Here is a 285,779-nt window from a genome sequence, read left to right on the forward strand (position 1 = left end):
AAACACGTAAACGTTGGTGTAAAAGATGGAGCAGCACGGCTGTGCAGCGTGTGATCTGGACACAAGCAATGGAGGCACACAACCGTGAAAATAGTTGGATTTACATTGCTGCTCAGTCACAGCTGCCCGATCAATGTTTTTCATTAGCAATTTAGCAAAGTTGATGGTGGTGGTGTGCGTGTCTGTGTGAGTGAGTGAAAGACGGAGAGCGCGACAGATTTTCTGTTATAACCTTCGTGTTATGGAGGCACAGTGTGAGCACTCAGGTCGCATCAGAGCATCGGGCGGTATAGTGTAAGACCTGCATCGTGACCTACCAACTTCTAACCCCTGCGAGTCAATCGTGCAGTTTGAGCAGGAGCTGAATAACGTGACTGAAAAAATCGCACAGTGTTTGCCCAGCTTTAGGTGTACTGTCGTCCGAGACTTGCACCGCAGTGTCGGCGTTTGTTTCCCTGTTGTGGTCATCTGTTGTCTTCCGGTATTTTCTCCGTAAGCGACCTTTCCTTGACCAATGAGATGAGCGGTAATCTGAATTGTCATACTCGTAAGTGTGCTGTCAGCTCATTGGTCACAAAGCAGGAGAGGGGCTGGGAATTATGTTTTCAAACAAAGCGTTAATTCCATTAAAAGTTATAGACTACTTTTGATTCTCACTGTATTACGGGACAAAGTGCGTCCCTTATTAGCTCAATACGGGACGAGTACTTTTGTTTCGAAATACGGGACGATTCCGTTTTTTAAGGGACGGTTGGCAACCCTATCTCTGACACATGTCTGATGAGGGCTTAACACAGTGCAGTGATGGTCTCAAACATTCATCACTTTCTAAAAATGATTCTCCAGTTTTTTCATTTAGGAAATTCAGGCCTCCACACTTAGTCTGGTTTCACATGTGGGTGTATGGAGGTCGCTTCCCTTATATCAGGCTTGTTTTGTATCTTCTGTTTGGGGAAAGAACAGATTAAATGTGCACCTGTCACCTCAGTTTGTCAACAACTTGTCACTTTTAAAATCTCGGGTTTGTTTCAGTAAGATTTCAGATTATGTTCCAAGCCTTTTTCATGTTCTTTGAATGAGTCAGGTTTATCTCTTATCTGAAGATTAGTTGCCAAACTAGAAACTTTTCTGCATCCCAGAGCCCCAGCGGCATGAGACATTCGTTTAATTCAAACCAAACTCAGACTGGCAAACACCTTGACTCTTGTTCTTTCCCCAAGAAGCCACATTAGGGTATCGAAGTTATAGGAAAACAACTTTATTCCAAAACAAAGGTGAGCAGAGCAGCTTGAGGACTGGTTTTAAACAGTTGTTAATGACAGTGAGCCAGGGTCAAATTTGAGGAAGCCGGTCGGTTTCAGGCTGATGATCAGCACTCGTAGCACCACAATGACACTGCTTCTTCACAGAAAATGAGAAACTATTAAATGCTTATAGGTAGTCTGTTATATGGTGATTGATACCTTTATTTGGTTTTGTCAATTGTAATGAAACATCATCAGGGAGCACAAATTGACACCTGATTCTTCAGACAGGAGATATTTCTCATGATAGTAAGGCTGCAGACATGAAGATGCAACTGAGGAGAGCGTAAAACATGCATTGAGTGGAACGTTCCAGATCACTGCAACTGTATGCAAAACCTTTGTACCTACTTGGAAAGTCAAATATGTGACTGAACAGGACAGCATTTTGGGAACTTGCGAGAAGATATAGCAGAAATCTCAGGGTTGAGTTTAAGAGTAAGAGTAAGAGGTCAATATATGGTGCCACATTTGCCCTTGACCTCCTTAATAGAATACAAATTTGAAGAAATTTGTATTGCATTCAGTATTTAAAAGTCCTTAACTGTGATTTTGTTATTTTTCATATTTCTTAAGTTTTAGTTATTTATATTTTATTTTTTGTAGAGACAGCAGAACTTCGGAGTCCTGAAACAGCGAAGAGCTGCAGGGACTCTGGTCCTTCAGCAGGGGTGTGCTGTTTCATCAAGATCCCAAAAGGTTGATTCTGTTCATCTGGACTTAGCTTTTTCAGTGGGAGAATCGTTTTGTCACTCATCCAAGTGACTTCTTCAGTCTCAGCTGACTGCAGGTTTCTTCAGCCTTATAAACAGTAAATTTGCACAATGACTGAAACTAGCCCACTAAATGAACAATGGGCTGTGACTTCAATTTGTTTCATGGAGACTTTAGCAATCATCAAACCTCCAGGTCTGAAAATACCTCAAACTCTCTCAAACTTTCTCTTATGACTACATTCAGTAAACTCACTCTGATCAACACGCTGATAATAAAGGTGTTTGGTTATAAATCTTGTTTGAAAACCACCTTAAACTTCCCGCTGACACTCCCAGTGTCATCTGGAAAGGTATATTACAGTCCTACCATTAGCTCCGTTTATTTACTCAGAGCAGTGCTGGACAAATCTCACACTTAGATGTGACATCAGCAGTGTTGGTCAAGTTACTTGAAAAAAGTAATCAAAACTAATTACTGATTACTTCCCCAAAAAAGTAATCCCGTTACTTTACTGATTACTTATTTTCAAAAGTAATGAATTACTTAGTTACTTTTTAAAAACACGATTTACAACCTGAATAGGTGATAAAGCGATAGATCTTTCAGCCCAATTCTACTTTTTCTGCATAATCCATCATACAAAATGTAATCAAATGGAAAAGTCTCTTTTTTTTAAACTTGTTTTATCAGTTTTAATCTTTTAACTTTATGCATCAAGCAAAAATTAAATTATATGCACCATTCTCTGACTTGAAGAAATTAGTTTAATATCTAAACCTATTTTCTGCACATTCCAGCACATAAAATAAAATATTTGTTGTGTTTACACTCAGTCTTTCAAATAGATGCAAGTAAAACACAGCAGAAAATAAATAAAATCAAAGACTAGCGGTCCTGTTGCTCTATTTTCACCTGTAAAGCAGGAGTGGGGTGGGCGGAGGCGTGCCCTGGTGCAGGTGTGCCGCAGTGGTCAGTGGAAGAATCTGCGAGTTTCTCTGTGAATTTCCCATTACGTCGTTGCGCACTAGGAGCTTGTTTAGGGTTTTTTTCGCTGTAAAAAGAAGTTTTCTTCCCACGCTAATGTTTTTGTCACTTTTTATGGAATCAAACTCAAAGTAAGGTCAGTACTTCCACGCTTTAAACACTGCATGCTCATACTCTCTCCCGCACTCGATATATGATCCACTGTTGCAGCGTTCCTACAGGAAAGTAACAGTAATCTAATTACCGTTTTTACAATAGTAAACCCTTACTTTACTCGTTACTTGAAAAAGTAATTATATTACAGTAACAAGTAACGCGTTACTGCCCATCTCTGGACATCAGTCACTCCTTATTTGGTCTTATGTCACATGACCACATGCTGAGCCCATCCATGCTGGTGCTCTGTTGGTGTAGAAATACACTGAGGTCATACAATCGGTTGTTTTAAATGTTTCCTATTAGATTTTTTTCTCTACTCAGACACTTAATTTATTTAAAATGCTGTCTGCAATACTGTTCTTGATGACCCTGATGAAGGGGACAAGCTGAAACTCTTTGGTCAAGTCATAAAGCTCTTCTTTATACTACATGACTTGGTGAAACTTCATTCTCCATCAAAGGTGTCAGAGCAGCATTATGTATAAACAATACAATATTAGATTATCAAAATGTTACATGTTATTTTCAGTAATTATCTCACTATAATAGTATCCAGAACTTGAAGAACTCATTTGTGAAATGATCTGATGGATTTTAATCCAGTCCTGTGACCAGCATGAAATGCAGTAATGAAATTAAGAAAGAATCATTGCATTCAATTATGTCTTCGATGCAGCAACTGTCAGTTAGTTCCTAATGAATTAAAGTAGCTATGCTGTATTTAAGCATATGACACATCTTTTTGAAATGTTTTTTAAAATATAAGAGTGGAATCTAAGGTAACCTCTGAATATTTAAACTGAACAGCATTTTTTTAACTGTTTTCCATCAGTGTAGATACTTGGGTGAATACGTTGTGTTCATTCTGAAAGAACAGTCACTGATTTCTGTTTATTCAGAATAAAATATGAATGATTTTGGCACTTTTTGAATACTGAATGTTAATTTGGCAGCAATTTGTTCAAGGTCTTTAACGTGTAAATATAGCACTGGGTCATCAGCATACATCAAGGTTTTAACACCATCACACAGATGGAAAATCATATTTACTAAATTGTTTATAGTGAACAGCAATGGTCCTAAGATTGAGCCTTGTGGTACTCCCATACAGGCTCTCAGTTATATTTTCAGTTTTATCCTGAAACACTGAAAGCAGTACGATAAGCAGGAGTCAGGACTGAATCCAGTTTGTTGGCATTGATAGACAGATGGAGTTAGATGTGGAGCAGTAAGCTCGAAAACCAAACTGTATGGGGTGTAGTAGATTTTCTCCAGTTAGATAGGCCATCAGTTCTTTAGACACAACCTTTTCAATCATTTTTGAAGAGGCTGGTGGTATATTGATAGAGTTACAGTAGAGGTTTTTAATGGCATGGGAATATACCTTCCTCCAATGACTAATTAATAAAATGACTAACAGAAGTAGTTAAAAACTCCTTATAATTCTTTAGGGGGAAAGTATCAAGCCCCCAGGTGCACTTTGCTCATGAGTTTGGCTATAGTTTAGATATTTTTACGTACTTTATCATCATCATCTTTGTAATTGGGAGTTAAAGTAGTTTTACCAATTAAAATAAAGCAGATTGTATTTCTGCAAACTTTATTAATAAAATATTAATAACAAACATTAATAAAATAGTCATTAAAACTGTTTACAAAAACGAGACTCATTTTGTATGGCCCAGTTTACTTGAAGTTGTATGGATATATTTTTCAGGTGCTCTCTGATTAATACTTTTCCACAGTAATTTAGTATTTCTCTGTTGTGTTCTGATCTCGAGGAAGAAATTTGTTAAGTTGCCCTGTAACTTTGTTTCTAATGATTCTGTACATGCAGTGGTCAGTTTTAAGCTGTGATTTTAAATATTTGCTTTTAGGACTGTATCACTTTCCCTCATTTACTGGCGTAAAATGTTTTTTAATCAAAGCAAAGTTCCTTTTCTGTTATGCTTCGGAGGCACAGCTTTTATTGAATTTGGATAGAATTTCCTGAAACTTGAAAAATTTGAAGATTTGCAAAAGTTATTTTATTTCAGTAATTTAACTTAAAAAGTCAAACTAATATATGATATAGACTCATTACATATGAAGAAAGATATTTCAAGCCTTTATTTTTTTTATAATGTTGATGATTATGGCTTACAGCTTACGAAAACCCCAATGTCAGACAACCTCCTGCAGAATCAGGCACTGGCAGGGGTAGCCATCTGCAGCAACAAGTTGGGGGGTGAAGACAGGAAGACAGGACTATAGTGTCTTTCTTTTTCAGGCAAAACAGATTCAAACGTTAAATAAGCTTTCCGAGTCAGAAAGAGCAGTTGGGCGGGGCTTCTGTGAATAACATTTAACTAAAAAACCTGTTTTTCAGTAGCAAAAGCTTTTATAATCTTCTAAGAAGCATCAAAGCATATTAATGGTGCAGGGAAACCAAATAATTCTTTATTTACTTAATTTTTTTTTAAATTGTGAAATGCTGTTTGCATTACAGGAAAGGAATCCAAATAGAGGAAACAATGAAAAGCCCAACACATCATCTTTAATGTCCACATACAGAAACATATTATAGCCAAAATCACTGCAGCAGGACAGAAATCTGATTTCAGGTATTTATTAATTTAACTGGTTTTATGAATCTGAATTTAGTGCTTTTAAAAGGATCATTACCTTTTCTTTTTTTCTAGCCTGCTGTGTTCCCATTCACGTTTCATCTCTGTGGGTCAGGCTGACCTCCACCCTGGAAATGATTATCTACAGCACAGCATGACCCACAGAGACAACACCACAAACACCGAGTGAAACAAGACACAAAGAAGAACATACACATGGCATATTAAAAGGGGAAAAAAACAAAACAAAAAGAACCCACACATTCATACACTGGCTTCTCCACCAGTCCCACCACTAAGGCACATTTACAGGTGATTTGTTCACAGAGTGAGGAGGAGACTGGTCTGCAGACACAAATGAACATGCAGGACAGATAACACACACTGAATCAATATGTGTCATCAATAATCAAACGAACTTGTCCAGCAGTCAGTTGACCTCATCCACAGGATCAGTAAAGTCTTTGGTACCAATAAGGACACTTAGAGATACAATCAATCAATCAAAATGAAGTACAGCTAATCAGTCAACAGAGAAACCAACCATCACCGATAATCTATCATTTTTCTTTTTTTTCCTGTTTTGTTGGAATCAAAACGAGCAGATAATCAATCAGTGCTGATTAATTAGTAATAGAATCTATTGAGGAACAGACTCTTGTTTCATTTTGGATTAAACTTTGGCTGTAAAAAGAAAAGAAACATTGATCACTGATTGAAAACCTGATTTTTAAAAAAGGTAAAACAGACACACTCAATAACCCCTAATCCTCCAGCAGTAAAGCCCAGACCACATGACCCTGAGGGCCGCTCTGATTGTCTGATTTTCAAAACAAAAGTCTTGTTTAGGAAATATCCCAGCAGCAGCGTCTGACGCACAGATGGTGGGAGCTGATTGGTTCCAGCTGACCAATCAGAAATGAGTCCTTAAGGCCCCGAAAAAACTCCACAAACCATGAGTCTGTTTGTGCAAAAACCCAAAAAACAAAAAAAAGAAAAATCATGGAAACAGTCCAGTAGTTCTGGAGCAGAACCAGAACTTAAAGCTTCAAGTGTCAGAGGCACGGTGTGAATTTCAGCCTGGTCCCAGTGCCACAGATCCTTCATGGCTTTCCCACATCCACGGTGATCATAGTGAAAAGGTCAAGCTTCTGGATGCTCACCACCTGGTAATTCAGAGAGTTTATGCCGTCTTTGTACATGGTCTCTCGAGTGTGAGCAATCCGGTTAAACCTGGAACCAAAAACAGCATCCAGACCCTTCAGAACCAACAGCCTCACTCTTAAAACCACATTTAGCCATCATTTTAATTAGCAGTATAAATATTGATGAGTAATGGTACTTGTTAGACAATTGTGGATCATTATGGTTGTCAGTGTGCAAGATGATTAGGTCTTTAGCATGAATGCTCACCTCTGTTTTCTACACAGACATACATTCACTTTTCACTGATCACATCACATGCTCACACACACACACATCACACGTTCACTGTTGCGGACACACACGACATATGTTCTGCAGGAGGGGGCCAGAGTTGGAGGCCTCTGAGGTTGGGTGCAGAACTCACAGCTCTAAGATTCCAACTGGGCTCCCCATGCGCAAGTTAAAACCGATCGATCTCTGTTCGTCTTGCTTTGTTCACGGGAATAAGTCTCTGAGTCAGCGAGGTCTATAAGTGTAGACCTAACAGTACTGATAACAATAATAACACATTTTTTGTGGGCGCCTTACTAAAACCCAAGGTCAGTGTTCAAAGCATAGAAGACAAAGAGTAAAAAGGATTTAAAAAAACAAAAAAACAAAACACCATTAGACAATAATTGGAGTCGATGTTTAAAGAGAGTGAGCCAGTTTGAAGATGCATTTTTAGTTTTGAATTGAATAAGGGAAAAGAGCCTGTGTTTCTAATATCAGGTGGAAGTGAATTTCCGAGCTGGGGAACAGAGCAGCTCAAAGCTCTGTTCCCAAAAGTGGTGAGATGGGTGCGGGGAACAATAAGGTGAGTATCAGAAGAAGACATAAGGGAGCGGAAGGGACTAGCAACACAAGCAGGGAGGAGCCAGGTTATGGAGAGATTTGAAAGTGAAAAGCAATATTTTAAAAGTGATTCTAGACACTACAGGCAGCCAGTGAGGTGGCTGAAACACAGAGGTGATGTGCTCTCTGAGGGTGTGGGCGAGTTACGATCAAGGCTGCAGAATTCTGGAGTTCATCAAGGGACTTGTTAGGGAGACCAAAGAGAAGAGAATTACAATAATTCATCCAAAAAGTGACAAAGCCATGGACAAGGATGACAGCAGCATTGAGGGTAGGGCTGCCACAAACGATTATTTTGATAGTCGACTAGTCACCGATTATTTTTGCCATGAGTCGACTAATCAGATCATGCATCCATTGGACGTAAAACGTACAGCTTACTGCACCAGCATGGATCTGCTCTTATATAACTATCATTAGCTTACAGCTTTGAGTGTTTAAGGTATGTGCTAACTAAAAATAAAGACAAGATGATAGTTTATTCAATTTTAATGAAATTAGCAGATTGTCTTGGTGGAGTTTAATAAACGCAGCCGTCTGCTCCTTGCTATCTAAAATATAACAGGACACCGGAGAATATTCTCGAGCATCTCACACTTCTGATAATCAGTTGTCTGCTTGATGTTTATTCAGCTGTGTAAAAACTATAACTTTAATCTCAGCCAAACCGATTTACTCAGGAACAAATAAAATACTAAAAAAAACCAAACAATAACATTTTAAGTTATCTAAGTGACTCATATATCATGTTTAACCTGAGTAGCGAAAGACGGCGGTGGGTCTGAAAACGATTTACCAAGAGTTCGATGTTTTCACGAGCTCTAGTGAGCCTTGAACCCCGGCTAGCTATCGAGCTAGTGGGTAACAGACGTCTCCGAAAACGTCGGAGCGCTTTTGAAAATATGTGGTTAGGGGTGGGTTTTTATAATAGATTCATTGATTAAAATCGATTCTGGCTTGGATAACGTAAAATCGATTCATTAAAATCCTGAATCGATTTTTTTAATATAAATTTATTTTGCCCAAAATGCCAGAATCTCTGGTGACATCTCACAAAATTTCAAGAACCACCAAACAGTTAAGACAGTAAATGAGAGCAGGAACACGGATTCTGCACATAGACTTAAACACACAGCGCGACCCGCGGATCAGAATCAGATGTTGCCTTTCTCACAGTCGGGGCTGAAAGCCGACAGCTCGCTGATTCTGATCTGTCGGCGGCTCCGCGCTTTGTGTTCACGCCCTTAATGAGCCGATTCTAAAGCTGTTAGTTTGATCTCTCTCCAAACAATATTGACCGAACCAGCAGCAAAAGAAGATCCAAACGCTTCACATAAACATCGTCATGAATTCACTCTGACTTTTACTGTTTTGCTTCCACCGCGATGCACAGCTCTCTCTCTCTCTGTACTTCAAGAACAGTTTCCCTTTCTTCATTATTCGCTTGCTTGTTACGCAAAGTCTACTGTTGTTTACAGGCTGTCAGCCGCTGTTTTTTCCCTTTTATATTCTTCCGAAAAGAAAACCTAATTTCTGCTGTTCAATACTGAACAAATTTAAACTTTTTAAAATTATTCAAAATGCAAAACGCTTAACCGTGTCTCTAATAAAACCGCTGTAACGTCAGAGGTAATGTTCATATGTTGATTAATGGTTTTCTTTCGTTTTTGATGTACTGCAGAATATTTTTATAAAATCCCAGGCCAGGAAAATCACCTTCATGTTTTTCTGTGTTTTATCTTCAGCTACTTTGACACAAAGGCCTCTGCTGTGATGCTCACACCTGTGATAAAGTCTTGCGTGTGTCAGCTTCCTTTTTATTGATACAAAAATATGTAAATGTACTGATCTGAATTATAATATTTCTGACTGTCAAAATTTCCCAGATTTAAATCGAATCAAATCGAATCGATTCGGGACCTTGTGAATCGGAATTGAATCGATTCTAGAAATCAGTGACGATACCCAGCCCTATATGTGGTGTCTTGATAAACTGAGCAGATATTTGAAGTTTACACAGCTACATTCTCGCCTGAAAATATGTTAAATGTTTATTTTGTGACCCAGAAAGAATAATTAAAATATCAAATATCAAAACTAACTAGCTGCCGCCATTGTTGGAAACTGAGCAGGGCCGCGCTATGAATTCTGGGATAGGTTTGGCCACGAAGTATACACCCGACCCATCCTTCAAATCTGGGGAAATTAAGGGCGCATTTGTCAGCCGCATTTGTCGGGAGTCTTCGAATTTGGACAGTCTTCGTCGTGTCACTGTAACGTAATCGGCCTACAAATGCGGTCACAGGAGGATGCAGTTCCTGAATTTGGACACAGCTACGATACCGGACGCTGCTTCTTCTTCTTTGGGTTTTAACGGCAGCTGGCATCCTTGTACATGCAGTGCTGCCATCTTCTGTTTCAGTCCGTTATTACACTCTTAAATCCTACTACTTATTCCTGTGTCTTTTGGGATCTTACAAAGCTTCAAACGATGCGCCGACTATTAAATTAGTCATCAACGATTTTGATAGTCGACGTAATCGTGACTAGTCGACTAATCGTGGCAGCAGCATGGAGGATGATGATGGGATAGAGATGACTGATGTTGCTTAAGTGGAAGATTAATAAAGTACTGTCGAGGATGACACCCAGACTCTTAACCTGAGTGGAGAGAAGGATGGAGTTGTCATCAATATTAATGGAAAACCTGTAGGATTTAGTTGAAGTGGAATCTGTGCTGACAGGTGGAGCTTCTATTTTATTACCACTGAGTTTGAGAAAATCAGAGAACTTTGGTTAATCTTCTTAAAGCAATCAAAGAGAGATGGGTGGAAGGGAGAAACTGGGTTTGGAAGAAATACACTGCAGCGGATCATCGGCATAGCAGTGAAAGTCAATGTTATATTTCCAAAGTATGCAACAGTGAGGAATAACATTGGAAATGAAATTAATGAAATTAAATCTCATGTGACAAGTTTTATATGAAGTGAAAACAGTTCAGGAGTGGGTGTACTCCAGCGTGACTCCCTGTCATCATGCAGAATAAACGACAGTGTGTGTTGTGTGTGTCTGGTATAACAAGCAGAGTTGTGTGAAGATGATTTGGGTCTGCACCTCTGTGGGTTTGGATCATTCATCTTGTCTCTGTTGTGTCGGATCATGCGGCACTTCCCGATTTCACCGGTGGCTCTGGAGATGGACATTCCTTTAGATGCCACCCTGAAAACACAACAGTTTTTTTAAAAGAATATATTTAAACTGTCTTTCTTTGATTTATATTTTTTAAATATAATAAAGATGGTAATAATTAATTTGTAGCATTGAATTATTTTTTGGTAATTAAAAAAAAAATGTTATTATTGTCCAGGCATGCATTTTTTTTTTCTTCATAATTTTATAATATATTTTATAATATAATCTTTTCCAAGTGTTTGTAAATGTTACATATTTCCTTTTTGCCCCATATAAAAATGTTCTTTTCAAACGTGGGTAATTTTCATGCACATATTTATTCATTTTTATGATGATTCATTAGCTGATGAGTGGATAACAACACATATTTGCTGTCAATTCAAATCAAATAAAAGCCTCAGACACATAAAAACTGACACTGGAGCTGTGGTTGACCTGTAGACTGTGGATCATGTGACATGTGTATAAAGACGGTATGTGATGTAGGGCGGCTCGATTATGGCAAAAATGATAATCACGATTATTTTCACTGAAATTGAGATCTCGATTATTTGACGATATTTATTTAACCCTAACGACCTACCATAGAACCAAGTCCACCAGAGCTTATATTATTTTTTTACATGTTGTAGTGCCATTTGTGGGAGCATTTCAAGTTGCTATACAACTGTTATAGCCCATATTTTAATAATATGTATGCATTAAGTCCATAGTAACTACATTAATTGCAAAAAAGTGCAATAAACTACAAAAAAAATTGAAAATCGTTTTTGTTTTGTTTTTTTACATATATTTCTACTTGGAGAAATTTAAGAGGCTTATCCCTCAAAACTTTAAATACAAAAAAGTTGGAAAAAATAGTTTACAACAACAGGAAATTTATTTTGAGTGTCTTCATAGTTTTATTTTGGAGATACAGCAATTTTTATATACTGCAGGAAAAACAAAAACAATCCTATGATGCAAATTTGCAAAGAAAACAGCACGTGCATCAAAATAAACTATTTCCAGCAGTGCAATTCGAGTTCTAAGCATCCCAGCAACTATTCAGAAAAGTCAAACATGACCAGTATAGGCTTTTAAGGCCTACAAGTTAAAAAAAACAACTACATTTTCCGCGAAAATGACGTCACTTCCGGTTTCGGGCAGGAAATGGCGGACATGCGATAGTTAGCGGTGACGTCTGTTTCAATGTGGGAAGTGTTACGAACAGCTGATCGGATCGGCAAAGCGTGTTTCTGGAATATTATGTTTTTGTTCCTGCAAGCGCTTTTTATGCAATTTTTGCAAAGCTTTATGTGGAAGGAAACCGTGACCGAGGACAAGCTGATGGCATAAGATGTAAGTTTCATATGCAAAACAAATTATTGCGCTAGCTTACACAGTTCAGGTTCTACAGGGATTTAAAAATAGTTACACAAAACGGAGCGTGCAGCTCTGACCGGCTTTAAAGGGTTAACAATAACAATGTATTGAATAATGACTTTAAAAAATAATATAAAATAGTGTGCAACACCACTGAAGTTTTTTTTTTTTTTTAAACTCTCTTTTCAACCAACGGCAGTCACTCTCCAAATAACTTCTGCTTAGCTTTCCGAGCTTCCCTCGGGTCCTCTTAATCAGCGGTCTCCAACCTTTTTTGCGCCACGGACTGTTTATGCCCGACAATATTTTCACGGACCGGCCTTTAAGGTGTCGCGGATAAATGAGGGAGGGGCTAATAATCGGCTCAGTCATTTTTAATGATTGTTGAAAGCCCAGATCGTAATCGTGATTAAAATTCGATTAATTGAGCAGCCCTAATGTGATGCGTTTGTAATGACACGAGCGAGTCCGCTGCAGCATGTAAAGCAGAAAATGTACCTGTTGTAGATGTCATCGTCCTCTCCTCCCCAGCCCCAATAGTTGTTGGGAAAGCCGTTGATCTTCAAGTATTGCTCTTTACTCAACGAGGAGACGCCTCCAAAATACTGATTGTACGGTAACCTGCAGAGGACAAACAGGTCATTAAAGCTGACCGACATGATCGATCTTGGATATTAAAGGCAGAGGAGCTAAAATGGCTCATTTCAGACAAAGCATGAACTGAGGGACTGCACCAAGGCCTAATATAAGGTAAATTATTATTATTCTAAACTGTGAATCGTGCAAAGTGACTCTAATAAAGTCAAGAAGAAAAACAAAGCTGGACATGATAAGGCCTCACTCAGCTGCAGCCTGCAGAGCATAGAGGAAGCAGCTTTCACTTGTTCTCATAACCAGTTACCATCCTGTATTTGTACAAAGCAGTTTTGTGTAAACACTTCGTGTCGTGATCTGAGTGACAGTGGACATTTTTTCCTTCCATGCTCAGCCTGTTTTTCACAGAACAACAGCAGGAGGTGAAATGACACACATCAGCTTCTTTGGGCTTCCTGACAGGAAATGCTGCTGCTCAGGGACAGCGGTGACAGGAAACAGGAAGGGAGGTTTTCTTTCAGTACCCACCTCTTTCTCAGTGGTTTCAAAGTCTGTCTGTTCTCTTCACTAGAACTACACACTGTCTGCACGATTAACCCGGCCCACAATACAGATTCAGTGCTGAGCACATCCAGACCTGAGTACTGACACGTCAGCTCTGCGGGATGATCCGATGCCAAAAATGGCACTTTCGTTTCACATCTCACAGCGAGACCAAAGACAAGGATTTTTAGAAAGGAAAAAAAAAAAGACCCTCATTTCTCAGCTAGGAATGCTTCAAGGAGGCTTTTTTTTTAAATTTATCTCCAGCAGCAAGTCTCTTTTACTCCAAAACTGTGACTAATGAGTTCAATCACTTTTGTGTTATATAATTATCCCAGCCTCAAACACAGCATTACAGTCAGCAGCTGCACAGCCTCTCCTGTGTTGCAATGCAGTCAGACAGGCTGGAGGATCCAGCAAGAAAAAGGAAGAGGATGTTTTTCCTCAAAAACTTCTAAATGCATGCAAGCAGGGGTCATTTTTTACAGTTCCAGGGTATTGTTATGAACTAATCATGAGATAATTCTGCCTGACCTTGTGTTCGACCTTGGGTTACATAGCTGAGATAAACACGACTCCTTTAAAAGTCTCCTCCCAAAACATGTATCTGACAGGTATACGGCACATACTGTGCCTCTCTCAGCTGACCTCAACAGAACAGAGTTTGACACCATCAGCTCAAAGCATGACAAAGAGATCCTCAATAACAGGGTCAGGTTACAAGAAATTGATAAACCATTACTGTCTGTCTGTAAGTACACGTGTAAAATGGAGGAACTTCTGTTCTAAATCTACGAGGTTCTGACTGGACTTTGACTGTAAGAAGTACATATGAATTTCTGTGAATGTAGACAGCAAATGATTTCCAATCACAGTTTTTATCACTAATAGCAGACTAACTCCGTCCCATCTCGATGCACTAAAGTTGCTTTGAAGACAACAGTAGACTGCAAGTTATTGCAGACCTGGTCCCCGACTTTGAAGTAATCACTTCAAATCAACGAGATCCCAAGTTCATTGGAGATGGTCACAATAAATCTGCTTGTCTTGCACCTCCATTCAGTTTTCCGTAGCGTAACTGTCGTTTAAGTTTCTCATCCCTTTATTTCCTGTGGCGTCTCACCTGAAGCCGAACTTGTCCATGGACACAGACAGGTGCCGAGGCTGGCTGAAGCACTTGTAGGTGTTGCGGTCGTCCATGGGGATGAGGTCGACATCGCTGAAGACGAAGCAGTTGTAATCGTACTCCTTCAAGGCCTCCGCGTAGCCAATGTTCAGCAGCTTGGCTCTGTTGAAGGTCTCGTCGCCATCCTGACACACACACACAGGTAATCACGGGGTTAAAAGTGCAGCACTGGTTAAAGAACAGAGTGTGAAGTTAGTCACAAAAAACACTTTCAAACTTGACCTGTATCGTAGAGTATATAATATAGATCAAATGTAATGAATCCATCACCAGGCAAACAATGATGTTTTTTTGTCTCCTTGTACAGCAGCTTCCTGATCGACCGGTTTGAAGAATGTTAGACAACTTGAACTGTACAAATATGCAGAAACTGATATGCGTAAAAGCCTCCCTCGAGGTAATACAAGATAAAGCTCAGTATGACCTTAAAACATTGCAGGATTTTGAGACAACACAAACAGTTTAATGAAATTTTACTGGGTTTAAAAATGTTTATGTCTGCGCTGACGTACGACTATCGTGTCATAAGATTACAGGGGCTACTTTCAATGCAGCCTAATCTGCATCACCCATTTAGTGGTGACAGACTTTGAGTCTCCTGCTACACTCTTAATCACTTTATGCAAGTTTGCAGCATTTTTCTTGCATTTAGTGTACTTTCGGCTTCATATGAAAAAAAATGACTTCCTTCAAAGAGAGAGTGAAGTCAGAAGAGCCGTTTAAGGACAATAAGACAGCACGAAGCTGCTCCAAATAGAGGTTATTACAGTGCACAGAAACTTTAAACAGATGGACGAAAACTAGAAAAAAAATATAGTTAATCCCAGCATGATGGATCATTCAAGCTATTAGACTGAGTCTTCTGGATTCCTCGGTGACTTGTTACCAGCCACCCAAATCTTCATACTGCCTCGAGGTGATAAATAAAAAACATTTAAGTCACACATCTGCACTACCCCATAAAGTAAATAAAGTTGGTCTGACAGCTTCAAGTCACATTGATCAAATAAAATCCTGTGTGTCTACACTCTTCACTCTTCAAAGGCACAATGCCCAACAAAACATCCTAATAGATAGGATTTCTATTGCACACTAGGGGAGTTTAAGGAAAGTTGACCTTTGACCTGGATGTCTACACTACATGGCCACCTGGCGGAATGACAACAATACAGGGAGTGCAGAATTATTAGGCAAGTTGTATTTTTGAGGAATAATTTTATTATTGAACAACAACCATGTTCTCAATGAACCCAAAAAACTCATTAATATCAAAGCTGAATGTTTTTGGAAGTAGTTTTTAGTTTGTTTTTAGTTTGAGCTATTTTAGGGGGATATCTGTGTGTGCAGGTGACTATTACTGTGCATAATTATTAGGCAACTTAACACAAAACAAATATATACCCATTTCAATTATTTATTTTTACCAGTGAAACCAATATAACATCTCCACATTCACAAATCTACATTTCTGACATTCAAAAACAAATCAGCGACCAATATAGCCACCTTTCTTTGCAAGGACACTCAAAAGCCTGCCATCCATGGATTCTGTCAGTGTTTTGATCTGTTCACCATCAACATTGCGTGCAGCAGCAATCACAGCCTCCCAGACACTGTTCAGAGAGGTGTACTGTTTTCCCTCCTTGTAAATCTCACATTTGATGATGGACCACAGGTTCTCAATGGGGTTCAGATCAGGTGAACAAGGAGGCCATGTCATTAGTTTTTCATCTTTTATACCCTTTCTTGCCAGCCACGCTGTGGAGTACTTGGACGCGTGTGATGGAGCATTGTCCTGCATGAAAATCATGTTTTTCTTGAAGGATGCAGACTTCTTCCTGTACCACTGCTTGAAGATGGTGTCTTCCAGAAACTGGCAGTAGGACTGGGAGTTGAGCTCGACTCCATCCTCACCCCGAAAAGGCCCCACAAGCTCATCTTTGATGTTACCAGCCCGAACCAGTACTCCACCTCCACCTTGCTGCCGTCTGAGTCGGACTGGAGCTCTCTGCCCTTTACCAATCCAGCCACGGGCCCATCCATCTGGCCCATCAAGACTCACTCTCATTTCATCAGTCCATAAAACCTTAGAAAAACCAGTCTTGAGATATTCCTTGGCCCAGTCTTGACGTTTCAGCCTGTGTGTCTTGTTCAGTGGTGGTCGTCTTTCAGCCTTTCTTACCTTGGCCATGTCTCTGAGTATTGCACACCTTGTGCTTTTGGGCACTCCAGTGATGTTGCAGCTCTGAAATATGGCCAAACTGGTGGCAAGTGGCATCTTGGCAGCTGCACGCTTGACTTTTCTCAGTTCATGGGCAGTTATTTTGCGCCTTGGTTTTTCCACACGCTTCTTGCGACCCTGTTGACTATTTTGAATGAAACGCTTGATTGTTCGATGATCACGCTTCAGAAGCTTTGCAATTTTGAGACTGCTGCATCCCTCTGCAAGATATCTCACTATTTTTGACTTTTCTGAGCCTGTCAAGTCCTTCTTTTGACCCATTTTGCCAAAGGAAAGGACGTTGCCTAATAATTATGCACACCTGATATAGGGTGTTGATGTCATTAGACCACACCCCTTCTCATTACAGAGTTGCACATCACCTAATATGCTTAATTGGTAGTAGGCTTTCGAGCCTATACAGCTTGGAGTAAGACAACATGCATGAAGAGGATGATGTGGACAAAATACTCATTTGCCTAATAATTCTGCACTCCCTGTACCTCTGCCTTTTTTGGGGGGGGTAAAAAGTATCTCATTGAAGTGTAACATAAGTGTCTCAGGTGACTGCGGGTTTCCCCAACATTATAAACCGTATATTTGCATAATAACTGAAACAAGCTCACTGAATGAACAATGGGCTGTGAGGAAGACCTCACCATCTCTAAATCGAGGACAGAACCTAAGGGTACATCTTTCACCATCTTACAATGCTGTTACTGCAGCCATTCTCCAACTGTTTGTGAATGGTACTCATGACCATTGTTCACAAACAGACCAGCAGTGAATCCAACACTCCTTCACTGATCCTGGTCCAGTTGTCCTTCATGATGAATAAAGGAGCTGTGAGCAGCCACGTGGGATGGATGAGAGAAACTTCAGAACTTCATGCCTGCTGCTGCTGTGCTAATAATAACTCGGGTTTCTATGGGAGCAGTAAACAGACCTCAGGTGATTACGCAACAAACGTGAGCACTGAGCAGGTGTGAAGGGAGCCTAAAGATGAAGGTTGATGTACATCTACATAAACGTAAATCTTCAGATTTTCCATCCAAAAGTACAGAAGCCAATTAATGGGTAGTTTCTAAAGTCTAAACCTGACCAAGGTGTATGGAGGGCCTAAACATAACTGAGTTCTTGTTAGTGACTAATCTTAACAAAGTAGTTTTTAATGCTCTAACCAAACAAGCGTTCTTTTTAAAAGACTAAACTAAACATATTTATTTTTAGGGCAAAATCAACCCAACAAAGGAGTTGTGTTTCAGCTGACAAGCACGCAAAGCTAGAGATCCTTCAGGTGACTTCATGAGGCATGAAGGCAAGTTGAGATCTGCAGCTGCTGCAGATATCTGCATCACAGCAGCTCTGTAGCATGCTTTAACAAGTGTAATCATGCAAAAAAATAAGAAGTGCGCCCGAAGGGAACTGATAAAATTCCTGTTGCCAGAATGAAAAGATCCACAAAGAGGTTAGTAAAGCTTCACAGGAAACAAATACAGTAGAAACAAGTTGGAGCAGATAGAAAACAAGAGAAGAAGGAAGCCTGTATTACCAGTGCGACCCCCTCAGTCAACACCAAACGGGGGTTGAGCCTCAGCGTCTCCAGGGCCACAACCATTGATCAGAAAGGCCTGACATGCAAAGGGAGGGGAGGTTGGAGGGGTGAGGAGGGGCAGCAAGATAAGCACAGTGAGGAGGAAGAGGAGGAGGAAGGACACACACACAAGAAAGAGAAAAACAACAACTGTGAGTCACACAGAGAAACAAAGCAGAAGAAGAAAGTTCAGAAATCAGTCAGGTGATTGACTATGACGTTCAGTCTTCAGTCACTGGGGTCCATGCAGTTACAACAACACACACACACACTACATACAACAGCTGCGTGTGCCAGATGATGTTTGTAAACAGTCACTATCACCACATATATTTACTGAGTGTTAAATATTTATGATTCAAACCCTTCAATTTAAAATGATTATATTACAAAACTATTGTTTGTCATCTTCCATTCAATTGTGTGAAATTTTCATCAGCGACAGCCTCCTGCTGGCCTACGTGCAGACCGATGTTATATTAGCATTTATCTTAAATTAAGTTTTGTGTATGTTTACGTTAGCATATACCTATAGAGAAGGTAAATCAGCAGATATTTGAATGGAGGCTGGGAAACATTTGGATTAGGTTTGGATACATGCAGAGTGACTGCAGGTAAATTAGAAGATATTTGAATAGAGTTCCGTGGTATAGAAAGGCAAAACACTGAGGTCTTTGTTGACTGGAAAAGCAGGTGCTAGTTTACTCGTGTTTACTCGTCTCTGTTATTTAAGTTTTCTGCAAATGAACTCCCACGTATTTAGCGAATATTCATTCGTTAGGTCACCTGGGTTCACCTGGGTAGGTGTAAACTGACCCTGATTCTGTCTGCAGGTGGGGCACCAGCTCATTTACATGTAAATAACACCCGAGCTTGCTTATCTGTCCTCAGAGGCCTGGTGGCTGGCTTTCATCAAACCAAGCAGCAAAGATCCTCAGACCAAGCACGCAGACTGTAACTATACGCAAAGTTCTTATTCTCACACAGACAGCAGAAAGCAGCGCCCAGAGGAACAACATTTGGGAGCAATAACAAATTTCTAACAAGTTTTTAATTGATGGCCTCTACTGCATATCACAAGCTCTCCGGATGCTGTGTAAACACATTTTAACATTTCAACTATGCAAAGATCCAGAAACACTGGTGACTTCTGAGCCCCAAAACTAAAAACTGTCCTTTTATTCAAGTAATCAAAAAATAATCAACACAGATGAGAGTTATTAATTTTGAATTTTTATTTCAATTCAGTTTTGTTTCCCTTTGTAGGATTTATCAGGAACAGGATCTAAGAAGCTGAGAAAAGACATTACTATCCAAACACAACACTTGATGTCACACAGACACATTCGTTTGTTTAGTTAAACGCATCATCATCACCTACATCTTGGAGTAGCAGAATCTGTCAGCTTATCAAACTGTACAACAATAGTTTATTTTGATAATAATTTGCCTGAGTGGGTTTTGTTGGGCTTAAAATAGATTTAAGCGTATTTACTTCAGTCCTGCTAAGAGAGATGTTAAATAACTCCTCTGGTAATCTATAAGTGGTGGGAGTAACTGCAATACAATGAATCTTCCTAGTAACCAGAGTCCAATCTAAACCTAAAATTGTTTGAGATGGGTGACTGATCCGACTCGAATTTCAGCTCCAAAGCCACTAACGCTGTTAGTGTTGCTCCAGTTTGTGTTGTGCTGATAAGCCTTCTGCACAACACAAAACACAGTGAACACACCCTCTCTGTGTACTTAAGCAAAAGCCACCAGTCTTTCAGTCACACAGTTTCCAGAATCCTCAAAAGTATGTGACACTGCGGCCTGCAAACATCAATAGCACTAGTGATCACACTCCCAGTTTCCAAGAATTCACAGTAAATTCTGCTGATTGAAGAAGCTTCGCGTAAGAAAGAAGTTTAGAGTTCTTACTGTGAGATACTCTGTGAACCACCTGTGGATTTTTATGTTAAACAATCATGATGTGATTGAAGAGTAGACAGAGAAGTTCAAAGGTATTTCATTAATTGTTCCAGGATTGAAGCCTTTTTTTAACCACTGTTCTCCACCCTAAGAGGAACTTTAAGAGCTTTACATCTGATAGCCACTGCTCCTTTTTAGTTATAAGATGGGGTCCAGTTCAAAAAGAGGCAAAAAAATAAATAAATAAAGATTATCATCTTATTTTTAAACCCCATGGCTTGCTTTCATTACTTATTTTTCTTGTTAATCTAATACTCAACAGTAATTTTAAAGGTAGTTACTGCATTAATAAAAAGTTTGATTTTGTACAGAGGACTTATTATAAATGGTTTATTCCTGTTAGCTACATGAATAGCTTAACTGACTGGTATTTCTGGTCAGAAGTAGCAAGATCAACCCCCTGCACACACCCCCATCAGTCACATTTGATAAACTTGTTTTTATCACTGACAGCTGCACACTGCAAAACAAACTCCTGCCATCGCACAGTAAGGGGGAGTGATAGTGAGGAGGAAGCACCCAGACACAACAGTGTATTTAATGTCTCCAAACTGATTATTTCATGTAAGCAACAAGCTGAAGCTTGAATTCCAGGAATGTATCTGGCGTTGTGAGGCTAAAGAGCCATTCATGCCAACACTGGCGTCACACAGCCAGGAGACCTGATGTATTATTTTACTATTTGTGAAACCAAACTCTGGATAAACATGCTCTCTCTCATTTCATTTTTACGCAAAGAGGCCAACAGTCCACCCTGTCAAGTAAACAGTGGAACTTATACACACAGGATTTTAATTGTCCCTTTGTTCTCATGTATGAACACACATCGCAAGTGTACCTGGTTGATGACGTAGATCCCGTAGTCGAGCTGCTGCCTTTGCAGGATCGGGTGCAGATAGTACAGCCAGTACTTAAGGTGCTCTTCTCGGTTGCGGAACGGGATGATGATGGCCACTTTCTGCAGCGCCTCGCAGTCTTTGGGTTTGAAGCGTCCGCCCGGCTGCACGTTGGGGTTCTCCTTTTTTATCAGCTCCAGGTTTACAGGAATGTTAAACTCCACTCGCAGGGGACCCACTGAGGACACAAACACCAACATCAGAGAGTCTGACTACAGAGTAAAGGATCAGCACAACCTTTTCAGGTGGCCACAGCAGAGAGCTTCACCCACAGGCAAAAAACTGAGACAAAGTATTATTTAAAAAAAAAAAAAAGAGTAGAAAAACAAAAAGTTAAATAATATATAAATATACAACAACTAGGCCTCATTCACTAACATCCACATGGAAAAATACAGTAGGATAAGCTAATGAATAAAAATTATTCCAAATATTCTGGGAGACAGGCAGGTACCCTGAGAGTGCTGGACAGGGCCATAGAAGGCCCTTAGCCCATATGGCATTAGCCATAGAATACCAGAACTGGCAGGTCCACCACTGGCGTCCTGCTCGTCACAGATGAGAGCAGCTTCACCGTGAACACATGTGACAGCCGTGAAAGCATATGGAGAAGCCGTGGAGAACAATATGTTCCCTGTAACATTGTTTAGCACGTATGTATTAGTATGTAGGGTCAGTGATAGTCTGAGAGGCATATCTATGGAGTGACGCACAGACCTCCACGGGCTCAGCAACAGCACCCTGACTGCCATTAGATATCAGGATGAAATCCTGGGACCTGTTGTCAGGCGATACACTGGTGCCGTGGGCCCTGGGTTCCCGCTGGTGCACAACAATGCCCGGCCTCATGTGGCGAGAGTATGAAGGCAGTTCCTGAAGGATGAAGGATTTGATACTACTGACTGGCCTCCACACTTGCCTTACCTAAATCCGATAGATTGCGCTCAAATCTTATGTTTGGCTTATGCCAAGTTGCAACTCAGACTGTCCAGGAGCTCAGTGATACCCAGGACACCATCTCATCTCATCAGGAGCATGGCCCAACACTGTCAGGCATGCATACAAGCAGGTGGGGGGGGAGGCATACAAACTACTGAGAACCGCTTTTGAGTTGCTACAATGAAATTTGGGCAAACTGGACTAGCCAGTCACACCTTGATTTTCAGGGTTCATCCCTCTGTGAGTGATAAATTTCATTCCCATCAAACGATGCGGAGTCCTTTCATGCCAAACATATCACCAAGATAACCAGCACCGCCTCCCATTAAACTCTGATGTGTTATAAGCATTATATCTGAATGAATGAAAAGAGCGGCCCCTGAGAGACGAAGTAAAATGTATCTGAGGAAAACTGCTGTGAAGAGTCTGGTCACATAATCGTCAGGACAGGTTAAATGTGTTTGTGTACGCCTGCAGCGTGTTCTTCCAGTCTGTTCTGGTTTATTCTGACTGAAATGATGTGAGCACAAACAGCAGGACAGAAAACTGTTTTTGTCCTGCAGAACATTTTCCAACCTTCTGCAGTTCTCAGTGTGTAATCAGAGAAATATGCTGCTGCAGAAAGCGTCCAAAAGTCCAAACAGCTCATTAACACACAAAGATTTGCGCTCTTCATCCAGAGAGCAGTTAGACGCTGATCTCAGGTCAACAACTTTTATACAGCCTGTATATTCACGTCATTTTCCTGAACACGGAAACATGTCTGCCCGCGCGTTACGGACATCTCTGTAACAGTGACATCATGCTAGACCAGTGCCAAGAAAACTACAGCTAGAACAGAGTCCTACTCATGTCAGATAAAATGTTCTGCTCCTCTGCAAGTCCAGAGTACAATTTCTCACCGTGTGATGACGTGTCAACAGAAACCAAACAGGACTCCCTAACAGAGGAAGCAGGAGCACAGCTGGAACCATTTTACCACATCCTTCACTGTTAGCCTTCCACTCGTGGTTTCAGCACAGTTTCACATGTTAATATGTTCATCTTTAAGCCACTTCAAGCTGCTTTCAGTTGGTCATCCATCTGGATAAAGATTTAAGGTCAGCTATTAAAAGATGTACGCCTGTGTGAGATTTGATTTGTTAAATAGAGCAGCGTGCAATCATATTTCAGGAGTTTTGAGATATCCTAATGGAGTTTTGTTTGTTTTTTATAAAGGGGGAGTTAATCTTGAGCTGAGTATTTACAGTCATATACAAAAGTTTGGGCAATGGCTCAATTTTCTCCCTATGATACAGTGAACAACAATCATAAGCATGTCATAAGTTTCAAAGACTTTATTGCTAAATAATTCACTTTTACAGTGTAGAGTCCGTATTTACAGTTGTGAGTCTCCTTCATAACGTTTTCAATCCTCCGTAGCATGCTGGACTTACCAACACTCCTAGCTAATCACAGTTTGTGCTTTTAAAAGGACTGCTCGTAGGTCTTCAGTTGAATTAAAAGTTGAGAAGTTTCCTGCCAATGGATACAAACTGCTGGATAATGTCACTTTGCTCCTGGATCATTCAAGCTGGTCTTTGAGGAGATTTAAGGGCAGTCTTTAAAAAGCAGACTTGCACAGATCATTTTACTGGAGCTAGAAGAATTTGGACTGTTTTTAAGTGCTTGTTTGATTCTGAAACCCGAAGGAGCGCTTGGACCCAGAAAGAGCGAATGGCAAATCATATCCACTTAACAAGCGGATTTCAATGGTCTTTCTTTACTGTGAAAATTCAAACCTATTTGATAGTGAGGGTTCACTTCAGCCAGTTTGCCATCTATGAGATTGGAGCAAACACAAGTCACTTGACCTAAATAACCCCACAGCTGACCAATCGACTGATCCTACATACCCATTACTGACCTCTGGCTGTCAGACCGTAGATTACATGGAGCCATCTTGTGGCTCCACGTAATCTGCCCAATACTTGAGTAAATATTAGTTAGGATAATAGGAGCTTTTGGTCTTACAGAAACAAATAAGTGTTGTAGAGTGAAACCTCTTTATATGACACAATGTCTGACAGAGTTCACAGAGTCAAACCATTGATCATTTTCACTGCTCATTAATAACCAAGGAGAGCAAACTTAATCCGGCTCAAACAGAAAGAAAATGGACAGTGTGCAATGAATATTAATTGCACACTGCAAAAAATAAATGAATAAATAAATATATAAATGTCTATAGTAGATTGTAAAAAACAATCTTTTTTGTGTAGCATGAACATCCATATATTGGGTAGATAAAGCTATAAAGCTTATGAAAATACAGTTAAAAATGTATGTTTTCTGTCACATTTTCTAAAGCTGTCTGTACGAGGTCACAATTTTAAAAATCCACACTTTCACAAGTTCTCTGTGTAGTTAAAAGTCAAGATGGGTTCAGACTAGTTCGCACTCAGAAACCAAAGAGTGCGATGAAGCTGAATGTCTGTGGGCTGACAGAGCTGATCTGAGAGGTCTGAGGGGGTCCGAGAGGTCACAGCTGAGGAAACGGTGAGATCATCAGACTAATAACAAACATCCTGATCAAAGTTACACAAACTGATCAAACTGAAAGTCCAGACAAACACGCAGAGAGGACGTTTATGAAAGAGAACACAGAACTCGTACTAAAAGTGTACCTGCACTACAAAATATTTTATAACACTGTCTGCACCTGTGATTTGGAACAGACTTGTTTTAAAACCACAGTCCACCTCATAATGGACACAACTCATTCAACCAAAAATGCAAAGCACCTCATGAATGTGGATTCTCTCCTTTTAGTTGCAGCACTCTAGCTAAAACCTGCAGTAGGCTGGCGAACTGGTTCATGGGTGCTGCTATGCCAAAGTCACAGAGGTTGCAGAAAAAGACGAGGACTCCAAGCTGCAGTCCAACACGGAGGAGATTGAGTGTGTCTATGGGAGGAGAGACGCACTCGAGAGCCAGCTGGTCTGAATGTTTCCACTAAAGGGGCTCTGTAAGCGTTTTTTTATCTTATAAATTCCAACCTTGACATGAGGTGTGTGTGTGTTTGCATGTGTGTGTTTATAAAGGAAGCCTCAGGACTGGAAACCTCAGGTCAGATGTGAACAGACAGCATCTGGTTTCCTCTACTCTACCTCCTCAGAGACTCGTAAGCCTGCAAACTGCTGCTGCTTCTGTCGGCTGTTTCTCACAAACAAAGCATGGAGGACAAGCAGCTTTAGCAGAAACCCGAGCTCCAGCAGAAACTCAGAGGAGGAGCATGTACAGAGGCTCTGATTGGCTTGCATTATCTCACATCTGGAGAACATCCCAGCACCTCTGACTGCATCCCCACACCAGGAGGAGACATGAGGAGAGAGGAAACACCTTATTAGAGATCTTTAGATCACAGCTGGATGACACTGAGATTTAATGTGAGCCAAAACTACGAAGTTTAAAAGTAACCGAACACCTGGCTGCAGCTGTACGTTGTATCTCCTGAATGCTGTTTGGACTCCAATCAGATGAACTCAAGAACACACAAAACTCCCCCATAAATCAAGCCTATTCTGGTGTTTAAACTAGAGCCATCTGCAACCCCACAGATTCATGAAACCTAACGTGGAGGCAGCTCCTCGTGTTCTTCCACCTCATCTATTTAAAAAGTAACGACACACACAACAATTACTCTCATTTTGGTTATTTCAATCTTACTGCGCGGTCATGTGATATCGAAAAAAAGTTGTTTCCAGCTGGCTAAAAAATAAATGATGGGAAAATGGTAATAAAGTTGAAACTTTTCGTTGTTTTGGGATTTAGTTTGTAATTTGTAACCGTTCACAGACAAAGATGAGTTGGAAGAGGTATTAACTGGCAGTAATCCTCTTCGGCCAAAATCAGCACAATACTATCATAGGAATGATTTCTCAGCTTGGGAGATTCCGGCTCTCCGAGGAGCACATGAATGCAAAGGTGCATGCACTCTTATTATTAAAGCAAATTAATCACATTTTTGAGGTTTAAGACTGTGAGGAGTGATTAAAATTTTAATATTTTCTGTCTAATTGGTTTACTAAAAAAAAAAAAAAAAAAAAAAAACATTAAAGCTTTCCCACTGCTAGATTTAGCATGTGTCCATGAAATTCATACACATATGCAATTTGACAAGATTAGTCATTTGAATTCTCCTTTATGGAAGGAAAGGAGATAATGCTGTCCCATAATTCATAGTGATGCAGACATGAGAAGCCTTAATAAGGAGGAAGAATGGAGTTACACTGGATCTTTTTTTTGTAATGACTTTTTCATGGTAACAAACTGTTAGCATGAAGGCAGAGCACAAGTTCTTATCAGTTGTACTTCAGAGCTATCTTTGACCTCACGACAGAAGGAGGCAGGAGGTATTTTTGGACCGAGATGTCATTTAAGCTATTTCCAGGTACACTTCAAAACATATCATGTACCACAAAACATATTTGGTTAATCTAGTCCAGGGATCTCAAAGTTATTTTGCATCATGGATCAGTGAAAGTATATAACAAAATGTGTAAAATTACAGAAAATATAACTGCTGACGGTTCATTGTCCAGACTGTCCTGTAAATATAACATATGAAGTTTTTGTTCATTCACAAAAGACTTCCTTGAACTCGCTGGGGGGGGGGGGGGGGGGAGGAGAGAGAGAGTAATTTCTATACCAGAAGGCAGAAGGTGACCTTTTTTTCTTTGTGTATCTATTACTATTGCAGGGAGGGGTCTTTTATCAATATAAAAAGCTGTAAAACCTATGAAAAATACCTGATCAAGTCTAAAGATCTCAGCTAAATTGCAAAGCCTTGTCTGTTCACCTATCCTGATACTGGAGCAGATCCTGAAGCTTGAGCTTCATATTTAGATCATACTTTTAAAACCTGTAAGTTTCATTTCTGCCAGCATCACTGAAAGTAGGTGCTCTCTAATGCCATAAAGTGGGAACAGAAAGTGATTTGTAACTCGATTGTGCAACAGGCAAAAAGAGTACAGGAATGTGGCTTTAAGGCAGCCACATTTCTGAATTAAACTCTTCAAGTGCCGTTTTCATTTATTTAATATCATAGAGGTATGGACTGTTTGTTGGACAAGATGAGCACGTGAAGGTGTCTCTTTGAGTAACTGTTCTCGCGCCTCTTCTCCACAGCAGAGTGATGTGCCATACGTAAATAATAACAACCAGTATGAACTAAGTTTAGTAGATAAAGCTACCCTAACTGTAGTTTTTGTCAGGAAAGGAAGACACGATGTCCAGTGTGCTGCTTTTTTCTGCCACGACTCATGCTGTCACAGCATCGTCAACCTGAAAAGGATAAGCGCAAGAGAATGGATGGATGGATCTTAAACAATGTCTTACCCCTGCAATAAGGCAGCATTTCCAACCTCGGGCAGTTATTTAAAAAAATCCAGCTCCACAAACCGTTTTTAAAACAACAATTCAAACACTCAAGTGACCTCATTTGTTCTTGGTGATGAAACTTAAAGGAGCAGTACAGTATCTTGCTACAGAAATACAGTGAGGTGTCGGGAGGGAACAAGTACACTATTTAAGCCCCAAATGCTTGGTTTTAATTGTTAGTAATCTGCATTTATGCCGTTAAAAAGTAAACGATCGTGAGTCGTGAAAAGCATATTTATTGTTTTTGGTAGTTGAAGCTAAAGTCTGTTTGAATAGGTTATTAAGTCACAGAAACCAATACTGTCACAATTATACTGCCCTGTTTCCTATTAAAATGTGAGGACCGAAACTAGTCAATCTCCGAGGTTTGTGCTGTTTTAAACCTTTAAACAGACTGTGGACCTCAGAACCAGGGTTCTGGCTAGTCTTACCCAGCAGGGGGGACGTCTCGGGGCATTTCTCCAGCTTCTTCACCGGCTGCTCCAAGACTTCCCCCTCTTCGGAGACTTTATCCCCGTCTTTCGCAGGCTCGAGTCCGGAGGTCACCACCGGGTTGTTATTCTGGATCTTAGGGATGTTATTACTGGACTGCTGATTCTGAACGAAGGCGAGGCGGAAATCGTAGGAGCGGACATAGAAGACCACAGTGACGGCGATGTGGAGAAAACAGAGCAGCACCACCAGCTTACAAATCCGGTGGAGGACGCCGAAGTTGACGGAGGACTCTCCGGGCATCCTGGCTCGCACAGTCCCGGAGGTGTTTCGTTAAAACCCGGCCGATGAAGCGGAAATAACGTCTGTTTCCCCTGGTCGCTTAATGTTATCTGCTTTCAGACTCCATTTTCCTGCAAGTTGTCGGGAAAGTTTCCAAGTTTCCTGTGATATCCGGTTAAAATAAGAGCGAAATGTCGCGGGAATAAAGCGAATAACCGAGACGTCAAAAACAAAAACGAGCTCCGTCACGTTCAGGTGGATGGTAAATTAATTAGTTTGCCCCTCAGTTCCGGTTTAAAATGAACTCACAGCTACGCGGCTCGGAAACTATGCGTCTCCGTTAAACGGCTCTTTTAAAGTTGGCTAACAAACGTTAACAAATCCCGCAGAAAAGTTCTGAAAAGTGCTCGAGAGAAACATCCGCACGTCAGTCAGTACCGGAGCCGGGAGCAGCAAACGTCAGTTCGGAGGGTGAGCTGCGAAGTTCCGGAGAGAGTGGATAAACTTTCGCGTGCCGCAGAGGACACTAACCTGTCAGTGTGACGAAACTATTGTGAACACCTCCGGTTTCAGACTTTCACAATAAAACACAAAACCACCCGGAGTGCCGTTTCTCTAAATGCTTACTAATAAATTATATGTTATAAATTAATCCCACTGATCTGTCAGTCAGTCAGTGAATTAATCAATCAAGAAGTCTTTTTCTATATAAAACATGGATGTATCCATTGATAAGTTTTTTTTTCTTTTATTGACAAACACTCTTTTTAATATAACACCCCCCCCCCCCCCCACTCCACCCCAAGGGAGGGAGTAGGTAGTGTCGGTTTGTTCGCATCCACAGCTTTAAAGACATATTAGGCCTTGCATTTGACCTTTACCTTCACTCTCACTGCCCAAGGCCAAAGTTAATTGAAATAAAAATTCAAGAAACCATATTGAGTGTTCACATATGAAAGGGCAACACACTTTTGTACCTGTGCAATACAGTACCCTAAAATGCCACAATGAGGCACATAGTGATTAATATAACATTTCAACCAGTTCTGCTCCAATCATATAGATAAACATAATAAAAGAAACACCTCACCATTTAATCTGTCACTGTTAATCAGCTATGTACCACATGCCTTCAAGTACTTTCATGATCATTTTTAAAGGCCACTGTCTTAGCTAATTATAGGCCAATCTCCAAGCTTCCTTTTATCTGAAGATGGTTTATTTGAAGAGATCCAGTCAGGTTTCAGAGCTCATCACAGTACAAAAAACAGCTTTAGTGAAGGTTCCAAAAGATCTTCTTATCCTAACAGTGGAGAGGCAGACCCAGGCCAAACTGTAGAGGTCAGAAGAATTGTCAGATGATTAATGAGACAACATCGAATGTAAGAACTACTAGAACTCAAATCAGAAATTATTGTTAAACATAAAAAATATACAACTGTCAAAATTATCAGAGCACCAAATCATTTAGGATGTATCAGATTATTGAATGAAATTACTCACATAATCAGTTACTTAGAGGTCTGGGGAAACACATACAAAAGTAACACACAAACAATAACTATAATACAGAAAAGGGCCATTAGATTAATAAATAATGTAGGGTACAGGGACCATACAAATGCACTCTTTGTCAAAATGCAAGCTATTAAATTCCAAGACTTGGTGAAGCTTAAAACAGCGCAAATAATGTATAAAGTCAGAAATAAATTGCTTCCCAAAGAAATCTGTAAATTGTTCATAGAAAGAGAAGGTGGGTATAACTTAAGAGGGAAATGGAATTTAAAAATACAAAGTGCTAGAACAACTTTAAGAACTATGTCAATCTCAATTGCAGGAGTTAAATTATGGAACAGTCTAACAGAAGAAATAAAAGACAGTCAAAACATAAAACAGTTTAAAGTAAAATATAAAAACCTAATTTTAAATAAGTATAAGAATGAAGAAAACGGGGTTAACCCAGGACGGTAATGTTGCTGGTAATGGTGTTGCGGTTCTTTTTTGGTTGTTTTTTTGTTTTTTTGTTTTGTTTTGGTTTGTTGTTTTTCCATAACTTGTGTATCTGCAAATATACACATTCTGTATTTTTCATATGAAAGAAACTATACTGTGGTGGGGCTTGCTAATTTCTTGTTTTTGATTTATGTATGTTATGTTTTGTTTTACTTCATATGTTTATATGTTTCATATGTTGTTTGTTTAATTTAAGACAAAAAAAAATTAAATGAATGAGAGGTAAAACTTGAGGGGGTAGGGACAAATAAGTAAATACTTCAGCCTACTCCTTTTCAAACAAATAATGGAATGATATTTTGTAATGATTGTGAAGGCACATGTTTGAAATGTTTGAAATAAAAATGAACTGAACTGAACTGAACTGAACTTTTTTCCTATGCTAATATGCTAGGGTGACGATAACACCTGAGAATAAAATTAGCTAAACTCTTCTTAGCTCCTAGCCAGACCTTTATTTTGAAGGCAAACGCAACGATTTTCCTGGAGGAAGTTCACGGTAGTGAATTTGAAGAAGAGACTTGGCTTCCGGTTATACAAAGCAGTGACGTCTTCTTACCGCCTACAGACTTCACAAATCTTTTATTTGCGTTATGAATCATTGATCTTCCCTGAGTCAAGCTAGTTATTCTTAAGGATTAAAGGCTGTAAAGAAATTAAACGAAGAAGACGAAAAAATAAATAAATAAATAAATAAATACATAAAATGAAATGAAATGAAATAAATCATACTAAAATAAAATAAAATTACTTAAATCAAATGAATTACACAAAGTAAAATAAGAGATAAAAATAAAGTACATTAAGACAAAATAAAACAATGAGAAGAAACAATTTAATAAACAACCAATAAACAGGTAAACAACAACAAACAATGCTTCAGTTAAACAAACAACAGAGTTGTCGTTACTTAAGTGACAATCAGTTACGTACCTTTAAAACAATGACTACATTAATTTAATATTAATGCATTTAGACGATTAAGCAAACAAAACTAAAATAAAATAAAGTGAAATTAATTAATTGAACATTGAAAAATTGGCACAAAATAAAAACTACAAGCCAAGTAAATTATCTGAAAATAAATCATATAAACTACACAAAAGAACTTAAAAAGTATAATAAATTGTTGACATGAAGTTTATTATTACAGTCTGAACGGGCTGTGGTAATTTACGAATGTTTACTGCGCCTCCATGTGGTCAAAATGTTGAAATACAACAACAAAGTTTTCTTAATTACACCAATCTCAGTAATATGCGTTTGGGCAATAGCACATATAAATGAATGATATTGGTGGTGTCTGGCCGTGTCAAGAACTTTGTTTTAAATTCAGTCTTCGCTTTAATCCAAAAATCTATAAAAAGTTGATAAAACAGTCCCACTCTCTCAAACTTTAGCGAAGATCTGCAGCACTCAGAGATTTCAAAGATCCTGATCTGCGCCACAATGAAAATATTACATTTAATGCTAAAAAAATTATACTAATCAGGTTAAAAGACACTATATCTTTATAAGATATTTTTATCTCTATCAGATCAGATAACCAAAATTTGGAGACAACATTTTAAACCATTTTAAATGAAATTTATCCAGTTAATGATTTTATTACACTAAGATTTAAAGAACAGGTAAATCACTGTATTTTTGTAACAGTGAGTCAGAAAAATTCAGTGTAAAACAATACAGTCCTTTTGGATTGGTTGCAGGCCAGAATAGAAAAGCAGAAATTTGCTCAACAATCCATCCATCCATCTTCATCCGCTTTATCCGGGGCTGGGTCGCGGGGACAGCAGCCTAAGCAGAGAAGCCCAGACCTCCCTCTCCCCAGCCACCTCCTCCAGCTTATCCGGGGGAACACCAAGGCGTTCCCAGGCCAGCCGAGAGATATACTCTCTCCAGCGTGTCCTGGGTCTGCCCCGGGGCCTCCTCCCAGTGGGACATGCCCAGAACACCTCCTGAGGGCATCTGATAAGGATGCCTCCTGGCATCCTTATCAGATGCCCGCTGGCCCGCTGGCTCCTTTCGATGTGGAGGAGCAGCTTCTCTACTCTGAGCCCCTCCCGGATGGCCGAACTTCTCACCCTATCTCTAAGGGAGAGGCCAGCCACCCTTCGGAGGAAGCTCATTTCGGTCACTACCCACAGCTCGTGGCCAGAGGTGAGGGTAGGGACGTAGATCGACCGGTAAATTGCGAGCTTTGCTTTTACACTCAGCTCCCTCTTCACCACGACGGACCGGTGCAGCCTCCGCATTACTGCAGCTGCAGCACCAATCCATCTGTCGATTTCCCGATCCCTTCTCCCATCGCTCGCGAACAAGAACCTGAGATACTTGAACTCCTCCACTTGGGGCAGGAACTCATCCCCGACCCGGGAGTGGGCACTCCACCCTTTTCCGACTGAGAACCATGGCCTCAGATTTGGAGGTGCTGATCCTCATTCCCGCTGCTTCACACTCGGCTGCGAACCGTTCTAGTGCAAGCTGGAGGCCTTCACCCAATGAAGCCAACAGAACCACATCATCCGCGAAAAGCACAGATAAGATTCCGAGGCCACCGAAGTGAAAACCCTCCGCCACTTGGCTGCGCCTAGAAATCCTGTCCATAAAAATTCTGAACAGAATCAGAATCAGAAAGGGTTTTATTGTCAAATGTTGAGCAGGTTTACAACATTAGGAAATTGCTGCGGTACTTAGTGCAAACATACTGTCATATAACGCTTAAATAGACATAAAAATAAAAATAAGAATTAAAAGTGCTAAGTAGATAGATATATACATGAGTGCAGGTGGTGATCAGTTCCAAACATGGAATGATGCAGTGAACACAGGGGGGGTGGGGCTGTGTGCTTCCTGAAGTCCACAATAATCTCCACTGTCTTCTGGGCATTCAGCACCAGGTTGTTGTGGCTGCACCAGGACACCAGACGTTCAACCTCCCTCCTGTAGGCAGACTCATCCCCGTCTGAGATGAGTCCAATAACAGGCTAACGTACAGGCTAACAGCCTAAAGAACAGAATCGGTGACAAAGGGCAGCCCTGGCGGAGCCCATCACCTACCGGGAATGAGTCCGACTTATTGTCGGCAATGTGAACCAAGCTCTTGCAACGGTTGTATAGGGATCGAATGGCCCATAGTAATGGGCCAGACACCCCATACTCCCACAGCACCTCCCACAGGACACCCCGAGGGACACGGCCGAATGCCTTTTCCAAGGCCACAAAACACATGTAGACTGGTTGGGCAAACTCCCATGCACTCTCAAGTGTCCTTGAGAGGATAAAGAGCTGGTCCAGTGTTCCGCGACCAGGACGAAAACCGCATTGTTCCTCTTGTATCCGAGGTTCGACTAGCGGATATACTCTCCTTTCCAGCACCCTGGCATAGACTTTCCCAGGGAGGCTGAGGAGTGTGATCCCCCTGTAGTTGGAACACACCCTCCGGTCCCCCTTCTTAAAGATGGGGACCACCACCCCGGTCTGCCAGTCCAGGGGTACTACCCCTGATCTCCACGCAACATTGTAGAGGCGTGTCAACCAGGACAGCCCTACAACGTCCAGAGCCTTCAGGAACTTGGGGCGGACCTCATCAACACCAGGGGCTCTGCCACCAAGGAGTTGTTTAACTGCCTCAGTGACCTCGCCCCCAGAAATTGGCGGGTCATTCCCCTCATCCCCAGACTCTGCTTCCTCCTCGGAAGATGTGTCAGTGGGATTAAGGAGGTCCTCGAAGTATTCTTTCCACCGCCTGACAATTTTCTCAGTCAAAGTCAGCAGCGCTCCGCCAGCACTATACACAGTGCAGGTAGAGCACCGCTTTCCCCTCCTGAGACGCCTGACGGTTTGCCAGAATCGCTTCGAGGCAGTCTGAAAGTCTTTTTCTATGGCCTCTCTGAACTCCTCCCACACCCGAGTTTTTGCTTCAGCCACTGCCCGAGCCGCATTCCGCTTGGCCTGTCGATACCTGTCGGCTGCCTCCGGAGTCCCACAGGCTAACCAAGCCCGATAGGACTCCTTCATCAGCCTGGTGGCTCCCTTCACCTCTGGTGTCCACCATTTGGTTCGGGGATTACCACCACGGCAGGCACCAACCACCTTGCGGCCACAGCTCAATGCAGCAGCTTCGGCAATGGAGACGCTGAACATGGTCCATTCGGACTCAATGTCCCCAGTCTCCCTCGGAATGCTGTTGAAGCTCTGCCAGAGGTGTGCATTGAAGATCTCGCGGACTGGGGCCTCTGCTAGACGTTCCCAGCACACCCTCACTACGCGTTTAGGTGCACCGGGTCGGTCCAGCGTCCTCCCCCGCCACCTGATCCAACTCCCCACCAGGTGGTGATCAGTTGCCAGCTCAGCCCCTCTCTTTACCTGAGTGTCCAGAACATATGGTCGCAGGTCTGGTGATACGATTACAAAATCGATCATCGACCTACGGCCTAGAGCAGGGCTGCCCAATCCCAGTCCTCGAGAGCTACTATCCTGCAGCTTTTAGATGCATCCCTACTCCAACACAGCTGAATCAAATGAATGGCTTGTTATCAGGCCTTTGCCAAACACGATGGCATGCTGAAGAGGTAACCAAACCATTTGATTCAGCTGTGTTGGAGTAGGGATGCATCTAAAAGCTGCAGGACGGTAGCTCTCGAGGACTGGGATTGGGCACCCCTGGCCTAGAGTGTCCTGGTGCAATGTGCACTTATGGACACTCTTATGTTCGAACAAGGTGTTTGTTATGGCCAAACTGTGATTTGCACAGAAGTCCAATAACAAAACACCGCTCCGGTTCAGATCAGGGAGGCTGTTCCTCCCAATCAGGCCCCTCCAGGTCTCGCTGTCGTTACCCACGTGAGCATTGAAGTCTGCCAGCAGGACAACAGAGTCTCCAGGTGGAGCACCTTCCAGCACACCACCCAGGAACTCTAAGAAGGCTGGGTACTCTGAACTGCCACTCGGTGCATAAGCGCAGATGACAGTCAGGACCCGTTCCCCGACCCTAAGGCGCAGGGAACAAACCCTCTCATCCACCGGGAAAACCACAACGTACCGGCAGCAAGCCGAGGGGATATTAGAATACCCACCCCAGCCCGCCGCCTCTCACCAGGGGCAACTCCAGACTGAGACAGAGTCCAGCCCCTATCCAGGAGACTGGTTCCAGAGCCCAAGCCATGCATAGAGGTGAGCCCGACTATATCTAGCCGGTACCTCTCAACCTCACGCACTAACTCGGGCTCCTTCCCCACCAGAGAGGTGACATTCCATGTCCCTATTGCCAGTCTTGGCAGCCAGGGATCAGTCCGCCAGGGCCTCCGCTCCTGGCCGCCGCCGGGCACACAATGCACCCGACCCCTATGGCGCCTCCTGCGGGTGGTGGGCCTGCGGGAGGATAGGCCCATGTCCCCTTTTCGGGCTGTGCCCGGCCGGGCCCCATGGACTAAGCCTCGGCCACCAGACGTTCACCCTCGGGCACCCTCCCTGGGCCTGGCTCCAGGGCGGGGCCCCGGTAACCCTATTTTTTTTTCTTCATAAGGGTCTTCTGAATCGCTCTTTGTCTGGTCCCTCACCCAGGGCCAATTTGCCATGGGAGACCCTACCAGGGGGCAAAAGCGCCCAGACAGCATAGCCCCTGGGATCCCTGGGAACACAATAAGGTAGCGATTCACGGAGATTCTCCGTGAATTGAACTTAACAATGTAATTTTAATTGGAAAATATTTCATTCACAAATGCAGATTCTGGACGAATGATCTAAACCTGTTTAGTAAGTCTCTGAAAGCAGTTCAAAATGGATCAGTCTATAAATTACTCTCATTACTTAGTAATTTAAATTTAATATGTGTGTGTGCCTTTTTTCTTTTTTCTCTTTTCTTTTTGTATAATTTTTATTTATTGACATATTTATTTTTCATATTTATATTTATGGATCATTGTATTTGGTCAGCCTGTGTTGTTGTTACAATATGTTCAATACAGCTTTTTGCCTGGCAAAAAAGAAATCAAGTATCCATCCATAAATTTAAAAGTTTATGCTGGACTTGGAATCAGTTTCGTTATGTTTTTCCAGAAGCGTTTAGCAGCACCTGCAGTCTTCCTCGGCCGGCAGTCTTTGCTCTGTCGTCTGTGCAAACTGAAGGAGAAGTGATAATACCTGTAAGTAAGCTGCTGGTTGTTTCTCACTGTGGATGAAACTTTTAATGTTAGGCAGGCTCCAGATGGAGGCCCAGAGGTACCAAACCCCCACTTTCTCTCCTCATTCTCATTCCTTTTTTTAAGTGGTAACTGCTCCAAGATCCTTTTAGAAAAATCTAAATAAATAAGGTTTGTATTTTGTTTTGTAACTCCTGTCACTTGTTTCCAGTAATGATGCCCAGGTATCATCTTTTTGAATTAGCTGTGTCTCGTTACCCTGATGTTTCCTGTATCACTGAATACTGCTCACTGCTCTTGTTAAACTCTGAGAACCTTGTTCTTGAAAATAGGTACCAACGCACTTCTATTCCATTTCTCAGTCATCCTCTCCAGAGCACGCCTTCGCCTCTCCGGGCTCTTTTCCAGCTGTTCCCTACTCTCATTGTGTTAAACAATCTGATCAAAAGGTCCACTGCCCTCTCTCCTAGACATTTCCTGGTATGTCATCTGGACCATCTGCCTTTCCACTCTTTGTCCTCATCATAGCTACCCTCATTTCCTCCCTACGAATCATCAGCTCTTCCTGATTCACTCTTTCCACCATCCATCCTCCACTCAAAGTACTCATTTTGAGTGCTAGTACACTTCCATCTCTGCCCTTAATCACCCTAACCTGTTGCACATCCTTTACAGTTTGATATCTCTGCCTAGCCAGTTGATACAAGTTCTTTTCTCATGCCTTAGTATCCGACCTCCTATAAAATTCACTATCTGCCTTTTCCTTTGCTTTTGCCAGTCTGTAAGCACTGTTTTGATATACTCAGATGTTAATTTTGTGTTTAAAATCATTCAATAAGGAATCAAACCTGATTGACTGAAACAAAAATGATTCTGAGAAATCAGTGGTGTGAGCATTTTTAACCCTTTATTATACTGATTCATATACTTTCATCAATAATGGGATAATCTAGTTGAACGATAGGTGTGTATGGAGGTTTTACAATTTGTATAAATTTCACGGTCAGGTGAGGGTGAGGACTATGTACAGTTATGTCCAAAGAATTTGGGGAAGCAACATATTTTGTGATTTTGTCTCTGTCCACACCACAGTGGATTTAAAATAAAATAACAAACAAACAAACAAAAAACAAGATGTGATTGAGGCACAGACTTTCAGCTTTAATTCAAAGAGTTTAACAAGAGCACTGCATTAGCTGTTTAGGAGACAGACATTTCTATAGTCTCCCATTTTCTTTCTTTCTTTCTTTCTTTCTTTCTTTCTTCCTTCCTTCCTTTTTTTTTTTTTTTTTTTAACAGGAACTGGCTATTTGGTGTAGCAAGCACAAGAGTTCCATAACAATACAAGGCTACTTTTTGGCACAACACTGAAACAACAGAGTATAACTTTTTGTTTTCAATTAAAAAGCAAAACAAAAAAACTGTCTTTATTGTTCTGTATGAGGGAAAAGTCATCTTTGTAGGTAACTGTGACATTTTATATAAAAAAAATTAAATCAACTGGATGTATCAGGTACAATAATCGAAATAAAGTGAATAAAATTAATGAATTATGCTATTTAATAAATAAATAAATAAATAAATAATACGGTTACTTTAAAATAAAAGATTGGGAACTGATTTCCACACCTCCTCGCGCTGTGTGAACGACGTGCTGACGTCACGGTCGTGCGTCGCTGTGGAGGAATGTGCGGAAAGTTGTGTTCACTTTTCTCCGTGCGCTGTTCGTCGAAGGGAGAAAGAAAAACTACAAACAGAAGCAGAAGTCCAGGAAAAGTTTCGTAGAGTTCGGACGTGAGGAGCCGGTGAGTGTCCAGGCTGCAGGGCGGGAAGTGTCGGGCTGAAAGCGCATCTGTGCGGGGTTTTTGTCGGAGCGGAGCGGCTGCAAAGTTGAAGTCAGTTTGGGAAAATGGAGGCGGTGAGGCGGTGAAGAAGGCGCTGTCCGGGGCTGATCAGGACCATGGCTAACACTCTAACACATCGACCCACACTTTCCCCACATTCTCCCGGCTGCCAGCTGCAGATTCGCCGCTGAAAAACAGCTGGAAAAGCTCCTGTAACACTTTAGACCGACTCCGAAGTGCCGCAGTAAAATGTCGCTGTTTGATTCGACTTGTGCGCTTCCGCAAACGAAGTTTGGTGAAACTCCGTAAGGATCTGAAATGGTGGCTGTAAATTACAACGGCAGCTTTACAGCTACCATTTTTACACGAGTAAAATATAATCTCATGGGTTCAAGTTAAAAGTGATTTAATCAAACGTCTCAGGAAAAAAAATCGTGAGTGAGATTTTTTTTTCTACAGAAAATAGTTCCTGATGTTGTTAGTCCCCAGACATCCTAAATCTGGGCAGATTGTTGGACTTTCACTTTTTAATCCTTCACTTAAAACCTCCTTCTTTTGTCCACTCTGACCTTATTTAACTTGATCCAAATCAGCTGAACAAGTTTACTTCCACCACTGCTAATTCGATGTCGACAGATTTATGGAGGTATTTGTGTTTTTATGTGGCAGAGTTTTAGGTTTTTTTCACTTCTGTTTTTCCACCATAAATTCGGCTTATTTTCTGCTGAATAACTTTGACCTTTAGTTGGTGAGATGTGGGGTTTAAGTAGCTGCCAGGCGGCCTCCTTCCCCGCGGGATAGTCCTCTAAACTTGGTGTTTTTCCAGAGGGACTTCTGTGTGGCGCTGTCGACTGAGCCGTGGTGCTGCTTTCAAAATGGCCGACAAAGCGATGCAGTGAAAGTTTTCAGTTGTTATTTCAGCATCTTTACTGCAGGATGTTTATTCTGAGAGGAAGGAAAATTACCCTGTAATGACTTCCTCTTTTTTTATAATAGGCAAATTCATCTCCCGGGAGGCTCATTAATTAGTAATAAGCGCTAATATTTAAAATTGGTAAATTAAAAAGACCTAAGCCGCAAGTGACCAAGCTATTTAAGCGACTAACATGACCAACGAATCGCTTTTTTACTATGAAAAATATTTTAAACAAAATAAAATAAAATGAAGTCCCATTTTTTTTATTTATTTTTTTTTACAATAAGTTAAAAACACACATTGTATCAGTAAAATGTATCATACAGTCCAAGTATTACAAATATTTTTAAAAAGTTTTAGTAATACTAGGAAAAGAATAAATTTTTTAAAAGTTAAGACAAACACTGTTTCTGTGACACATTTTATTCCACGTAGGAGTACGCTGTGCAAATGCACTGCGTAAATTGTGAGTAAGAAAAATTTACACACAAGCCAGTGATTTATCAGTAATTTTATACCTGACTGTGTTCGTACTCTACCCTCAAACTTAGATGTAACAGCATGAGAACAAATAGTGGCCCTTTTCTTAGGAAAAAGCACAAGTCTTTAAATAGAAAACTGCTGCTAATAACAATAATAAAACTATTGTCGTTATTATTGCCCTTTGGTCATCATCTACAGTTTGCAAAAATCCCCCAAACAAACCATAATGTCTCAGTCATCCAGGTCATGTTAGCCTAGGAAGCTTTATAAGAAGGCAAGTGGACTTATTTAAATTTCTTGAAAACGTTTCACGTCTCATCCAAGAGTTTCTTTAGTTCTAAAGCCAAAGTGAAAGTGATCAAGTGGAACCTCGCTCCCCCCCCCCCCCCCCCCTTTTTTTTTCTTGCCTTAGTGATGCAGGTTTCTCTCTTAAAACATCGTCACCACTTCTGCTTCAACTGGAGGTAAACTAGAGGAGTGATAGAGAAGTAGTGGCAGTATGCAGATTGCACAAGCCTGCTGGTTCAGAATGAGTCTGATTTAGTAACATGCGAAAACAAGCCGGTCCACATGTTTTGTAGATTATTTTTTTGCACAGGGTAGGAACGGTTCCACTCAAATATTCAGAAATGAGGGCCATGAGCTTGTGTGGATTTGCAGATTTGCATTTATCTGTAATTATGGACATTATTAAGTAGATTGTGCTCAAATCCTACATGAGAAAAACTGTTATCTGTGGTCCGTCTTAGGCAGAGAGGATTTAGAACTCTTCATGTTCAGTGTTACACATAAGTTAAAGGAAAAAATAACCAGAAACATATATGTGGTTATGATTCTGAGGTCGCAGTTATTAAAAATATTCCTCCCGTGTCGTTGTCCCTGCAGCTTTCCGTGTGTCTAGGTGAAGCGCTGAACTCCACATGGCAGTTCAGCCTGTGTTCTCACTCGATATGTTCCCCGTGGGTGTTCCTCTGATGGAGGATGGGCAGAATCTCAGCGACATGCCCAGGAACACGCTGCCCGCCCCTCAGTTGGTGATGCTTGCAAACGTGGCAGCGGTGACAGCCGGGGAGAGCAGCGGTGGCTGTGATGGTGAGAAGGAGATGATGGAGCTGAAGACCGTGGGAGGCAGCTACTCGGACAGCGAGGACGAGAGTGTGGTCAGGTGAGGAAGTGAGAACGAGTCCGACCTCGGCTTGACCCCCATATTAACCAAGGGAAACTTTAAACAAACATTGGAACTATTTTTTAACTCATGGGTTGTTTGCTATTCCTGGAAACATCCAGCCGTTTCTATATTTGCCATTAAGAGAAAAAACCTTCAGCGTCAGCTCCTCTGAATGGCAGAAATCATAATCACACTTTTTTTCTGTTGAGATTGCGTTTGGTCAAACATGATTACACACACAGGGTTCCCGCAGGTCATTAAAAAGTCTGGATTTAAAATGAAGGAAGCTAAGATCTATAAATGTTTTATGTTTCCCTGTGAAGTTGCAAAAGGCGTTACATATTCCAGTTGAGGACAGCCCGTGAAGCTCCCATGTGCTCCCAGTTCAGAAGCGAGTTATCTGCCTTTTTTGCTGTCATGAAGAATGAGTTGTTGCTTTTGTAGTCATTTTCCCTTTCCAGCAGCACTTAGTGTGGGTAGTTTGGTTTGATTTCAGCTTAACTGTGAGTGCGTATTGCGAGGAATTCCCTCGTTTGTGCAAAGGATGCCCACAGCAGGCAAAATATTTTAAAGCATGCTCTAGATTTTCTGATTGAGATATTACTGATAATAAAAGAAAGACCTGCTCTATAGAACCTGATAGTAATATTGCAGATACCTGTTTCATCTGGCCACTAACTCACCTGTGTGTGCGATCAGGTATGGCTACGAGAACCAGAATCAGAGAGATGCCGGTATTGAGAAGTATCCCGAGACTCTGGGCCCAGGTATCCGTGCTGTGGTTGTTGGAAACAGGACAGAGGAGAATGAGAACAAGGATGAGGAAGACAAAGCTGAAGATCTGTCCTGCCCGCCTCAGCCCTGCTCCTCCTCCGCCACCACCACTAAAACACCACCTCCCCAGGGTGCTAAACGCAAAGAGACCCCGCCTGCTGTGACGGAGAGCATGAAGAAGAAGAAACCGTTCCTCTGCAAACCATGTCACTTCCAGGCGGAAAATGAGCAGGAGTTTGTGGATCATCTAAGCACCCACAGTATCAGCAAGATGATGGTGGTGAACCGGGTGGAGGGGAGGAGCAAGACCAAGGCAAAGGAGGCGGAAGCACCCGAGGACCCGGCAGGTGGTGAGGCCGAGAGCGGCGGGGAGGTGGCAGCCAATGCAGATGACATCAAAGGGCTGATCAGGTGCGAGCGCTGCGGCTACAACACCAACCGATACGACCACTATATCGCCCACCTGAAACACCACAACAAGGAGGGTGAAGACCACAGGTAAGACCTGCACTTGTGCACTGACACACACACTTTGCCTCCATATACCAGCATTTTGCAGGAAAATTAATGACCAGTTGTTTTACCGACCTGAGTAACGAGTGTGTGCTGCCGCTGTGTCTCTGCAGGGTGTTTAAGTGTACTCTGTGTCCATACACCACCGTCAGTCAGTACCACTGGAGGAAACATCTAAGGAATCACTTCCCCAGCAAACTGCACACCTGCAGCCAGTGCTCCTACTTCTCTGACCGCAAGAGCAACTATATCCAACACATTCGGACTCACACTGGTACGACGACCCTCTGCGTTTCTGACTTTTGCCTGTCTGAAGTCTTTTAGGCACTAAAAGTGTCTGTATGTAGGTAGTCGTGGGACCTCAGTGTTATTTTCTGTCTATTTCAGGTGTTCGCCCATTCCAGTGTCCATACTGCGACTACTCAAGCTCACAGAAGACCCACCTGACCCGACACATGAGGACTCACTCAGGTAAAACTAACTGTAGAGGCTAATAAATCAGTTGGAGAGTTGAATAGTAAACTGTTAAATCAGTTGTACAACACTGCTCGATGTTTCTCTTAGCCAGCCAGAGTGAGTGGTTTGCTCTCTTTGTTTGGCACTTGTTCCAGGATTAAGCAGATGGCGTAAAGACCCGGGCAGTTTGTCAGGGCAGTAGTAGTAGTTAGGGCTGCACGATTTTGCATAAAATGAGAATCATGATTTTTTGGCTTAGAATTGAGATCACGATTCTCTCACGATTTTCTTTTCCAGTATAAATATTTATTGCACTTATTAACTGCACATCAACTTCGTAACAGTTGAGACTGAACATAAAAACAATAAATAACCATAAAAACAACAAATGTCTCACGTTTTGTTGTTGCTGCAAAATGTTGTACTGCTTGAAATTCCGTCTCCACCGTTGCTCGACACTGCGTGTATAGAGCAAGTAGTGCAACGATAGAAAAATAGTTGCGGGACGGCACTGTGCAGCGTTTGTCTAGGGTGTTGATCATTTTCCTAAATCCCTCGTTTTGCACAGTGTTGATGTGCCATATCTTTGGTCAGGTGATAAGTGATAGCCTCCATAATTTCTTTGAGTTCGACGTGTATAGGGAAGCGCTGTATAAGGTTCCCGTTATTGGTGTTTGGGTGGTTGACCGGAACGGATTTTCTCCTGTCACTTTCTTGTCATCCCTGACGTGCTCTCCGTTGTTTTTTCCCTGCTAACTTTAGCATCACACGGCACAGCTTCTGTATCACGTGGTATAAGGCTCCGCCCTTGTCATTTGTTGAGCAGGAAGAGTGAGCGCTTGTTTTCATGCAGAGTGCGTCCCGGATCAAAATGCGGTACAATCGTCGTCGTCTTTTTTTTTTTTTTTTTTTTTAATCGTTGTCATTTGGAAATGAGATCGCACATAAGTATGAATCGAGATCGCGATTTTCTAACGATTAATCGTGCAGCCCTAGTAGTAGTAGTTTCTTGTCCCTTGAAAGCAGGATTGTCCCATATTTATAAAATACGGCCGAGTTTGACACCCTTGGTCTAGATTCTGAAATGTACCTTTCTTTCTTATCTAGCTCATAGTTGAATATTCAAGACCCGAGAGTAAAATTGTTAAAGTATTAGTATTACAGTAGTTTTAGTGCTCACACTGCTGTACTTTAGTAGATGTAGCATGGTGATATTAGTGATATATGATAGGACTAAGTAGAATTAATATCACTGATGTTTTCGCTCTGTTTTTGTTCCTCTGACTCACTCTGAACATTTCTGTTTGTGTTGCTCTCACTGAAGCTGTCGCTGTTGGACTAACATGGTAACAGCAGAACTATATGCTACCACCTCCTGTGTTGTGTTGTGTTGTGTTGCTCTGTGGGGCATTCACACCGAAGAGCAGATGAATCTGAAAACATATCAGCGGGGTCAGAAAACGGCCTCTGATTAAGTGGTTTCAGTTTTATCTGCTCTTCTGTGATCCTCAAACTCCTGCATGAACGATCCTGTTTCAGTTTTTTGGCTTCCATCGAATACACGAATAAACCTGAATGATTTGAAAGTAATAATTTTGCAGATTTTACTAAACAAGATACAATTTATAGATTTGCTGAGAAAAGGTTAAATAAAAACTCCACCTATAAAAAGCAAAAAGCACATTAACAGCAATTTGACCAATCTCCACGTAACCAAATTCTGTGAGGAGGGTAGGATGGTAAAGTTTTGTTGGTTTGGTCAGCAGTAATTGCCCTCCCTCACACCGTTGGATAAATGTTTGGTCTATGGGCTCCAGCTGGAGACCGTTCAACTTCAGCAGTGATGATCTTTGGCCTGAAAGGTGGCCACTTTAAACCGAAGTTGATGTTTGGAAGCTAGTTTGCTCGATTTCACCATGGAGCTCATTCAAAAAACAGCAGCCACAATGGGAAGTTGTCCACAGGTGCACAAGGAGATTACTTTGAACTAGAGATGAGTCAGACTTGTGCATGGTGTGTTTTTTGTTCTTTATGGTTAAGAAAGGGACCTCAGGGTTGTGAATACAGACATATAGCAGTTACAGACAAACATAAGGAATCAGTCTACTGACGTATATAGATCCTCAAGTATCAGACTCACCTGCTGCATGAAGCTTTTCTATATCCTACTGCCTTCACTGCAAGGGTGTAACACCTCACTTTCTTGTGTGCAGGTGAGCGTCCTTTCAAGTGCGAGAGCTGTACCTACCTGGCAGCCAACCAACACGAGGTGACTCGACATGCTCGACAGGTCCACAATGGTCCCAAACCTCTTTCCTGCCCCTACTGTGAGTACAAGACCGCTGATCGCAGCAACTACAAGAAGCATGTTGAACTCCACCTCAATCCTCGGCAGTTTCTCTGTCCCCTCTGCAAGTATGCTGCCTCCAAGAAATGCAACCTGCAGTATCACATCAAGTCTAGGCACTCTGGCTGCAATGTTGCCCTGGATGTTTCCAAAGTCAAGCTGCGAGTCAAGAAACCAGGTCCCGAGAGTGCAGAGGAAAAGTCAGACTCTGGAGCAAATAAGCTTGATGATTCATCCAGCATTGAGGAAGACCTGGACATGGACAACGGGGAGGAGGAGTCGAGTCCTATCAATCTGTCAATCAGAAAGAACACTCGGCCCAGCACTGGCCAATCGGTACAGACCGAAACACCTGGCAAGGTTCAGAAGAAATCAACCATCACATCTGAGAAACTGCCAAAAGCGAAGGACAAAGTGGAACCAGAGAAAAAGATCACAAGACAGAAGAAGGTCGAGAAGGTCACTGAGAGTCCGGTGGAGAACGCATCTGTTAAAGAAATACAGATGGAGACAGAAAGTTTAGAGAACAAAGTGAAGAGACGAGCCAAGAAGCTTGCAACAGAGAAAGTAGCTGTTCAGAACCAAGCAGAAGCACGCATAACCCAGAAAGACCCAGCAGAGAGAGAGAAATCTGACCAACAAAGGCCAGAGGAGGCAAGATCAGCCAGGCAGAAGCTGCACAAAGAGGAACAAAAAGGGATGCCTGAGAAAGAGAAAGAAAATCAGAAGAATGACAGCAAAAATGCCAGCAAAGCCAGAAAGTCTGGAACAAAGAAGTCTGAGAAGACTGCAGAGCACGTCAAACAAGCTCCACAGAAACACAAGTGTCCAGAGAAAGGTCAGAAGGAAAAGGTAGTCAAGGAAAAGGCATTAAAGAGGAGAGCTGTGGAGGCTTTAGATCTTTCCAGCAAGCCCTGCACTCCATCCAAGACCAGGAGGGTGAAAGCCTCAGCTGTGGAGGATGTTCAGTCTAAACCTGCCTCACAAAACACCAGTAAGGTTACTGAGTCCAGTCTGACAGCACACAAGTCCAATGGGGCAATACCAGCAAAGCAGAAGAAGACGAGGAGCTCCAACAAGAAAGCCCCCACCCCTCAGCCTGCTGTGGAGCCAGCAGAGGGTCGAGCAACTTCAATCAACAGTCCATGCTCAGAGGCTCAGAAAGTTTCTTCTCATCTGGACAACTCAAAGGAAACCGCTCACAGCGACCCAACAGAACACAGCCCTGCAGCAAGAACCACCGCAAGTACACATGCTCCACCAGAGCCAGAAAAGACTCCAAACAAACACTCTAAGAAGACGGACATTTCACCCACCTGCAGCTCCGGTGAGGACACGCCTTCTCCTGCTGAAGAACAACCTGCGCCAACATTCCTAAAACCCAAGTCACCACCTTCTCTGGTGCTCCCTGGGCAGCGAAGCAAACCCACCGAGCCCGAGGATGACGAGGGCATCCACAGCAGCCACGAAGGAGGGAGTGACATCAGCGACAGCGCCTCCGAGGGCAGCGACGACTCCGGCCTCAATGGCAACGGCGCCGGGTCGACTAAGATGTCCAATGACCCAGAAACACCCACTGATGAGATCCCAACTCCTACTGAGCTAAAGAGTCACATGTGCATCTTTTGCGACCGCACGTTCCCCCTGGAGGTGGAGTATCGGCGCCACTTGAACCGCCACCTGGTGAACGTCTACTACATGGACAGCAGTTCCCAGAAATGAGGAGTTGTATCCAGCACACTGTGCATCTTTAGGACCCGTCTCTGCTTTAAAGTGCAGACACTCCAGTTGTGTGAAATAAGACTGCACAAACGTATAAACTGAACAAATGTCTCATCATTTGGTGTCCGAGCACCAACTCTTTAAATTTAGCAGCTGATTCTATTCAGTTATCACCAGATTTGCTCTTGTTTTGCTGATTTGAAGACTTCCAGGATTCTGGAAGGTCTTCCAGAATCCGCCTCCTCCTGTGGAGTCCTGGAAGAGGCGTCGGGGGCTATGTTAGGTGCTCAGACCCTTTTGAACTTTTACATGCTGGTCTGGTCTGGTCTGTAGGGTCAGTTTGAGCCGACACACTGGCATGTACATATGCTTTTCTCTCTCTCAGATCATGTCCACCTCAACTCTGCTGTTGCACATACAATGAATTTTAACATCATATCAATTTTCATGACCTCCACAGAACATCTGGAGACCTTTTTAAACCTGTCAGTGTCGTGAAGTCTCCATGTAGGGGAAAAAAAGAAAGATTTTCTAGTGTAAAAGTGGAATTTTCCCCCCCCCCCCTTTTTTTTTTTTTTAAAGAAAAAACATTCAGTGCCTTTGACAATCAGCTGTTGAAATGTTGCGCTTTTCTTCTCATTTGTTTTTATATTTGTCGTCTGAAGGTTCAAGTCTGCAGAAAAATGCTTTTCTCCTTTGGTGTGTTCAAACAAAACCTGAAGCAGAGTCGCTGGATTGTTTTTGGACCTTTTCACAATCACATATATTAATAGCCAGTGGGATGACTGCTTCTTAATAAACCTCACCAATACCTGGAGTCATGTAACATTCAAATGAAGTCCTAAGATTACTCTCCTTATCATTTAGCAGCTGGCTTTTCCTCCATTTCTGGCTTGAAGTAAATGGACAGTCTGCAGGAAAATCGACACAGCTCAAAGCAAATCTGTTGAATTTGTGTTCAGTTCTTCACAACCTTTTCCAAACTTTGTAATCACGCTGCACTTAAACTTCACTTTGCATTTGGTCTGAATATGCTATTTTTGTGTTAGGGACTAGTGTTAGGGCTACTTTATGGAAAAGATTGATTAAAACCAAACTAAATAGTAAGTCTACTTAAAATAACCAGATTTTTGAAAGGATGAAAACCTGCTCACACAATTATTTTGTGCTTCCACAAAAAAAGTGTGTGTGTGTGTGTGTGTGTGTGTGTGTGTGTGTGTGTGTGTGTGTGTGTGTGTGTGTGTGTGTGTGTGTGTGTGTGTGTGTGTGTGTGTGTGTGTGTGTGTGTGTGTGTGTGTGTGTTGAGCAGGCTTCAAACCACATAGCACCTGAGCCCCACGCCTTCAGGATCAAACACTTTAAGTGTCTCACCGTTTCCTGTGGTGGCCTCTCACTATTGTGACCACTGATGTTCTTGCATCTGTGCATTAGCAGCTATTTGAGTCTGCTCAAATGTGCCTAACTGGAATAGCTGAATTCCGGATACTTTTCACCAGACTGTGCAAATTTGTCAGCACAGCCCATATTATAGAGGCGCCAACAGGAAGATGAATTTTATTCTCAAAATTCCCTTTTCCCCTTAGTGTGGCCCTGGTACCAGTTTGTGAATGCTTTGATTAAAGATCTGGTTATTACACCAGCTGTAGTAAAACATTAAATTCCATTAATGGTTAGGGGTTGGGGGGTTATTTTTCATTTAGTGGAGACGCCAAAGTGTTTTCTTTCCAACTGTACAGAGTGATCGTCATCCGAGGACTGTTATTATTACAGAGGCTTATTACTATCAAATGAAAACGACATCATGTGTATGAGTTACTGCTTGTAAAGGTTTGTGTCAGCAGCAGCTTGTGTAGTTTCTGTAACTTAACGATAAGGATGGTGTTATTTGATCTTTTCTGTAATTAAGCCCATTGGGGCTCATCGAGTCTTCCAGAGCAAGCACTGCCCTCAGTGCTTGCTCTCAGGCATCTCTAAGCCTAACTGAACTGTGACAGAAAGGTGAAAATGATCTTTTTAAAGAAAGGAACAAAATTTATTTGGGGCTGCGTTCAGAGGACACTACATTTACGTGAGCCAAAAAGTCCGTCCAGTCAGTCCCGAAACCGCTTTTGTTGCTAATTCACACTGCGATCAGAAGGTTCTTCCTGCTTCTACAGACTTTGTATTTTAGTTTCCGTCTTGAAGCCTCAACTTGAGCACCTTGGCCTCCACCATGCCCCATGTACAGCTTAATATCAGAGTAACTGAGTGATGAAAATGATCAGATAATATTACACCAACTTTATCGTTTACAAAGGTTTGCAGCCTGTTTAACAAGATGAAACGTCTTCTCCTGTCAGGTTTAAATCAAATTAGAAATGTTTGTCTAACTGTCTGATGTTATTGTGAGTAGCTTGAGTGCGCTCTTCAGCTAAAAACTAACCGATTAAAGCTTTAATCTGTAACGTACTTTCTTCTGCTTTTTTGTAAATAAAGATTTCCAAACACTATCAGCAACTTCAGCATCTGTCTGCCCGTTTTTAATAAAGTTGGAACATATTCAGAATTAACCGGAGCTCGGAGTCTATTAAAAGCCTCATTATTTCTAAAAATCAGACTTCAAAGAAAATCTGGTGTGACTTTAAATATTTACAACATTTAAAATATCACACATGGATGTGTTTTTGCACAGAATGGAATCAAAGCATCACGACCAGCTAACACCAAAACCCCCCAAATTAACAGTTTTCCCAACAGATTTTTGTGAACACGAGTTTAAATAGTAAAAAGATTTAATGTGAGGGTATTTCCACCTAGACCTCTGATTTTACACCTTACATTTAAAACAAATTAAATTTTATTTATATAGTGCCAAATCACAACAAGCATAAAGACCCTGCAATAATAGCGAGATAACCCCAACAATCAAATGACCCCTTATGAGCAAGCACTTGGTGACAGTGGAAAGGAAAAACTCCCCTTTACCAGGAATAGACCTTTAGCAGAACTGGCTCAGGGAAAATTAGTATACAACTTAATGAAATACAAAGTCTAATGTCACTTATGAGCAACATCAATAAAATAAACCATTTCAAAGAAGACGCTCTGAAAATAACAAAACAAATGATGAACACTGTCCAGGAGGTTAAAGTCTACCAGAAAGAGTGAAAGAAACAGGAGTTTCTCAGGGGAAACAAGTGAATTATTTAAGAACCACAAATAAAGAGGTGAGGAAACGGCACTGGAGGCCCAGTTTGTGAGGACGTTGGTTTAAAAGTGTGAATTTAATTTTATTTCGATAGTATAACTTCGTATTTATTGTGGCTGAATTTCAGCCTGTCACTGTCAGAACATTAAGACACAGCTGTATAAACGCCATTGACGATAACAGTATGAAATATGTATATTTATTTAACAAAACGACACACATCCTCCAACAAAGCCAAATTGATCCAGAATCACATTCCTTGAGGTCAGAGGTCAGTTCTTCTAGATGTGGAGCTACAACCACCTGCAGAGAGTCTTGGTGGTGAGAGCGCCTCCTCCACATCCTCTACCCTTGGCTCAGTTCTTCTTCTTCTTCCTCTTCACCTGCAGCCTCTCGGTTCCGGTGGCCGACAGTCCGCTGTGCAGCAGACCCACGGCTTTCATTGGTTTGTATGCAGCAGACTTGCGGATACGTTCTCCTTTCAGAGAGATGACGTGAGGAAGCAGCGACGGCGTCCTCAAACCGAAGCCTGCAGCTTGCGGCCCGTGAACTCTCAACAGCAGCTGATCGCCCTCCACTGCTGTCACAGCCACCCAGCCTGCAGAGAGACAGTGTGAGAGATGGGCAGGTGAGGCAGGTGAGACACTGAAGGTTCTGCAGGTGATGTTTATGAATTTACCTGCAGATGACAGTTTGATGTCAGCAGCAGCCTCCAGGTAACCCCGACCCTCCAAACTGAACTCCTGAGGAACCAATGCAGGAAACTCCTTCATGCGCTCCGAGCCTCCGACAGGCACCTGAACGCAGCACGCACACAAGCATTAATAATCACAAGCACTCGAAAGCAGCACTGTGCAGGGCTCATGCAACTCACCCCCAGCAGCACGTGTCCACCGTGTTTCTCATAAATGCTGTCGGCTTTTTCCAGGCTAGTGATGTGAACCGGCACCCGATCGGAGGCCACGACAGAAAACCAGCAGGACTTTTCTCCCTGTGGAGGACAGCGCAGATCAGCAGCTTATCAATCACTTATTAGTCGCTCAGAAGCACCAAAGAGCTCATTTCTATTTGTGGCAGCAGCTGCTTCAGGAACATCCACATGTTCAAGTACCAGTGGTGCCGTTTCAGAGCCCAGGCTTACGTCCATGTGCCACTGTGATATTTGTAATCCTTAAACATCTCCAATCATGAATGTATCAATTTATTTAACAACATCTGGGTTAATTTAAACAGATACTGGCTCGTTGGTGTGGTCAGGATAACAGAAACTTGAAGTGTTCTTTGTTCAAAGTGGAATTATTGTAAAGACTTCAAAGGAAAAAAAAGATTTAGGTTGACAAGTTTGAAATTTATTTTGGATTTTTCCCTTTAATTTTTTCCCCAGCCAACTGTGACATTCACACCCACAGGTACAGGTGACCACACCTGTACTCATTAATAAATAAATGACTGAAGAATACGTTCAGTGGCCTCTCCAGCAAGCCTCATCCCGCTGTTGGACTCTGATCCAAAAGTATTCCTTGTTCTGCCTTGCCCTACCCCCTCCCCCAAACTTCGAGGACTACAGTCACTAGCTCATCCACCTCAGTGGAGATGGAGTCCGCTCTCACTGGTGCTGCTCCTCCACTCTGACTAACAGCTTGCTTCTCTTGCTCTTTTTCACTCTTCGCCACAGTAGTTGGATTTCAGTTCTTTTGTTCAGCTTCTTCTTCTCACCTGCAGGAAGTCGATCCTGGCCAGAGCTCCCACAAACAGACTCGTGCCGGGCTTCAGAACGAACGTTCGCGGGACAATGGCCTGGGTGGGAACTACCAACCTCACTTCCTGTTCATGCAGCAGGTTTAGAATCTGAGAAAGAGAGAGGAAAAGAAAGATTTGTGAACATCCAATGTCAGGAACACACTGAGGAGAAGTCTATTCAGTGGAGCAGTGCCCCTTGCTGTGTGGAGGCTGGCATTTACAGTTAACATGTAAAATCAGAGCTTCTGCCACTGATTTATAGTTAATGAAAGTGTAAGGGTGACTCCAGAGATATTTGCTTAGAGAATGAACTCAGGTGACTACAATAATTGGGACGAAGGGTAGCCAATCATAAGAAAGTCTTCTTAAAGGACTAGCTCCAAGCCTGAAGATTAAAATGAGCCTCACATCAAGCTCCTTCATGATTCCCGGCGTGTCGTACAGCCAGTGGGCGTCTTTTAGCTCGTTGTGACTCAGCTCCTCAGTTGACCTGCTGGCAGCTGGAAGGCAACGTCACACAGAGGTCAAAGGTCAAATCAGCAGTGTAGTAAAACTCTATAAGACTTGTAATAATTTATGAGCATCACAACTGGAGGCTTAGATGGGAGAGAACATTAATGGAGTCTCCTGTGGAGTAAGTAAATATCAGTCTGAATACAGGAAGAAGGTAAAGCATGTTACAGTAAGATAACCACTAATTAAAGCTTCAATAATGATCACTTAAACATTTTTGGATTCTCATAAAATGCTTTCGACAGATTCCTGCATCAGTTCGCCCACCTGTCGTGGTCTCCTCGCCATCTTCGTTTTCTCCAAATGCCAGGCTGTCAGGATCAAACTGGATCTCATTCGGTCTGAATCCTTCAACCCGGAATGTTCTGCCAATGCGACCTGAAGAGATAAACACATGTTCAGACAGGAAGCACCTCCTCGTCTTTCCTGCTCCTTCACCACTTACCCACTAAGTATCCCTGCTTGCTGAAGTACTGCAGCCTTTTTAGCTCTTCTGGCAACAGCTCGCTCTCCTTTTGCTGCGACGCCTCCTTCAGTCGCTCCTGACGCCTGAACATCCTGTACGGAGTCGGGTTGATGATGGGGAACTTCAGCAGGTTCAGAGTCGTCCCTGAATGCACCTCAGCAGGAGGAAACAGTCACATGATGATGGGAAACTCAACAGTTTAACCAAGAGACAAGAATATCAGAAATAATTGAAGAGGAGAAGAATTAAATCATTAAAACAGTATTTAGATATATATATATATATATTTTTTTTTTTTTATTGCCAAATGTCTTAAAATAAAAATAGACTCTCTGACACCATCTCTCGTGGGGGCAGCTGTCATTAGTAACTGTTAACTAAGCTCCTTTAAATTATTCTACGGGAAAACAGGAAACTCAAAAGAATAAATATGATCGGAATAGATTTAACTAAAAATCTAAAACCAGTAGCATTTGTCTTGAATGTATTGCTGACAGATTTGTTTGTGACAGAATTTTTTTCAACCCGAATTAAGAAGCAGCCACTTCAAATTCATAAACATCTCCCATCATGCTCTGGGACTTCTCTGTATCTGGATGAAAACAAAGATACGATAAATTGGGGAAAATGTACATGGAGTCTGGTGCAGACCTGGCCACGGTGAGATGGTAGCCTTGTGAATGACATTTGAGGCTCTGGACTTGCAGTAGTCGGACTCCAGGAGCGTGTTGAAGAGCGTCGACTTCCCGGCATTGGCGCTGCCCACCAGGTACACATCACCTTTGTACTTCCAGGACCGCTGCAGACTGGAGATCAGCTCCTCTATGCCGTACCCAGTCTTAGCACTGATCAGGTGGACGTCGGTCACCTGATCGCCAAAGCCGGCTTCCTTGCAGTACTGAGAGAGCTGCCGCTTGAGTCGCTGCAGGTAGTTCGGCGAGTCTCCGGGCAGCAGGTCGATCTTGTTGCCAAGAACAACGATGTATTTGTTGCGTCCCACCAGCTCAGGCAGGTCGGGGATGATGGAGTCCGGCACGTCGAGTAGGTCGACGATGAGCAGCACCAGAGCCTTGTGCGGGCGGATCTGCCGCACCACGTCCCGGTACTGGTCTTTGGGCATTTGCAGGTTCAGGGCCTTGTGGTGGTGGGTGAGCAGGTGGCAGCGCTGACAGGTGGCGCCGCTCAGACGACCCTCCTGGACCAGCACCTTGTATTTCTCACTGGGCAGGTAGCCAGGGACAGCGGCGGCGGCGCAGTGCAGCATGGCGCCGCAGCCTGAGCAGCACGTGTCGCTGACCGGCTCGTCCACGTCGGGGGTGCCGTAGATCTTGTGCTCGCCTTTCCCCACAGCCGCCTTCTTTTTCTTCTTTGCAGCCACAATGCTCTCGTCCAACGGGAAGTCCACATCATGGAACTGGATCAGGGAGTCCAGCTTTGCCTGCGGCTCCTTCAGGACGCCATGCCTCAACAGCTGCAGCTGACGCTCGAGAGACCTCAGGTGTTTCTGCGGGGACAACTGAGTATCGACCAATGATCCGGGCGCAGCAGCGGAGGAGGAGGAGGAAGTGGTGGCACTCAGTTGATGGAGGAGCTCTTTCTCCTCCTGACTGGAGTCCTCATCTGCATCTGAACCAGGAGAGAAGAAGATAGACTCATGACACCTTTGCAGCAACTCTGCAGACACCTGTCCTCTGAAGCTGGAATTGGGGCTTTAAGGCTCGGTTTTCAGTGATTGCACACCTAACCTGCTCCAGAGCAGCTTATGTTACAGAACCACCACCAACCAATCATTCCACTAAAAAATAGCATTGCCACTCCTGGAAGATCCCGCAGACCTCAATGTGCAGACAGCAGGAGGGTCTAAAGCTTTTAAAGAGTATTCAAAGCATTATTAAGAGATTCTTAGTAGTACCCGTCTGTTCCTGTTGATCATATGAACATAGCAGAAGACAGACAAGTAATGCTATGCTAATACCTTTACTGATCCAGCAGAAATAATAATAATAATAAATGAGAAAAAACTATTCCCGGAGAGTTCAACTTTCCAGTTAAGGTTGAACTGTCAGCTGGTGCTTGATTTTAGTGTTTCTCTTTGATAAACCGATATATCTCCATATTAAACACATATACAGAGATACACATAAACAGAGATATCTCCACATTAAACTGTTGCAGAACAGCTAACCACCTGCTGGGCTGAACCTGTTCTTATCCCTGTAGCACCTGCGCGCTCACCTGTGCAGTCCAGAAACACGAACTGCTCCTCCAGGTTCGGGTCTACGGTGCAGGTCCGGACCCCGGGCCGGCTCAGACCGCGACCCCCCGCGGCCCCAGAGCCCCTCTGCGCTCCCGCGGCAGAAGAACACGCGCTCCTCCACAGGTGGCGGCGGACGCACACCTGCAGGATCGTTAGCATCCCGACTGCCGCACGCGCACTCAGCACACGCGGAGGAGCCGACCTCTCTGCTTCAACTTCCTCCTGTGGGCGTGACGTAAAGCTAGTGGTTTGTTTTTGTTCCGGTTTAATAAAAAATAATAATTTACTTAACATTTACTTTATTTTTTTAAGCAATCAAAAATCAAACACTGCGCGTGAGATAGTGATAATAAAGTAATTCATAAATTCAGCCAAATGGAAAACGTTTTAAAAGTCGTGACGTCATAATGTCCTGCTATCTGAGACGTTAAGACAGGAGAGCTCACTCCGCCTTAAATTTAGACGCACAACTTTAAAAAACAAAAAGCAAAAACAAAGTGTTTACAGATTGGCCTTAATTAATTTGCTTATTTTATTCTTTAGCACAGACAATTCACAATAAATATTTGTCACCAGATAGTATTTAAGTCTTATTTGTGTCTTTACTCGTTAGGTGGAGAAGCCTGGAGGCAGCTAGCAGCTACAACCAAGTTACCTATGTGTTATTGATTGCTGTGGATGTAAAATCCCTCATCGTGTCTCCACGTACATTGAAAAGGTACTGTCATGCGTGGTTGGAGCCTTCTGAGTAACTCATTCAATGACCCCAGCTGGTGGTAAAGTAGGTGGTGGTGCAGCTGGATTGGAGCAGGGACTGGGTGCATCAGTCCAATCAGACACAGGGATAGTAAGGGGGCAGGTAAGAAAGAAGAGACATCAGGCAGAGTCAGTGCCAGTGTCAAGGGACTGACCAGTAGAATTAAAAAAAAAAAAAAAAACCCTGATAGGAATCATCTCATTGAGAGGGAGCGGAAGGAAGTACTAAGGAGTGAGACCTCACGCTCATAGAGGATCTGCACACGTCCTGCCTGACTTTCTTTCTGCAGTTCCACTCGTTTCGGACACTTTCTCAACATGTTGAAGCTGAGCTGCTCTCTGAGGTCCGCCGCGCTACTCCTCAGACCCGCTGCTGCTGCTCAGGTGAGTCCAGCTGCAGCCCAGAACCAGCCCAGCAGGTCAGTGCACCGAATCTGCACCTTGACCCTGACAGTGCACGCACGTCCGAGCTGGAACATGTAAACTTTAACCTGTGCACACGCACATTCCTGCTCTAGACTTCATGTTTGTGAGCTCCGTGTGTGACCTGCTGAGCTTTGATCTGGGTCAAAGATCACAAGTTTAAAATTAACCAGCAGCAGAAAAGCAGTGGGTTCACGTGAATACGCACACGAGTACACACGGAGACACAAACAGAGCCTGCTCTGTGGTCCACGGTCACGTATCCCTCAGCTGCAGTGTTTTAAGGAGCCCAGCAGGTGGCAGCAGGATACAACTAAAACCGTTTCCATGACGACAGTTTTGTGTTGATTTTTATCAGGGTCTGTCCTCCCATGCTGGGTTCTGGATGTTCCTCTAACACTGGTCATATCTCTAACACAGATTAAAGGGCTCACATGCCCCCAATACAGACTTATAAACAGATTGTTTTGAGTTTTTTAATGTGGGACCCAAAAAGGCATGAGAGAAGGGGAGTGGTTAAATAAGAAACATCTCTGACAAATTAAAAACAAAAAAAACAAACAAACAAATGACTTCCTGCTACCTTAAACATGCTTTAGCAGTTCTGGTTGTGGTTCTGGTTCCAGCCTTAGATGGTTCGTTATGCTGAAAAACTGCATCTCACAGAGGAGTTAGTGATATTAGGTAAACAGAAATAATTTCATGACCCTCAACCCCAATTTTATTTAGATAAAGGACAGTCTGATGGTACACACTCATTTGCTTATTTATTATAAAATTACCCATTCACACTGTTAATCTTCATCCTGTCAGTTTATGAGGGAGTATAGCCCTGTACACACTTCTGTACACTTCTTTCAGCAGTCACATCATCAGTGATGTTTCCTGAAGTCATCCGGTGTTTCAGTCCTGTGACATCAGATGTCCTCGTTCAGGTGACCCAGCCAATGGCGATCGGTCCCTGACTTGTGCCCCAGCAGCATTGGCCCATGATTCAGACCTTTTGATCCAAATGTGTTTCTTTGTTTGCTGATTGGCTTGCGTGTTCTTGTTGCTGTATCATACAAACGCTGATTTTAGGACAACAGAAACCAGAATGTGTTTTGAGTATCGATGAACTCCATGCTCCTTCTTTTCTGTCAGAGTGAGACCTCTGCACTCCTCCCTCCTCTCTGCAGCCACGTGCGCACTTCGGCACCGGTCCCCAGCAGAAACACAGAACCTTCTATGAGTTCCGCACCTACTGCATCCTCCCGGATCAGAATGCCGCCTTCCTCAAGCTGACCAATGAGAAGATCCACCTGCGCACTGCCCACTCCGAGCTGGTCGGCTACTGGAGCGTTGAGTACGGTGGCCTGAACAAGGCCTTCCACATATGGAAGTATGGTGAGGACCTGTTTCTTCTTCTCTCACACAATATGAAGGTGTTTCTTCTTCATGGGGCTTTTAAAAGGTAACGGGTCCCTACCCACTCCTCAGACAGTTACGCCCAGCGGGCAGAGGTCCGGGCGACGCTCGCTCAGGATCCCGCCTGGGTGTCAGAGTACCTCTCCAAGGCCTTACCAATGCTGACGTCACAGGACAACGAAGTCACCTATATGGTTCCTTGGAGCCGCCTGCAAAGTCCGCTGCAAGAGGGTGGTAAGCCCCGCCCTCTGTGTTTCACGTGTCAGTGACATCATCCCCAGCTGGTCAACACTCACCTGTTTTGTTTGTTTGTTTCAGGTGTGTACGAGCTGGTTTCTTTCCAGATGCGTCCTGGTGGACCAGCAGTTTGGGGAAAGGCCTTCCAGGCCGCTATCAATGCCCATGATGCACCTGGGTACGGCAAGCTGATAGGAGCTTTCCACTGCGAGTTTGGACTGCAAAATAGAGGTATTGAGGTGACGATGTCACTGTGAGTGATCATGGGACTGTGAGTGGTTGACAATGTCACTGTGTGCATCTCGTCAGTTCACGCCCTCTGGTGGTTCGAGAGCCCCGACCATAGAGCTGAAATCCGACACACAGCTCACCATGATGCCAGAGTGGTGGCTGCAGGTGAGACTCCGCCCATCATGACATCGCACACTGACAAAAATCCCTCATACATTAATCAATAATCGATAATCTGTGTCTTTCAGTGAGAAACAACATCGTCAATCTGGACTCTCAGAGGAACCAGCTCATGTTGCCGTGTCCTTTCTCGCCTCTGAAGTAACTTCCTGTCCTGATGCCCGCCTCTCACCCAGAACAAAGTTTAGCATGCAAACCTGATCTTTAGTTTGACCTACTTGGGCCTCTGTAGACGCAGACGTGCTCAGCAGCAAGTGTTGGCGACAGCTAAAAGGTGGGCGGGGCTTATCTTTGCTTTAGGTTAACTGACTGGCTGCTTTAAAGTTTCAAAGTGTGAAAATAAACTGTCACGTGCCTCTCAGACTCTGTGGACTGTTTTTCCGCTCATGGATGGAATTATTTTCCACAAAGCTGGGACTAAAAAATATTTAAATAAAGGAGATGATTTACACGTCATTTCACGCCTGTTATCCGATAACATCTGGAGCAGTTTACACATTCACCTAACAGGTGAAAGGTCCCTCATTTGGCTCAGAGAGTGGTTGCATCAGGCATGTGTGGAGCTACCTGCTGTGAATAAAGGAGCAGCCCAAAGTAGCTTTATATATGATAATATCTGGTACAAAGACAACATATAAAAAGGCTGAAAACTGAGAAGCAAGTAGAGCTGGGTTAAAATCTGGAGCTTTTTAATGTAATTTTGATCGTGTTGTTTTCTGAGAAAACTTAAATTTTATCCAAAATGCACTTTTTAAGGCATTGTGTCTCCACGTGTGATGGGTGGCTGCTCAAAACAAGTTGGAACATGTGAAAATTCCCATTTTCACCTATTTTTAACACCAGGATCAACATCCAGTCCCTGTTCTTCCACCAAAGGGAGAGAGCATGTAATCGGTCTGTTTGTTTGTTTGTTAGCAGTCAGGCGTCCACAGTTTTAAGGTTTCATTTTCAAATTTTGTGTGATGGTCGCAGGTCAAGGTCACAGCAACTGTGAAAATCAGTAGAAACTTTCTACTTCCCACAAAGGCCATTGGGTTGACTAAGCATTTGATCTTCATTGTTGGGATCCCAGGTCAAAGCTGACCTTGAAAAAAACAAAACATGGAGTAATATATTATATGAAAAGACACAGAGACGCCATAACAGGTTGGTGGCATCGTGTGGTAATACAAACATCAAAGTTTTAATGCAGCCTTTAGCCTTCGGGGTGCGATGTGAGCTATGGATGCTCTCCTGTAATAGCAGTTTTACTAGTATTCAGGTAAAATCAGCTGATTCTGATGAAATGACCCTAAAAGCTTATTTAACCCTGTGGGAAAGCATCTCATTCAAAATAAAGAAGAAAACTTAAGATTTCTAGAATTTGAAGATTTCTTGGTTTTAACATGTTTTCTTTTCTTTCACACAAAAACTTCAAACTGTGTGTAAATCTGAATTCTGTCTTTACAGTTTAGACTTTATTTTTATGCATGTCCACCTCAGGGCCTTTAACCTTTGGCCACATGGATTATGAACAGTAACATTACTTGGTTCTTCCTTAAAAAGTGGGTGGACAAGCAGAAACCCGCAAACTGATCAGCACGGATAGCCAGCACGTCACAGAGAACTGCAGCAGAAGAAGTCTTTGCTTGAAATTTGATTTATTTGCTAATAAAAGCCTTTGAAACATGAAATGCTCACGATTGTTCTTCACTACATCATAGAAACATGTAAAAAATAATAATAATAAAGAACATAGTGGCACAAATTTTGTTTCCACAAACATTTTTTTAGTCATGAGTGTATGTGAGAGGTCTGAGGAGATTCATCAGGATCCATCCATCCATCTTCCTGCCAGTTATCCAGGTTCAGATCAGTGGGGCCAGCAGTCTAAGCAGAGACGTCCTTACTGCCCTCTCCCCACACACCACCTCCCAGTCATCTGTGGGGATAGGGAGGTGTTCAGAAGCCTCCTACCTGTAGGGATATGGTCAAAATACCTCACAGAGGTGGTGTTCAGGATTGCTGGGTGAGATTCAGTGGCAGAAAAACTGATTCTGCTTTTTAAACTGAACTTTTCCAAACCTGAATTCATTTTTTACTGTTAGTGATTTAAAAAACCTAAGAGAGGAGTGTGTGTGTGGGTGTGTGTGTGTGTGTGTCAGAGCGAAGTAAAGAGCCGGGTGGAGGCAGGAGATTTGTTTCAGTTTAATCCTGGTTGTTCGGGTCGTAACAGCTCTTCATCCATCAGCCGCACGGTCAATAAACGTGATCAAGTTTGATTTCAGTGCAAAGACAAACTGATGGTGTTTGAACACTTCAAGTGCTGCAGTCACAGAGAGTCACCTTTAGCAGCTCGCCGATCGATCAGCAAGGCCGCTCATCAATACTGTAGTGTGCTTCAGAAGCTGATGAGGTATTTCACTGTTTCACACCCAAACTCACAAATCGGCTTTTCTTAGTATCCTTTCTTTAAAAAACAAAACTATAAAAATCAGTACATGTCTCCTCTGTATCAGGTGCTTTGATTGGCAGTTAAACACTACAGGAAACAGTTAATGACTCTGTCAAAATAAAACAACAAATTACACACGTCTCTTTTCACTACACATATAAATAAAGTCTGACAGTAGAAACGGAATCAAATTTTTTTTGTTTTGTTTTGTTTGTTTTTTTAAACGTGTGATTTTATTTTTTCAAACAGCCCTCGGATTCTTCATCGTTTGTCACCAAAAACAGTCGCTCGCGTTCTTCGCATTCAATCAGGAAGAGAAGAAGAGTCTCGGAGCCGCGGGAGGTCTGAAGGCACTCGTTCAAGTGTTTAAGTCGGCGTTGTCGGCAAAGCGCTCCCCGCCTCCAGAGGAAATCATTTGCATTGACTGGCATAAGGCAGCAGGTGACTCCGCCCACCGCCATTTTTTTTTTAAATCAGTGTGACATCAGAGAAGAGGTAGGTGTCTTCTCTGCTGCGGGTCAAGTCCAGGCTGAAGCTTCAGCCTCACAGTGCGGTCACATGACGCTCTCCGACAGCCTGCCACCATCATGCGAGGCTCCGCTGGTCGAGCTCAGTACCGGGAGGTCGATGACGACGACGTCCTTCCGCCTCACAGAGTTGTCTTTGGAGTGATAGTCGTCGCTCTGATCCTTCGCGAAGTTTACAAACACCTGAAAGTACAAACATCAGTCAGAACCTCTGCAGGCCACACCCCCTTAGGTGCGTGTGTGCGAGTCTCTACCTGGTCCAGCGTGGTCTGAGTGACGGAGTAGTCCTCGATCCTCAGCGTCTCTTTATTTTTGGCCAGGATGGAGAAGATGTGAGCGAGCGAGGTGAGCGAGGACGGCAGCTGGTACTGCAGCATGTTCCGGTGCTTCTCCTTCAGCGTGCTGCCGCTCAGCTCGCTTTCAATGAACTTCATGACGGGCAGCAGGTCGGGGTTCGGCCCCGCCACCCGCAGGATGATGGTGTACCCATCGCCAAACCTGAGGCACAAAACCGGGAGTTCAACACTGAAGATACTCATTTAAAATAAACTCACATTAGAGGCTCTCTGAGCACAAACTTCTCTGACCGATCAATTTAAAAAGCTGGATTTGGAGGATGAATGTGTTTAAATGTAGCTGCTGTCGTGTGTCAGTGAGCGCTACCTGTTCTTCAGGTGCTGGACGCTGCCGAGACATCTGAACCGGCCGTTCACCATGATCGCCATCCTCGTGCACAGAGCCTCACATTCCTCCATGCTGAAACACACACAGCCGCTTTAGTAAGCACACGCAGAGGGGACGCCAGCTGGTGTCACGATGACTGTTTAACATTTAAATGTTTGGCTGTGCTTGTAGATATCTATTACTGTTTTTATCACCAGCCAAAGGGTTAGTCACTGATGACAGTGAGCAATTTTGGAATCAATAAAGATAAATCTGAACTGGAAATATAAAAGTGCCAAAAATGTTCTACAGATATGGTAAAAACATGTCTCAACCTTTCAAAATCTCTACCAACTAAACTGAGCGACTGGCAGACCCACTATGAGGACGCATTAACCATGAAACCATCCGCCTGTCCTCGTGTTTACCTGTGCGAGGTGAGGACGACGGAGCGGCCCTCCTTGATGACGCTGTGGATGCAGTTCCAGAGGGCTCGGCGGGCCTTGGGGTCCATACCCGTGGTCGGCTCGTCCTGTAACGAGTAGGATAGCCAGGTTGAGGTTGGCCCACAGATGCAGCAGGAAGCAGAAGGTAAAGGTGAGGAGGAGGGGGAGGAGTGTCATTGTAGCCACACCTCCTCTACCTGCACCTGACAAAGCACCGGCTCTCGTTGTTCTGTGCTTCAGACCTTCCCGTCTCCTACTCCTGTTTTCCTCAGCAGCTCCTTTAAATCCTTTTCCCATTACACAACCTCCACCCTTCCAACTCCACCTCACCCCCCCACACACAAATCCTACTGTTAAGCATCTGCACTGTGATTGGCTGCCTTGGTTCTGCTGCTGTTGTGCAACAGCGTGTTTCTTCAGTTACAAGACGAGTGACAAATTAAAGGAAAAACCTGCAGTCTTGACCCCTGCGGTGAATCTGTGGCTCTGCTTCGATGCCCCTCGTGGTGATCTTACTGAATCTTACTTCAATCTAGTTTTACCTTTAACTAAAGTTAGGCAGTGAGGTGCATCTTACCAGAAACACTACAGGGGGCGCTCCGATCAGAGCCATGGATGTGGACAGCTTCCTCATGTTTCCTCCGCTGTAGCTTCCAGCTGCTTTATCTGCATACTTGACCAGACTCAGCTTCCTGATACCCCACTCTGCTACCTGTCAATCAAACAGCAGCAGAATCATCACGATGAGCATTATCATGGGTAGCAGATGCACAGCAGTGTGTTGCTCAGGGTGTCTTATTATTTAAAACTGCATATTTACAATGTGTGTTGGCAGTGCATGTTTGCTTTGTGCTTTTGAGTGTTTGCAGTCTGTTGGCAGTGTGTTTACACTCACGTCACACACTTCCTTCTCAGGCACCCCTCTTAGGATGGCGTACAGCTCCAGGTGCTCTCTTCCTGTCAGCAGCTCGTTGATGGCGTCAAACTGAGGGCAGTAACCCATGTTTTGATGCACCTCGTCAATCTCCCGCAGGATGCTGCAAACACACAGATATTAGCATGAAGAGCAGAAAAATACTTTAATTTAAATTTAGATTAATCCTCTTGCTGTCCCACCACTGCACCTGTGCCTAGTGTGACTTTTTGGTGGATGGAGGACGGTGTGTGAGGGCGAAGGCCCTGCAGGGAACATTGCGCAGCTCTGCACGTGAATTGCTGACAATTATAAAATAATGGAGCAACTTCCTGGCTTTGTTTTAGCAACTTTGTTTGAGCTGCTGAACGAGGATCCGAGCAGCGAGTAATGAGCTGCTCGGCTGTTAAAGCTTCAGCTCAGGTTCTGTTTGCACAGTCAGAAGAAATCACGAGAAGACAAAGCCCTCAGAGATGAAGACGCTCATGTCTTTAGTTAATTAATCAGTGTTCATGATTTGGAATAACATGGCGGCTGGCTCCACAGATTTTAAATCCATGATTTTTACCTTAGATGTTCTTCCTGATACAACCCCAAAGAGATTTCAGGATCGATCCAGAGATCTTTCACTTGTTTGAAACTTTTTTTGAAACTTTTTTACGTGTCACACATCGTCCTACCTTCTCTTTTAAAATGAGGTTAAATTATTTAATTACGACTTATGGCCTCCAATTTTAAGGCCCAACCACGTGAAGTGAAATGAGTTCTCAGTGAACTAAATCCTCAGAATAAATCTGCAGGAAACCAGGTCAATCCCCGACTCCAACACACAACAACAACAACCCAGAAAGTTTCAGCTCCAATAAGCTCTGAGCTGCTTAGACCTTTGACCTCACCTCTTCCCAGCCAGGAAAGCCTCTCCTCTGGTCACTATGGTGTCTCCCGTCAGCATCTTGAAGGTGGTCGTCTTTCCGGCTCCGTTCACACCGAGGAGGCCGAAACACTGAGGACGCACATTTTAAAATCACCATTCACAGGTTAATTTTTATGAAGGTGATGGTTTGGTTTTAGAGGCTGAACTGAAACATGAGACTGCAGATCGAGCTCACCTCTCCGGGAGGAATCCCGACACACAGTCGATCCACCGCCGGCTTCTCCTTCCTCTTAAACACCTGCAGGACACAGTTCACTCGGTCACGAATCATTTACTTTGGATTAAACTACTTCCAATCTCCAATAAAGATTAACAAGCATCATAAAAATACACATACACAACAACAGATTTGTTATAATCTGGGAGAAAGAGAGAGTGACTCATTAGGTTTTCTTTCTCAGGCTCCTCCAGATTTGAGGAGGAGCCTGAGAAGTTCCCAAAAGAAGAATGGGCTGGGATTGCTCAGGAGACGTACACGAGACTTGTTAAAAACTACAAGAAACGACTGCAAAAATTAAACAAAACTGACTGTTAGGATGGGGGCTAATCATCTTGACCCTGGTAGTTTCTGGTTTTGGTGAAAAAATTCTGTTTCTGTGTGGAAAGTAAAATAACGTAAGCATCTGAAATAAAACCAGATGTTTGGAAAAGCTGTGTTAAAATTTCCTTGCGTTGGGTAACAGCTCTTAAGAAGTACTTGCTTTGTTTCATTAATATAGTTTATCAGCGTCATTCAGCCTCTGACTGTGTGTTTGGTTCAGGTGGAAAAAACAAGTTGGATAAAAATCTGCACCTTCGTCAGCTGCCGAAGTTCCACGATGTCTCCTTGTCCGAGGCCGTGGACGATCCTCTGTCTCTCTCGGGCCACGTCCTCATCCTCCTCACCCAGAGGTGCCAGTTTGGTGAGCTTACTGACCGGCCTGCACACACATAGACGCACAAACACGGTGCTCATACCGGCTTTCCTGCAAACTGGTCTACATAAGACGAAATGAAGCGATCCAGGTGTGCTGACTCACTTGGGTTTGATGCAAAACCTGTACTGAATGAGGACGGTGATGAAAAAGAAGACAACTCCCTCCACAGCCATGGCGAGCAGGTTCTTTCCCACCATGTCCCACTCCAGAGGAGAGCGGAACCTGTTCTCACCTGGAACACGACCACAGCGTTCACAGAGCCATTCAACAGCCTCACATCACGCTGACTGACTACAGACAACAAATAAATAAATGCTGCGATCAGAAACTGGAAAGCTACCGAATCTCTCGAGGGCGTCGGCCATCGCCTGGTTCTTCACCATGTCGATGAGACCTCGACCGAGACAGAAATGAGGGAAGATGAGGAGGACGTTCTTCAGGATGTCGTTGATTCCTCCGATTTCCTGAAAAGAATGGAAAGTCAAACCGCTGCTCTCGGGTTTATTTTCATTCGATCTGTGAATCGTTTTAAAATCTAGCGTCGGCGTCCGTGAGGACTCACGTTGTTTCCGAACAGCTCCATGACGAAGGTGGAGATGCTGCCGTTGATGCCGATGAGGATGTTGACGCTGGTGAGGACGACGTACGCCGTGCTGGGGATCTTGAAGAAGAAGGAAGCCGGGTACATGAGCGGCGTGATTGACCAGCTGGGAGAAAAAGGAAAACAAAGGTTTCTGTTAGAGCACAAACTGGCTCGGTGTCACTCTCTGATGTAGTATGATACAGTGGCAGCATGCAGTACACTGCAGTACTTTGCAGTATTTTGCAGTATCTGACCCGTAGAGCAGCAGCAGCAGGGCGAGGGTCGGCAGATTTGTGGATGATACGTAGGCTTTTTGTTGGAAGCAGATGAAGATGAGGATGACGAGCGTTGCCGGGACGATGTAGTTGCACTGCAGAGACAAGCAGGCATCAGCAAACACCCAAGCGCACAAACACACAGGACACAGGGGCACTTGTTTCGGGTCTCACCATGTCCCATATGAAGTTGGCGGTCCAGTAGAGCAGCGGATGGACGCCACTGATGAAATGCATGTGTTTGGCTTTGCTGACCCGCTCCTGGATGAGGAAGACCACGAAGCTCGCAGGCACGAAGGACATGGCGAAGATGACGCAGATGGACACAAGGACGTCCACGGAGGTCGTCACCCTGGAGATGAAGAGCAGAAGGAGGTGGTGGGGAGAGACAAAGAGGGGGGGTTAAGAGGACTGAGGTGCAAACAAAGACTGCCGACAGGTGTGTCGTTCAGGTGTGCACTCACAGAGCGACCTGGGACAGCTGCTCCTTGGTCAAGTTCAGCGGGTGGTTGACGGCGCTGATGCCGTACTTGCTGGCGTCTCTCCCCTGAGGGAGGTTTGCCCTGAGGATGGCGTTGTTCATCACGTTGATGAAGGCACCGATGCTGTGCCAGCCTTTGTTGTTAAACCAGATCTGAGGAGAGAGGATTCAAGGACAAACCAGTGAACAGCCTCTTCATGTTAGCTGGCGTCCCCTCCTCCCAACAGAGCCGTGAATGACCAGTTTTAATCCGCAGGTTTGACTAAACTGACTCTTTCAGCTGTCAGTGGGTGAAGTGAGTCAAATATTTGATTGAAGGACTGATGGTTTTGTTTCTAACATGTAATTAGTAATAAAATCAAAACATATTACATTACAAACAAAACAACAAAGAAAAATGACATCAAGTTGTCTGTAAACCACACAATTTACCTGCCGCACGTTCATGTTGAGTCCACAAAAGTCCACTCGTATTATTAGATTTCAATAATTGGAAAAAATGTAACTATAAAACGATTTTAACTTAAGTGTTTCCCAACCCTGAAAAAACTGTCTTAATATCTCCTGTTGATATAAAGCACGAAATGCTGGAACGCTAATTCATAGTATAAAGACCAAACAGACCTTCACTGAAAATACTACAGTTATTATTGCAGTCATACTCCTGAGGCCGGCGCCACCATGTGTTCTCACCTTGACGTTGTTCTTTGTGTCGAGACCGTTGATGAAGCCAGACAGAGTGTCCAGGAATCGATCTGCAGCGGCTCCCTGCAGGAAACAGCAGTCACATTTCAAAGTCTTACTTTCCCTTTAAAGAACCAAGGGCTGGTTCTGGATCACACAGGTGGACTGGCTTTCCTCTGATGAACTTCATTAGACTAAAGATAAATTATTTCTGACCTAAAATATATCCACCATCTCAACTTAGATTCTGATGGTGTAATTGTCTTTTGAGTTCATCAGCCTGTGAGTCGAGCCTGAAGCCGGTGTGTTTTTAGTAAAACGTCTGCTTTGTAATAAACCCGACAGCTTGGAGGAATGTCTGGACAATAAAAGCTGCAATGAGTCAAACATGTTTCTCTCTGACTGACCTTCTCTAACTCAAAGATCTTTCGGACTCTCTCTATGGCGTCGTCGATCTCGTTAGCCGGAGGGAGGACTTGAGTGCTCCTGGCACCCAATGAGAAGCCTCCGTACCTGTAAAAATACCAAAAGAAAACAGCTGAGCACCTACAAATGACCAACAGATGGTGTTTATGATTTCAAAATAAAACCAGACACTGACCTGAATTCATTCACCCAGACTTTGTTCTTCAAGCTGTGAAAACAGAAAAAAACTTTCAGTCTGGCTTGTGTTCAGGTGTGTGTGAGCAGGTGAGTCCTCTGAGCGTGTGTGTGTGTGTGAGCAGGTGAGTCCTCTGAGTGTGTCTTACCTCTTGCCAATGATCTGAGCGTAAGTCTTCACCAGGTAGTCGGAGATGTTTCTCCCAGTGAGGTTCTGTAGGATGTCCGTTTCACTCAGCTTCATCTGAACGACAGGAAGAGTCCCTTTTTATTTAACCACAATTTCACAGGGTGCTGCACACAGGTGGGTCAGGCTTAGGTCAGGTAAATCTAAGACTAAAGTTGGGCCAAATGCACAAAATAGCGTTTTTTTAAAAAAAACTATGTTAAAACTAATTTAATATTAAGTGTGTTCAGGTGATTCTTTTCAAAGTTTTTCTAAGCTTACAGAAATTCCCCTTCAGAGAGCTCAAAGTGGCTTTGATAAAGTTATTACAGCTAAAAAAACGATTACACTAAAAACCTATTGTTGGAACATCTGCCAGCTAATGAGGTTAATTAGCAAGTTGACTGGGTGTAAAACGAGCATCCCATAGAGGTTGAATGTGTGTGTCCTCCTTTCGTATCTGCCCACCACTCCCCGTGCTCTGACCTCAGGTGGGGGCAGACCTCCGGCTCCAGCCGGGCAGTCTGGCAGCATCTTCTTCTTGCCATCGCAGCTGCACATGCAGGCTGGAGAGGGATCGTCCATGGTCCAGTTTCTGGAGCTAAAGAGTTCCAGGACGCTTTCAGGAACTTCAGGAGTGTACCAGTCCTCATCGCCCATCGTACAGGGTGCCTCTCTACAGGGAGGAGGAGAGGAAGAGACAGAGGGTAGAAAAAAAAATGTAGTGAGGTTTCAGGTGAGTAAAAGCTGATTCGCTCACACGTTGATGAAGACTAGTTTAAAGTGAATGTAATGCTCAGGGTGTCGAAGTTTCTTACGGGTTCGTGTATCCGTCCATGCAGCGAGTCCCAAATCCCGGAGCGTTCAGCAGCGCATCTAAAAGCTTCTGCATGTTGGCATTTCTAGGAGCATCATCACTGAGAGGACGAAAAACACAACCACAGTCAGATCGCAGGAAATACCTCTGGATAACTCAGTGAGAGTTCAGGGCAGTCGTGTACCTGATGAAGGTCGCTTGTTCCTGGTACATCCACGGCTGCAGCTCCAAACTGGGATAAACTCCAAACGGAGGCACGATGAGACTGAAGACCAGAGCGATGCAGACAAACACGGCCGGAAGGACGATCTGAAACACAGATTTTTTTCCCCGATGAGCCGCAGCAGGCCGGTTTGATCAGAAAGCAGCAGCGGGTTTTTATCGCTGGCGACGGCATACCTGAGCGAAGAAGCCCTTCCTGGAGCGCCGGGCATACAGAAACCGCTTCCACATCAGAGCAACAAACTGCTGCCTCCTCAGAGTCCAGCCTGTCAGCTGATATGAGCCTTTACCGTCAGTACAGTTCAGCCAGTCGGTTTCTTTGCACTCTGAGAGGAAATGAGGTCACATGATCAAATAAGAAAACGTTGAGAGTGCGCAGACAGGATGTTACAAGACAACAAAAGTGAGAAACTTCTCATATTTGCACTCGTTACTCTGCACAGTTGGCGCTTTATTTTGAAATTCCAGTCTTTTGATTTCTTCCCTTGAATTTTGCGCCCCTGGTATTTTATCCCATTGTAACTCTCTGTGAATACATTTTGCTTTGCTGTGTTTTTTTTGTACCTTGGTCTTCAGAATCATTGCAGTCATCGTTGTCATCATCTGTTAACGGTCTCAAGCAGCTCTGAGGGTCTCCTCCACCGAAAGCATGAGTCCTCCTCCGCCTCTGAACAGGAAGTGTCCCGTCTAAACAAAAAAACTTGGAAATGTGATTTCAGGCTCTTATTTTGATATGTCACAGTCAGACATCACTCCTTCCTCACCTGAGGTCACTTCGGTGTCGACTCCGTTGTCTTCAGCCACTTTCAGGAAAATCTAAAGTGACATAAAACATTAAAACTAATGTCATACTTTTGTTTTCATGCTTCACGGTGATTCACCGAGAAGAATGCTTCACAAATCAGTTTTACTCAAATGTGTCCCACCTCCTCCAGGGTGGTGTCCGACACTCCGTAGCTGGAAATGCCGAGGTCGGAAAGCTTCGTGTCCAGGTCTTTGAAGAGCTCCACGAAGGCTCCGTCTTTGGCAGCGCTGTACGGCAGGACGTAGGTCAGCTCGTGTCCCAGGTCCTCCACCAGGCGGGCGTCGGGGACGTGACGCAGGATCAAGGCAGAAACCAGCGACACGTCCGGGGGTACAAAGGGGATATTGCAGGTGGATGCTGCTGGGCCATTTTCTGAAGACGGAGACACAAAACAAATCAGATCCACCGGACAGCGAACCAATCAAACGCTCTGTGGGAACAGAGAGCTCACCGATGGTAGCGGCCTCACTTTCATGTTCGCTGCCGAGTCCTGCGTCGCTGCTGCTGACTGAGCCGCACTCCTCCTCCTAAAACACAAATGGTTTTACTTTAAGGTATTGCTACTGCACAGGAATTAATAATGCTAATTAATACTCCAAATGCTAAAGAAAAATACTATAAGGAGACAACTACACGGTAAAGGTAAAATACTGCAAAAATACTTTTCACTAACAGACAAACTGCTGAAAATTAATCAATCGTACTGGAATACAGTGTAAAGAAAGACCTATATACTACTGAAAACTGCAGAGCTAAGCATTACTAGTAAATAAATTCTACAGAGACCTTCTTGGTGAAGGAGACGGTGCTGGCCGAGTTCCTGCAGGAGCTGAGTGATGGCTCTGGGTTCTTCTTCACCAGCGTCAGGTAGTAGCCGGTCCCCAGCTGGTTCTTCAGGTACAGAGATGAGCCCACGCAGCACAGCTTCCCGTGGCTGATGATGGCGATGCGGTCGCCGAGGATGTCCGCCTCGTCCATGTGGTGAGTGGACAGGATGATGGTCCGGCCTGAAATGAGACCCAACGTTAAAAATCCAGTCAAAACGAAGAGAGTAGCTAAAATCTGACCAATCTGGGAGAACCTTACCCTGACGGTACTTCAGCAGCAAGTCCCAGATTCCTCTGCGGGCGTAAGGGTCCACGCCGGCTGTGGGCTCGTCCAGGATTACAACCTTTGACCCCCCGACGAAGGCCAGGGCCACGGACAGCTTCCTCTGCATGCCCCCAGACAGAGTGCTGGTCCTGCAGTTGCGTTTGTGCGGCAGCCCTGTGTCCTGCAGGATCTGCTCGATCTCACCTTTCACGCGTTCCTCTGGCAAGCCTTTGAGCCGTGCGTAGAACCAGATGTGTTCCTCCACCGTGAGCCTGCAAGAGGTGCCACAACATGAGCAAGGTCACGTAACAATCGAGGTAAAGACGGAGCGAAGACAGCATAACAAGCATGTTGAGGAAAAGCACTCACATGCTGAAGAGGACGTTGTGCTGTGGACAGACTCCCAGACTCTGCCTAATGGCGCTCAGCTCTGTCCGGATGTCTCTGCCCAGGATGTAGGCAGTGCCAGAGGTAGGTGGGAACAGGCCAGTAAGTATGGACCTGCAGGGAAAAGAGAGGAGGATGTTACCTGCACCAGGACCTGTGGCAGAATCTGTATCAGCAGTGTGGTGTGTCTCGGACTCACATGGTGGTGGTTTTTCCGGCTCCGTTGTGTCCCAGGAAGGAGGTGATTTGTCCCTCGTAGAAGCCGAGCGTCAGTCCATCCACCGCCAGCTTCTTACCATGACGGTAAACTTTCACCAGGTTCTCGATGTAGACTCCAGGCTCCAGATGAGCCGGCTCCTCCTCCATGCACACCGCTGCAGACATGCAGACACATCTTACTGCAATGTTCAGGAAGTCTCTTTCACATTAAAAACTCTGTTTAAAAATAAAGAGAACTCAGTTGTTGGTTTTTAGGAGGAAGTTCTGGAGCTTCGCAGCACAGTAATCTCACCTCCGGGGTTTCCTCTCCGATTCAGTGGGAGTTTGTTGGACTTTCCGTCCTTTTCTCCAACCCAATAGGATTTAGTGAAGGGGAAGTACCACGGCCGAGGGATCCCATACTGACCTGAGGAGCAGAACGTGCTTTATGGAGTCTTTGTTGTGTATCAGAGATTTTTCATGGTCAGTGTACAAACAGCCTGTGGACTGATCGATAGTTTGAAGAACTGGGGATGAGCTATTCAAAGGATGTGTTGATTATAACCGTTAATAATGTATAACTAACAATTACTTCTTGTAGCATGCTAAATAATGATGACTGCAGTTCAATAAACACACGAAGAAGAAAAGCTCTCACCTGGAAACACGGCTTCAAGGTACCATGTCAGGACTCCGTACAGGAAGGAGTCAAAGTACATGATGATGATGGCGGTGCGGAGGCTGAAGTCATCCTCCTCCAGTGGGCTGGACACCAGGTTCTTCCACTGGATACCGACTCCCTGCTCCTCAAACAGGGCGAAGTACTCGCAGCCGAATCCGAACGCCACAGGGGACAGAAGGCTCTGCAGAGCGAGAGGTGGGCATGTGACTCGCCCCATCACATCACAACATTAAAATTGTGAAAAAGATGCGCAGCCTTACAGCGAAGACTTTCGTCCCGAAGCCGATGTACTCTTCCCAGGCGACGCAGAGCACGTATGGCAGGTAGAGGGTGAAGTAGATGATTCCTCCACAGGCGGCGGCGAGGTTGGCACGGGCAAATGCCGTGCTGAGCAGGAAGCACTGCATGATGGTCACCACACCGAAGGACCCCAGGAAGAGGAAGATGACGCCGGGGTCGCTGTAGGGCAGGAGGTTCCCCATCTGCACAGGAACCACGAGAAGAAGAGATGGGACATTATTAATATTGCATTCTTGGAGATGTGTATGTGTGGATGCTCTGTTTTTCTAATGACACTGTTTTCTATGTATTTTGGTTTTTAGTCGTCACCTTGAGCAGCAACACTAGCAGCCCGGCGCTGATGAGCAGAGGAATCAGGCTGCTGATGAACCAGCTGAACCACAGGATGCCGTTATCCAGACCCATGATCCTCATAGTCTCCTTCAGTCGAGCCTCCTTCTCATACACCACGCTCTTCAGGATGATGGCCACTGAGTACATCCAGGCAAGAGTCATGAAGAGAGGCATGGAGCGGCTCATCACCCGCAGGAAACTGAGACAGAGGACAGGAAGGACGGGGTTACAGACCGAGAGCGGCGAGGAGGGGACCAAACCTGGGAAATGATGTGAATAATCTCACATGTCATCTACGTAACACGGGTACGGCATCTGCTGGATGTAAACTCCCGTCTTCTCCTTGGTGCCCGTCACCGCTCTGATGATGCCTTGCTCAATAACGTCCTGAAGGTACGAGAACCCACCCCAGATGTAACGCATGTCCTCAAACGGGTCGGCACGAGGACCCGGGTCCCAGTATCTGAGAAGGAGGACAGAGTGCAGGAAGTGCTGCTAGTTAAACAGCAGGATGTGATAAAGAGCTACAGAAGCAACAGTACAAGACTGAAAGAAAGGTAATGCTCAAGCAAAGGAGCCAAGGCCATGACTTTGTCAATTTAGACCTCAAATGCATTATTTTGCATTGCAAGGTCTGTAACTTAAAAGTACATTAAAAAAAACTGTTGTTGTAAAAATGTAATTATTATAAGTTAAGTGTTAAAATTTGCTCCAATTAATTTTAAAAAACAAACCTAAAACTCTGGTTTGCAGAGCATCAGATAACCTTTCACCCACATACTGTTTATGCTTTCTCTACAGTGTTGCCAGATACAGTTTTTACCTGTAGAAATTAAATGCTTTACATTACGGGGATGTCCTGGCTGTTGCTGACTGAGAGGCGAGTCCTCACACGGACCGTACACAAACCCACCTATAAACTATTTGTGCTGGCTTTACTGGAGTAAATTCTGGAATTTAGGAATGAGGAACAGGACACTTTTATCTGCCTGTGTGTGTGGCTCCTTACGCGTCTTTGATCTTATTGGTCCGCTCCACGTTGTCAATGTCCATTCTGATCTTGTAGTTGAGTTTGGGAGGTAGCTCTGTGGCGTTGGAAGGGACATCCAGAAACACAATCCCTGCCCAGAACTTCCTGTCTTCCAGTAGCTTCATGGACACGTTCACCATTCTCTCCTCGTTGGAGACCGGCTCCAGTTTGTCCAGGTTCACACACTTAAAATACAGACAGACACAGATCCGGTCATGTGATCTGTGCACACCAACTACAGCCAGTTTCCCTGCATGCTTGGATACTGACCTCCATGAAGTGGGAGATGCTCATGATGGCCTGATCGGTCTCGTTGAACACATCCCTCCAGGTGAGGTAGCTGCCTGGTGGCTGCTGGTTATCTGCCTGCTTGGACAGGAAGTTGGAGATGTCCTCTACGGTCCAGTCCGTGTCAGCAAGCTGAGCGCGGAAGACTCTGGCGGTGATGTTGTTCTTTAGCAGAGTCTGAATGAAAGATAGGAAGGAAAGAAGAAAGGAAAAAAGAAAAGGTATGAGAACATTTTGTCTAAAATAAAGCAGATGAGTTAGAAAGACATCGATGATGAAGAACACGTGAGGTGGTGGGCGGAGCTTGCTTACCCTGATCACGTTCATCTGCTCGCTGTTCTCCATGAAGTCCCAGACTTTGGGCCTTATCTCCTCCCACATCCCCCCCAGCTCCCTGAACACACCGAGCTCCTGGAAGGTCCGATTCACCTAAACACACCACAGACATGAGTCTTTTTACCCTGGGTTACTAGCTAAAGGTGACCAATCAGTTGCAGTCTGGAGCTTTTGCACAGGAAGTGACATCATACCTCGTGGATGATCTTCTGCGTGGCGGGCGTGTGGGGGGTGTACAGGAGCTTCCCTAACAGCAGGGGCTTCAGGGCCTGCCAGATCATCCTGGACATGGGGTTTGAGTCCATGTTCTTCACCAGGCTGTTACAGTACGGAGCTACGACACACACGTGATGGAGGTTACCACATACATGTAGCAGGCATGTTTCAGGAATCACGATAACACAAAGAAAAATAAATACAGAAGTATCAGAGTCTGGCTTTAAAAGCACCTAGAGTACTTGAAGTGGACATAATAGCTCATGTCCACCTCAGTGTTTTTATTCTTGGACTCGGACATATATCTGTTCACAGGAGGCTGTTATATAGCAAGAGTTTAGTTTCTCTGACATGGGCTGTATTAGCTGAATGTTTGTCTACTGAATACAAAAGCTTCATTGGGGTTGGAAGGTCCGAGGATGACCCCGAGGACTCACTGGAGGAGTTGTCATAGAGCGACGCCGTCTCGTCCTCGCTGCTGTTGTAGTTTCCGAACAGAGCCTTGTAGTTGCTGTCTTCGTACCAGTTGAGGGATTTGATCTGCAGGCCGCCGCCTTCAGGGTGACCGCACACGATCCGGGAGACGGCCTGGTACATGGTGCTGGGCGACGACGTGGCGTTCTGCGTCAGGAAGACTATCTCATTCCTCAGATCGATCCAGCTCTTCATACTGGCCAACTGTAGACCCAAAACAGAAGATACTGGTCAGACTGGTCGAGGGAGACTGGACTGATAGCCAAAGCTGGATCACGCGAACCCTGAACCCTCCCTTAATTTACGCTGCTATATGCTCAAGGAGATGGGAGACTTCCCATCATGCACTGAGCATCCACTTCCCTCTTCAAAATGTTACATTTTGTCTGCACTTGACTGTAGCTTGTGTTTTGCCCTGTCTATCTACACTCTCCTCTCTGTTCCTTCACCCCTCAGGTCAAGGCAGATGCTCCTCCCTGACCCAATGTTTGGGTTCTCTCTCTGTTGTTATGAACCAGCGCTAGATTTACATAAAAATTATAAATTGAAATATATAAACATTAGGGGTGCAACGATATTCGTATCGATATTGAACCGTTCGATACAGTGCTTTCGGTTCGGTACGCGTATGTATCGAACAATACAACATTTGTAATTTATTTTATCAACTTTCCTTCTGACGATGCTGTCTGTGTGGAGCGCTCAGTGAATCTGCGTTCGACTACTCCGCCTAGGCTGCACTGTCGAGCGCAGATCCACTGAGCGCTCCACACAGACAGCATAGTCAGAAGGAAGAGCGCAGGGCACCTCCCCCACCCTCATTCAGATCTGGCGTTTGGAATTATTTTGGTTTTCATGTGACGTATGACCCTGAAGGTAAGCGAGTCATGGACTAAAGTAAAACAGTATGTTGGATGTGCCATGCAATGCTCAATTACATGGGTGGGAACTAGTGTGTTAGCGCAGTTAGCTCGTTAACGTGTTGGCCGTCTAGCCCCATGCACGGGGCGATCGGCGGTAGCTCGTTAACGGAGATTTGCCATGTTGTGGTGTTAAGGTCATTTCAACGAGATTAACCTGAAAGCACTAGTGGGAACACAACGAATATGACTGCACATTTACGCAGACATCATCCTAGTGCAAAGACAAAAACAACAAGCATGCTACTAACTTTAGCCGAGTCATTTAGACAGCTGTTAGCACATGATTCTCCTTATGCTGCTGAGAATATAGCCCAGAAGAAGCGGATAGTATAGCTTTTATTTTGGAAAGAGCCATTTCTCTGTAATAAACTCTCTTTTCCAAAGATGAGTGATTCCTCAATCAGATACAGGGCTTGCAATATCGCTAGCCCGACGTCCTGGGGCTAGCGATTTTTTCAGTCGGGCTACCAAAATCTATCTCTTCCCTGCCCGTCGGGCTATTGTAAGAAGGAAAAATATATGTCAATGCTTTTGCATTCTTTCAGAAATGTAGCTGGGTAATTATGTCATTGGCATCGGTGAGCCACTGTCAATATGTGACATATTGAAATCGCGTTTGAATTTGCGCTTGTTTTTTGCTTTCACTTTGCAATCGTGCGAACTGTGTATAGAGAGCGACAGCACTGATCTGTGAGTGATGATAATTTGTGCACCAATTCCTCTGACATCGTCTTATTAATCGTTAGCTCACTATGCAAACATGACAAGTGAAATCTCCCGCAGCTTAAACATGTGAGAGGTTGATCGCGCAGAGAATCGCTGAGCTTATGTGAGTGCGTGTGTAAAAGCAGCAGGATTTATATTTGACTACGATGACCTGGATGACTGAGAACCTTCACAGACAGATATATATTTTAGTTCTGCTGAGCCAAATAAGACAGGTCAGGGTGAAGAAGTGACAGCCAAATAAAAGCTTACCACAAAACGGAGAAGTTATGACAAATCAGACTATAAGGCAAAAAGAAAGTGCAGCTTTATGGTTTCATGGACAAAAGAATTTCTGTGGCTGCGATATGACAAGCTAAATAACCAGGGCTGCACATAAGTGGTCCGCAGGTGCGCATTCGCTGTCAAAATAAAAAACACGCACAAGGGTTAGGGTTAAATTTAAAAACTGTACTTTTGAGTTAAAATATATATTTATAATTTTAATAAATGACAAATTAAAAAGGCATGAACATTTTTTTTGTATCGAAAAAATATCGAACCGTGACACCAAAGTATCGAACCGAACCGAACCGTGAATTTTGTGTATCGTTGCACCCCTAATAAACATGTAATAAATGAAAAATATCAAAGTTAAGGCTCAAGTGGAAAACAATGCGTAATTAAAAATGAAATAAACTTTAAAAAGAGTCTGAACTCAGGAATTATAGACATTCGCCGAAGGTTAAAAACTGAACATGCTAAAAATGGATCACAGAATGAAGCTGAACTCTCCCCTAGCTAAAAACTGCTGACAGTAAACTCGTGTCTGGCTGCGCTTCCTGTTGAAGCTCAGACTAATTTTATACATATCATAACAAAAGTGATGTAACAAAGCAAAAGTTCAGATGCAAAGAGCTGATCCAGTTAATGTAAAAAAAAAACAAGGTTTAAGGTCCACATGCTTAATTTGAAGTAGCTTTTAAAAGTCTCACAGTTGTAACCAAAATATCTGATAACTCGTTAAGCAGTTTGGTTTTCTGCTCACAGATTAATCATTCGGTCCTTAAACCACATCATGATTTATGTGTCTGCTCAGTCTCTAAAAATATCTCATTTAAAGGAGAATAAACCAAACAGATTTACAGATTTGAGCATCAACTTTTGCTTGTTTGACTCAAAATCTTTCCAGTTCTGCTATTTCACCTGTTTTTGGTAATTAGGTCCTTTTAAGCTCACAGATGTTCCCCAGGTGTGTCACAAAATAGGAACCAGAAAGAACACATTCTTCTGTAACAATGTGAGTTTCTTCTAAATGAAAAGGTTCTAATTTGACTGGAACACCACAGGAGTTTTGGTGCCTGCTGGCAGAATCTAAATATGAGCATTAAAAAAGTACCAATAGAGGAAAGGTAAAGGGAGCTTCAGATGTTATTATTTTTATTGCCTCAGGAGGAAGGGACCTCAAAGAGGAAGAGCCGCAGGTTACTTTAGGTCAGCGGCATCAGCAGAAGTGAAACTGCTGCAGCTCCAATCTGAGGAAAAGGGTAGTTATTGTCCCAAACATGTCCTCAATATGTCTACAGTTTTGTCCCAGTATTTCTTCAGTTTGTCCCCACCACCTCTTCAATATTTATCCGGATTATCTGCAAAAGTTTGAGTACTATGTGTCGAGTATCTCTAAAGTTTGTTTCCAGTATTTCTACGCTGGGTTTCCCGTTTTTGTCCTCAGCATGTTTATTGTTTCTCTACTGTCCCCAGCCTTTGCTGTCAGTGCTTCTATAGTGTGTCCCCTGGGCTCTGGGAAATTCAGACAGGCATGTTTTACCATTCATGTTAAAGCTGTAAAGTTATTGTTCAAAGCACTCTTTTATGAACTGATTAAACAAATAAATATATTAACCAGGCAGTAAAACAAGGACTACTTTATTGTCGCCGTATCATCAGATCCCGTACATATCGCCTTTAAACCTCACAGCTGAGACGCTTGAAAGTAGGTCAGGTTTTGACAGCGTGGGCGTGTAAACTACGTGTTTACCTGTGGACAGGGAGACACTGTATGTGTTTTTCATATGACTGGGATCCTATCAAACAGATGGAGCTCCAGATGTTTGAATAAAGTTATTTTAAACTGGGAGTTTTTCACAGAAAATGTAAAATGGGTTTTGTTCTAATGGTCCCATCACAGCTGAGTGTCTCTTCTTTCTTCATCACATGATTTTTAATGCAGTGCTGGGAAAAACACTTCCTCTCTGACCATGAGAACAAAGCAGAACGAAGGAGATAAGATTGTTAAAGTTATTTAGCTGTTTGGGTTTTTTAAACTAAATGTTGTAATTTCCTGGATTGCCAGTTCAATAATGCCCATCTTAAATCCCTTTTTCACAGGATCACACTCATCCTGTCCCTGACTCAGCGCCTGCACAAACCAAAAAAAACACTGTCACATGTTTTCACTTTAGCCCACAGAGCGATTGTGTGTACTGTGTGTTTTAAAGTGTGTGATAACCTCGGGGCAAAAAACAACAATCTGGGGAAGTCTAACTGAACTTTACTCTGGTTATCAAACTGTTCACGCCAACCACAGTCTCCCACTCAAACTTTATTTCCAGTCTATTCCCACTGTAATCCCAGGCTGGAGGCTCTGCAGAGCTGCAGATGTGTCGCAAACCACTTTCTGCCACACAATGCAGCTTTCAGAGCCCCCTCAGTGTCTCTGTGACCTCTAACATGGTCACTAAAGGCTGCATGCAGCCATCTGCGGTCTTCAGCGTCTCAGCAGGACGTAGACGGACGCTGAGTGTTTGCTGTTTGTTCGGACTCGTGCTTTCTCCTCCTGAGGCGGCTGTGAAGTAAAAACCCACTGAGACATTTGAGTCTTTGTTCAGCTGGGAACTCGTCTGTCTCTGCTGCAGGGAAACTGCTTTTATCTGGACACAAAGACTCGCAGAGACACTCGGAGCTGCCAAGTAAACCCAGTGGCCCCTGATGGTGCTGACGTGGCCCGGAAGACTCGATTGGGTGACGCGCATGTCCAGTAAAAAGCTGACTGTGATATTTTGTGCCCAGATCTTTGTTCGTGAGACAAACACCATCATTAAAAGCACATGATGAAAAGACACAAAGAAAAACTGACTGATGATCTTTGCATCAGCCTGAATCAAGCATCAGCCATCAGGGATAAAAGGTTAAGCTAAAGCTCCAGTTCCTCTAATGTCCACCAGAGGCTCCAGCAGTGAGCCAGTCCCCAAAGAGGCCAATTTAAAGCAAAAATAAACCCCTTCAGAGCCTGATACGAAAGGGGAGTGGCCTCTTTGACTGACAGGTGGTTTAAGCTGCTAGCTTATGCTAAGCTAAACCTCAGTGTCTGAACTGGACCTGTGAACCAATAACACGGCTGCTGAGATATTAATCGTACTAATAAAGGTCTGAGCTCCTGCTGATGACTTACCTCAACTGCCAGTGAACCCAGACTATCCAGCAGGTTGTCGGTTGCCCTGGCGACCTGTTGGACGGCCTCGGGGTCAGCCCTGACGTCCCTCTGAAAGACAAAGAGACATTTTCAGTTTCAGCTCAACCTTGGCTGAAATAAATAATAACCCACTCATCTATCTTCAGTTTAGTTATTTTTATTTTTACATGTTTCACAGTCAGATGAGACAGAGACCTTCCTAGCAGTGTTGAAAGATACTGAGTGATGACATAAGTCATCATACGAACGTTCTCTGGACCCTGTAAACAGACAGATTTAGCACTCGTCCAGCAAACTGAACTCTTTAGGTGTTCTGCACTTCTAGCAGATCACCTGAACTCTGCTCGCTGTTGTTTATTTTTGGCTCATATTTGTGACGATTTCACTCCTCTGTCTCTGAGTATCTAACATTTCTTTGCTTTCGTGTTGTCCACTTTTCTCCGAACGTTGTCATTTGTCTGATTTTTAATCAAGTTTTAAAAGTTGCTGTGTCATAACTGGAGATAAATGCACGGCAATAATGGGCATGTGTGGGGGATTTTCCCCTAAAATCTGGCTTTTAAGTCTAGTTCACTCTGTTTAAGATTCCTATAACTGATAACTAGCTAAACACCTATGACTTCTCTGAGACGAGGCTGCTGGATTTTCACGGACTTCGTTCTGTGCTGCTGTGGAAACTCGCACGGTTTCAGCTTTGCAGTCACTCGAAGTGCTCGTAGATTTCTGCACACAAAAGAGGCTGAGGCCTCTTGTGACATATGGCTGCATTGAATCCTTCAAACTCTTTAAAACTGGTCTCCGGGCTACGAAAACTGAGACTGTAAAGAGCTGGGACAGGCCGAGGCACGCCTCCTCCCACACACACACATTTAATATGCTGAGGACACGCCAACACACCTTTGCTGTGTCACCTGAACGGAGGGGGGGAGGAAAAAATGCCTTTGGACTATTCCAGTGTAAAATTCACGTTTTCAGACAAGTTTGTTATTTAAAGTATGTTAGAGGCAGCCTGAAAGACACACCTGCAGGCAGAACTCGGGGCTAAAAAGTGCTCAGTGTGCCAGTTCAAGTGTTTGACATCTATAAGGATCATTATATCTGAGAAAGTATTTAACAGAAAAGAAGACAAGTCACGATTTGAAATGTGTTCATACAGGATAAGCTGAAACGCTGCAGGAGGTGGTTTCACACTGGGAGAAAAAGTTTCTAAAAGTTTCTGGATGAAAAACCTGCTTTAAATGAGCAAAACATGAATCATATCAGTGGATTAGCAGGGCCGTATTTACCCGGATGGGTTTGAGGAAGTCCAAGTTGTCCAGAAAGTGCTCCTCGGCGTGGTTGAGCCAGGCGGGCAGACCCTGGCAGATCTTTTCTTGAACCATCGCCGACACCTGTTTGTCCGAGATCGTCACAAATTCCTCCAGGCTCTGCTTGCCCCCCTTCCTGGGACACATGTCCCTCAGGTGGACCCCGAACCCCCCGAGGAGGACCTGAGACAGAAACAGAGGCCAAAGAGGGATTTCTTTATCTTCAGGTTTCGCTTCATATAGTCTGACTTTAATATTCTGAAATTAGTTTCAATCATTGTGTTTATTTCATGTTTTACTGTGTAACATGTACTCCAACATTTCAGTCTTTTATTCCATATACTCTGCAGATTTTCTGCAAGTTAGCAAATTCTATTTCAAGTGTTTAATCATTCACGAACTTTTCCTCCTTATTGTTATTCCACCTCTCCACTTAATTCATATTTGCATTTTTCTTTCTTGTGTTCTGTACACCGGTTCACAATATTCCAGCTTTTATTGCATATTTTTTTATTTATTTATTTTATTTAGTCTGACACTTTCTTCTTCTTCTTTTACTCCATACTGTGTTGTGTTTCTTTGCATTTTATATATTTTTTAAATTTTACCTATATTTTCAGACTTTCATCTGATATCTGTCAACTTTTTACCTTGTATATTGTGGATGGTTTTACTCCACACTGTTAGTTTTCTCATGAATGAAAGTTGGAGTAAAATTCCTCCAGCTGCCCGCATCCATGTAGGGCTCACAGACTGAGCATGTGCAGAATGCCTCCTCACCTTCTGCAGGTTTATGTCGGCCTCCGTGATCTGCTGGACGCTGTGTTCGGGGAAGGAGGCGTTCCTCAACAGAAAACTCGACAGAGTCTCATTGTCTCGCAGGAAATGCTTCAACTTGAAGCCTGTGGGAGAAAAAACAAAAACAGACAAAACAGAGCAGGTCAGAGAAACCTGACTCCTCCTTCTCCTCCTCCAGTAAATCAGAGGGTTTTGTCTTTTAAATGTGAACGTATTTGTGGCCACAAAGCAATTGTGTAATTTTTTACAGAGGAGAGGGTGAAGCAGTTCCCCCAGCACATTTTTAAAATGACATCTCTGCTTTCGGTTTGACTAAAATCCGTCCAAGCTGAGAACGAGACAGGCTGATAAAACATTGGTTTCATTCAAGCTTTTAGGCCTCTCAGGTGACACACCACTGACTCGTGATTGGTGCAGGAGAAAGACTAACAGGTAACAGTCAGGCCATTAAACAGAGACATTCCTCTATGTTCTTATGACATTGGTAAGTAAACTGTGAGGAATCCCTGAAAAACAAAATTCCTCAAACACCCCAAAAAGCTGCGATGAGAAAAATTCAATTGCACAAAAACACAGATCTGAGATTAAAATAAATAAAAAAAACAAACAAACAGGTGTGACTGTTGGTAACAGAGCCGACTGCTACAGCAATAAAAACCTTTGACAGATATTTGAACTACCAATAATCCCAGACGATTGAGAGGTTTTATGTGTTTGGATTTGGACGGCTGGAGTGATTGTTAATGGTCTGTTTACTGTGGTTGGATTTTCTATTTTAATCTGATGTCAGTTTGAATCTGAAAGTCAGATTGAAATCATTTTAGTGAAGGTACAGATTAGGGCTGAACGATTATGGAAAATAATCTAATTGCGATTTTTTGCCCCAATATTGCGATTGCGATGCGATATGCGATTATTTTTTAAGGTATTTGTCTTCTGTATTATTAAACAAAGACAAGCAATACATCATATAGTATGGCCAATACTATATTACATTAATTTTAAACTGTTCTTTCCTGGAAGACAGACCTCTGTTATGATGACATGAGGTGATGCATGAATTGATGACTGACATTTTTATTTAACTTCTTCAATCACAACAGTATATTTGAACATACACAATAGTTTATTTTTAGCTTACAAACATCTGAGCATAAAGTGCTGACAAGGAACCCTGGTGTAAACATTAAAATGAAAGTCAGTGCAATGTGCAGATTGCAGAAATATACATAAAAAAAATCAGTGGCTTTACCACACTCAGTTTTTCGACATCTGTGAACTACTAGACAGTCATTCAATTAAAAAATAATATTAAATAAATAAAACTAATAAATAAAAAATACACACATCTTACTGATCTCTGCAGTCAGTAACATTACACATAAAGTGCAAACATAATAGCAATTGTATAAACACACACACAAACACGCCTTTAAAGTTTAAAGGCGTGAAATTGGACGGTCTAGCCTTCTGATTAGCTAATCAGAAGGCTAGTTCTGATTAGCGTCACCGCTGTCTCGGTGGAGTTTAATAAACTCGGCCGTCTGCTTCTTGCTATCTAAAATATAACCAGACACTGGTGTAAATTCTCGACTGTCTCATACTTCTGTTTAATAAGTTTTCTGTTTGACGTTTAGTCAGCTGTGTGAAAACCAAGGAGGAACCCACCCGGGGGATTAATAAAGTTTTATTTTATCTAATCTAATAACTTTAATCTCAGCCAAACCGATTTACTCACGAACAAACAAAACACTGAAAAAAGCCCAACAATAACATTTTTAGGTTGTCTAAGTGACTTATATATTACGTTTAACCCGAGCAGCGAAACTCCGCGGTGATCTGAAAATGATGTGCCGGGAGTTGTGCCGTTCTCGGCCGCATCAGTAACCCTCGAGCTCCCGGCTAGCTGTCGAGCTGGTGGGTAGCAGACGCCTCTGAAAACGTCGAAGCACTTTTGCAAATATGGGATATCTTGATAAACCGAGCAGATATTTGATGTTTACACAACTACTTTCTCGCCTGAAAATATGTTAAAAGTTTATTTTGTGACCCAGAAAGATTAGTATGAGTAATTTTAAAACTTAGTAGCGGCCGCCATTGCTGGAAACTGGAGTTTGGCTGGGCCGCGCTATGAATTCTGGGATATGGTAGTAATTTGGACAGCCTTCGGCGCGTCGCTGTGACGTAATCGGTCTACAAATGCGGCCTCAGGAGGATGCAGCCCATGAATTGTATAATATAATCGCAGTATAATCGCAGCCTTTGCGGTTAGAAAATTGCACTTGATCATGTCGCGATATTATCGCAAATGCGATATATCGTTCAGCCCTAGTACAGATGCTATAACTGCGGCCTGAGGAGGCGTTCGGACCATATTTGGGCTTGTCGGGGGCACGTCCGTACCCGAGCGGCTGCAAGTGGGCTTTACGTTCAGTCTTTGTTACGTCATCGCTGCTCTTCGTTCGACCTGCGTGCTCACACACGCCTGCAGCTCAAACTTTCCACTCAGCTCCATCACAGCAGCTGGATGCACTTTTGCATGATGCCCCCGCACGCATACATGCCCACCCCTCCCTGCGCCTTTCTTCTTCTTCTGCAGGTTTGAACAGGCAGCTGCAACGAAGGCTGAGAGGAGCTTCTCTTGTCATTCATTTGAAACAAACAGGAAGCTAACGTGTGAAGCTTCTCTGCCTGTGTTGCTTCACTCTTTCAAAACATGGAGATTTAAGATGACGGATCATCCAAGATTACAGTCGTTGCTGTCCTCCTGCCTCCAGCCTGCTGAACATCAGCAAACCACAGAAATGTATCGATTGATTGGTTTTATTTGCAGCTTTATGGACATCCATGAAGAAACGCTCTAACTGGTAAAATGCGGCTGCTGATCCATCAGCCAGCTTCCATCAGAAACCCTAAAATTCAATAAAAGCATCGTCGAGCTTCCTCAGAAGCTTTTATCCTCCAGCTTAGAACGACGTCACCGTTATTAATCGGCTCCTTCATCACTCTGTTTATCAGCAGGAGAGCATCAAACTGAGGCATATCTTTTTATCCCTCTTCTGCTGCATTTTCCTGTTTCACTTCTTATTTTCCAAGATGTGATCTGTATTTTCATACATCCAATTAATATTTGTACCCTTCTATTCACAGACTTTATAAAACATGGACAAAGCCATTGTGCTGTCACACAATTGTTACCTTAGCTCACTCAAAGTGACTTAACATTAGTAACTTGGCTCGTGCCATGTTGGTTTTTTTATATTCATATTTTATTACAGGTTTGTCACAAACGACCATATTTGGACCGGACAGTACAGGTACTTCCGGCTGCTTCCTTATTTTCCCCAGAGGTCGCCATGGATGGATCTGCACATCTGCTTTCCCACAGATTTTACGCCTGATGCCCTTCCTGACACAAACCTCCCACTTATCTGGCCTTGGGACTGACACTAGGAGTACGCTGGGTTGTGACAGCCCACACAATTTTCTTTACGTTTTCTTTTAGTCCAGTTTTGTGTGACAGCTTATTGTTTTCACTAAATGCACTTTGTCTTTGCGCTTATCTCACGTAGCACAACTTTATGGTTTACAAGCTTCTGTAAGCCTGGACGATCTACCATTTATCTGTTTAAATTTTCCACTTTTCATTCCATGTTTGCAGACTTCAGCATGTTCAGCTAAAATACGGAGATCATATTTATGATTTATGTGATTTTGTTGTGAAAGAAATTATTTAAAATCAGAAGCCGTCACTCCTCAGCCTCAATCTGATTTCAGTGCCAGCCCAGATCAGCTACTCGCTTCACTTCCTGCTCGAGCAGGAGGAACCCTGAACAGATCAAGTTCAGGTAGGACTGCCGTAAAAGCGAGTCTTTTCCGAGGAAGTATCATATGTTCTCTGATCTGTCTCTAATAAATCAATCGATGATTAATTTTCCTGTTTCAGCTCGAAGGCGACAATCATGTGGTGTTCATCTGTGCTCAGATGAGCGGAGGTATAGAGGCCCTTTGGGGACAAAAAGCCGACTGAGTGTTACTACAGTTAGTGTTAGTGATGGGTCAGAGGACAGGTCCAGCTGTCTGACATCAGCAGCTCGCAGTGATGTGATTGGTCAAATGAGAAGCAATTTCCAGCAGAGAAGCCCGTCTGCTTCAATCACAACTCGCCATCATTAAACCACCACACCACCGCGTTCCGGTACCACATTAAAAAACTGGTTCTTGTCTGCCGCTCATCATGTTTGAACTTTTTGATAGTGTTTCAGAAACTAAAGATGTTCAAAGAGTCCTCCACTTTCATGACTTCAAGCTTGCCGGATGGGTTTTAATCCACAGAGGAACTAACAGTCAGCTGCTAAACTGTACAGTAATGGTTATGTGAGATGATTGCAGCGACCCAAATCCAGGTTCAGGTCTGATGTGGACCCCCATTAGGGCACTCTGAATTACACGTTTGTACAGCTGCAGGGACACATCTGAACTCAGTGACGCTCTGCGGGACGGCGCCGAGCCGAGCAGCAGAAAACCCAACACGACAGGGCGTCGCGAACATGCACGATGTACGCTGACCCTGTCAGTCCACCTGCAGGGGAGGGGCCACAGGGCCAGCCAATCAGAATCGGCTCCTGCTGCCACCCTTCTACCCCCCTCAGCAGAGTCAGAAGAGAGTTGTGTTAATATCAGAAAACTGCGTGTGGAGTGACCGCTCGCGATCAGATGACAACCGAAAGACAAAATCCACAACAGAGAGAAAACAACACAAAGTGGAAAAAAATCAAACACGAAGAGGGAACAATTGAATAGAAAGATGCAATAACTGAATACAAAGAAACAAAAACAATCACATAAAAATAAAAAAAGGACACAAAGTGGCAAATAAATAACCCATGGAACCATAGAAAAAAAAATAACACGAACAGACACAAATCACAAACATGAAGAGGCAAAAACAAGATAAAAAGAAACAAAAACCAATAAGACACAAAACCATAAAAACAAAACAGAGACAAAAACCAACTACAGAGAGCCAAAAACAACATAAACAGCCAAAAATCAAATACAAAGAGAAGAAAACCAACACGAGACAAAGACAGGACACAAAATGACAAAAAAAACCCCCTACAAATAAATAAACCAGAGACAAAAAAAACCCATGTCATACAAAACAAACCAAACCAAAACATAAGACCAAAAACAACAGAACAAAACAACAAACCCAGCATAACGAGGCAAAAAACAACCACAGACAAATAAAAACACCACAAAAACAAAGACAAAAAAAAACACAAAGAGGAAGAAATCAAACAGTAAGAGGCAAAAACTGGATACAAAGAAACAAAATATCATACAGAGACAAAAAGCAACTACAAAAGAGACAAAAACAGACAAAAAGACAACGAATTAACCATGAAGAGACAAAAACCAGGACACAAACACAGACAAACAAAAACAACACAAAGTGACAAAACAAACTATAAAAACCACCAGAAAAAAACAAACAAAGGAAAAACTTTCAGTGTGTTTCGTTGTGCGGTCTTTAGCCTTAACGCCTCAATGTGAACGTTGGAGGTCTTGGCTCATTTGAAGCTTGAGAATTAGCTGATTAGCTTTCTATGCTTGCTTTAGATTTAAAACTGACATGAAAATTGTCTGTCAGATGAAAATCTGTTTTATTGGTGCTGAACAAACCGTTAAAGGTCGCTTTCCTGCAGAGAAACATTTGCATTTTCGCAGATCTGTTTCTAAGGCCTCGGGCTATGAAGTTTCCTGAGAACTGCTGAATCCTGGTTGCTGCCCTCTAACCAGGTGAGCTCACCTGGAAGGTAAGCAGGTAAACCTGCTGCAGCGTGTCATGCCGCCCCCTCATCACACCATCGCCCTCCTGACCAATAAAACTGCTTCATTTATTATCAGATTAGAGGGAATAAAGAGCAGAAACGTGCTGATGCTCAATCAACAGGGAGGAGAAGCAAGAGAGCCGGCAGGTCGGTGCAGGTAGGGAAAACAAACGCCCCCCACAGAGAGCCAAAGCTGCAAATTAACGCACAAAAGAGAGAAATTCTTTTTGTTCAGCGAGCCTGAAAACTCCTGCGGCAGAGAAAGGACTCCTAAAAACCTGCTGACCTTTGAGAGGTTCTGCAAAGACTCGCTAGCTGTTAGGTTCCTTCAGCGAGCTGATCTCAGAGATGATTTATTGACGAAGGTGGCATTCAAAAAAAGAGCCTGCCGACAGTCATGACTCACAGGTTTATGAATTACACTGTAGGGTTAGTCAAGGCATTCTCTCCAAACATTAACCTCTGGGGCTAAAAAATAAAAGCTAACGCTCCAGTTTCAAAAGCTGCAGTTCCTCTAACGTCCACTCGAGGCTCCAGCAGTTTTTTAATTTTTATACAATTATCCAACCAATATTATGGCTGCTGTTAGCTTAATTGTATGAATACGGCGTCCAAGTTGTCTGTTAACTGTTTGTGTCCTACTGTACAGTCTATAGATGAAGCTTGCTAACCAATGTAGCCAGCATTAGGTGATAACTTCAGTCCATCTTCTCCTCTAACATGGTAACCTGGGGTTAAGGAATTCATCAGGTGCGTCTCAAAAGTCTGAAAAGACCAAGTCCTATAGCTGCCATAAAATCAGCACAAGAAATGTTTAAACCTTTGCCTCCAGCTTCCTTGTTTTGCACGAGGAACTGTTCTCACAGAACTATGGAAGATGGGTGTTATGTGGCTGGTTTCCGAGGCTCTCATCTGGCCTGAAGTCTCAGTAAGTTTAACTTCTTAACACCAATCAGGGCCCAGGTGACCAGTTTTAGGGTTCTGCTGTGTTTTTACAACATTACCTTTCAAAATAAGTGCATGCATTTTGGCCTTTAGGTTCCTCTGTTAAAGGAATGGCGATAAAACCTTCACATTTAGGCACCGGCTGGCTGTTAAAAGAAAATGTTCTACTTCTTTTAAATTCTGCATTTGTTCTGTTATACAGTTTAAAAATGATAATAATGAATATTATTACTATGGTCATGTTGACACAGTAAGATTTTACTTTTCTTATCCAAAAGCTGGCAAAGTCCTTTTTTTAATCTTTGTTGCCGTGTGCAGGTTGTTAAGATTAAAACAAGAACATGTCTATAAATACACCTCGTAGCTGGAACTTTAGCCATTTAAACGCTTTGAGTTTTTATCTACATTGTGTATTTCTTATTTGTGATGACGTGATTACGGCTGATATGTCTGTTATCACTCCAAACCACACTGATGCTCAGATTAGCGAAATCAAACAAAGTCAAACTGCATCGCTAACCCTGATCTGAGCTCATCCCCACACAGTGAGGGTTGCGTTTTGCGTGTCCTACCTGAGCGGCTGGACTGCAGCACCTGCAGGGCTTGAGCCAGCTCCTTGAAGCCCTCAAGGTTTTTATCATTCTGACTGTACAGGAGGATCTTCTTGGCGTCCGAGAAAAGGCGAGAAATTCTGCAAAATAAAAGTAAAACATCAAACGTGAGCCACAAAGAAGCTCTTAGCATGCATACAAACACAGAGGGAAAGACCCAGCACATGCCAGCTTACAGTGAAAACAACAAACAGGTTAAAATGACATTTCTGTTGACACTCAAAACAGTTAAAGTGTTAGTTATTATGGAAGCAGTGACTAACTAAACTCCAGAGTTTAAGGTTTACATTCGCCTAACAAGCAAAAGATCCCCCGGTTTGATCACAGATCCAATCTGCAGCTGAAGTGACCACCTTCTGAACAAGGGATCAGCCAAAGGTAGGTTCTAGATAAAAGTAGTAGATATGTAAGGATACTACTTCAGTCCACAGGTTCAAAAGCTAACCTTCTTACACTGACTGTCTGCAGACAGAAAAGGGAGGAAGGTGTCAGCAGATGGTGCTATTTAAAATATGTGAAGTGAAACAGTGGAAAAAGGTTCAAAATTAAACTCTACAGGAAGTTTAAGTGTCACTTTAAAACAAGTAAAGGAACATGAAGTATTAAAGTGAAAAAGCTCAGATAAGTAATTTATATCGTAGCTTTAAGTCTTAAAAGTAGTTGATGTTTATGTGTCACAACATCTGAGAGTTATTGAGCTTCTGGCTCCTTAGGAGAATGGAAACGTAGCAGGAATTTGATAAGCAACCAATAAGATTAAAGCTTTGGGGCCTCAGTCACACAGGCCTAGAGACCAGCGAACCTCCAGCGACCTCTGGGTGATATTGGCTCACAAAGAAGATGTTGCACCCAAAACCTCTTTATGATCGATCTGGTCACCAGCAGATTCCCACGGTACACCACAGGTTGGATGAAAGATGCCGGTTAGTCTGCAAACGCTCGCCCACTAACCACAGAGTGGTGGTGAAAGTCAAACACATACGACACAAACCAGAAAAAAAAAACTATGTTCGCCTTCATAGTAAAAACGACTCCTTATTGGTGAAACCAACACATTTCAAAAGGCCGCAGCTTTTACTTTGAAGGTCACTGTTCCAGTACCGCTTAACGAGCAGCTCCCGAGTGTAAACTAATAGCGAAAAAAGCGACCACAAAATCGGCTGATGTGTGTGATGTAATCAGTCATGATGAATCCTTACTGATTTTGGGTTTAGGCCATGAAAACAGCTGAAGCGTCAGCTTATACACAAACACTGAGAGCAGATGACCTGCCGGTGTTGGTTAGAGGTAAAAGCAGCTGAAATCTTAAAATTCTGTTTTGTCTGTTAATGTGTGAGAGGAGGAAAGTTAAAGTGTATCAATAAAGTTTCAGAAATAAAGTCACTGACAGCCTGTTTCAGCTCTACAGACGGCATTTATGTAAGAACTGAGCTGAGATTTCACTCTATATGTAAATGTAATGAAAATGAAATGAAAGAATGTGAGGTACTATCAGAATAAAATTCATTTTACTTAAAAATGTCTGCTGATTAGTAAAAGATGAAACCACAAGCACGCTTTAGCAGTTTAATAAAGATGAGAAGTTTTTCAGAATAAAAGCCTCTTTTTTGGCCACTCACATTGAGTCGTTGAAGTTGCCGACGATGCCCGGGGACTCGCCCGGTGTCGGATGTCTGAAGCAGGGGTTGTTGGCGTTGCAGAGGATTCCCTGAAGCCAGGGCAGCGTGCCGGCTGATGGCATCGCCTTGTTTGGAAAATGACCTGCAGACAGGAAATGAAAACAGGAAGTCACAAGAAAGTCGGAAGATCTTGCAGTAAAAATGACAGGAAAGCTGTGACCAGCTCCAAACAGGCTCACAGGAGATATAGTGCACATTTTTAGGCGCCCTCTCACCTCTGCACTGTAACATGAAGAGAATAAAGCCCCTGTGTTTCCCAATGTAAGATATGCAGGTTTTAAAGCCATAGATGTGGTTTTGCCTGTGTGCTGCGGTCAGATTTAATCTGAAAGATGTTCAGGGTGTTTCTTTATCTTCCTGCTCTGATGGAACAGAGTGTTCCCACGTTCACCTGGACTCAGAGGTGTCAGATAAGCTGCAATTGGTTTATTGTCGCCCTCAGTCGAGCATCAGCGGCACCCGCTGCAGGTTGAAGCCGAGGGCAGAGGCACGAGCGGGTTCACTTTGAGAACAAAGACCTTTATCCCCTTTCTCTCATTGAGCTTCACCGTGTCAGCTGTACGCACAGAGAAGGCGCTGATATCAGGGAACCTTTAAGACTGCCAACTGGCCTCTTTTTAATCAAAACACAGATAAGATAAAGGAGAGGCGCAGATTCACTTCACTCGACAGCAGAGTGAGGGCCACACAGGTGGAACAACAGCTTCAGGATGAGCTCAGGGGTGAAAAACTCCCACAGGCTCCAGACCAAAACACCAGAGCTTGACTTGTTAAACTGGGTGTAAAAGACACACTGCAGCTTAAATCTGTGAACTGATAATGATCATAAAACATGTTAATAAATGGCCTGTATTTGTATAGCGCTTTACTAGTCCCTAAGGACCCCAAAACGCTTTACACATCCAGTCATCCACACACACATTCACACACTGGTGATGGCAAGCTACATTGTAGCCACGAGGCTGCCGGACACTGGCACCACCGGGGCCTCTGACCACCACCTGTGTGAAGAGTCTTGCCCAAAGACACAACGACCAAGACGGTCCAAGCCAGGGCTCAAACCTGCAACCTTCCGATTACAAGGCGAACTCCCAACTCTTGAGCCACGAGTGCCACAGAGCAAATGATGAACTGTGTGCTGCTTAATCAATTAATAGCTCGAGCAAAAGCTCCACCCGCTCGGACCTCCCTCCTGGTGTTTGTCAGGTTCAGATTTACATTGTAAGCAGGTCCATATGCAGACTCGTGCAATTTACATTACTGCAATTGGGTCCACTTGTGCACCATGATTTCCCCACACCAGCAGCGGTCTGCCAACAATCCTCAAAAACAGGCAGGTAAACATAAACATGCGGGTTTAGGCAAATATTTTAATAAACTTATCACTTTCATCATGTCTGCTGCCCGTGACAGAGAAGTCATGTTCATACACACAGACAGGTCAGATCAAGATTTTTCCCACTGGGGCTGAAAAAGAAAAAACTAGAGGAAGAAAGAAAGCTGAGGTTATGTGGGTGTTATGGTTGGTAACCTACGCTAGCTCGCTATTCAGTGACGTCTGAATCATAGCCATAAACAGCCTTTTACACACTGTAATGAAAATAGTTATACTCTAAAGATGGCGCTAGTCTAGGCACAGACAGACTAAAGGGATATCCTTCAGTCCTCCACCTGTCCCAGCAGCAGGTGGAGACTCTCTTGTCTGTGACTTATTATGAAACAGAACTTCTGTTTCGTGCTGCCAACTCAAACATGTGGATCTACGCACTGTGGCCTGACTCTGCTGTGATAACTGCGTCACACCATCCACATCATCACGTTGTTTTCTTTGCAGTTATATTCCAGCGTGGTTACACCTCAGTCAGCTGGCTGCTTTATTTAGTAATTTCACTTATCGTGGCCCCTGAGGTGTTCAGTTTGCTGGAAGTTGGTAAAATAAACTCATTTGGACATATATACACACACACACACACACACACACACACACACACACACACACACACACACACACACACACACACACGCAGATGTACACTCATCCCCCCTCCCCCTCCAAACACCTTCGACGCTTATTCCCTTCCGATGCCGACGGTGGATCAAGGAGACCAGCGCTTATGCTGCAGGCCGGATGCACTGTCTACACTGGCTGTCTCTCACCCTTTACCCATCCCTGTTGCTTGTCATGTGTTTCTTTGGTGTATTAAGAGTTTTTTCATGTGCTCTTATGTGCAGAGGTGTTTTTTTTCTGTTCTCAAACTGATCTCCCTGTTGGAGCTCAGTCTGGGGGAGTTATTTTTTTCTCCTTATCTTTCCTCGTGTTGTGCATACTCCTCTGACCTGTCTTCCCCATGTGATGTTTTTGTGTCATGTATGTATGGTCGGGGGGTAAGATGGCGCCGCTATTGCGTGCACTAGATCGGCAGCCTTAACATGAAATTTCCCACTCGTGGGACTAATAAAGGTATCTTATCTTATTTGCTCAGGAGCACAGTTGAAATATGTTCTTCCCAAAGCGCTTCTTTATCTGGTCACAGTGCAGCAGGTGAGTTTTTCAACCACGCCTTAACTCTTAAATCACCTGTGAGACTTGGCGATGCATTCAAGTACACCCCTGAAAGGTCAGAGGTTTTGGAGTAACACGTTGGTGTACAGATGTGATGCACCTCAGTGGGAAACGTTCTCCCGTAACAACTTCACTCAAGCGTGTTAACAACTGAATTTGAGAAAGAGCTGATATTTTTTAAAAAGACAATCAAATTTCAACACTTGACGAGTTGCTTTAGGATGAAACATCCACACTTTGGTTTTACGCTTTAGATTTTAAACAGCATCTAAACTTTTTTTAGATGCTGTAAACAGAGTCAACTGAAGTGAATAATGTGGAAAAACCTTAAAAAGAAGCCACAGATGAAGGAGACTGCCCTCACATGACTGATTCAGACTCGTTAAAGGTGATGTCAACAGCCACATTCTCTTTAGAAATTAATCTTAAAAAGTAATTTTACCCTGTTGACTCAATCACATCCATTATACTTCTGATGTTTTTGGCCGGCATGGTGGACAATCGCCTGAAAGAAAAGTGGGATCTACAGCTGAAAGCAGCTCAGCAGCTCTGAATATATGCCACAAAAACAAACAGAAAAGTTTGAACTGTGTGCAGCGGAGCTGTCGTGTCACGTCAAGTCACATTAATTTGTACAGCACGTTTAGCACGCGGTGTTGACCCAAAGTGCCCACGCAGAGGGATTAACCATTATAAATTCGTCTCCATGAACATGTTCAAAGCTATGCTGGTGTGTAAAACTGGATATTAAAGGATCGAGCGGGCTCCAGCTCGTCTCTGATCCAGCGTGGCGAGTTTCAACACGTCCCTGCAGCTCACATGCTGCGTGAAGCACTGCACAACTATTCTCACACAGCACGAGAAGTGAAAGTACTTCGAGTGCCCAGAGCTTCTGCTTTCACGGGGAAAGAGGAAGACGAGCAGCTTCCTGCTCCATCTTCATCTCCTGATGTTGACGTTTGGCCCGAGTGAGGCAGAGAGGCGCTCCTCCTCTGAGATAATCGGTGAGGAATGAAAGCGTTTCCTTTTGTTTCCTGTGAGGCAGGTTTCATTCATCCAGTAAAAAAGTATAGCCTGAAGCTTCTGATTCTTCATCTTCAGCCGCTGACACCAGATTATCTCAAGATCCCCTCAGTCATTTTAAACTTTGGCATTTTAGTAAAAAGTTAACACTTAAAAGCATTTCTTGATCTGGACAAGTTGCTTGAATGCCTTTACGGTAAAGATTTCACGGGGGTGGAATAACAATAGGTCTCTAAGGACAGCAGTGTGGAAAAACACTGGTATATTTCCACTGATTCCACTAATTTCTCTTAAACAATTTTAGGCTGTTCTTCCTTTGTTTTTCAACTGAACTGCTCAACAAATGAGAAAAATTACTTTTTTTCCTTCAAAGTCTCAGCATGAAAACACACGACAGGAAGTCTTCTTTTTTTTCCGGAACTGCTGTAAAACAGTTTGGGGTTGGGGTCGTCCCAGATCGTGACTTTATATCTCACAGGGTTCATCCAGGTTAAAATATGACTGTTGGCTGCACAATATCGTCTGCAGCGGTGGAAGAGTTTACCGATCAGTTGATGGGAAGAACGTGAACTGATCAATCGTGAAGTCTGTGTTTTTGAGGTCTGGACTGTTATGGTAAATGGCCTGCATTTGTATAGCGCTTTTCTAGTCCATAGGACCCCAAAGCGCTTTACACTACATTCAGTCATTCACCCATTCACACACACATTCACACACTGGCGATGGCAAGCTACATTGTAGCCACAGCTGCCCTGCCCTGACAGAGGCGAGGCTGCCGGACACTGGCGCCACCGGGCCCTCTGACCACCACCAGTAGGCAAACATGGGGTTAGTTTCTTGCCCAAGGATATTTGGCATGCAGCCAGGATGCAGCCTGGGATCGAACCACCAACCTTCTGATTAGTGGCTGACCTGCTCTGCCACCTGAGCTACAGCCACCCCAGCTACAGACGTCGGGTGACGTCAGCTTTCGCTGAGCGGACGTGTCAGTCAATGCTCAAAGTAAATGAACAAACAGATGGGTGGAAACATAATTAAGTTGCTGACATGTGACTAATAAATGGAGTTACCAGCAGATGTTCAGTTTTTCTTCATTTTCACAGCGCTCGCCGGGCGAAAAGGCCTCGCATCACACAACCATTCGCTATAGGTTTAAAGTGGACCTTCGCTACTGAGTCACCGCTTCACGTCTTCATATTTTGCTTTCAAGGAGCAAAATCCAGTTTTTCTCTGGACATTTGCTGCTTTTTCACTCATTTTCAGTCCAGTTCTTATACCTGACCATTTTTAACCATTTAGCATTAACAAATGAATCACTCAAACATAAAAATTCGCCAAACTCAAGAGATGAATCGGTGTTGAATCTACACATAACAGAAAACTTAAAAAAGACCAATTTCCATCTGCAGTTCAGTCCAGCTTCGAACACCTTTGATTCAAACTTGAGATCGTTTCCATGTGGAAGTAACCTGGAAAATGTTTTCCTGCTTTCTCTCTCTGTGAGATCACCATAACTTCCTGTCTGAGTCAGCTTCTTCTCTCCAACTTCTCCATGTCCTTCGTCATATTTCCTTTCAGGCTTGGGAAGATGTTCAAAACATCTGATTTCAAACAGCTGATTTATTTATGCAACATCGAGGTCTACGCTGAGACGGAAAAAGAAGACGCTGAAGTGAGGTTTAACCCTTTCGTGCAGTTTAGCACTCCTATCAGAGCTTTTTGATTGTCGATGGATCACTGTGGCGATAAAGAGCAATAAAAAACAAGCTCCTCGTGATGAACAACACGGGGAGATTCATTTAGCACATGAAGCTTTAATTTGAAATCCTGCAGCAGTAAGCAATACTGCACTTCCTCCTGCTTCCAGGACCACTGTCAATCAATAACCTCGGGTAATGAGAAATCAATCAGTGTGAAACTGATATCAGATGTTCCTAAAGGTGCAAGGGTCTGAAGAGAGATGATAACCAGCACAAGATATTCCAGCACTCATCTGGCCGCCCCTGGACCCTCCAGGAACACCTGAAAACAGGACTCCAGCTGGACTGGGCTGGAATGTATGTGCCTACAGCCTGATCGCCCCCTGTGTGACCACCAATAACTGACACCCTCACTGCCACGCCGGAGGAGGAGACGGGGTCAGGGTGCACAAATTAAGGTAGTTCTATCCCCCCTCCATGATGATGCTGGGGTCAGAAACACGCCTATTGTGTGATTTATATAATGGTGCTGCACCTCACAGCAGGAATGTTCTAGATTTGAACCTTTGTGTTCATGTCTCTCACCTCCAGCGCGTATTTGCACCACCTGACTGGTGCTGGTCCAGTTCTGTTTTGGTTTGACAGTGTTTCTAGCAGAAGCTGTGCTCATTTTTTGTGCAAAGAAAATCACTTTCGTAGCTGAAAAACGAAGTCAACGTAGATGACGTCCAACATACGTCAAACACCGCCTGATGTTGTCACCACCATGTTTATGACATCATCATTTTTAGCCCGAAGCTCCGTGTGCTGGGTCAACCATGACAAGCATAAACTTCGCGTCACACCAAGATTTGTCTCCCAGATCAAACAGACACGATGCTGCAGGCTGATTGGATGAGGATGCTCTCCGACATCACTCTTCATCTCTTGAAACTTTGTGAAACTGGGGCAGCCGTTGCCTCAATGGATCGATCGGCTCAGGCTCTGAACCAGAGCGCCGTTTGATTAGCGTTTAAATAAAGGTTTTCAACTCACACTCATGCTGCTCGTAGGGAGGGTAGTTCAGCCGCACAGAGATGAGGATGAAGAAGATGAAGAGGGGCCAGACGATTTCCGCCAGGAGCTGGAGCTGAAACACACACAGACACACACTTTGACACGTAATCCAGCTAGAAACGGGAAACCATTAGAGAAACACAAAAAGAGTGCGTGCATGCGGTCTAAAAGCCTCCTGATTGGCTCCTTTTAAGCTTCACGTGTTTATTATCAGAAGTTATTCATAATTAATGAAAAGTCACTGATCGATCAGCAGCAGAGCACGGAGCCCAAACCAGGTTACTGATCAGGGTCGAGTGAAAATCCCCCCCAAAAAACAAAAAAACCCACATAACTCCAGAGAGGTGACCTTAAACCCCCATCACACTGACCGCTTTGTTTCTGTGGTCAAACATAAAACAAGTCAAACAGGTGGTCTATCCAGGTAACACAAACTGAACCAGTTAAAGTCAGCTTCATCTCAGTTTGCAAACATAAAAATGTAGAAAATAAAAGTATTTTTTGTATTTCCAGCTCCTCACATGATGCTTTGCATAAAAGCATCATTAAAAAAATGTTTCTCTCTGTTATCAGACATGTTATCAAACAATCAAGCGATTGATTTATCCAGAAACTGATCAGCTAAATAACATTTAATCTAAATTGCTATACAAGTAGTTCTTTCTCCGAGGACAGGCACACACTGATAACATATACAAACAACATGGCATTTATTCCACGCTTTTAGACTTTTCTTCTGTAACCATCTGTAAAAATCCCACAAACACTTTTTCCTTCAGCTAAAGATATCGGCTGTTTCAGGAACCACATGACTGATTAATAAATCCAACATGTCAGAGCAGAAGGTGCAGTTTCTTTAAGGACAGGAAGGTAAAGGCTCATAAAAGCAGCCTAATCGACTGTTTTGTCTAGCAATATATTTCGTTCAGTCCAACATTTAAGATTTTAAGGGTCTAAAGGTTATTTATGGACCAAGTGATTGACTGAATAATGCAGAAACTGAAAAACAAAAACCTTTAAAAAGACTTTTTATGGACCAAATGACACCCTGATGAATGAAAAGTGATGTAAAGGTTGACAGGCTAAGCCCTGATGTGTGTGCGTGTGTGTGTGACTGACCGTCTGTCGTCGTCTGTAGGTGAAGTTCTTCCACAGCAGCAGACCCAGCTGTGTAGTGACAGACATTCCTGCCGCCGTCGCTGCTCCGCCTGAATAATCGTCAGCAGCTGCTCGCTCTGCATTAAAGCACAAAACAACACTGAGCTCAAAGGTGCAGGGGTCAAAGGTCACATCAGATACTGAAGCTGCTGATCTCAGTCCAAGTTATCAGCTGAAACACAGTCAGCAACTGTCCCAGTGTTTCCCATCAGAGTCATCCTCACAGGGTTCCCTCTTCATTCTTAGCGAGAGCATTTGGAAATAAAACAGGAAATATTTCACAAAGTTAAACACAAATTAAAATCTCATCAAACATTTTTAAATTATCTGAGGATTTTAATCAGAGACCTGACATGTGTATTTTTTTAAGGTGATCGAATCCTGACCCAGGAACCTTTGGAGCAAACTGCACATCTGCCGTCACATCTTTACAAACACATCAAACTGAAATCAGAACTGTGGGCGTCTCCTGGATGATCTCAGGAGAACATCGCAACCCGTTTCAGATCCAGGTATCCTTCTGGAGTCAGGATTTCATCTCCTTAGAATTATTTATAGCGTAGGTGAATCTAAGAAAATCTCCTTTTTTACCCTCTCAGCTCTCTTGTTTTCCTCCCGGGTTTACTCCACCCTCTCATCCAGATTCGGTCACTTCTGGCTATGAATCCAACGTTCAGGATTTAAAAATACACACCTGAGGGTCTCTCACACCACAAACTCCAAACTAAGGTTCACGTTTTGGTTTCATGCACTCTGGTTTGCTTTAGCTTGAGTTTGTAATCATGCAACAGCACAAAAACAACTTCACCTCGCATACCTCCACCCTGCCATCATCACCTGCATGGGCTGGGTCTCGTTTTGAACCGTGATGACTACTGCCTTCTATTATGACTTTATTAAACAGAGAGCACATCCATCTTGTTGCCTGCCTGTAGGCGTTACTTTATCCCACTTTGTATAACATCAAACCATCATTCAGTAAAAACTTGATCCCTTCCTCGTATTTTGACTTTTTTTCAGGTCTGGATCTGCAAACAGCCTCCCACACACTAATTAGCAGAAAAGGTAGAGAACTCAAGGAAGGTCTAATACCGAGAAGCTGCAAATAAATATGTTTCTGCATCTTCAAACACATGCCAAGTGATTTTGTTTCTCTTTGCGAGTTTTTTGCCGTAACTGCAATTGGTCTGAAAGTCTGAACCAAGCAAAACACTCCTGCACGCTAATAACAATCTGAGCACCTGTGATTTAAATCCAGCGTGTAGGCACTCAAACGCCTCAAAGTGCACGTGAAAATCTACACCATAAAGCTTGAAACAAAAGCTTTATCTCTTCCTTTACTGCGGCATGAATACGCACTTAGATACGATATGCGGTGTTTAAGGTCAGACATTTCAATAAATAAGAGATGTCAACTAAAGCTCCAGTCAGCAATATTCACCCATGTGACGTCAGCCCCTGTTTCTGAGAACTTCTCGTGGGCCACTGGTGGTTTTCTTTACAAAAAAGCAGAACACGCACAATGTAGGGCAACACGCAGATGCAATGCTCTCTAGTTCTGTATTTTATTTTGTATTGATTTTAATCATTCACCTCCCACATACTGGTGTGGACACCGAGAGCTGCAGAGCCTAAGGATGTCCACGCCGAGCCCCACCCTCACCGTCTGATAACAAACTTCATGTCACCCTGCAGACTCTCAGATGCAGAAACAGTAAAACTTGATAAGAAAATAAGAAAGCGAGCTGGTTTTACACGTGCGCTACAATAACCTGAGAGTGAGCCACAGGTGTCGCTCTTTAACCTGCAGGTCTCGGGTTTAAAGTCTGGGTGGTGTGAGAGGTCATCATGCGTCCTGTCGCCGGGTTTAGGCAGCTCAGGTGTTACTTGTGGTGTTAATGAGATTCAGGACATGGTAACAGAACAGGACCCTAAGAAGGGGACCAGGAATTAGGGACTAGGTGACTCTCACAGTCTGTTTTAATGGGTAATAACCCTTACAGTCAAAAACGCCCAGAATCCATCCCTGTGTATAGCAGAAACCCCGACAATGACTTTTCTTCATCTTTAAATTTTTTTATTTGAATTATATTTCGAGGAAGATCCTTTTGAAGGAATTTTAGTTATTATTCACCTCTGGCTCTAGTGTGTCTTTATCCTGTCTTCCTCCCCTCACCGCCAACCGGTCGCAGCAAATGGATGCCCCTACCCAAGCCTGAAAAGGGAGTTTTTCGTTGCGTCTTGTCTCATCACAAAGCAGGCACTAAAGATGGAGTCTAAAACGAATCGATGTACGCTCTCTGGACATCTACCTGCTGCATCACCGCAGGGATCAGCTGGACGTCAACTGGGAGCTGCAGCTTTCAGGCATGATTAATCTGATCTGAGCAAACACATGTGAAGAGCTGCAGTGCATGCTTAAGAAGTGATGAGTGCTGAGCGTTTAAGCTGGAACTGATCTTCTCCTATCACCGCTGGCATTTATATTCATGCCTGTCACCTGTATGTTAGGATCACGTCTTTAATCTAAACTGCTGAGCTCGATTTCTTCTCTTTCTTTTGTGCCGTGCAAATTATCAGCTGTGTTGTTTAAGTTTCTTCCGTCCTTTGCCATCGGGGCAGCTCCTCAGGCACGTCTCTGAAATAAGACTTAGCGTTACTTATCCTGGGCGTAGTCTTTAGTTTTGAAAGTTACAACTAATCTGCCTTAATCTTTGAGCAAAGTCGAGAATAGTCTGAGCCGCCCGTGGTTTTAAATAAAGTTTTCACTGATCTGAAAGTAGTTTAAGCAGCAGTGGAGAGTTTAATCAGCACTGGCCTGACTGATCAATGTGATTGGGCAAAAAGGAAGGAGACCACATGGACACACACACACCTTTACTCACACTGATCAATGAGCTGCAGCTCCGCCTCTAACACACACACACACACACACTTGTTTCTTGTGGTGTGCCCATGATTAAATCAGAAGGTCAGAAACGGCCTACGGCACAACAGCTGCTTCATCTATAGAAAACTTTATCGATAAAGCTCGATCAGGTAAATCTGCAACTCCACATTTCACCTCTAAAACGCCACACTGTCATCGTCAAAGTCTGAACAAATCAATGCAGTTACTGATTAAGGGAAATGATTCGAATCCAATCATCAGTGATAACACTCCCAGACTGAGGATTTAATGTCTGTGGGTTCTAATAGACAGCGTGACACACACACACACACACACACACACACACACACACACACACACACACACACACACACACACGCACGCACTGAGGAAATATGACAATACTGCAGCCTGACTTGGCATCATCTACAACACATAAAAACTGAGCTTCTCTTCACAGACTTTCTAAAAGCAGATTCTGCTGCTGGTTTCAGCTCATCAGATTTTACTCCCCTGGGACTGTGAAGGAGGCTGTGTGGCGTAAAAAAAAAAAGCTGAGTAAATATGAACATTTCACACACACTCACATGTGGAGGTTCAGGAATAAACATTTCCGGGCAGATAAAACATGTCAGAAGCTTTGATCTGCAGTTCGATACCGCTTTAGGAGTTTGATTCATAAAACCTCAACTACGGCTGCTGCAGCGTCCCCAGCGGTACGATCACAAACTGCACATTCTGTTTCACAACTCGCTTTAAAACTTTATTAAAAATCCCCGCTAAATGTATTAAAATGCACTTTGAAAGCAAGAGTTTATTCTGTTTTTTAAAGAGTTTGACGTAAACCGGGTTCACACCCCGATGTCCTCCTCCTCTTTACTGTCTCACTTTTAGTTCTTTGGAGTTTATTTTGGAGCCTCTTCTATGCTTTTTATTCAGTCCGAGAACCTAAAGCGAACTTTTCCCTTTCCCCATGAGAAAAAAAAGGTGAAGCGTTTAAACCAAGTCCGCAGTTAAACCGGATTAAAGAGCAGAAGCAGAGGGGAGAACATGAAAGAGGGGGACAGGAGGAGAGAAGCGAAGTGATCTCACCTGTGTGGCTAGCAGTCAGTTGCTCGGTCCGGGACTCCCTGTCTTGTCCTCTGCCTTCACTCAGCAGCATCTGCTCCTCACGGAGCAGCAGCCGCCGGACAAAACTCACCGGAGTAAAGCCTCAATAGTCACAACACACTTCCGCCTAGCACCTTCAAAATAAAACCCGACCGCCATGGAGGAAATGAACTACAAGAATGTTCAAGGTTCTTTATTCGTCACATGCATAGTTATACAAGTATAACAAACAGTGAAATGAAACCTGACACGTTCCTCGACTTGTGCAAAAGGGGGGAGGAAGAACATTATATATAATATATACATTAAGTGAATGTGCAGCAGCAGCATGTAGCAAGCAGGTGAATTCTGTACATTAAGTGAATTAAATAAGAATAGACAATCTGAACATTTTACAAAATAGACAATATTTAAAATTAAAGGAATTCGAAATGTACATTGCGCCAGTGGGTTTAGAGTGTCTAGAAGAGAGTCCTGTCTCAGTCACTTATGGATGATGTGAGAGGGCATGTGTGTGTGTGTGTGGGGGGGGGGGGTGAGAGGGCGTGTGTGTGTGTGTGGGGGGGGGGGGGGGGGGTGAGAGGGCGTGTGTGTGTTTGGGGGGGGGGGGGGGGGGCTTGGGGATAGAAGCTCCTCTTGAGTCTCTCTGTCCTTGCCCGGATGCCAGGATGGGACGGGTCCTTCAGTATCTGCGCTGCTCTAGTCCGGCATCTCCTGTTGTAGGTGTCCTGAAGCGAGGGGAGAGCAATCCTGTAGCATCGCTCTGCTGTACGGATCACTCTCTGAAGAGCTGTTTGGTCCTTTACACAGCTGTTCTCAAACCAGGATGTGATGTTCTGTGTGAGGATGCTCTCCACAGCACCTGTATAGAAAATCCTGAGGATCTTTGGAGAGACCCTGAACTTCCTCAGTTGTCGTAGGTGATACAGGCGCTGCCTAGCCTTTTTGGTCTGGACCTGAATGTGGGCAGCCCATGTCAGGTCTGAGGAGATGTGGACACCGAGATACTTGAAGGACTGCACCCTCTCCACTGGAGCTCCATTGATGATAATGGGCTTGTAGTCTCTGTGCTGACCCCTTCTGAAGTCCACCACCAGCTCCTTGGTCTTGCTGACGTTCAGCTGGAGGTGGTTGTCCTGGCACCACGATGCCAGATTCTTCACTTCATCCATGTAGGCCGCCTCATCGTTGTTGGAGATGGCACCCAACACCACTGTCGTCAGCAAACTTCACAATGGTGTTGGAGCCGTGGGTGGCCACACAGTCTGAAGTGTAGAGGGAGTAGAGCAGTGGCGAGAGGACACATCCCTGTGCTGCTCCTGTGTTGATGGTGATGCTGTTAGAGACGCATCTACCCACCCTCACCACCTGAGTTCTGCCAGTGAGGAAGTCCAACACCCGTACTGGTGGAAGTTTTACAAACCGGTGTGTGATTTTGTACTTGTTTATGTTTTGGAAATAATTAATGAAAAATTTATTCAACCAGGATAACAACACAAAACACAAAACAAGCAAATGTCAAAGCTGAGCAACCCTAAAACAACAGAAAAGTCCGTGAAAGCAGTCATTGATGTAATTGCCTCCAGATCTAATCAAAGCAAATCTACTTAAATTCATCTACATAGACCGGATCTTTCAGGTTTATTGATTTTTGCTGCTGACTTCAGGTGGAGGGTAGTGAGCATGTCAGTGCTCTTTATCCAGCTGCACTACACTCTAAAGAGCACATTTTAAGGGTGCCTTTTTAAAATATTTATCTTATCACATTCTATTTTTAGATAATATAGTTTAAATATTGTATATTGTGTATCATATTTTATATAATATTTAACATATTTATTCTTTAAAAGTGACAATTCATTCGTGTATTTTAAAGTGAAACAATATTTATATTTCAATTTCATTTCTGCTTTTTACCAGAGATATTTTGTGGGGGTTTTTACCCTGTCATAAGGAACTAATAAAATTAATTAAATAATACATTTTTAGTGTGGACCAATAGATAAAAAGCTAACAAATAGGCTACCTGATTTAAATTTATGAAATATAATACCTTTATTTTATTTTATAAGATTTTATGCAATCTTATTAATTAAGGAAAAAAAATAAGACTCTTGATATTGTATGACTGCAGTACAATTATAAGTTAGGTAAATTGGTAACAACCGGTCAAGTACAGGCAAAGAATAAAAATAAAAGACAGAAACAACCAAAATATAAAAACTTTAGTATTATAAAATAACTTTCTATTAGTTCTGTGTGTATTTTGTTCAAGAAGTGCTTTTGTTTTAACGGGTCCGATGAAAATTTAAAAATTTAAAGTTAAACCTGTTAAAAAGCATGAAAAGAAAATCGTTTTTATATCGCTTTTGTATTTTATATTGCTTTTATATGCTTTTATTGTGGTATCAACGCTTCCGGTCATTCTGAGAGTCCATTGATGGAGCGCTCACTTTGCGGGGTTTCTATCGGTCACCAGCAGCTGGATTCACTGTTTCACAATAAAAGACGGCCCAGCTGATATTTCACAATAAGAGAGTTTCCGCTGTGATTCATGTGAAATGAGAACACTGAAGACGCAACGTACTAGATCTTTATTTATTTAGTGATCTTTAACCTGACATACACATTGCTTACTCCATTTTGTAGTTTCTTTATTTTGTTATCTTGTTTGTTTGTTTTTTAAGTCTGGAACTGTGTGAATGTATTCACTGATTAGAGCTCACTGATTGCTGAAACATTTATTCTGTTACTAAGTTGATGTTAGTTTTACTGACCCAGCCTTCACTGAAGTACCTAAGGGGTATTTAGAATTTTAATTCATTACACGTTAATGTGGTTTGCCCTTTTAATGTATTTTAAGTTGCTTGCCCATTTTACTTGGTATTTATTTTGTTTTACTACATTTTACACTAAGTAGTGATAAGGTGGTGATCCATGGAGGGTGTCTGGCCTCTCTGGGAGAGATGAGGAGGAAGGTAGGGGGTTGGTCATATTGGAGAAACTCAGAGCAGAACTGCTAGTCCTCGACAACAAAGGGAGCCAGCTGAGGTGGTCCAAGGACCTGACTAGACACATTAAATTGATGGATGACTCACTGGTAGGACGTACTCAGAAAATAAAATGAATCTCAGACAATAAAAGAAATCCTGATATTCTCACGCAGGAGTCTAGATTTCTTTAGATAATTCAGGAAAATGTTTATTTTTAACTTTATGGTTTCTATTAATCAAAAATGAAACTCAACTTATCAAGATTCTGCTGATGCACTGTTGGATGGTGAAAGATATACTCTTCCTCAATTCCTGTGAGTACATCTTTGACCATCTTATAATGCTGTGATTGCAACCATTCCCCAACTCTCTGTGAATGGTACTTAAATGTTTGCAAATGTATTGTTTATAAGTTTGGACAAGCCTGCTGAGACCGAAGAAGTTACCTGGATGACACATTTCTCCCACAGAATCAACTTTTTGTGATTTGATTTTCTTACCTGGGTGATTAACAATGAATCAGAATGTTCCAAATACTAAACCACAAACTAGTAAAACACTCACACACACTGTATGACTTTTGTATAAGTAGGTGAGAGTGGAGCCATTTCATTGGTGTTTGTACAGTGACATCACAGCTTGATTGCTGACCCAGAGGCCTGGCTCCAGATGATCACACAGCTGGATACATGCGATATAATCATGCATCTGAGCTGTTGTGCCACAGAAACACAATCCCTTCAACTGTCACCCTAAAAATCTTCTGCCGTATACACTCAGTGTTCACACAGACCTGTCACAGAGAAAGAGCTGCCCCTCAGAGTTATTATTTTTGAAAAATCTCTTTAATGTACAGAGAATTTAAAAAACTTTAGCATCTATTAGGTATTTGGCACTAATATTCACTGATATGATGATGTACAGACTTTACTGACTTTAATAAAAGCGGACATTGTCCCTCAGGACTTCCAGACAATACTTGGCACAGATATACTATACAGGTATACTATGCCGGCCACTCGGCATTTTCAGGAGCTTCCTTGTCTTGATGTCAGTGGCTTCTATCTCCTCCTTTGAGCAGCTTATTATTCCAGCAAGGTACCTGATCACCGGTAGGGTGTAGGTTTTGATTGCCCTGATCTTGTTCTTCCCATTCAGCTGACTTTTCAGGACTTGCCTGACCCTCTGCAGGTATTTTGTGGTTGCAGCTTTCCTTGCCTATTCATGGTTTCCATTTGCTTGTGGGATTCCAAGGTGCTTGTAGCTGTCCCTGATATTGCTGATACTGCCTTCTGGTAGTGCGATGCCCTCAGGTCTGACTACCTTAACTCTATTGGTTACCATCCGACTACACTTCTTCAGTCCGAATGACATTCCAGTCTCATTGCTGTATATCCTTGTGGTGTGGATTAGCGAATTGAGGTCTCGTTCACTCCTCGCATACAGCTTGGTGTCATCCATGTAGAGGAGGTGGCTGATGCTGAATTCCATCTGTATCTGGTGTCACGGACTCAAGCTCCGGGGACTCGGGGTCCGTGAGCAGCGTGGACTACTGTTATAATTATTGCTGTTATTTTGTGATGTGTGTGTTGTCTGCACTGCTGCTGTTCTTGTGATTCCCCATCCTTGTATGTATAGGCAAGTGGGTGTGTCTGTGAATGTGGCTGAGTACTGGGTTTCAGGTAGGCCTGGTGGGCGTATCCTGTCTAGAGGATGGCCACACCTGAAGCAGATGATCACAAACCCTGAAGCTAATGAAGTGTCGTTGGAGAGCTTCTTAAGGCTGTGGCTGAGCGCTCCTCGGCATGGGATTGTTGTGTGAGACTCCACGTTAGTGTCGATAAATGTCAAGTTCAGCGAGTGCATGCCTGCGGTAGTCGAGTGTCCTGACAAGTTGCCTCTTTGTTATTTTCTCCAGGAAGGTGCAGGGAAGACAAGAGCAGCGAGCACGGGGTGTGGGGACACACAGGAGCGGAAGAGCACGGACTTGTGGGTGAAGACACGACACGGAAGTCAAGGGGAAAACACGGGGATCTATTCTGTGAACTATTTGCACCACTGTAAATAAACGCACTACCTTCATCATTAAGTCCTGCATCTTGGGTCCTCATTCCTCTCATCCCCACGGTCTGCCACACAGACCGTAACATCTGGTATCCATAGCCAGTCTTTTCAATAATCTCATTGAGGGGTTCTGGCCTATGTAGAAGAGCAGTGGGCACAGGACATCTCCTTGGTAGATTCCGCAGTTAATGGTGATTTTTGCTATTTGCTTGAAGTTAGCCTCTAGTGTTGTTTTCCACATTCCCGCTGAGTTCTGTTTTGGGTGCTTAACTACATGTTATTAGGATACACTCATGTGAAAAAGAAAGTTTTCACTGGAAAGAGTAGAGTCCTGTGAAAATTGTATGTACATTTGTGTTTCTTTCAGTACCTCCTTTGTTTCTGTGTTTATACCTTGGTCCCTTCTGTTTCCTGGTCTCTTTCATCTCAGGTATTAGTAGTTATGTTCTATTGTTTGGCTATTTCCTGTTTTATTTTAAAGTTATTCCCTGATTGTGTTCACCTATATGTTCAGTTAAATAACTGAACTAATATAAAGACATTCATACAGATATTTTTTGTGTTCTCATTTTTGCTTAGCTTTTATCCATTCAATAATATTTTTTAAATGTATTTTCCTCTAAGCTGCTCTATTTGACATCCCTTTTATGAGATTTTCATGATTTTTCCTTTGCACCACCCATTCTGTGTTGTCACTGTGTATTCTGCATATTTTTCTGTATACTTGTTGTCTGGAAAGCACCTTGAGTAAACTCCTGATTGTTTCTAAGTGTGCAACAGAAATAAATGACCTGAATTCAAGTCTGGGCCACAGAAGACCACTGCTGTACCTGAGCTCTTTTGTGGGTAATTACAAAAGGGTACTTATCACCATGACAGCACAGCTGCACAAATGACAACCAGCTGTGAGAGTTTACTTCCAGCTGCTGCCCCCAGGAAGCATTAAAAGATGTTTGTTTGAACTTTAGCAGACATTAAAGCACACTTTTAATAGATTTTAGCTGACATAAGATTTCAGAAAGCCTGTAATAATCTGGTTGTCTATAACTGTGAAATAAAGTAAAAGCTTGGAAAGTTTAAATTTGTTGTCTTGTTGCGTTTTTCCCGACGATGATGAAGCATCTGCTGTGTCACACTGCCCTCTGCTGCACCAGAGTGAAACTGCACCCATCACATCAGTTATAAATACGCAAGGTTTCTTTGTTGAACATGTTGGATGATCCTGTTAATAAACTTCTGTTCAATTCAGTAAAAGTTTATTTATACAGTACCAAATCACAACAGCAGTTGCCGCAATGTGCTTTCTATTTTAAGGTAAAGACCCTATAGTAATACAAAGACAACAGAGAAAAACACAACAATCATGTCCCCATATAAGCAAGCACTTTGGTGAAAGTGGGAAGGAAAAACTCCCTTTCAATAGGAAAAAGCCTCAAGCAGAACCAATCTCAGGGAAGGGCGGCCATCTGCTCCCCGACTGGTAGGGGTTAAGGGAGGATGCTGTGGAAGAGAGCCAGAGATTAATAATAAGTAATGATTAAATGCAGAGAGGTGTATAAACACATATGAGTGAAGAAGAAACACTCAGTGGATCATGGGAATCCATCAGCAGTCTACACCTATTGCAGCATAACTAAGGGAGGATTCAGGGTCACCTGACCCAGCACTAACTATATGCTTTAGCAAAAAGGAAAATTTGAAGCCTAATCTTGAAAGTAGTGTCTGTTTCCTGAATCCAAACCGGAAGCTGGTTCCATAGAAGAGGGGCCTGAAAACCGAAGGTTCTCCCTCCCATTCTACTTTTAAACACTGTACTGTTTCTGTACTGTGATGAGCTTTGAAACCCAACTGAAACTCTTCAAATAAGCACTATAACAACAACATTTAATAACAGTGCTAATCTTATGGATAAATATCAAGTCTAGCCAATACCAAGAACTATTATTATTTCCCTACTCAAGAAATTTTATACAATTTCTTGTTTAATAAAGCTGCAGCCTGTGCAGACTTAATTCCAGACTGTTAAGCATGCCTCATGGACATGCTCATGGACCTCATGGAACTCAAACAGCAATCAAATGATTACTTTTTTATTTTTTTTATTTTTTGTTTTTTTGTATTCTGAATTACATTTACCAATAAAGTGTGAAAGTCTGAAATAAAAACAACAAAACAATAAATCACTTACAAACAAAAAGTCTTCCTCATACCACTCTTGGATATTCGTTTCCCAACAGCTGTAATAACATTTTTAGTGCTTAAAAATGAAAAGAAAGCATCATTTTTCAAATCCAGAATTTCAATCTGCTGAAACTTTACAAAGGTACAACGCTCAGTGTCTCTGTGGTTTAATAAGATCAGCCATTCTCTCTGAGGCAATACCCAAGTGTTCTCAAGCAAGTGGCAAAAAGCTCATTATGATCCCTGTCTCGTGATATCCATCCCTCCATCCATCCATCTTCTTCCACTCTGGGGCCAGGTCGCGGGGCAGCAGCCTAAGCAGAGAAGCCCAGACTTCCCTCTCCCCGTCCACCTCCTCCAGCTTGTCCAGGGCCAGCTGAGAGATATAATCTCTCCAGCTTGTCCCAGGCCAACCCTGGGTCCCCCTCCCTGATTCTATATGATTCAATATGTATTAACTAATGGAGTTTTTTCCCTTTTGTTTATTTATTGTTATTTTCTTTCTTTGTTTGATTTTGAAAGTAAAACCAGAATAAATGTAAATGAAATGCAAACATGGCCTATTAGCAGCTCTTTTATTCTGCTTGGATTTGTGACTAAGGTTGTTTCACCTTGTCAGACCATGTTATTCCTCCTTTCCCTTGATAAATGCATTAAACACAGAAGTGGCTGAACACTGCTGTGTCTCCATCAGAGTCGGACTGGACACCGGCAGCTAGCACATTGGAAACATTATGGATGAACCCGTGTCTAACTTCACAGGAGCTTTGGTTGGTGTAAAAAGATCAATCAACTCGACACAACTCAAATCCTCCAAACAGACCCAAGAAGTCAAAGGGCACCTCATTATGTCAGTCTGTTTGTTTTAGAAAAGATAACGAAGGAAACGCCATCTCTAATAAAAGTTTTACATTGTCTACTTTTTCCATTTCCAATAACACAATCTTTTTTTCGTTTTGAAATCAGAGACCAAAAATTGCACAGAGTTGAATATTTATAGTGTTTCTTTGTGAACATTTTACACAAGTATGTCATCTTTGCAAGAGTTGCTTTGTTTCAAACTAATTCGTAATTTATTTTGTAATCTTTGGTTCTTCTGTATTCCTGCCATCTCAGTGTTAAGGGAGGCAGACTAAGAAAGGGAGCAAACCTTTATTGCCCCAGCTCCATCACCATCACCTGCTCGCAATCTGTTAAGAACTCTCCAGTATATAAACTCCTCTGTGTGTCTTTGGTCCTTTGCAGTGTTTTCTTGTTCTCACCAGTTAAGCCTTCCAGAAATTTCTTTGGTCTTGTTTGTTTCCTTCCTCGTGTTTCTGCCCGTCTTTGGATTTTTGCCTCTTCCTGACAGATTTGTTTGGTCACGATTGCTTCCTGCCTGATTCAAATGTGATTTTGAGAGAAGTTAAATATTTCTGCTGAACATTGCTGCCTGTGAACTCTTTAAATGAACACACACAGTCATGACGCCCTCTGAAGGAATGGAAACATGACTGTGTGCGTTAATTTGAGACTTTAATGAATCTTAATAAAACTTCATGATTTATGTATGTATATGAGGTTCAACTGCTTTACGTGCCCGAAATGTGACCGCGTGAAAAGTTTAATCTCCCATAACAAGAAGAACGCAGGAAAACACATGCCCACACCCCCCCCAGTGTTCAGCCTGGTACAACAGTAAACAATAAGACAAAAGCTCTCTGTCCTCTGCAGCCTGATCAGACCTACATCACTGCCGTCCTCAGTCTGACAGCAGCACCAGGACTCTGCGGAACCCTCCGGGACCCTCCAGGACTCCCACAGGAATATGGACCCCAAGCGCCTCTCCTCAAGCTCTCAGCAACAGGTTCGGCTCAGGCAAAAGGTAAAAGATCTGCTGCTCTTCACACAGCAAACGTGATTATTTTACATGAACACACACACTCAAAAAAAAAAAAAGCAACGCAAAAATGAACAAAACAATAAAAAAGTGGGTTTGGTTTCACTCAATGACTCAGCGAGAATCTGATTATTATTTACAGGAAAATTAGTGGGAGAAAAAAGTAAACTTACCTCCAAAGTACTACAAAAAATACAACAACAGTATGATAACAAAGCACTGACTGGACAATGAATACAGGAGTTTCTAAACTGACTGCAGTACCTTTATTGAGGAGTTAAAGTGCAATTTGGAAGGTGAGGGAACCCTTACACTTTGTTTCATGAGCTTTGTGTACAGGCTGTGATTTGCTAACCCTGCTGCTACTCCAATATTCACCGTCCTTTGTGGAGAATTAAACTTAACAAGATGAAAGCAGAGAGCTTCATGGCTCAACAATACAAAGCAAGTTTTTTTTTTTTTAAAAAGCACTTTAACCCCTGATTTTAATCATCAGAAACAATTTGTTGTTGAGGGATGACCTGAGGAGGTAGGGAAGCTTTCACTGCAGCAAATGTATGAGTAAAATGCAGCAAAAGAAAACAACTGCATTTAAACACAGTGTGGAAATTGACTTATTTCAGCCTATGAGGGGCTACAGGAAGTTAGCAGAGTGAGTGCAGCTTTAAAGACAAATACAAAAGTGAAGGAAACTTTGCAAAATCAGTGTAACACTGAATGAAAATCAGCATCCTCACTGTCTCACACTTACAGTCACATCAGCACTAAAACAGTTTAAGGAGGGGCACACAGCCTCCTGCAGAAGCTGCTGTCATGAAGACGAAATCCCTTACTTCATGGCAATCAGAGAGAGTACGAAATAAACTTTCGTTTTTAGTCTTTGGGCGGGATGCCATGACAGCCTATAAAAATGCTAAAAAAGGTGATCACAGCTGAAGGCACGCCCACGTTAACAGATGGTTTAATGAATGCCTCAAAGGAAAAACTGAGAATTTCTTTAAACATTCAGATCAGATTTCAACTGAAGGAAAATCCTCCTTTAAATTTATACCAGCAGTAGCAGGTCAGCTTTCAGATAAAAGTTCAAACACTCAAGCTTGACATGATGAAAGTTGAATCTACAGTTTAGCTGTGGTTGTATAGAAGTGACACAAACTTGAAGAAGTCCTTTCTCAGAAATCTAATATCTAGTGTGAGAATGTGGTGTGTGAAGAATTCAAAAGCAGGACACAATCAGACCAAAAGTGAGTCATTTATTTGGCTGTTTGAACAAAAGGTAAACAAAAACCAGAAAGAAACCAGCATCCACAACGGGCACAAGGAGCAAAAAAATTAACTTGAGGAATACAGGAGCACAAAGGAAGACAAGGTTGCAGGACACAGCACAGGTGAAAGCAGTTAATAGCAAATGAGAATAAGGGAAATGATTGTGTTAGTGCAGAATACAAATAGTACAGCCTGCAATAAATAAACAATATAGTTACAGTAAAAGTGCCACAGGTGCATAGTATGATGTGCAAACTTTATGTACACAATAGTGATTAAAACAAACAAATAAAATACAAACATTAAATTAGGTTAAGTTAGACAAGTTAAACAACATGGCTCTGTCTGTATTTATAACAGTTCCATCCTTTCTTAATCTATGACAGATACTCTAAAATATTTTGACATCATGTATTATGATTTTCAGTCATTTTATGAAAAAAAAACCCCAAACAAACCCGCAGTTCTGCCATCATAGTTTTCTCAGAAGGGACGGTATGCCTGAAACTGCACCTGGCTCTGAAAGCTACCAACTGTTCATCCTCACAGAGCTCAGAACCAGGGAGACAGGCCCAGCTACAAACATTGTTCAAATATTCCTGAAAGGTTTGTTCACCATCTGCTCTGGCTGCTCGATTGTCAAACTGCACGTACTTCAGGATATCTTCGAGTCTTCTTCTAGATCTGTCTCTTCGAAATATCAGAGTGTAGCTATTAGAAGTCAAAAATCAGAACAAATCCTGTATAGTGCTAAAGATATTTCCACACAACTTTCTGTTTCCCTTTCCTTTCCTTTCCACACCAATGGAACAGTTTCTATTAATAGCTATGAAAAGTTGTTAAAGTAGAATTATGACTAATTCATGGTAGGAAACATTTCTATAATTGAAAATACCGCAGCAGCTGCATGGCTTCATAAATGAGCCAACATAGTCTCTTGGAGGTATATGAACGTAGTGATGCAAAGTTCAAACGCCAGCCTTTTTTCTTTCTTAGCTATGACAGTGATGTGTCCAGCATGTGGAAGAAAGCGCATGTTGCTGTAGGATGGTGTGTTGTGTATGTGGTGACTGGTGGAGAATGTCAACAGTGCACTGAGTGTTCGCATGGACGTGAAACAAAGATGTCACTTCTTTAAATGTTGCAGGAGCTCTGTGTGGCAGTCTGTCGGTGGAGGTCAGAGGTCAAACTGCTTTCTTTAAAAGCTTTATCAAAATCAGCAGGTTTACAGTGACAGACACAGTGGCTTTCTTCAGCATCAACAGCAAATGCACACTGAGGAAGAGGAGGGAAATGAAAGTACATAAATACATACATGCAGGGGAGCTGACAACACCAGAGCAGCTTCTTCTGCAGCACAGGTCAAACTTATCATCCCGACAGTGAAAACATCAAAAGGATAAACAGTATTTGTAAGTGAGGAAGTTTACTGAAAATTAATCTTCAGCTCCTCTTATTTTGGTTGCCACAGATGATCATTTGCCTCCACCTCCACAACAACCCTCTGTATGTCCTCCTTCACTATATCCATGAACCTCCTCTAACGTCTTTCTTTTTCCTCCTGCCAGCCAGCTCCACCTTCATCATCATTTGTCCAGTACATTCACTCTCCCTCCTCTGCACATGTGCAAATCATCTCAGCCTCACGTTTCTGACTGAGCTCATTTTTAATCCTGCATCCTGTTTACTCCCAATGGAAATCTGAGCACCTTCAGTAGCAGATATCAATCTGGTTTGCAGAAATGTATAATTGCGGGATTTTGGGGGAGAAACTGAGGTTTAATTCTTTATTTATTGCATAGATTGTTGCATAACTTTGGGGTATTTCACTCTGTTTGAGAAAACTGTTGATGATTACTTAAAAGATGTGACTGTTTAGAGTGTTTTGTGTTACTTTCTAGTGTAGATTAGCTCTACAGGGCAAACAGCGGCATCTTGCCTTTAGAATGGATTTAGTGGTCAAAGCGGGTACTGCAGCTGCAGGTCAAAAACGGCTTTGTTGTTCTGCTCCGCTCACGGCGCGGGCACAAGCGCAAGCGCAATGAGATGAATGGCCGCAGCACCTGACGGCCCACCAGGAAGTGTGGCGGACAAATCCTCGGCCGTTAATCCCCGCTCGGTTAGGTACCCGGAGTAGCCTCCGACAAGTAGAATGCTCAGCGGGTCGGAGCGTTCTGTCTGACCGTCGGGACCGTCTCCGCTCCGGGTTCGGCCTCCGGGATCACGCGGGGCTGGTCGTCTCCTCCTCGCCCCCCACCCCCCCGCCTGTCGGGCTCCAGACCCCGCTGCTGCTGAGCTGAAGCTCTGTGAAGCTCCGTGAAGCTCCGGGCACCTCCACCCTGACTGCAATGGGATGCTGCGGTAGCACGGAGGTAAGCGCGGCCTGGTTCGGTTCGGCCCGGTTCGGCTCGGTCCGGTACCGTGCTCGTTCTTCTAAGCGTGTCCTTCAGCAGAGCGCCGGTGTGTGTTTATTTTGTGACCGTGAAAGGGAAACCGGTCCCGGGGACCAGAGCGGGCCGAGCTAGGATTAGAGCCAGCAGCTCGTTTAATCCAATTAGCTCCAGCCGGGAACAGGCGGGTAACCGCGGCCTGTGAGCGGCCCCGCTCCGCTCTCTGCGGCCGTAAACAGACACGGAGCTGGGGGATGGAGCCGAGTTAGCAGGCCGGGGCAGGTGGGATAGAGGGAGGGATGGAGTTCCTGAAGGCCCTGCTGTGCTCTCACCGTGTGTGTGTGTGTGTGTGCGCGTGCGTGCGTGCGTGTGTGTCTTTCAGAGGACAAAGAGAGAATGGAGACCGCTGGAGGACCGGAGCTGCACAGACCTGCCCTGGTTTCTGCTCTTCACCGTCTTCTGCGTCGGCATGGTAACCACAGAAACCCTCCATCAGCACCCACATCACTCACAGTACTACAGTAATGCTACAGTAATAAAAGACACAATACTACGATGATAATATGGCGATAGTAACCTGGTATTCCAGTGATATTACCTCAGGAGTACATACAGTAATGTTGCCACACGACACTACAGTACTATTACTGTAATACCCTGGGTATTATACCTCTGAACTATAGTAATATTACATTAATGATATGCCTAATACTACTACAATGATAACAAAGTAAATATTACAGTAAAGATGTTCTCATAACTACAGTAATTTTAGAGTATTAATACCAACTAATAGTACAATGACAATAAGGTATTAATATCCTATTATTACAGTAATGAAAACCTCAGAACTACAATATTATCGTAGAAATATTGTTCTTAGTACTACAGTGATACTACAGTAACATCCCAGTATTACAGTGATGATACCCTCGGATATACAGTATCAATACAGTAATAATAGCACACAAAACTACAGTGATACTCCGGTAATTGCAGTTAATTACAGCAATTACAGTAATGGTACCCCAGTACTACAGTAATAATACAGTAACAATACCCTCAACATTACAGTGATATTATAGCAATAAGAGTTCCAAACAATAGTAATAGTGCATTTATATTACCTCACAATAATATAGTAGTACCACAGTAATAACACTTCCTGTACTACATTGATACTGTAGCAATAGCACCCTCCTGTATTACAGCAATTATACCACCAATGCTACAGTGATACTACAGTAGTGATACCTCATAAAACAGTCATACTATGCTAATAATGTCCACCAGCACTAGCTGCTAAGTAAAATAAAAGCACAAATTATAGTAGATTTTTGGGTAAATAAGAGCCTACTTGTGATTATGAGCATAACTCTTCTGTCTGTGTTGCTCACAAAATAATTTTATCAGTTTGTGAAGGATTATGTTCAAAATCTCTAACGATAACTGCAATAAAAGTATTTTCACTGTTAGCAATCTTGATCCCATATTAGCCATTATTTAAAAGTTACTTGCTTCGTTTATGAATATTTTCTGAGTTACAAGCGGAATAAATTTTAGTTACTGAAGTAAAAACTAGACTTAATTAAAAAAATGAAATGATATTGTTACTTATTAAATTCACCTTGGATATTTTGCCCAACGTATTCTTAACGTGTTCTTTGAAGCAGGTCATATAAAAAAATAAGGTTAAAATCATCACTTCATTACAAAGACTGGAAGAACATAAACAATAATGGATATATAGCTCATAAACGGTGAAATACAATGCTTGTCCTTCCTTCTCGAGAGACGATTGAGTGGTTTTTATTAAGGCTTTCTGTGGCTGAAGTCAAATTAATTAATAATAAAAGTAAAAGTAACACAGCAACGGTCATACCGAGTAGTAAGGACAATTCAATTTTATTTATATAGCGCCAAATCACAACAACAGTTGCCTCAAGGCGCTTTATATTGTAAAGTAGATCCTAGAAAAATAGATACAGAGAAAAATGCAACAATCATATGACCCACTATGAGCAAGCACTTTGGCGACAGTGGGAAGGAAAAACTCTAATGAGTGGCTATTTGAGTCTGAAGCAGTCTGAACAGATGTAACCAGTAAAGTAGCTGATGGCTAAAAATGAAACTATGTTTTATTTTGTTTTTTAAACTTAAATGAGCATATTTTATTCACTGACACTAAACCAAAGATTTTAAATGAAATAAAAATACAAATTATTATGAATCTGCATCTTACTGACTGATAAGCGTTGACCCAGAAAATCAGGCGAGTGAATTTAGCATTTTCTGATGTTTATGGTTGAGAGTTGGTGCTAAAATGTGGAACAAGCCTGTTTTAGTCTAATGTTTTTCATAAAGAACGGACTCTGAGGCTTCTCTGTAACTGGGATTTGGCTGAGCAGCGTGAGAGCGCATGACGGTATAAGCAAGACGTGGGAGATGTGTGAACACTTTGAGAGAAAAAAACATGTATGAAAAGTAAAGTCGGTGAAACTTGCTTTTACAGCTTTGTCTTGTTAAGAATCGACTTGAAGAAACTGTTTGCACTGTAGTTAGAAGCCCCTTCAAACTGCTGCCTGCCTCTGTAATATGTTTGGTGTTGTTGATGTTCTAACAGCGTTTCTGTTTGAGTTGATTTATGAGGAAAATTACTTACTGGACATGCAGCTGAATACTTTTCTGCTGCCAGAAGCACAGATACAGAAAATCTTTACCAGCTTGTGCCACAGTGACTGCATTCATTTTACATTTTAACCCCTTGTAAATTTTGACTTAATAAGTCTTCAGTTTTTTTATATTTTATATACAGTTAGCCATTGTAACACAGTAATCGCTGACGATGGATTACTGCTGAAATGCCGCTGAGTCTTTGCCCCTTAATAAACATGGTTAAGTAGTTTTTCTTCCTTTTCAGCTTAGTAATTACACAACTTTTGGGTTCTCTTACATCTTAAATTTCTGAGAAAAAAACTCAGAAGTAAAGAAAAGACAGCACAGATTGCTTTACTTTTCAAGGTGAAGTGGAAAGATGGTGGGTTCAACAACTCAAGCGTAAACGCTGTTAGAACATCAACAACATCTCCTGCCAGACTTATTGAGGCAAGCAGCAGTTTGAAGAGACCTGTAACTACAGCACAGCAGTGATAAAACTCATTTTTATTTGCGGCACGTCTGAAGGCAGAAGGCCAGGCTGTATGATGCGGGCAAACTCTCTGATTATTTAGGTGTATTATTTTTTGACTCGGCACCACGACATGTTTGGTTTTATTAAATGCCTCATTCTAACCATAGCTGTTAGACTCAGGCTTGTGAAAGTTGTGAGGTACCTGAAAAAATACAATCAGAATGAATTCTTTTCCAAACTATAACTTGATGGTTAATTGTGTGGCTCTATGTGGACCACACTGAAGCATGTTATTAAACTATATATTTCTGCCCCTTTATATAATTTTTTGGGGGGACTGAATGAATGTGCACATCTGGATTAAGATTCTTGTGGTAACAGGAAGTAGCAGCAGGAGCAGAGCAGGCAGCTGATTGGCTTTTAAAGCCTCAGGCAGAGCTCTGACTGGTCAACAGTCGTTTGATTTTACAACTGAAGCGAGGACAGGAATAGATGCATGAAAATTTTATGATGAGTAGAGAATAAACAGTGAATCTGAGCCTGTTCAGGTCAGAACATCTGCTATTCAGCCCTGATTTCTGAGGATTTAAACCTTTTAGATGTCATGTGGTCTTAGATTTTTCACAGTGATGTCCTGACGGGGTTTTTACTGGAACTCATCCTGAGTTTGGTCATTTTATGTGCTGCTGAGACGAGAGTCATGAAAGTTTCCATATATATTCATAGTCTGGTGCGAGTATCAGTACAGATAAAACACAACAGATTTTCCCAACCATGCAAAAGCTGAAGGCCCAGATTCAAATGTATGCAGTTGATCAGATTAGATTATTGACTGAAGATAAATTAACGTGTAACTGGAGAATGTGACAGCAGTAGATGTGATACAGTGCACTGAGGGATGAGATTCAGTGAATATAGACAGCAAGAAACGCGCCTGTTGCTTAAGGTGTGTTGCACTCGCTGACTCTCTTTCTATCCTCCAGGGCAGCATCTGCGGGTTCACCATCGTCACCGGCGGCGCCGCTCGCCTCGTCTTCGGATATGACAGCTATGGCAACACTTGTGGCCAACGAAATGAACAGATTGAAGGCGTCAGGCTGAGTGGCCTCGACCACACGGACAGGAAGTAAGTACTGAGGTTTTTACTGTTCTTCGTACAGTTAAAGTGTTGAGTTTGTTACTGTTTGACAGGAATCTGTGCATTTTGAAGTTACTTCTGACTATTTGAGAAACAAAAATGTGATATTTGAGTAAATATATACTCCTCTTAACAAAGCAATGTTTAAAAACAGGTTATCAGAGGGGAGATTTTGTGTATGAATTTTTCTGTCGGAAAAACTCGCGACTACAGGAATTCTGTAGTTGGGCTTGTCTTGGTTTATAGGTTGTATTGAGGTGTTCATCTTTACAGTTTATAAAGCTCTTTCAGTGCGTAGCAGTTTCGATTATTGTGTTGATATTTTATTACACAGTGCTGTGTTTTGTGTCTAATAATTAGGATTTTATTGCATAAATATTTTTGGGTTTTTTTAAGTTATCAGGGTCTTTTTGCAGTTTTGTTTCATTTATTTTGTGCTCCTGGTGGTGATATATGTAAATAATTTAATTTCACTGTAATTCTTTAGTATTTTTGTTTGTATTCTGGTTGTGTTGCACATCTGTCCTGTACAGTCTGTCTTTGTTAATTTGCAGTATTACTGAAGTAGTACTTGGGTATTTTTAGAACATTGTGGCAGCTCATCCTGGCACTTTAATACTCGATGCGTTTGAGTTCCTGTGGGAGAGTTCACCATTGATTATGCTGACACTAGCTGAGAGCTGTGACTCATCTCACACACACACACACGCAGAGCTCCACCTGCTGGAGGGCGAGCAGCTGTTGGAGTTTGGAGGCGATGTCAGACCTACTTTTACACACGGTACGGATCTTTGTTAGGCATCTGTCAGCTCTTTACTGTGTCAGACTGTTTGATCTCTGAGACATTCTGACTGATGTGGGATCAGATGTAGTCTTTCAGCTGATATAAACCCACGGGAACACGAGGCTGAACAGAGAGCGAGGTGATTTCAGGTGAAGTGAGCGGGATCACAGGATCACAGATTCCTGCGCCTGCAGGAGAGGAACGGCGAGGGTTTGAGTCTCTGCAGACTCTTTGTGGCTCTTTGTTTCCATTCGTTGTTGAGTCACACGTTTCTCCCACATCTACATTCCTGCATTCTGCTCAGCTTTAATCCTCCTCTGCTCAGACTCAGCTTCTATTTTTACTCAAACACTTCTGTTCATGACTCAAGTCGGGATTATCAAACTGGGCAGACTGGGCAGCACTGCCAAAATTCAGCAGTCAGTTCAAGTCTACAGTACGTGAAACAGTCAGATAGTAGCAGAACTGATACACGATGGACTGAAGAGCAGGCAGCTGATGTAGTGCTTCTGCTGGGTTTTGTATAATAATGAGGTTGATTAATAATAAAATGGATCATGAGTATAAAATTATAACTTACACTCCGTTTATCCAGTTTTTAAAGTATATTTCCTTAATGTGATTGCATTCTATTGCAGTCTCGACACGCCTCTTTTAATAGAAATTAGATGTAAAATATTCCTGTTCTTAAACATTTCTGCAGTTGATATTTATTTGAATGTGATCCTTTAAAACTGATACTTTAAAACGCACTGAATAAGTAGGTCCATTCAACCCTACTGACGGCCTTACCTGCACTTAAAGACACTTATCAGAAGATTTTTTGCTTTATTTATAATATTTGGTACTCTTCTAAAATCTGGAAAATTGTGCTTTTCTTTTAAAAATGCATTGTGTTCTTTATCAGCAATTCCTGAAATTAAATTTTGATAAAGTTACTGGCTTCATGTCTTCATATTTATTAGAAGATGGAGATTTTTCTGGTTTTAGAAGCACCATTTGTTAAATGGTTTAAATGCCAATCCAATGCTGACCTATTTGGTGTCACTCTTTTTTAGATTTTAAGGTCTTTGGAGGCATTTACCTGCATTTTATATATATATATATAGATATATATATATAGATATATATATATAGATATATATATAGTCATTTTTTCTATTATAAATGTCGATGTGCTGACTTCCTGTACTTTCTGTCGCTTACAGGTTTGTTTTCTTCCTGGATCCCTGTAACATCGACATTGTTCAAAGGAAAATCAAGTCGATGGCTCTTTGTGTGTCTCTGTGTCCCACAGAGGAGCTGAAGACCTACCAGGACCTGAAGAGGTTCGCTATGGTCAATGGTGAGGGTATAAATGTCACACGACTCCTTGCACACTTGAATAGGTGTCTGGATATCCAGATATATTTTTACACGTCTGAGCTGAGGGACAAAGAGGCTTTGTTCTAGGCTTTAGAGGCAGGAGAGGGTGTTGATGGGAAATGTATTTGAATCTGTGTCTTTATTTGTTCAGCAAGGTCAAACATTTAAAGCAGGTAAAGTTTTTGAGGTATAAACAGATTATATGTCAAAGATGAAAACAGGTGAAGCTGGCTGGGGTGATGTGTTGGAGGTGAAAACTGAAAGGTGACGATTGTGCTGAGATCAAGCGTGCAGAATATAAAAAAATAAAAGCAGGTAACTTAATAAATATGAAGATAATGGAAGCAATAAAAATAGAAGGAATTAAAGTGTAAAGAAGCTTATGTGTTTGAGGTGATAGCAGGTGATGTTTTTTTAATAGGATTTATTTTCATTTTTCAATAAAAAAACAAAAGCTGTTACAGAACATTTATGGCACATAGTAAATATCTGCAACTCGTTACAGTACGGTAAGTTATTGTGACTATAGGAACACACTTAAGTGTATATTCTTGTATCCATGCCATTCAAGGGTAATTTCAAACATCTGAAAACCCAACACATAAAGTAATAACAATATTCGTGATTACAAGAAACAATTAGGATAATACAGTATGTGGGAGAAAAAAGAACAAAACAAAAAGTAGAGAACACGTTATACAACCCCCCCCCCCCCCCCCCCCCCCAAATACCCTTGTATGGCTAGCAGATGATATGTTGAGGTTAAATAATATAATAAAGTTTGAAAGAAGTATGCAAAGTGTTAAACAGGACAGCCGATGAAGTATTGAAGCTTAAAGCAGGTGAACCATTAAAGATAGAAGTAGGTAAACAGCTGGAGGTGAAAGCAAGTGATGTCTTGAAGTTGTGACGACGCTTAGGCACTAGATGTCCCTGTTTTGGTTTTGGTTTTGTGGTCTTGTCTGATTTGGAGAGTAATTAGCTGTGAGAGCTGGGCCCAGTGAAACACTCCCTCCTGCCTGCACTTGCATTGCTCCTTGTACTGGATTGGATTTGAAACCAACCTTCTAAACTGGACCAGTTCAGCTGCATCATGTTTTCTTGTGTTATTTTTTGCTTTGCACACATTCTGCCGCATGCATGTGCAAGCTTTACACTTCTGACAAAGGCATTCTCTCTAATGATTTTTATTTTTTTAATAATCATTTTCCAGCATGCAAAGTGTTAAAGATGTAACGGGTGATCTGCTGAAGGTGAAAACATACAATGTGCTGAATCTGAAAGCAGGTGTTAAATATGAAGGGTGGGTGATGCGTTGGAGGCGAAAAGCAGGTGGAGTGCTGGAAGTGACAGGGGATTGGAGGGTGCACTGTGTGACTCGATGTTCTCACAAAGACCGAAGTACGAACATGTTGCTGGTTTTAAAGGAAGCAGTGATGTCAGCACTTGGCCGACCACGCGCCATCGCGTCACCGTGATGATTGAATGTCTGCAGACCGGACACACCAACAGTATACTGAACTTACAGTACAGTAACAAAGGCAGCATTAATGCGTGTCGTGTAATTGGTGCCACTCTGCTCTGCTTCTCCTCCATCATGGCTGCTCTGTGACTCAGAGCCTTCACTGTTCACTTGAGACACAAACGTGTTGAAACATGACGGCAGACCCTCGGTCAGGTGACCTCACAGCTCCTCCGGCAGTCGTTTATAAAGGATCCACTGTCACAGATTCACACAGAGGAACTAGTTTATCTGCTACACCTGAGCAGCCTGTCACAGAGACCCAGCTCCAGCACGCTCACACTCAGTTTGTTCATACAAGCGGAAATATTCATATCTGTGTTTCAGATTAAACTTTCAAAATAAAAATCAAATCAAGTTCACAGTCAGGAATGATACAAACTGGGCATATTAGTCAAATGACTGGGCATATTGGGGACTAGTTTCTTTTGGAGCTGTTTGCACTGGATGGTGTTTTTTTCCCCTCTTCAGCCACGCGTTCCCATGGGTTTTTTAAAGGATTTGCACACAAGACATTTTAATGACTGCAGTCATCTGAGCTTTGCATGTTTCTTTTGTTCGAGTTCTTCCCTCATAAGAATGGTGCCTTTGGGTGGTGATTATGTATGGCAGCAAGCATGATCACTGTGAAGAGCAGAGGTAGTGATACCTTTTTGATACAAATATGTGCAATTTTCTGCAATATGTCTATGTTGCACCAATAAATAAAGCCCAAGTAACTAACTGGTTTAAAAATAGTATCATACCTCTAGAGTATATCAGTATAGTATATCCATGTACACTTCAGAGTCCATCAGTAACCAGCAGTGGCCTAGTGTCACTGGAAGCTAAACTGGTCCATGCATCAGACGTGAACTGAGGCACAAAGTGTACAGAAATGCAAGGAGCGATAGCAAGTATACCATAAACTTAGGGCAAGTGACAAAGCAAACTAGGAAGCTACTACTCAAATAATTCTTTGACACATTATGAACAGGAGTAATACTATGATGTACTAGTTCCCTGAACTGTACTATAATCACGTGAAGTATACTGTGAAGCAAAGAAACAACACTATAAAAGTCACACGATTACAAAAACACTGAAACGAGTGGTTAGTAAATCACTACGTGAACTGTGACATGGTCCGTGAGGGAGCCTTGGGGCTGTTGCGGACGAGGGCTGGGGACCCAACACTGGGTAACATCCAGTGCAGGACCCATGGGGTGTGGGACAGAGGGAAAGGGTGTGGCGTAATTCTCAGAGTCACTGAAACAAGGGAAACAAGTGTTAGAAGGGATGCCAGATGCGGATCCAAGGCGTAGGTTGCAAATTGCAAACAGTCTTACTTTTCACAGGCGGAGGCGAAGCATAGAGGGGTTGGTGCGGATGGGGTGTAGAGGTACTCCGATGAGTAAATCCGTTAATGTCAGAGCGCTGGACAGGAAGGCAGGCAGGTGAATGTAAGTGGAGAAGCTGTGTGCTGACCAGTGACTGAACCAAGACGGGTTATGGCAGTGAGTTTCAGCAACATCCAGAGGTTTTCTGTGAGCAGAAGGTACAAGGTCAATACAAGAATAACTATGGCAAGATACTGTCACTGTGGCGGCTTGACTAACGAGGCTTAGCAGACGATCTGGTGGAGAGTGAATATGAGCACTGATTTCAAGAAGCCAGCAGCCCAGATTACACTCAGGTGCAGCCTGTCAGCGGTGATGCGGCGGATACGCTCAGAGTTGGAAACGCCGGCACTGTGGAAAAACCCAGCGCTCACCCTGACCATCAGCTTGGATGTGAAAACCATGAAAGTCTGCATGTTAAGATCATACTGATTCTATAACTTGAGGACTAGAATACCAATATTTTGAATATCAAAAACCCCCAAATTTAGCAGAACAGCAGAACAGCTTATAGTTGAACAGTGGTGCCTTTTTGTACTTTTAGTGACTTGATCCCATAAGTACATCTACTAAAAATCTTGGATGAGTATCAATATTGGTGACCTTGACCTCAAGGTTAAGGTCAAAGGTCATGTTTACTAAAAATCTTGTGAATGCAATAGGTGTATTTACACAGGAAGAATATAATATAGGCTTCTCATACTAATAACTTAACTGACAATCTCTGACACTTTGCAATTTGACAATCTTGATCCAATTCATGCATTTTTGTTTTGCAGGTTTCTCAAGGACGCAGAAAGCAATATGTAGTTAAAATGGTGTCAGTGTTTCAGTGTTTTGACACAATGACATTCAAAGCTTTTTCCCAGTTTACATTCAGTGAATTTTCATAATGATAATCACGCTTCTGGATGTTCAGGCCAGGGCACAATTTGATTGCAAAAATGTTAAAAGATGTTAATGTTGTTTCAACATTATACAATAAGCATAGAACAACTTTTAACCTTGTTAAAATGTAAAAGTGGGATTGTGCCACCTAAAGATTCAACTGCCAGGAGGCTGAGGCGCTGGCACCTGCCAGTATTTTATAAAGTTTATTTTACTGAGTGCTTTGAGTGCTCAGTGAGAGTAGAAAAGCGCTATATAAGAACCAGTCCATTTACCATTTATCTGAATTGTCCTGTGAAGGACTTTGTTCTGAAAAACAGTTTATAAATAAAGATTATTATTATGTTTTATTGTTTTTAAAATGGTTAAGCCAGTAAAAACCTATTTCAGGAACTGTTTGATTTACCGAAACAGATGTGCTTCCATTAGGTCATGCATATTGTCTGCAAACATCATCTGATGCTGTTGGCATAAACAAAATTATATTATCAACATATAGGGATAGTTGATGGTCATTGTGTCCTGTTGTTAACCCATAGATTTGTGGGTATGATTGTACAGTTACTGCAAAAGTGGAATTGCTAGTGTAAACAGCAGCGGTAGCAGAGGACCATCCCAGTGAGACTTTAAAGAACTAGGATCATTAAACCTTGTCAAAGACCTTCTCTGCATCTAAAGGGCCGTATTAGAAGTTATTTTATTATTATTTAAAATATGATGGTAGTTTTTTTTTTCTTTCAGGTTCTGAGCTGTGCTCCTATGAGTTAGCAGCTCATAGATATCCTGTTCTCGAACAGAGGACCACTAAATGCCCCAAACTACCTGTTCCACCCAGGTATGTAGCAGCTTTTCACCCCAAAATCGCTTGCTTTTTTGCTTTTTCTGTGACCTCTGACCTCTGTCTTCCATTCTCAGTAAACCGCTGCCCGTGTTTAATCGCTGCACTCCGGTGGACATCTCCTGCTACGCAAGGTTTGCTGAGGCTGTGGTGACGTTTGTCGGGGATAACAGTGTTCTGCACCGACTGATCGCTGGCGTCGCTGCCAGTAAAGAGATCATCATCGGACTTTGTGTCCTCGCACTGTGTGAGAACAAGCATCAAACTCTAAGATGAAAATCTAATTCTCATATGGAAGTGCCAAAAACTGCAGTTCTTCTAATGGCCACTTGAGACTCTAACATCACTTTTTTTTGCCTGTCTTTTTCAGTCCTCTCCATGATCCTCATGGTGATCATTCGTTACATCTCTGCTGTCCTCGTCTGGATCCTCACCTCACTGGTTGTCCTTGGATCCCTTGGTGAGATCACTTCCTGTCTGTTTGTTGCATTAAAAGATGTAAACAGATGAAATGTGTCTGAAATCAGGGCTCTGCTTTTTGTGTCTAAGCGGGGACTAGTGTGCTCTGGTGGCTCTACATTGACTACCGGCTATACGGGAACGACACTTCCTCTAAAGTACTGAAGGAAGCGAAGGAGGAGGTGGAGGTCACCAGAGATAGCGGACAGGCACTACTTGTCTATGCCGTTGCTGCCACTGTATTCACTGTATGTACTCGACATCAAACAGAGCATAGAAAGTGTGATCGATTGGTGTTTTAAACCCGAGACTGACTGTGTGTTTTGTCTCCAGATCATCCTTCTGCTGCTGATGCTCTTCATGAGGAAACGAGTAGCTCTGACCATCGCTCTGTTCCACGTAGCAGGAAAAGTCTTCATACACCTCCCCCTCCTCACCCTGCAGCCCTTTGTCACCTTCTTTGCCCTCCTGCTCTTTTGGATCTACTGGATCCTGGTCCTTCTCTTCTTGGGAACCACCGGTCAGTTGCAGCAGTCAAAGAGAAAAGCTGACATCATAAACACGGAGCTGTCCCTCTGATGTGCTCATTTCTAATCCTATCTCTCCTGGTTACTCCCAGTGAACATCTTAACACCTTCAACTCTGCTACTGCTACCTTGGCCTCCTGTCTTCAGTTTAAACTACAATGCTGTTAGATATTCGTCTTTGTTTTGCTAATAAGTCAAACAGCTGGTACATATTTGGTTGAACCCCCCCCACCCCCCAATCACATACACATGTTCACATGTCCAGTTTCTCTCTGTTCTTGTTGTACCTTTTGGTTGTAGTGACTCATTCGTAAATCGTTTATAAATTGTGCTTGAACCAATTTGGGCGAATCGCGGTACCCGAAACTGTCTCTGTGGATTTATGTTTCTGTTGAACGTTGAATGTAAAGTAGCAGATTTCATTTAGTTTTAGTCATCAAATTATTCTTTCTCCCTTTGCTCTGTGTGGTCGTGCAGGTAACCCCGTACAGAATGAGGAGACGGGGCTGACGGAGTTCAGACTGACCGGTCCTCTTCAGTACTTGACCTGGTACCATGCTGTGGGCCTGGTCTGGATCAGTGAGTTCATCCTGGCCTGTCAGCAGATGACTGTGGCCGGTGCTGTGGTCACGTACTATTTCACAAGGTGAGTCCATACTACACTTTACATACCTTTTTCATACTTGATATTTCACTGGAGAATTTGGTATATGATGGTATTTAAATAGAAAAGACAGCTTCTTTTCGCCTGAGACACTGACTGTAATCGATGTAGTAAAGCAACATGGTGGAAAGTGGATAAAATCAGCTTGGATACTTTTAAGAAAATGAACAGCTGGTCTGTAGGTATTTGGACAATGACAGCAGGATCATGTGTCTCTCTTTCTCCATACCTTTCTTTAGCAATCGTTCTGGTATAAATTTATCTGTGCAGGCTCATTAGCTGTTTTGTCATAAAGTCTAATCTAAGATAAGATGACCTTTATTAGTCCCACACGTGGGAAATTTGTTTTGTTACAAAGTGGACAGTGCAAAGTTACATAGCAAAAATTAGAAAAACACTGGAATAAGATAAGAATAAGATACTGTACACAACTGTACACAATAGAATAGCATAAAATAAAATACTATATATAATAGAATAAAATAGAATACAAATGCTATATACAACTGAGTATAATACAACGATGCCAGAAAAGAGTATTGCACTTAGTATTATTGCTTTTGCACATGTGTGGATGTGTGTGTTTGGTCAGTTGGAGTCTTTGTTGTACAGTCTGACAGCAGTGGGGAGGAAAGACCTGCCCACACCGTGGGTGCCGCAGCCACTGAAGGAGCTGCTCAGTGCTCTCAGAGTCTCCTGCATGTGATGGGAGATGTTGTCCAACAGGGATGACAGCTTAGCCACCATTCTCCTGTCACTCACCACCTCCACTTGTCAAGAGGGCATCCTAGAACAGAGCTGGCCCTCCTGTTCAGTCTCTTCCTGTCCCCAGCTGAGATGCTGCCACCCCTGCAGACCACACCATAAAAGATGGCTGAGGCCAACCCAGAGTCATAGAAGCGCTTCAGTAGTGGGCCCTTCACTCCAAACGACCTAAGTCTCCGCAGCAGCTACAGCCTGCTCTGCCCTTTTCTGTAGAGGGCGTCTGAATTATGAGTCCAGTCCAGTTTATTGTTCAGATGAACACCAAGGTACCTGTAGCTGTCCAGAGTCTCAATGTCCATACCTTGAATGTTTAGTGGTTGCAGTGGAGGATGTTTGTGCCTGCAGACGTCTACCACCAGCTCCTTGGTTTTACTAGTGTTGATCTGGAGGTAGTTCTGCTGGCTAATCTGGTCCTCTTGTTGGTTGTAAGCAGTGGGTTGCAGCTTGGTTACAAGAAGCTACAAAAAGATAATATTTTTGAAGGTTTCTCTTGATTGTAGACATTGGCCGTGATACTTCTAGAGAGTGCGCTTCAGTCATATCGTAATTGTTTGAAGTAAAGTACACTGTGGAGGTGTACAGAGTCAAAATTACAAAAAAATTATTATGCTTGTTTTATCTCAAGGTATTAAAATCATACTGTCTGTATTTCTAGTCACTCTGGTATACAATGACAGCATAATACTGCATCTTTTTAGCCTGCCTTTTTAAACTCTGGATTTCCGAGTGGATTCTCCACATGTGTACCCCCTCGTTTCAGGAAACATAAAGGTTCTTCTAAATGTCTCATGGCAGGAAAGACTCTTAACCAGGACTTTGTGTTTCAGGGACAAGAACCGACTCCCAGTGACTCCAATCCTGTCCTCAGTCCTGAGGCTGGTCCGGTACCACCTGGGCACAGTTGCGAAAGGATCCTTCATCATCACACTGGTCAAGATCCCACGACTCATCCTCATGTACATCCATAATCAGCTCAAAGGAAAGGTACAAAAAGTTTATTTACTAGACTGTTAAGATAAGATAAACCTTTATTAGTCCCACATCTAGGAAATTTTTTGTGTCACAGCAGAAAGTGGACAGTGCAAAGTTACAGCAGCAAAAATTAAGAAAAACAATGGAATAGAATAAGATAAAAGAATAACATACTATATAAAAATAGAATAAAATGCTATAACTAGCGCAAAGCAGTAGTGCATGATGGCAGAATATAATTGCTAAGACTTAAGTTAGAAAGTTACAAGAAGAGAGGAAAGAGGAAATAAGAAAAAAGCTCAGAAATGAGCAGAGCTGCCGTAACAGGCTGCCACACGCCAGAAATCCAACGCTGAAAAAATTAGTTTTCACTTTTACTAAACATGAAGTAATAAAGCAATAAGATGCAAACAAAATACCTAAAATCAAAGTTTTATTTATTCAAATAAATAATTTTTAAAGAGGACAGTGCTTAGTGTAAACTGAATATATACCAACCAAGTAAATGTTATTTCACCAGATCCCATTAAATTGATTTTATGTAACAATTAGTTAAAGAAAGCATTTAGGCAGATTTTCTCTTTTTCTGTATGCCCTCTTGAAACTCCTGATGAATCCTGAGATGTGCATAGGTTTATGGATTTTATTTCTCAGTAGGGAACCTTACCATGACACTGTCACTTACAAGAACAATGTGAACCTGTCAGTGGCGAACACACTGTTGCTAAGATTACACGGAAGTGATTCATTGAACAGTTTCACCAATTATGATCAATCTGGAAAAAAAACATCAGAAGAATGACTTGATGTCCTTTAAAGGTTTGGTAACAATACGAAGGGCATCTGTCTGTATGCTGATGATGTTTTGGTGTTCAAACAGAAGTCTCCTCGTCACTACAACAACATTTCTGTTGCATTAACAACTCGTTCATCCTTTTTAAAAATGATTACATGTACAGTGTGTTGTATGTGACATGTAAACATAAATACATTTTATGTATAACCTGATATTATCTGTTGTTTATCAGGAGAATGCGTGCGCTCGCTGTATGCTGAAAACTTGTATCTGTTGTCTGTGGTGTTTGGAGAAGTGCCTCAACTATCTCAATCAGGTAATACTCCACCCTCTTCTCTTCTCTTCTCTTCATTGATATGATCATCTCACCATGTCTGGTTTTATTTCCCAGAATGCATATGCAGCCACAGCCATCAACAGCACCAGTTTCTGCACGTCTGCACGTGATGCCTTCGTGATCCTGGTAGAAAACGCGCTGCGAGTCGCCACAATAAACGCCATTGGAGACTTTGTGCTCTTCCTGGGGAAGGTGAGGCGGGAGCTTGATTTTTCATTTTTCCTGCCAGTTTGTGCTGCTTTGGAGGAAGGATCTTCACTTTGAGTGTGATCACCTAACTGGATGTTGCTGTAAGAGAGCTTCGAGTGCTCAGCTACAGCAGAAAAGCACTATATAAGAACCAGTCCATTTTCCATTTACAGTTCTGTGGGATTAAGTTCAGAATTTCCAAAACATTGACTTTAAACACTTTTACTGGTCCCGTGAAATGAGATTTGATGCCATGCCTAAATTTTTTTTCTATACTATACGTATACGCCACTATAGGTGGGGAAAGGAGCTATTAGCTAGCCAGATCCAGAAACAGTGCTATTATGTTCGTCTTCCTTCCTTTTCTTTGCATTTGTTTTTTAGCTGTAAAATCTAGTGGCAGGGAGGGCTTTCATCTTGGCTTTTGTCCACCATTCTCCTGTCACTCACAGACAGATAAATTTCTAGCTTACAAACACCCCAGCAGAGCTGGAGCTGATGTTGACTTGTAGGTTACCTGTCTAAGGTGTTCTCGGGAGCTCTGTTGCTTTTTGTCTTTAGTAGAAAAAAAGTAGCTAGTGAACTTTGAAGCATCACGGCATATGGACAGTGGATTTCAGTTTTTCTTTTCCCACCTGTCATCAGTTTATTTGAATATATCTCCTCAGATCCTGATTGTGACGACGACGGCGTTTGCTGGAGTCCTCCTCCTGAACTACCAGCGGGATTACGCAGAGTGGCTGCTGCCGCTCATCATCGTGTGTCTTTTCTCCTTCCTGGTGGCCCACTGCTTCCTGTCCATCTTTGAGATTGTGGTGGACGTCCTCTTCCTCTGCTTCGCCATTGATACAAAGTACAACGACGGCACTCCAGGGAAGGAGTTCTTCATGGACAAAGCTCTGATGGTGAGATCTTTCGTCTGTCTCCCTCAGAGCTCGGTGAATTTACTAAAAGGACTGATATGGTAACATTCAACTCTGAAAATATGCTAGTGTAATGATGACCTGCAGCAATGTTCCCTCTATGCTGCGCGCATGCGCAATTGCGCACTGCTGGCACGGTCTCTGCGCACAGAAAATCTGCATTGCGTTAAAACTTTAACAATTCTGTTTTGCAGTGTTAGTCAGTAAGTGACTGGCTGCTGGGATTAGAACGATGCCACCTTATCCCATAGTCCAGCCAATAATGCGATTCACATTCGTATATACGCAGCTAATCAACGTCGTTGACAGGCTATGACAGCGTCCTTATGTGCCGACACCGGTGTTTTAGCTAGCAAAGCAGCGTGGCTGATGTGGAGTGAAGCCATGTTAATGACAACGTGGAGATGTGAGCAGGACAGACGGAACAATTGACGGGAAAAGTGTGGACTTTATACCAGTTTTTAAATTGTGTTGATAGACCACGTAAAACCAGAGTTATGATAAAAATATATGCAATGTTTGGTTTTCTTCCTTAATACTATCGTTGTTTATATTTCCTGCGGGAAGAAACGGCGTTTTATAAGGAAAACGCTCGAAAGCCTGTGAGCAAAAACAAAAACAAAAACATGGAGGAAGTGGAAAGAAAGGCTCTTGGCTCTTTCAAAGGAAGAGTACCCAGCCACTGGTACAGATATGTAGACGACACCTGGGTCAAAATCAAGACACAAGAAGTGGAATCCTTCACTGCGCACATTAACGCCGTGGATAAAAACATCAAGTTCACCAGGGAAGACACAAAGGATAACTGTTTGCCTTTCCTGGACTGCGCTGTGCACATTGAAGAGAACGGCAACCTCAACATCGAAGTTTACCGGAAGCCCACACACACGGACCAGTACCTCCTGTTCGACTCCCATCACCCTCTGGAACACAAACTTGGGGTAATCAGGACCCTACACCACCGGGCAGAACATGTTCCCTCTAAGCCTGAAGGGAAAAAGAAGGAACACACACATGTAAAGGAAGCACTTAAAACATACGGTTATCCTAATTGGGCATTTATCAAGTCAGCAAAGATGCACAGAAAAGAAGATCAGACACCAGCGAAGGAGGATAAGAAGGACAGACGCAGCAACATTGTCATCCCCTATGTAGCCGGTGTATCAGAGAAACTCAGGAGGGTTTTCTCCAAGCATGACATCCCGGTGCATTTCAGACCCAGCAACACACTCAGACAAAAACTGGTTCACCCGAAAGACAAAACTCCAAAACACAAACTTAACAACGTGGTGTATGCTGTACAGTGCAGCGAGGAATGCCCAGACCTCTATGTCGGAGAGACCAAACAGCCACTTCACAAGCGCATGGCACAACATAGAAGAGCCACCTCCACAGGACAAGACTCAGCAGTCCATCTGCATCTTAAGGATAAAGGACACTCTTTCGAGGATGCCAACGTTCACATTTTGGACAGAGAGGACAGATGGTTTGAAAGAGGAGTGAAAGAAGCCATCTATGTCCACTGTGAGCGACCATCTTTGAACAGAGGCGGTGGTTTACGACACCAACTGTCTGCCATGTGTAATCCAGTTTTGAGATCCCTCCCCAGGCGCCTTAATGCCCACTCACATACTGGGCCATCTGACCTTAGGAAATCACATGATAGGGTGGGGCCAGGTTTCACAATGAGCTCACCCTAAACCCTGGCTGATTGTGACCCACACCCACTTTCACACCTTGGCTCATGTGATTAGGGTCATCAGGGGGTCCTTTGTCCCTCTTTGGGGGGAAACTCCCAATGGGTTTAAATCTGGGACTCTCCACCATTTGACCTTAGAACTGAAGAAGCTTCTCGGATGAGAGGTGAAACGTCTTGAAGCAACTCAAAGAAGTCCAGACGCTTTTCTTTCCAAGCTCCTTAGACTACTTTCAATAGTGTTAACATACTACACAGGTCATGAACAAGAATTTTTAAAAATTTTCATTGTAAGTGGGCTAAAGCAGTTAATTAAAAGTAGCCTAACATAAATGTAAATGCTGTAATTTGATTATTTTAATAAACCATGTAACTTGGATGGATTTGATGCTGGCATGACCACAGTGCACACATCTAATGTTGCTCCCAGTGGTCCAAGGGACCGCTCAGGGAGTTTGTGTGTTCGCTCAGACACACGAAAAATTAGAGGGAACATTGACCTGCAGGTGTCAGTTCAAGAAGGGGAAGTTGTTTGTCGTAGAATCTCCAGTTTGCAATTCATCATGGGATGTGTAGTTCCTTTATTGTTAAACATAATTATGTTCAAAATAAAGTTCTGATCATGATTGCTAATAAAAGGACTTTCTTGAATATCAATGGGGTGCAGTGTTTTAATGTGTTTGGTCTTTGTCCACCTTTCTGTGTTCCTGCAGGAGTTTGTGGAGAGCAGCCGGCGGTTGGAGCGTGCTGTGGAACGTGGGCGGAGTCGGGTGAAGGAAGTGGCATCAGAAGGGGCGGAGATCAAGCCCATGGTGAGTGACAATGACACCAGAGGGGGCGTGGTCAGGCAGAAGAACTCGTTGGAGGCGGCATCGGTGGGTCCAGACTGGGGTTGTGACGGGGAGTGGGAGGAACATCAGGAATTCCAGGTGTACTACCTGTTGGTGGGGGTGCTGGTGGACTGGATGCTGATGGAGCAGACTGACTTTGTCCTCTGTCTCAGCGAGGACGTCGTCCTCTTCCTGTGTGTCTACCTGCCCACCTCCACTCTCTTCCTGTTCGTCAGCCTGCTGAACACACCAAACCCCGCCCCCTCTGCCCATTCACATGTTAAATCAGCCGCCGTAAACACTGTGTGCTAACCTATACATGCTAACTGATGCATGTGGTGACTCAAGCATGCTGACTGGATGGCCCACTGACGCATGCAAGCCAAACCCATTTACATCGCCGCCATCATCACCATCATCATCATGCTGGCTGCTTCCTCAGAGACTAAACTCCTACTGACTTTTTGTTTGTAATCTATTTATTTTTTACTTTTGTAATTTTTATATTTGAAATTTTTTTTTTTTTATAAATGTGTTGATGTTTTGTTGCTGTTTGAGTGAACTTCTGTTCAGCCTTATTTTCTCACTGTGGTGCTTTAAACAAGAAGAAGGACTCAGCAGATGGTAAGCTGCAGCTTCAGGTTCATGGTTCAGTCTCAGGCTCTCTTTATGCTTCTGTGATTCTGGTCCTGTCATCACATTTTTAGATATACTACCTTATGATTGGAGAAAAATTATGTAAACTGAGATGCAAACTCTGCTCTTCCCTGCTGATCAGAATGATCGAATAACCAATAAAATTGGAACAGACGTAAGACAGGTTAGTTAATTTTTAAAATATGAATCAAAAATGTTTACAGAGTTCAGTTTATGGACCATAGATTTAAAAACAATCTATTTTTCAGGAGCTGATTGAGGTTAACTAAAGGTGGTTTTTTGAAAGATGCTTTCTTCTGGGTCCTAGCTTCCTATTTGGTTTCAAAGAATGATATTTCATCACTTGAACTCATGTCCCTCATAGTTCGAGCAGCTTAGGAAGAGCTAGGTCTGACTCAGAAATGAATTCTAAAGGGTTCATTATTTTCCCCACCAGATGTTTGCTCCTGGTAGAGTGAGACGAATTAAAAACCAGAAACCAGGTGGTTGTCACATCCTGTATGTTTGTCCTTCAGCGACCCCCAACAATCAACCAAAGAAAAACTGCAGAGAAACAAAAAACAACCAAATCTAGAAGCGCAGCAACAACAGAGAGATGCAAAGGACCACTCCAGCTCTTGTAGGTTTGTGCAGATTGTGTTTCAGTTTGTGAAAAATCCCCAGTATTTTGTCACAGTAGTAACAGCACTGGAAAAATAGCTGTGGTGGATACACTTTACCCTGAATCGCTTCTAAAAGTTTTGCAGAGTAGTTTAAGGATAGCTTTTCCACTCTGGAGCCAAACAGCTAAAATGGCTATTTTAACTGTTATAACACCAGTTCATTGTAATACCGTAACGTCAAAAGCCTACAACTTTAAGAAAGAGGTCCAACAATCAGACAAAACTTTTATGAACAGCACTTGGAGATGATGGAGAGGAAGAACTCCCTTTTAACAGGAAGAGACTGCCAACAGAACCAGGCTCAGGGAAGGATGGACTGTCTCGATCAGTTGGAGGTTATTTGGCAGCTTCTAGGCTAATCTTTTACAAATATAACACCAAGGTCCTTCAGTTAGTCTTACAGCGAAGCCAATTTTGCCTAAAAACTATCATTGTTTTGCTAATGGTTGCTCAGTTTAGGATTTATGCCAGGAGGTCGTCCTTTGGTGGCAATAGCTACATAGATCTTACAAGTGTTTGTAGACAAAGTGGTGGTTAAAGGTGATGCTATCTGGAAACTACTGCTTGTATGAAGCCAGATATCAGAATGTAAGATATAGTAAATGGTGCTGTAGTACTCGAGGAAAGGGGTTTTACCACAACATTTACCCCTTTTAGCTCTAAGTCCATAGGGCCCCATTTATTCTAAGCATCCCCATGAGCGTCCCCATGAAACAGGATCCCCAGAGATTGGAACTCTCATGGAAATAAGGGACCAACTGAAGAATTGTTACACCCCTAATAATGATGATGATAATAATGATAATAATATTAAAAACTTTTAAGTGAGTAACTTAGTGAGAAAAACTAGGAAATAAGCAAACCCTGCTCCAGCTATGTGGACCTGACTCACCTTCATCTCCCATTATGCTCTGCTCTCTCGTCCATACCCTGTGTGACTGCCTGTAATGTGTAATGACTTGTGTTAACCATATGACCGTTTTGCTGTTTCAGGCTCCGGGGACGAGTTCAGCTTGACCAAAATCAGCCAATGGGACTTGTTAAAAAGAGACATTCCAAATGTTTATTTTTACCAACGTGTAACATGTTTACTATGGTTTCACTCCAGGGAAAACAATATTTTAATAAGAAACTGTAAAAAAGTAACAATGTAATGAAGCACTTTATATTGAAGCGCTGCAGATTTTAAACCGGCTGATGCATTTTTTTCGTAGTGATGTCCTTTTTTATAAAACTCACCCCAACTCATCGCTCACTCTTCAGTTCCTAACAGTTTTCAGCCACTTTTCCGTTTTTTGTCTTAACGTTTGTTTTGGAGACGACCCGCGCATCGCGGAAAACAGCTCGTCAACCAAGTCATCAAAGGGACGGGGCCTGTGGACAGGCGGAACAGCAGCCATAAAACTCCATTTATTTGGTGGACGAGATCTGTCCAGGTCATACCGAGGCTGTCAGACTCTATGTGGGATGGATCACCACGAGTGTGCGTTTTTTGTTTTTTCTACCGTAGTTACTGCTACAACCTGCAAGGTGTGGGTCATGAGACCAGTTATGTGACTCCTTAATGCAGCACCTTCAGTTTGCTGAAGCCTGAAGTTCTCCTGCAGCTAGGAAGGACAACAGAGCTTGTGGAGAAGACGGGGTTAGTGGCTCTTTTTTAAATCCACCAGACTTGTTTGACAAAAACAGGGATTTTTTTAACACTGAAAATGAGTGTTATTGACCTATTTGTGTGACTTTTGCTTTTTAATGCATTAGTTTAGGTCCGAATTAATGCATTATAACACCAAAGTAGCACAATATTACAAACTATTCAATTGTGGCAACAGTAGATGAGTAACTCCTGTGTTCTTTGAGGTAAAATTACTGTTTTGATGAATGGGGTCTGGTGGAGTGTAACAGCTTCAGTTACTTGTTTAAGAAAAGCTGTTTAATATGGGTAAAGTGGAGAAAATCTTGTGTACATAGCAGCTCATGGTTCTTGTTTGTGCATCTGCTTGTGGGCGTGGCCTTCTGCCACCCACTGCAGATAACATATTGACTGTGAACAGTGGAAAATAATTTTAAAAGGTTTCCTGACTGATAAATCAATACATTTGAAATCACGCTCTTTTTAAAAAATATCAATCAGTCATTTCAAACACCAAGATATGTATTGTGCATTGCCTAAACATATCAGGACAGAATCTTTGATGCATATCAGACCTATAAATAGCCTATAGAAAACTGTCTCCATCAGTCACATGACTCTCACCTCGTAGGCTGTAACAATCAGCCGAGTCCCCTTGTGGTCGGGGCTCAAAATGGTTTACTGGCGTCAGAGACGGATGCTCCAACAAACAATCACCCGGATCCCACTTCCTGTCCAGAGCCGAAACCGCCGTCTCTGAAACGGCCACAAATCAAATTGTTGTTTCCATTGAGAAGACGGTGGGAGATGTGACGGCTGAGTTCAGTCAGCAATAAAAAAAAACTGCATCATGTGACCACATCAACAACGACAACAAGTCTTCCTGCTTCCTTTTGTTCAACATGTTCCAGGTTCAATGATTAATTTCGCCTCAGGCAGGAAGTCCGACCAATGGCTCGACTGTCAGAGGTTTAATCTCCTTTTATTGTTCAACAAGGCAACTCATTGGGCAACCTGAGAAAGAAAGGTTGCCCAAAATGTGAGTTTGAGTTATCAGAATGTCTTGAGTCAAGTGCTGAAGAAAGTGAAACTTTTGATTTGAGAGCAACGGTGCTGCCGAGGAAACTGCTCTCCTGGTTGGCCAACATGTTGCCTTGTTGCACTGCAGGTTAAGCTGTGTGTGAGGCTGAATCCAAGCGTCCTTCCTTCAGACTGAAATACAGACTTAACCCAGATAGCAAACATGTCTGGCCTTATCTGGGCACTTTGGGGACCTACAGTTCAGTTATGTTGTGTAGACTGAACACTCCTATATCATCCCAAATCCTAAATCATTATGATGATCTGCACATGAGTACCTCCCATTGGAAACCAGGTTCAAAATGGAGGGAAATTAATAAAGGTTTAGAACCTAATTAGTGCTGCAAATAAAATCCTAAAATTTCCCTCACCAAAACTGAAGCTCAGAACATTTGGACAGTCAGTTAGTACAGAAACCTCACAGCAGCCATATTATTGGTCAGATAATTGCAAAAAAATGCTTCAACAAACATGGTGCAGAGGTCCAGTTCTAACTCCAGTTACTTGAGGTGAAGCCTAGCAGACAGCTAGCCGCTACAGTCAGCTGTATCACTATCCAGCTGTCAGTCAAATAGACCACACCCCTAATTATGCAAACTTCAAGCCTTAATATAATTTAAAGAGGTGAGTTATAAAAACATTCTTGACCTGTAGACGTGTTATGAAGGTGTAAATTATCTATAGAGACAAAAAACGTTTTTATATAAACTGTAAACATGTTTATTTCTGCTGTAAAGTTTTAACATGGGGGTTTATGGGGACTGACTCACTGCTGGAGCCTCCGGTGGATGTTAGAGGAACTGCAGCTTGTGGGCACTTTACCATTTGCATCAGTGGAAACAGCAACTTTCATTCACATTATTCAAGAAATGTTGCCTTTACAAGCTGTTTACAGTAAACTGAAGCTGAAGGTGTTTCCATGGAGACATCCTAAGGATGAAGTCTGGAGTTTGGACGTTCTCTGGGTTCAGTCAGTTTAAAGTTTGTTGTGTTCAAACATCGACCTGCTGACATGTTTCTGGTCTGAGTCTGTGACGATGAACATCTGTGTGCAGTTTAACACTTTTTGTTCCTGAGATGTTAATGGGCGCAGCTGATTGGCTCCGACCGGCGGTGTTTAGGCTGCGACTGTTCCCATCATGCACCTTGTCTCTGCCAAACACCTTCACTTTGACAGATAAACCGCTCAGAGAGGCCAAACTGAGGAGCGTCTCCTCCAAACAAAAACAAAACAACCCGACAGATTCACAAGCTGTTGTGGAAAATCTCTCCGTGTGCAGAAAACTGGACCTCAGTCTGACATTCAGCTTTCAATTATTAAGCGCATGTGTGTGAAAAAGCAGCGAGGCCGTGGTCGCCGCACTCGATGCTCTGAGCATGTTAACTAATTGCACTAAAGATGGAGTTCATTCATCACTGACGTCCGTTTGAATTAGCTGTAAAGTATTTTAGATGAACAGTGTTCGTAGCTCAGATATTACCACACACACTTACACTCTCTCACACACACATTTATTCATGTTTAAACGTCCCAAAAAGAAAAAACTAAGAGCAATCAAAGGAAATATTTAACTCCTGCTATTCAGATACACTTAGATTAGTTTGGACCATGTGACTGCTGTCGCCGGGCAGATTAATTTGACTGCAGATTAACCTGGAACTGAGAAGTTTCATTCCAACATCAGAAAAGTCTGATCATTTCAAGTATTCAGTTAGAATTTGTACAGACACTTATATACAGGACTCAAATCAATCAGTGTGATTGGAATAATGACAAAAACGAGATTGAAAACAAACGTGGTGATATAAAAACAGTAAAATCCTCATCAGGCTTTAAGTGGTGTGTCTCCTAAAACACAAACAGACTTCACTTTGGGGTATTTTTGTCCAGACATCTCTACAGAATTGTTTTAATTAAGAAACTTTAGAGGGTTTTCTGGCGTGACTGGCCTGTTTAAGGACTTTATGTGAAAATCATAAACTAACAAAGCAAATTTGTTATTTATTTAACTCTATTTCTTCTTGGAATGAAACATTTCAGCTCCACTTCCTTGTCTGCTGATTAATTGTACGTTTCATTTACCATTATCCATCCAGTCGGCACGCAGAGGTCAAGCTGCTGCTGAAGGTATAGGGTCAGCAGGTGAGCTGTGGGTTAGTGACACTCCAATCAGAATCTTTGTATCGACTGACTTATGCAGCGTTGTCATAATCAGACTGCTTTTTTTTTTTCAGTGGATCTTATTGTATTTTTTTATTTAAACACAGGGTGCATCTAACTTTAAGGTCAAATCTGTCAAATTTGCATAAAGAAAACAGCTTTTAAAAAAAAGAAGCACCAGTTTGAAATCACACAGGTAAAAACACAAAACACAAATTTAAGGCTGATTTAAGTCAAATTCTGTCTCGTCTCAGAAGGTAAAGAATGTTTCCAAAACCTGAACTGAGCCCCAGATCTGTCACAAACGTGACCTGGTGTTTGTGATGTTTGAGCTGCTTGTAGCTCAGTGAGATTTAGGTTACAGCCTATGTGAAAACATTTCACCTCTTCTTTAAAATAAAGTATAAAAACTTCATCGTTACTGGAGGGTTATCAGGTTGCATCTCGTCTTTCTACTTTAAGAAGTTTAGAATGGGTTAGCTTTGAGTCTCGACAAATTTGACCAAACTCACAAAAACTATCCAAATACAAAGTAAATTTCATGTATGGTTTTTTTTTTTTTTTTACTTCACAACATTGTTTCAGTTCATCACCATTATTTTTTCCCAAAGATTTGCTTTATGTATTTCAGTTAACTAAAGTGTTTTTTCAGGCTTTAGTAATTATAATAAGTGGTCTGAACAGGAGGTGGGTGGGGCTACTGTGCCCTACGTCATACAGCTTCAAAAGAGGAAAACAACTCTTTGAATCTAAGCCTTTAGAGTGGCAACCTGAACTTTTGGCTCACAGGGATTACTTGAGAAATTCTTTATTTGAAACCTGTTCAGTATGACAGGAAATAACTAAAAGCAGAAGAGCAGATGTATTCAGGACGACTTCCTCTTGTTTGATAAGATAAGATAAGATAAGATAGAACTTTATTAATCCCTCGGGTGGGTTCCTCTGGGAAATTCGATTTAATCCCTCCTTTGAGCTGGTTCTTTGAGTTTGTGTGACCAAGGTTTTAGGTGGTCAGTAGTATTTCACAGAACCTGAAGAGGACGGTTAACCTGCCCCCGTTTCTGCATGCCGCTCTTCAGGTGTGATATCATATCTTTGGTATTTGGAGATCTCGGCAGTCACAGCTAAAATGGTCTTATTTATTCTCCTGTGAAGTTTATAGGTCCATTTGTCAGAGCCTTGAAGTTGTTTCTTGCTTTTTACCCCTCAGCCATAAAAGGTTCACCTTTTAGTGACCTGAACTTCAATGTGAAGGTCAGAGGTCAAGTTTTCTGAAAATGTTGTCGTAGGTGCATCTGCTAGGAGGCTGGGGGTAGCACTTAAAACTTAACAACATTTTAATAACATGTTTGCATATTCTCTCCCGATTATTAACATCTCAACCCAGACTACTCTGATATTTTCTTAAGAACATCAGTGGTCAGTTTGATTTAATGTCCTAAAATGTCCATTTGTATTTTTTATCGATTTTTATTACCCATAACGGTAAAAAGAATCCCAAATCTAGCTCTTTAAAGTTTAAAGACTTGCAACTTGAGCCAACCTTTAAGTCTGTGCACAGCTCTTTGAGTAATCCTGTTAACAGACCAACCAAACCAGTTACAGGTTATTTATTTTTATTCAGATGTGATTTTCTGAGCCTTGGCAGTGATCTTTCTTTAACATTGGAGTGTCTCTAACTCGTCCTCTACATGCCACCCTTCTCACTTCGGTTGTAGGTTTTAAATAAGGCAATCTGAGACTGTTTGCCTGCTTCCTCGGGCCTGGATCGGAGCAGATGAAGGGCCGGTGTTGTAGTAAAGTTGCATGTCCATGTGTCCCAGCTCCGTATTGCAGCGCGTCGTCTTCGTACGGTGTGAATAATCTGCTGTTAGATCCACAGCACTAAAAACTCTGACGTCTTTGTTTCCTTCGGATGTGACTCTTTGTCTTCATGAGGGACGGCTTCATAGCAACAAGAAAAAGTTAAGACTTTAGGCAACACAAGTTTAACTGTCAGGTGTAACACTAGTGTTTGTTTTCTCTGCAGTACGAAGTGGTTTGTAACATTGAAGAACTTTTTCTTTGGCTCTGGGTTGTTTTTTTATATTTATCATTTCTTATGTATATTTGTTTTTTAAGAAAAATAATAAAAAGGAAAATTTGAATCTGTGCTTGGTATCTTTCTTGACTTTCAAGATCTGTGTGTTATCATATCAGAAGGGAATATGATTGACAGATTAATCGTTTGGCCTCCGAAATGCCCGAAAATATCCAACAAATGGTCCCACGTGGAAATGTATGTACACAACCTGACAGGACACATTGGTGGTTATTTTTCTGTTGATCTGAACAATAATCTGTCTTCTTACCCTTTTGTGACACTTAAAATTTTTTTTTAGCCAAAATCCACATACTGACTGGCCGATTTATTAGGTACAACTGTTCAGCTGTTAACCCGTTTCAAATGAGTGCAACTCTAGACATGAGCAAGACGACCTGCCGAAGGTCAAAGTGTGGATCTGGATGTGGAAGAAAGATGATTTAATGGACTCGTGATGTGGTTGTCCATGCTAGACAGGCCGGATGGGTGGTGTTGATGTCAAATGACCTGACTGCCTCAAGCCAATACAATACCCCTACTTGTTAGGAGCTTTGGGCCCCTTGTTTATATAAGAATAAGTTATCATTTTAAGAAACACCAAGTTGATGTTCATAGAAGTACATACATACACACACACACACACACTATTGCTTACCTACACACATCAGATATTGATAACCTTTAACTGACCCCTGATCTCCTAACTGTTCCTTAGGCCTGACTCCGGGATCCTCTCGTACTCGCTGTCACTTTCATCCAGTTCGCTGTCCTATATTGAAACAATGTTAGGGTCTGATCTTGGATCAATGTTAAATTCTGATTTTGATTTTCCACCACGTTTGCACCCTTGGATAATATTGAAACAACAATAAAATCATCATTAAAAACCAACAGGACTTCACAGGTATTTCAATCAATAATAAACCACTGCAAATTACCATCAATACCTGTGAAAAAGACAACTGTGTATGATATAAAAAGAGGATAACCATTATCTGTTAAGCATTATGTTACAATTTAACATAATGTAAAATTGTAACATTGTACACATAATGTTACAATTTAACATAATATAACACTGTAAACAATGTTACAATTTTACATTATGGTAGAATTTAACATAATGTAAAATGGTAACATTGTAAACATAATGTTATCATTTAACATAATGTAAAATGGTAACATTGTAAACATAATGTTACCATTTAACATAATGTAAAATGGTAACATTGTAAACAGAATGTTACCATTTAACATAATGTAAAATGGTAACATTGTAAACAGAATGTTATCATTTAACATAATGTGAAATGGTAACATTGTAAACAGAATGTTACCATTTAACATAATGTAAAATGGTAACATTGTAAACAGAATGTTACCATTTAACATAATGTGAAATGGTAACATTGTAAACAGAATGTTACCATTTAACACAATGTGAAATGGTAACATTGTAAACAGAATGTTACCATTTAACACAATGTGAAATGGTAACATTGTAAACAGAATGTTACCATTTAACACAATGTGAAATGGTAACATTGTAAACAGAATGTTACCATTTAACACAATGTGAAATGGTAACATTGTAAACAGAATGTTACCATTTAACACAATGTGAAATGGTAACATTGTAAACAGAATGTTACCATTTAACACAATGTGAAATGGTAACATTGTAAACAGAATGTTACCATTTAACACAATGTGAAATGGTAACATTGTAAACAGAATGTTACCATTTAACACAATGTAAAATGGTAACATTGTAAACAGAATGTTACCATTTAACACAATGTGAAATGGTAACATTGTAAACAGAATGTTACCATTTAACACAATGTGAAATGGTAACATTGTAAACAGAATGTTACCATTTAACACAATGTGAAATGGTAACATTGTAAAAAGAATGTTACCATTTAACATAATGTGAAATGGTAACATTGTAAACATAATGTTACCATTTAACATAATGTAAAATGGTAACATTGTAAACAGAATGTTACCATTGTACATTATGTTAATTATAACTAACGGATTTACTTTACCAAATGGACCATCCCGGCCTTGCCGTATTGGTCTATTTGATTCACCTTTGTTTTTCTTGTTTATTTTATTTTCACTTGCTACACATAGGACAGACATGACTGGGGGAAAGAAAGGGGAGAAAGAAAGAGGGAAAGAAAAACAGCAGGGAAGAGGAATGGTGATAAAGGGCAAAAAACAAAAACCAACAAAACAAACAGACAAAAAATATATATATCAGTCACTTCAACTCAAAGAAGTCCAGACGCTTTTCTTTCCAAGGTCCTTTGACTGACTGTTAGGACAACTTATTTATTGCAAGCATGCAGTACAAGAATAACTCGATGTTTCTGACTTTGCATTACGAATTGTTTACCCACTGACAAACATTTCAAATGAAATTAAATTAAAAAACAATTTGTGGTAACCTGATTTTAATTCAAAAAGAATCATTAACAACACTTCTTGTAATGGTGTCAAAATCAGCCCAACTTTTATTTTCAAATGCAAAAAGTAAAAGAAAATGAGCCAACATACTGGACACATATAATTGTCAATATAATTGTTTATAAACAATTATACTGTCATCATTGTTACAGATATGGAAACTTTATTAACAATTTGTCCAAGTAAAAAAATGCCCTGCTAATTGTTGGGGTTTTCTCTCCTCTAGCCCTTTCCTTTAAGCTCTTCTTTACATCCCCCCACCCCCACCTTTTCTTTTTTCTTAATAATATAACAATAAAAACAATTGGCTGCATTTTAAATGTGTCAGATCAATGTCTTTATTCAAGAATACAAGAAATGGTAATAGCTGCATGTGTGTTTGTGTGTGTGCATAATATGCATACTTTACTTGTTGGATCCAAATCCCACAAGGAATCAAATAAAACAAGAAGACAAACAAAAACAAAACAAAAATATATTTCTCTCCCTTCCCAGGTCAGGTTCACGAAAGCATTGCAGCTCTTTATTCCTCTGGTACAGCTCCAGAGTCTGTCAGCCAAAAAGAAACTACTGAGGTTCCAACACCCAGTGTTTCTGTAAACACAGATGAAAATGAACAGTCGTCCACATCTAAAAGATTTGTAGATTCGAGGGACCGGTATAATACATCTAGTACATCTTTGTTTAAACCTCAGAACACAAAAAGGGAACAAACCATTGTATACAGATTTAAAAGTGCGCAAAGCAACGAACAGTCACCCTCTGAAACAGCTGAGGTTATCACAACCATTGTTTCTGTAAATACACAGGAACAGTCACCCACCTCAAAAAGATTAGTATATTCAAGGGACCAGTGTATCTACTCTGGTCAAAAGAATCCATGCTTCGTACTGATGTCCACAATTCTTTTTTATTCCTCTCACAATCATGGAGCACCGTGAAAACTAGAAACGAGTAAAATAATATCAATAGCACATATGACATCCATCTCAGCCACTTATTTCTTTTCACAAGGTGCACAAGTGCTTAACAAATAACAGCACAATGTTTTTACCGTGTACGCCTTGTAAAACCAGTAGTAGAAAAGTTGTAGATTCGTGCTCTTGTGGGGGAGACGTATGTTATCCACCACCTCGATAGCTAGCCGAGAGTTCGAGGGTCACTAGAGCCGCCGAGAACGCATGAACTACTTACGGTAGGACGTTTTGCCAAAGTAAGACGTTTTGTCAGAACACCGAGTCCTCAGGAGGATGCAGCCCATGAATTTGGACACGATCTCAGATGCACTTCTGGTGTTGTCATGGCAACCCACACAAACATTTCAGCGTCAGCTACAATGAGGCGGAGCCCTTACTGAAACACTGAGCTCAGGTAGAGTGAAAGACAACATTTTTCCGCATCCAAAACAGCAGCGCTGTTCCTGTGACCTCTAGTAAAGCCTCTACTTGGGAAAAGGGAGTCTTTCATCAAAGCATCCTGCAGAAGTTGAATAAAAATATGCAAATGTTTAAATGATGCAACTTAATGAAGGCTGACAGCAGTTGTACTATTTTACATTGCAGCGAACAGGGGTGACCATTATTTTCAACGTTTTTACAGCATTTTTCACATTGAAAGTGAAATAATATAAATAATGTCTCAATTAAATTGTGTTAATATTTAAAAATACAAAAACTACAGCTTTGTTCACAAGCCAATAAAAATGTACTTGGGCCAGTAAAACTCAGAGCCACTAACCTGCATCTATAGCCTTGAGGATCCAATACTTATATGAGGGTATTATTCATGAGATCCACCTGATTTTTAAGCTTAAGCAATTGTGCTTCAGAGATTTAAGTGCATCTCCCTCTTGTGGTAAATAAAAATAACACTTATTCAGCACCTGGTTGTTGCGGCTGCATCAGGACACCAGATGTTCAGCCTCCATCCTGTAGGCAGACTTATCCCCGTCTGAGAGGAGTCCAATAATGGTGGTGTCATCTGCAAGCTTAATTAATTTGACAGACTGGTGGTTGGAGGTGCGGCAGTTGGTGTACAGGGAGAAGGGCATAGAAGAAAGAACACAGCCCTGAGGGGAGCTCGTGCTGATGGTCCGGGAGTCCAAGACATTCTTCCCCAGCCTCACTGGTTGCTTCCTGTCCGTCAGGAAGTCAGTGATCCACCGGCAGATGGGATCAGGCACATTCATCTGGGAAAGCAATCCTTGAAGAAGGTCTGAAAGGATGGTGTTGAAGGTAGAGCTGAAGTCCACAAACAGGATCCTAGCATAGATTCTGCAGGACAAAGTGTAGGGCCATGTTGATGGCATCGTCTACAGACCTGTTGGCTCTGTATGCAAACTGCAGGGGGTCCAGGAGGGGGGCCGTGAGGGTCTTAAGATAGGAGAGAACCAGGCGCTCAAAAGACTTCCTGACCAGATGTCAGAGCCACAGGTCTGTAGTCTTTTCGTCCAGTGATCTTTGGCTTCTTGAAAGCTATATATGATATAAAAATTATATAAAAACTGTTAATCAGCAAAAGAAATGATATCATAGTTCTTATAAAGAAAGCCTCTATCAATCAAACACCAGCAGTGTAGCAATGTTGTTCACTTACACTGTATATAAAACACTGATTTTGGCTACATCCAGTTTTTACTGTATTATAAACATTTTTTACCATGAAGAGTAAAGTGTTTGGCATTTTTGTCATTGTTATTGAGCTCAGAGATCAGGCCCAGCCCAGTATCTACCTGGTTATGAGCAAGGAGCTGGAGGTGATAACTCAACAATAACCAGGCCATGCATGCATGGATGGATGCATGGATGGATCAGTTTGTAGGCTGTGTGTGGTCAGCAGCAGGCTGCTGGGTGTGGACCAAGAGGGAAAGCCCAGCATGTGAAACCCATCAGCAGAAGGCCAGAACAAAGGTGCACAGACAAACGCAGCCCAGACACTCAGGCAGGACGAGTAAAATAAATGGCAGCAAACACAGTATGATGTGGTAAAATGTGCTTTCTTTCACAAACAGATAGCACAAACAAGAATCACAAGAATCTCCTTTGTGGTTCTTGTTTTTCTTTTGAGTACATTAATAAAAAGTTGAAATAAAGTGGCAATAAAATTCATGCACTGAAGACCACACGAAACCCTAATTCACCCTACTACCTGTTGCCTTCACATTCCATTTGCATCCCTTGTCCACAGAATCAAAAATGACCCTTCTTCGCTAAAGATCGAACATAAAGCAATTGCATTTTAAATGGAAGCCCATTTTGCATTAAGAAACACTATCAGCAATCAGAAATTGTGTATATCAGAGTTCTCTGTTTTTACTGTCCTGAAAACTGCATTAATTCAGTGGATGCGGTTAGGTTCAAAACAACGTAATATAAGAGGGCAACCAATTCAATCTAAGAGGGATCCAATTTTTATCCATTCATGTACCAGCTACTGGCTTTTTGCTGTTATGTTCTCATATCGCGTGAGAGTTTATTTGCCAGGTGTCAGAAGTCTAATAATGAATAAAGTTCAGGATATGCTTAAAAACTCACCTCAGTATAGCCGTCATCAGAAGGAAGTGCGCTTCACTGACTCATCAACTTGTCTCAGGCTTTCCACAAAGTTTCACAGTTGACCTTAAAGTAAGATGCTGCAAGCTTACCTTGCAGTGTATTACTTTTTAAGGTCTAAAGACCTTAAAGTGCGCTATAGATTGAAGTGATTTGAACTGACAACAGGGCTAATTCAGCACTTCAAGTTAACATCAATAAAAGTTTTTAAATTTATTCTGATTTCCGTTTGTTTTCATTGCCTGTGCTATCTGTTATTTAGTTCAAATTGTGGGTAGATAATGCTGTGCTGTCATGTGACCTGTTCTCTCATGTGTGCCTTTCTCTTGTTTTGTATGTATTTCTCGTTTGTTATTTATTCCTATTTTATTCCTGCAATTGGTATGGAATTCATTTTTTTTTAAATTGATCAGTGTTTTGAAATTAGATGTGATGAAGATGTGACCTTAATTTACAAAATCAACATCATGTTGGATTCAATGAGACATGAAACTAGTGCATGAAACAGGTCTCAGTAAATGTTCTCATAGACTGCAATACACTGCCCCCTGCTGGTCATTATAAAGTCTGCAGATGTCATTTGACATGAATGTCATATTTGTGAAACAAAATAAAGGACTCTGTAAAATAAATGAAAATCAAATATTTATATACAGAATATTTATGTACAAATGCTGAAAAAGACATTTGAACAAGATGCACACCCAGTAAAATTAAAAAAAAAAGAAAAGTCAGTTTTATCATGTGACTATCATGCTGTCATTTCCGCACAATGCACTTTACACCAGATCAAAATAAAACACTGTGAGGTCGTTCTAACCGGAAGCCCAGAGAGCTTCGACAATGCAGCACAATGCCCTGAAGCATCAGCATCAAAATATACTTCAAGTACCAAAAAGTACTCATTGTGCAGAATGCCCTATTTTTGAATAGCTGGACATTTTAATTACTTTATCACCAGCTGTGACTACAGCTGATAATCAACCATGTTTCATAGGGATGTGACTACATTTAGAAATGTCACGCATTTTTAGGTATAAAGCAAAAGATGCAATGAAATAAATAAGCTATCACATATTAATCCAAATGAATTCACTGAAATACATCTGCACATTTCTGCAGCCTGACTTATTACACACGTGAACACAGTACACATTTGTTTACTGCAAGCTTGTTTCAGAGATGTGATGCAGTTAAATCTGTATGCGTCTGTTTCCTTGTAGTGTTAGTAGAGATGGTGAACCTGACACAATCCTGTGTTTGGTGTGAAGGAAACCAGTTAACAGCCGGTTTAGTGAAATTCTCTTGAACTCATGGAAAACTCATCGTCGTCTCGAAGTGAGCAGCTGAAGCGTCCCGTGTGATCAGAGGTCCTCGTCGTCCTCGCTCACCATGACGTCGAGCTCTTTGTCTTTCCGTACGACGCTCTCGGTGATGAACTCCTTGTGCTGCTCCTCCAGCTCACGCAGCTCCGCCTGCAGGCGCTCCAGGTGGAGCACTCGCCGGTTCCTCAGCAGCCGGCTGGGGAATGGGTTCATGTCGTTGAAGGCGATGCTGGTCAGCTTCCTGCATGGACACACGCAGGTGGAAAGGACTCGATCACCAACACAGAGGAACTGGAAACTGATCAGCTTGAGTGTTTCTGTTTTATGCTGCTTGATACTTCAGGTACTGCAGTTTGAGCAGGAAATACTGGACTGACTGGACCACATGTATCCGAGAGCTGCAGATACTTAAAAATCTTTAAATCGTTGTTACTGTGATCAGGGAAATTTAAACTTCTCACAAAATTTCAGTAAAAAGGGTTTGAAGCTCAAAGATTCAACAGCTACATCCGCTACACTTCTGAGAGTGTAACAGCTCGTAGATTAAGGCGGGTGGAGGCGAGTGCGTACCTGGCATTGGAGACGGTCTTTGTGAAGAAGCGTAGGTACTGGTAGATCTCCACGCTGTCGTGAATCTTCAGGATGTCGTCCTCTTTGTATTTGAACAGAGCCAGAGTGTATCTGAAGATCACCTGCAGCACAGACACGCATTTCATAACAGGACACTCACGCCACACAATTAATTGGAAACTTTGAGGAGGTGAGTCATAAAATTACTCTTTCAGTTGTGGTGCAGTTGGGCCCTTTACTCATTACAGCTCTGATCGATTTCCAATAAGCCACTTGGTTCCTCAGTTGCCAGATAATATTAACTTACTTGGTAGTTGAGCTTTAAGTTTAAATTAAACTTTTGGGTTGGATCTACGTGGCTGAAGATGTTGTCAGCATTTATCCCTGTGTGGTATATATTTCTGTGTCTGAACTGTGATTTTATTTCCTGAGACAAACGATGTAAAAGCTGTGCTGCATTTGTCACATTGCAGAAACAAGCCCAAAGCCATTGTCCCGCTCATCGTCTGGATTTACGCTGCTTGTGGTAGACTGTGAGGTCGTTACTAGAATGATCTGCTTTCCCACTCCTATTTCATGTCACATGACAGTTCCCCATGCTTAGTAAACAATGTCTTATTACTCCTAAAATGTAAATAAAGACATCTAAAGGTGAAAACAAAATCATTTTTGTTTCCATGGACACTACTGTGGTGCATTCAAGTGTTGTCTGCATTTCTGTCATGGTGTGTTCGGGTGTATGGTACCTTGGTACCCTCATACAGGAAGGCGTCCCACAGAGGCATCAGGATGTCGCTGGGCAGACTCTCCACAAAAACCACCAGGAACCAGTTGAAGGTGACCAGAGACACGTCAATGTTGTGATCCTCAAAGTGAGATGCCAGGCGAGGAAGCTTCTCCGCCATGAAGTCCTTCAGCACGCGCTGGTCCGCCTGAGCACAAAGACTCACAGAGATCAGCCTCACTGATCACTAAAACAGATCACAGCAGGCAAGCAGGTGAGTGTGTCTGCTGACCTGAGAGGCCACCAGATTCTTGGTGTAGTAGTCCTGAGGCATGATGGCTTCCACCACTGCCACCAGACACCAGAAGGCGTCTTCGTCACTTTGGAGGACCAGCAGAGCGAGGGCCGCTAACCTGTGGACATTCATGGAAGGTGAGGTTCTGCCTGGAAGGCGGGTCCACATAAGAACTCAGATATAAAATTTATACTTTTGTTCTGACCTGTTGAGTACCTGGCAGTAGCCAATGGCAGGGTTATGCCCGGAGAAGGCCAGAAGGATGCGGCGGAGCTGCTGGAGGGCAGGGCTGAAGGGTGGGGCTGGAGGGCGGGGCTGGACGGCGAGGAGAAGTGCTGATTGGTCGTCAGGGTTCGGTGAAGGTCCAGCTGGACCTGCCTGGAGGCAGGATTAGGAGCTGTCCGACTCTTCTCACACAGCTGGAAACAGAACAGGATTACTGAGTGCTCGCCAGCATTCCCAACAGGAAGGAGGAGCCACCTGTGCTCAGGTGCGGATAAAGCACTCTGTTGGCAGAGGTATGAAAATGCGCAGTAAAATCTAACGTGCATAGCTAACTTCATCAACGACATTTTGGGAGGAATAATCACACATCAGCCTTCGGCCATTTTTTGATGAACGCATACGCCCCCTAGAGCGCGCTAACTTTATTAACAGCCACACAAATGTAAAGCACACATCAAACATAAATAAACCATTTGACTGTCTCCATAATTGAGAGCATTTTCTCTTCTTATTTCAACACCCCCACTTGCTCTCATATTATGATGCTCTTAAGTAAACAAAAAAAACAACAAACAAAAGGTTTCTTCCTCAGTACTGTATACATGTTCGTATACCATGTTAATGCCCAAACATAAACTTCTCAAACTTGAACAGCTTAACTTTTGTTGCAGGCTTTGTCATTACATCTGCAACCATCTCTTCTGTTGAACAATAATCCAGAGTTATTTTTCCTGCACTCACAGTTGATCTCACAAAGTTGTACTTTATGTCAACATGTTTACATCTCTGTCTCGTCACAGGATTCTTCGCCAACGCAATTGCACCCTGATTATCTTCATGAACTTTTGGCGGTGCATATTTTTGTCCATCAATACCTTGTAACAGTTGCATTAGGTACAAAACTTCTTGTAGGGTCGCAGCTAAAGCCATGTACTCCGCTTCACAGGTAGATAATGCAACAGTAGGTTGTCTTTTGGTTTTCCATGAGATTAAAGGACCATCTACAGACAAGCTTATGCAATAACCAGTTGTACTCCGTCTGTCTGTTACATCAGCTGCCCAATCAGCATCGCTGTATGCCCACAACCTCAGTTCTTTGTTGTCACATTTCCTGTAACACAGTTCTTTCTCGGTTGTCCCTTTCAGATACCTCAGTACTAGAGCAGGGCGATATGGCCAAAAATATTTATCACGATATATATTTGAAAATTTGCGATAACGATATAACTGACGATATAATTGATGCGAGACAAAATACAACTCCACAACATTACTAGCGCAAAAAGAAAACCTTCCATTTATTTTCACTTAAATAAGAAGCTGGTTTTTATGTACATTAAAGCTTTATAAAAATGTAACAGTGCAAATACAAATTCCTTGCTGAAAGTTTAACCAAAAGGCATTTCCAGTAGAAATGGGCTGACATATCCTGAGCATAACCATATATAATATCCACTGAAGTTAAAAAGAGGTGCTTTGCAAAATTAAACTGCAGTATGCAATACGTATTTTTCGGACCATAAGGTGCACGGGATTATAACGCACATCAAGCGAAACAAAGCAGTCAGATAAATCAAACTTTATTAAACTCATTCTTCTTGCTTCCTCCACTTCTGTACCATTGATTCATTAATGTTGAATTCTCTGGCAGCTGCTCTATTCCCATGTTGTTGCAGTATATTAATGACTAACCTCGTATTGTGGATGGATTATCTCAGTTGTTCTCCTGACTGAATTTTTTTCTGTTTACATCACCCTGCCATGCGATTGCATTTGTCTCTAACCATGAGGAACCTTAACGTTAACTTTTATAAGTGGAAAAGTGTTAGTGTTCGTCCTCCAGCTTCCCTGTTTATGTTATGCTAACATAGCTGTGTCGCTAGCGATTACGTAGCACATCATTATATACCAGCTAGCCCAACTTCAGTAACCCTACAAACGTCACTGCTGTTTAGTTTCCTGTCTTCATTTATGTTGGAAGTGATAGCAGAGCTGTACGTTTGATTTTTTTCAGAAATCTCTCAGTCAGAACATGCAATATCATGCTTAGGTAACTAGCGAGCTAACTTCCGCTAGCTTCCCGCTAACTTCTAACTCTGTTAAATGTAATAAATTTTGTTTTAATGGATGCCTGGAAGTTAAACTTCATAGTTACACCTGGTAAAGCAGCAATGCTGATCGTTTTATTAAAGATGAAAGAATTTAGACAGTTTTTAACGCTCAGTGATGCTGCAGTGTTCGTTTGAACTGAAGAATTAAGGAGTTTAGGACCCAGATTACTCCCAGATTTAAGAGCATCTTAGTCCGACAAATACGACAATAACGACGGCCGCTTGCATGTTCTGCAAAAAAATGTGCTTTGTCGTGTATCTGACGGACAAACACCAAACCAGTTCCACATCACTGAAGTTGCACCATTTTTACAAACCAATTCTGGTTCATCTGTTTCACTCAACAATCGGCCATGTGCGTATGAAAACAAAGGCACTGCGCATGCGCGTTTTACTCATATTCTATCGCGATATTTCATTTTCCTATTGTTGCCTAACATTATACCGGTATTACCGTGAACGGTATAATATGGCCCAGCCCTACTCAGTACATGTTTTACTGTAGTCCATTTGTCTTCAGTTGGCTCAGTAAAGTACTGTGAAAGTTTACTGACTATAAAACTCAAGTCCGGTCTTGTGCATGTAGCCAAATAGATCAGACTACCAACTGCCTCTCTGTACCTTTTGACATCACTCATCTTTTCTGCATCATCAGCATAGTTCAGTTTTTGCTCACAAGGTGTCTGTCTTTCTTTACAATCCTGCATGTTGAATCTTTCAAGTATTTTTTCCACATATTGTTTGTGTGACATTTTTACACAGTTATCACTCTGGTCAAAATCTATACCAATGAAATGTCTCAGTTTACCCAAATCCTTCATTTTGAATTTTGCTGCAAGCATTTTCTTCACAACAGTTAGTTCACTTTCATCACTAGCAGCAATGATCAGGTCATCTACCCATACAATCAGAATCACCTTCTTATTTTCTGTCATTTTTGTGTAAACACAATGGTCAGCGGGGTTTTGCACAAAGTCGTTCTCACTCAGATATTCATGCAACAACTTGTTCCAATTCCGGCCTGATTGTTTTAGCCCATATAGCGACTTTTTCAACTTGCACACCAGTTTTTCATTTGTGTCGGATTTTACCTCATAACCCTCAGGTTGTTCCATGAATACCTCACAATCTATTGGTGCATGAAGATAGGCAGCTTTAACATCCATCTGGTGTAAAAGCATGTTTTCTTGTGCTGCCTTTTGCATCAACACTCTGATACTAGTCAGGTTAGCAGTAGGGGAAAATGTTTCTTCATAATCCACACCTATCCTCTGACTATATCCTTTAGCAACATAACGTGCCTTGTACTTCTCAGATCCATCAACATTGTTTTTGACTGCGTACACCCATCTACCCCCCACTGTCTTCTTACCCTCAGGCAAAGTGGTTAAGGTAAATGTGTCATTTTCTCTTAGTGATTGCATCTCTTCATCCATTGCACTGACCCATTTCTCTGAGTTAGATGAAGTTATTGCTTCCTTGAATGTTTGGGGAATGTTACACATTGCTCTGTAACAATAATCCATGTTTGTAAGTACTTGATCACAATCCTCCTTATCAGTAACATATTCACTTAAATACCCAGGCCTCTTTCTCACTCTGGAAGGATACCTTGCAGCCTCGCAGTCGAGTTCATTCTCCTGTGACTGGCTGCTCATCTCAGACATGCTTACTGGGATCTGTTCCTGAGTATCTGTGTGTTCTGTACTCACATCAGTCTGTTGTCTGGTCTTGGTGAACCTGTTTGGTGTCTCAAAGTCACCCTCATCATCTGGCACCTTGTCAGTCTGTGTTTGTCTCTCTACTCTTGTTTTAGTCTCAAACTTCACCAGTCTATGCTTCTGTACTTTCCCACTGCCCGGGTAGTAGACCATATAAGCTGGACTGTTCTTGTCATATCCAACAAAAATTCCTTTCTCACACCTTGAGTCTAGTTTTCTCTTGTTCTGCCTGTAGGCATAACACACTGACCCAAATGTCTGCATCCTGGAAAGGTTTGGCCTTCTTCCTGTCAGCATTAAATATGGTGTCTGTTCTGTGCGTCTGTTAAAACATCTATTCCTCACTACAGCTGCTGTTTGCACTGCGTAAGTCCACAACTCTTTAGGTAACTGTTTCTCTATTAACATACACCTGGCCATATCAAAAAGAGTACGCCAATTGCGTTCTGCAGTACCATTTTGGTGTGGTGAGTATGGTGCTGAGGTCTCATGCCTGATTCCATTTTTGCTAAGGAGTGCCTGATACTCATTTCCCATAAACTCTGTTCCATTGTCAGACCTGATACATTTAACTTGCCCATACGGGGCTGTATCAGCCAAAAACTTCTGTGTTGCTTTTGCTGTGTCACTCTTATTTTTCAGAAAATACACAAACACTGCACTGGAATAGTCATCAGTGAATGATAGTGCAAATCTATATCCATCTCTGGACTCTGAGTCTACTGGACCAGCTAGATCTGTGTGTACCAGCTCTAAGGCGGTTTTGGCTCGTGCATCAGGGTCCCTGTTTCTAGTTTGAACAAACTTTCCCTGTGTGCACACTTCACAATGCAAGACAGATTTGTCTGTTTTTCCTTTGATTGCCATACCATCAACAACCCCCTGTAATTTCTGAATGTCATCATAATTACAGTGACCAAGAATTTCATGCCATGTTTGCATGTCATAGCAAGCCTTACACTGGTCTTTACCTTCAGTGTTTACTGTTTGTAGGTAGTACAGTCTGTTGTACTCATATATTGGGAACCTTGTACCGTCTTTGTGTCGCAGGGTGTCTTTTCCTTGCTTGAAGATCATAGTTGCTCCATTTGAGGTAGCTGCTTTCACAGAGAAGATGTCTTGTGGATACGATGGGATGTACAGTGCCTGTTTCAAGGTTGTTTTGTGGCACTGCCCCCTGCTGTCCATCAAGCAAAACTCTGCCTCCCCTCTTTGCTCTGCAACTCCAGTGCACTTGGTGCCGTCAGCCAACTCTACGTAGTGTGACTTGGGCTGGAAACTGTCGTCGAATCTCCTGAACTTCGTTATATCTGTAACAATATGCGAAGTTGCCCCTGTGTCCACCATCAGACCCTTTTTGTTGATGCCATGCTCTGACTGGAACGCTGCACCCTCGCTGCTTACCCGGAATGCGTAGTCTTTGCTACCCCACTCCTCGGAAACTTTCCGTGCATTGTCTTGCCGCCGTTTCCGTCTGCATGTTGAGTCCCGATGGGTGGTGCTCGCTACACCACTGCTTGCGCTGACACGTCCTGGCTTTGTGTCCCTTTAGTCCGCATCTGAAACACACTATGTCTGCGTTGCCGGCCCCACGGTCATTCGATTTTTCAAACGTGGGATTGTCGCTCGGTCGTGCACGTGCTTTCATGATGTTGTCATCTGACGCTGCGGCGCGCATTTTCTCTGTGTCTTCAAAGCTTCGCAGTTTAGTTTTAAATTCAGCAAAAGTCACTTCAACTTCACTTTGTGTGACATGGATAGCAAACGGTTTGAACGATTCTGGCAGTCCCTTCAAAACCATTGCTACCAATAGCCCATCACTCAAAGTTTCACCAGCATTCCTCAGGGCTGTGATTATTGTCTCTGCTCGTATCACATACTCAGTCACACTCTCACTTTTGGAGCGAAGTGAGTTCTGTGTACAGGCTAATTATACGAGGCTTTCCTTTACCTGCATAATAGTTTCTTAGAATCCCCAGCGCCTTCCGTCCATCATCCGCTGCTTCTCGCATAACAAGAGACAAACTTTTGTCATCCAGAAACTGGATCAGCTCCGCGTAGGCCTCTGCATTCTTTGCTCTCTCTTCTTCTCCCTCCGCGTCGGTAGGCTGCTTCAAAATAATGTCTCTTAAACCTTGCAGACGAAGGTGGCCCAAAAATTTCGTCTCCCATAGTTCGTAATTCTTTTCATCCCCATCAAAAACTAGCCGAGCCCAACGGCTATTTGACTCAGCGGCTCGTCGGCTCATGGCACTAGCATGGTATGCTAATCCTCACCGAGTGCGCAGTACGTCGCGGCGTTTCTCTCGGTGGCAAAACGACATGGACTCTTTTGGAAAACTTCTTAGCTTCCTGGGCCCATAACCTGTTGGCAGAGGTATGAAAATGCGCAGTAAAATCTAACGTGCATAGCTAACTTCATCAACGACATTTTGGGAGGAATAATCACACATCAGCCTTCGGCCATTTTTTGATGAACGCATACGCCCCCTAGAGCGCGCTAACTTTATTAACAGCCACACAAATGTAAAGCACACATCAAACATAAATAAATCATTTGACTGTCTCCATAATTGAGAGAATTTTCTCTTATTTCAACACACTCTCTCTCTCTACAGCTGTACCTGCTGATAGCGTTGCGTGTGGCACTCTTGGCTTGTCAAAGTTCTGGCTCGGACCAAACAGCGCCACACTCTGCCGATACTCCCGAGGGACGCCTTCACGCACCAGAATTTTGAGCTCAGGTGAGATGATGAAGTCATCGTCGGACCTGCCTGCAAGGTACTGAGCCCAGCGGCTCAGCAGGGGGTGCTCCAGACCCTCCTACAGAGACAATGATGTATGATATAAAAAGAGGATAACCATTATCTGTTAAGCATTATGTTACAATTTAACATAATGTAAAATTGTAACATTGTAAACATAATGTTACAATTTTAATCCGTATTAATATCATAGGGAGATTAATATCCCTACAATATTAAGCATCAGACTTTATCAAATTTTCTAAAAACTTTTTTTGTTGGATAGTGTAGCGCAGCTGGATAGTGTAGTGGTAATACTACATATCTTTGGAGTCGCACGTTCGATTCCCACCCAGTATCCAGTAAGGGTCCTGGCTAGACCCCTCATGCTAACCAAAAATCCCTGGAATGGTGCGGCTATGTCTGCAGTCTCTCCGCTTAAATTTAGAGCTTGCTTGTTTGTTAAATGTATTATTTACTGTTTTTAGTTTACTCCATGACGGGGCTGGATATCGGGCGTCCTGCACCACCCATCCGGTCTGGAGCATAGCGAAACCATTTCTGCACTGTTTGAACGAAGGTGAACTCAGAAACTGCCCCCACCTGCTGAGTCAGGCCATCTAAGACAACAAAAAACCCCAAAAACAAACAAACAAAAAAACAGTAAAAAAGAGGGGTTCAATTAGAGTTCAAATATGAATAACCTCTCGCCAAAAGTCTTTAACAGCTAGAAAGCTGGCAAACTACTAAGCTGATCAACATGAAAGGCACAAGGTGGAAATCAGCAAACTGCTGCCTCACTTTGTTCACCTGTGCTCTATATTTCATGGTCCGGTTGGCTGCAGGACCAAACATTTGGCCTTACACCTTATTTCTTTATGTTTTGCTTCCAAGGTGCCAGACTTGTAGGTAACTTTTTACACTGACATGACCTCAGCAATAGTTTCCAGTCTTTCAACTTCCTTGGGCTTTGGCTGCTTTTTTACTCATTTTCAGTCCAGTCCTTCTACCTGACCATTTTCAGAGAACTCTAAGGAGCTTGGGGGAAAAAGCAACCGGACTTCTTTAACTTTTTTGAAGACGTTTCGCTTCTCATCCCAGAAGCTTTTTCAGTTCACTGAAGCCTCATAAGAAAGTGACACAATGACATTTAGATAATAAAACTCGCCAAAAATGCACCTTAAGAGCACTGTCTCTTTAAATACCCTCTTTTGCTTGGTCTGCTCCTTATTTTTTCTCATTTTTTCTTACTTTGGAGGACCAGCAAAGCGAGGGCCGCTAACCTGTGGACATTCATGGAAGGTGACGTTGTGTCTGGAAGGCGGGTCCACATAAGAACTCAGATATAATATTTATATTTTTGTTCTAACCTGTTGAGTCCCTGGCAGCAGCCAATGGCAAGGTTGTGCCAGCCAGCAGGATGCTGCGGAGCTGCTGAAGGGCGGGGCTGGAGTCTGAAAGTAAGAGCTCATTTAGACTCTATTCTGTGAACAGGCTTGCTCCCACGAATATGTGAATTCATCTGTAAAAGAGTTTAACTCTAATGCACCTGTTCCTCCTGCTCCCTGCTGCAGGGCGGCCTGTTGGACTACGAATGCCAGTGCGGAGCTAAGAAGATCAAAGAGGAGCTGTTGTTCTTGAACCTGCCAAAGTGAGTAACCTCAAATCGGTCCCCAAAGGCCTCAAACCACCACAGTTCAGTCGGTGTCAGTTTTGTTCATGTCATGTCCTCCTTGCGTCTTCCTTTGAGCCTCTCCTCTTTGTCTCATCTCTTTCAGTGTGCTGATCCTCCATCTGAAGTGGTTTACGTTCACTCCATCGTTCACCGTGGAGAAGAAGAACAGCCCCATTGTTCTGACACAGCAGCTGGTGATCAGCCAGGACACAGCCTTTACTGAAGAGGTAAGGGAAAAGGCACACCGTTCATTTCAAGTATGGATGGAGCCCATTTCTAAGCTAACGGGTGGTGCCGCTGCCCTCTCCCAGTAAACTGCTCGCTATTTGTTGGTCAGCGTGATCAGTCGTTTGGGCTCCTCAGCTTACAGCGGTGAGTGGGTGCTTTCAGACACATGTGCTGAATGCAGGTCAGCTTTGAAAGTTTATGAGACGTTAATAAGTGCGCCTTCTCCTCTCAGGACATTACGTCTGTGACGGCGTTCACCAGATGAGCGGAAGAGACGACGTCACAGACAGCCGGCTCACGTACGATGACGAGTTGGTCTGCCAGACCACGTGTGAGTCTGTGTGTGAGCAGCGGCAGAGAACAGCTTACCTGCTATTCTATAAAAGACAGGTGACGTCTCCCAGCAAACAGTCAGCATGTCTGTGCAAATATTCAGTGTAACTTGTAGAAAAACCCTCACACTCAGTTTATTTGTGTTTTTCTTTTTCTATTTCTTACTTTCTTTGCCGCACTAGAAAGGCAGCAGAGTCGGGACTCAGATCTGCAGCAACACCTTCATTGTTATTGTTATTATTGTTGTTAGTACTGTTGTTGTTATGATTGATATTGTTATTGTTATGATCAGTTTTATTATTATTATTATCATTATTAATTTTTTAATACATTTGTTTATCTTTATTATTATTAGTAGTAATGTTGTTGTTTATGTTGTTATTGTTATTATAATTACTGGTATTTTTGACATTATTATTATTATTTTGTTGTTATTGTCATTATTAGTAGAAGTAGTATTAGTTATATCATTTTTATATCAGCCTGGAGTGAACAACATGAAAGCATGGATCCATCCTCCCTCACATTCACAATTCAGGCTGCTGGTGTAATCGTGCGGGGGATATTTTCCTGGTACACTTTGGGACCTTTAAATGCTACAGTCTGAGTATTGTTATGACCACAGTGTACCCTCTTCTGATGGCTGAAAGTAAAAGGGGGTCCAGTACCGGTTCCGGTACCAGGCCTACTGACAATTTAACATAATGTAAAATGGTAACATCGTAAACATAATGTTACAATTTAACACAATGTAAAATGGTAACATTGTAAACAGAATGTTACCATTTAACATAATGTAAAATGGTAACATTGTAAACAGAATGTTACCATTTAACATAATGTGAAATGGTAACATTGTAAACAGAATGTTACCATTTAACATAATGTGAAATGGTAACATTGTAAACAGAATGTTACCATTTAACATAATGTGAAATGGTAACATTGTAAACAGAATGTTACCATTTAACATAATGTAAAATGGTAACATTGTAAACAGAATGTTACCATTTAACACAATGTGAAATGGTAACATTGTAAACAGAATGTTACAATTTAACATAATGTAAATGGTAACATTGTAAACAGAATGTTACCATTTAACATAATGTAAAATGGTAACATTGTAAACAGAATGTTGCCATTTAACATTATGTTAAATATAACTAACGGATTTACTTTACCAAATGGACCATCCCGGCCTTGCCGTATTGGTCTATTTGATTCACCTTTGTTTTTATTGTTTATTTTATTTTCACTTGCTACACATAGGACAGACATGACTGGGGGAAAGAAAGGGGAGAAAGAAAGAGGGAAAGAAAAACAGCAGGGAAGAGGAATGGTGATAAAGGGCAAAAAACAAAAACCAACAAAACAAACAGACAAAAAATATATATATCAGTCACTTCAACTCAAAGAAGTCCAGACGCTTTTCTTTCCAAGCTCCTTTGACTGACTGTTAGGACAACTTATTTATTGCAAGCATGCAGTACAAGAATAACTCGATGTTTCTGACTTTGCATTACGAATTGTTTACCCACTGACAAACATTTCAAATGAAATTAAATTAAAAAACAATTTGTGGTAACCTGATTTTAATTCAAAAAGAATCATTAACAACACTTCTTGTAATGGTGTCAAAATCAGCCCAACTTTTATTTTCAAATGCAAAAAGTAAAAGAAAATGAGCCAACATACTGGACACATATAATTGTCAATATAATTGTTTATAAACAATTATACTGTCATCATTGTTACAGATATGGAAACTTTATTAACAATTTGTCCAAGTAAAAAAATGCCCTGCTAATTGTTGGGGTTTTCTCTCCTCTAGCCCTTTCCTTTAAGCTCTTCTTTACTTCCCCCCACCCCCACCTTTTCTTTTTTCTTAATAATATAACAATAAAAACAATTGGCTGCATTTTAAATGTGTCAGATCAATGTCTTTATTCAAGAATACAAGAAATGGTAATAGCTGCATGTGTGTTTGTGTGTGTGCATAATATGCATACTTTACTTGTTGGATCCAAATCCCACAAGGAATCAAATAAAACAAGAAGACAAACAAAAACAAAACAAAAATATATTTCTCTCCCTTCCCAGGTCAGGTTCACAAAAGCATTGCAGCTCTTTATTCCTCTTGTACAGCTCCAGAGTCTGTCAGCCAAAAAGAAACTACTGAGGTTCCAACACCCAGTGTTTCTGTAAACACAGATGAAAATGAACAGTCATCCACATCTAAAAGATTTGTAGATTCGAGGGACCGGTATAATACATCTAGTACACCTCAGAACACAAAAAGGGAACAAACCATTGTATACAGATTTAAAAGTGCGCAAAGCAACGAACAGTCACCCTCTGAAACAGCTGAGGTTATCACAACCATTGTTTCTGTAAATACACAGGAACAGTCACCCACCTCAAAAAGATTAGTATATTCAAGGGACCAGTGTATCTACTCTGGTCAAAAGAATCCATGCTTCGTACTGATGTCCACAATTCTTTTTTATTCCTCTCACAATCATGGAGCACCGTGAAAACTAGAAACGAGTAAAATAATATCAATAGCACATATGACATCCATCTCAGCCACTTATTTCTTTTCACAAGGTGCACAAGTGCTTAACAAATAACAGCATAATGTTTTTACCGTGTACGCCTTGTAAAACCAGTAGTAGAAAAGTTGTAGGTTTGTGCTCTTGTGGGGGAGACGTATGTTATCCACCACCTCGATAGCTAGCCGAGAGTTCGAGGGTCACTAGAGCCGCCGAGAACACATGAACTACTTACGGTAGGACGTTTTGCCAAAGTAAGACGTTTTGTCAGAACACCGAGTCCTCAGGAGGATGCAGCCCATGAATTTGGACACGATCTCAGATGCACTTCTGGTGTTGTCATGGCAACCCACACAAACATTTCAGCGTCAGCTACAATGAGGCGGAGCCCTTACTGGGACACTGAGCTCAGGTAGAGTGAAAGACAACATTTTTCCGCATCCAAAACAGCAGCGCTGTTCCTGTGACCTCTAGTAAAGCCTCTACTTGGGAAAAGGGAGTCTTTCATCAAAGCATCCTGCAGAAGTTGAATAAAAATATGCAAATGTTTAAATGATGCAACTTAATGAAGGCTGACAGCAGTTGTACTATTTTACATTGCAGCGAACAGGGGTGACCATTATTTTCAACGTTTTTACAGCATTTTTCACATTGAAAGTGAAATAATATAAATAATGTCTCAATTAAATTGCGTTAATATTTAAAAATACAAAAACTACAGCTTTGTTCACAAGCCAGTAAAAATGTACTTGGGCCAGTGGTAAATGAAAATAACACTTATTCAGCACCTGGTTGTTGCGGCTGCATCAGGACACCAGATGTTCAGCCTCCATCCTGTAGGCAGACTTATCCCCGTCTGAGAGGAGTCCAATAATGGTGGTGTCATCTGCAAGCTTAATTAATTTGACAGACTGGTGGTTGGAGGTGCGGCAGTTGGTGTACAGGGAGAAGGGCATAGAAGAAAGAACACAGCCCTGAGGGGAGCTCGTGCTGATGGTCCGGGAGTCCAAGACATTCTTCCCCAGCCTCACTGGTTGCTTCCTGTCCGTCAGGAAGTCAGTGATCCACCGGCAGATGGGATCAGGCACATTCATCTGGGAAAGCAATCCTTGAAGAAGGTCTGAAAGGATGGTGTTGAAGGTAGAGCTGAAGTCCACAAACAGGATCCTAGCATAGATTCTGCAGGACAAAGTGTAGGGCCATGCTGATGGCATCGTCTACAGACCTGTTGGCTCTGTATGCAAACTGCAGGGGGTCCAGGAGGGGGGCCGTGAGGGTCTTAAGATAGGAGAGAACCAGGCGCTCAAAAGACTTCCTGACCAGATGTCAGAGCCACAGGTCTGTAGTCTTTTCGTCCAGTGATCTTTGGCTTCTTGAAAGCTATATATGATATAAAAATGATATAAAAACTGTTAATCAGCAAAAGAAATGATATCATAGTTCTTATAAAGAAAGCCTCTATCAATCAAACACCAGCAGTGTAGCAATGTTGTTCACTTACACTGTATATAAAACACTGATTTTGGCTACATCCAGTTTTTACTGTATTATAAACATTTTTTACCATGAAGAGTAAAGTGTTTGGCATTTTTGTCATTGTTATTGAGCTCAGAGATCAGGCCCAGCCCAGTATCTACCTGGTTATGAGCAAGGAGCTGGAGGTGATAACTCAACAATAACCAGGCCATGCATGCATGGATGGATGCATGGATGGATCAGTTTGTAGGCTGTGTGTGGTCAGCAGCAGGCTGCTGGGTGTGGACCAAGAGGGAAAGCCCAGCATGTGAAACCCATCAGCAGAAGGCCAGAACAAAGGTGCACAGACAAACGCAGCCCAGACACTCAGGCAGGACGAGTAAAATAAATGGCAGCAAACACAGTATGATGTGGTAAAATGTGCTTTCTTTCACAAACAGATAGCACAAACAAGAATCACAAGAATCTCCTTTGTGGTTCTTGTTTTTCTTTTGAGTACATTAATAAAAAGTTGAAATAAAGTGGCAATAAAATTCATGCACTGAAGACCACATGAAACCCTAATTCACCCTACTACCTGTTGCCTTCACATTCCATTTGCATCCCTTGTCCACAGAATCAAAAATGACCCTTCTTCACTAAAGATCGAACATAAAGCAATTGCATTTTAAATGGAAGCCCATTTTGCATTAAGAAACACTATCAGCAATCAGAAATTGTGTATATCAGAGTTCTCTGTTTTTACTGTCCTGAAAACTGCATTAATTCAGTGGATGCGGTTAGGTTCAAAACAACGTAATATAAGAGGGCAACCAATTCAATCTAAGAGGGATCCAATTTTTATCCATTCATGTACCAGCTACTGGCTTTTTGCTGTTATGTTCTCATATCGCGTGAGAGTTTATTTGCCAGGTGTCAGAAGTCTAATAATAAAGCTCCGGCACAACGTGGTCGAAGTTACCCGCATATCGGATCGCATCATGTCAGTGAAGATCGACGCCGACCCGACCGTCCTACGGATTATCTCCTGCTATGCACCACAGACCAACTGCCCCGACGAGGAGAAGACAGAATTCTGGCGCGCCCTCGACGACCACCTGCAAACGATTAGCCCTGAGGAACACGTGGCGGTAGGCGGCGACCTAAATGGACATGTAGGCAAGGGGAGAGACGGATATCACCGATTCCATGGCGGCCAAGGATTTGGGACCAGAAACGACGAGGGTTGCCGGGTACTGGACTACGCAGAGGCCCACGATCTTGCCGTGACCAACACCTTCTTCAAAAAGAAGCCGGCACACCTCATCACGTACTCCAGCGGCGGCAGAGACACCCAAATCGACTACTGGCTAGTCCGAAGACCCCATCTCAGCCTAGTCACGAACGTAAAAGTCATACCATCAACCAATATTGGCCCTCAACATTGGCTACTTGTGATGGATCTCCGACTCAACCTTGGCCAACGACGACGAAGAACACCAACCACGACGGTGGAGAAGATCAAGTGGTGGCGCCTCCCTGAGGGATCCAATTTTTATCCATTCATGTACCAGCTACTGGCTTTTTGCTGTTATGTTCTCATATCGCGTGAGAGTTTATTTGCCAGGTGTCAGAAGTCTAATAATGAATAAAGTTCAGGATATGCTTAAAAACTCACCTCAGTATAGCCGTCATCAGAAGGAAGTGCGCTTCACTGACTCATCAACTTGTCTCAGGCTTTCCACAAAGTTTCACAGTTGACCTTAAAGTAAGATGCTGCAAGCTTACCTTGCAGTGTATTACTTTTTAAGGTCTAAAGACCTTAAAGTGCGCTATAGATTGAAGTGATTTGAACTGACAACAGGGCTAATTCAGCACTTCAAGTTAACATCAATAAAAGTTTTTAAATTTATTCTGATTTCCGTTTGTTTTCATTGCCTGTGCTATCTGTTATTTAGTTCAAATTGTGGGTAGATAATGCTGTGCTGTCATGTGACCTGTTCTCTCATGTGTGCCTTTCTCTTGTTTTGTATGTATTTCTCGTTTGTTATTTATTCCTATTTTATTCCTGCAATTGGTATGGAATTCATTTTTTAAAAAAATTGATCAGTGTTTTGAAATTAGATGTGATGAAGATGTGACCTTAATTTACAAAATCAACATCATGTTGGATTCAATGAGACATGAAACTAGTGCATGAAACAGGTCTCAGTAAATGTTCTCATAGACTGCAATACACTGCCCCCTGCTGGTCATTATAAAGTCTGCAGATGTCATTTGACATGAATGTCATATTTGTGAAACAAAATAAAAGACTCTGTAAAATAAATGAAAATCAAATATTTATATACAGAATATTTATGTACAAATGCTGAAAAAGACATTTGAACAAGATGCACACCCAGTAAAATTTAAAAAAAGAAAAGTCAGTTTTATCATGTGACTATCATGCTGTCATTTCCGCACAATGCACTTTACACCAGATCAAAATAAAACACTGTGAGGTCGTTCTAACCGGAAGCCCAGAGAGCTTCGACAATGCAGCACAATGCCCTGAAGCATCAGCATCAAAATATACTTCAAGTACCAAAAAGTACTCATTGTGCAGAATGCCCTATTTTTGAATAGCTGGACATTTTAATTACTTTATCACCAGCTGTGACTACAGCTGATAATCAACCATGTTTCATAGGGATGTGACTACATTTAGAAATGTCACGCATTTTTAGGTATAAAGCAAAAGATGCAATGAAATAAATAAGCTATCACATATTAATCCAAATGAATTCACTGAAATACATCTGCACATTTCTGCAGCCTGACTTATTACACACGTGAACACAGTACACATTTGTTTACTGCAAGCTTGTTTCAGAGATGTGATGCAGTTAAATCTGTATGCGTCTGTTTCCTTGTAGTGTTAGTAGAGATGGTGAACCTGACACAATCCTGTGTTTGGTGTGAAGGAAACCAGTTAACAGCCGGTTTAGTGAAATTCTCTTGAACTCATGGAAAACTCATCGTCATCTCGAAGTGAGCAGCTGAAGCGTCCCGTGTGATCAGAGGTCCTCGTCGTCCTCGCTCACCATGACGTCGAGCTCTTTGTCTTTCCGTACGACGCTCTCGGTGATGAACTCCTTGTGCTGCTCCTCCAGCTCACGCAGCTCCGCCTGCAGGCGCTCCAGGTGGAGCACTCGCCGGTTCCTCAGCAGCCGGCTGGGGAATGGGTTCATGTCGTTGAAGGCGATGCTGGTCAGCTTCCTGCATGGACACACGCAGGTGGAAAGGACTCGATCACCAACACAGAGGAACTGGAAACTGATCAGCTTGAGTGTTTCTGTTTTATGCTGCTTGATACTTCAGGTACTGCAGTTTGAGCAGGAAATACTGGACTGACTGGACCACATGTATCCGAGAGCTGCAGATACTTAAAAATCTTTAAATCGTTGTTACTGTGATCAGGGAAATTTAAACTTCTCACAAAATTTCAGTAAAAAGGGTTTGAAGCTCAAAGATTCAACAGCTACATCCGCTACACTTCTGAGAGTGTAACAGCTCGTAGATTAAGGCGGGTGGAGGCGAGTGCGTACCTGGCATTGGAGACGGTCTTTGTGAAGAAGCGTAGGTACTGGTAGATCTCCACGCTGTCGTGAATCTTCAGGATGTCGTCCTCTTTGTATTTGAACAGAGCCAGAGTGTATCTGAAGATCACCTGCAGCACAGACACGCATTTCATAACAGGACACTCACGCCACACAATTAATTGGAAACTTTGAGGAGGTGAGTCATAAAATTACTCTTTCAGTTGTGGTGCAGTTGGGCCCTTTACTCATTACAGCTCTGATCGATTTCCAATAAGCCACTTGGTTCCTCAGTTGCCAGATAATATTAACTTACTTGGTAGTTGAGCTTTAAGTTTAAATTAAACTTTTGGGTTGGATCTACGTGGCTGAAGCTGTTGTCAGCATTTATCCCTGTGTGGTATATATTTCTGTGTCTGAACTGTGATTTTATTTCCTGAGACAAACGATGTAAAAGCTGTGCTGCATTTGTCACATTGCAGAAACAAGCCCAAAGCCATTGTCCCGCTCATCGTCTGGATTTACGCTGCTTGTGGTAGACTGTGAGGTCGTTACTAGAATGATCTGCTTTCCCACTCCTATTTCATGTCACATGACAGTTCCCCATGCTTAGTAAACAATGTCTTATTACTCCTAAAATGTAAATAAAGACATCTAAAGGTGAAAACAAAATCATTTTTGTTTCCATGGACACTACTGTGGTGCATTCAAGTGTTGTCTGCATTTCTGTCATGGTGTGTTCGGGTGTATGGTACCTTGGTACCCTCATACAGGAAGGCGTCCCACAGAGGCATCAGGATGTCGCTGGGCAGACTCTCTGTTAGATTTGTATTGTTGATTGTCATTTATGCTTAGAAATATTTACTTATATATGCTTAGAGTTTTGTAATTAGTTGTAGATTGGTAGAGGTTTTGATCCTTGATAGTCTGCAAACTTTGTGTGTATTAGACAGCACTTTGGGAGCATGAGAGGTCATACCGTGTCTTATTGTTTTATGGTAGGATTAACGTAGCTACGTCTGTTCTAGTCTAAGTGCTCTTTGTTTAGATGAACTGCAGGACGTCCTCACCGTGTTATCTAGGATGAACCATCTAGGGTGAGGGGGAGGCTACCCTCTTCCTGACCAAGGATGTTTAACCCTTTGATCAGCACCACACACACACACACACACACACACACACACACACACACACACACACACACACACACACACACACACACACACACACACAGGCAAGGTACTCTTTGTTTGTATGTAGACGTCGTATGTTAATGAACCTATGCATATTCATGTAACCTCAATAAAAGGGCAGTGTTACAGGAGGACGGACGAGACCAACTGGAGTCAAGCGGTTGTCCGGTTCTCTCCCGTGCACGAGTACCATGAAGAAGTTTGCCTACTTGTGTCTTGCTTGCAGTGTAATTATATTGTCTTAACGTTCCAGCGAATAGGTTTATGCTACAAACCTAACATTAATTGGTCCTTCGATGCCGGCTCCCTGGGATCGCATTCACCGAGGGGGGGGAGGCACGCTGAAAGACTGACGTCAGCCAGGAAGTTCCTGTGGATTCGCTGTCTGTCTTTCTCCTCGATGAATGGCGATCGGCGGGATTCAGGCTGATATTACACGCTAAGCAACGCCAAGTAAGTTTAAAGAGGCCGACTCTATAACCGTGTCGTTGTGCAGTCTCCGCCATTTTGTGAGGCGTTGAGAAGTTCGCTGCTTTGTGGAGCGATAACTGGGTTAGTGTCCCGAAAAAGAAGTTTTGGTTAAATCGCCCAAGGGTCCCAAGCGTCCGGTGAGTGTCCGGTTTTGAAATCGCCCTGGGTGTGTGTCCCGAGCGTCCCTTCATTGGGTTTTGTCGCGCGAGTGGGTGAGCGTCCCACAACTGGGTCAGGGTCCCGAGCGGTCCGGTGTGAGTCCGGAGTAGGCCTATTTTGTGTTGTTGTCATTGTCGTCGTCGTTGTTGTTGTTGTTGTGTGTGCGGAGCAGAACATGTGGTCTGTAACACCGACTGTTGTTGTTATCATGGGTTTCTAAGCAACCAAGAGTGAGTTAGAGGGAGAAAGACGTTTGTGCTGGACTTTGCTCCTGGCAGCACAAAGTATTTATGTATAAAAAAGAGAGAGCGAAGGCTCCACAGCTGCGTGGGTGCACGCGAATGCGGTCGCGCGGGTTTCACGCGGACCTGAGCCGTGCGGTTAATCGCAGGCTTATAAATGGAAGAGATTCAAATGTTAGAAGTTTTCAGAAAACACACCAGCCTTGGAGAGCTGTGGAGAAGGCCAGCCCACATCAGCAGCACTTAAGATATGCTCTGGTGAATGGCTTTCCCCCCACCCCTTGCTGACACAATGTTTATTCTTTAGCTTGCCCTGATCGACAGCAGCCTGTGTGCCAGACCATAGATTTAATTGAGGTGGATAGTTGTTAAAAGTAATCTACATTAAGCTTGTGGTTGCTTAAATTCAGTACAATGACATGTGAGGTGAAGTGATATAGGTAAATATTTAAACTAATGATGTGCATAGAGGCACTTGACCTGTGTGAAAGACTGTCGTCTTATTATGAGCCATTGTTGAGATATAGAGCACATCTGTGAAAACAACTAATATGCTCAACCCTGTATGAAACATCTAAAAATACATGATGGAGAAGCTGTGTTGAATATGTAAGTGTAAGACTTTGCCACTGTGGGCAGAGCATGCAACTACTGTGTGATGTCGCGTTGCAGTTTTGTTTTTATTTTTTGAGCTGATGAGCAAGCTACACATTATCAGATCAAGAGCTGTCTGAGAACTACTCAAAGAGAGGGAAACAGAGAGTGTGCAGCGTTTCCATGAGCAGTTTTTCTGCACCTTGACTCGTGTGTGTGTGTAGCATCAGCATCATGTTTTTGTTTATTTGTTTTGTTGGATTAAAAATAATTAAATAAACTGGTGATCATGCTTATGGATCACCATGGCACATATCTCCAGCCATATGGTTTATTTATGCAGATGAAAAAGTGAGTGTGAATGTGTCTGACATCACAGTGTTTTTGTGCACTGTGCAAAAGTGATTGCCTCTGATTGTGAGTGAGAGCGGTGATTTTGCAGACCACCAGCTATTGTGAAGAAAAAAAAAAAAGTGAAAAAGAGACAAATTACTACATTGTAGACGAAGAGAAATAATCATAGGAAAAAGGTTTTGTGTTGATCAGCCGAAAAACAACTACAATGTCATTTTCTGCTTTTAAGAAAGGATTGTTCACACAAACACAGACAGACAGAGAGAGAGAGAGAGATGTGTGTTGATTAAGCAGTGATGATAATAATGAAAATGTCTTAGTTTGTCACTTTCAGGTGAAAAGCAGACCTGTATCAATTTTCCACATGCAACAGTCGGAAGAAAGTTATAGTTTAACATCATTGGAAACATGCAGGCCAAGTTTCTGGCTGACTTATTTACAGTGCCATGTGTTTCTCAACCTCACAAGCGAGCTCACTCCTCCCTGAAGATAAGGAATGCAGCTCCAAAGCAATAACATGATAAAGAGACAGCAGCAAGTCCTGAGCACAAAAAGTCCCAGCAAAGCAGCAGCAATGTGGATAAACAGCAGCAGAAGAAGAAAGCAAACCCATCTTCCTGTCTGATTGGTTGAATTTCACGGAGGGGCGAGCAAGATGGCAGCGTGAAGAGGAGTTTTTGTTTGAGTTCTCAGCACGAGACACTTATTTGACGTCTTTCTGGCCTTCGGGACTTTTTTTTTTTGGAAATCAGCGCGCTAAACTTGCTGGATCTGAGGCCAGGGTCTGCGGCGGCAGCATGTTGAAATGCTCAAAAAGGACTGAGTGACTCGGGCAAGCCACATGCGGCTAGCGACATGAAAGAAATGGACCCTTCATGATGCGTTCAACGTGCCAGCGCTGTGGTGGGAAAGGCTCCATCATAAACACGCCCTGCGCCCTGCGCCGAGGTTCAGGCCAAGAAGAAGAAGACGATGACTTCCAAGCCCAAGAAGGTCGGCCTCAGCGTGGGCGAGCTGATTGTGAAAGCCGTGGTCGCTTCCAAGGAGCGCAACGGCCTGTCTGTGGCCGCTCTCAAGAAGGCTCTGGCTGCCGGAGGCTACGATGTGGACAAGAACAAGGCCCGTGTCAAGACCGCCATCAAGAGCCTGGTGGCGAAGGGCACTCTGGTGCAGACCAAGGGCACCAGGACCTCCGGATCCTTCAAAATGAACAAGGCTACTGAGAGCAAAGCCAAGAAGCCCGCCGCGGCCAAAGCCAAGAAACCGGCAGCAGCTGCTAAGAAGTCGCCCAAGAAGGCAGCAGCAGCACTTCAGCTACTAGACAGGACAAAGCTGAAGGAGAACTGCCGGGACTGTTGAAGTGGGAGAGGACAAAAGAGTGAGAGGACAACAGAGTGAGAAGACTAGGTGAGAACACATAGGAATTATTTAATGTGGGAAATCAAAATTTGGGTTAGCAAACCTGGGGAAAAGAAAACTGACTGCTTAAGTTGGAAAATTGAGACGGAGTCTGAAACATTGCGAAAATAGAAACATATACAAAATCACACACACAAGCAGAACATGCATTAACCCTACTAACAATTCCAAACACAAAATGACTCATGAAGACTCATAGCACATTAGTTAAGAAATGATTAAATAATAGCAGAGAAATGTGTAGGAAAGGCAGCTTTAAGAACATGCTCTGCTGGAGATGCAGCTCCACAGACATGCATTAGACCTGCCTAATAACACAAACACATGTAATGAAAATTAGCTTGTTATCTTTCATCAGTGTTACAATAGTGTCAATTTAGCAGACACTTGTTATCAAATGCTGAATTTATCCTAAAGAAAAAAATTGACTCTACAAGTTGCAGGACAACAATTTAACTTTTGTGGAAAAAAAAAAAAAAAAAATCCTGGTTTGATAAATCAGTGATCAGACAATAAATTTAGTGTTAAAATGGTAAATTGGGAGAAGCTTCCTGCTTGATTGAGGCAGCACATGTAATTTACTGTATGAGGGAAATTGTCTTTTGTGATACTATTTTGAACATGCTTTTCTGTCGTCCTGTCAACTTAGTGGGTTAATAGCTGATATGCAAATTAGTTGATCGGTTTTAGATTAATGAAAGGTGATTGAATTCTAGCACGAGTGAATGAGATGTGTTGGAGTTTGTTGTGTGTTGAGTAGAGACTCTAAAACACTGAGTTTCCTGCTTTGATGTGCGAGTGAATCCTGTATTTAGATACACAACTCTGAATACATCAGAACAAACGTCTTTTGTGAAGTGCATGACAGCATGTCACATGTTTTATGATGAAGGGAAAAAGGAAAAATTGAATAAAATAGATCTGTGGCTTAAATGAGTGAAGAGCACAGACCGGGTGATTAAACTCATAGCTAATATGACATTAGGGTTATGTTGTGTGTTGTGCAGCTGATGGTTGATTTGGAGTGAATCTAGCTGATGATTTTTCTTTTGTTGTGAAGTTGAGCCTGCCGATTAGTATGATGGTATGATAAACCATGCTAATGGTATGATTTACCCTCCTGAGATGAGGAGCTTGTGTCATGACTTAACAAGGCCTTTTTATTTTGATACTTTCACAGTGCACTGAAAGTTTTGTTTGATAATCTCTGTTCTTTAAGCAGATCTGCATGTCGGGAATTAAAAGCGCTACACGTCGTCGAGAAAATTGTGCCAAGTGAGTTCTCCACATTTAAATGGACTCTGGAGAAAGCCACTTATTTGGGACAATTATTAAATGACAGTCCCAGTCCAGAAGGTTTCAGCGATGTAATCCAAACTAAAGTTCTTCTTTTTCTTTTTGAAATGACGTCATTTTGCTGAGAGTGGAAACTAAATGCGACGATAGGTTCCACTATCAGCAAAGAAAGAAAGAATGAATGCATGAATGAGTGAGTGAAAGGAAAACAAACTGGCTGACTGGTAAAAGCTGACAAAAGCTGACAAGACTTTACTGATGTAACACGACTGTGTGAAGTTGACCCCCGCCTGGCAGGGGTGCAGATGAGTCTGTGTGTGCTTCCCTTTACAGGAGCAGAAAGATGACAGCAACACTCGGGGTTGCGTGATGATTTAACATTTTAAATGCCATTTTCTGTGTCTGTGAATTTACTATGTGTGCGTCATTCACTAGCTTGTGTGCTCACAGAGATATCTGTGACAAAGTATGCATACGCCTGCGCAAGCGCTAATATTTGCATTTTCTTTTCTTACAGCATGCCAGTTCTTCATGTGAATTGATGATGCGATTTATACCAGGACAACTGGTTGATGTTTTTTCCTACTACAGGATTTCTGGGTTTATGTGTGAGGAAAACTGTGTTTACAGGTTATGAGTGGTGATGCTGTTGCATTGTGTTGATGGGAAAATGTGAAGGGTACTTTGGTAATGTGAATAACATGTGTGAAATTTCCTGTGTTGAGAACTGGTGTTACTTCTTTCCACAGCTATAGATGGCTAACTTTATGGTGTTTTTATGGCACCTCTGGAACCTGTTGACCTGTGTCTGACCTCTGTCTGACTACAGTCAATGTGTATTGCTAATGTTAGTTTCTTTGAGAATGCTGTGGAAGATTCAGCTGAAACGGACAAGTGACATGAGTGAAACAAATAAGAGTTTACGTGTTTATGGAATAGTTTGTTGTGGGCTCTTTGCTGGCCACTTTGAGCCCATAATAATAATAAATAATATATGAGTGGAGTGACTTTGCTTAAGAGCAGTCACCGATTACATTGATGTTGCCTGAGTACATGGGATGATCCATGTCTGAGGCGACTTATGAAAATGATTGTAGTTTACTGATTTGAGAAAACCTGCACATGACACTTGTCTTGCTGATGTTGAATGCTTCTTGTCCTTATGATACAATTGTTTATAGGTATGAAGTTTGATTTCACTTCCAGATTTTGCTTTCCAGGCCATGATGGTGTGTATGCAGGCTCCTGGGAGAGCCAGGTGTTAAGCAAACTTAATATGCAAAGCACACTAACATTTTCATTGCAGGGTTATAGGTCCAGGGTGGTGCTGCTCCAGGGGAGGAGATGCCCTGATGTTGCCTGGGATATGATCTAGCTAATCTTTTTCTTTAAGACAGGGATCCAGGTTTGGTGAGTTGACACATGGGAATGTCCATGCGTCAAGAGGTGGAGTCCAAGGATTAACATTAAACAATGTTTTTTATTATTGTTGCAGTGATTTGTGTGATTAGCCGTTTTATTTACAAATATTAAACCTATGCAAGTGGTGCATCCATGTTCAGATGAGGCTTTGATGGCCTATAAGTGAAGTTCACTGAACTAGAGAATGTGGTTTGATGATTGTTGACATGCTCTCCAAATAGAAGTTTTTCTTCTTAGCAAGGAAATACAGGTGCAGCAGTAATCTCCTGAGAAATCTTCAGAGACCCAGTGAGAAGCGTGAACCATTCCAGGCATAGCTGACAGCCAGGCAGTGGTTGAGGTCAAAGATCAAGCTGGTTGGGGCCCATCATGAAATCAGACCTTGGAGCCACAGCAAGGACCATGAAACTGCCTGCAAAATAGAGGAGAGGATCGTCCACAAGATGGGAGAGAGGCTTCAGGAGGATCAGAGATCATCTTCAGCACAGCAGACATCACACAGAGAGCTGTGCTACTAAGCTTCCAGGGAATCAAGAGGAGACTTCCCACAGCAAGATTTTAAATACAATGAAAGATTCAATATTGACGCTGAGGAAGACGACTAAGGTGTACGACGTGCTCTGCCTTAAACCTTCAGCAGCGTTGGAACATAAACACTCAGGGGATGAGGAGCGTGCCAAGCTCCATCGACAGCGTAGAAGGAGTTCGAGGATGACATCATGATTCTGTGAAAAGCACAGGAACCAGAAGCTATGGTGGTGATAACAGCAGTTTCCTATGAACATCACCTAACGCTGTGCCACTGTACTGTGCATACGATGACACTCTGAAGGCTGCTGGGATCATAATAGCAGTAAGACAACCCTGCACCCTTTCCACAGAGGTGTTTTCTGCAGAGTATGGACAATGAAGGAGTCATAAATATCCCCCTCACAGGACGAAGGCCTGAAGTGAGGTAATGGGAGGCCATAAAACTAGAGTGCTGAGAGGTCTGCAGCTTTGGAAATAGCTGAGAACCATGTTGACAAACAACAAAACCAACTGGTATGTTTGAATGTTTATTCTACATACATTTGGACTCTGGTCCTATGGACAACGATGGAAACAACTGGAAGAGACATTCATGACGCCCTGCAGAACTCAAACCACTCTGCAGAGAGACGTGTGATGTGCACACCTGGAGGAAGCATTACCAAGCTGAGATGTTTTTGAAAATGTTACTTTTTTATTTTCACTATTAAATTAACAAGTTCTTTGTTTGCTCGTAAGATGCAGTTTGCCATGAGATGAGCTCAATGAATGGGATATCTGCTAATACATTTGTTGAACTGTGTACCTTTTCAGTAATTTAGGGTGATTTGACATATGCTGAGTATAAAAATGTTTGCATTGAAACTGTCAGACATGAGGTATTCATACCTGGGAACTTTTCAGGCATAAAGGTCAAAAAGGGGGGAAATGTTAGATTTGTATTGTTGATTGTCATTTATGCTTAGAAATATTTACTTATATATGCTTAGAGTTTTGTAATTAGTTGTAGATTGGTAGAGGTTTTGATCCTTGATAGTCTGCAAACTTTGTGTGTATTAGACAGCACTTTGGGAGCATGAGAGGTCATACCGTGTCTTATTGTTTTATGGTAGGATTAACGTAGCTACGTCTGTTCTAGTCTAAGTGCTCTTTGTTTAGATGAACTGCAGGACGTCCTCACCGTGTTATCTAGGATGAACCATCTAGGGTGAGGGGGAGGCTACCCTCTTCCTGACCAAGGATGTTTAACCCTTTGATCAGCAACACACACACACACACACACACACACACACACACACACACACACACACACACACACACACACACACACACACACACACACACACAGGCAAGGTACTCTTTGTTTGTATGTAGACGTCGTATGTTAATGAACCTATGCATATTCATGTAACCTCAATAAAAGGGCAGTGTTACAGGAGGACGGACGAGACCAACTGGAGTCAAGCGGTTGTCCGGTTCTCTCCCGTGCACGAGTACCATGAAGAAGTTTGCCTACTTGTGTCTTGCTTGCAGTGTAATTATATTGTCTTAACGTTCCAGCGAATAGGTTTATGCTACAAACCTAACACTCTCCACAAAAACCACCAGGAACCAGTTGAAGGTGACCAGAGAGACGTCAATGTTGTGATCCTCAAAGTGAGATGCCAGGCGAGGAAGCTTCTCCGCCATGAAGTCCTTCAGCACGCGCTGGTCCGCCTGAGCACAAAGACTCACAGAGATCAGCCTCACTGATCACTAAAACAGATCACAGCAGGCAAGCAGGTGAGTGTGTCTGCTGACCTGAGAGGCCACCAGATTCTTGGTGTAGTAGTCCTGAGGCATGATGGCTTCCACGACTGCCACCAGACACCAGAAGGCGTCTTCGTCACTTTGGAGGACCAACAGAGCGAGGGCCGCTAACCTGTGGACATTGATGGAAGGTGACGTTGTGTCTGGAAGGCGGGTCCACATAAGAACTCAGATATAATATTTATATTTTTGTTCTAACCTGTTGAGTCCCTGGCAGCAGCCAATGGCAAGGTTGTGCCAGCCAGCAGGATGCTGCTGAAGGGCGGGGCTGGAGTCTGAAAGTAAGAGCTCGTTTAGACTCTATTCTGTGAACAGGCTTGCTCCCACGAATATGTGAATTCATCTGTAAAAGAGTTTAACTCTAATGCACCTGTTCCTCCTGCTCCCTGCTGCAGGGCGGCCTGTTGGACTACGAATGCCAGTGCGGAGCTAAGAAGATCAAAGAGGAGCTGTTGTTCTTGAACCTGCCAAAGTGAGTAACCTCAAATCGGTCCCCAAAGGCCTCAAACCACCACAGTTCAGTCGGTGTCAGTTTTGTTCATGTCATGTCCTCCTTGCGTCTTCCTTTGAGCCTCTCCTCTTTGTCTCATCTCTTTCAGTGTGCTGATCCTCCAGCTGAAGTGGTTTACGTTCACTCCATCGTTCACCGTGGAGAAGAAGAACAGCCCCATTGTTCTGACACAGCAGCTGGTGATCAGCCAGGACACAGCCTTTACTGAAGAGGTAAGGGAAAAGGCACACCGTTCATTTCAAGTATGGATGGAGCCCATTTCTAAGCTAACGGGTGGTGCCGCTGCCCTCTCCCAGTAAACTGCTCGCTATTTGTTGGTCAGCGTGATCAGTCGTTTGGGCTCCTCAGCTTACAGCGGTGAGTGGGTGCTTTCAGACACATGTGCTGAATGCAGGTCAGCTTTGAAAGTTTATGAGACGTTAATAAGTGCGCCTTCTCCTCTCAGGACATTACGTCTGTGACGGCGTTCACCAGATGAGCGGAAGAGACGACGTCACAGACAGCCGGCTCACGTACGATGACGAGTTGGTCTGCCAGACCACGTGTGAGTCTGTGTGTGAGCAGCGGCAGAGAACAGCTTACCTGCTATTCTATAAAAGACAGGTGACGTCTCCCAGCAAACAGTCAGCATGTCTGTGCAAATATTCAGTGTAACTTGTAGAAAAACCCTCACACTCAGTTTATTTGTGTTTTTCTTTTTCTATTTCTTACTTTCTTTGCCGCACTAGAAAGGCAGCAGAGTCGGGACTCAGATCTGCAGCAACACCTTCATTGTTATTGTTATTATTGTTGTTAGTACTGTTGTTGTTATGATTGATATTGTTACTGTTATGATCAGTTTTATTATTATTATTATCATTATTAATTTTTTAATACTTTTGTTTATCTTTATTATTAGTAGTAGTAATGTTGTTGTTTATGTTGTTATTGTTGTTATTATTATTACTGGTATTTTTGACATTATTATTATTATTTTGTTGTTATTGTCATTATTAGTAGAAGTAGTATTAGTTATATCATTTTTATATCAGCCTGGAGTGAACAACATGAAAGCATGGATCCATCCTCCCTCACATTCACAATTCAGGCTGCTGGTGTAATCGTGCGGGGGATATTTTCCTGGTACACTTTGGGACCTTTAAATGCTACAGTCTGAGTATTGTTATGACCACAGTGTACCCTCTTCTGATGGCTGAAAGTAAAAGGGGGTCCAGTACCGGTTCCGGTACCAGGCCTACTGACAATTTAACATAATGTAAAATGGTAACATCGTAAACATAATGTTACCATTTAACATAATGTAAATGGTAACATTGTAAACAGAATGTTACCATTTAACATAATGTAAAATGGTAACATTGTAAACAGAATGTTACCATTTAACATAATGTAAAATGGTAACATTGTAAACAGAATGTTACCATTTAACACAAGGTAAAATGGTAACATTGTAAACAGAATGTTACCATTTAACACAATGTAAAATGGTAACATCGTAAACATAATGTTACCATTTAACATAATGTAAATGGTAACATTGTAAACAGAATGTTACCATTTAACATAATGTTAAATGGTAACATTGTAAACAGAATGTTACCATTTAACATAATGTAAAATGGTAACATTGTAAACAGAATGTTACCATTTAACATAATGTAAATGGTAACATTGTAAACAGAATGTTACCATTTAACATAATGTTAAATGGTAACATTGTAAACAGAATGTTACCATTTAACATAATGTAAAATGGTAACATTGTAAACAGAATGTTACCATTTAACACAATGTAAAATGGTAACATTGTAAACAGAATGTTACCATTTAACACAATGTAAAATGGTAACATTGTAAACAGAATGTTACCATTTAACACAATGTGAAATTGTAACATTGTAAACAGAATGTTACCATTTAACACAATGTAAAATGGTAACATTGTAAACAGAATGTTACCATTTAACATAATGTAAAATGGTAACATTGTAAACAGAATGTTACCATTTAACACAATGTAAAATGGTAACATTGTAAACAGAATGTTACCATTTAACATTATGTTAAATATAACTAACGGATTTACTTTACCAAATGGACCATCCCGGCCTTGCCGTATTGGTCTATTTGATTCACCTTTGTTTTTATTGTTTATTTTATTTTCACTTGCTACACATAGGACAGACATGACTGGGGGAAAGAAAGGGGAGAAAGAAAGAGGGAAAGAAAAACAGCAGGGAAGAGGAATGGTGATAAAGGGCAAAAAACAAAAACCAACAAAACAAACAGACAAAAAATATATATATCAGTCACTTCAACTCAAAGAAGTCCAGACGCTTTTCTTTCCAAGCTCCTTTGACTGACTGTTAGGACAACTTATTTATTGCAAGCATGCAGTACAAGAATAACTCGATGTTTCTGACTTTGCATTACGAATTGTTTACCCACTGACAAACATTTCAAATTAAATTAAATTAAAAAAACAATTTGTGGTAACCTGATTTTAATTCAAAAAGAATCATTAACAACACTTCTTGTAATGGTGTCAAAATCAGCCCAACTTTTATTTTCAAATGCAAAAAGTAAAAGAAAATGAGCCAACATACTGGACACATATAATTGTCAATATAATTGTTTATAAACAATTATACTGTCATCATTGTTACAGATATGGAAACTTTATTAACAATTTGTCCAAGTAAAAAAATGCCCTGCTAATTGTTGGGGTTTTCTCTCCTCTAGCCCTTTCCTTTAAGCTCTTCTTTACATCCCCCCACCCCCACCTTTTCTTTTTTCTTAATAATATAACAATAAAAACAATTGGCTGCATTTTAAATGTGTCAGATCAATGTCTTTATTCAAGAATACAAGAAATGGTAATAGCTGCATGTGTGTTTGTGTGTGTGCATAATATGCATACTTTACTTGTTGGATCCAAATCCCACAAGGAATCAAATAAAACAAGAAGACAAATTATCCTTTCAAAAAAACAGAGATTGTGGATGCGTCTGGCTTTCATAACTGGATGCAGGATAATACTTAGGCACTGGAAGTCATCCAGCCCCTGTTCTCTCAGGGAATGGACTGAACAAATGTCTAAGATGGCATCATATGAACGGGTTATGTACAGAATTAAGGGGAGAGAAGACATTTTTGAGCAGGTCTGGGGTCCTTTTTTGGTGTACATCGACAATGTCTCCTAGATATTATGATAAATGTTCTTTTGGGGGGGGTTCATGTGTCATTGGTATTTTTGTTGTTGTCTTTTTTTTTTTTTTTTTTTTTACTTTGAAAGTCAGTAGAGGGAAGAAATTGTCTTAATGTCATCAGTGGTCAAGGTTATGTTTTGTTTTTAGGCACCTGGGTGTTTTGCCCCCATTACTTTTGTTTTTGCTGATGTTTCCCAGGAGGCGGTATATCATTTTGTTTCTCCTGGGTTTTTTGTTTTGTTTTGTTTGTTTTTTTGTTTGTTTGTTTGTTTGTTTGTCTGTTTGTCTTAGTTACTGTTAGTCCTTATTTGTTGGTTGTTGTTAAGAAACGGACAGAGAACTGACAGTATGATTATTCCAGTTGTATATTTGTTAACGTTTCTGTCCATCCAAAATATGAATAAAAAAAAAACAAAAAAAAACAAAACAAGAAGACAAACAAAAACAAAACAAAAATATATTTCTCTCCCTTCCCAGGTCAGGTTCACAAAAGCATTGCAGCTCTTTATTCCTCTTGTACAGCTCCAGAGTCTGTCAGCCAAAAAGAAACTACTGAGGTTCCAACACCCAGTGTTTCTGTAAACACAGATGAAAATGAACAGTCATCCACATCTAAAAGATTTGTAGATTCGAGGGACCGGTATAATACATCTAGTACACCTCAGAACACAAAAAGGGAACAAACCATTGTATACAGATTTAAAAGTGCGCAAAGCAACGAACAGTCACCCTCTGAAACAGCTGAGGTTATCACAACCATTGTTTCTGTAAATACACAGGAACAGTCACCCACCTCAAAAAGATTAGTATATTCAAGGGACCAGTGTATCTACTCTGGTCAAAAGAATCCATGCTTCGTACTGATGTCCACAATTCTTTTTTATTCCTCTCACAATCATGGAGCACCGTGAAAACTAGAAACGAGTAAAATAATATCAATAGCACATATGACATCCATCTCAGCCACTTATTTCTTTTCACAAGGTGCACAAGTGCTTAACAAATAACAGCATAATGTTTTTACCGTGTACGCCTTGTAAAACCAGTAGTAGAAAAGTTGTAGGTTCGTGCCCTTGTGGGGGAGACGTATGTTATCCACCACCTCGATAGCTAGCCGAGAGTTCGAGGGTCACTAGAGCCGCCGAGAACGCATGAACTACTTACAGTAGGACGTTTTGCCAAAGTAAGACGTTTTGTCAGAACACCGAGTCCTCAGGAGGATGCAGCCCATGAATTTGGACACGATCTCAGATGCACTTCTGGTGTTGTCATGGCAACCCACACAAACATTTCAGCGTCAGCTACAATGAGGCGGAGCCCTTACTGAAACACTGAGCTCAGGTAGAGTGAAAGACAACATTTTTCCGCATCCAAAACAGCAGCGCTGTTCCTGTGACCTCTAGTAAAGCCTCTACTTGGGAAAAGGGAGTCTTTCATCAAAGCATCCTGCAGAAGTTGAATAAAAATATGCAAATGTTTAAATGATGCAACTTAATGAAGGCTGACAGCAGTTGTACTATTTTACATTGCAGCGAACAGGGGTGACCATTATTTTCAACGTTTTTACAGCATTTTTCACATTGAAAGTGAAATAATATAAATAATGTCTCAATTAAATTGCGTTAATATTTAAAAATACAAAAACTACAGCTTTGTTCACAAGCCAATAAAAATGTACTTGGGCCAGTGGTAAATGAAAATAACACTTATTCAGCACCTGGTTGTTGCGGCTGCATCAGGACACCAGATGTTCAGCCTCCATCCTGTAGGCAGACTTATCCCCGTCTGAGAGGAGTCCAATAATGGTGGTGTCATCTGCAAGCTTAATTAATTTGACAGACTGGTGGTTGGAGGTGCGGCAGTTGGTGTACAGGGAGAAGGGCATAGAAGAAAGAACACAGCCCTGAGGGGAGCTCGTGCTGATGGTCCGGGAGTCCAAGACATTCTTCCCCAGCCTCACTGGTTGCTTCCTGTCCGTCAGGAAGTCAGTGATCCACCGGCAGATGGGATCAGGCACATTCATCTGGGAAAGCAATCCTTGAAGAAGGTCTGAAAGGATGGTGTTGAAGGTAGAGCTGAAGTCCACAAACAGGATCCTAGCATAGATTCTGCAGGACAAAGTGTAGGGCCATGTTGATGGCATCGTCTACAGACCTGTTGGCTCTGTATGCAAACTGCAGGGGGTCCAGGAGGGGGGCCGTGAGGGTCTTAAGATAGGAGAGAACCAGGCGCTCAAAAGACTTCCTGACCAGATGTCAGAGCCACAGGTCTGTAGTCTTTTCGTCCAGTGATCTTTGGCTTCTTGAAAGCTATATATGATATAAAAATTATATAAAAACTGTTAATCAGCAAAAGAAATGATATCATAGTTCTTATAAAGAAAGCCTCTATCAATCAAACACCAGCAGTGTAGCAATGTTGTTCACTTACACTGTATATAAAACACTGATTTTGGCTACATCCAGTTTTTACTGTATTATAAACATTTTTTACCATGAAGAGTAAAGTGTTTGGCATTTTTGTCATTGTTATTGAGCTCAGAGATCAGGCCCAGCCCAGTATCTACCTGGTTATGAGCAAGGAGCTGGAGGTGATAACTCAACAATAACCAGGCCATGCATGCATGGATGGATGCATGGATGGATCAGTTTGTAGGCTGTGTGTGGTCAGCAGCAGGCTGCTGGGTGTGGACCAAGAGGGAAAGCCCAGCATGTGAAACCCATCAGCAGAAGGCCAGAACAAAGGTGCACAGACAAACGCAGCCCAGACACTCAGGCAGGACGAGTAAAATAAATGGCAGCAAACACAGTATGATGTGGTAAAATGTGCTTTCTTTCACAAACAGATAGCACAAACAAGAATCACAAGAATCTCCTTTGTGGTTCTTGTTTTTCTTTTGAGTACATTAATAAAAAGTTGAAATAAAGTGGCAATAAAATTCATGCACTGAAGACCACACGAAACCCTAATTCACCCTACTACCTGTTGCCTTCACATTCCATTTGCATCCCTTGTCCACAGAATCAAAAATGACCCTTCTTCACTAAAGATCGAACATAAAGCAATTGCATTTTAAATGGAAGCCCATTTTGCATTAAGAAACACTATCAGCAATCAGAAATTGTGTATATCAGAGTTCTCTGTTTTTACTGTCCTGAAAACTGCATTCATTCAGTGGATGCGGTTAGGTTCAAAACAACGTAATATAAGAGGGCAACCAATTCAATCTAAGAGGGATCCAATTTTTATCCATTCATGTACCAGCTACTGGCTTTTTGCTGTTATGTTCTCATATCGCATGAGAGTTTATTTGCCAGGTGTCAGAAGTCTAATAATGAATAAAGTTTAGGATATGCTTAAAAACTCACCTCAGTATAGCCGTCATCAGAAGGAAGTGCGCTTCACTGACTCATCAACTTGTCTCAGGCTTTCCACAAAGTTTCACAGTTGACCTTAAAGTAAGATGCTGCAAGCTTACCTTGCAGTGTATTACTTTTTAAGGTCTAAAGACCTTAAAGTGCGCTATAGATTGAAGTGATTTGAACTGACAACAGGGCTAATTCAGCACTTCAAGTTAACATCAATAAAAGTTTTTAAATTTATTCTGATTTCCGTTTGTTTTCATTGCCTGTGCTATCTGTTATTTAGTTCAAATTGTGGGTAGATAATGCTGTGCTGTCATGTGACCTGTTCTCTCATGTGTGCCTTTCTCTTGTTTTGTATGTATTTCTCGTTTGTTATTTATTCCTATTTTATTCCTGCAATTGGTATGGAATTCATTTTTTAAAAAAATTGATCAGTGTTTTGAAATTAGATGTGATGAAGATGTGACCTTAATTTACAAAATCAACATCATGTTGGATTCAATGAGACATGAAACTAGTGCATGAAACAGGTCTCAGTAAATGTTCTCATAGACTGCAATACACTGCCCCCTGCTGGTCATTATAAAGTCTGCAGATGTCATTTGACATGAATGTCATATTTGTGAAACAAAATAAAGGACTCTGTAAAATAAATGAAAATCAAATATTTATATACAGAATATTTATGTACAAATGCTGAAAAAGACATTTGAACAAGATGCACACCCAGTAAAATAAAAACAAAAGAAAAGTCAGTTTTATCATGTGACTATCATGCTGTCATTTCCGCACAATGCACTTTACACCAGATCAAAATAAAACACTGTGAGGTCGTTCTAACCGGAAGCCCAGAGAGCTTCGACAATGCAGCACAATGCCCTGAAGCATCAGCATCAAAATATACTTCAAGTACCAAAAAGTACTCATTGTGCAGAATGCCCTATTTTTGAATAGCTGGACATTTTAATTACTTTATCACCAGCTGTGACTACAGCTGATAATCAACCATGTTTCATAGGGATGTGACTACATTTAGAAATGTCACGCATTTTTAGGTATAAAGCAAAAGATGCAATGAAATAAATAAGCTATCACATATTAATCCAAATGAATTCACTGAAATACATCTGCACATTTCTGCAGCCTGACTTATTACACACGTGAACACAGTACACATTTGTTTACTGCAAGCTTGTTTCAGAGATGTGATGCAGTTAAATCTGTATGCGTCTGTTTCCTTGTAGTGTTAGTAGAGATGGTGAACCTGACACAATCCTGTGTTTAGTGTGAAGGAAACCAGTTAACAGCCGGTTTAGTAAAATTCTCTTGAACTCATGGAAAACTCATCGTCGTCTCGAAGTGAGAAGCTGAAGCGTCCCGTGTGATCAGAGGTCCTCGTCGTCCTCGCTCACCATGACGTCGAGCTCTTTGTCTTTCCGTACGACGCTCTCGGTGATGACCTCCTTGTGCTGCTCCTCCAGCTCACGCAGCTCCGCCTGCAGGCGCTCCAGGTGGAGCACTCGCCGGTTCCTCAGCAGCCGGCTGGGGAGTGGGTTCATGTCGTTGAAGGCGATGCTGGTCAGCTTCCTGCATGGACACACGCAGGTGGAAAGGACTCGATCACCAACACAGAGGAACTGGAAACTGATCAGCTTGAGTGTTTCTGTTTTATGCTGCTTGATACTTCAGGTACTGCAGTTTGAGCAGGAAATACTGGACTGACTGGACCACATGTATCCGAGAGCTGCAGATACTTAAAAATCTTTAAATCGTTGTTACTGTGATCAGGGAAATTTAAACTTCTCACAAAATTTCAGTAAAAAGGGTTTGAAGCTCAAAGATTCAACAGCTACATCCGCTACACTTCTGAGAGTGTAACAGCTCGTAGATTAAGGCGGGTGGAGGCGAGTGCGTACCTGGCATTGGAGACGGTCTTTGTGAAGAAGCGTAGGTACTGGTAGATCTCCACGCTGTCGTGAATCTTCAGGATGTCGTCCTCTTTGTATTTGAACAGAGCCAGAGTGTATCTGAAGATCACCTGCAGCACAGACACGCATTTCATAACAGGACACTCACGCCACACAATTAATTGGAAACTTTGAGGAGGTGAGTCATAAAATTACTCTTTCAGTTGTGGTGCAGTTGGGCCCTTTACTCATTACAGCTCTGATCGATTTCCAATAAGCCACTTGGTTCCTCAGTTGCCAGATAATATTAACTTACTTGGTAGTTGAGCTTTAAGTTTAAATTAAACTTTTGGGTTGGATCTACGTGGCTGAAGCTGTTGTCAGCATTTATCCCTGTGTGGTATATATTTCTGTGTCTGAACTGTGATTTTATTTCCTGAGACAAACGATGTAAAAGCTGTGCTGCATTTGTCACATTGCAGAAACAAGCCCAAAGCCATTGTCCCGCTCATCGTCTGGATTTACGCTGCTTGTGGTAGACTGTGAGGTCGTTACTAGAATGATCTGCTTTCCCACTCCTATTTCATGTCACATGACAGTTCCCCATGCTTAGTAAACAATGTCTTATTACTCCTAAAATGTAAATAAAGACATCTAAAGGTGAAAACAAAATCATTTTTGTTTCCATGGACACTACTGTGGTGCATTCAAGTGTTGTCTGCATTTCTGTCATGGTGTGTTCGGGTGTATGGTACCTTGGTACCCTCATACAGGAAGGCGTCCCACAGAGGCATCAGGATGTCGCTGGGCAGACTCTCCACAAAAACCACCAGGAACCAGTTGAAGGTGACCAGAGAGACGTCAATGTTGTGATCCTCAAAGTGAGATGCCAGGCGAGGAAGCTTCTCCGCCATGAAGTCCTTCAGCACGCGCTGGTCCGCCTGAGCACAAAGACTCACAGAGATCAGCCTCACTGATCACTAAAACAGATCACAGCAGGCAAGCAGGTGAGTGTGTCTGCTGACCTGAGAGGCCACCAGATTCTTGGTGTAGTAGTCCTGAGGCATGATGGCTTCCACCACTGCCACCAGACACCAGAAGGCGTCTTCGTCACTTTGGAGGACCAGCAGAGCGAGGGCCGCTAACCTGTGGACATTCATGGAAGGTGAGGTTCTGCCTGGAAGGCGGGTCCACATAAGAACTCAGATATAAAATTTATACTTTTGTTCTGACCTGTTGAGTACCTGGCAGTAGCCAATGGCAGGGTTATGCCCGGAGAAGGCCAGAAGGATGCGGCGGAGCTGCTGGAGGGCGGGGCTGGAGGGCGGGGCTGGACGGCGAGGAGAAGTGCTGATTGGTCGTCAGGGTTCGGTAAGGTCCAGCTGGACCTGCCTGGAGGCAGGATTAGGAGCTGTCCGACTCTTCTCACACAGCTGGAAACAGAACAGGATTACTGAGTGCTCGCCAGCATTCCCAACAGGAAGGAGGAGGAGCCACCTGTGCTCAGGTGCGGATAAAGCACTCTCTCTCTCTACAGCTGTACCTGCTGATAGCGTTGCATGTGGCACTCTTGGCTTGTCAAAGTTCTGGCTCGGACCAAACAGCGCCACACTCTCTGCCGATACTCCCGAGGGACGCCTTCACGCACCAGAATTTTGAGCTCAGGTGAGATGATGAAGTCATCGTCGGACCTGCCTGCAAGGTACTGAGCCCAGCGGCTCAGCAGGGGGTGCTCCAGACCCTCCTACAGAGACAATGATGTATGATATAAAAAGAGGATAACCATTATCTGTTAAGCATTATGTTACAATTTAACATAATGTAAAATTGTAACATTGTAAACATAATGTTACAATTTTACATTATGTTACAGTTTAACATCATATAAAATTGTAACATTATGTTTACAATGTTACAATTTACAAATTGTAACATTGTAAACATAATGTTACAATTTTACATTATGTTACAGTTTAACATCATATAAAATTGTAACATTATGTTTACAATGTTACAATTTACAAATTGTAACATTGTAAACATAATGTTACAATTTTACATTATGTAACAATTTAACATAATGTAAAATTGTAACATTGTAAACATAATGTTACAATTTTACATTATGTTACAGTTTAACATCATATAAAATTGTAACATTATGTTTACAATGTTACAATTTACAAATTGTAACATTGTAAACATGATGTTACAATTTTACATGATGTTAAATTGTAGCTGTTAAGGGTGGTGAGTTAGCGAACCTAGACGCGGACCTCTCGTTTAAGTTGAACAGTGTGTTTATTTACAGTGAAGCCAAAATCAATCCACAGTTATCCACAGTGCAAGTCCCTTCAGTGCTCCTCTCCCCGTCTCCCCTCGTGTGTCCACAAAACTCCCTAGAATCAGTGAAGTGTCCCCTTCCGTCTCTCCGTCTCGATCGCGTCCAGGCTTATTAGGCAGCTCAGAGTGGCAGCACTTACGGGTCGGAGGTAACAATCGCAGCGGAGAAAAAGCGGAGCGAGAGAGGAGAACAAAAAAACACACACACACAGGTCGACCCTGACAGTAACATAATGTAAAATTGTATTATGTTTACAATGTTACAATCCCTACCCTCACCTATGGCCACGAGCTGTGGGTAGTGACCGAAAGAACGAGATCGCGTATACAAGCGGCAGAAATGAGCTTCCTCCGAAGGGTGGCTGGCCTCTCCCTTAGAGATAGGGTGAGAAGTTCGGCCGTCCGGGAGGGGCTCAGAGTAGAGCAGCTGCTGCTCCACATCGAAAGGAGCCAGCTGAGGTGGTTCGGGCATCTGACAAGGATGCCCCCTGGGCGCCTCCTGGGTGAGGTGTTCCAGGCATGTCCCACCGGGAGCAGGCCCCGGGGCAGACCCAGGACACGCTGGAGAGATTATATCTCTCGGCTGGCCTGGGAATGCCTTGGTGTTCCCCCGGATAAGCTGGAGGAGGTGGCTGGGGAGAGGGAGGTCTGGGCCTCTTTGCTTAGGCTGCTGCCCCCGCGACCTCGGATAAAGCGGATGAAGATGGATGGATGGATGGATGGATGGATGGATGGATGGATGTTACAATTGTAAAATTGTAACATTATGTTTACAATGTTACAATTTCACATTATGTTAAATTGCAACATGATGTAAAATCGTAACATTAAGTTTACAATGTTACAATTGTAAATATAATTTACCCAATTAATTCTGTCATAACAGAAGTATGACTTCTCTGTGTTATTAATCCGTATTAATATCATAGGGATATTAATATCCCTACAATATTAAGCATCAGACTTTATCAAATTTTCTAAAAACTTTTTTTGTTGGATAGTGTAGCGCAGCTGGATAGTGTAGTGGTAATACTACACATCTTTGGAGTCGCACGTTCGATTCCCACCCAGTATCCAGTAAGGGTCCTGGCTAGACCCCTCATGCTAACCAAAAATCCCTGGAATGGTGCGGCTATGTCTGCAGTCTCTCCGCTTAAATTTAGAGCTTGCTTGTTTGTTAAATGTATTATTTACTGTTTTTAGTTTACTCCATGATGGGGCTGGATATCGGGCGTCCTGCACCACCCATCCGGTCTGGAGCATAGCGAAACCATTTCTGCACTGTTTGAACGAAGGTAAACTCAGAAACTGCCCCCACCTGCTGAGTCAGGCCATCTAAGACAACAAAAAACCCCAAAAACAAACAAACAAAAAAACAGTAAAAAAGAGGGGTTCAATTAGAGTTCAAATATGAATAACCTCTCGCCAAAAGTCCTTAACAGCTAGAAAGCTGGCAAACTACTAAGCTGATCAACATGAAAGGCACAAGGTGGAAATCAGCAAACTGCTGCCTCACTTTGTTCACCTGTGCTCTATATTTCATGGTCCGGTTGGCTGCAGGACCAAACATTTGGCCTTACACCTTATTTCTTTATGTTTTGCTTCCAAGGTGCCAGACTTGTAGGTAACTTTTTACACTGACATGACCTCAGCAATAGTTTCCAGTCTTTCAACTTCCTTGGGCTTTGGCTGCTTTTTTACTCATTTTCAGTCCAGTCCTTCTACCTGACCATTTTCAGAGAACTCTAAGGAGCTTGGGGGAAAAAAGCAACCGGACTTCTTTAACTTTTTTGAAGACGTTTCGCTTCTCATCCCAGAAGCTTTTTCAGTTCACTGAAGCCTCATAAGAAAGTGACACAATGACATTTAGATAATAAAACTCGCCAAAAATGCACCTTAAGAGCACTGTCTCTTTAAATACCCTCTTTTGCTTGGTCTGCTCCTTATTTTTTCTCATTTTTTCTTACTTTGGAGGACCAGCAGAGCGAGGGCCGCTAACCTGTGGACATTCATGGAAGGTGAGGTTGTGTCTGGAAGGCGGGTCCACATAAGAACTCAGATATAATATTTATATTTTTGTTCTAACCTGTTGAGTCCCTGGCAGCAGCCAATGGCAAGGTTGTGCTAGCAAGCAGGATGCTGCGGAGCTGCTGAAGGGCGGGGCTGGAGTCTGAAAGTAAGAGCTCGTTTAGACTCTATTCTGTGAACAGGCTTGCTCCCACGAATATGTGAATTCATCTGTAAAAGAGTTTAACTCTAATGCACCTGTTCCTCCTGCTCCCTGCTGCAGGGCGGCCTGTTGGACTACGAATGCCAGTGCGGAGCTAAGAAGATCAAAGAGGAGCTGTTGTTCTTGAACCTGCCAAAGTGAGTAACCTCAAATCGGTCCCCAAAGGCCTCAAACCACCACAGTTCAGTCGGTGTCAGTTTTGTTCATGTCATGTCCTCCTTGCGTCTTCCTTTGAGCCTCTCCTCTTTGTCTCATCTCTTTCAGTGTGCTGATCCTCCAGCTGAAGTGGTTTACGTTCACTCCATCGTTCACCGTGGAGAAGAAGAACAGCCCCATTGTTCTGACACAGCAGCTGGTGATCAGCCAGGACACAGCCTTTACTGAAGAGGTAAGGGAAAAGGCACACCGTTCATTTCAAGTATGGATGGAGCCCATTTCTAAGCTAACGGGTGGTGCCGCTGCCCTCTCCCAGTAAACTGCTCGCTATTTGTTGGTCAGCGTGATCAGTCGTTTGGGCTCCTCAGCTTACAGCGGTGAGTGGGTGCTTTCAGACACATGTGCTGAATGCAGGTCAGCTTTGAAAGTTTATGAGACGTTAATAAGTGCGCCTTCTCCTCTCAGGACATTACGTCTGTGACGGTGTTCACCAGATGAGCGGAAGAGACGACGTCACAGACAGCCGGCTCACGTACGATGACGAGTTGGTCTGCCAGACCACGTGTGAGTCTGTGTGTGAGCAGCGGCAGAGAACAGCTTACCTGCTATTCTATAAAAGACAGGTGACGTCTCCCAGCAAACAGTCAGCATGTCTGTGCAAATATTCAGTGTAACTTGTAGAAAAACCCTCACACTCAGTTTATTTGTGTTTTTCTTTTTCTATTTCTTACTTTCTTTGCCGCACTAGAAAGGCAGCAGAGTCGGGACTCAGATCTGCAGCAACACCTTCATTGTTATTGTTATTATTGTTGTTAGTACTGTTGTTGTTATGATTGATATTGTTACTGTTATGATCAGTTTTATTATTATTATTATCATTATTAATTTTTTAATACATTTGTTTATCTTTATTATTATTAGTAGTAATGTTGTTGTTTATGTTGTTATTGTTATTATTATTACTGGTATTTTTGACATTATTATTATTATTTTGTTGTTATTGTCATTATTAGTAGAAGTAGTATTAGTTATATCATTTTTATATCAGCCTGGAGTGAACAACATGAAAGCATGGATCCATCCTCCCTCACATTCACAATTCAGGCTGCTGGTGTAATCGTGCGGGGGATATTTTCCTGGTACACTTTGGGACCTTTAAATGCTACAGTCTGAGTATTGTTATGACCACAGTGTACCCTCTTCTGATGGCTGAAAGTAAAAGGGGGTCCAGTACCGGTTCCGGTACCAGGCCTACTGACAATTTAACATAATGTAAAATGGTAACATCGTAAACATAATGTTACCATTTAACATAATGTAAATGGTAACATTGTAAACAGAATGTTACCATTTAACATAATGTAAAATGGTAACATTGTAAACAGAATGTTACCATTTAACATAATGTAAAATGGTAACATTGTAAACAGAATGTTACCATTTAACATAATGTAAAATGGTAACATTGTAAACAGAATGTTACCATTTAACACAATGTAAAATGGTAACATTGTAAACAGAATGTTACCATTTAACATAATGTGAAATGGTAACATTGTAAACAGAATGTTACCATTTAACATAATGTGAAATGGTAACATTGTAAACAGAATGTTACCATTTAACACAATGTGAAATGGTAACATTGTAAACAGAATGTTACCATTTAACACAATGTAAAATGGTAACATTGTAAACAGAATGTTACCATTTAACATAATGTAAAATGGTAACATTGTAAACAGAATGTTACCATTTAACACAATGTAAAATGGTAACATTGTAAACAGAATGTTACCATTTAACATAATGTGAAATGGTAACATTGTAAACAGAATGTTACCATTTAACACAATGTAAAATGGTAACATTGTAAACAGAATGTTACCATTTAACATTATGTTAAATATAACTAACGGATTTACTTTACCAAATGGACCATCCCGGCCTTGCCGTATTGGTCTATTTGATTCACCTTTGTTTTTATTGTTTATTTTATTTTCACTTGCTACACATAGGACAGACATGACTGGGGGAAAGAAAGGGGAGAAAGAAAGAGGGAAAGAAAAACAGCAGGGAAGAGGAATGGTGATAAAGGGCAAAAAACAAAAACCAACAAAACAAACAGACAAAAAATATATATATCAGTCACTTCAACTCAAAGAAGTCCAGACGCTTTTCTTTCCAAGCTCCTTTGACTGACTGTTAGGACAACTTATTTATTGCAAGCATGCAGTACAAGAATAACTCGATGTTTCTGACTTTGCATTACGAATTGTTTACCCACTGACAAACATTTCAAATGAAATTAAATTAAAAAAACAATTTGTGGTAACCTGATTTTAATTCAAAAAGAATCATTAACAACACTTCTTGTAATGGTGTCAAAATCAGCCCAACTTTTATTTTCAAATGCAAAAAGTAAAAGAAAATGAGCCAACATACTGGACACATATAATTGTCAATATAATTGTTTATAAACAATTATACTTTCATCATTGTTACAGATATGGAAACTTTATTAACAATTTGTCCAAGTAAAAAAATGCCCTGCTAATTGTTGGGGTTTTCTCTCCTCTAGCCCTTTCCTTTAAGCTCTTCTTTACATCCCCCCACCCCCACCTTTTCTTTTTTCTTAATAATATAACAATAAAAACAATTGGCTGCATTTTAAATGTGTCAGATCAATGTCTTTATTCAAGAATACAAGAAATGGTAATAGCTGCATGTGTGTTTGTGTGTGTGCATAATATGCATACTTTACTTGTTGGATCCAAATCCCACAAGGAATCAAATAAAACAAGAAGACAAATTATCCTTTCAAAAAAACAGAGATTGTGGATGCGTCTGGCTTTCATAACTGGATGCAGGATAATACTTAGGCACTGGAAGTCATCCAGCCCCTGTTCTCTCAGGGAATGGACTGAACAAATGTCTAAGATGGCATCATATGAACGGGTTATGTACAGAATTAAGGGGAGAGAAGACATTTTTGAGCAGGTCTGGGGTCCTTTTTTGGTGTACATCGACAATGTCTCCTAGATATTATGATAAATGTTCTTTTGGGGGGGGGTTCATGTGTCATTGGTATTTTTGTTGTTGTCTTTTTTTTTTTTTTTTTTTTTACTTTGAAAGTCAGTAGAGGGAAGAAATTGTCTTAATGTCATCAGTGGTCAAGGTTATGTTTTGTTTTTAGGCACCTGGGTGTTTTGCCCCCATTACTTTTGTTTTTGCTGATGTTTCCCAGGAGGCGGTATATCATTTTGTTTCTCCTGGGTTTTTTTTGTTTTGTTTTGTTTTGTTTTGTTTTTTTGTTTGTTTGTTTGTCTGTTTGTCTGTTTGTCTTAGTTACTGTTAGTCCTTATTTGTTGGTTGTTGTTAAGAAACGGACAGAGAACTGACAGTATGATTATTCCAGTTGTATATTTGTTAACGTTTCTGTCCATCCAAAATATGAATAAAAAAAAACAAAAAAAAAACAAGAAGACAAACAAAAACAAAACAAAAATATATTTCTCTCCCTTCCCAGGTCAGGTTCACAAAAGCATTGCAGCTCTTTATTCCTCTTGTACAGCTCCAGAGTCTGTCAGCCAAAAAGAAACTACTGAGGTTCCAACACCCAGTGTTTCTGTAAACACAGATGAAAATGAACAGTCATCCACATCTAAAAGATTTGTAGATTCGAGGGACCGGTATAATACATCTAGTACATCTTTGTTTAAACCTCAGAACACAAAAAGGGAACAAACCATTGTATACAGATTTAAAAGTGCGCAAAGCAACGAACAGTCACCCTCTGAAACAGCTGAGGTTATCACAACCATTGTTTCTGTAAATACACAGGAACAGTCACCCACCTCAAAAAGATTAGTATATTCAAGGGACCAGTGTATCTACTCTGGTCAAAAGAATCCATGCTTCGTACTGATGTCCACAATTCTTTTTTATTCCTCTCACAATCATGGAGCACCGTGAAAACTAGAAACGAGTAAAATAATATCAATAGCACATATGACATCCATCTCAGCCACTTATTTCTTTTCACAAGATGCACAAGTGCTTAACAAATAACAGCATAATGTTTTTACCGTGTACGCCTTGTAAAACCAGTAGTAGAAAAGTTGTAGGTTCGTGCTCTTGTGGGGGAGACGTATGTTATCCACCACCTCGATAGCTAGCCGAGAGTTCGAGGGTCACTAGAGCCGCCGAGAACGCATGAACTACTTACGGTAGGACGTTTTGCCAAAGTAAGACGTTTTGTCAGAACACCGAGTCCTCAGGAGGATGCAGCCCATGAATTTGGACACGATCTCAGATGCACTTCTGGTGTTGTCATGGCAACCCACACAAACATTTCAGCGTCAGCTACAATGAGGCGGAGCCCTTACTGAAACACTGAGCTCAGGTAGAGTGAAAGACAACATTTTTCCGCATCCAAAACAGCAGCGCTGTTCCTGTGACCTCTAGTAAAGCCTCTACTTGGGAAAAGGGAGTCTTTCATCAAAGCATCCTGCAGAAGTTGAATAAAAATATGCAAATGTTTAAATGATGCAACTTAATGAAGGCTGACAGCAGTTGTACTATTTTACATTGCAGCGAACAGGGGTGACCATTATTTTCAACGTTTTTACAGCATTTTTCACATTGAAAGTGAAATAATATAAATAATGTCTCAATTAAATTGCGTTAATATTTAAAAATACAAAAACTACAGCTTTGTTCACAAGCCAATAAAAATGTACTTGGGCCAGTGTTAAATGAAAATAACACTTATTCAGCACCTGGTTGTTGCGGCTGCATCAGGACACCAGATGTTCAGCCTCCATCCTGTAGGCAGACTTATCCCCGTCTGAGAGGAGTCCAATAATGGTGGTGTCATCTGCAAGCTTAATTAATTTGACAGACTGGTGGTTGGAGGTGCGGCAGTTGGTGTACAGGGAGAAGGGCATAGAAGAAAGAACACAGCCCTGAGGGGAGCTCGTGCTGATGGTCCGGGAGTCCAAGACATTCTTCCCCAGCCTCACTGGTTGCTTCCTGTCCGTCAGGAAGTCAGTGATCCACCGGCAGATGGGATCAGGCACATTCATCTGGGAAAGCAATCCGTGAAGAAGGCCTGAAAGGATGGTGTTGAAGGTAGAGCTGAAGTCCACAAACAGGATCCTAGCATAGATTCTGCAGGACAAAGTGTAGGGCCATGTTGATGGCATCGTCTACAGACCTGTTGGCTCTGTATGCAAACTGCAGGGGGTCCAGGAGGGGGGCCGTGAGGGTCTTAAGATAGGAGAGAACCAGGCGCTCAAAAGACTTCCTGACCAGATGTCAGAGCCACAGGTCTGTAGTCTTTTCGTCCAGTGATCTTTGGCTTCTTGAAAGCTATATATGATATAAAAATTATATAAAAACTGTTAATCAGCAAAAGAAATGATATCATAGTTCTTATAAAGAAAGCCTCTATCAATCAAACACCAGCAGTGTAGCAATGTTGTTCACTTACACTGTATATAAAACACTGATTTTGGCTACATCCAGTTTTTACTGTATTATAAACATTTTTTACCATGAAGAGTAAAGTGTTTGGCATTTTTGTCATTGTTATTGAGCTCAGAGATCAGGCCCAGCCCAGTATCTACCTGGTTATGAGCAAGGAGCTGGAGGTGATAACTCAACAATAACCAGGCCATGCATGCATGGATGGATGCATGGATGGATCAGTTTGTAGGCTGTGTGTGGTCAGCAGCAGGCTGCTGGGTGTGGACCAAGAGGGAAAGCCCAGCATGTGAAACCCATCAGCAGAAGGCCAGAACAAAGGTGCACAGACAAACGCAGCCCAGACACTCAGGCAGGACGAGTAAAATAAATGGCAGCAAACACAGTATGATGTGGTAAAATGTGCTTTCTTTCACAAACAGATAGCACAAACAAGAATCACAAGAATCTCCTTTGTGGTTCTTGTTTTTCTTTTGAGTACATTAATAAAAAGTTGAAATAAAGTGGCAATAAAATTCATGCACTGAAGACCACACGAAACCCTAATTCACCCTACTACCTGTTGCCTTCACATTCCATTTGCATCCCTTGTCCACAGAATCAAAAATGACCCTTCTTCGCTAAAGATCGAACATAAAGCAATTGCATTTTAAATGGAAGCCCATTTTGCATTAAGAAACACTATCAGCAATCAGAAATTGTGTATATCAGAGTTCTCTGTTTTTACTGTCCTGAAAACTGCATTCATTCAGTGGATGCGGTTAGGTTCAAAACAACGTAATATAAGAGGGCAACCAATTCAATCTAAGAGGGATCCAATTTTTATCCATTCATGTACCAGCTACTGGCTTTTTGCTGTTATGTTCTCATATCGCGTGAGAGTTTATTTGCCAGGTGTCAGAAGTCTAATAATGAATAAAGTTCAGGATATGCTTAAAAACTCACCTCAGTATAGCCGTCATCAGAAGGAAGTGCGCTTCACTGACTCATCAACTTGTCTCAGGCTTTCCACAAAGTTTCACAGTTGACCTTAAAGTAAGATGCTGCAAGCTTACCTTGCAGTGTATTCCTTTTCAAGGTCTAAAGACCTTAAAGTGCGCTATAGATTGAAGTGATTTGAACTGACAACAGGGCTAATTCAGCACTTCAAGTTAACATCAATAAAAGTTTTTAAATTTATTCTGATTTCCGTTTGTTTTCATTGCCTGTGCTATCTGTTATTTAGTTCAAATTGTGGGTAGATAATGCTGTGCTGTCATGTGACCTGTTCTCTCATGTGTGCCTTTCTCGTTTTGTATGTATTTCTCGTTTGTTATTTATTCCTATTTTATTCCTGCAATTGGTATGGAATTCATTTTTTTTAATTGATCAGTGTTTTGAAATTAGATGTGATGAAGATGTGACCTTAATTTACAAAATCAACATCATGTTGGATTCAATGAGACATGAAACTAGTGCATGAAACAGGTCTCAGTAAATGTTCTCATAGACTGCAATACACTGCCCCCTGCTGGTCATTATAAAGTCTGCAGATGTCATTTGACATGAATGTCATATTTGTGAAACAAAATAAAGGACTCTGTAAAATAAATGAAAATCAAATATTTATATACAGAATATTTATGTACAAATGCTGAAAAAGACATTTGAACAAGATGCACACCCAGTAAAAAAAAAAAAAAAAAAGAAAAGTCAGTTTTATCATGTGACTATCATGCTGTCATTTCTGCACAATGCACTTTACACCAGATCAAAATAAAACACTGTGAGGTCGTTCTAACCGGAAGCCCAGAGAGCTTCGACAATGCAGCACAATGCCCTGAAGCATCAGCATCAAAATATACTTCAAGTACCAAAAAGTACTCATTGTGCAGAATGCCCTATTTTTGAATAGCTGGACATTTTAATTACTTTATCACCAGCTGTGACTACAGCTGATAATCAACCATGTTTCATAGGGATGTGACTACATTTAGAAATGTCACGCATTTTTAGGTATAAAGCAAAAGATGCAATGAAATAAATAAGCTATCACATATTAATCCAAATGAATTCACTGAAATACATCTGCACATTTCTGCAGCCTGACTTATTACACACGTGAACACAGTACACATTTGTTTACTGCAAGCTTGTTTCAGAGATGTGATGCAGTTAAATCTGTATGCGTCTGTTTCCTTGTAGTGTTAGTAGAGATGGTGAACCTGACACAATCCTGTGTTTGGTGTGAAGGAAACCAGTTAACAGCCGGTTTAGTGAAATTCTCTTGAACTCATGGAAAACTCATCGTCGTCTCGAAGTGAGCAGCTGAAGCGTCCCGTGTGATCAGAGGTCCTCGTCGTCCTCGCTCACCATGACGTCGAGCTCTTTGTCTTTCCGTACGACGCTCTCGGTGATGAACTCCTTGTGCTGCTCCTCCAGCTCACGCAGCTCCGCCTGCAGGCGCTCCAGGTGGAGCACTCGCCGGTTCCTCAGCAGCCGGCTGGGGAATGGGTTCATGTCGTTGAAGGCGATGCTGGTCAGCTTCCTGCATGGACACACGCAGGTGGAAAGGACTCGATCACCAACACAGAGGAACTGGAAACTGATCAGCTTGAGTGTTTCTGTTTTATGCTGCTTGATACTTCAGGTACTGCAGTTTGAGCAGGAAATACTGGACTGACTGGACCACATGTATCCGAGAGCTGCAGATACTTAAAAATCTTTAAATCGTTGTTACTGTGATCAGGGAAATTTAAACTTCTCACAAAATTTCAGTAAAAAGGGTTTGAAGCTCAAAGATTCAACAGCTACATCCGCTACACTTCTGAGAGTGTAACAGCTCGTAGATTAAGGCGGGTGGAGGCGAGTGCGTACCTGGCATTGGAGACGGTCTTTGTGAAGAAGCGTAGGTACTGGTAGATCTCCACGCTGTCGTGAATCTTCAGGATGTCGTCCTCTTTGTATTTGAACAGAGCCAGAGTGTATCTGAAGATCACCTGCAGCACAGACACGCATTTCATAACAGGACACTCACGCCACACAATTAATTGGAAACTTTGAGGAGGTGAGTCATAAAATTACTCTTTCAGTTGTGGTGCAGTTGGGCCCTTTACTCATTACAGCTCTGATCGATTTCCAATAAGCCACTTGGTTCCTCAGTTGCCAGATAATATTAACTTACTTGGTAGTTGAGCTTTAAGTTTAAATTAAACTTTTGGGTTGGATCTACGTGGCTGAAGCTGTTGTCAGCATTTATCCCTGTGTGGTATATATTTCTGTGTCTGAACTGTGATTTTATTTCCTGAGACAAACGATGTAAAAGCTGTGCTGCATTTGTCACATTGCAGAAACAAGCCCAAAGCCATTGTCCCGCTCATCGTCTGGATTTACGCTGCTTGTGGTAGACTGTGAGGTCGTTACTAGAATGATCTGCTTTCCCACTCCTATTTCATGTCACATGACAGTTCCCCATGCTTAGTAAACAATGTCTTATTACTCCTAAAATGTAAATAAAGACATCTAAAGGTGAAAACAAAATCATTTTTGTTTCCATGGACACTACTGTGGTGCATTCAAGTGTTGTCTGCATTTCTGTCATGGTGTGTTCGGGTGTATGGTACCTTGGTACCCTCATACAGGAAGGCGTCCCACAGAGGCATCAGGATGTCGCTGGGCAGACTCTCCACAAAAACCACCAGGAACCAGTTGAAGGTGACCAGAGAGACGTCAATGTTGTGATCCTCAAAGTGAGATGCCAGGCGAGGAAGCTTCTCCGCCATGAAGTCCTTCAGCACGCGCTGGTCCGCCTGAGCACAAAGACTCACAGAGATCAGCCTCACTGATCACTAAAACAGATCACAGCAGGCAAGCAGGTGAGTGTGTCTGCTGACCTGAGAGGCCACCAGATTCTTGGTGTAGTAGTCCTGAGGCATGATGGCTTCCACCACTGCCACCAGACACCAGAAGGCGTCTTCGTCACTTTGGAGGACCAGCAGAGCGAGGGCCGCTAACCTGTGGACATTGATGGAAGGTGAGGTTCTGCCTGGAAGGCGGGTCCACATAAGAACTCAGATATAAAATTTATACTTTTATTCTGACCTGTTGAGTACCTGGCAGTAGCCAATGGCAGGGTTATGCCCGGAGAAGGCCAGAAGGATGCGGCGGAGCTGCTGGAGGGCAGGGCTGAAGGGTGGGGCTGGAGGGCGGGGCTGGACGGCGAGGAGAAGTGCTGATTGGTCGTCAGGGTTCGGTGAAGGTCCAGCTGGACCTGCCTGGAGGCAGGATTAGGAGCTGTCCGACTCTTCTCACACAGCTGGAAACAGAACAGGATTACTGAGTGCTCGCCAGCATTCCCAACAGGAAGGAGGAGGAGCCACCTGTGCTCAGGTGCGGATAAAGCACTCTGTTGGCAGAGGTATGAAAATGCGCAGTAAAATCTAACGTGCATAGCTAACTTCATCAACGACATTTTGGGAGGAATAATCACACATCAGCCTTCGGCCATTTTTTGATGAACGCATACGCCCCCTAGAGCGCGCTAACTTTATTAACAGCCACACAAATGTAAAGCACACATCAAACATAAATAAACCATTTGACTGTCTCCATAATTGAGAGAATTTTCTCTTCTTATTTCAACACACTCTCTCTCTCTACAGCTGTACCTGCTGATAGCGTTGCGTGTGGCACTCTTGGCTTGTCAAAGTTCTGGCTCGGACCAAACAGCGCCACACTCTCTGCCGATACTCCCGAGGGACGCCTTCACGCACCAGAATTTTGAGCTCAGGTGAGATGATGAAGTCATCGTCGGACCTGCCTGCAAGGTACTGAGCCCAGCGGCTCAGCAGGGGGTGCTCCAGACCCTCCTACAGAGACAATGATGTATGATATAAAAAGAGGATAACCATTATCTGTTAAGCATTATGTTACAATTTAACATAATGTAAAATTGTAACATTGTAAACATAATGTTACAATTTTAATCCGTATTAATATCATAGGGAGATTAATATCCCTACAATATTAAGCATCAGACTTTATCAAATTTTCTAAAAACTTTTTTTGTTGGATAGTGTAGCGCAGCTGGATAGTGTAGTGGTAATACTACATATCTTTGGAGTCGCACGTTCGATTCCCACCCAGTATCCAGTAAGGGTCCTGGCTAGACCCCTCATGCTAACCAAAAATCCCTGGAATGGTGCGGCTATGTCTGCAGTCTCTCCGCTTAAATTTAGAGCTTGCTTGTTTGTTAAATGTATTATTTACTGTTTTTAGTTTACTCCATGACGGGGCTGGATATCGGGCGTCCTGCACCACCCATCCGGTCTGGAGCATAGCGAAACCATTTCTGCACTGTTTGAACGAAGGTAAACTCAGAAACTGCCCCCACCTGCTGAGTCAGGCCATCTAAGACAACAAAAAACCCCAAAAACAAACAAACAAAAAAACAGTAAAAAAGAGGGGTTCAATTAGAGTTCAAATATGAATAACCTCTCGCCAAAAGTCTTTAACAGCTAGAAAGCTGGCAAACTACTAAGCTGATCAACATGAAAGGCACAAGGTGGAAATCAGCAAACTGCTGCCTCACTTTGTTCACCTGTGCTCTATATTTCATGGTCCGGTTGGCTGCAGGACCAAACATTTGGCCTTACACCTTATTTCTTTATGTTTTGCTTCCAAGGTGCCAGACTTGTAGGTAACTTTTTACACTGACATGACCTCAGCAATAGTTTCCAGTCTTTCAACTTCCTTGGGCTTTGGCTGCTTTTTTACTCATTTTCAGTCCAGTCCTTCTACCTGACCATTTTCAGAGAACTCTAAGGAGCTTGGGGGGAAAAAGCAACCGGACTTCTTTAACTTTTTTGAAGACGTTTCGCTTCTCATCCCAGAAGCTTTTTCAGTTCATTGAAGCCTCATAAGAAAGTGACACAATGACATTTAGATAATAAAACTCGCCAAAAATGCACCTTAAGAGCACTGTCTCTTTAAATACCCTCTTTTGCTTGGTCTGCTCCTTATTTTTTCTCATTTTTTCTTACTTTGGAGGACCAGCAGAGCGAGGGCCGCTAACCTGTGGACATTCATGGAAGGTGACGTTGTGTCTGGAAGGCGGGTCCACATAAGAACTCAGATATAATATTTATATTTTTGTTCTAACCTGTTGAGTCCCTGGCAGCAGCCAATGGCAAGGTTGTGCCAGCCAGCAGGATGCTGCTGAAGGGCGGGGCTGGAGTCTGAAAGTAAGAGCTCGTTTAGACTCTATTCTGTGAACAGGCTTGCTCCCACGAATATGTGAATTCATCTGTAAAAGAGTTTAACTCTAATGCACCTGTTCCTCCTGCTCCCTGCTGCAGGGCGGCCTGTTGGACTACGAATGCCAGTGCGGAGCTAAGAAGATCAAAGAGGAGCTGTTGTTCTTGAACCTGCCAAAGTGAGTAACCTCAAATCGGTCCCCAAAGGCCTCAAACCACCACAGTTCAGTCGGTGTCAGTTTTGTTCATGTCATGTCCTCCTTGCGTCTTCCTTTGAGCCTCTCCTCTTTGTCTCATCTCTTTCAGTGTGCTGATCCTCCAGCTGAAGTGGTTTACGTTCACTCCATCGTTCACCGTGGAGAAGAAGAACAGCCCCATTGTTCTGACACAGCAGCTGGTGATCAGCCAGGACACAGCCTTTACTGAAGAGGTAAGGGAAAAGGCACACCGTTCATTTCAAGTATGGATGGAGCCCATTTCTAAGCTAACGGGTGGTGCCGCTGCCCTCTCCCAGTAAACTGCTCGCTATTTGTTGGTCAGCGTGATCAGTCGTTTGGGCTCCTCAGCTTACAGCGGTGAGTGGGTGCTTTCAGACACATGTGCTGAATGCAGGTCAGCTTTGAAAGTTTATGAGACGTTAATAAGTGCGCCTTCTCCTCTCAGGACATTACGTCTGTGACGGCGTTCACCAGATGAGCGGAAGAGACGACGTCACAGACAGCCGGCTCACGTACGATGACGAGTTGGTCTGCCAGACCACGTGTGAGTCTGTGTGTGAGCAGCGGCAGAGAACAGCTTACCTGCTATTCTATAAAAGACAGGTGACGTCTCCCAGCAAACAGTCAGCATGTCTGTGCAAATATTCAGTGTAACTTGTAGAAAAACCCTCACACTCAGTTTATTTGTGTTTTTCTTTTTCTATTTCTTACTTTCTTTGCCGCACTAGAAAGGCAGCAGAGTCGGGACTCAGATCTGCAGCAACACCTTCATTGTTATTGTTATTATTGTTGTTAGTACTGTTGTTGTTATGATTGATATTGTTACTGTTATGATCAGTTTTATTATTATTATTATCATTATTAATTTTTTAATACATTTGTTTATCTTTATTATTATTAGTAGTAATGTTGTTGTTTATGTTGTTATTGTTATTATTATTACTGGTATTTTTGACATTATTATTATTATTTTGTTGTTATTGTCATTATTAGTAGAAGTAGTATTAGTTATATCATTTTTATATCAGCCTGGAGTGAACAACATGAAAGCATGGATCCATCCTCCCTCACATTCACAATTCAGGCTGCTGGTGTAATCGTGCGGGGGATATTTTCCTGGTACACTTTGGGACCTTTAAATGCTACAGTCTGAGTATTGTTATGACCACAGTGTACCCTCTTCTGATGGCTGAAACTAAAAGGGGGTCCAGTACCGGTTCCGGTACCAGGCCTACTGACAATTTAACATAATGTAAAATGGTAACATCGTAAACATAATGTTACAATTTAACACAATGTAAATGGTAACATTGTAAACAGAATGTTACCATTTAACATAATGTAAAATGGTAACATTGTAAACAGAATGTTACCATTTAACACAATGTGAAATGGTAACATTGTAAACAGAATGTTACCATTTAACACAATGTGAAATGGTAACATTGTAAACAGAATGTTACCATTTAACATAATGTAAAATGGTAACATTGTAAACAGAATGTTACCATTTAACACAATGTGAAATGGTAACATTGTAAACAGAATGTTACCATTTAACATAATGTAAAATGGTAACATTGTAAACAGAATGTTACCATTTAACATAATGTAAAATGGTAACATTGTAAACAGAATGTTACCATTTAACACAATGTAAAATGGTAACATTGTAAACAGAATGTTACCATTTAACACAATGTAAAATGGTAACATTGTAAACAGAATGTTACCATTTAACATAATGTGAAATGGTAACATTGTAAACAGAATGTTGCCATTTAACATTATGTTAAATATAACTAACGGATTTACTTTACCAAATGGACCATCCCGGCCTTGCCGTATTGGTCTATTTGATTCACCTTTGTTTTTATTGTTTATTTTATTTTCACTTGCTACACATAGGACAGACATGACTGGGGGAAAGAAAGGGGAGAAAGAAAGAGGGAAAGAAAAACAGCAGGGAAGAGGAATGGTGATAAAGGGCAAAAAACAAAAACCAACAAAACAAACAGACAAAAAATATATATATCAGTCACTTCAACTCAAAGAAGTCCAGACGCTTTTCTTTCCAAGCTCCTTTGACTGACTGTTAGGACAACTTATTTATTGCAAGCATGCAGTACAAGAATAACTCGATGTTTCTGACTTTGCATTACGAATTGTTTACCCACTGACAAACATTTCAAATGAAATTAAATTAAAAAACAATTTGTGGTAACCTGATTTTAATTCAAAAAGAATCATTAACAACACTTCTTGTAATGGTGTCAAAATCAGCCCAACTTTTATTTTCAAATGCAAAAAGTAAAAGAAAATGAGCCAACATACTGGACACATATAATTGTCAATATAATTGTTTATAAACAATTATACTGTCATCATTGTTACAGATATGGAAACTTTATTAACAATTTGTCCAAGTAAAAAAATGCCCTGCTAATTGTTGGGGTTTTCTCTCCTCTAGCCCTTTCCTTTAAGCTCTTCTTTACATCCCCCCACCCCCACCTTTTCTTTTTTCTTAATAATATAACAATAAAAACAATTGGCTGCATTTTAAATGTGTCAGATCAATGTCTTTATTCAAGAATACAAGAAATGGTAATAGCTGCATGTGTGTTTGTGTGTGTGCATAATATGCATACTTTACTTGTTGGATCCAAATCCCACAAGGAATAAAATAAAACAAGAAGACAAATTATCCTTTCAAAAAAACAGAGATTGTGGATGCGTCTGGCTTTCATAAGTGGATGCAGGATAATACTTAGGCACTGGAAGTCATCCAGCCCCTGTTCTCTCAGGGAATGGACTGAACAAATGTCTAAGATGGCATCATATGAACGGGTTATGTACAGAATTAAGGGGAGAGAAGACATTTTTGAGCAGGTCTGGGGTCCTTTTTTGGTGTACATCGACAATGTCTCCTAGATATTATGATAAATGTTCTTTTGGGGGGGGTTTCATGTGTCATTGGTATTTTTGTTGTTGTCTTTTTTTTTTTTTTTTTTTTTTTTTACTTTGAAAGTCAGTAGAGGGAAGAAATTGTCTTAATGTCATCAGTGGTCAAGGTTATGTTTTGTTTTTAGGCACCTGGGTGTTTTGCCCCCATTACTTTTGTTTTTGCTGATGTTTCCCAGGAGGCGGTATATCATTTTGTTTCTCCTGGGTTTTTTTTTTTGTTTTTTTTTTTTTGTTTGTTTGTTTGTTTGTCTGTTTGTCTTAGTTACTGTTAGTCCTTATTTGTTGGTTGTTGTTAAGAAACGGACAGAGAACTGACAGTATGATTATTCCAGTTGTATATTTGTTAACGTTTCTGTCCATCCAAAATATGAATAAAAAAAAAACAAAAAAAAAAAACAAGAAGACAAACAAAATTTGTTGGTCAGCGTGATCAGTCGTTTGGGATCCTCAGCTTACAGCGGTGAGTGGGTGCTTTCAGACACATGTGCTGAATGCAGGTCAGCTTTGAAAGTTTATGAGACGTTAATAAGTGCGCCTTCTCCTCTCAGGACATTACGTCTGTGACGGCGTTCACCAGATGAGCGGAAGAGACGACGTCACAGACAGCCGGCTCACGTACGATGACGAGTTGGTCTGCCAGACCACGGGTGAGTCTGTGTGTGAGCAGCGGCAGAGAACAGCTTACCTGCTATTCTATAAAAGACAGGTGACGTCTCCCAGCAAACAGTCAGCATGTCTGTGCAAATATTCAGTGTAACTTGTAGAAAAACCCTCACACTCAGTTTATTTGTGTTTTTCTTTTTCTATTTCTTACTTTCTTTGCCGCACTAGAAAGGCAGCAGAGTCGGGACTCAGATCTGCAGCAACACCTTCATTGTTATTGTTATTATTGTTGTTAGTACTGTTGTTGTTATGATTGATATTGTTACTGTTATGATCAGTTTTATTATTATTATCATTATTAATTTTTTAATACATTTGTTTATCTTTATTATTATTAGTAGTAATGTTGTTGTTTATGTTGTTATTGTTATTATTATTACTGGTATTTTTGACATTATTATTATTATTTTGTTGTTATTGTCATTATTAGTAGAAGTAGTATTAGTTATATCATTTTTATATCAGCCTGGAGTGAACAACATGAAAGCATGGATCCATCCTCCCTCACATTCACAATTCAGGCTGCTGGTGTAATCGTGCGGGGGATATTTTCCTGGTACACTTTGGGACCTTTAAATGCTACAGTCTGAGTATTGTTATGACCACAGTGTACCCTCTTCTGATGGCTGAAACTAAAAGGGGGTCCAGTACCGGTTCCGGTACCAGGCCTACTGACAATTTAACATAATGTAAAATGGTAACATCGTAAACATAATGTTACAATTTAACATAATGTAAATGGTAACATTGTAAACAGAATGTTACCATTTAACATAATGTAAAATGGTAACATTGTAAACAGAATGTTACCATTTAACACAATGTGAAATGGTAACATTGTAAACAGAATGTTACCATTTAACACAATGTAAAATGGTAACATTGTAAACAGAATGTTACCATTTAACACAATGTAAAATGGTAACATTGTAAACAGAATGTTACCATTTAACACAATGTGAAATGGTAACATTGTAAACAGAATGTTACCATTTAACATAATGTAAAATGGTAACATTGTAAACAGAATGTTACCATTTAACATAATGTAAAATGGTAACATTGTAAACAGAATGTTACCATTTAACATAATGTAAAATGGTAACATTGTAAACATAATGTTACCATTTAACATAATGTAAATGGTAACATTGTAAACATAATGTTACCATTTAACATAATGTAAAATGGTAACATTGTAAACAGAATGTTACCATTTAACACAATGTGAAATGGTAACATTGTAAACAGAATGTTACCATTTAACATAATGTAAAATGGTAACATTGTAAACAGAATGTTACCATTTAACATAATGTTAAATGGTAACATTGTAAACAGAATGTTACCATTTAACACAATGTAAAATGGTAACATTGTAAACAGAATGTTACCATTTAACATAATGTGAAATGGTAACATTGTAAACAGAATGTTGCCATTTAACATTATGTTAAATATAACTAACGGATTTACTTTACCAAATGGACCATCCCGGCCTTGCCGTATTGGTCTATTTGATTCACCTTTGTTTTTATTGTTTATTTTATTTTCACTTGCTACACATAGGACAGACATGACTGGGGGAAAGAAAGGGGAGAAAGAAAGAGGGAAAGAAAAACAGCAGGGAAGAGGAATGGTGATAAAGGGCAAAAAACAAAAACCAACAAAACAAACAGACAAAAAATATATATATCAGTCACTTCAACTCAAAGAAGTCCAGACGCTTTTCTTTCCAAGCTCCTTTGACTGACTGTTAGGACAATTTATTTATTGCAAGCATGCAGTACAAGAATAACTCGATGTTTCTGACTTTGCATTACGAATTGTTTACCCACTGACAAACATTTCAAATGAAATTAAATTAAAAAACAATTTGTGGTAACCTGATTTTAATTCAAAAAGAATCATTAACAACACTTCTTGTAATGGTGTCAAAATCAGCCCAACTTTTATTTTCAAATGCAAAAAGTAAAAGAAAATGAGCCAACATACTGGACACATATAATTGTCAATATAATTGTTTATAAACAATTATACTTTCATCATTGTTACAGATATGGAAACTTTATTAACAATTTGTCCAAGTAAAAAAATGCCCTGCTAATTGTTGGGGTTTTCTCTCCTCTAGCCCTTTCCTTTAAGCTCTTCTTTACATCCCCCCACCCCCACCTTTTCTTTTTTCTTAATAATATAACAATAAAAACAATTGGCTGCATTTTAAATGTGTCAGATCAATGTCTTTATTCAAGAATACAAGAAATGGTAATAGCTGCATGTGTGTTTGTGTGTGTGCATAATATGCATACTTTACTTGTTGGATCCAAATCCCACAAGGAATAAAATAAAACAAGAAGACAAACTATCCTTTCAAAAAAACAGAGATTGTGGATGCGTCTGGCTTTCATAAGTGGATGCAGGATAATACTTAGGCACTGGAAGTCATCCAGCCCCTGTTCTCTCAGGGAATGGACTGAACAAATGTCTAAGATGGCATCATATGAACGGGTTATGTACAGAATTAAGGGGAGAGAAGACATTTTTGAGCAGGTCTGGGGTCCTTTTTTGGTGTACATCGACAATGTCTCCTAGATATTATGATAAATGTTCTTTTGGGGGGGGTTTCATGTGTCATTGGTATTTTTGTTGTTGTCTTTTTTTTTTTTTTTTTTTTTTTTTACTTTGAAAGTCAGTAGAGGGAAGAAATTGTCTTAATGTCATCAGTGGTCAAGGTTATGTTTTGTTTTTAGGCACCTGGGTGTTTTGCCCCCATTACTTTTGTTTTTGCTGATGTTTCCCAGGAGGCGGTATATCATTTTGTTTCTCCTGGGTTTTTTTTTTTTTTTTTTTTTTTTTTTTTGTTTGTTTGTTTGTCTGTTTGTCTTAGTTACTGTTAGTGCTTATTTGTTGGTTGTTGTTAAGAAACGGACAGAGAACTGACAGTATGATTATTCCAGTTGTATATTTGTTAACGTTTCTGTCCATCCAAAATATGAATAAAAAAAAAACAAAAAAAAAAAACAAGAAGACAAACAAAATTTGTTGGTCAGCGTGATCAGTCGTTTGGGATCCTCAGCTTACAGCGGTGAGTGGGTGCTTTCAGACACATGTGCTGAATGCAGGTCAGCTTTGAAAGTTTATGAGACGTTAATAAGTGCGCCTTCTCCTCTCAGGACATTACGTCTGTGACGGCGTTCACCAGATGAGCGGAAGAGATGACGTCACAGACAGCCGGCTCACGTACGATGACGAGTTGGTCTGCCAGACCACGGGTGAGTCTGTGTGTGAGCAGCGGCAGAGAACAGCTTACCTGCTATTCTATAAAAGACAGGTGACGTCTCCCAGCAAACAGTCAGCATGTCTGTGCAAATATTCAGTGTAACTTGTAGAAAAACCCTCACACTCAGTTTATTTGTGTTTTTCTTTTTCTATTTCTTACTTTCTTTGCCGCACTAGAAAGGCAGCAGAGTCGGGACTCAGATCTGCAGCAACACCTTCATTGTTATTGTTATTATTGTTGTTAGTACTGTTGTTGTTATGATTGATATTGTTACTGTTATGATCAGTTTTATTATTATTATCATTATTAATTTTTTAATACATTTGTTTATCTTTATTATTATTAGTAGTAATGTTGTTGTTTATGTTGTTATTGTTATTATTATTACTGGTATTTTTGACATTATTATTATTATTTTGTTGTTATTGTCATTATTAGTAGAAGTAGTATTAGTTATATCATTTTTATATCAGCCTGGAGTGAACAACATGAAAGCATGGATCCATCCTCCCTCACATTCACAATTCAGGCTGCTGGTGTAATCGTGCGGGGGATATTTTCCTGGTACACTTTGGGACCTTTAAATGCTACAGTCTGAGTATTGTTATGACCACAGTGTACCCTCTTCTGATGGCTGAAACTAAAAGGGGGTCCAGTACCGGTTCCGGTACCAGGCCTACTGACAATTTAACATAATGTAAAATGGTAACATCGTAAACATAATGTTACAATTTAACATAATGTAAATGGTAACATTGTAAACAGAATGTTACCATTTAACATAATGTAAAATGGTAACATTGTAAACAGAATGTTACCATTTAACACAATGTGAAATGGTAACATTGTAAACAGAATGTTACCATTTAACACAATGTAAAATGGTAACATTGTAAACAGAATGTTACCATTTAACACAATGTAAAATGGTAACATTGTAAACAGAATGTTACCATTTAACACAATGTGAAATGGTAACATTGTAAACAGAATGTTACCATTTAACATAATGTAAAATGGTAACATTGTAAACAGAATGTTACCATTTAACATAATGTAAAATGGTAACATTGTAAACAGAATGTTACCATTTAACATAATGTAAAATGGTAACATTGTAAACATAATGTTACCATTTAACATAATGTAAATGGTAACATTGTAAACATAATGTTACCATTTAACATAATGTAAAATGGTAACATTGTAAACAGAATGTTACCATTTAACACAATGTGAAATGGTAACATTGTAAACAGAATGTTACCATTTAACATAATGTAAAATGGTAACATTGTAAACAGAATGTTACCATTTAACATAATGTTAAATGGTAACATTGTAAACAGAATGTTACCATTTAACACAATGTAAAATGGTAACATTGTAAACAGAATGTTACCATTTAACATAATGTGAAATGGTAACATTGTAAACAGAATGTTGCCATTTAACATTATGTTAAATATAACTAACGGATTTACTTTACCAAATGGACCATCCCGGCCTTGCCGTATTGGTCTATTTGATTCACCTTTGTTTTTATTGTTTATTTTATTTTCACTTGCTACACATAGGACAGACATGACTGGGGGAAAGAAAGGGGAGAAAGAAAGAGGGAAAGAAAAACAGCAGGGAAGAGGAATGGTGATAAAGGGCAAAAAACAAAAACCAACAAAACAAACAGACAAAAAATATATATATCAGTCACTTCAACTCAAAGAAGTCCAGACGCTTTTCTTTCCAAGCTCCTTTGACTGACTGTTAGGACAATTTATTTATTGCAAGCATGCAGTACAAGAATAACTCGATGTTTCTGACTTTGCATTACGAATTGTTTACCCACTGACAAACATTTCAAATGAAATTAAATTAAAAAACAATTTGTGGTAACCTGATTTTAATTCAAAAAGAATCATTAACAACACTTCTTGTAATGGTGTCAAAATCAGCCCAACTTTTATTTTCAAATGCAAAAAGTAAAAGAAAATGAGCCAACATACTGGACACATATAATTGTCAATATAATTGTTTATAAACAATTATACTTTCATCATTGTTACAGATATGGAAACTTTATTAACAATTTGTCCAAGTAAAAAAATGCCCTGCTAATTGTTGGGGTTTTCTCTCCTCTAGCCCTTTCCTTTAAGCTCTTCTTTACATCCCCCCACCCCCACCTTTTCTTTTTTCTTAATAATATAACAATAAAAACAATTGGCTGCATTTTAAATGTGTCAGATCAATGTCTTTATTCAAGAATACAAGAAATGGTAATAGCTGCATGTGTGTTTGTGTGTGTGCATAATATGCATACTTTACTTGTTGGATCCAAATCCCACAAGGAATAAAATAAAACAAGAAGACAAACTATCCTTTCAAAAAAACAGAGATTGTGGATGCGTCTGGCTTTCATAAGTGGATGCAGGATAATACTTAGGCACTGGAAGTCATCCAGCCCCTGTTCTCTCAGGGAATGGACTGAACAAATGTCTAAGATGGCATCATATGAACGGGTTATGTACAGAATTAAGGGGAGAGAAGACATTTTTGAGCAGGTCTGGGGTCCTTTTTTGGTGTACATCGACAATGTCTCCTAGATATTATGATAAATGTTCTTTTGGGGGGGGTTTCATGTGTCATTGGTATTTTTGTTGTTGTCTTTTTTTTTTTTTTTTTTTTTTTTTACTTTGAAAGTCAGTAGAGGGAAGAAATTGTCTTAATGTCATCAGTGGTCAAGGTTATGTTTTGTTTTTAGGCACCTGGGTGTTTTGCCCCCATTACTTTTGTTTTTGCTGATGTTTCCCAGGAGGCGGTATATCATTTTGTTTCTCCTGGGTTTTTTTTTTTTTTTGTTTTTTTTTTTTTTGTTTGTTTGTTTGTCTGTTTGTCTTAGTTACTGTTAGTGCTTATTTGTTGGTTGTTGTTAAGAAACGGACAGAGAACTGACAGTATGATTATTCCAGTTGTATATTTGTTAACGTTTCTGTCCATCCAAAATATGAATAAAAAAAAAACAAAAAAAAAAAACAAGAAGACAAACAAAATTTGTTGGTCAGCGTGATCAGTCGTTTGGGATCCTCAGCTTACAGCGGTGAGTGGGTGCTTTCAGACACATGTGCTGAATGCAGGTCAGCTTTGAAAGTTTATGAGACGTTAATAAGTGCGCCTTCTCCTCTCAGGACATTACGTCTGTGACGGCGTTCACCAGATGAGCGGAAGAGACGACGTCACAGACAGCCGGCTCACGTACGATGACGAGTTGGTCTGCCAGACCACGGGTGAGTCTGTGTGTGAGCAGCGGCAGAGAACAGCTTACCTGCTATTCTATAAAAGACAGGTGACGTCTCCCAGCAAACAGTCAGCATGTCTGTGCAAATATTCAGTGTAACTTGTAGAAAAACCCTCACACTCAGTTTATTTGTGTTTTTCTTTTTCTATTTCTTACTTTCTTTGCCGCACTAGAAAGGCAGCAGAGTCGGGACTCAGATCTGCAGCAACACCTTCATTGTTATTGTTATTATTGTTGTTAGTACTGTTGTTGTTATGATTGATATTGTTACTGTTATGATCAGTTTTATTATTATTATCATTATTAATTTTTTAATACATTTGTTTATCTTTATTATTATTAGTAGTAATGTTGTTGTTTATGTTGTTATTGTTATTATTATTACTGGTATTTTTGACATTATTATTATTATTATTTTGTTGTTATTGTCATTATTAGTAGAAGTAGTATTAGTTATATCATTTTTATATCAGCCTGGAGTGAACAACATGAAAGCATGGATCCATCCTCCCTCACATTCACAATTCAGGCTGCTGGTGTAATCGTGCAGGGGATATTTTCCTGGTACACTTTGGAACCTTTAAATGCTACAGTCTGAGTATTGTTATGACCACAGTGTACCCTCTTCTGATGGCTGAAAGTAAAAGGGGGTCCAGTACCGGTTCCGGTACCAGGCCTACTGACAATTTAACATAATGTAAAATGGTAACATCGTAAACATAATGTTACCATTTAACATAATGTAAATGGTAACATTGTAAACATAATGTTACCATTTAACATAATGTAAAATGGTAACATTGTAAACAGAATGTTACCATTTAACACAATGTGAAATGGTAACATTGTAAACAGAATGTTACCATTTAACATAATGTAAAATGGTAACATTGTAAACAGAATGTTACCATTTAACATAATGTAAAATGGTAACATTGTAAACAGAATGTTACCATTTAACACAATGTAAAATGGTAACATTGTAAACAGAATGTTACCATTTAACACAATGTAAAATGGTAACATTGTAAACAGAATGTTACCATTTAACATAATGTGAAATGGTAACATTGTAAACAGAATGTTGCCATTTAACATTATGTTAAATATAACTAACGGATTTACTTTACCAAATGGACCATCCCGGCCTTGCCGTATTGGTCTATTTGATTCACCTTTGTTTTTATTGTTTATTTTATTTTCACTTGCTACACATAGGACAGACATGACTGGGGGAAAGAAAGGGGAGAAAGAAAGAGGGAAAGAAAAACAGCAGGGAAGAGGAATGGTGATAAAGGGCAAAAAACAAAAACCAACAAAACAAACAGACAAAAAATATATATATCAGTCACTTCAACTCAAAGAAGTCCAGACGCTTTTCTTTCCAAGCTCCTTTGACTGACTGTTAGGACAACTTATTTATTGCAAGCATGCAGTACAAGAATAACTCGATGTTTCTGACTTTGCATTACGAATTGTTTACCCACTGACAAACATTTCAAATGAAATTAAATTAAAAAACAATTTGTGGTAACCTGATTTTAATTCAAAAAGAATCATTAACAACACTTCTTGTAATGGTGTCAAAATCAGCCCAACTTTTATTTTCAAATGCAAAAAGTAAAAGAAAATGAGCCAACATACTGGACACATATAATTGTCAATATAATTGTTTATAAACAATTATACTGTCATCATTGTTACAGATATGGAAACTTTATTAACAATTTGTCCAAGTAAAAAAATGCCCTGCTAATTGTTGGGGTTTTCTCTCCTCTAGCCCTTTCCTTTAAGCTCTTCTTTACATCCCCCCACCCCCACCTTTTCTTTTTTCTTAATAATATAACAATAAAAACAATTGGCTGCATTTTAAATGTGTCAGATCAATGTCTTTATTCAAGAATACAAGAAATGGTAATAGCTGCATGTGTGTTTGTGTGTGTGCATAATATGCATACTTTACTTGTTGGATCCAAATCCCACAAGGAATAAAATAAAACAAGAAGACAAATTATCCTTTCAAAAAAACAGAGATTGTGGATGCGTCTGGCTTTCATAAGTGGATGCAGGATAATACTTAGGCACTGGAAGTCATCCAGCCCCTGTTCTCTCAGGGAATGGACTGAACAAATGTCTAAGATGGCATCATATGAACGGGTTATGTACAGAATTAAGGGGAGAGAAGACATTTTTGAGCAGGTCTGGGGTCCTTTTTTGGTGTACATCGACAATGTCTCCTAGATATTATGATAAATGTTCTTTTGGGGGGGGGGGGGGGGGGGGGTTTCATGTGTCATTGGTATTTTTGTTGTTGTCTTTTTTTTTTTTTTTTTTTTTTTTTTACTTTGAAAGTCAGTAGAGGGAAGAAATTGTCTTAATGTCATCAGTGGTCAAGGTTATGTTTTGTTTTTAGGCACCTGGGTGTTTTGCCCCCATTACTTTTGTTTTTGCTGATGTTTCCCAGGAGGCGGTATATCATTTTGTTTCTCCTGGGTTTTTTTTTTTTTTTTTTTGTTTGTTTGTTTGTTTGTCTGTTTGACTTAGTTACTGTTAGTCCTTATTTGTTGGTTGTTGTTAAGAAACGGACAGAGAACTGACAGTATGATTATTCCAGTTGTATATTTGTTAACGTTTCTGTCCATCCAAAATATGAATAAAAAAAAAACAAAAAAAAAAGAAAACAAGAAGACAAACAAAATTTGTTGGTCAGCGTGATCAGTCGTTTGGGCTCCTCAGCTTACAGCGGTGAGTGGGTGCTTTCAGACACATGTGCTGAATGCAGGTCAGCTTTGAAAGTTTATGAGACGTTAATAAGTGCGCCTTCTCCTCTCAGGACATTACGTCTGTGACGGCGTTCACCAGATGAGCGGAAGAGACGACGTCACAGACAGCCGGCTCACGTACGATGACGAGTTGGTCTGCCAGACCACGTGTGAGTCTGTGTGTGAGCAGCGGCAGAGAACAGCTTACCTGCTATTCTATAAAAGACAGGTGACGTCTCCCAGCAAACAGTCAGCATGTCTGTGCAAATATTCAGTGTAACTTGTAGAAAAACCCTCACACTCAGTTTATTTGTGTTTTTCTTTTTCTATTTCTTACTTTCTTTGCCGCACTAGAAAGGCAGCAGAGTCGGGACTCAGATCTGCAGCAACACCTTCATTGTTATTGTTATTATTGTTGTTAGTACTGTTGTTGTTATGATTGATATTGTTACTGTTATGATCAGTTTTATTATTATTATCATTATTAATTTTTTAATACATTTGTTTATCTTTATTATTATTAGTAGTAATGTTGTTGTTTATGTTGTTATTGTTATTATTATTACTGGTATTTTTGACATTATTATTATTATTTTGTTGTTATTGTCATTATTAGTAGAAGTAGTATTAGTTATATCATTTTTATATCAGCCTGGAGTGAACAACATGAAAGCATGGATCCATCCTCCCTCACATTCACAATTCAGGCTACTGGTGTAATCGTGCAGGGGATATTTTCCTGGTACACTTTGGGACCTTTAAATGCTACAGTCTGAGTATTGTTATGACCACAGTGTACCCTCTTCTGATGGCTGAAAGTAAAAGGGGGTCCAGTACCGGTTCCGGTACCAGGCCTACTGACAATTTAACATAATGTAAAATGGTAACATCGTAAACATAATGTTACCATTTAACATAATGTTAAATGGTAACATTGTAAACAGAATGTTACCATTTAACACAATGTAAAATGGTAACATTGTAAACAGAATGTTACCATTTAACATAATGTAAAATGGTAACATTGTAAACAGAATGTTACCATTTAACATAATGTTAAATGGTAACATTGTAAACAGAATGTTACCATTTAACACAATGTAAAATGGTAACATTGTAAACAGAATGTTACCATTTAACATAATGTAAAATGGTAACATTGTAAACAGAATGTTACCATTTAACACAATGTAAAATGGTAACATTGTAAACAGAATGTTACCATTTAACACAATGTAAAATGGTAACATTGTAAACAGAATGTTACCATTTAACATAATGTGAAATGGTAACATTGTAAACAGAATGTTGCCATTTAACATTATGTTAAATATAACTAACGGATTTACTTTACCAAATGGACCATCCCGGCCTTGCCGTATTGGTCTATTTGATTCACCTTTGTTTTTATTGTTTATTTTATTTTCACTTGCTACACATAGGACAGACATGACTGGGGGAAAGAAAGGGGAGAAAGAAAGAGGGAAAGAAAAACAGCAGGGAAGAGGAATGGTGATAAAGGGCAAAAAACAAAAACCAACAAAACAAACAGACAAAAAATATATATATCAGTCACTTCAACTCAAAGAAGTCCAGACGCTTTTCTTTCCAAGCTCCTTTGACTGACTGTTAGGACAACTTATTTATTGCAAGCATGCAGTACAAGAATAACTCGATGTTTCTGACTTTGCATTACGAATTGTTTACCCACTGACAAACATTTCAAATGAAATTAAATTAAAAAACAATTTGTGGTAACCTGATTTTAATTCAAAAAGAATCATTAACAACACTTCTTGTAATGGTGTCAAAATCAGCCCAACTTTTATTTTCAAATGCAAAAAGTAAAAGAAAATGAGCCAACATACTGGACACATATAATTGTCAATATAATTGTTTATAAACAATTATACTGTCATCATTGTTACAGATATGGAAACTTTATTAACAATTTGTCCAAGTAAAAAAATGCCCTGCTAATTGTTGGGGTTTTCTCTCCTCTAGCCCTTTCCTTTAAGCTCTTCTTTACATCCCCCCACCCCCACCTTTTCTTTTTTCTTAATAATATAACAATAAAAACAATTGGCTGCATTTTAAATGTGTCAGATCAATGTCTTTATTCAAGAATACAAGAAATGGTAATAGCTGCATGTGTGTTTGTGTGTGTGCATAATATGCATACTTTACTTGTTGGATCCAAATCCCACAAGGAATAAAATAAAACAAGAAGACAAACTATCCTTTCAAAAAAACAGAGATTGTGGATGCGTCTGGCTTTCATAACTGGATGCAGGATAATACTTAGGCACTGGAAGTCATCCAGCCCCTGTTCTCTCAGGGAATGGACTGAACAAATGTCTAAGATGGCATCATATGAACGGGTTATGTACAGAATTAAGGGGAGAGAAGACATTTTTGAGCAGGTCTGGGGTCCTTTTTTGGTGTACATCGACAATGTCTCCTAGATATTATGATAAATGTTCTTTTGGGGGGGGTTTCATGTGTCATTGGTATTTTTGTTGTTGTCTTTTTTTTTTTTTTTTTTTTTTTTTACTTTGAAAGTCAGTAGAGGGAAGAAATTGTCTTAATGTCATCAGTGGTCAAGGTTATGTTTTGTTTTTAGGCACCTGGGTGTTTTGCCCCCATTACTTTTGTTTTTGCTGATGTTTCCCAGGAGGCGGTATATCATTTTGTTTCTCCTGGGTTTTTTTTTTTTTTTTTTGTTTGTTTGTTTGTTTGTTTGTTTGTTTGTCTGTTTGTCTTAGTTACTGTTAGTCCTTATTTGTTGGTTGTTGTTAAGAAACGGACAGAGAACTGACAGTATGATTATTCCAGTTGTATATTTGTTAACGTTTCTGTCCATCCAAAATATGAATAAAAAAAAAACAAAAAAAAAAAACAAGAAGACAAACAAAATTTGTTGGTCAGCGTGATCAGTCGTTTGGGATCCTCAGCTTACAGCGGTGAGTGGGTGCTTTCAGACACATGTGCTGAATGCAGGTCAGCTTTGAAAGTTTATGAGACGTTAATAAGTGCGCCTTCTCCTCTCAGGACATTACGTCTGTGACGGCGTTCACCAGATGAGCGGAAGAGACGACGTCACAGACAGCCGGCTCACGTACGATGACGAGTTGGTCTGCCAGACCACGGGTGAGTCTGTGTGTGAGCAGCGGCAGAGAACAGCTTACCTGCTATTCTATAAAAGACAGGTGACGTCTCCCAGCAAACAGTCAGCATGTCTGTGCAAATATTCAGTGTAACTTGTAGAAAAACCCTCACACTCAGTTTATTTGTGTTTTTCTTTTTCTATTTCTTACTTTCTTTGCCGCACTAGAAAGGCAGCAGAGTCGGGACTCAGATCTGCAGCAACACCTTCATTGTTATTGTTATTATTGTTGTTAGTACTGTTGTTGTTATGATTGATATTGTTACTGTTATGATCAGTTTTATTATTATTATCATTATTAATTTTTTAATACATTTGTTTATCTTTATTATTATTAGTAGTAATGTTGTTGTTTATGTTGTTATTGTTATTATTATTACTGGTATTTTTGACATTATTATTATTATTTTGTTGTTATTGTCATTATTAGTAGAAGTAGTATTAGTTATATCATTTTTATATCAGCCTGGAGTGAACAACATGAAAGCATGGATCCATCCTCCCTCACATTCACAATTCAGGCTGCTGGTGTAATCGTGCAGGGGATATTTTCCTGGTACACTTTGGGACCTTTAAATGCTACAGTCTGAGTATTGTTATGACCACAGTGTACCCTCTTCTGATGGCTGAAAGTAAAAGGGGGTCCAGTACCGGTTCCGGTACCAGGCCTACTGACAATTTAACATAATGTAAAATGGTAACATTGTAAACATAATGTTACCATTTAACATAATGTAAAATGGTAACATTGTAAACAGAATGTTACCATTTAACACAATGTGAAATGGTAACATTGTAAACAGAATGTTACCATTTAACACAATGTGAAATGGTAACATTGTAAACAGAATGTTACCATTTAACATAATGTAAAATGGTAACATTGTAAACAGAATGTTACCATTTAACATAATGTTAAATGGTAACATTGTAAACAGAATGTTACCATTTAACACAATGTAAAATGGTAACATTGTAAACAGAATGTTACCATTTAACACAATGTAAAATGGTAACATTGTAAACAGAATGTTACCATTTAACATAATGTGAAATGGTAACATTGTAAACAGAATGTTGCCATTTAACATTATGTTAAATATAACTAACGGATTTACTTTACCAAATGGACCATCCCGGCCTTGCCGTATTGGTCTATTTGATTCACCTTTGTTTTTATTGTTTATTTTATTTTCACTTGCTACACATAGGACAGACATGACTGGGGGAAAGAAAGGGGAGAAAGAAAGAGGGAAAGAAAAACAGCAGGGAAGAGGAATGGTGATAAAGGGCAAAAAACAAAAACCAACAAAACAAACAGACAAAAAATATATATATCAGTCACTTCAACTCAAAGAAGTCCAGACGCTTTTCTTTCCAAGCTCCTTTGACTGACTGTTAGGACAACTTATTTATTGCAAGCATGCAGTACAAGAATAACTCGATGTTTCTGACTTTGCATTACGAATTGTTTACCCACTGACAAACATTTCAAATGAAATTAAATTCAAAAACAATTTGTGGTAACCTGATTTTAATTCAAAAAGAATCATTAACAACACTTCTTGTAATGGTGTCAAAATCAGCCCAACTTTTATTTTCAAATGCAAAAAGTAAAAGAAAATGAGCCAACATACTGGACACATATAATTGTCAATATAATTGTTTATAAACAATTATACTGTCATCATTGTTACAGATATGGAAACTTTATTAACAATTTGTCCAAGTAAAAAAATGCCCTGCTAATTGTTGGGGTTTTCTCTCCTCTAGCCCTTTCCTTTAAGCTCTTCTTTACATCCCCCCACCCCCACCTTTTCTTTTTTCTTAATAATATAACAATAAAAACAATTGGCTGCATTTTAAATGTGTCAGATCAATGTCTTTATTCAAGAATACAAGAAATGGTAATAGCTGCATGTGTGTTTGTGTGTGTGCATAATATGCATACTTTACTTGTTGGATCCAAATCCCACAAGGAATAAAATAAAACAAGAAGACAAACTATCCTTTCAAAAAAACAGAGATTGTGGATGCGTCTGGCTTTCATAAGTGGATGCAGGATAATACTTAGGCACTGGAAGTCATCCAGCCCCTGTTCTCTCAGGGAATGGACTGAACAAATGTCTAAGATGGCATCATATGAACGGGTTATGTACAGAATTAAGGGGAGAGAAGACATTTTTGAGCAGGTCTGGGGTCCTTTTTTGGTGTACATCGACAATGTCTCCTAGATATTATGATAAATGTTCTTTTGGGGGGGGGGGGGGGGGGGGGGGGGGGGGTTTCATGTGTCATTGGTATTTTTGTTGTTGTCTTTTTTTTTTTTTTTTTTTTTTTTTTTACTTTGAAAGTCAGTAGAGGGAAGAAATTGTCTTAATGTCATCAGTGGTCAAGGTTATGTTTTGTTTTTAGGCACCTGGGTGTTTTGCCCCCATTACTTTTGTTTTTGCTGATGTTTCCCAGGAGGCGGTATATCATTTTGTTTCTCCTGGGTTTTTTTTTTTTTTTTTTTTTGTTTGTTTGTTTGTTTGTTTGTCTGTTTGTCTTAGTTACTGTTAGTCCTTATTTGTTGGTTGTTGTTAAGAAACGGACAGAGAACTGACAGTATGATTATTCCAGTTGTATATTTGTTAACGTTTCTGTCCATCCAAAATATGAATAAAAAAAAAACAAAAAAAAAAAACAAGAAGACAAACAAAATTTGTTGGTCAGCGTGATCAGTCGTTTGGGATCCTCAGCTTACAGCGGTGAGTGGGTGCTTTCAGACACATGTGCTGAATGCAGGTCAGCTTTGAAAGTTTATGAGACGTTAATAAGTGCGCCTTCTCCTCTCAGGACATTACGTCTGTGACGGCGTTCACCAGATGAGCGGAAGAGACGACGTCACAGACAGCCGGCTCACGTACGATGACGAGTTGGTCTGCCAGACCACGTGTGAGTCTGTGTGTGAGCAGCGGCAGAGAACAGCTTACCTGCTATTCTATAAAAGACAGGTGACGTCTCCCAGCAAACAGTCAGCATGTCTGTGCAAATATTCAGTGTAACTTGTAGAAAAACCCTCACACTCAGTTTATTTGTGTTTTTCTTTTTCTATTTCTTACTTTCTTTGCCGCACTAGAAAGGCAGCAGAGTCGGGACTCAGATCTGCAGCAACACCTTCATTGTTATTGTTATTATTGTTGTTAGTACTGTTGTTGTTATGATTGATATTGTTACTGTTATGATCAGTTTTATTATTATTATTATCATTATTAATTTTTTAATACATTTGTTTATCTTTATTATTATTAGTAGTAATGTTGTTGTTTATGTTGTTATTGTTATTATTATTACTGGTATTTTTGACATTATTATTATTATTTTGTTGTTATTGTCATTATTAGTAGAAGTAGTATTAGTTATATCATTTTTATATCAGCCTGGAGTGAACAACATGAAAGCATGGATCCATCCTCCCTCACATTCACAATTCAGGCTACTGGTGTAATCGTGCAGGGGATATTTTCCTGGTACACTTTGGGACCTTTAAATGCTACAGTCTGAGTATTGTTATGACCACAGTGTACCCTCTTCTGATGGCTGAAAGTAAAAGGGGGTCCAGTACCGGTTCCGGTACCAGGCCTACTGACAATTTAACATAATGTAAAATGGTAACATCGTAAACATAATGTTACCATTTAACATAATGTTAAATGGTAACATTGTAAACAGAATGTTACCATTTAACACAATGTAAAATGGTAACATTGTAAACAGAATGTTACCATTTAACATAATGTAAAATGGTAACATTGTAAACAGAATGTTACCATTTAACATAATGTTAAATGGTAACATTGTAAACAGAATGTTACCATTTAACACAATGTAAAATGGTAACATTGTAAACAGAATGTTACCATTTAACACAATGTAAAATGGTAACATTGTAAACAGAATGTTACCATTTAACATAATGTGAAATGGTAACATTGTAAACAGAATGTTGCCATTTAACATTATGTTAAATATAACTAACGGATTTACTTTACCAAATGGACCATCCCGGCCTTGCCGTATTGGTCTATTTGATTCACCTTTGTTTTTATTGTTTATTTTATTTTCACTTGCTACACATAGGACAGACATGACTGGGGGAAAGAAAGGGGAGAAAGAAAGAGGGAAAGAAAAACAGCAGGGAAGAGGAATGGTGATAAAGGGCAAAAAACAAAAACCAACAAAACAAACAGACAAAAAATATATATATCAGTCACTTCAACTCAAAGAAGTCCAGACGCTTTTCTTTCCAAGCTCCTTTGACTGACTGTTAGGACAACTTATTTATTGCAAGCATGCAGTACAAGAATAACTCGATGTTTCTGACTTTGCATTACGAATTGTTTACCCACTGACAAACATTTCAAATGAAATTAAATTCAAAAACAATTTGTGGTAACCTGATTTTAATTCAAAAAGAATCATTAACAACACTTCTTGTAATGGTGTCAAAATCAGCCCAACTTTTATTTTCAAATGCAAAAAGTAAAAGAAAATGAGCCAACATACTGGACACATATAATTGTCAATATAATTGTTTATAAACAATTATACTGTCATCATTGTTACAGATATGGAAACTTTATTAACAATTTGTCCAAGTAAAAAAATGCCCTGCTAATTGTTGGGGTTTTCTCTCCTCTAGCCCTTTCCTTTAAGCTCTTCTTTACATCCCCCCACCCCCACCTTTTCTTTTTTCTTAATAATATAACAATAAAAACAATTGGCTGCATTTTAAATGTGTCAGATCAATGTCTTTATTCAAGAATACAAGAAATGGTAATAGCTGCATGTGTGTTTGTGTGTGTGCATAATATGCATACTTTACTTGTTGGATCCAAATCCCACAAGGAATCAAATAAAACAAGAAGACAAACAAAAACAAAACAAAAATATATTTCTCTCCCTTCCCAGGTCAGGTTCACAAAAGCATTGCAGCTCTTTATTCCTCTTGTACAGCTCCAGAGTCTGTCAGCCAAAAAGAAACTACTGAGGTTCCAACACCCAGTGTTTCTGTAAACACAGATGAAAATGAACAGTCATCCACATCTAAAAGATTTGTAGATTCGAGGGACCGGTATAATACATCTAGTACATCTTTGTTTAAACCTCAGAACACAAAAAGGGAACAAACCATTGTATACAGATTTAAAAGTGCGCAAAGCAACGAACAGTCACCCTCTGAAACAGCTGAGGTTATCACAACCATTGTTTCTGTAAATACACAGGAATAGTCACCCACCTCAAAAAGATTAGTATATTCAAGGGACCAGTGTATCTACTCTGGTCAAAAGAATCCATGCTTCGTACTGATGTCCACAATTCTTTTTTATTCCTCTCACAATCATGGAGCACCGTGAAAACTAGAAACGAGTAAAATAATATCAATAGCACATATGACATCCATCTCAGCCACTTATTTCTTTTCACAAGGTGCACAAGTGCTTAACAAATAACAGCATAATGTTTTTACCGTGTACACCTTGTAAAACCAGTAGTAGAAAAGTTGTAGATTCGTGCTCTTGTGGGGGAGACGTATGTTATCCACCACCTCGATAGCTAGCCGAGAGTTCGAGGGTCACTAGAGCCGCCGAGAACGCATGAACTACTTACGGTAGGACGTTTTGCCAAAGTAAGACGTTTTGTCAGAACACCGAGTCCTCAGGAGGATGCAGCCCATGAATTTGGACACGATCTCAGATGCACTTCTGGTGTTGTCATGGCAACCCACACAAACATTTCAGCGTCAGCTACAATGAGGCGGAGCCCTTACTGAAACACTGAGCTCAGGTAGAGTGAAAGACAACATTTTTCCGCATCCAAAACAGCAGCGCTGTTCCTGTGACCTCTAGTAAAGCCTCTACTTGGGAAAAGGGAGTCTTTCATCAAAGCATCCTGCAGAAGTTGAATAAAAATATGCAAATGTTTAAATGATGCAACTTAATGAAGGCTGACAGCAGTTGTACTATTTTACATTGCAGCGAACAGGGGTGACCATTATTTTCAATGTTTTTACAGCATTTTTCACATTGAAAGTGAAATAATATAAATAATGTGTCAATTAAATTGAGTTAATATTTAAAAATACAAAAACTACAGCTTTGTTCACAAGCCAATAAAAATGTACTTGGGCCAGTGGTAAATGAAAATAACACTTATTCAGCACCTGGTTGTTGCGGCTGCATCAGGACACCAGATGTTCAGCCTCCATCCTGTAGGCAGACTTATCCCCGTCTGAGAGGAGTCCAATAATGGTGGTGTCATCTGCAAGCTTAATTAATTTGACAGACTGGTGGTTGGAGGTGCGGCAGTTGGTGTACAGGGAGAAGGGCATAGAAGAAAGAACACAGCCCTGAGGGGAGCTCGTGCTGATGGTCCGGGAGTCCAAGACATTCTTCCCCAGCCTCACTGGTTGCTTCCTGTCCGTCAGGAAGTCAGTGATCCACCGGCAGATGGGATCAGGCACATTCATCTGGGAAAGCAATCCTTGAAGAAGGTCTGAAAGGATGGTGTTGAAGGTAGAGCTGAAGTCCACAAACAGGATCCTAGCATAGATTCTGCAGGACAAAGTGTAGGGCCATGTTGATGGCATCGTCTACAGACCTGTTGGCTCTGTATGCAAACTGCAGGGGGTCCAGGAGGGGGGCCGTGAGGGTCTTAAGATAGGAGAGAACCAGGCGCTCAAAAGACTTCCTGACCAGATGTCAGAGCCACAGGTCTGTAGTCTTTTCGTCCAGTGATCTTTGGCTTCTTGAAAGCTATATATGATATAAAAATGATATAAAAACTGTTAATCAGCAAAAGAAATGATATCATAGTTCTTATAAAGAAAGCCTCTATCAATCAAACACCAGCAGTGTAGCAATGTTGTTCACTTACACTGTATATAAAACACTGATTTCGGCTACATCCAGTTTTTACTGTATTATAAACATTTTTTACCATGAAGAGTAAAGTGTTTGGCATTTTTGTCATTGTTATTGAGCTCAGAGATCAGGCCCAGCCCAGTATCTACCTGGTTATGAGCAAGGAGCTGCAGGTGATAACTCAACAATAACCAGGCCATGCATGCATGGATGGATGCATGGATGGATCAGTTTGTAGGCTGTGTGTGGTCAGCAGCAGGCTGCTGGGTGTGGACCAAGAGGGAAAGCCCAGCATGTGAAACCCATCAGCAGAAGGCCAGAACAAAGGTGCACAGACAAACGCAGCCCAGACACTCAGGCAGGACGAGTAAAATAAATGGCAGCAAACACAGTATGATGTGGTAAAATGTGCTTTCTTTCACAAACAGATAGCACAAACAAGAATCACGAGAATCTCCTTTGTGGTTCTTGTTTTTCTTTTGAGTATATTAATAAAAAGTTGAAATAAAGTGGCAATAAAATTCATGCACTGAAGACCACACGAAACCCTAATTCACCCTACTACCTGTTGCCTTCACATTCCATTTGCATCCCTTGTCCACAGAATCAAAAATGACCCTTCTTCACTAAAGATCGAACATAAAGCAATTGCATTTTAAATGGAAGCCCATTTTGCATTAAGAAACACTATCAGCAATCAGAAATTGTGTATATCAGAGTTCTCTGTTTTTACTGTCCTGAAAACTGCATTAATTCAGTGGATGCGGTTAGGTTCAAAACAACATAATATAACTTAACTCTTAATTCTTATTCTCATGTATATCTCATGCACATATCTTTCTTTCTACATAGCACTTTAATTCTTATTGTTTGCACTGAAGCACCGCAGCAAATTCCTAATGTTGTAAACCTCAACATCTGGCAATAAACCCATTCTGATTCTGATTCTGATAAGAGGGCAACCAATTCAATCTAAGAGGGATCCAATTTTTATCCATTCATGTACCAGCTACTGGCTTTTTGCTGTTATGTTCTCATATCGTGTGAGAGTTTATTTGCCAGGTGTCAGAAGTCTAATAATGAATAAAGTTCAGGATATGCTTAAAAACTCACCTCAGTATAGCCGTCATCAGAAGGAAGTGCGCTTCACTGACTCATCAACTTGTCTCAGGCTTTCCACAAAGTTTCACAGTTGACCTTAAAGTAAGATGCTGCAAGCTTACCTTGCAGTGTATTCCTTTTCAAGGTCTAAAGACCTTAAAGTGCGCTATAGATTGAAGTGATTTGAACTGACAACAGGGCTAATTCAGCACTTCAAGTTAACATCAATAAAAGTTTTTAAATTTTACTCTGATTTCCGTTTGTTTTCATTGCCTGTGCTATCTGTTATTTAGTTCAAATTGTGGGTAGATAATGCTGTGCTGTCATGTGACCTGTTCTCTCATGTGTGGCTTTCTCTTGTTTTGTATGTATTTCTTGTTTGTTATTTATTCCTATTTTATTCCTGCAATTGGTATGGAATTCATTTTTTTTTTTAATTGATCAGTGTTTTGAAATTAGATGTGATGAAGATGTGACCTTAATTTACAAAATCAACATCATGTTGGATTCAATGAGACATGAAACTAGTGCATGAAACAGGTCTCAGTAAATGTTCTCATAGACTGCAATACACTGCCCCCTGCTGGTCATTATAAAGTCTGCAGATGTCATTTGACATGAATGTCATATTTGTGAAACAAAATAAAGGACTCTGTAAAATAAATGAAAATCAAATATTTATATACAGAATATTTATGTACAAATGCTGAAAAAGACATTTGAACAAGATGCACACCCAGTAAAATTAAAAAAAAAAGAAAAGTCAGTTTTATCATGTGACTATCATGCTGTCATTTCTGCACAATGCACTTTACACCAGATCAAAATAAAACACTATGAGGTCGTTCTAACCGGAAGCCCAGAGAGCTTCGACAATGCAGCACAATGCCCTGAAGCATCAGCATCAAAATATACTTCAAGTACCAAAAAGTACTCATTGTGCAGAATGCCCTATTTTTGAATAGCTGGACATTTTAATTACTTTATCACCAGCTGTGACTACAGCTGATAATCAACCATGTTTCATAGGGATGTGACTACATTTAGAAATGTCACGCATTTTTAGGTATAAAGCAAAAGATGCAATGAAATAAATAAGCTATCACATATTAATCCAAATGAATTCACTGAAATACATCTGCACATTTCTGCAGCCTGACTTATTACACACGTGAACACAGTACACATTTGTTTACTGCAAGCTTGTTTCAGAGATGTGATGCAGTTAAATCTGTATGCGTCTGTTTCCTTGTAGTGTTAGTAGAGATGGTGAACCTGACACAATCCTGTGTTTGGTGTGAAGGAAACCAGTTAACAGCCGGTTTAGTAAAATTCTCTTGAACTCATGGAAAACTCATCGTCGTCTCGAAGTGAGCAGCTGAAGCGTCCCGTGTGATCAGAGGTCCTCGTCATCCTCGCTCACCATGACGTCGAGCTCTTTGTCTTTCCGTACGACGCTCTCGGTGATGAACTCCTTGTGCTGCTCCTCCAGCTCACGCAGCTCCGCCTGCAGGCGCTCCAGGTGGAGCACTCGCCGGTTCCTCAGCAGCCGGCTGGGGAGTGGGTTCATGTCGTTGAAGGCGATGCTGGTCAGCTTCCTGCATGGACACACGCAGGTGGAAAGGACTCGATCACCAACACAGAGGAACTGGAAACTGATCAGCTTGAGTGTTTCTGTTTTATGCTGCTTGATACTTCAGGTACTGCAGTTTGAGCAGGAAATACTGGACTGACTGGACCACATGTATCCGAGAGCTGCAGATACTTAAAAATCTTTAAATCGTTGTTACTGTGATCAGGGAAATTTAAACTTCTCACAAAATTTCAGTAAAAAGGGTTTGAAGCTCAAAGATTCAACAGCTACATCCGCTACACTTCTGAGAGTGTAACAGCTCGTAGATTAAGGCGGGTGGAGGCGAGTGCGTACCTGGCATTGGAGACGGTCTTTGTGAGTGTTACGAGTTCAAAATTGGGGATGGAAACAAGAGAAACACCACAATAACAACACTGGTCCGGTCGGGTTGAGTCAAATGATGATTTAATGATCACACACGTGGGAGATGGACACTGTATGCAGACAGTCTCAGATCTCAAAATGGTGGAGCATTGCTCAAACTTTTATAGCCCCTGGTGCCTCCACCTTATCATAAAAAGCCTAAACATTTACATGCCTTCTCTCACACAGCGCCTAAGCTACGACCTTGGCTCCCTGCTTATCTGCTCCTGCTGCGATGGGGCAGAAAACTCCAGCATATTCTGTTCTCTTCTAATCAGACAAATAAGACAATAACTCTCTGTGTACAGTATTTCTTATAACTCAGCAGTATAATGCATCATACAGCAATATCCTTCATTCACAACAAGCCAGCAGTTTAATGTAATGCAAATCAGTTTAACTAATGCAATAGTTATCAGCTTCTTCTAATTCAGGAGAATAATGCAAACTAATCTACATAATAATTCACAATCTTTAATTCGGGGTATAACATGGCATAAAATAACACTACAATCCAACAATTCCCCCTGATGAGGTCATTAAAATAATGACCTCACAAACACCCTTCAATGCAGTGTGGCCGCGTTCATCTCTTCTCACTCCTGAGGTCCTTTGTCCCCCTGAGGGGCGAACCATATGTGGGATGACCTCTGTGTTTGCGCAATTCAGATGCAAGAAAAACTATGATTCCAACAGTAGCAGGTCCAGATGACACTCCCCAGGTCTCCCACAGCTTTATTTTGGTGCTACCTCATACCCTTCAGACGTACTCAGACTAGAACCTCTGTCCAAAGAGCTTTTAGCCTTTATTTTATTGCTGCAGCTACCAGTGTCGTCCAGTTGGGTAATCCTCTGCTCTTCATTCTTCAACCTTAGGGGTTAGACAACCCTTCAGTCGTGGCACAGATCAGGGGATTATTCTGCCCCAATTTCAAACAATGATCTGTGTATCCTCCAGAAAAAGGAACAGGAAGGTGTCCCCCTTTTTTGCCCAAAAGCCTCTCAAGCTTCGTTGGTCTGGTGTTCCCGGATTTCCGCCAACCCCTTCATGGTTATTGCTGTGTTTATGGGATCCATCCTTTCGTGGTGACTAGCTGGAGCCCAAACGCCATGACCCTTGGACCCAGTTGATGTCTCGGCAGTCACTGTGTCTGTCTCTGCTACGGAGGATCCTCGCATATCTGTGACCTCGTCTGGTGTCTGTTCCTTTCTCTGTAAGAGACAGAAAACCAAAACACCTCTCTTCCTACCCCTAATAATCTAATGTTGTTATCTACTGACCTTCTAGTGATTCAGAATTGGTCTAAACATTCAGAATGTCCCAGGGACTTACTCTAATCATATCTTATGTGTGTGTAAGCGTGTTTTGCATTTAGCCCTCTGCACTCAAAGTCAATACCTACAATATATCAGTCCGGACAGTCACGCCGAACGAAGCTTATGACCTTCAAAAGACCAAGTGCCAACTCGTTATAACACTTAAACCCCCACGGATCGCCATTTGGCGTTTTCTACCTTTAAAACCCGGAGAGCAGCCAAATGGCTTTTAGCTAGGCTTTAGCTTCAGCCAAGTGGAAGCTAAATTGGCTAGTCATTCATATGTATATTGGGTCGTTATCTGGGAATTCTGGAGGGAGGGGAGTGGGGGTGTGTGATTGAGGGCGTGGGGGAGCTGCTAAAAGCTGTGCACTTCCTTTTGTGTTTCATCTTGATGCATTCTCAATCATCCAGGGAAATAAATCTCCAAAAGTCACCAACTTGGAGTGTTTCAGTTTGCCATCTTAGGGAGAAATCAACACACATGGGTGTATGTCCTTTGTTGCTGAGATTTATTGATAAAAACAGTACAAAAAACCAACCATTTGTACACATATTTACAAATAATAATAAAAAGTGAGTGAGTACAAACAATTCAACATTTTCAGCAATCACTCACAATCCTGGCACTGCCATGGTATCTGTAGTCTGCATTTACCACATGTGTATCTTTTGCAGTGAACACATCGCACAGTGGCATGATTGTTCTTGCAGTTGTGTTTGACCTGACACGTGGCTCTTTTTCCAGGGCTAGGTGTGGAGGGTTGTGTCCGAAGCAACTGTTCTTTTCTTGCCTTCTTCCCAGCTACATGAGAGCGAGCCAACTCTGTTGCAAGCGCCACCAGGAAGTCCACCCGTCTTTCCTTCGTCCCGGTGCATGCTTGATACAGCACATGTGCATTCAGTGCTGCCATGTCAATCATGTTATAAAACACGGCGACTGGCCAGCGCCGTGTTCCTTTGCGGACAGTGTACTCCCGAACCATCTGGTCCATCACATCCACGCCACACTTTGTTTTGTTGTAAAGGGAGACAGTGTTTGGCTTCCTTTTGGTGGTGTTATCAGTCTGAACCATGCTGTGCATGCTGCTAAGAATATAGACTGTCTTCTTCCGTTTGGCCGCATACGCCGTCAGCGTGGCAGCAGAGGTTGAAAACACCTAAGAAATAAGATAAATTGTTATTTCCATAGCCCTTTTACACACAATGAAACACCTAAACATAGAACCACAAAAGACCTGTAACATACCTGAGTGGTGAATTCATTGCGATCTGTCTGTCTAGTGGATTGAGGAATTTCCCTGCGAATCCTGTTGACTGTGCCGAGGATGGTGGTTTTCCGTCTAAGAAGTTTTTGTGCAAGTGAAAGCGATGTGAAAAAATTGTCCGTGGTAACATTTCTGCCCTTGTCTAGGAATGGTTCCATCAGCCTCATTACTACATTTTCAGAAAGTCTCTCCCCAGTGGGACGATTGGGGTCCTTGCCAAGATATGGGAAGACATTGCAAATGTACTTGGATTTTAGGTCGCAAGCCACCCAAAACTTGATCCCAAACTTGTCAGGTTTACTTGCAATATACTGCAGGAAACAGCACCGAGTCTTTGATGGGAAAAGCTGTTCATCAACGGTGATATGTAGACCAGGGTTGTAGCACGTGATGCAGTTGGTGACAAATGATCCCCACACACTGGAAATTGCAGCAAACTTGTCAGTCTTTGCTCGATCACAGCGGGTGGACTTGTCATCAAAGCGTAGGTGTTGCATGATGTTTTGGAAGCGGTTTCGTGCCATAGTTCCAATTATCTGTGGGTTTCCCAGGTTTGCTGACCAGCAGTCATTTACAGATGGAACCCTGTAAACCCCCCGCAAGATCACAATTGCAATAAATGCCATTAGTTCAGGGAGGTCCATGAACCAATGAACATGCTCCGTTTGCTGTGCATGTTGAATAGTCCATTCATGCAGACTACAGATACCATGGCAGTGCCAGGATTGTGAGTGATTGCTGAAAATGTTGAATTGTTTGTACTCACTCACTTTTTATTATTATTTGTAAATATGTGTACAAATGGTTGGTTTTTTGTACTGTTTTTATCAATAAATCTCAGCAACAAAGGACATACACCCATGTGTGTTGATTTCTCCCTAAGATGGCAAACTGAAACACTCCAAGTTGGTGACTTTTGGAGATTTATTTCCCTGGATGATTGAGAATGCATCAAGATGAAACACAAAAGGAAGTGCACAGCTTTTAGCAGCTCCCCCACGCCCTCAATCACACACCCCCACTCCCCTCCCTCCAGAATTCCCAGATAACGACCCAATATACATATGAATGACTAGCCAATTTAGCTTCCACTTGGCTGAAGCTAAAGCTTAGCTAAAAGCCATTTGGCTGCTCTCCGGGTTTTAAAGGTAGAAAGGTAGAAGCCTGGGGATGCTAGTGCACATTTTGCAAGGTGTGTCTGAAAATTATTGAAACCCCTCTTTTAACAAAAGACAAAGAAATTAACAAATCTTCTAAATGCTATTCAGTTCATTTCAATGAGTAATGATTAAACATGAAAGTGATAGTTTATGCTTTTTTCACTGATTCTCTAAAAGGTCCGTCTTCTCGGACCGCTATTAGCTTAAGCTTTACCATACCTAAGGTATTAAAGACACAAATGAAGTTTATAAAATGTTCAAATAATCCTTGTTTGATGTTAAAGCTCAACTCCCCCCCCCCCCCTCCCTTTTTTTGACACATTCCAATGTGTCAAATCAACGGAGCTAGAACATTCAAAAAAAAAAGTTAGGCAGCTACAAAGTTTCCCAGACCCTTAAGGTGATCTGCGTGTAATGTTCTGACTCAGGTATTTAATATTTTAATAAATGTCGTTTAATTAACTGCCGCTATTTAAACTAACCTTAAAGACATAATGGAAGAAAAGATCACAAAGAATAACATGATATCAGTGTTTTGTAAGCGCGTGCGGCCTTCTATGCTCGAAGCCTTTTCCCTCAATAGATCAGTCAGACATTCGCGCTGACTGTAGCTTTTAACCCTTAATAACTTGAGCACAACCCTACAATGAGCAACAAATTGCAATATGTATGAAAATGATCATGGTTACACCTGCAATGAAAAATTATATCATTATCCTAACACCTGTAAATAGAAGATTCATCAGAGGTTATAACAATCACAGGAACACAGATGTTAGTATAAGGTCAAAAGCTTCAATAAATGATCATCGATGCAATGTTTGTTGCATGATTCTCATACAATAATAATGCTGACATTGAAAATAACAGTAAAACACCCCCTTTTGTCCCGTTTCACTTGACACCTAAACGTTTATAAATGCCTCTTTAATTCTTAATTTTATTTCCCCTTTTTCTCCCCTTTTTGACCACAGCAGGGGGATCTTAGTTTTGAATCAGCCATGAATCCAGCTCACCTGATTCATCAGTGAGCTCCACCATCACTGGCGTCTGACAGGGTGGCGCTGCATACTCTTCCTTTAATGTCACTATTTTCAACCTGTTAATTAGAGTGTTTAAACCTGAAGTCGACTACGTCCACAACAAGTCAATACAGCTGTAAATGTGGCCAATTATCAATCTATTACCAATCAATAACAACAGATAACTTCTATTTTATGCATGCTTTTAATCAACCACTCACCCAGAGGATCGCCAATCCCAGGAAGTTCCTTCTCCTCCTTTAATGAGTCTGTCCTCCTTCCATGCCCTGGTAACTGGTCCATCCAGAGCCATATGATCTCAAACATACATACAACAAGCCAAACCACACCTTGGTCACACCAACCCTTTTCCGCCCCGAAGATGTCCAATGCCATCTTAGTATGGACTGAAAGTGGCTTTAACGCTGACTGTTCTGACAATCCATTATATAACATTTCCTGGTCAGATTTGCCAATCTCTGCACCAGGGTTTTAAACTTTTCGCCATTTCCATTAGTTGTTATTTTTATTTAGTTTCGACTCCAGATTTTCAATTTTTACCAGTTGTAATTAGTTTTTACCAATTCTTTGCTAGTTTAGTTTAGTTTTTATTTTCTGAAAATCCTTAGTTTCAATTTAGTTTTATCTGTGTTTTGCAAAATTAAGTGTAACAAAATCCCAGTTCCATCATATCAATCATGCTCTTCTGGTTATCCTTGGGTGTTGAGACTAATAACTATTAACTCTTGCCGCACCGAGTGGTCCTAATTTTGGTTGAAGTGAATTGATAACCTTTTGAAGGCGATTGTTTCACACCTTTATTTAGATGTCCCAGTCCTGTTGTCTCGGGATACATCACGCTGCCTTATCTGGGGTTAGCTGTTTTCTGGGGATGCGGGTTGAGTGGGTGAGCTCTTCAAGGAGGGGGAGTGTGCTCCCCCTGATGAGGTCTTCTAGGTAAGCTAGGTTAACCTTCTTGTGTGAGCTTTTCAAGAGCACTTTAAGGTTAGTGGGATTTTTAGTTTTATAAATGTCCCTCATACTCTACTTGCCACTCCTCCAAGTCCTGATGTTTCTTAGAGAGGACAACAGTACCTTTAAAATTATATCACATGTGTGGGGGTGTGGCCTTGCCAATTGTTTTTCCTCCCTTTTCAAAATGGCTGGCGTGCCCACAAGCACATTTTATGGAAGAAAGAAAGGTAAGCTTGATATTTACAATTAAAATGTTTTGTTAAACTGAGATTTTAAATAATTTGAGGGGTCTTTCAAAATTAGGCTCATTTACTTTCACAGGGAACATGACTAATTTATTAATGTGTGCTCTACACCTTGGGACTTTATATTTATATTTATTTCACTTTTTCCTAATACACAACTTTTGACAAAGGCGGAGAGAATTCTTAACACAATTATTAAGGGAGATTCAAACATAGATTTTTCAAAATATGAGAGGGTCAGGACCCACTAGAAGCCACACAAAGATTATCGAGATGCAATGGCAGATGTAATAGAGAAAGACACAGGGCCACCTGAAATCTGTCATCCTATCTGGTGCTAAACCAACATGTAGTAGAATCTGAAATTTTGATTTTGAGTTAAAAATAAAATATGGGTAAAATGCAGAAATCTTTTCCAGTAAAGTAAAAAATAAGAGTCGCAATTATAGTTGAATCCATAACACCTAATTGTTTCTACAAGATCCCGTCGTTGCTAAAAGTTATCAGTGATCTCAATGTGTGAAAAGAACTCACAGTACCTGGAGTTTAAGCTCCTCTTGGCTGAGAACCCTGGGACAAACCTGTGAACAAGACCTGAATAGTACCAGTAATGAAGACTTCTCTCCAACGATCAATAAAAGGAAGCCCCCATCCGATGAGAGTCTAGCAAAATATGGTTCACTCCGCTTGCCTGAAATGGTTAACAGTCCAAGGCATTTCAGTTATAGAATGGTTGGGTGTAACAATGAAACAGATGTGAGATGAGGGGAGTGCCAAATGTTCCTTTGTGTCTCCAAATAAAATCAGTACTTCCTCAGATATCCTAAATAAATTGACTTTTTTGAAATAGAAAGTTCAGTGCCATCACTTATTCCTGAACCAATAGTTTACAGCCAGTGAAATGTCAGTGACTTCTGGGTTGGTCCCTGATCTTCATCGTTTGAGATTGTTATTTTAATAACACTTGATTTATTCAAAAGAAAAAAGAAAAAAAAAGAAAAAAGAAAAAAACGAAAATATTTTCTCCCTGTTTTTTCTTATTCTCTGGGTCTCAGGAGGACATCATGTGCCTCTCCACTACAAGACTCTTGTTATGTCTACAAAACAGTCATATTAAAATCATCCTCAATTCTATTCTGGCGCTGTCTCCCGACTTTTCCTGACCTGATTCTGCGCGTGGACGGAGCAGCAACACAGACGACTCGACTAACGTACTGCCTTAACTTTACTATTGCAGGGCACGCACACATCAATGCAACCAAACACATTTTGCTATAAATCCAGTTAATTTTAGTTAGTTTTGTGAACAGTCAGTACAGTTTTAGTTAGTATTCCTTTTTGTTTTGATTTCATTACCGTTAACGCAAATTTTTTCCACTTCTAGTTTTCGTTATTTCATTTGTTGTCTTTAATAATAATAATCTTCTCTGCACCCTTGAATAAACATAATCACCATGATCAACCTTTTGCTGCTTGTTATTTCACCATCTTATTGAACCAAATACTTCATCCTTATGTGGTTTACGACATTATATTTATCTAAATCTCCACTTTGTCTCTAAATGTTTGAAGAATTCTTCGAGGTCGGGGTCAAATTTTGAGAATTTGACCATAAATGAAAGTTATGGCGTTATCACCCCCTTTGGGGCTTACCTTTTCCAGTTTTGATGATATTCCTCCCCGTTCTTTATTTATTTATTTATTTTTGCAAGTACCCCTCCTCGGTGGCGAGAAACTGTTGGTGTGATCAAGCGGGTGCTGTAAAAACAAAAGCTCAGGACAGAACAGTCACCAGTCATGTACTTCATTCAAAATTAACAAATATCAAGCTTCATATTGATCCTCTGAGTGTAATGGTACATTTTAATTTGCACTTCTCGAAAGTAAAAACAATATTTTCTTTATTTTACTCTTGTTCTTGTGCAGCACCACCCCTCAGCACATGCCCCTGTTATTTCATCTTACTTTTAAAGTTTTGAGTACTTCAAGAAAGCACCCAAAAGACGGGGACCAGTGTTTATCATTACATATCTCCATTTTGAGTGTGGCTGTCTATCATTCCCCTTTTATTCATAGACCTCGGTGGAGGGTTTTTTGTTTGTTTTTTCTTTATACAATTAATTGACTCTTTACAGTGGCCTGCTATGGTTAATAATAACATGTTCAGTCATGAGTGGAATCAAACCTTTTCTTCACTTTAGCATTTAACATTCCCAACAATATAATGTGATACCTTAATTAAAACACAGCTACTAAAACACAATTTTCTTAATGCAAACATCAGTAACTCAAAATTAGCAACCAAAGGTTTCAGTCTGCAGTTCACACTCCTGTAAAGCTACAGCCTCCCCCTTTAGTCTCTGTCATCCTTCTGTTCTTGCAAACAAAACAAAGCAAGACAAAACATCCACCCTTCTTTTACAGGCTGGGTGAATTGTCTGTAGACATTCAATAATCCTAAAGTCGGCACCGTTTTTGTCTCCATATCAAGTCAGTTAAAACTTTTAGTCGTCAGTCCATCACAGTCCAGTCACATGCATCCATCCACACACATTCATACCAAAAGTTGCTGATAATGGAGTCTCACGCGCAGCCTATTCGAGGCTCCATCACCAGCAAGATGACGTCATCATTTTAAAGGAAACAGTTCCTTGTTTGTTTTTCCTTCTTTGGACTGGATTGACTCGCTGCAATCCTTTTAGGATCCGGAATTCTCATTCGATCAGTGTCCCATATAAGTGAATTTTCTCCCAAGCTCATTGTAATCATGGAGAAAAAATACTTTGCGACTGTTTTCAATAAGAATATTTTATAGCGCTTTAAAGTTCAATCTCTCAGGCCTGGATTAAAGAGCTGATTTGTTAAATCAGGAACTCACAAAATACCAAAATATCACCACCGGTGGATCACACCTCTCTGATGTTCTTATCTCAGTGCACTGTAACAAAAGGAAAAAACAAACGTAAACAATAAAACACTCATATAATAACAGATACTGGGGCCCATTGCAAACATGTCCAAAGTTCAAACCATCTCTCTCTCTCTCAGAGAAAGAAAACAATCCAAACCTCACTGATAGAATCAACCTAGTGTCAAACAAAACCCAAAAATCAACCAAAACTTCACACTATATTGTGTAGGCATACAGGCACCGTAACTGCTTTTTTTTTTTCACTGACAAAGACATGTTGGATTGACTTGATTCAATAGTAGACACTGGTTACACACAAATGTTTTGCTTTGGCAGAAACTTAAACAACTGAGTCAAATCAACACAACCTTTTCATATTCTCTCCGAAATAAAACTCACATCATTCACTCATCATTTTCACCCTGTACCACTGCTCCTTATCAGGCTGTGTGAAGCACAGTACACAATTCAGTGGAGGCCTTAAGCCATCAACAGACATCACGCACAGACATTGTTTTCACAACCAAACTACTTTAGACCTTGTCCCCTAAATCTACACAGATACCCTCTGTGTGGCATGAAATGCATTTAACCAATAAACAATCAATGGTTTCTTATTGTTGTAACCGACTCCATATTCGGATGTTTGTGTGCAGCATTTGTTAGTAAAGCATTCTTCATTGCATCAGCGTGTGTGTGTGTCACTCTTTATTGCACAAGCTTGTAGATGTGTGTGTGTGTGGATCACTTCTCAGTGAATTGAATCAGCATTTTGATTTTTTTGCAGGTATGTGTGTCATTTCTCACTCAATCAACGAGTGCATATGTTCATATGTGTGTTTCTCTTCATTCTGAGTCAATGCATGTAGATGTGTGTGTTTGTGTGGGTGTTTGTGTTCATCACTTTCCTGTTCTGGTGTTCTGGGTAAACCACGGCCTGAAGCGTGCCCCGGGGTCCTGCCCTCCTCCTTTTCAGTCCGTTTGCATCCGTTGGTGCTGCTGCTCAAAGTTCTGTCCATACTGGTTCTGGCCCCAATTGAGGCAGTGCTTTTCTCCAGTATCCTGCATCTTCTCCTTATTCCACTCCTCTTTAGCTTGACCCTTTTGCTTCTGTAGCTCCTTCAGGGTTTTGATACGCAGCTCAATCATCTGGATGTCAGTGTCAAGCTCCAGTCTACGCTGCTGCTCCAGCTCTTCCTCTGTTTCTCCCAGCCAAATCAAGATTTTGTTCAGGTCAACGTTCAGCTGCTGTCACTGCTGCTCGTTCTGCTTTGTTCTCATCTCCTTGCTGAGGCCCTGAGCCTGATGTCAAGTCGTGTGTCTGGGACTCCAAGTCTGATGGGTTCGATAATCAGCCAGCTCCTCTTGAGCCATGCTCAGTTTTCTGCTCTGATGCCTTGAGCTCTTACTGAGGGGCAGAAACCTCACAATCTTTTCCGTCCACTTCAGATTGAAGTCCATCGATGTTTTCCTTGCTTTGCTCCACGGCTCTGCTGTTCGGCTCTTCTCAGAGGTCAGCTCCTGGCCGAGCCCCGACACCTGTGCCTTCAGCTTATTTTCTCCTGGTGTTTTGTCCATTCTGAGGTGCCTCCTGACCTCAGTTACTCCTCCTGTCTCTGGCACGCCCTTCTTGCTGCCCGATGGTCATTGTTGGTCCGTCACTGTCCTGCACAGTTTTAATGCAGAGTGGTTAAGGTCAGCATGGTTTTGCTCGGCCTCTCTTTTCATCTGGGCTTAATGGGCGTCTCGTCACAGCTCTGTCAGCTGAAGCTGTCTTTTTCCATATGGCAAGAATGTAAAGAGTGTGTGAGAGGGGTGTGTCCAATCAGGCACAATGCTGGTGGCTTTGCGAGTGCCTCGTTTTCCAAATCCAGATGTTTATTTGTCACGTACACAGCAACAGAGAGAACAGTCTGTTGTTGGGATGGCTGAGGTCCTTCACGATCTTCCTGGCCTTGGTCCAGCACCGCCTGCTGTAGATTGCGTGCAGGTCAGGGTGCTCGGAGCGGATGGTGCGCTCAGCTGATTGCACAACCCTCTGTAGAGCTTGTCTGTCCGGCATGGTGCTGTTCCCGAACCAGACAGTGATATAGCTGCTCAGGATGCTCTCAATAGTTCCTTTATATAAGGTGGTCAGAATCGGTGGTGGGAGCCGGGCCTTTCTCAGTCTTCTCAGAAAGAAAAGACGCTGACGGAAATCTCCCCGTGTAGTGAAACGGGCCTTGGATTTAGCTCTCTCCGTCTCTGCTGCATGAGATCGTTTTCCTGCAGCACTGTTGACGTTTTCAAGTTGTTGTTGTGGGTCCAGCTGCTTTAGCATTTGGTCAGGGTCACATCAAAGATGGTGGAGGAGAGAGCAAAGATGGTAGAGGGGAGAGCAGGAGTCCAGGGTCAGCTTCGGCTTTTCTGGGTGACAAAGCAGCCTGTAACCAAGCATAAAGAGAAAAAACAAAACAAAACAAAACAAAGACAAACAAAAACAAAGGAACAGGAAAATGATGTTGTATTGGCTGTGTTATTCAGAGAGGGGAGAAACAACGGGACCAGGCCCTGTGTCAGCCTTCTCTCCCCCTTTTTTTTTTTTTTTTTTTTTTTTTTTTCTCTATATATAATCCACTCATGACCCACTAAGCTGACAGGACAACACAGGTCCATGTTAAAATTCTTAAGATCGTGTTTAAAAGCACAAAAATTGGAATTTTCTTTCATTTAGTAATCACTTGTATTAATCAATCAGAAGAAAACATGTCACAATTTGACTTTTATTAACCACTAAATTTGTCGTGTTATCACTGGTTGTGATTTTTTTTTTGAAGTTAAGTTGTTGTCTTGCAACCCAGAGAGTTTGTTTGTTAGTAGTGGATAAACTTTATTATTTAACGGCGGATGTATGTTAAGTTTCACTGCTTTACTTGCTGGAAAATCTTCACATGTTCATGGGTGTAAGCTGTTTCTTCATTGCGTGTATGTGCGTTTGTAAATGGGCTAATTTAACGTTTTTTTTCTCCAACGAGGCATTTCTCTAGCACGTGCCTCTCTCTCACATTACTCTGCTTGTGTGTGTTTTAGTTTCACCTTTTCGTTGTGATGCTCCGGACGCCTTCCCAACCTCCACAAGTCTGTCGGCCGCAATTTTATGTGTTAAAACTTCTCTTAATTTCTCCTTTAATTCTCTGCTAGCTGCTGTCTTTTCCACAGCTGCTGATCCATGCTGAGTTTGGTTTCCATTACTATAATTTTGCTTCGGCCGCCGTGCTTGTGGGGGCAGTTGGTCCAGCCCCGTAGCCACCTGTATCAACACACTGAGAGATTTATTTAATATCATTTTCATCACTGTTAAATAGACCAGCAGGCAAGACGCCCACCTTTGCACTGCAGACTACATGCCAGTCTCCCAACACACTCCTCTCTGAGTTTCAGCTTTAAACCCAACATCATTCACACCCTAGTCATTCAAAACCTCATTTGTAATATCATAATCAGCAAAATCAGCGTTTTAATTACAGGCACGTATCATTGTTTGCAAATCAAAATTATAAAACTCAATAACACGCTAAACAGCAACAAAAGTCCTCTGTGCACCTCACAGCTCATTTGCATGTTCACACACAGTCTAAAAATAGCTCGCAGCGCTGCAGCTGCACGTCACACAGAGTCTCACACAAAGCTCAGGCAAAACTATTTTATATTACAAAGACGTCTTATATTTACAACCACTGACAGGCCTGACAGATTCAGCACCTAACAAATTTCGACAAATTTAAGTTAACGGGTCTCACCGAAGAAAGTCTCACTTTTTTGTAATCAATCAAACAGTATCTGTCACTTCTGGGAACAGTTTCTGACCTAATTTCTAAAGTCCCTAACTCAATTTAACTTTGCCCAAAAAAGCACATGACACCGTTTAAAACGGTGAGGAGACTCTAACTCCTAGCTTGATTCCGGGATGCCCTGTACTCCACAGTTAAGCCAAACTGAACTAACCCTGTTCGCCGACAGGTCAAGACCGCGCGTCCACGGCCAGGAGGGAGCGTAACCTCCGGGCTATGCGCTTCTTAGCAACTTCTGGTGCCGTCCTATAATAATTTGTAACAATTTGAAACAACAGTCAACACCCTAAAACAAGAGTCTGACTAAGGCAAGTGCCACCTAGAGGTCAATGGAGCCAACCCTCACTTATAATCACACAGGACCACACTTATAACCAATTTGGACTTTAACCAACAACATGACCAATTCCCTACCAAACTACCTGAGCCTTTAACTCAATATCCAGGGACTCAAACCCAACATTATTACGTTCATATTTCTTCAACTTCATTAAATACTCTTAAGCAACTTTAACTGCATAACACACGGTGATTCTCATCAAAATCAAAACAGGCACTCTACCAGTAATTTCAGTGAGTAGACTTTAATTTAGTCATATCCAATTTGGCACACTTTGGAAATAATTCAACAGGTAGTGCCTTACCTTTAGATAAGCCGGCTTTTGTCCACCCACATCAGACCACTGGCTCGTGCCTGTCCGTTCGACAACCTCGGACCGTCCAAACTTTTAAATTCCACCCCAATACCACAGGACGAGCCCCCAAACTGTTACGAGTTCAAAATTGGGGATGGAAACAAGAGAAACACCACAATAACAACACTGGTCCGGTCGGGTTGAGTCAAACGATGATTTAATGATCACACACGTGGGAGATGGACACTGTATGCAGACAGTCTCAGATCTCAAAATGGTGGAGCATTGCTCAAACTTTTATAGCCCCTGGTGCCTCCACCTTATCATAAAAAGCCTAAACATTTACATGCCTTCTCTCACACAGCGCCTAAGCTACGACCTTGGCTCCCTGCTTATCTGCTCCTGCTGCGATGGGGCAGAAAACTCCAGCATATTCTGTTCTCTTCTAATCAGACAAATAAGACAATAACTCTCTGTGTACAGTATTTCTTATAACTCAGCAGTATAATGCATCATACAGCAATATCCTTCATTCACAACAAGCCAGCAGTTTAATGTAATGCAAATCAGTTTAACTAATGCAATAGTTATCAGCTTCTTCTAATTCAGGAGAATAATGCAAACTAATCTACGTAATAATTCACAATCTTTAATTCGGGGTATAACATGGCATAAAATAACACTACAATCCAACATGAAGAAGCGTAGGTACTGGTAGATCTCCACGCTGTCGTGAATCTTCAGGATGTCGTCCTCTTTGTATTTGAACAGAGCCAGAGTGTATCTGAAGATCACCTGCAGCACAGACACGCATTTCATAACAGGACACTCACGCCACACAATTAATTGGAAACTTTGAGGAGGTGAGTCATAAAATTACTCTTTCAGTTGTGGTGCAGTTGGGCCCTTTACTCATTACAGCTCTGATCGATTTCCAATAAGCCACTTGGTTCCTCAGTTGCCAGATAATATTAACTTACTTGGTAGTTGAGCTTTAAGTTTAAATTAAACTTTTGGGTTGGATCTACGTGGCTGAAGCTGTTGTCAGCATTTATCCCTGTGTGGTATATATTTCTGTGTCTGAACTGTGATTTTATTTCCTGAGACAAACGATGTAAAAGCTGTGCTGCATTTGTCACATTGCAGAAACAAGCCCAAAGCCATTGTCCCGCTCATCGTCTGGATTTACGCTGCTTGTGGTAGACTGTGAGGTCGTTACTAGAATGATCTGCTTTCCCACTCCTATTTCATGTCACATGACAGTTCCCCATGCTTAGTAAACAATGTCTTATTACTCCTAAAATGTAAATAAAGACATCTAAAGGTGAAAACAAAATCATTTTTGTTTCCATGGACACTACTGTGGTGCATTCAAGTGTTGTCTGCATTTCTGTCATGGTGTGTTCGGGTGTATGGTACCTTGGTACCCTCATACAGGAAGGCGTCCCACAGAGGCATCAGGATGTCGCTGGGCAGACTCTCCACAAAAACCACCAGGAACCAGTTGAAGGTGACCAGAGAGACGTCAATGTTGTGATCCTCAAAGTGAGATGCCAGGCGAGGAAGCTTCTCCGCCATGAAGTCCTTCAGCACGCGCTGGTCCGCCTGAGCACAAAGACTCACAGAGATCAGCCTCACTGATCACTAAAACAGATCACAGCAGGCAAGCAGGTGAGTGTGTCTGCTGACCTGAGAGGCCACCAGATTCTTGGTGTAGTAGTCCTGAGGCATGATGGCTTCCACCACTGCCACCAGACACCAGAAGGCGTCTTCGTCACTTTGGAGGACCAGCAGAGCGAGGGCCGCTAACCTGTGGACATTGATGGAAGGTGACGTTGTGTCTGGAAGGCGGGTCCACATAAGAACTCAGATATAATATTTATATTTTTGTTCTAACCTGTTGAGTCCCTGGCAGCAGCCAATGGCAAGGTTGTGCCAGCCAGCAGGATGCTGCGGAGCTGCTGAAGGGCGGGGCTGGAGTCTGAAAGTAAGAGCTCGTTTAGACTCTATTCTGTGAACAGGCTTGCTCCCACGAATATGTGAATTCATCTGTAAAAGAGTTTAACTCTAATGCACCTGTTCCTCCTGCTCCCTGCTGCAGGGCGGCCTGTTGGACTACGAATGCCAGTGCGGAGCTAAGAAGATCAAAGAGGAGCTGTTGTTCTTGAACCTGCCAAAGTGAGTAACCTCAAATCGGTCCCCAAAGGCCTCAAACCACCACAGTTCAGTCGGTGTCAGTTTTGTTCATGTCATGTCCTCCTTGCGTCTTCCTTTGAGCCTCTCCTCTTTGTCTGATCTCTTTCAGTGTGCTGATCCTCCAGCTGAAGTGGTTTACGTTCACTCCATCGTTCACCGTGGAGAAGAAGAACAGCCCCATTGTTCTGACACAGCAGCTGGTGATCAGCCAGGACACAGCCTTTACTGAAGAGGTAAGGGAAAAGGCACACCGTTCATTTCAAGTATGGATGGAGCCCATTTCTAAGCTAACGGGTGGTGCCGCTGCCCTCTCCCAGTAAACTGCTCGCTATTTGTTGGTCAGCGTGATCAGTCGTTTGGGCTCCTCAGCTTACAGCGGTGAGTGGGTGCTTTCAGACACATGTGCTGAATGCAGGTCAGCTTTGAAAGTTTATGAGACGTTAATAAGTGCGCCTTCTCCTCTCAGGACATTACGTCTGTGACGGCGTTCACCAGATGAGCGGAAGAGACGACGTCACAGACAGCCGGCTCACGTACGATGACGAGTTGGTCTGCCAGACCACGTGTGAGTCTGTGTGTGAGCAGCGGCAGAGAACAGCTTACCTGCTATTCTATAAAAGACAGGTGACGTCTCCCAGCAAACAGTCAGCATGTCTGTGCAAATATTCAGTGTAACTTGTAGAAAAACCCTCACACTCAGTTTATTTGTGTTTTTCTTTTTCTATTTCTTACTTTCTTTGCCGCACTAGAAAGGCAGCAGAGTCGGGACTCAGATCTGCAGCAACACCTTCATTGTTATTGTTATTATTGTTGTTAGTACTGTTGTTGTTATGATTGATATTGTTACTGTTATGATCAGTTTTATTATTATTATTATCATTATTAATTTTTTAATACATTTGTTTATCTTTATTATTATTAGTAGTAATGTTGTTGTTTATGTTGTTATTGTTATTATTATTACTGGTATTTTTGACATTATTATTATTATTTTGTTGTTATTGTCATTATTAGTAGAAGTAGTATTAGTTATATCATTTTTATATCAGCCTGGAGTGAACAACATGAAAGCATGGATCCATCCTCCCTCACATTCACAATTCAGGCTGCTGGTGTAATCGTGCGGGGGATATTTTCCTGGTACACTTTGGGACCTTTAAATGCTACAGTCTGAGTATTGTTATGACCACAGTGTACCCTCTTCTGATGGCTGAAAGTAAAAGGGGGTCCAGTACCGGTTCCGGTACCAGGCCTACTGACAATTTAACATAATGTAAAATGGTAACATCGTAAACATAATGTTACAATTTAACACAATGTGAAATGGTAACACTGTAAACAGAATGTTACCATTTAACATAATGTGAAATGGTAACATTGTAAACAGAATGTTACCATTTAACATAATGTAAAATGGTAACATTGTAAACAGAATGTTACCATTTAACACAATGTAAAATGGTAACATTGTAAACAGAATGTTACAATTTAACATAATGTAAATGGTAACATTGTAAACATAATGTTACCATTTAACACAATGTGAAATGGTAACATTGTAAACAGAATGTTACCATTTAACATAATGTAAAATGGTAACATTGTAAACAGAATGTTACCATTTAACATAATGTGAAATGGTAACATTGTAAACAGAATGTTACCATTTAACATAATGTGAAATGGTAACATTGTAAACAGAATGTTACCATTTAACATAATGTGAAATGGTAACATTGTAAACAGAATGTTACCATTTAACACAATGTAAAATGGTAACATTGTAAACAGAATGTTACCATTTAACACAAGGTAAAATGGTAACATTGTAAACAGAATGTTACAATTTAACATAATGTGAAATGGTAACATTGTAAACAGAATGTTGCCATTTAACATTATGTTAAATATAACTAACGGATTTACTTTACCAAATGGACCATCCCGGCCTTGCCGTATTGGTCTATTTGATTCACCTTTGTTTTTATTGTTTATTTTATTTTCACTTGCTACACATAGGACAGACATGACTGGGGGAAAGAAAGGGGAGAAAGAAAGAGGGAAAGAAAAACAGCAGGGAAGAGGAATGGTGATAAAGGGCAAAAAACAAAAACCAACAAAACAACCAGACAGAAAATATATATATCAGTCACTTCAACTCAAAGAAGTCCAGACGCTTTTCTTTCCAAGCTCCTTTGACTGACTGTTAGGACAACTTATTTATTGCAAGCATGCAGTACAAGAATAACTCGATGTTTCTGACTTTGCATTACGAATTGTTTACCCACTGACAAACATTTCAAATGAAATTAAATTAAAAAACAATTTGTGGTAACCTGATTTTAATTCATAAAGAATCATTAACAACACTTCTTGTAATGGTGTCAAAATCAGCCCAACTTTTATTTTCAAATGCAAAAAGTAAAAGAAAATGAGCCAACATACTGGACACATATAATTGTCAATATAATTGTTTATAAACAATTATACTGTCATCATTGTTACAGATATGGAAACTTTATTAACAATTTGTCCAAGTAAAAAAATGCCCTGCTAATTGTTGGGGTTTTCTCTCCTCTAGCCCTTTCCTTTAAGCTCTTCTTTACATCCCCCCACCCCCACCTTTTCTTTTTTCTTAATAATATAACAATAAAAACAATTGGCTGCATTTTAAATGTGTCAGATCAATGTCTTTATTCAAGAATACAAGAAATGGTAATAGCTGCATGTGTGTTTGTGTGTGTGCATAATATGCATACTTTACTTGTTGGATCCAAATCCCACAAGGAATCAAATAAAACAAGAAGACAAACAAAAACAAAACAAAAATATATTTCTCTCCCTTCCCAGGTCAGGTTCACAAAAGCATTGCAGCTCTTTATTCCTCTTGTACAGCTCCAGAGTCTGTCAGCCAAAAAGAAACTACTGAGGTTCCAACACCCAGTGTTTCTGTAAACACAGATGAAAATGAACAGTCATCCACATCTAAAAGATTTGTAGATTCGAGGGACCGGTATAATACATCTAGTACATCTTTGTTTAAACCTCAGAACACAAAAAGGGAACAAACCATTGTATACAGATTTAAAAGTGCGCAAAGCAACGAACAGTCACCCTCTGAAACAGCTGAGGTTATCACAACCATTGTTTCTGTAAATACACAGGAACAGTCACCCACCTCAAAAAGATTAGTATATTCAAGGGACCAGTGTATCTACTCTGGTCAAAAGAATCCATGCTTCGTACTGATGTCCACAATTATTTTTTATTCCTCTCACAATCATGGAGCACCGTGAAAACTAGAAACGAGTAAAATAATATCAATAGCACATATGACATCCATCTCAGCCACTTATTTCTTTTCACAAGGTGCACAAGTGCTTAACAAATAACAGCATAATGTTTTTACCGTGTACGCCTTGTAAAACCAGTAGTAGAAAAGTTGTAGGTTCGTGCTCTTGTGGGGGAGACGTATGTTATCCACCACCTCGATAGCTAGCCGAGAGTTCGAGGGTCACTAGAGCCGCCGAGAACGCATGAACTACTTACGGTAGGACGTTTTGCCAAAGTAAGACGTTTTGTCAGAACACCGAGTCCTCAGGAGGATGCAGCCCATGAATTTGGACACGATCTCAGATGCACTTCTGGTGTTGTCATGGCAACCCACACAAACATTTCAGCGTCAGCTACAATGAGGCGGAGCCCTTACTGGGACACTGAGCTCAGGTAGAGTGAAAGACAACATTTTTCCGCATCCAAAACAGCAGCGCTGTTCCTGTGACCTCTAGTAAAGCCTCTACTTGGGAAAAGGGAGTCTTTCATCAAAGCATCCTGCAGAAGTTGAATAAAAATATGCAAATGTTTAAATGATGCAACTTAATGAAGGCTGACAGCAGTTGTACTATTTTACATTGCAGCGAACAGGGGTGACCATTATTTTCAATGTTTTTACCGCATTTTTCACATTGAAAGTGAAATAATATAAATAATGTCTCAATTAAATTGCGTTAATATTTAAAAATACAAAAACTACAGCTTTGTTCACAAGCCAATAAAAATGTACTTGGGCCAGTGGTAAATGAAAATAACACTTATTCAGCACCTGGTTGTTGCGGCTGCATCAGGACACCAGATGTTCAGCCTCCATCCTGTAGGCAGACTTATCCCCGTCTGAGAGGAGTCCAATAATGGTGGTGTCATCTGCAAGCTTAATTAATTTGACAGACTGGTGGTTGGAGGTGCGGCAGTTGGTGTACAGGGAGAAGGGCATAGAAGAAAGAACACAGGCCTGAGGGGAGCTCGTGCTGATGGTCCGGGAGTCCAAGACATTCTTCCCCAGCCTCACTGGTTGCTTCCTGTCCGTCAGGAAGTCAGTGATCCACCGGCAGATGGGATCAGGCACATTCATCTGGGAAAGCAATCCTTGAAGAAGGTCTGAAAGGATGGTGTTGAAGGTAGAGCTGAAGTCCACAAACAGGATCCTAGCATAGATTCTGCAGGACAAAGTGTAGGGCCATGTTGATGGCATCGTCTACAGACCTGTTGGCTCTGTATGCAAACTGCAGGGGGTCCAGGAGGGGGGCCGTGAGGGTCTTAAGATAGGAGAGAACCAGGCGCTCAAAAGACTTCCTGACCAGATGTCAGAGCCACAGGTCTGTAGTCTTTTCGTCCAGTGATCTTTGGCTTCTTGAAAGCTATATATGATATAAAAATTATATAAAAACTGTTAATCAGCAAAAGAAATGATATCATAGTTCTTATAAAGAAAGCCTCTATCAATCAAACACCAGCAGTGTAGCAATGTTGTTCACTTACACTGTATATAAAACACTGATTTTGGCTACATCCAGTTTTTACTGTATTATAAACATTTTTTACCATGAAGAGTAAAGTGTTTGGCATTTTTGTCATTGTTATTGAGCTCAGAGATCAGGCCCAGCCCAGTATCTACCTGGTTATGAGCAAGGAGCTGGAGGTGATAACTCAACAATAACCAGGCCATGCATGCATGCATGGATGGATGCATGGATGGATCAGTTTGTAGGCTGTGTGTGGTCAGCAGCAGGCTGCTGGGTGTGGACCAAGAGGGAAAGCCCAGCATGTGAAACCCATCAGCAGAAGGCCAGAACAAAGGTGCACAGACAAACGCAGCCCAGACACTCAGGCAGGACGAGTAAAATAAATGGCAGCAAACACAGTATGATGTGGTAAAATGTGCTTTCTTTCACAAACAGATAGCACAAACAAGAATCACAAGAATCTCCTTTGTGGTTCTTGTTTTTCTTTTGAGTACATTAATAAAAAGTTGAAATAAAGTGGCAATAAAATTCATGCACTGAAGACCACACGAAACCCTAATTCACCCTACTACCTGTTGCCTTCACATTCCATTTGCATCCCTTGTCCACAGAATCAAAAATGACCCTTCTTCACTAAAGATCGAACATAAAGCAATTGCATTTTAAATGGAAGCCCATTTTGCATTAAGAAACACTATCAGCAATCAGAAATTGTGTATATCAGAGTTCTCTGTTTTTACTGTCCTGAAAACTGCATTAATTCAGTGGATGCGGTTAGGTTCAAAACAACGTAATATAAGAGGGCAACCAATTCAATCTAAGAGGGATCCAATTTTTATCCATTCATGTACCAGCTACTGGCTTTTTGCTGTTATGTTCTCATATCGCGTGAGAGTTTATTTGCCAGGTGTCAGAAGTCTAATAATGAATAAAGTTCAGGATATGCTTAAAAACTCACCTCAGTATAGCCGTCATCAGAAGGAAGTGCGCTTCACTGACTCATCAACTTGTCTCAGGCTTTCCACAAAGTTTCACAGTTGACCTTAAAGTAAGATGCTGCAAGCTTACCTTGCAGTGTATTACTTTTTAAGGTCTAAAGACCTTAAAGTGCGCTATAGATTGAAGTGATTTGAACTGACAACAGGGCTAATTCAGCACTTCAAGTTAACATCAATAAAAGTTTTTAAATTTATTCTGATTTCCGTTTGTTTTCATTGCCTGTGCTATCTGTTATTTAGTTCAAATTGTGGGTAGATAATGCTGTGCTGTCATGTGACCTGTTCTCTCATGTGTGCCTTTCTCTTGTTTTGTATGTATTTCTCGTTTGTTATTTATTCCTATTTTATTCCTGCAATTGGTATGGAATTCATTTTTTTTTAATTGATCAGTGTTTTGAAATTAGATGTGATGAACATGTGACCTTAATTTACAAAATCAACATCATGTTGGATTCAATGAGACATGAAACTAGTGCATGAAACAGGTCTCAGTAAATGTTCTCATAGACTGCAATACACTGCCCCCTGCTGGTCATTATAAAGTCTGCAGATGTCATTTGACATGAATGTCATATTTGTGAAACAAAATAAAGGACTCTGTAAAATAAATGAAAATCAAATATTTATATACAGAATATTTATGTACAAATGCTGAAAAAGACATTTGAACAAGATGCACACCCAGTAAAATTAAAAAAAAAAAGAAAAGTCAGTTTTATCATGTGACTATCATGCTGTCATTTCTGCACAATGCACTTTACACCAGATCAAAATAAAACACTGTGAGGTCGTTCTAACCGGAAGCCCAGAGAGCTTCGACAATGCAGCACAATGCCCTGAAGCATCAGCATCAAAATATACTTCAAGTACCAAAAAGTACTCATTGTGCAGAATGCCCTATTTTTGAATAGCTGGACATTTAATTACTTTATCACCAGCTGTGACTACAGCTGATAATAAACCATGTTTCATAGGGATGTGACTACATTTAGAAATGTCACGCATTTTTAGGTATAAAGCAAAAGATGCAATGAAATAAATAAGCTATCACATATTAATCCAAATGAATTCACTGAAATACATCTGCACATTTCTGCAGCCTGACTTATTACACACGTGAACACAGTACACATTTGTTTACTGCAAGCTTGTTTCAGAGATGTGATGCAGTTAAATCTGTATGCGTCTGTTTCCTTGTAGTGTTAGTAGAGATGGTGAACCTGACACAATCCTGTGTTTGGTGTGAAGGAAACCAGTTAACAGCCGGTTTAGTGAAATTCTCTTGAACTCATGGAAAACTCATCGTCGTCTCGAAGTGAGCAGCTGAAGCGTCCCGTGTGATCAGAGGTCCTCGTCGTCCTCGCTCACCATGACGTCGAGCTCTTTGTCTTTCCGTACGACGCTCTCGGTGATGAACTCCTTGTGCTGCTCCTCCAGCTCACGCAGCTCCGCCTGCAGGCGCTCCAGGTGGAGCACTCGCCGGTTCCTCAGCAGCCGGCTGGGGAATGGGTTCATGTCGTTGAAGGCGATGCTGGTCAGCTTCCTGCATGGACACACGCAGGTGGAAAGGACTCGATCACCAACACAGAGGAACTGGAAACTGATCAGCTTGAGTGTTTCTGTTTTATGCTGCTTGATACTTCAGGTACTGCAGTTTGAGCAGGAAATACTGGACTGACTGGACCACATGTATCCGAGAGCTGCAGATACTTAAAAATCTTTAAATCGTTGTTACTGTGATCAGGGAAATTTAAACTTCTCACAAAATTTCAGTAAAAAGGGTTTGAAGCTCAAAGATTCAACAGCTACATCCGCTACACTTCTGAGAGTGTAACAGCTCGTAGATTAAGGCGGGTGGAGGCGAGTGCGTACCTGGCATTGGAGACGGTCTTTGTGAAGAAGCGTAGGTACTGGTAGATCTCCACGCTGTCGTGAATCTTCAGGATGTCGTCCTCTTTGTATTTGAACAGAGCCAGAGTGTATCTGAAGATCACCTGCAGCACAGACACGCATTTCATAACAGGACACTCACGCCACACAATTAATTGGAAACTTTGAGGAGGTGAGTCATAAAATTACTCTTTCAGTTGTGGTGCAGTTGGGCCCTTTACTCATTACAGCTCTGATCGATTTCCAATAAGCCACTTGGTTCCTCAGTTGCCAGATAATATTAACTTACTTGGTAGTTGAGCTTTAAGTTTAAATTAAACTTTTGGGTTGGATCTACGTGGCTGAAGCTGTTGTCAGCATTTATCCCTGTGTGGTATATATTTCTGTGTCTGAACTGTGATTTTATTTCCTGAGACAAACGATGTAAAAGCTGTGCTGCATTTGTCACATTGCAGAAACAAGCCCAAAGCCATTGTCCCGCTCATCGTCTGGATTTACGCTGCTTGTGGTAGACTGTGAGGTCGTTACTAGAATGATCTGCTTTCCCACTCCTATTTCATGTCACATGACAGTTCCCCATGCTTAGTAAACAATGTCTTATTACTCCTAAAATGTAAATAAAGACATCTAAAGGTGAAAACAAAATCATTTTTGTTTCCATGGACACTACTGTGGTGCATTCAAGTGTTGTCTGCATTTCTGTCATGGTGTGTTCGGGTGTATGGTACCTTGGTACCCTCATACAGGAAGGCGTCCCACAGAGGCATCAGGATGTCGCTGGGCAGACTCTCCACAAAAACCACCAGGAACCAGTTGAAGGTGACCAGAGAGACGTCAATGTTGTGATCCTCAAAGTGAGATGCCAGGCGAGGAAGCTTCTCCGCCATGAAGTCCTTCAGCACGCGCTGGTCCGCCTGAGCACAAAGACTCACAGAGATCAGCCTCACTGATCACTAAAACAGATCACAGCAGGCAAGCAGGTGAGTGTGTCTGCTGACCTGAGAGGCCACCAGATTCTTGGTGTAGTAGTCCTGAGGCATGATGGCTTCCACCACTGCCACCAGACACCAGAAGGCGTCTTCGTCACTTTGGAGGACCAGCAGAGCGAGGGCCGCTAACCTGTGGACATTGATGGAAGGTGAGGTTCTGCCTGGAAGGCGGGTCCACATAAGAACTCAGATATAAAATTTATACTTTTGTTCTGACCTGCTGAGTACCTGGCAGTAGCCAATGGCAGGGTTATGCCCGGAGAAGGCCAGAAGGATGCGGCGGAGCTGCTGGAGGGCGGGGCTGGACAGCGAGGAGAAGTGCTGATTGGTCGTCAGGGTTCGGTGAAGGTCCAGCTGGACCTGCCTGGAGGCAGGATTAGGAGCTGTCCGACTCTTCTCACACAGCTGGAAACAGAACAGGATTACTGAGTGCTCGCCAGCATTCCCAACAGGAAGGAGGAGGAGCCACCTGTGCTCAGGTGCGGATAAAGCACTCTGTTGGCAGAGGTATGAAAATGCGCAGTAAAATCTAACGTGCATAGCTAACTTCATCAACGACATTTTGGGAGGAATAATCACACATCAGCCTTCGGCCATTTTTTGATGAACGCATACGCCCCCTAGAGCGCGCTAACTTTATTAACAGCCACACAAATGTAAAGCACACATCAAACATAAATAAACCATTTGACTGTCTCCATAATTGAGAGCATTTTCTCTTCTTATTTCAACACCCCCACTTGCTCTCATATTATGATGCTCTTAAGTAAACAAAAAAAACAACAAACAAAAGGTTTCTTCCTCAGTACTGTATACATGTTCGTATACCATGTTAATGCCCAAACATAAACTTCTCAAACTTGAACAGCTTAACTTTTGTTGCAGGCTTTGTCATTACATCTGCAACCATCTCTTCTGTTGAACAATAATCCAGAGTTATTTTTCCTGCACTCACAGTTGATCTCACAAAGTTGTACTTTATGTCAACATGTTTACATCTCTGTCTCGTCACAGGATTCTTCGCCAACGCAATTGCACCCTGATTATCTTCATGAACTTTTGGCGGTGCATATTTTTGTCCATCAATACCTTGTAACAGTTGCATTAGGTACAAAACTTCTTGTAGGGTCGCAGCTAAAGCCATGTACTCCGCTTCACAGGTAGATAATGCAACAGTAGGTTGTCTTTTGGTTTTCCATGAGATTAAAGGACCATCTACAGACAAGCTTATGCAATAACCAGTTGTACTCCGTCTGTCTGTTACATCAGCTGCCCAATCAGCATCGCTGTATGCCCACAACCTCAGTTCTTTGTTGTCACATTTCCTGTAACACAGTTCTTTCTCGGTTGTCCCTTTCAGATACCTCAGTACATGTTTTACTGTAGTCCATTTGTCTTCAGTTGGCTCAGTAAAGTACTGTGAAAGTTTACTGACTATAAAACTCAAGTCCGGTCTTGTGCATGTAGCCAAATAGATCAGACTACCAACTGCCTCTCTGTACCTTTTGACATCACTCATCTTTTCTGCATCATCAGCATAGTTCAGTTTTTGCTCACAAGGTGTCTGTCTTTCTTTACAATCCTGCATGTTGAATCTTTCAAGTATTTTTTCCACATATTGTTTTTGTGACATTTTTACACAGTTATCACTCTGGTCAAAATCTATACCAATGAAATGTCTCAGTTTACCCAAATCCTTCATTTTGAATTTTGCTGCAAGCATTTTCTTCACAACAGTTAGTTCACTTTCATCACTAGCAGCAATGATCAGGTCATCTACCCATACAATCAGAATCACCTTCTTATTTTCTGTCATTTTTGTGTAAACACAATGGTCAGCGGGGTTTTGCACAAAGTTGTTCTCACTCAGATATTCATGCAACAACTTGTTCCAATTCCGGCCTGATTGTTTTAGCCCATATAGCGACTTTTTCAACTTGCACACCAGTTTTTCATTTGTGTCGGATTTTACCTCATAACCCTCAGGTTGTTCCATGAATACCTCACAATCTATTGGTGCATGAAGATAGGCAGCTTTAACATCCATCTGGTGTAAAAGCATGTTTTCTTGTGCTGCCTTTTGCATCAACACTCTGATACTAGTCAGGTTAGCAGTAGGGGAAAATGTTTCTTCATAATCCACACCTATCCTCTGACTATATCCTTTAGCAACATAACGTGCCTTGTACTTCTCAGATCCATCAACATTGTTTTTGACTGCGTACACCCATCTACCCCCCACTGTCTTCTTACCCTCAGGCAAAGTGGTTAAGGTAAATGTGTCATTTTCTCTTAGTGATTGCATCTCTTCATCCATTGCACTGACCCATTTCTCTGAGTTAGATGAAGTTATTGCTTCCTTGAATGTTTGGGGAATGTTACACATTGCTCTGTAACAATAATCCATGTTTGTAAGTACTTGATCACAATCCTCCTTATCAGTAACATATTCACTTAAATACCCAGGCCTCTTTCTCACTCTGGAAGGATACCTTGCAGCCTCGCAGTCGAGTTCATTCTCCTGTGACTGGCTGCTCATCTCAGACATGCTTACTGGGATCTGTTCCTGAGTATCTGTGTGTTCTGTACTCACATCAGTCTGTTGTCTGGTCTTGGTGAACCTGTTTGGTGTCTCAAAGTCACCCTCATCATCTGGCACCTTGTCAGTCTGTGTTTGTCTCTCTACTCTTGTTTTAGTCTCAAACTTCACCAGTCTATGCTTCTGTACTTTCCCACTGCCCGGGTAGTAGACCATATAAGCTGGACTGTTCTTGTCATATCCAACAAAAATTCCTTTCTCACACCTTGAGTCTAGTTTTCTCTTGTTCTGCCTGTAGGCATAACACACTGACCCAAATGTCTGCATCCTGGAAAGGTTTGGCCTTCTTCCTGTCAGCATTAAATATGGTGTCTGTTCTGTGCGTCTGTTAAAACATCTATTCCTCACTACAGCTGCTGTTTGCACTGCGTAAGTCCACAACTCTTTAGGTAACTGTTTCTCTATTAACATACACCTGGCCATATCAAAAAGAGTACGCCAATTGCGTTCTGCAGTACCATTTTGGTGTGGTGAGTATGGTGCTGAGGTCTCATGCCTGATTCCATTTTTGCTAAGGAGTGCCTGATACTCATTTCCCATAAACTCTGTTCCATTGTCAGACCTGATACATTTAACTTGCCCATACGGGGCTGTATCAGCCAAAAACTTCTGTGTTGCTTTTGCTGTGTCACTCTTATTTTTCAGAAAATACACAAACACTGCACTGGAATAGTCATCAGTGAATGATAGTGCAAATCTATATCCATCTCTGGACTCTGAGTCTACTGGACCAGCTAGATCTGTGTGTACCAGCTCTAAGGCGGTTTTGGCTCGTGCATCAGGGTCCCTGTTTCTAGTTTGAACAAACTTTCCCTGTGTGCACACTTCACAATGCAAGACAGATTTGTCTGTTTTTCCTTTGATTGCCATACCATCAACAACCCCCTGTAATTTCTGAATGTCATCATAATTACAGTGACCAAGAATTTCATGCCATGTTTGCATGTCATAGCAAGCCTTACACTGGTCTTTACCTTCAGTGTTTACTGTTTGTAGGTAGTACAGTCTGTTGTACTCATATATTGGGAACCTTGTACCGTCTTTGTGTCGCAGGGTGTCTTTTCCTTGCTTGAAGATCATAGTTGCTCCATTTGAGGTAGCTGCTTTCACAGAGAAGATGTCTTGTGGATACGATGGGATGTACAGTGCCTGTTTCAAGGTTGTTTTGTGGCACTGCCCCCTGCTGTCCATCAAGCAAAACTCTGCCTCCCCTCTTTGCTCTGCAACTCCAGTGCACTTGGTGCCGTCAGCCAACTCTAGGTAGTGTGACTTGGGCTGGAAACTGTCGTCGAATCTCCTGAACTTCGTTATATCTGTAACAATATGCGAAGTTGCCCCTGTGTCCACCATCAGACCCTTTTTGTTGATGCCATGCTCTGACTGGAACGCTGCACCCTCGCTGCTTACCCGGAATGCGTAGTCTTTGCTACCCCACTCCTCGGAAACTTTCCGTGCATTGTCTTGCCGCCGTTTCCGTCTGCATGTTGAGTCCCGATGGGTGGTGCTCGCTACACCACTGCTTGCGCTGACACGTCCTGGCTTTGTGTCCCTTTAGTCCGCATCTGAAACACACTGTCTGCGTTGCCGGCCCCACGGTCATTCGATTTTTCAAACGTGGGATTGTCGCTCGGTCGTGCACGTGCTTTCATGATGTTGTCATCTGACGCTGCGGCGCGCATTTTCTCTGTGTCTTCAAAGCTTCGCAGTTTAGTTTTAAATTCAGCAAAAGTCACTTCAACTTCACTTTGTGTGACATGGATAGCAAACGGTTTGAACGATTCTGGCAGTCCCTTCAAAACCATTGCTACCAATAGCCCATCACTCAAAGTTTCACCAGCATTCCTCAGGGCTGTGATTATTGTCTCTGCTCGTATCACATACTCAGTCACACTCTCACTTTTGGAGCGAAGTGAGTTCTGTGTACAGGCTAATTATACGAGGCTTTCCTTTACCTGCATAATAGTTTCTTAGAATCCCCAGCGCCTTCCGTCCATCATCCGCTGCTTCTCGCATAACAAGAGACAAACTTTTGTCATCCAGAAACTGGATCAGCTCCGCGTAGGCCTCTGCATTCTTTGCTCTCTCTTCTTCTCCCTCCGCGTCGGTAGGCTGCTTCAAAATAATGTCTCTTAAACCTTGCAGACGAAGGTGGCCCAAAAATTTCGTCTCCCATAGTTCGTAATTCTTTTCATCCCCATCAAAAACTAGCCGAGCCCAACGGCTATTTGACTCAGCGGCTCGTCGGCTCATGGCGCTAGCATGGTATGCTAATCCTCACCGAGTGCGCAGTACGTCGCGGCGTTTCTCTCGGTGGCAAAACGACATGGACTCTTTTGGAAAACTTCTTAGCTTCCTGGGCCCATAACCTGTTGGCAGAGGTATGAAAATGCGCAGTAAAATCTAACGTGCATAGCTAACTTCATCAACGACATTTTGGGAGGAATAATCACACATCAGCCTTCGGCCATTTTTTGATGAACGCATACGCCCCCTAGAGCGCGCTAACTTTATTAACAGCCACACAAATGTAAAGCACACATCAAACATAAATAAACCATTTGACTGTCTCCATAATTGAGAGAATTTTCTCTTCTTATTTCAACACACTCTCTCTCTCTACAGCTGTACCTGCTGATAGCGTTGCGTGTGGCACTCTTGGCTTGTCAAAGTTCTGGCTCGGACCAAACAGCGCCACACTCTGCCGATACTCCCGAGGGACGCCTTCACGCACCAGAATTTTGAGCTCAGGTGAGATGATGAAGTCATCGTCGGACCTGCCTGCAAGGTACTGAGCCCAGCGGCTCAGCAGGGGGTGCTCCAGACCCTCCTACAGAGACAATGATGTATGATTTAAAAAGAGGATAACCATTATCTGTTAAGCATTATGTTACAATTTAACATAATGTAAAATTGTAACATTGTAAACATAATGTTACAATTTTAATCCGTATTAATATCATAGGGAGATTAATATCCCTACAATATTAAGCATCAGACTTTATCAAATTTTCTAAAAACTTTTTTTGTTGGATAGTGTAGCGCAGCTGGATAGTGTAGTGGTAATACTACATATCTTTGGAGTCGCACGTTCGATTCCCACCCAGTATCCAGTAAGGGTCCTGGCTAGACCCCTCATGCTAACCAAAAATCCCTGGAATGGTGCGGCTATGTCTGCAGTCTCTCCGCTTAAATTTAGAGCTTGCTTGTTTGTTAAATGTATTATTTACTGTTTTTAGTTTACTCCATGACGGGGCTGGATATCGGGCGTCCTGCACCACCCATCCGGTCTGGAGCATAGCGAAACCATTTCTGCACTGTTTGAACGAAGGTAAACTCAGAAACTGCCCCCACCTGCTGAGTCAGGCCATCTAAGACAACAAAAACCCCCAAAAACAAACAAACAAAAAAACAGTAAAAAAGAGGGGTTCAATTAGAGTTCAAATATGAATAACCTCTCGCCAAAAGTCTTTAACAGCTAGAAAGCTGGCAAACTACTAAGCTGATCAACATGAAAGGCACAAGGTGGAAATCAGCAAACTGCTGCCTCACTTTGTTCACCTGTGCTCTATATTTCATGGTCCGGTTGGCTGCAGGACCAAACATTTGGCCTTACACCTTATTTCTTTATGTTTTGCTTCCAAGGTGCCAGACTTGTAGGTAACTTTTTACACTGACATGACCTCAGCAATAGTTTCCAGTCTTTCAACTTCCTTGGGCTTTGGCTGCTTTTTTACTCATTTTCAGTCCAGTCCTTCTACCTGACCATTTTCAGAGAACTCTAAGGAGCTTGGGGGAAAAAAGCAACCGGACTTCTTTAACTTTTTTGAAGACGTTTCGCTTCTCATCCCAGAAGCTTTTTCAGTTCACTGAAGCCTCATAAGAAAGTGACACAATAACATTTAGATAATAAAACTCGCCAAAAATGCACCTTAAGAGCACTGTCTCTTTAAATACCCTCTTTTGCTTGGTCTGCTCCTTATTTTTTCTCATTTTTTCTTACTTTGGAGGACCAGCAGAGCGAGGGCCGCTAACCTGTGGACATTCATGGAAGGTGACGTTGTGTCTGGAAGGCGGGTCCACATAAGAACTCAGATATAATATTTATATTTTTGTTCTAACCTGTTGAGTCCCTGGCAGCAGCCAATGGCAAGGTTGTGCCAGCCAGCAGGATGCTGCTGAAGGGCGGGGCTGGAGTCTGAAAGTAAGAGCTCGTTTAGACTCTATTCTGTGAACAGGCTTGCTCCCACGAATATGTGAATTCATCTGTAAAAGAGTTTAACTCTAATGCACCTGTTCCTCCTGCTCCCTGCTGCAGGGCGGCCTGTTGGACTACGAATGCCAGTGCGGAGCTAAGAAGATCAAAGAGGAGCTGTTGTTCTTGAACCTGCCAAAGTGAGTAACCTCAAATCGGTCCCCAAAGGCCTCAAACCACCACAGTTCAGTCGGTGTCAGTTTTGTTCATGTCATGTCCTCCTTGCGTCTTCCTTTGAGCCTCTCCTCTTTGTCTCATCTCTTTCAGTGTGCTGATCCTCCAGCTGAAGTGGTTTACGTTCACTCCATCGTTCACCGTGGAGAAGAAGAACAGCCCCATTGTTCTGACACAGCAGCTGGTGATCAGCCAGGACACAGCCTTTACTGAAGAGGTAAGGGAAAAGGCACACCGTTCATTTCAAGTATGGATGGAGCCCATTTCTAAGCTAACGGGTGGTGCCGCTGCCCTCTCCCAGTAAACTGCTCGCTATTTGTTGGTCAGCGTGATCAGTCGTTTGGGCTCCTCAGCTTACAGCGGTGAGTGGGTGCTTTCAGACACATGTGCTGAATGCAGGTCAGCTTTGAAAGTTTATGAGACGTTAATAAGTGCGCCTTCTCCTCTCAGGACATTACGTCTGTGACGGCGTTCACCAGATGAGCGGAAGAGACGACGTCACAGACAGCCGGCTCACGTACGATGACGAGTTGGTCTGCCAGACCACGTGTGAGTCTGTGTGTGAGCAGCGGCAGAGAACAGCTTACCTGCTATTCTATAAAAGACAGGTGACGTCTCCCAGCAAACAGTCAGCATGTCTGTGCAAATATTCAGTGTAACTTGTAGAAAAACCCTCACACTCAGTTTATTTGTGTTTTTCTTTTTCTATTTCTTACTTTCTTTGCCGCACTAGAAAGGCAGCAGAGTCGGGACTCAGATCTGCAGCAACACCTTCATTGTTATTGTTATTATTGTTGTTAGTACTGTTGTTGTTATGATTGATATTGTTACTGTTATGATCAGTTTTATTATTATTATCATTATTAATTTTTTAATACATTTGTTTATCTTTATTATTAGTAGTAGTAATGTTGTTGTTTATGTTGTTATTGTTATTATTATTACTGGTATTGTTGACACTATTATTATTATTTTGTTGTTATTGTCATTATTAGTAGAAGTAGTATTAGTTATATCATTTTTATATCAGCCTGGAGTGAACAACATGAAAGCATGGATCCATCCTCCCTGACATTCACAATTCAGGCTGCTGGTGTAATCGTGCGGGGGATATTTTCCTGGTACACTTTGGGACCTTTAAATGCTACAGTCTGAGTATTGTTATGACCACAGTGTACCCTCTTCTGATGGCTGAAAGTAAAAGGGGGTCCAGTACCGGTTCCGGTACCAGGCCTACTGACAATTTAACATAATGTAAAATGGTAACATTGTAAACAGAATGTTACCATTTAACACAATGTGAAATGGTAACATTGTAAACAGAATGTTACCATTTAACACAATGTAAAATGTTAACATTGTAAACAGAATGTTACCATTTAACACAATGTGAAATGGTAACATTGTAAACAGAATGTTACCATTTAACACAATGTGAAATGGTAACATTGTAAACAGAATGTTACCATTTAACACAATGTGAAATGGTAACATTGTAAACAGAATGTTACCATTTAACACAATGTAAAATGGTAACATTGTAAACAGAATGTTACCATTTAACACAATGTAAAATGGTAACATTGTAAACAGAATGTTACCATTTAACACAATGTAAAATGGTAACATTGTAAACAGAATGTTACCATTTAACATTATGTTAAATATAACTAACGGATTTACTTTACCAAATGGACCATCCCGGCCTTGCCGTATTGGTCTATTTGATTCACCTTTGTTTTTATTGTTTATTTTATTTTCACTTGCTACACATAGGACAGACATGACTGGGGGAAAGAAAGGGGAGAAAGAAAGAGGGAAAGAAAAACAGCAGGGAAGAGGAATGGTGATAAAGGGCAAAAAACAAAAACCAACAAAACAAACAGACAAAAAATATATATATCAGTCACTTCAACTCAAAGAAGTCCAGACGCTTTTCTTTCCAAGCTCCTTTGACTGACTGTTAGGACAACTTATTTATTGCAAGCATGCAGTACAAGAATAACTCGATGTTTCTGACTTTGCATTACGAATTGTTTACCCACTGACAAACATTTCAAATGAAATTAAATTAAAAAACAATTTGTGGTAACCTGATTTTAATTCAAAAAGAATCATTAACAACACTTCTTGTAATGGTGTCAAAATCAGCCCAACTTTTATTTTCAAATGCAAAAAGTAAAAGAAAATGAGCCAACATACTGGACACATATTGTTACAGGAAAAATGATTCTATGTTTCTTTACCTTCTTTTAAATGTACAAAGATGCCTTTTGTCTGCCCTTTGCCTATGGTTAGATTAGTTTAGAATTATCTTTTTAGACTTTCTCAGCAAAGACATACTGTTTTGGGACATATTGTTTTAGATTGTTTTATCTCTCACAGCCTTCTCCCAGCTCTCTGCTGACGAGAGTAGCGCCACATATGGAGTTGTTTATTTTATTTGTTTTGTATTTTCTTATCCTGTTCTCACTGTCTTTCCTATAAAAATTACCAAGCCACTGTGCATGGTGTGAGTTGTTCTTAGCAGCTCACCCGTGTACACGTTTGATAAAGAAAGTAACTTTGTCTCATTGTGTCTTTATTTCTCCTGGATCTTTTACAGAGTTTTCCCCCAACATTTCTTGGTCCTTCGACAGCCGGATCACCTCCATCGTGTCCCATCTCCGTGACCAGTCCACGTTGTTCGCCTGTCGACAGCCCACACACCAGGTGTGTGGAAAAAGACCAAGAGCGTTAAATTCGGGTCTTGGCCAACGTCTTAGAAAGCGACCCACGGTGGTGGGACCCGATCGAGGTGGACCAGACCCGGCGACACCGACCAGGTAGATACAGACACACTGACACAATCTTGCGTAAAAACGTATTTTAAATTCAGGGAATTTAAAATAGCGGAAGTAGCTCGTCGACTGGTAGCTCTGGGAGCTCGTCGACTGGTAGCGTAGCTCGTCGACTGGAAGCTTTGGAAGCTCGTCGACTGGTAGCTTTGGAGCTCTGGGTAGCTCCCCCAGCTGGGTCTAGACTGGGTCTAGGGAGTAAGTAGCTCTGGGAGCTCCCCTTATTATAAGGGTTCCGGTCGCGCGCGTCGAAGCTGTGAATGTGTGTGTGTGTATTGTTTTAATTAATGGAGCAAGCTGAATTTTCACGGTCCAATAAGAGACTGAGCTGCTCCTACTGTGTTTTTCTTTTACTGCTGTTCACTGACGTGCTGGTGAGTTGAGAGAACGGTCGAGTTCCGTCTCGTAAAGTTCACACCGCTTTTGGAAATAGTCCGAAAGTAGAAGGGCGTGTGAGCAACCACTCTCGTCTCTAATACCAGCGAAGGTGATAGCAGCTGTATTGTGTATATATTACTTAAACAAAAATAAGTAAATACATAAATAAGATGGGTAATCAAGCAAGTGAAATTAAAACTCACTCCTGCTGACGAGCAGTGGTGAGAAAAGAAAAGTCCAGACGCCGGACAAAAACAGTGTCTGTAAACTGAGAGATTTAAGAAAACAAAATATAAACAGTCAGAAGAACAGAACTCAACTGCCAGTTTAGTAAAACCAGAAGACGAGACACTGTGCAGTTCCCACAATCCTTTTAGTAAACCATCCCTCACTCCTGCAGCCGCATCTGCAGCACCACCCATATCAGGAAGAACTTAATAATCCCTTATTAAGTGAAAACTAGAGATCACAGTAGTTTGAAGTAGTTTAAAAGGGTTGAAAACAGACCCCACTGAGTAGATATAAATATAAAAAGTGCGAAATAAAGATGAACAAAGGGAAAATTACAGTAGAAATGATCTTTAGAGTATTTGACATTAATAATAGCAAGGACAACAACCTGTAAAGTGATATTAACAATGAAACACAGTTGGCATGATGACCATGCCCAGCATGTATAAAATGAATATAAAGCAAATAATTCACACGAAAATATTTTAATAACATAAATAAGGTATATTAAGGCTGTGTCACTGTTCAGCCAAGGACAGTGTGTGAAAAGGTAACTGTCTCCACCCTGGGAAAAGGATGATTCTGCAGGTCATCTGAAGCCCTTGATGGATACAAAATAAAATATAATTAATACATTATAATAGAACTGCCTGGTCCGCCATGCAACAGAGAGAACAAATGTGACCGCTGATTGGATGAATTCAAAATTATCTGTTTGCTGAATAAGATGATCCTAACTATCAAATTGGCTCAGTAGTACTATAGTGGTACACACTGCTAAAATATTATAATATGCTATTGCTGTCATATAAGACAAAGAGGATAATATTAACAATGACAATATTAATATGAAGAGGCACCTTAATCTGTTATGATGTGTGGTGAATAATTGTTAAGCAGTAGTCTGCATCAAGCTTAAGGTTTGCTGAAACTCAGTGTAATGACATGTGAGATGAAGACAATACGGAGAATAACTAAACTAATGAAGTGCATAGAGGCACTTGACCAGCTTGAAACCTATCATCCTAGACTGACACATTGCTGAGATATAGAGCACACCTATAATAACAACCAATAAGCAAAACCCTGTAGACAACAGCTAAAACTACAGGATTGAGAAGCTGAATTAAATATGTAGACACTGCTAAGCTGATGAGCATGTTCCACATTTTCTTTTCTTTTTATTTATTTGTTTCTTTTAGAGCAGAAGCTGCTGTAACACACCCAAAGAAAGACTCTAGGTCTGACCAACCGTCTCAGTCGTGGGCAAAAAGATGTCAGTCAATAAAATTCTAAAAGATAATTTATTGACAAAAAATATATCAAGAGACAAAACGACACACTTAATATAAAATTCATAGCGCAAAACCAATCCATCCCAATCATATCTGATTTCATCACATTACATACCTGCACAGAGAGACAAAACAAAACAGCAGTGGTTGTAGTGTGGGCTATAAGTAGACCAGTGTATCAGTGCAATCAAGTACACCTGCCTCTAATTAGTCCAACCTCATTCCAGCCATTGGCTCACCAAAAATGTGACAACCACAAAACCACTCCCAACCCAGTGCAACTTCACACAATAATATGGAGCTGAATTAACACAGGCACATTAGTCTACCATGTTACAAGCTGCATGCTATTACAAGCCAACATATGCAGACTTCTGCCTTGTTCGGGTGGCAGCATTTTTCTTTTTTCTTTTGTGTCCTGACACGTTTATGTTTTTTGTTTTTGTTTGATTATTTTGTTGGTTTTGGAAACGAATTTAAACGAACTTGTGACAATACTTGAGAATCACAGTGACACATAGTGATTAGGCATATGATTGAAAAATGCCTAGGTTTAGAGCTGTGAGCTATGAGCTGTGAGCAATGCAAAGTTAAATATATATATGTATAAATGGGAAACAACCCTAACTTCAAAGTTTGAAATGTGTGAGATCCATGAATTGTTTGAAAAACTAGAAATTATTCAAAACTGCCTTAAGTGAAAATGTAGTGTTGCATCTATTCTCCCAGACCAAGACGAACAAAAAAGAAGAAGCTTTCTGTAACTTCAAAATAAGGCTGACTGTTGACAATAGACTAAAACACTAATCCACAGGTGGCTATCAGGAACAGAGAGGCGAGCAAAGTCACAAACACTAAGGCTGCAGACAGCCACGCAGAAACAGCAGATAACATAGAGACAACGCCTGCTAGAACCATGGAGAGGAAGGTCACTTCCCACGAGATTGTAGGAGTAGAGGACAAATTAGTTGTAAAGTCAGCTTCAGGCCACACAACTGTACAACAATTAACTGCCCTTTTAGAACTAGTACACACAGCAAGTGGCCGCAGGTGCTTTATTAAATTCATATATGACCCGTTGTGTCCAGTAAATTTGCTAGGTAGAGACGCTCTGACAAAACTTAAGATAGCAGTCATGCCATTCTTTTCTGGTATTACACCTGAGTGCCAGAAACCGACCGAGTATCACAACATTCTGAGATTTAAACAAACTCCAGGCCCAGATCCACCTTATGATCAGCAAGTGTGGAAGCTAGGAGAACAGCATTTGACTTTACAGCACAGGCCGAAATTGTGTAGGTTACGCAGTAACCACAGATAGTAAAATAATGGAAGCAAAACCATTTTCTTCTTCATGTTCTGCACAGAGCGCTGAGCTGATAGCTGTGATACGCGAAAGCTAAATACAAACATACATACAGACAGCCAGTATGTTTTCTCTGCTGTGCATCATTTCGCAAAGCTCTGGCAAAACAGAGGAATGATTACATCAACCGGTAAACCAGTCCAGCATGCAAGCCTCTTACAACGCCTGCTGACTGTAATAAATTTACCACAACAACTCGCATTGTGTAAATGTGCAGCACACAAAACTGATAGCTCTTTTATTACTACAGGCAACAATTTTGCTGACAGAGCCGCAAAACAGGCGGCACAAAAGACAAACATGACATTGATGGCAGTAAACACACATCAGATTCCACTGGATGTGTTGCAAAGTGAACAAAAAGCAGCGAGCACAGCAGAGCAGGCAAAATGGCTAAAACACGGTGCAGTTCTGACAAACGATTTAATGATGTGTTATGGCAAGCCAGTGTTGCCAAAATCGCTCCACAAGATGGCGGCATTAGTGACTCATGGCTGTACGCATTTGTCATCGGGGGGAATGACCTGTATTGTCAACTCTCATTTTTACACTGTAAATTTTGAAACTTCAGCAAAACAATTTGTCAGAACGTGCATGACGTGTCAAAAATATAATGCTCAGGGTAACCTGCGACCACAAAGAGGCCGTTTTCCAACTCCGCCTCATCCTTTTCACACAATTCATATGGACTTTATTGAGCTAAATGAATGCCAAGGGTAAAAATACACCCTAGTGGTTATAGATGTATTCTCAAAGTGGCCAGAAATCTATCCAGTGAAAAAGGCAGATGCAATTTCAGTAGCAAAGTGCCTGTGCAATCACTTCATACCCACATATGGCATCCCAGCTTTGATACGATCAGACAACGGCACTCATTTTGTAAATGATGTCATCACTAAGGTCTCTGAAGCACTCGGTTTCAGCATAAAACACCACTGTGCTTATCACCCTCAGAGCGCAGGCCTTGTAGAGAGAACTAACGGCACTATAAAACAAAGGCTCAGGAAATGCATGGCAGAAACAGGAAGGCCGTGGCCTGAATGTTTGGGTTTAGTGAAAATGTGGATGCGCTTAACACAAGGCTCCCATAAACTAACTCCATTTGAAATCATTCATGGCAGGCCGTTTCCACTGCCTATTACCAGTCAACCAATAGACAAAGCAATCAGAGAAAACACATTAGCAGAATGGATGTCTAAGCTGTTAGAAAACAAAGAGATCATTGTACATAATCAACAACCTGATGATGTTTCTCCAGTGTCTTGCAGACTAAAGCCCGGTGACTGGGTTCTGATCAAGGTGCTCCAAAGGAAAAACTGGAGCACACCCAGGTGGGAGGGGCCATACCAAGTCCTCCTCACTACACCGACCGCTTGCAAAATTGCGGAACGACCATCCTGGGTCCATCAGAGTCACTGCAGGCGAGTCAGTGAAGCCATCTAAACACAGCTGACGGCAGGCGTGCCTACTTGTTGTGATCTCGCCCGGTGGAGGGGTCAGCTTTCCTGGCCGGGGGGTCTACTCGCGACAGGAGGGTGTGTTCCGTCGTCATGAGGTGGTGGCTCTTATCAACTGCAGCGGCCCTGACCATGGCCGGGCTCTTCACCTTTGCTTCCATGAGGGACAACAAGTCACGCTACATGGAGAAAAGGCAGACACTGTATGACAAAGGAAAGTACACCAAGTTTCCCCATGGCTATGCCACTAATTTCTGGTGGCAGTTTATGAACACTACAGCTTACTTGAATAATAAAACTGACTGCTATGCAAATACATATACACTTTCTGCCCACCAAGGAACGAGAGGAAGTGTATGGACTGTTCACTCAACGAAACCTGTGCCAGTAACGCGACACTGATGAGCCTCAACTGTCGCTCTGACTACAGCTACCGAATGCCACTACAAACAAAGACTCAGTACCAGACAGGATGTGCACGGACGGCACCCAGCAGCAGAGGAACCAGAGTTTTGGCTGACTGGTACTTCCTATGTGGCAACAAGGCTTATCTGTCACTCCCTGAAGGTTGGGGAGGTCTGTGCGCCCTGGTGGAATTATCAGATCACGTTTTCTTCATGCAAAGTGTTGCACATCACCCAAGCAGCCGGCAGAGACGTGAAGTAGACATCGCCTCCCCCAATTCTTTCGGCATTACCGTGGACACTGGAGTGCCGGGAGAGTTTCGCATCTGGGGAGGAGGAGTGAAATTCTTACAGAGCTTGATCCCCGGCATTGGAGTTGCCGAGGTGCGGGATCACGTGGAAATCAACCGATATGCTCTGCTACGACACATCAACTTAACTAAGACCCTGGGAACCGCCTTAGCAGGAGAACAGCAGGCCATCAGAACGATGGTGCTGCAGAACAGACTGACACTAGACCTGCTAACAGCATCACAAGGAGGAGTTTGCAAGCTGATCGGGGAAACATGTTGCACTTTTATCCCTGATGGATACGAAACTGGAGGAGACATTTATGAAGCTTTGCAGAATTTGACCGCTCTGCAAAAATATGTCACTGAACACACACCTGGAGCAGCTACAGCACAAAGCTGGCTGGACTGGCTGTTCAGCGGTTCATGGCTGGCTGCTGTAGCAAAGCCATTTTTCCTTCTAGGTCTCATCATGATAGCACTGCTCATATTAGTGTTGTGTGTGTTGCCATGCCTAAGAGTAATGATTTCACAGATGATAACAACTACAATGACTGCTTATGTTGCCGTGCCTGAAGAAGAACAACATCCCGTTGCAATTCTGTTAGAGGAGAACTTGTACTAGCTGCTAATAAATGACGTGGTGATTAAAAATGACTTGTCAAGTGATCATGCACTGATTAAAACATTAGTAGGTTATGCAAGTTTTCATGCTTTTATTTTTTTTTAAGTCTTGACTTTTAAACATAAAGTTTTTCATTTTAAATATAAAGTTTTCATGCTATTATTTTTTGAAGTCTTCAGTTTTAAACATAAAGTTTTCATTTTAAATATGAAGTTTTCATTATTTTACATATAAAGTTTTCAATTTAAGGTGTGCATCATTTTAAATATAAGGTTTTTATCCTTGTATTTTTTGAAGTTTTCATTTTAGTTTTCATCCTTTTATTTTTTGTAGTTTTAGTTTTATTATTTTTTCTTGTTTATTCCACTTGTTATTTCATTTACTATGATTTTCATTTACTATGTTTTTCTTTTTATTTTGTTTTATTCTTTAGACCAAATGACTGCCATTTCTGCTATGATGACATTTTGAAGATTTTGGAAATTAAAAATTGCCTAACATACTTAATAAATGATTTTCATAGACAATTGTTGTATACATTTAAAATAAGTTAAACAGGGGGGAATGTTACAGGAAAAATGATTCTATGTTTCTTTACCTTCTTTTAAATGTACAAAGATGCCTTTTGTCTGCCCTTTGCCTATGGTTAGATTAGTTTAGAATTATCTTTTTAGACTTTCTCAGCAAAGACATACTGTTTTGGGACATATTGTTTTAGATTGTTTTATCTCTCACAGCCTTCTCCCAGCTCTCTGCTGACGAGACTAGCGCCACATATGGAGTTGTTTATTTTATTTGTTTTGTATTTTCTTATCCTGTTCTCACTGTCTTTCCTATAAAAATTACCAAGCCACTGTGCATGGTGTGAGTTGTTCTTAGCAGCTCACCCGTGTACACGTTTGATAAAGAAAGTAACTTTGTCTCATTGTGTCTTTATTTCTCCTGGATCTTTTACAGAGTTTTCCCCCAACACATATAATTGTCAATATAATTGTTTATAAACAATTATACTGTCATCATTGTTACAGATATGGAAACTTTATTAACAATTTGTCCAAGTAAAAAAATGCCCTGCTAATTGTTGGGGTTTTCTCTCCTCTAGCCCTTTCCTTTAAGCTCTTCTTTACATCCCCCCAACCCCACCTTTTCTTTTTTCTTAATAATATAACAATAAAAACAATTGGCTGCATTTTAAATGTGTCAGATCAATGTCTTTATTCAAGAATACAAGAAATGGTAATAGCTGCATGTGTGTTTGTGTGTGTGCATAATATGCATACTTTACTTGTTGGATCCAAATCCCACAAGGAATCAAATAAAACAAGAAGACAAACAAAAACAAAACAAAAATATATTTCTCTCCCTTCCCAGGTCAGGTTCACAAAAGCATTGCAGCTCTTTATTCCTCTTGTACAGCTCCAGAGTCTGTCAGCCAAAAAGAAACTACTGAGGTTCCAACACCCAGTGTTTCTGTAAACACAGATGAAAATGAACAGTCATCCACATCTAAAAGATTTGTAGATTCGAGGGACCGGTATAATACATCTAGTACATCTTTGTTTAAACCTCAGAACACAAAAAGGGAACAAACCATTGTATACAGATTTAAAAGTGCGCAAAGCAACGAACAGTCACCCTCTGAAACAGCTGAGGTTATCACAACCATTGTTTCTGTAAATACACAGGAACAGTCACCCACCTCAAAAAGATTAGTATATTCAAGGGACCAGTGTATCTACTCTGGTCAAAAGAATCCATGCTTCGTACTGATGTCCACAATTCTTTTTTATTCCTCTCACAATCATGGAGCACCGTGAAAACTAGAAACGAGTAAAATAATATCAATAGCACATATGACATCCATCTCAGCCACTTATTTCTTTTCACAAGGTGCACAAGTGCTTAACAAATAACAGCATAATGTTTTTACCGTGTACGCCTTGTAAAACCAGTAGTAGAAAAGTTGTAGGTTCGTGCTCTTGTGGGGGAGACGTATGTTATCCACCACCTCGATAGCTAGCCGAGAGTTCGAGGGTCACTAGAGCCGCCGAGAACGCATGAACTACTTACGGTAGGACGTTTTGCCAAAGTAAGACGTTTTGTCAGAACACCGAGTCCTCAGGAGGATGCAGCCCATGAATTTGGACACGATCTCAGATGCACTTCTGGTGTTGTCATGGCAACCCACACAAACATTTCAGCGTCAGCTACAATGAGGCGGAGCCCTTACTGAAACACTGAGCTCAGGTAGAGTGAAAGACAACATTTTTCCGCATCCAAAACAGCAGCGCTGTTCCTGTGACCTCTAGTAAAGCCTCTACTTGGGAAAAGGGAGTCTTTCATCAAAGCATCCTGCAGAAGTTGAATAAAAATATGCAAATGTTTAAATGATGCAACTTAATGAAGGCTGACAGCAGTTGTACTATTTTACATTGCAGCGAACAGGGGTGACCATTATTTTCAACGTTTTTACAGCATTTTTCACATTGAAAGTGAAATAATATAAATAATGTCTCAATTAAATTGCGTTAATATTTAAAAATACAAAAACTACAGCTTTGTTCACAAGCCAATAAAAATGTACTTGGGCCAGTGGTAAATGAAAATAACACTTATTCAGCACCTGGTTGTTGCGGCTGCATCAGGACACCAGATGTTCAGCCTCCATCCTGTAGGCAGACTTATCCCCGTCTGAGAGGAGTCCAATAATGGTGGTGTCATCTGCAAGCTTAATTAATTTGACAGACTGGTGGTTGGAGGTGCGGCAGTTGGTGTACAGGGAGAAGGGCATAGAAGAAAGAACACAGCCCTGAGGGGAGCTCGTGCTGATGGTCCGGGAGTCCAAGACATTCTTCCCCAGCCTCACTGGTTGCTTCCTGTCCGTCAGGAAGTCAGTGATCCACCGGCAGATGGGATCAGGCACATTCATCTGGGAAAGCAATCCTTGAAGAAGGTCTGAAAGGATGGTGTTGAAGGTAGAGCTGAAGTCCACAAACAGGATCCTAGCATAGATTCTGCAGGACAAAGTGTAGGGCCATGTTGATGGCATCGTCTACAGACCTGTTGGCTCTGTATGCAAACTGCAGGGGGTCCAGGAGGGGGGCCGTGAGGGTCTTAAGATAGGAGAGAACCAGGCGCTCAAAAGACTTCCTGACCAGATGTCAGAGCCACAGGTCTGTAGTCTTTTCGTCCAGTGATCTTTGGCTTCTTGAAAGCTATATATGATATAAAAATTATATAAAAACTGTTAATCAGCAAAAGAAATGATATCATAGTTCTTATAAAGAAAGCCTCTATCAATCAAACACCAGCAGTGTAGCAATGTTGTTCACTTACACTGTATATAAAACACTGATTTTGGCTACATCCAGTTTTTACTGTATTATAAACATTTTTTACCATGAAGAGTAAAGTGTTTGGCATTTTTGTCATTGTTATTGAGCTCAGAGATCAGGCCCAGCCCAGTATCTACCTGGTTATGAGCAAGGAGCTGGAGGTGATAACTCAACAATAACCAGGCCATGCATGCATGGATGGATGCATGGATGGATAAGTTTGTAGGCTGTGTGTGGTCAGCAGCAGGCTGCTGGGTGTGGACCAAGAGGGAAAGCCCAGCATGTGAAACCCATCAGCAGAAGGCCAGAACAAAGGTGCACAGACAAACGCAGCCCAGACACTCAGGCAGGACGAGTAAAATAAATGGCAGCAAACACAGTATGATGTGGTAAAATGTGCTTTCTTTCACAAACAGATAGCACAAACAAGAATCACAAGAATCTCCTTTGTGGTTCTTGTTTTTCTTTTGAGTACATTAATAAAAAGTTGAAATAAAGTGGCAATAAAATTCATGCACTGAAGACCACACGAAACCCTAATTCACCCTACTACCTGTTGCCTTCACATTCCATTTGCATCCCTTGTCCACAGAATCAAAAATGACCCTTCTTCACTAAAGATCGAACATAAAGCAATTGCATTTTAAATGGAAGCCCATTTTGCATTAAGAAACACTATCAGCAATCAGAAATTGTGTATATCAGAGTTCTCTGTTTTTACTGTCCTGAAAACTGCATTCATTCAGTGGATGCGGTTAGGTTCAAAACAACGTAATATAAGAGGGCAACCAATTCAATCTAAGAGGGATCCAATTTTTATCCATTCATGTACCAGCTACTGGCTTTTTGCTGTTATGTTCTCATATCGTGTGAGAGTTTATTTGCCAGGTGTCAGAAGTCTAATAATGAATAAAGTTCAGGATATGCTTAAAAACTCACCTCAGTATAGCCGTCATCAGAAGGAAGTGCGCTTCACTGACTCATCAACTTGTCTCAGGCTTTCCACAAAGTTTCACAGTTGACCTTAAAGTAAGATGCTGCAAGCTTACCTTGCAGTGTATTACTTTTTAAGGTCTAAAGACCTTAAAGTGCGCTATAGATTGAAGTGATTTGAACTGACAACAGGGCTAATTCAGCACTTCAAGTTAACATCAATAAAAGTTTTTAAATTTATTCTGATTTCCGTTTGTTTTCATTGCCTGTGCTATCTGTTATTTAGTTCAAATTGTGGGTAGATAATGCTGTGCTGTCATGTGACCTGTTCTCTCATGTGTGCCTTTCTCTTGTTTTGTATGTATTTCTCGTTTGTTATTTATTCCTATTTTATTCCTGCAATTGGTATGGAATTCATTTTTTTTTTAAATTGATCAGTGTTTTGAAATTAGATGTGATGAAGATGTGACCTTAATTTACAAAATCAACATCATGTTGGATTCAATGAGACATGAAACTAGTGCATGAAACAGGTCTCAGTAAATGTTCTCATAGACTGCAATACACTGCCCCCTGCTGGTCATTATAAAGTCTGCAGATGTCATTTGACATGAATGTCATATTTGTGAAACAAAATAAAGGACTCTGTAAAATAAATGAAAATCAAATATTTATATACAGAATATTTATGTACAAATGCTGAAAAAGACATTTGAACAAGATGCACACCCAGTAAAATTAAAAAAAAAAAGAAAAGTCAGTTTTATCATGTGACTATCATGCTGTCATTTCTGCACAATGCACTTTACACCAGATCAAAATAAAACACTGTGAGGTCGTTCTAACCGGAAGCCCAGAGAGCTTCGACAATGCAGCACAATGCCCTGAAGCATCAGCATCAAAATATACTTCAAGTACCAAAAAGTACTCATTGTGCAGAATGCCCTATTTTTGAATAGCTGGACATTTAATTACTTTATCACCAGCTGTGACTACAGCTGATAATCAACCATGTTTCATAGGGATGTGACTACATTTAGAAATGTCACGCATTTTTAGGTATAAAGCAAAAGATGCAATGAAATAAATAAGCTATCACATATTAATCCAAATGAATTCACTGAAATACATCTGCACATTTCTGCAGCCTGACTTATTACACACGTGAACACAGTACACATTTGTTTACTGCAAGCTTGTTTCAGAGATGTGATGCAGTTAAATCTGTATGCGTCTGTTTCCTTGTAGTGTTAGTAGAGATGGTGAACCTGACACAATCCTGTGTTTGGTGTGAAGGAAACCAGTTAACAGCCGGTTTAGTGAAATTCTCTTGAACTCATGGAAAACTCATCGTCGTCTCAAAGTGAGCAGCTGAAGCGTCCCGTGTGATCAGAGATCCTCGTCGTCCTCGCTCACCATGACGTCGAGCTCTTTGTCTTTCCGTACGACGCTCTCGGTGATGAACTCCTTGTGCTGCTCCTCCAGCTCACGCAGCTCCGCCTGCAGGCGCTCCAGGTGGAGCACTCGCCGGTTCCTCAGCAGCCGGCTGGGGAATGGGTTCATGTCGTTGAAGGCGATGCTGGTCAGCTTCCTGCATGGACACACGCAGGTGGAAAGGACTCGATCACCAACACAGAGGAACTGGAAACTGATCAGCTTGAGTGTTTCTGTTTTATGCTGCTTGATACTTCAGGTACTGCAGTTTGAGCAGGAAATACTGGACTGACTGGACCACATGTATCCGAGAGCTGCAGATACTTAAAAATCTTTAAATCGTTGTTACTGTGATCAGGGAAATTTAAACTTCTCACAAAATTTCAGTAAAAAGGGTTTGAAGCTCAAAGATTCAACAGCTACATCCGCTACACTTCTGAGAGTGTAACAGCTCGTAGATTAAGGCGGGTGGAGGCGAGTGCGTACCTGGCATTGGAGACGGTCTTTGTGAAGAAGCGTAGGTACTGGTAGATCTCCACGCTGTCGTGAATCTTCAGGATGTCGTCCTCTTTGTATTTGAACAGAGCCAGAGTGTATCTGAAGATCACCTGCAGCACAGACACGCATTTCATAACAGGACACTCACGCCACACAATTAATTGGAAACTTTGAGGAGGTGAGTCATAAAATTACTCTTTCAGTTGTGGTGCAGTTGGGCCCTTTACTCATTACAGCTCTGATCGATTTCCAATAAGCCACTTGGTTCCTCAGTTGCCAGATAATATTAACTTACTTGGTAGTTGAGCTTTAAGTTTAAATTAAACTTTTGGGTTGGATCTACGTGGCTGAAGCTGTTGTCAGCATTTATCCCTGTGTGGTATATATTTCTGTGTCTGAACTGTGATTTTATTTCCTGAGACAAACGATGTAAAAGCTGTGCTGCATTTGTCACATTGCAGAAACAAGCCCAAAGCCATTGTCCCGCTCATCGTCTGGATTTACGCTGCTTGTGGTAGACTGTGAGGTCGTTACTAGAATGATCTGCTTTCCCACTCCTATTTCATGTCACATGACAGTTCCCCATGCTTAGTAAACAATGTCTTATTACTCCTAAAATGTAAATAAAGACATCTAAAGGTGAAAACAAAATCATTTTTGTTTCCATGGACACTACTGTGGTGCATTCAAGTGTTGTCTGCATTTCTGTCATGGTGTGTTCGGGTGTATGGTACCTTGGTACCCTCATACAGGAAGGCGTCCCACAGAGGCATCAGGATGTCGCTGGGCAGACTCTCCACAAAAACCACCAGGAACCAGTTGAAGGTGACCAGAGAGACGTCAATGTTGTGATCCTCAAAGTGAGATGCCAGGCGAGGAAGCTTCTCCGCCATGAAGTCCTTCAGCACGCGCTGGTCCGCCTGAGCACAAAGACTCACAGAGATCAGCCTCACTGATCACTAAAACAGATCACAGCAGGCAAGCAGGTGAGTGTGTCTGCTGACCTGAGAGGCCACCAGATTCTTGGTGTAGTAGTCCTGAGGCATGATGGCTTCCACCACTGCCACCAGACACCAGAAGGCGTCTTCGTCACTTTGGAGGACCAGCAGAGCGAGGGCCGCTAACCTGTGGACATTGATGGAAGGTGAGGTTCTGCCTGGAAGGCGGGTCCACATAAGAACTCAGATATAATATTTATATTTTTGTTCTAACCTGTTGAGTCCCTGGCAGCAGCCAATGGCAAGGTTGTGCCAGCCAGCAGGATGCTGCTGAAGGGCGGGGCTGGAGTCTGAAAGTAAGAGCTCGTTTAGACTCTATTCTGTGAACAGGCTTGCTCCCACGAATATGTGAATTCATCTGTAAAAGAGTTTAACTCTAATGCACCTGTTCCTCCTGCTCCCTGCTGCAGGGCGGCCTGTTGGACTACGAATGCCAGTGCGGAGCTAAGAAGATCAAAGAGGAGCTGCTGTTCTTGAACCTGCCAAAGTGAGTAACCTCAAATCGGTCCCCAAAGGCCTCAAACCACCACAGTTCAGTCGGTGTCAGTTTTGTTCATGTCATGTCCTCCTTGCATCTTCCTTTGAGCCTCTCCTCTTTGTCTCATCTCTTTCAGTGTGCTGATCCTCCAGCTGAAGTGGTTTACGTTCACTCCATCGTTCACCGTGGAGAAGAAGAACAGCCCCATTGTTCTGACACAGCAGCTGGTGATCAGCCAGGACACAGCCTTTACTGAAGAGGTAAGGGAAAAGGCACACCGTTCATTTCAAGTATGGATGGAGCCCATTTCTAAGCTAACGGGTGGTGCCGCTGCCCTCTCCCAGTAAACTGCTCGCTATTTGTTGGTCAGCGTGATCAGTCGTTTGGGCTCCTCAGCTTACAGCGGTGAGTGGGTGCTTTCAGACACATGTGCTGAATGCAGGTCAGCTTTGAAAGTTTATGAGACGTTAATAAGTGCGCCTTCTCCTCTCAGGACATTACGTCTGTGACGGCGTTCACCAGATGAGCGGAAGAGACGACGTCACAGACAGCCGGCTCACGTACGATGACGAGTTGGTCTGCCAGACCACGTGTGAGTCTGTGTGTGAGCAGCGGCAGAGAACAGCTTACCTGCTATTCTATAAAAGACAGGTGACGTCTCCCAGCAAACAGTCAGCATGTCTGTGCAAATATTCAGTGTAACTTGTAGAAAAACCCTCACACTCAGTTTATTTGTGTTTTTCTTTTTCTATTTCTTACTTTCTTTGCCGCACTAGAAAGGCAGCAGAGTCGGGACTCAGATCTGCAGCAACACCTTCATTGTTATTGTTATAACTCTCATAACTCAGACGCCCTCTCCAGGAAAGGGCAGAGCAGGCTGTACCTGCTGCGGAGACTCAGGTCGTTTGGGGTGGAGGGCCCACTCCTGAAGACCTTCTATGACTCTGTGGTGGCTTCTGCTATCTTTTATGGTGTGGTCTGCTGGGGCGGCAGCATCTCTGCTGGGGACAGGAAGAGACTGAACAGGGTGATCCGAAGGGCCAGCTCTGTTCTAGGATGCCCTCTGGACCCAGTGGAGGTGGTGAGTGACAGGAGAATGGCGGCTAAGCTGTCATCCCTGTTGGACAACGTCTCCCACCCCATGCAGCAGACTGTGACAGCACTGAGCAGCTCCTTCAGTGGGAGACTGCGGCACCCACGGTGTGGGACGGAGAGATTTCGCAGGTCTTTCCTCCCCACTGCTGTCAGACTCCACAACAAAGACTTTAACTGAACAAACACACACATCCACACATGTGCAATAACACTAAGTGCAATAATCTTTTCTGGCATCGTTGTATTTTTACTCAGTTGTATATAGCATTCGTATTCTATTTTTATCTTATTGTATATTTTTATTCTATTTTATTCTACTGTATATAGTATATTATTTTATTCTATTCTGTACAGCTGTGTACTGTATTTATTCTTATTGTATTCTAATTTTTGCGTCATAACTTTTGCACTGTCCACTTCCTGCTGTGACAAAACAAATTTCCCACGTGTGGGACTAATAAAGGTTATCTTATCTTATCTTATCTTATCTTATCTTATCTTATTATTGTTGTTAGTACTGTTGTTGTTATGATTGATATTGTTACTGTTATGATCAGTTTTATTATTATTATTATCATTATTAATTTTTTAATACATTTGTTTATCTTTATTATTATTAGTAGTAATGTTGTTGTTTATGTTGTTATTGTTATTATTATTACTGGTATTTTTGACATTATTATTATTATTTTGTTGTTATTGTCATTATTAGTAGAAGTAGTATTAGTTATATCATTTTTATATCAGCCTGGAGTGAACAACATGAAAGCATGGATCCATCCTCCCTCACATTCACAATTCAGGCTGCTGGTGTAATCGTGCGGGGGATATTTTCCTGGTACACTTTGGGACCTTTAAATGCTACAGTCTGAGTATTGTTATGACCACAGTGTACCCTCTTCTGATGGCTGAAAGTAAAAGGGGGTCCAGTACCAGTTCCGGTACCAGGCCTACTGACAATTTAACATAATGTAAAATGGTAACATCGTAAACAGAATGTTACCATTTAACATAATGTAAATGGTAACATTGTAAACAGAATGTTACCATTTAACACAATGTAAAATGGTAACATTGTAAACAGAATGTTACCATTTAACATAATGTAAAATGGTAACATTGTAAACAGAATGTTACCATTTAACACAATGTAAAATGGTAACATTGTAAACAGAATGTTACCATTTAACACAATGTAAAATGGTAACATTGTAAACAGAATGTTACCATTTAACATAATGTAAAATGGTAACATTGTAAACAGAATGTTACCATTTAACACAATGTAAAATGGTAACATTGTAAACAGAATGTTACCATTTAACACAATGTAAAATGGTAACATTGTAAACAGAATGTTACCATTTAACACAAGGTAAAATGGTAACATTGTAAACAGAATGTTACCATTTAACACAATGTAAAATGGTAACATTGTAAACAGAATGTTACCATTTAACACAATGTAAAATGGTAACATTGTAAACAGAATGTTGCCATTTAACATTATGTTAAATATAACTAACGGATTTACTTTACCAAATGGACCATCCCGGCCTTGCCGTATTGGTCTATTTGATTCACCTTTGTTTTTATTGTTTATTTTATTTTCACTTGCTACACATAGGACAGACATGACTGGGGGAAAGAAAGGGGAGAAAGAAAGAGGGAAAGAAAAACAGCAGGGAAGAGGAATGGTGATAAAGGGCAAAAAACAAAAACCAACAAAACAGACAAAAAATATATATATCAGTCACTTCAACTCAAAGAAGTCCAGACGCTTTTCTTTCCAAGCTCCTTTGACTGACTGTTAGGACAACTTATTTATTGCAAGCATGCAGTACAAGAATAACTCGATGTTTCTGACTTTGCATTACGAATTGTTTACCCACTGACAAACATTTCAAATGAAATTAAATTAAAAAACAATTTGTGGTAACCTGATTTTAATTCAAAAAGAATCATTAACAACACTTCTTGTAATGGTGTCAAAATCAGCCCAACTTTTATTTTCAAATGCAAAAAGTAAAAGAAAATGAGCCAACATACTGGACACATATAATTGTCAATATAATTGTTTATAAACAATTATACTGTCATCATTGTTACAGATATGGAAACTTTATTAACAATTTGTCCAAGTAAAAAAATGCCCTGCTAATTGTTGGGGTTTTCTCTCCTCTAGCCCTTTCCTTTAAGCTCTTCTTTACATCCCCCCACCCCCACCTTTTCTTTTTTCTTAATAATATAACAATAAAAACAATTGGCTGCATTTTAAATGTGTCAGATCAATGTCTTTATTCAAGAATACAAGAAATGGTAATAGCTGCATGTGTGTTTGTGTGTGTGCATAATATGCATACTTTACTTGTTGGATCCAAATCCCACAAGGAATCAAATAAAACAAGAAGACAAACAAAAACAAAACAAAAATATATTTCTCTCCCTTCCCAGGTCAGGTTCACAAAAGCATTGCAGCTCTTTATTCCTCTTGTACAGCTCCAGAGTCTGTCAGCCAAAAAGAAACTACTGAGGTTCCAACACCCAGTGTTTCTGTAAACACATCATCATCATCATCATCAACTTTATTTATAAAGCACTTTAAAACAACCACAGCTGACACAAAGTGCTGTACATTGGAACTGTAAAATAAAATTACATGAGATATAAATAAAAAACAAATAAAAGAAGAGTGAAATCATTAATTAAATAACTACTGCATTAAAAAAGAAACTAAGTCTCACTGAGGTTAAAAGCCAAGGAATAAAAGTGGGTTTTAAGACGTGATTTAAAAGTGGACAGTGAAGGGGCCTCTCTAACATGCATGGGCAAATTATTCCATAATTTTGGAGCCACAATAGAGAAGGCCCTGTCCCCTCTGAGCTTCCTCCTGGATCTCGGTACCTCCAGGAGCAGCTGGTCAGCTGACCTGAGAGACCGACAGGGTATGTGGGGATGAAGAAGCTCAGAGAGGTAAGGCGGGGCAAGACTGTGTAGACATTTAAAAACAAACATAAGAATTTTAAAATTAACTCTAAAAGACACAGGCAGCCAGTGCAGAGAGGCCAGCACGGGGGTTATATGCTCTCTCTTTCGAGTTCCTGTTAGGAGTCGTGCAGCCGCATTTTGAACCAGCTGCAGACGTGAGAGCAATAACTGACTGACCCCCACATAAAGTGAGTTACAGTAGTCCAGGCGGGAAGAAATAAAAGCATGGATCACTGTTTCAAGGTGCTGCCTCGAAAGAAAAGATTTTAGTCTTGCCAGTCGCCTTAAATGATAAAAACTGGACTTCACCACTGCTCTGATTTGGTTGTCCAATTTAAAATCACTGTCCAACTTAAAACCAAGGTCAGTAACAACAGATTTAAAATAGACTTCCAGGGATCCTAAAACAACAGAGGAGGACTCACAGGGACCACTGGGTCCAAACACCAACACTTCTGTTTTCTTTTTATTAAAATTTAAAAAGTTTCGAGCCAACCAAGCTTTAATGTCATCTAGACATGTCAAGAGAGGTTTTATGGAGATGGCATCCTTGCGTTTTAGTGTCAAATAAATTTGGCAGTCATCGGCATAACAGTGAAATGAGATCCCATGCCTTCTAAGGATAGAACCCAGAGGCAGTAGATACAGAGAAAAGAGCAGTGGCCCTAAAATTGAGCCCTGTGGGACACCACATGACAGAGGAGCAGAAGACGATTCGTAACCGAGAAGGCTGACAGAGAAAGTTCTATCTGACAAATAAGACCTAAACCAATTGAGTGCAGTGCCACCAATACCCACTACATCATGTAATCGAGAAATTAAAATATTGTGGTCTACTGTGTCAAAGGCAGCAGTTAGGTCAAGCAAGACAAGAACAACATGGTTACCAGAATCACATGCCAGAAGGATGTCATTAAAAACCCTTAGTAATGCAGATTCTGTGCTGTGAAGGGTTTTAAAACCTGACTGAAAAACCTCAAAGATTCCATTTTCATCTAGAAAATCTTTCAGTTGACTAAAAACAATTTTCTCTAAAACCTTGGAGACTAAAGGCAGCTTGGAAATAGGCCTATAGTTCGCTAAAACTGTGTGATCAAGGCCAGGTTTCTTAAGCAGTGGCTGTACTACTGCATGTTTGAAATTTGCAGGAACCACACCAGAAGACAGACTGCTGTTAATAATGTCAAGGACATACTGTTGTATACTAGGAAAAATTTCTTTAAAGAATTGTGGAGGGACAGGATCCCGTGGGGAACCTGTGGGCTTAATATGGCGAACCACTTCCTCTAAAGAGGAGAGCGTCACAAGCTCAAACTGAGTGAAAACAGCAGCGCAAGGGACAGAGACAGAGGGGTCAGAGTCAGGAGCTGTGATAAGAGCCCTGATGGTGACAACCTTTTCAATAAAAAAGTTCAGAAAATCATTGCAAATCTCAGGAGAAACTTCCAAACAGACATTCAAAGGAGTATTAAGAACAGTGTCAATGGTCCTAAATAACACACGTGGGTTATGACAGTTGGAAGAAATAATATTTGCAAAATATTCCCTTTTTGCCTCTTTAACAGTGTTCTGGTAGCGATGCCAGCAGTCTTTGAGAATTTGAAATGATACATGCAGTTTATCCTTTTTCCACCTCCGTTCTGCTCGACGACATTCCCTCTTAACAGCACGACTGCTCTCATTAAACCAAGGCTCAGGTTTAGCCTTAAGCTGCCTGGTTTTTAAAGGAGCCACAGAGTCCATGATTTTTTGACAGCAAGAATTAAACCAGGAATGTAGGTCTTCTGTGTCAGAGGAAACAAAGTCAGAAGGCCCGCCGAGCTGATTAAAAGCAGCAGAAAACTGCGCAGCAGTGGCGGGGTTAATAACCCGACAGCACCGAGTAGCAGCGCCAGGTTTAACTGCGGTATATGTCAAACCAACGTTGAATAACACAGGCATATGATCTGAGAGTGCACAGTCACAAATCTCCAAGTCAGTGACAGGCAGACCATATGACAGAACAAGGTCCAGTGTGTGTCCGTGCTCATGTGTAGGGCCACGTACGGACTGTACCAGGCTAAAAGAGTCAATAAGGCTTAAAAAGTCCTTTACCAGTGGCTTATCAGGACAGCATACATGTATATTAAAATCTCCAACAATAAGAACACTATCATAGTTGGGCATAATCCCAGCTAAAAAATCAGAAAAGTCGTTTATGAAGTTCTTATTGTATTTCGGGGGGCGATAGATGACAGCGCAGAAAATCGGGTTTGTACGACTCACCTCAAATGAGGTAAGTTCAAAGCTGGAGAACGAAGGCTGTAGAAAACACTGCTTACATTTAAAATCCTTTTTGTAAACAGTCACTGTGCCTCCACCTCTGCCTGACGTCCGTGGCGAGTTAAAATAGCAACAATCCACAGGTAAAAGTTCAGATAGAACACTGGACTCACCAACACTCAGCCACGTCTCAGTCACACACAGAAAATCCAGATCACGGGAACTGAAGAAGTCCCGAAGAATAAAAGTTTTGTTTAAAAGTGATCTGGCGTTCACCAGGCCAATCCTAGCTGGAGCTGGAGTTGGCGCTCGGGGTTCAGGAGGTCCAGAAACCCGCCGCAGCGATCTCAGATTCCGATAATGTTGACAGCGGAGGTTTAGCCTGGGAGGGCATGGGCAGCGAGGCCGAGGAGCATCATCATCAAAGCCGACCACAGGCACCAAACAGGTATCAACAGGATCCAGAAAACGCCGAGACGCAAACAGCCTTGGCAAGAATCCATGCACTGGTCGGAAAACAGCAGAATAATTCTTTAGGTAAACCTTTAGCTTCACCAGGCGACCGCTTCGTTTACCCCGGCGACGAGGACGCTTTCGCCGGGAAGGTAGCGTGGGAACCCAGTACAGGTAACCCGGGGTTTCCGATGCAAATGGGGGCAGGGGTTGCTGCCCACCAGCTCCAAAGGACACAATATTTTGGACCACAGGTTTGAGGTCCAATAGTGTCTGGCGATCATACCTCAGCAGAGACTTTGTTTCATGAATGACACAAATTAAAAATAACATAAACAGGAACAAACTTGGCAGTGACAGACGAGCAGCCACACACACCGGCGCCATCTTGCCAATCTTCAGTGTGAGGTTTCCCTCAGAAGCATGTAGAACAGGGGTGGGCAATTCCAGATGAAAATGAACAGTCATCCACATCTAAAAGATTTGTAGATTCGAGGGACCGGTATAATACATCTAGTACATCTTTGTTTAAACCTCAGAACACAAAAAGGGAACAAACCATTGTATACAGATTTAAAAGTGCGCAAAGCAACGAACAGTCACCCTCTGAAACAGCTGAGGTTATCACAACCATTGTTTCTGTAAATACACAGGAACAGTCACCCACCTCAAAAAGATTAGTATATTCAAGGGACCAGTGTATCTACTCTGGTCAAAAGAATCCATGCTTCGTACTGATGTCCACAATTCTTTTTTATTCCTCTCACAATCATGGAGCACCGTGAAAACTAGAAACGAGTAAAATAATATCAATAGCACATATGACATCCATCTCAGCCACTTATTTCTTTTCACAAGGTGCACAAGTGCTTAACAAATAACAGCATAATGTTTTTACCGTGTACGCCTTGTAAAACCAGTAGTAGAAAAGTTGTAGATTCGTGCTCTTGTGGGGGAGACGTATGTTATCCACCACCTCGATAGCTAGCCGAGAGTTCGAGGGTCACTAGAGCCGCCGAGAACGCATGAACTACTTACGGTAGGACGTTTTGCCAAAGTAAGACGTTTTGTCAGAACACCGAGTCCTCAGGAGGATGCAGCCCATGAATTTGGACACGATCTCAGATGCACTTCTGGTGTTGTCATGGCAACCCACACAAACATTTCAGCGTCAGCTACAATGAGGCGGAGCCCTTACTGAAACACTGAGCTCAGGTAGAGTGAAAGACAACATTTTTCCGCATCCAAAACAGCAGCGCT

The 285,779-nt window shown here is 41.5% G+C and overlaps 7 protein-coding genes and 4 pseudogenes across 17 annotated transcripts; 3 read left to right on the top strand and 8 right to left on the bottom strand.

Moving 5' to 3' along the window:
- Nucleotides 1–5,682: 5,682 nt before the first annotated feature.
- Nucleotides 5,683–28,987, bottom strand: b4galt1l (DP-Gal:betaGlcNAc beta 1,4- galactosyltransferase, polypeptide 1, like). Its single transcript, XM_080900420.1, has 6 exons — nt 28,167–28,987; nt 21,318–21,553; nt 14,628–14,815; nt 12,866–12,988; nt 10,925–11,029; nt 5,683–7,003 (listed from the first exon to the last, which is right to left on the bottom strand). The coding sequence occupies exons 1-6, from the start codon at nt 28,468–28,470 to the stop codon at nt 6,874–6,876; spliced, it is 1,086 nt and encodes a 361-aa protein (XP_080756546.1). The 5' UTR covers nt 28,471–28,987; the 3' UTR covers nt 5,683–6,873.
- A 9,283-nt stretch (nt 28,988–38,270) lies between these two features.
- rest (RE1-silencing transcription factor) lies at nt 38,271–48,128 on the top strand. The gene is made up of 6 exons (XM_080900414.1): nt 38,271–38,410; nt 40,734–41,013; nt 41,716–42,288; nt 42,417–42,577; nt 42,691–42,774; nt 44,973–48,128. Exons 2-6 carry the CDS (start codon nt 40,769–40,771, stop codon nt 46,826–46,828), a joined length of 2,919 nt encoding a protein of 972 aa, XP_080756540.1. The 5' UTR covers nt 38,271–38,410; nt 40,734–40,768; the 3' UTR covers nt 46,829–48,128.
- noa1 (nitric oxide associated 1) lies at nt 48,018–55,213 on the bottom strand. The gene is made up of 9 exons (XM_080900416.1): nt 54,970–55,213; nt 53,386–54,360; nt 52,714–52,878; nt 52,536–52,646; nt 52,164–52,255; nt 51,732–51,863; nt 50,890–51,006; nt 50,695–50,812; nt 48,018–50,613 (listed from the first exon to the last, which is right to left on the bottom strand). Exons 1-9 carry the CDS (start codon nt 55,148–55,150, stop codon nt 50,372–50,374), a joined length of 2,133 nt encoding a protein of 710 aa, XP_080756542.1. The 5' UTR covers nt 55,151–55,213; the 3' UTR covers nt 48,018–50,371.
- A 757-nt stretch (nt 55,214–55,970) lies between these two features.
- Nucleotides 55,971–58,586, top strand: nipsnap3a (nipsnap homolog 3A (C. elegans)). Its single transcript, XM_080900720.1, has 6 exons — nt 55,971–56,131; nt 57,349–57,556; nt 57,650–57,811; nt 57,896–58,045; nt 58,124–58,210; nt 58,294–58,586. The coding sequence occupies exons 1-6, from the start codon at nt 56,066–56,068 to the stop codon at nt 58,368–58,370; spliced, it is 750 nt and encodes a 249-aa protein (XP_080756846.1). The 5' UTR covers nt 55,971–56,065; the 3' UTR covers nt 58,371–58,586.
- Nucleotides 58,587–59,905: 1,319 nt separating this feature from the next.
- abca1b (ATP-binding cassette, sub-family A (ABC1), member 1B) lies at nt 59,906–102,904 on the bottom strand. The gene is made up of 49 exons (XM_080900719.1): nt 102,788–102,904; nt 98,767–98,882; nt 97,627–97,720; nt 91,246–91,387; nt 89,588–89,706; nt 82,216–82,337; nt 81,415–81,618; nt 80,108–80,197; nt 74,992–75,232; nt 74,533–74,672; nt 74,315–74,431; nt 73,985–74,179; nt 73,694–73,899; nt 72,971–73,147; nt 72,661–72,883; nt 72,312–72,533; nt 72,028–72,232; nt 71,683–71,796; nt 71,371–71,545; nt 71,154–71,285; nt 70,779–71,056; nt 70,479–70,699; nt 70,144–70,219; nt 69,814–70,064; nt 69,652–69,703; nt 69,452–69,574; nt 69,065–69,213; nt 68,850–68,974; nt 68,667–68,765; nt 68,335–68,524; nt 67,832–67,926; nt 67,684–67,716; nt 67,490–67,595; nt 67,092–67,166; nt 66,382–66,551; nt 66,092–66,269; nt 65,897–66,012; nt 65,622–65,766; nt 65,400–65,523; nt 65,162–65,291; nt 64,936–65,062; nt 64,318–64,380; nt 64,105–64,211; nt 63,191–63,332; nt 62,873–63,007; nt 62,278–62,381; nt 61,850–61,942; nt 61,441–61,684; nt 59,906–61,369 (listed from the first exon to the last, which is right to left on the bottom strand). The coding sequence occupies exons 1-49, from the start codon at nt 102,855–102,857 to the stop codon at nt 61,214–61,216; spliced, it is 7,011 nt and encodes a 2,336-aa protein (XP_080756845.1). The 5' UTR covers nt 102,858–102,904; the 3' UTR covers nt 59,906–61,213.
- Nucleotides 102,905–115,198: 12,294 nt separating this feature from the next.
- Nucleotides 115,199–141,533, top strand: slc44a1b (solute carrier family 44 member 1b). Of its 7 annotated transcripts, none has more exons than XM_080901496.1 (17): nt 115,199–115,560; nt 115,961–116,050; nt 119,692–119,834; nt 121,839–121,975; nt 126,526–126,619; nt 126,700–126,869; nt 126,993–127,082; nt 127,172–127,329; nt 127,415–127,601; nt 128,086–128,254; nt 129,865–130,021; nt 131,038–131,121; nt 131,197–131,334; nt 132,000–132,236; nt 134,664–134,762; nt 135,953–136,056; nt 137,093–141,533. In XM_080901496.1, the coding sequence occupies exons 1-17, from the start codon at nt 115,537–115,539 to the stop codon at nt 137,235–137,237; spliced, it is 2,226 nt and encodes a 741-aa protein (XP_080757622.1). In that variant the 5' UTR covers nt 115,199–115,536; the 3' UTR covers nt 137,238–141,533. The 7 variants fall into 7 exon arrangements, with proteins under 7 accessions (XP_080757622.1, XP_080757625.1, XP_080757624.1 ...); XM_080901499.1 differs by having other exon boundaries at nt 135,874–136,056; nt 137,093–137,225; XM_080901498.1 differs by having other exon boundaries at nt 135,874–136,060; nt 137,093–137,207.
- Nucleotides 141,534–150,446: 8,913 nt separating this feature from the next.
- LOC308408351 (TBC1 domain family member 2A-like) lies at nt 150,447–159,185 on the bottom strand (annotated as a pseudogene). The gene is made up of 7 exons: nt 159,150–159,185; nt 158,678–158,876; nt 152,202–152,415; nt 151,994–152,114; nt 151,724–151,909; nt 150,978–151,099; nt 150,447–150,648 (listed from the first exon to the last, which is right to left on the bottom strand). The product of its transcript is annotated as a TBC1 domain family member 2A-like (transcript).
- An 8,917-nt stretch (nt 159,186–168,102) lies between these two features.
- Nucleotides 168,103–178,785, bottom strand: LOC308408352 (TBC1 domain family member 2A-like; the record flags this gene model as incomplete). Its single annotated transcript, XM_080900548.1, has 8 exons — nt 168,103–168,304; nt 168,634–168,755; nt 169,380–169,441; nt 177,895–178,021; nt 178,106–178,226; nt 178,314–178,389; nt 178,485–178,578; nt 178,744–178,785. The coding sequence occupies 8 exons, from the start codon at nt 178,783–178,785 to the stop codon at nt 168,103–168,105; spliced, it is 846 nt and encodes a 281-aa protein (XP_080756674.1).
- Nucleotides 178,786–186,584: 7,799 nt separating this feature from the next.
- Nucleotides 186,585–190,552, bottom strand: LOC308408353 (TBC1 domain family member 2A-like; annotated as a pseudogene). Its single transcript has 7 exons — nt 190,517–190,552; nt 188,650–188,850; nt 188,340–188,539; nt 188,132–188,252; nt 187,862–188,047; nt 187,116–187,237; nt 186,585–186,786 (listed from the first exon to the last, which is right to left on the bottom strand). The product of its transcript is annotated as a TBC1 domain family member 2A-like (transcript).
- A 9,095-nt stretch (nt 190,553–199,647) lies between these two features.
- Nucleotides 199,648–202,478, bottom strand: LOC308408355 (TBC1 domain family member 2A-like; annotated as a pseudogene). The gene is made up of 7 exons: nt 202,443–202,478; nt 201,969–202,169; nt 201,403–201,616; nt 201,195–201,315; nt 200,925–201,110; nt 200,179–200,300; nt 199,648–199,849 (listed from the first exon to the last, which is right to left on the bottom strand). The product of its transcript is annotated as a TBC1 domain family member 2A-like (transcript).
- A 50,121-nt stretch (nt 202,479–252,599) lies between these two features.
- Nucleotides 252,600–259,872, bottom strand: LOC308408356 (TBC1 domain family member 2A-like; annotated as a pseudogene). The gene is made up of 7 exons: nt 259,837–259,872; nt 259,365–259,563; nt 254,355–254,542; nt 254,147–254,267; nt 253,877–254,062; nt 253,131–253,252; nt 252,600–252,801 (listed from the first exon to the last, which is right to left on the bottom strand). The product of its transcript is annotated as a TBC1 domain family member 2A-like (transcript).
- Nucleotides 259,873–285,779: the final 25,907 nt, after the last annotated feature.

This window comes from Rhamphochromis sp. 'chilingali' (assembly GCF_963969265.1).
Source record: "Rhamphochromis sp. 'chilingali' genome assembly, chromosome: 13".
NCBI lineage: Eukaryota > Metazoa > Chordata > Actinopteri > Cichliformes > Cichlidae > Rhamphochromis > Rhamphochromis sp. 'chilingali'.

Bases quoted from the DNA above. Each gene is read 5' to 3' on its own strand.
- noa1 (XM_080900416.1), bottom strand. From the start codon at position 55,150: ATGCTAACGATCCTGCAGGTGTGCGTCCGCCGCCACCTGTGGAGGAGC. The intron at 52,879-53,385 runs GTCTGCACCAGA...AGGTGCATTCAG, and splicing joins TACCATCTCACCGTGGCCAG to GGACGACTCTGAACCTGCTG. The intron at 52,647-52,713 runs GTAAGTGGTGAA...TTATCTCTTCAG, and splicing joins CAAGCAGGGATACTTAGTGG to GTCGCATTGGCAGAACATTC.
- abca1b (XM_080900719.1), bottom strand. From the start codon at position 102,857: ATGCTGCTGAGTGAAGGCAGAGGACAAGACAGGGAGTCCCGGACCGAG. The intron at 70,065-70,143 runs GTGAGCTCTCTG...CTCCGTCTTCAG, and splicing joins AAGTGAGGCCGCTACCATCG to AAAATGGCCCAGCAGCATCC. The intron at 68,766-68,849 runs GTACACGACTGC...TCGTCCTCTCAG, and splicing joins GAACAAGCGACCTTCATCAG to TGATGATGCTCCTAGAAATG.
- nipsnap3a (XM_080900720.1), top strand. From the start codon at position 56,066: ATGTTGAAGCTGAGCTGCTCTCTGAGGTCCGCCGCGCTACTCCTCAGA. The intron at 57,557-57,649 runs GTGAGGACCTGT...CCCACTCCTCAG, and splicing joins CTTCCACATATGGAAGTATG to ACAGTTACGCCCAGCGGGCA. The intron at 58,211-58,293 runs GTGAGACTCCGC...TGTGTCTTTCAG, and splicing joins TGCCAGAGTGGTGGCTGCAG to TGAGAAACAACATCGTCAAT.
- b4galt1l (XM_080900420.1), bottom strand. From the start codon at position 28,470: ATGCCCGGAGAGTCCTCCGTCAACTTCGGCGTCCTCCACCGGATTTGT. The intron at 21,554-28,166 runs GTAAGACTAGCC...TTGTGTCCTCAG, and splicing joins CGAGACGTCCCCCCTGCTGG to TGGGTCCCCTGCGAGTGGAG. The intron at 7,004-10,924 runs GTGCAGACCCAA...TTTTGGTTCCAG, and splicing joins AATGATCCAAACCCACAGAG to GTTTAACCGGATTGCTCACA.
- rest (XM_080900414.1), top strand. From the start codon at position 40,769: ATGGCAGTTCAGCCTGTGTTCTCACTCGATATGTTCCCCGTGGGTGTT. The intron at 42,289-42,416 runs GTAAGACCTGCA...GTGTCTCTGCAG, and splicing joins AAGGAGGGTGAAGACCACAG to GGTGTTTAAGTGTACTCTGT. The intron at 42,775-44,972 runs GTAAAACTAACT...TCTTGTGTGCAG, and splicing joins ACACATGAGGACTCACTCAG to GTGAGCGTCCTTTCAAGTGC.
- slc44a1b (XM_080901495.1), top strand. From the start codon at position 115,537: ATGGGATGCTGCGGTAGCACGGAG. The intron at 119,835-121,838 runs GTAAGTACTGAG...TGTCGCTTACAG, and splicing joins CTCGACCACACGGACAGGAA to GTTTGTTTTCTTCCTGGATC. The intron at 126,870-126,992 runs GTGAGAACAAGC...TGTCTTTTTCAG, and splicing joins ACTTTGTGTCCTCGCACTGT to TCCTCTCCATGATCCTCATG.